Consider the following 288358-nt stretch of genomic DNA (forward strand, 5'->3'; position numbering starts at 1 on the left):
AGGGGCAAGGCCCTGGGGTGTTTCTGGGGCAGACCCAGTCCTTGCACTGAGTCAGGGTTGGGTGCAGCCTCACCGCTGAGTCCGTGTCCTGGGTGGGAGGGAAGCTGCACAGTGATCTCCCAGCTCTGTGCAGCCGGTGGCCTGTGCTCCCCAATGCTGTGCTGGAGCCTCCACCTTTATTTGACAAATAAAATTTGCAAAGTTTTGCAGAATTTTAAAATATTGTGCATAGAATTTAAATATTTTTGGTGCAGAAATCTTAATTTTTTGGTGCAGAATGCCCTCTGGAGTAAATATCTTGTGACTCAGCAGGGCTAGAAAGGAAAGCTTTTGATCATTGGGTAGGGGAGGAGGTTTCATGTTAGCTAACAGCACTTACCACAGAAAGTCCTTGGGTATTGTGCCATAAAAATCTGTGCACTGGGCGCTTGGCTTTGAAGGTGCCACACTCCAATTGTAGCATGGGAAATGTGGGTCATAGATTCAAATACAGTGGAGAGAGGTAAGGCAGAAAATGATCAGGATCTCATTATTGTTAGTATCAGAATAAGGGACTTTTAATTTGAAAGCCCATAAAAAGTATATCTTAATGTAGAGAGTTCCAATACTAAAAATGGATGACCTAATCACCCCCTTATGAACAAGGAGACAGCCATTAAAAACCCTTGATTTGAGATCTAAGCATTTCTAATCCTTATCTAGGCAGAATTCCTCACCCGGGGCCACATTTCTGCCCTGAAATAAACTTCAGAGCTTACCTGGGCCCTTAACTGGAGTAAGTTCCATGTGTTGGAGACTAGCTTTGTCATTCCTGAGTTCCGCTCTCTATTGGTTCTAGCCAGCCAGCCCCCTCCAGACCTTTCCTTGCAGTCCCCCACTTTTTCTAATACATATATATTTTTCCTACCTCATTAAATCACTCTCCCATCTTACTCCTTCTAGCCAGGAAGAAGCCATCACCAACAAAACACCCCAAACAAACCAACCCAAATAATATTTGGCAGTTTGCCACTCTTGAGTGGGACACTGTAGTGCTACCTTCCTAGCAATACTGCATTCCTAACAGCAGATGGCACCACCTAAAATTATAAATAGTGGCTCTTACAAGCCCCCTTCACTTGACCCAAAATGGAGTCCAGCACTTAGCTTCAAACACTATGGAAGCCACTCTGGGCCACTGTGGCTCCAGAGAAAGACATAGTAAATGTTGCCTGCAGGTAAGACTCTCCAAATGTGTACTTTCCAAAATAAGAGGAGTTGGAAGATAGAGTTTCCTTTTGTATCTCACCCTTAGAATGTTATTAGGAACTCAGTAAAGGGGCTTAATGCATGTTACATACATTGTTACAACAACCCTTTGCACTAGTTGTCCCCTTGGGTTTACACATGCTCTGTGGTGACCTGCTTGGTCACAGAGGGTTTAAAAAAAAAACTCAAGTAAAATTTCTCTAGAAACTTTTTAGAATCATTTTTCTGTAAAGGAGGTAGCATATGGTAAATGCCTGGCTGTGCTGTAAGTTGGCACTCATGTGATAGTCTGTGCAACTCACGTAGCATGGCTTTGCCTCTTTCAGTGCCCAGTAATGTATAGAGGTTTTGAGTCTTCTGCTGTCCTTTAGCTCAAGTGGTAGAGACCGTGCTTTTAGATAAAGAGGTCCCAGTTGGTTCAGTCCCCACTGATGACCTATCTAGGAGTGTTACTGCATCTGCATAATTTACTTATAGCTCTTAAATAATGCAGCCACCCCAAATTCATTCCGAGATAACTTTGTCATCACAGCTCGTTGTCACACATTCTCTATCTCTTTCTGCTGCCATTATTTGTTGTGCTGGTTCTAACTTTCATTGGATGCCTTCATCCTGATCATTTTAGTTCAAGTTTGTATTTTCAGAATGTTTATGAGAATTAGTCACAAAGCAGTTTCATTTCAGTAGCTACTTTTCAAAGTTTAATATCCTGCATATTTATTCTACCCCCTCAAAACTGGATGCGCAATCTGTCTGACTCTTGCCTATTTTGATTTTAACCTGCTTTTTTAAACAGAGCACGGTTTTAGAAATAACTCGCTGTATGTAATAGAAAAAACAGTGCCAGCTCCAGGCAGCAACACTGAGAACATCAGGGTATGGTTTAATTGTTCACTGTGAATTTTCCTACACTGGGAGGGCATGTTTACACACTTCACTAATACATATATGTTACTGTGAGGTTTTCTAGACTGTGGTGCAGGACATCCCCCAAAAGGTATTAGGGGTTAATGCAAGAAATTCATGTTTTTCCTTTAAGGCTAACTCCTCTGAATAATGAACAATGACCAGTTCTGAATACATTTTTGTAAAATGAATAATAAGGGTCTGACCCCAAAAGGGCTAGACGGCCCTTGTGCAGCAGCTTGCAGGACTGGACCATGATAAGGTGACAGTTCACTACGTTTCAGCCAGATCCGTGTGAAATCCAGCATCAGTTTGTGTTCTTGGTTTCATCATCATGTGAGGTTGATGTAATGTGTGTCTTTGCAACTTGCCAGTACCTGTTGTTAACCATGCATTGTGATGACCGATTGGATATGTACATGTGCAAAATTCCACCCAAAAGTAGAGGCAGAAGAAGCATTCTGCTTTCATAGATTATAAAGCTGGAAGGGATCAGTGTGATCATCAAGTATGACCTTCTGTATAACACAGGTCAGAGGACTTCCCTGAATGAATTCCTGTTGGAACTTGAGAGTAATCTTTTCGAAAAAAAATCCATTTTTAAAATGTCCAGTTATGGAAAATCTACCACAACCCTTGGTAAAGTTGTTCCAGTGGTTAATTACCCTCACTGTGGTTTTTTTTTAAGTCTTGTTTCTAGTCTGAATTTGGCCAGCTTTAACTTCCAGCCACTGGATCTTCTTATACCTTTTATCTGCTAGCTTGAAGAGCCCTCTATTAAATTTCTGTTTCCCACATGTAGGTACTTATAAACTGTGATCAAATCATCCCTTAAACGTCTTGTTGTTAAGATGAACAGATTGAGTCTTTCACTATAAGGCTTGTTTTCCAGTCTTTTAATCGTCCTTGTGGCTATTCTCTGAATCCTCTGATTTATCAACTTGCTTCTTGAATTGTGGACACCAGAACTGAACACACTATTCCAGTAGTAGTTGCACCAGTGTCAAATACATAGGTAATATCACCTCCCTACTCATGCTTAAGATTCCCCTGTTTATCTATTCAAGGATTGCATTAGCCCTTTTAAAGCAGCCCTCCAAGGTTTGAATGGCATAATATTTAGAGGGAAATGTAATGTGATTTGTTTAAACCTGTCAGGTGTTTTTCCCCCTTAAACATATTTTCTATTGAATTAGGGTAGAGCCTTAGATTCCCCAAGGAGTTTTCATTTTCTTTTTTTTTCTTTTCTTTTCTTTTTATGGTCCCTTCACCTTGTTTATGATATGATTTCCAAGTTCTACAAACTGTCTGAATGCGATAACTCAGAGCCAAAATGTCTTTGGCATTAAACATTTGTATTTTTCACATTGAGCATTTCATAGACAATCAAGGTTGGAAGGGACCTCAGGAAGTCATCTAGTCCAACCCCCTGCTCAAAGCAGGACCAATCCCCAACTAAAGCATCCCAGCCAGGGCTTTGTCAAGCCTGACCTTAAAAACCTCTAAGGAAGGAGATTCCACCACCTCCCTAGGTAACCTATTCCAGTGCCTCACCACCCTCCTAGTGAAAAAGTTTTTCCTAATATCCAACCTAAACCTCCCCCACTTCAACTTGAGACCTTTACTCCTTGTTCTGTCAAGGACAACTATGGTCTGTGGTACCTGGCTTTTGATATTCAACTATTTATTTTCAAGTAAACATATTGAACAGCAATAAAGATCTGCTTATTATTAACCTTGCTCAGAGTGCAGTCTGCTCTTCCTTTTCTCTTCTTGCTCTCTCTTTCTCTTTTTATTTTAAAAAGGCTAAATAAATGAATTTGACATTTTAGAACTGCAAGATCTTGATTTAACTGCAAGGTAGGACTTTGGATACAGAGGGACATCTTTTCACATTTAATTAATTCTTTTCCCTGACATTTCTCCCATCATGAGGCAAATTTGTTTGTGGTGCTTAACCTTTAAGTACTATATCAGTTTTCTGAGGAGTCATGCAGTGGTCAGAAGCATCTGGATAAAACAACATGTAAACTTTATCATAACTTGGTAATCAAAATAGGAAATATTTTTCTCTCTCTTCTGTATTACTATTGCCCAGGCAAGGAGAAACTAACATGAGCATGTATAGCAGAGGACAGAATTCTGGGGCTCAGAATGTGTATCCCAGTCTGCATTCTCTCTTTCTGTTTCTAGTCCTAAAGGGGGAAGAGGGGAAAAAAGCCTTAGTTACAGTTGTATAGTTTTCCATAATCGTTATATTTCTGCCATCTGCTCCTATCATAGAAAGAAATTTTCCCACCCCAAAATATGATTGTGTCTGGCTCCATGGAGGAAATGTGCTGAACTACCAGGGGGTGGAAAGGGGTGGTGGTGGTGGTAGTTTGCAGGGCCAGCCTTAGGGGTGGGCGACCTGGGTGACTGCCCAGGGGCGCCAGTGGTCAAGGGGGCGCAGAAGTGCGCGCTGCAGATGTAGTGTCAGAAACGGCTCCCAGCTGGCAGGGGAGTGTTGCATGGGGGAGGGGGGGCTCCCAGATTTCTCCCTGCTTCCTCCTGGCAGAGGAACTAGAGGGGAGAAAGAGTGGAGTGGTGACACACAGATACTGCTCACCCCCTCAACGTTCCTTCGTGCCCCCCTGGGGGTTGGGGGCGGGGAGAGTGAGGAGCCACTCCCACAGGGCAAAGGGCACCAAAATACAAGTTCACCCAGGGTGCCATTTTCCCTACAGCTGGCCCTGGTAGTTTGGATAATAACTGATCAGCTATTGATGCCACTTCACAGCGCATGTGGTTTGGTATTCATTCTGTCTGTGTGCGCGCGCTTACGGGGTAGATGGCAATAGGGAGGGAACAGGATTTTTTGCTTTGTTATCAAATGGGGTGTAACACTATTGACCACTGAAGCAATAGTATCAAGGCAAGGAGTGGCAAATTCTCATTTATATTGCAGTGGTGTCTGGAGGGCCCAACCAAGCTCAGGCTCCCATTTTACTTATACGCTGTAAGAGAGAGTTCTCACCCTAATGAGGTTACACTCTAAAGAAGCAAGACAAAGAGTTGGAGAGATGAAGTATTATTCCCATTATACAGAGAGGTTATCTAAGGCACAGAGAGACTTCTTTTGCCCAACACATACTCAGTCAGAGGTGGAAATTGAATTCAGATCTCCTCAGTCCCAGTCTAATGCCTTAACCAAAAGACCAGTGTCCCTCAATATTATCTTTTTAGACCAGTGTGTTCCGACAATCTGCAAGGCCTTCTCCCTGCAAAGATTTATGCATGTGAATAACTTTACTCCTGGGAATAGTTTTACTCAGTCTCATTGGGACTATTGCATGTATTAAGATTTTTGCAGGATTCAACCCAAAGCTTCACTGGGAAAATGTTACTTCAATGGCAAGAGTACTCAAGGCAGCTGTTTAATGCTCTTCACTTTCTTTGTGAGTTATTTGTATACTTGCACTTTGTGGCAAAGGGATTTCACCAATTCTGATTTATTTCAAATTTGAAAATTGTACTTGATGCTTTTCTTCTCCAGAGTGCTTTGCAAGCATTATGAAAACCTGGGGTTAATACTTGTTGTATCTACACACCTTAATGTATCCTCAAACAGTTGAGAGAGAGAATTTGGTATACTTGAAGTTTCTAAGAAAATGGGGTATTCCAGAAAATTTGTCTGGTAACTTACTGGAACTATGCATTGTCCTGAAATATATATTCATAGAAACAAATCCAGTAAGAACCACTATGGTCATCTCATCCACATAACAGAGGTGTCACAATTCAGGGTAACTGCACCTGTATTCCCCTCTCTTGGTCAACTCCAGGAGTTCTCAGTTAGGTTGCAAGTCTCCAGCCATCACCATGTTCCTTGTCCCATTCCTATCTGACTGGGTTTTTTTCAGTGATTTCCCTACACCCCTCCCTAAGGAGGGTGTACACCCCCACCCTGAATTTCCCCAACAACCCCCCCCCCAGTTTTGTGAACTAGTTACATGCCAAACCTGGTGGTTGAACTTTGCAACTTTGTCCTCACCCACAACTATTTCATATTTAGGGACAATATATACCTTCAAGTCAGCAGCACGATATTTTCTGTCTTATTATCTATCCCTTTCTTAATGATTCCCAACATTCCGGTTGCTTTTTTGGCTGCCGCTGCACATTGAGTGGATCTTTTCAGAGAACTATCCACAATGACTCCAAGATCTCTTTCTTGAGTGGTAACAGCTAATTCAGACTCCTTCATTTTGTATGTATAGTTGAGATTGTTTTCCAATGTGCATTACTTTGCATTTATCAACATTGAATTTCATCTGCCATTTTGTTGCCCAGTCACCCAGTTTTGTGAGATCCCTTTGTAACTCTTCGCAGTCTGCCTGGGACTTAACTATCTTGAATAGTTTTGTATCATCTGAAAATGTTGTCACCTCACTGTTTACCCATTTTTCCATATCATTTATGAGTATGCTGAACAGTAATGGTCCCAGTACCGACCCCTCAGGGATACCACTATTTATCCCTCTCCATTCTGAAAACTGATAATTTATTCCTACCCTATTTTAACCAGTTACTAATCCATGAGAGGACTTCCCTTTTAGCCCATGATGGCTTACGTTTCAAAAGTCAATTTAAATTAAATACATTTAAAAAATATATATATATTTTTTAGAAATCTAGACCTGTTATATGTAACTTGCATTATTCTTATGTTAAATTTGCATTATCCTAACAAAACATTTACTTTATTCATATCTTTTTTATATATCTCATTGGCCCTGACACCCCCCCTGTAAATTCAACCCCCCCCCCCATTTCAATTCCTGGGGAAATACTCACCAGCAACCGCTCACCATACAACATAAACACTAACCCAGGAATCTATCCTTGCAACAAAGCCCGATGCCAACTCTGTCCACATATCTATTCAAGTGACACCATAATAGGACCTAATCACATCAGCCACTACATCAGGGGCTCGTTCACCTGCACATCTACCAATGTGATATATGCCATCATGTGCCAGCAATGCCCCTCTGCCATGTCTATCCCCACCAAACCAGTGTGCCTAAAGGTCAGTGTCTGTGCTTTGCTTTCTGAAGGCTACGAACAGTGTATTGCCAGCGGTTACAAGTTACCACATAGCTCTTTTGAAGCAAGCATTGTTAAGGTAAAAGCAAAACACAGGAAACATAATGAAAACAGATTTAAATGAACACTAAACATAACAGAAGTCATCCATCATTTTTATGGGACCCTAGTAGGCCAAAGTCTTTCCAATCCTTCTGCAAGGGTTGGGGTCCCCCTAGGACACAAGGTTCCATCTGTTTGTTGTATCAGAAAGAAGACCCCAAGTCAGTTTAAACCATCCTTTTTATGCCAAAAGCCCTTTCTTTGTTCATTTTGTCTCTGTAAAACCCAGTTTGAACCAGTATATGCAAGCCTCTCCATGGGGTGGTACCTCTCTGGAGGTGTTTTCAACATAACTGTTTCACCTTAATCACCCCTGCCCCTCCCCCTGGTTTGAGTTCCTAGAGGAATTGTGGTAACCCTTCCCTCTGGAGTTGTGTACAATCCCTGGCCCACAATGATCCATAGACTTAACACAATACGGTCCCCAAAAGATACTGCATGGGATTGTAATATTCGTCACATCAGGCCCTAGAATTTCACTCCCTAATCTGGCTCCAGGGTTTGTGCCACCCCAAGCAGCAAAAAAAAAAAGCAAAAAAAAAAAAGCCGCTATCAGCTCTACCGCCGCCATTTCAGTCTTCGGCGGCTGGTCCTTTGCTCTGAGAGGGAGTGAGGGACCCGCCGCCAAAGACCCGGACGTGCTGCCCCTCACCGTTGGCCGCCCCAAGCAGCTGCTTGCTGGGCTGGTGCCTGGAGCTGGCCCGGCATGGACGGAATTACTCTTTCCTACTATGAAAGTACATTTTAAAATTTAGATACTAGAGAATTTACGGAGGTACCAGCTATTTGGCCTGAAATATACATACTGTGGGGCTGAATTGATCACTGGTATAAATTGGTGTCCACTCCATTGACTTCACTGCACCTGATTTATACTAATGGGAAATGTGTCTGCAAATTGGGTACGGTTGGAGAGGATGCAAATTGGATTTGATCCTGCAGGCTTTCGGACACTTCTTGAGAGGCAACAAGCATGCTCAGCTCACATGAACCAATGGGAGGTGAGGGCACTCAGCTTCTCTCAGGAGGCACCCTTGTCCCTGGAGGATCAGGCCCATAGAAAAGTTACAGTGAAAGAGACATTACTATTCGGTAACCGTTGGGGAAATTGTTCACTGTGATGGTTATTGTGGAGGGTGCCCCTTCTACACTGTGGAAAAGGCACTTATTTATTGTTTATATAGAACTGTAGTTGTCCCTAGCATATTACAAAGCAAGTGAAAAGACAGGCCTCTACTCTGAAGAGTTTACAATCTAACTCAGATATCACAGCAATAATTCAAAATTGGGGTGTGTTCGGGGGTGAGAGGTAGGTAGGTTTGTAGTTAGGCCGTGGGTGTTAGGTGTGGGACTCAGATGACTTAGACCTTCCTAGGAAAGGGATTTACAAGCAGATTACAAATATTAACATTGCTTTTTCTTTTGTGAAACTACTGAGGTATTTTGCCTGGCTTAAAGGGACATCATCAACTTGAAGTCTACTCAACAAAAACTACACCTACCACTGACTCCGACAGTTGTAGGTCTTCAATTTCATTTTTTTCTACATGTTAAAATGATCTACTCTCCTCTGTTGTTGCATGGAAGACCCACACAAACAAGGGGGCACTGACTTACCAGACACAGGGGAAACAATGAAACTAACTACACACACGCAGTGCTGTCAATTGCACAACATATACTAGAGAGAAATATTTTTTCTCTGACCTCTTTCAATCATATTATTCTTAGGTATTACTTCTGATGTTAGAGAGCAAAAAAAAAATCAGATTTTTTTTAAAGTTAATTGTGTCCTTTTAATATTCAGTAACAATAATAGTATTGAAAATTCTGTCATAAAATCAAGTCCTTCTGATTATAGTCTTGCTTTGACCTCCAGTTAAATTCTGGCATGACTATTAGCAACCAAGATTCTCATGAATTACTAGAGTGAGAGTTGCAGACAAAAGGCATCACACGGTTTTGGATGGTGGACAGCACTTGTTTTAGCTCCAAAGAGTCTTGTGACAATGAGCCCAGTAAAATTGGGTTAAATTGAAGAGGGAAAAGGCAGGATGGTAATCAGAATGATGAAAATTTAATGTCCAATATCTTTCTCACCAAGCCTTAAAGAAAGTGCTTATAAATCTTTGGATAGCTGGGGCTCCCATCTTTCTCGTGATACATAGCATTAGTTGGAATTGCCAGTAATTCATGTAAAATGATTCTTTAAATTGGTCACTAATCCCACACATCAGGCTAAAAAAATAATAGGTCATTTATCAGACATGTTAGGATGCTTTCAGCATCCTGAATAATCTGACCCTGGTGGTAGGATTGTAATCCACTGGTGAGTGTGTGTTCCAGGGCCCCCTCTGCACCTGACCACAGAGCAGTGAGTCTCAAACTTTTTTTTACTGGTGACCCCTTTAAAACAGCAAGCCTCTGAGTGTGACCCCCATAATAAATTAAAAACACTTTTTACTATATTTAACACCATTATAAATGCTGGAGGGAAGCAGGGTTTGGGATGGAGGTTGACAGCTCGTGACCCCCCCATGTAATGACCTCATGACCCCCTGAGGGGTCCCGACCCCCAGTTTGAGAACCCCTGCCATAGAGAATATGAGTCTGTTACAGCCACCACCTACACAACGTTGGCTTTTTAGTGAAGGATATGGCCCCAGTTCAATCCCAGGTGTATCAGTCAAGATGGTGGCTCCCACAGAAGGGGGAAAGAGCCAAGGCTGTTTAGTTAGGGTTGTAATAAACTCATGTCCTCTGTGTCCCGACCTGTAACACTGATCATTGGATTACACCACATCAGTGGCAAACAGCCAAGGTAAAAGGATGCCAGCTCTGTCAGAATGTTTTTGGTTTTGTTTTTTTTAAAGTGGATTTTTAGGTCTAACTCTAATTAACAAAAATTGAGTTTGAGGAATCGAAATAAATGTTTGGGGGGATTAATGCTAAAAACAAAGTATCTGAGTATATTTTCTCTTGTGCTGTGTAAAGGGTCTACTGACTTAGACACCATTGCAACTACAGTGTATGAACACAGAGGCACAATAATTTATACACTGATGAGCCCTAACTGCACACAGGGGCCCTAATCCTGCATGTGACTCCATGTGGACAGACCTCTGTGTCTAGATGGAGTCCTTAGTTTCCAGAAAGGGTGAACATAGTCCTATAGGAATCTGGTCTGTCCAGCAGTAGTTGTAATGTAAGCATTTCCCATTTATATTCTAACTGGAGAGAAATTAGGAGACTGAGCAGCAGGAAAAAAATTAAACCGGGGAGGGGAAATATGTGAGGGTAGGAATGAAAAGTGGTTATGAGACAATTGCTGTTGTGATATTATCCTTGAAGAATTACTCCTAATTTATCATTTTATAGAGATCTTGCAGACCAGTAATTACTGAGGGTTCTTATTTAATAAAGGTGAGAGCACATAGGAGAATTCCTACTACCCTGTTCCCATTGCCTCCTAGTGGAAATATATGGCTATGAATTCAAATATTAATCTAGGAGAGCTAGGTAAAAAGAACAGTTGAAAACAGATGGCAACAGTTATTACTGGCATATTCCCAGTTGGGGGCTCTACCATTTAGAAACAAGCATCTGTTCTTCTTCCCCATTGCAAAGTGGTTCTAACTCAGAGGTGTTAAAAATATGTAAGTTGCTGTTTTATTCATTTTTTGGTGTTTACTGACTTTAATGACTTATATCCAATGAAAAGTACAATGTTTACCCAAGTGGCAAGGGACTCAAAACACAGAAATACGGGTCTCTCTGATGCAGAACCTTGGATTGTAGAACACAGTAGGTATAGCTTTAAAAAAACCCTCTTAAACTGGAAAAAGGGGGATAAAAGGCTGAAGCTGTAGCAATTTGAGAGTCCTGCCTCGCTAACACTTGTACTTTCTTTAAGCATCCTTCTCTTTCCTGTAGCTATCACTAGATTTTTGAGTCTGAAGAGAGCCTGCATTTAACTGTTTCAGTGCTTGCCTAACCTAACTTGTACTGTATGTGGATTCAAACAAGTGATGGGTGCATCTCAAAAGGCCTGGGGCTAAATTTTGGTTTTAAGCCACAGCCCCAATTAGACAATGCTACTGAGATCATTTCCCCACTCCACCGCCCAGCAGACGCTCCCAGAGACACTGTGCTTACGTAGGTTGACCAGATGTCCCGATTTTATAGGGACAGTCATGATATTTGGGGTATAGGGACAGTCATGATATTTGGGGCTTTTTCTTATATAGGCTTCTATTACCTTTCCCCTCCCATCCCGATTTTTCACACTTCCTGTCTGGTCACCCTATGCTTATAGGAGGCATGTCAGCAATCTGGGAGGAAAGCAGCTGCCACTAAGCCCATTTCAGAGGATGCAGCATCCACTCTTATGAGCACAGAGCACAAGGGCATATCAGCCGGTGTGGAGGGGAGATGGAGCCACTCTCCAGTCCTCCTTGCCCCCTTAGATGTTTCTGGTACCACCAGTGATTAAGGGAAACCCCTCAAGTCTTCTCATCTGGGGAGGCTCAATGTGAGTCTGAAGTTGATTCTCGTTTTATCCAAGATGGACTTTAAAATAAGCTTGAGCTTATTGAAGTGGTGGCTGGGGGAACCTACTTGTAGCAGAATATATCCTGACTATCTATGTGTTTAGCTTCATCGAAGATCTACTGCGAACACTATTCAAAACCCAGATGTCTAAGAGAATTCCTATGAATATATCTGTCCTCTTTGAGCTTCAACAGCTTACAACAGGCAATAAGCCACGTAACCTTAGTTTGTTGTGCTTGTAGGCCTGGGCTCCAGGCCAGCACCTAGATCTGTGTGGGTGCAGGGGGACCTTGGTGGATTTGGTTGCAGTAATACCTGCATGACCAGAATTCTTTTCACCTAATGCTTTGATACTAATACTTTGTGGGCACCCAAGTTTGGGAATGTTTGTGCCCATGACATGGAGAATGCAATAGATTTGTTGACTAAATGGTATTGTTAATGTAAGGGGACTGTTGCCCCCTTACTAACATTCAGTGGGGGTGTTTTGGCTGCTAGCTCCCAGCACTAAAAGGGGAGGATTGAGAATCAGGACCAGGACCCTGACTGTCCCCAGTCAGGATGAACAAGCAATGGAGGCTCCAGGTCAGCCTGAGGGAGAGAGCAGGGGGGCAGGTCAGGAGATCAGGAGACAGTGGGTCCTCCCCCTCCGTGTCCTCCGTGTGTGAGTGTGAGTGTGCAGAGTGGGGCGGAGCTAGACAGGGAGGGAAGAAGCAGGGAGCTGGGCTGAGCTGCAGAGCAGAGCAGAGAGAGAGAGAGAGAGCAGCAGCCAGAGGAGGCCAGAGAGAGAGAGCCAGAGGCTGAGAGCAGAGAGGCTGGCAGGAGCCAGCCAGAGAGCCAGAGCCAGAGAGAGAGCAGAGAGAGAGCAGCCTGGCCAGAGGCAGCAGAGCAGAGAGGCAGAGCCCAGAGCAGAGAGAGAGCAGAGAGCAGCAGAGAGCAGAGAGAGCCAGAGGCACAGCCCAGAGGAGCAGGAGAGGAGCAGGAGGCAGAGATCCTGAGCTGCTGGCAGGCAGCAGCCCAGAGGGCCAGGGGTGGTGGCCCTGGGGCCAGCCAAGGGGGGGGGCCACCTGAAAGCAGGCAGCAGCAAGACAGGAGGCAGCCGGTCCAGGCATGGGGGCAGGGGGGGGAGGGCACTGGGGGCCCCTGGTGTGCACCACCAACCACCACACACCACCCACACCCCCACCCCCCACCACAGCACCACTGCAGCACCCCCACCCACAGCATCCCTGCAGCACAGCAGCTGCCTGGAAGGAGGGGGTGGGGAGAAGGAGGAAGAGACTGCAGTGCTTGTGTGTGCAGAGACATTGTGTTTTGTGTTCCTTGTATTCCCCAGGGGTGGAGTTCTTGTAATTTTATTCTTTTATTTAAACATTCTTTCTTTTAAATTGATTGTTAAAATAAATTGTTAATTGCTTAGTGCATAGGTGGGATGTGCCCAGTGTCAGGGGGTGGCCAGTGCAGAGAGGGCCCCCCCTGGAGGGGAGTGGCCCTGAGCCCCAGGGTATCCTAGCAGGGTTCCAGGGTGGGGGTCCAGCCCCCAGTAATCAGGGGCCCAGTCTTGTTGGCCTCCTCAGAGAAGGCAAACAGGAGGAGAGTAAGGGGGCAGGAGCGAGGAGAAGTGAGAAAGGAGCAAGCCCTTCAGATCTTTTCGGACTCCCCCCCACCGGCACATCCATTCCAGCACGAAAGGACACAAACACAGGACCATTCCCCGCCGCTATACACAGGCTACCGAACAGGATCCTTCCCAGGAGGTTGGACACCCTAGGCCTGGTTGAGCACTTCTTCATAGTAGCATGAGCAATGAGCACTGACCCAGTTTACCATCCAAAGAACTACTTATCAAACTAGAAGCTGTTGCGAAGCTTTTGCGCAAACTGGGCATTACAGCAAGCCTTAAAAGGCAAGAAGGAAGAACAGCTAGAACTGAGACCAGAAGAGGCAGAAGCAGCAACAGGCAGCAGAAGCCAGACAACGGAGCGGAAGCTGGATTGTTGTCCCCAGGGTCCACAAGTCACAGAGACAGGAGCAGAGAAGAGTGGGCCTAAGAGACCAGGGGTAGATCTGGGAGAGCCTAAAGTCTGTGAGGGAGAAGAGTACCTAGAGAGAGGCAGTGAGACTTCATAAGGGCATGGCTAGGGCACAGCCAGAGCCAGGCAGAGAAAGATGTGGAAAGCCTATTGGAAGTGAGAGACAAGGTGATAAAGAAGTGAGTATTGAGGAACCTGAAGAAAGTGTGCATAGAGAGGAAACTGCCTAGGAGGCGGGAGAGAGAGCGGGGAGAAGAGAGAAAGCAGAAGGCGAGACCTCCCCGAGAGACCCAGAGGAGCGTCCAGGAGAGAATGAGCAGTGGGGTGTTGAGATACAGTTGTTCCAGAGAGAGAGAAAGTTGAACTGAAAGAGCAGCTGGTGCTGGGGCTTGAAGAATGAAGGCGAAGAATAGAAAGAGGCAAAGTGAAGTAAGAAGTTAAAGTTGTATGAAGAAGATGAAGAAGTGAAGAGCAAGTGGAAGAAGAGAGAGGAAGAGCTATAGCCTGCCCCAAAGCCAGCAGCTGCTGGGGTGAATGCAAGTGCTGGGGGAAAAGCCCTGCTGAAAAGCAGCCCCCCAATGTCAGAGCTAACATTGGCTGTGAAAAATGAGAAAGTCCAACAGGGAGATGCCAGAAAGGAGAAACCAAGAAATGAAGAAAGAAGAGCCCAACTGGAAACATGCCCAAGAAGAGAAGGCCCCAGCCCTCTGAAGGGAGAGCCAGAAGAGCCTTGGAGAGATACATTTGTTACAGAGGGAGGCACTGTGACAGGCCAGAGAGAACAGTGAGGAGAAGGAGAGGGAGAGGTCCAGGAGGAGTCCCAGGAGCACAAGTGCCAGGGGCACAGGGAGCAGTGTGGTCCAAGGCATGTAGAGAAGAACAGGCAGTGAAGCATTCTAGGCCTGTCCTTGGTGGGAAATTGGTATGCAGCAGGTGAGAATAACACGTGGCTGAAGTGCATTGGAGATTTGGTCTGTAAGCTTGAGCATTTGAGACTGTCTAAACCAAAGTGGAAGGGTCCATAGGTAAAGTGATTACAGACCACCATTTCTATCTGCCACCACGCACACCACAAGCACAGTTAATTTAAAAAAAAGGACCAGGGATTAGGAGCTGAACATGCACTGTTGGCCACAATATGGGTGGCTGACAGCAGCTGCGGGACTGGGACATGCGGGGTATGCATCAAAATCAGACAGAGAGAAATGGGAGAAGCAGGGAAAATGCAAATCATCAATTTCAGAGAAGAAGGAAAAGGGGAGCCATGGGAGAAGAGAAGAAAGAAGGAGGAGGATAGGAGAGTGAACAGAGGAGGAAGAGGAACCAACCTACCAGGAGAAGGAAACAGGAGAACTGGGTGAGAGAGTATTACGAAGAGCGGAAGATTAGCAGAGTAGGAGGAGAGACAGAAAGAGAGGGAGGCATATTGTGGGGGCCCAAGGAGGCAGAAATTAAAGTTAAAGTGGGCAGAAAACAGAAGACCATTATTTGATGAACAAAGGAAGATGAGAGATGATGAAGGAGGGATGATGACCAGAAAATGAGCTGCAGATGATGAGGGAAGAGGGATGGTTTCCCAGAAATCCTTGGGCTGATTCGGAGACCATGTGTGCTGATTGACAGGCATACCCAGAGGGCGATTCCTGCACATTTCTAAGGAATAGGTGACCAATTAGGATGACCAAGAAGAAATCACTGAGTCCAGTGAGGTATTAGCCTGTGAAGTTGCTGACAGTTAAAAGGACACCCAGTACAAGGTAAAGAGAAAAACAAAAGTGTCAGTGGCACTCTCATCAGGCAAAGTAGGGCTCTCATCAGGCGCCCTTGGTCCAGTGGGGGAGGTAACCATAGAGTGGAGTTGTGATAAAAAAAAGGACACTTTGAGTCAACCCCCACATTGTAGCCAGAGGAGGTCGTATCCGAGCTAGCGTAGTACACCTGAGAGCCTGAAGCTCAGGTTCCAGTGAGGCCATTAAGGAGGGGACCAGGGAGGTCACACAGAGGGAGTCAGGACCAGTTGAAGGAGCGCGTAGTTAGTCCAGACAGGGACCATAGGAGGGTAGTAAACCAGGGGGGAAAGAAACCAGAGATCCAAAAATGGGAGTCAGAGGGGCAAAACCAAAGGGGGGGGGGAAAAGACAGAGAAGAACGAAACCCCAAGGGTACTGATCCCAGAGGGACTGAAAATTGTGTTAATAAGGATTACTTTTTAAGGAGGTTATTATTAACTAAGTGGGGTAAGGTAATAATTATTTAGAGGTACTATATTGTTATGTGGGTGTATACTATGTGTTAATGTTGTTATTGATAGTTGTGGTGTTTTATGTGGTATTGTTATGTATAAAGGTAATGTGTGTTTTTAATATAATGTTGTGTTAAACTAATAGGATTGTGGGGTTTGTTAATAATATGAATGGATGATAATGTAATGGGTTATGGGGCCTGATTGCCCCCTGAGGCAGGGGTGGCAGCATTTTAGCAGGGATTGGGAATGTATAACACTGCTGCTGACTGCCAGCTCAGGTGGGGGCAGTGGGGACAGAAGGCTCCGCAATAGCAGGAGGGAGGGAGTGATCAGAGAAGAGGAAGGGAGAGAGGCCAGGGAAGCAGGGGAGGCCAAGAGGGCAGGTCCCCAGGCTGGCCAGCAGGAGGCGCCAGCGGCCCAGAGAGAGGGGGCCAGAGCTGTGTGAGAGTCCAGCCCAGGTCCGGCGCCAGAGGCAGAGGGGGGGGAAGGGCAGGGAGCAGGCAGAGAGCCAGAGCAGAGGGCAGGCAGAGAGCTGGAGCCAGGAGCCCAGGCCAGAGGCCAGAGGGAGCAGCAGAGCCAGAGAGAGGAGAGCAGATCAGGTGCTGAGAGCCAGCCATCCCAGGAGGAGCAGAGAGCAAGAGCAGATCCTGTGCTGGGAGAGAGCAGCCAGAGAGCCAGAGAGAGAGAGCCAGAGAGAGGCAGCCAGAGGCAGAGAGCAGGAGCAGCAGAGAGCACCCAGAGGACAGAGCAGAGAGCAGAGAAGAGCAGATCCTGCTGCAGCCAGAGGAGAGAGAAAGGAGAGCAGAGAAGGGCCAGGGGGGAGCCAGCCAGGGTGGGGGGGAGCATGGGGGAGCAGCCAAGCAAGGCAGCAGGGTGGGCAGGGGCCAAAGGGCCTGGGGGGGGCAGCTCACTGGGGGGGTCCAGGCTGGAAACCGGAGGAGTGTGGCACCCACCCACCAGGGCTGGGGCGGAGCATCTCAAGTGTGCCACCCACACAACCAGCACAGCACCCCCAGGCCAAGTGGAAGCAGAGAGCAGGCCCCACAGGTTGTACAGAGCTCCCTGCTGTAGCCTGGGGTTCCTTTTGAATTGTTTGTAAGTTATAGCAGTGTTTTGGTTTATTAATTGTGTAACCGAAATTTTTATTTTTTGATTGTAAAGTTGTATTTGTTTTAAATTGTATGGAATACACCTTGGGTTTGTCCTGGGAAGGGCCAAGAGGTGGGGAGGGAGGTGGTGCAGGAGGTATGGGGTAAGTTGGAGTGGGGGGCTGTTAGGGTCTCAGAGGGGTTGGGGGGTGTCCCCAGAATCCCAGGGGAGAGGGGTTGGGAGCAGAGGAGGGACTCTGGTAGGGGTCTGGGCAGGGGAGTCCTCTGAGGCAGGAGGAAGCCCAAAATAGGGACAAGTCAGCAACATTAATATGCTTGCAGATTCTGATAGGGGTAGTTGGATTTGTGTTTGCATGACTACCTTTTTCTTTATGAAAGGTGGAAAGGTAGCAATGGATGACTTTCATGTAAGGTCTGACAGGGCTCTGTTATCTAACCCCTTCTGTTCACGGTCTGTACGAAATGTTGAGGGAGCTTTTGAGATGGTTTGCATTGCAGGGCTATCAGTTTCAAGATGATACTCTGTTGTTGGATGTTGGCCTGTGGTTGCTTGGCTTTCCCAGTGCCTGGCTGAGTATGGCTTAGCTAGCTTGTTAAAGCTGCATCCTGGTAAGGCAGAAGTCATGCTGGCTGGCTGAGGGGAACCAGACAATATGATGGAGGTCATAGGTACTACTTCAGTTCAGTAGTTTGTCTACCCATTGTTAACCCAGTTCAAGACCTAAGGATCCTGTTGAATGTTTAGCTGTTTATGGAACAGCAGTGGCCAATCTGTCTTGCACTCGTTAAGGAGTTTGGTATCCTTTATTTCAGATGCCAGCCTCAAAAGAGTGATCCTTATCTTTGACACCTGGAGACTGGATTACTGGTATGTGCTGTTCCTCAGGCAACTCTGAGATTTCTCAAACTACAGCTTTACCCAGGTTTTATTTGGGGAGGTTATTGGAGAGATGGAATGGGGTTTGAAAGAAGAGTTATTTTGCTTACTCTAACATAGTTTTGGTTGATATTTAATGGTGTTTTTGATTGTCAGTGCGCCTACAGGCTGGCTGATAGGCACATTCTATATATGGAAGTCTGATTAAATAAAAATGAACACTTAATTGTTTTCCATTTGAAATACTTTGTATCCATGACATGTACTATCTGTTTAGCCCTGCTTTTGGAATCCCCCAGAGGTAGCAGCATCTTGAGGGTAATGCCAGACACGATCTGCTCCATAAGGTAGGTTTGTTTGCTTCTTGAATTAACTGGCCCTTCAAAGTACACAGAAGCAATGGTCTCCTAGAGACCCATTAGCATCCTTTTATTTTGGGAAGGATCACTTTACATTTAGAACAGCGCTATTTTGGGGTATGTGCTATGACTGCTTGCTGCCTTCTTTCCTGCTATGTAAAGAAACTGTTTTCTCATGGAAACTAATTGGTATCCAAGTATTAGGTGAAAAGAATTCTGGTCATGCAGGTATTACTGCAACAAGTTAAATTTGTGGCATGATTGTGGGTCAGTAGCATTCACACCCATAATGACCAGTGACAAAAGCCACCTATTGTGACATAAAACTTCAATTTTACAGCAGCACCAATCACTATAGTTCCCTCAATGTTAATACAACAGTCATATATGGAGTGCTTGTGGTACTGTTCTTCTGAAAAGGACCTGTATACAATTATGACTAATTTGCTCACACAGTTACTGCCACTTGTGAATGCCCTCATAGAAACTCTATATGAAAATGGCCAATTGCACATGGTTATTTTCATGTGCAATTGCCACGACTGTGTTCACACCGATGGCAAATACATGATTAAATTAGCCATGAAAATGCATGTGCATATTTGCATACACACATTATATATGCATGAAAATTATATATAAAACCGTGTCCATGGTATGCAAAATGGCTCAGCTTTTAAATCCAAAAGTTGCCTTATTCTGCAGTGTATTTAGTGGACTGTACGTACAATCATGGTGGAGGTGGACATGGTCTGTGGTACTTTGTTTGCAAGAATGTCTTTCTGGTAATTGATGTCCTACACCCCAATGAAGTCTGTTTTCAATTTTCTGTTTGGCAACGCTGTGCACTCTGGGTTTCAATCTATATTCTTCTTTGTCAAACAGTTGAGTTGGTTCAGAAAAGTCTGAGCTGCCTCTCCTGTCTGCATTACTGCAGCTGCATTGTTTTTATTTTTTAAATGGATTTGTATTAGTTCTAACGAGATGTAGGTGCTTCAGTAATGTGTTACAGTAATTGTCTTTGGGCTGTGTACATGCAATGTTGCATCAATTGAACCAAAGCTGTAATTTTAAAATTGATTTAGTTAAACCAGTTCAAAAACTTGTGTGCACACTCTTATTTCAACCAAAGGGAGGCTTCTTTTCTTTTAGTTAAAGTTGATTAGTAATAGGCTTAAGCTAAACTGAAATAAGCCACTTTTAAATTGAAATCAAAGTGTCTACAAAGGTGTTTATACCTGTTTATCTAATTTGGTTTCAAAACTAATTTAAGTTAAACCAGTGCAACTTCTGTATGTTAGATTAAAGATGCATTGTTGGTCTGATGTGTATAACTATCTCATGTAGATGACAGTACTCTTATAGTTTGTCCAGTGTGTACCAGCAGCATTAAGAATATTAGAGTTACAAAACCTAGCTGGCTTAGTTGAATTTGTTTTTTCATTTGCCTGCTTCATATGAGTAGTTTTGCAGCTAATTCCAGAAGGGTTGTGTCCAAACTCTGATCTCCATACGGTGAGTAAAGAATGCTCAAGGGTATGCTGTGTATGTAACGGCATTCACCACAGATTGTCAGCAGATTTTGAGACTGGGACTTTCAGCACTGGAATCTGGACTTCCACTTGAGCTACTGAAATGACTCCATTAGCAGATGGCAGTAGTAGGTTGTTATCTGCAGTGTATGTTAGCCAAAAGAGTGGACCAAAACACACTTCACAAATGTATCATACGTGCATAGATGTGGAACTTACACAAAACCTAAGACATAAGTCTTGACTCAAGTGCACAGCTCAAACTTTCTCTATAATGGGCAGAATCAAATGTTGGGATTTAAATCTGGATTTTGCACCATCTAGTTTGGGAGTGTTCAGATTCAAGGTTTTGTTTGTCCATTTTAGAAACATGAAGTTTGCTATCAGGTGTTTGGTGCAGGTTCATCTCTGCTGTTATAGCGTATGCAGTGCTATGATGACCCTATTATTTGACAATTTGTAATGCTCTGCTAGAGACTGAAGAATAAGCAAGACATAAAACCAAACTATAAAAATCACCAAGGGCCGATGATCATTAGTGCCTATAAATGATAATGAGGACATTTTAAAGGCAGGAATATATATTTGAATGGCTGTTCAAAATAGTAAGATCTACCTGCATGCAAATGCATGGGCAGAGCCAAGTGAATAACTTATAATAAATAATGTAGAGTTGTGTGTCTCTTTTTTTATTCATGTGTATGAACAGATTGCCACTCTCTTCAATGTATTTGTTTGAAATTAGTAGTCAAATTTCTTCCTATGCATTCCTAACTCTGACTTGCACTTTGAATTTTCAGCAGCTACTTATGGTAGATCAGCTGAACCCCTGATATTGTTTCTGTCCTGGGTTAGATGGGCAAAACTCTCTTAAAATCAGGTTTCTGGTGTGAATGCTTGTGGAAGGTGCATTTACTTTCATGAACATTAAAACAAATGAGCCTAATATATTTCACTAGTACAAATGCTCAGTGTGCAAACAATTGTTAGAATCTTCACGGAAAGAGTACATAAGAAGGCTCTGAATATGGCTAGTGTGAATTCAGTCTAAAATTCAAATGAATGCCACTAGGATTTTTTCCCTCCACTCATCTTCTAGCTCTCTGTGTTTGATCACTCCCAGCTCTCTCTGCTTTATCTCTGGAATTCAGTGCACTAAGAATAGGGCTTAGCAATGTGTAGAAGAAGCAACAGCTTTCCATTCACTACAGTTTGCAAATAAAAAAATAGTGCAAGAGCTTGATTCACAGCCACACGTGCAAATGGCGCTGACGCTCCTGTCAATCACCAATAGAAGGGATAGGTGGCAGATGTTCTGCCTCATGCCCTGGGCTACTCTAGCAGAATCCAGCGTGACTCATGGTTGAATCTACACCTAAATGTTAAGTAGGAGGCTATTCTTTAAAAAGCTCTGAAGACCTAGCTGCAGGGTTCCTTACCCCTCCTGTAAGCTAACCATTTTGTCAGTGGTATTGGAGATGAGCTTCAGAATTAATCTTGGCACATACCCTTGGCACTTTCTTGATGCCCACAATGTGTCAAATTCATTGGTTCTTAATCAAGTAAAAGTCCTATTAAAGTCACTGCTGCAGCAGCCCTTGCTCCATTTTGGCATTGTGCCTTCGCTTCCCAAATTCAGGTTTGGTTATCCTGAGCCAGTGGCACTGGCATTATGCCTAATTGTGTGTCTGTCAGAGCTGGGGCTGAACAGACAAGCAGACTGATGCAATTCCAGAGTAAGCAGAAGCTACTTATGAACTGACCTCACCAAGTGACTCATGTGGTTCTTGGAATGTTTTGTGACGTCTGTATTGTGAGTACTGTACTGATCTTTCTATTTCCCATTGTTCTTCAAGGCATTGCTGTGATTAACCCTGGAGAGAACCCCAAAAGATCTCCAGTTCGGTTATAATGGGAAATTGTTTGAGATCAGCTTTGATTATCAGTTTAAATTGGCAAGTTGTGTTATACTAACGGGGTTTTGGCATAGTGTTTGTTGTTTGTTTGTTTGTTTGTTTTTAAGAAATCGTAGTTTTTAGCACATTGTATTTATTTTTATTTCTAGGCTTTTCTCTGGCACTCATCACAGTTGAACCTTAGGGCTTTGTCTACTCACGGAAATTCACCAATGTTGTTATACTGGTGGAATGCTACTGGTATTACACCCCATGTGGACATTCTTACTCCAGAGTGTTCATACAAGGAGTTATACCGGTATAACTACATTGGTATAGTTATGCTGTTAAATTTCTACATGCAGAGAGTCCCTTAGTAGCTCATAGCCATTGTGATATTTGTTGTTTCTCTTAAGAACCACTGTTCACTTGCTTATCATAAAGTGATAAGAACATAAGAATGGCTCTACTGGTGCATCTAGTTCAGTATCCTGTCTTCTGAGGGAATGAACAGAACAGGTAATCATCAAGTGATCCATCCCCTGTCGCTCATTCCCAGCTTCTGGCAAACAGAAGCTAGGGACACCATTCCTGCCCATCCTGGCTAATAGCCATTGATGGACCTATCCTCCATGAATTTATCTAGTTCTTTTTTGAACCCTTGGCCTTCACAACATCCTCTGGCAAGGAGTTCCACAGATTGACTGTGTGTTGTGTGAAGAAATACTTCCTTTTATTTGTTTTAAACCTGCTGCCTATTAATTTCATTTGATGACCCCTAGTTCTTGTGTTATGAAAAGTAGTAAACAACACTTCCTTATCTACTTTCTTTACATCAGTCATGATTTTATAGACCTCAATCATATCTCCCTTTAGCCATCTCTTTTCCAAACTGAAAAGTCCCAGTCTTATTAATCTCTCCTCATATGGAAGCAGTTCCATACCCCTAATCATTTTTGTTGCCCTTTTCTGAATCTTTTCCAATATATCTTTTTTGAGATGGAGCGACCAGATCTGTACACAGTATTCAAGATGTGGGCGCACCATGGATTTATATAGAGGCAACATGATATTTTCTGTCCTATTATCTATCCCTTTCTTAATTTATTCCCAGCATTCTGTTCGCTTTTTTGACTGCTGCTGCACATTGAGTGGCTGTTTTCAGAGAACTATTCACAATGACTCCAAGATCTTTCTTGAATGGTAACAGCTAATTTAGATCCCATCATTTTATATGTATAGTTGGGATTATGCTTTCCAAGGTACATTACTTTGCATTTATCAACATTAAATTTCATCTGTCATTTTGTTGCCCAGTCACCCAGTTTTGAGAGGTCCTTTTGTAGCTCTTTGCAGTCTGCCTGGGTCTTAATTATCTTTAGTAATTTTGTATCTTCTGCAAATTTTCCCACCTCACTGTTTACCCCTTTTTCCAGATCATTTATGAATATGTTGAATAGGACTGGTCACAGAACAGACCCCTGAGGGACACCACTATTTATCTCTCTCCATTCTGAAAACTGACCATTTATACCTACCCTTTGTTTCCTATCTTTTAAGCAGTTACCAATCCATGAGAGGACCTTCCCTCTTATCCCATGGCAGCTTACTTTGTGTAAGAGCCTTTGGTGAAGGACCTTGTCAAAGGCTTTTTGAAAATCTAAATACACTATATCCATTGGATTCCCTTGGTCCACATGCTTGTTGACCCCCTCAAAGAATTCTAGTAGATGGGTGAGGCATGATTTCCCTTTACTAAAGCCATGTTCACTCTTCCTCAACAAAGTATGTTCATCTATATGTCTGACAATATTGGTTTTTATTATAGCTTCAACCAGTTTTCCCGGTACTGAAGTCAGGCTTACAGGCCTGTAATTGCTGGAATCACCTCTGGAGCCCTTTTTAAAAATTGGCATCACATTAGCTATCCTCCAGTCGTCTGGTACAGAAGCTGATTTAAATGATAGGTTACAGACTACAGTTAGTAGTTCTGTAATTTCACATTTGAGTTCCTTCAGAACTCTTGGGTGAATACCATCTGGTCCTGGTGACTTATTGCTGTTTAATTTATCAATTTGTTGCAAAACCACCTCTAATGATACCTCAGTTTGGGACAATTCCTCAGATCTGTCATCTAAAAAGAATGGCTCAGGTTTGGGAATCTCCATCACATCCTCAGCCATGAAGACTGATGCAAAGAATTCATTTAGTTTCTCTGCAATGGCCTTATTGTCCTTGAGTGCTCCTTTAGCACCTCAGTCCAGTGGTTGTTTAGCAGGCGTCCTGCTTCTGATGTATGTAAAAAAAAATTGCTATTACTTTTTGAGTCTTTTCTAACTGTTCCTCAAATTCTCTTTTGGCCTTCCTAATTGTATTTTTACACTTCATTTGCCAGAGTTTATGCTCCTTTCTATTTTCCTCACTAGGATTTAACTTCCACTTTTCAAGGATGCCTTTTTTGCCTTTCTCTGCTTGTTTAGCCATGGTGGCTCTTTTTTGTTTTTTTGGATGACTAATTTCCCTCTCAAGCCCCAAAATGAACAATTGTAGGTGTTCTCTACTGACTATAAAACTATATTACCCAGCAGGTGCAAAATGGAGTTATGGGGAGGCAAATTGTCTGAGATCTGGGTCTTAAGGCAGGAGAGATGGAATATGTTGTTCCCCTCCAGTGAAAACAAGATTCAGGCTAATGAAGATGAAACATCTAGTGCTAGGGCTTGTTTGTAGTTTTTATTAGGTTGGTTTGTTTCCAAGGAAAGCTTGATAGAATCTCAAGCTGGAACTTTTTCTTATTTGTAGTCTGGATTCATTACAAACTGTTTTATAGAACTACCGTATTAAATATAGATGAAAGGAACTTCACACGGTAAGGTTCCTTCCCATGAAGGAGAGTTTGAATCCTTTGACAACTGCAAAGGGCGGTAAATGAATATGATAGTGTTAGCTTGTGAATTAGATGCATTGTGGTCAGCTTTAGATCTCATCCAAAAATTGGCCAGGGTAATTTTAGGCAAATGATTTTGCTCCATAGAGGCCCCTCTAAAAGCCCTTCTTCTTTGCTTAATACACTGTGCAAAGGGCAATGTGCATAGCTGCACTTCTTCCGGAAGAGTCCTTTGTTGTTCCCAGACTCAGAGGGAAGTAATTTGTACCTTCCATTTATTGGGAGCACGTTATTTCCCCTTGTGTGCTTTGGATAGCAGTGCCTTCGGTAGGGAAGTCCTTGCCCTCCTGCCTGGGTAGGGAAGTCCCAATCTTGCTCTCTCCTACCCTGAGCCGAAGCCAAGATGCAGGGATGTAGTGCAGGGAGATAGGTAAGCATTCTTATCCCTATTTTACACAGGGAGAATGTGAAACAGGGAGGTTAATCCAAGGTCATACAGCAAATCTCTGCCAGAGCTAGGACTACAATCCAGGTCTCCTGTCCCTGTACCCATCCTTTAACCACTGTATCATGCTGGCTCTCACAATCCAGAGCAATCCTTCCTTCTCACCTCAACCGTTGCCATCAAATCGTATCATGGTCACAGCAGACACTTCTCGTTTCAGGAAGACTTGTTTCTCTAAAACAAGCTGTGTCGATTTCCTTAGAAAAACCCAGAGAAATACATGGCACTATCTTCACTGCAGGGCCGCCCTCTTAACGGAGAATCAAGGTTTGTGTTTTTAAAGGAAAGAGCTGTAAAAGGAGGTGATAGGTTAAGGTGCTACTGAGAAACGTTTGCATAAAATCTGTTATCGATTCCAGACAGACATGACAAAACAAAAATGGGAAGGGGGCAGAGGGGGAGGGTGTCCTCCTCCAAGAGTCTTTATTTTTTCTGTTGGAATAGCCTCACATTGTGTTAAACCTTTCCTTTGCTTTTTCCCTTCCTGTAAGTCTCATCAGACTATTTTATGTCCTTAAATGCCTAAATTTGAGTTTTTGCTGTAAACAAATGATGACCTGACAGCTGGAACCCTGATATCCTCTTATTCCACCCTGCCTATCTGTAATCATAGTGATTCAATGCCTCTAGGCGATCACCAGTCTTTTTGTATAATGTATCAATTAGAGCCCATAAGGAACAGGGTTTTTCGCTTTGTCTCTTGTAACATATTGTTTAGAAATGTGTCCAGAAAGGGCTTAGGAAGCAACAATAGGGACTGAAAGCCCAGCATTGTACATTCTACAGTTCTGCTTGTCTGTTTGGTTTCCTTTTTGTATTTTGTTTTCAGCCATCTGACTAACCTCGCCGTATTGTGTGCAGCAGCTGAACAAAATGCACAGGGCGATAGTCAGAAGTGCCCACTCGTTCTTCGCTGCTTTTATGACAAAGCTGTCCCTCCACATGTCTGTCTTGGCCTCTGACCCTACACGTTTACTTCAAGTAAACATGCCAGATGGCAGAGAAAAGTGGTAGGTCAAAGAACAACCCTCGGGGGGTCAGGAGTCATGAAATCCTGCTTCACAAAGCAAACTTAAAAGCAACAATTTCAACAAATGCCTTGGAGCAAGTTCACAGTTGGAACCAAAGGAAGGGGGAGGGGGAAAAAAAGCCCAACCCAACTCTCAATTACATATTTTGCTTTCAGGGTCTAATGGGTATTTCATTGGCTGTGTTAGCACTAAAAAAATTATAAGTGACAATGGGGAAAGATGGACAGATGGACTGGATGTTTGCATTGAGAGGTGGAGGCTGGTCTGTAGCTGGAGATGAGCATTCAGAGCTGGACCCCGAATATTATAACATCTTTCCTCTCTCCCCCATCCCTCCTCCACATGGGCATTGTTAGAGAACGAGGGATGAAGTGACTGCCATTGTTAAGTGTGTTGCTCTTCCTTGCACAATAGAAAGAATCTGAGTAAGAGGACCGCCCTAACCATCAAAAGTCACCTGCCCCCATCATAGTGAACATATTACAGTGATTGGCATGGTAGAAATGACTAAGAGAGAGAGTGAAATCTAAATCCAATTTATTCCCTGTTTCCACAGTTAGGCCCCTGGGTACTGGTTACCCAGCAGTTCCTGGATACACCGTTCCCTAAAGCCAGCCCTTGCCCACGTCTTCAGCCTGAATCCTGTGATTAATGCTGCTTAACATACCTTCAGCCCAATTTTCAAATGTGCAAACTTCAGCGAGCTACTGAAATTCCCTAGCTCAGCAAATATCCATTTGAGCTCTAGGTGCTGATTTGATTATCTACAGGTGGAATTGGATGCCCCTAAATTTGAAAACAGCATTTTTTTTCAGATGCTAAAAATAATTTGACCCAAATGGAGAATTAAATATTCTATTATGTGAAAATAAGTGTTGTAAATAACACATACATCGCATTTTTCCTTCTTAGACCTCAAAGCACTTTAACAGAGGTGGGTAAACATTGGGTAAACATCTTTTATGAATGGAGAAATTGAGGCAGAGAGAGATTAAGTGACTTCCCCAAGGCCACACAGTAAGCCAGGAATAGAGCCTAGGATTTCATACACTATGCTTGGTGCCCTGACTACCGCACCATGCAATTCATAGATAAAGTTGTAATAATTTTTGTAAAGATAATGTACTAACTAGTTAAGAAGAAACAAGAAGAGAATAGTGCAATCTAAAGAACTGTATTAATTAGACCTAAGCCTGTAGTAAAATACAGTGAGGTTAGGCAGAATTCCAGCCAGAGCTCTGATATTCAGCTCAGGGCAAATAATTTTTCAAAGTCCTATCTGAAGCCAGATTGCTGTGAGGGAGCCTCTGCTGGCTCTTTGGATATCATGCCCATGGCACGGCCGCCTCAGCTGATCGTCTTCCAAATGGCCAGTTCTCATTGTGTCTCAATATGAGTTGTGGTCATGAGGAGGACCTGGTCCCTCCTTATGTAACTGACCACCAAATGTATGGGTCCCTCCAATGTATGGATGTCAAGTATCAGAGGGGTAGCCGTGTTAGTCTGGTTCTGTAGAAGCAGCAAAGAATCTGTGGCACCTTATAGACTAACAGATGTTTTTGCAGCATGAGTTTATGGGTGATTCGGATGCAAGCAGATAAGCAGTGCTTGCAGAAGAAGGACCCACCCAACGAAATGCAATGCTAAAAACATTCTTATATCTATAAGGGTAGAACAGATAATGTATGGATGGTTAATGTTAGACCTTTATACTGTTGGTCCCCTCCTTGGTGACCGACATTATCTCACTGTTGTTTCTCCCCCTCCACTACTGGTATCAGACAGCTCCTTACTCCCATTGAACAATTAATTTAGGACCCTTGGATATCTGTAGATTTTGTGTTCCTCAGGGATTCCTCACTCTTGCAATCTGTATTTTAAAACCGTCTTTACACCTCTGCTAGCAAACTTTCCTTAAAAAAGAGACAGCTAGGAATATAATAAAGTCATGGGACCAAAATCACAGCTGCTGTAAATCAACCTACTTCCATTGACTTCACTGGATCCAAGCCACTTTACATCAGCTGAGGATCTGATCCATGTGGATTTATGTCCTTATCTTAACACTCCTACGTCAACAGTATAAGGAAAAGAGTGTTTTTAGCAAGGTTTTTAACCTTGCCAGACTGTATTAGTCCACTTCACACTTTAGAGGCAAAACAATTAATCATTTTTATAAAAGCAAAAGCAGTTTTTCTCAGAATAGATTTAATTGCTAAAATGTCTTGAAAATTGGAATAACAAGCTTCTAATTATGATTAGGGGCTCAGTATTGAAATACTGACACACTTGTTTAATCAAAAATAAATGTTGTTTTTTTCTTATAATGTGCTGTGATGAAAATAGCTTAGTTATTAACAAAATATAATGGAATAAGTAATGGTTAACCAATATGTTTTGCTTTGCAAAGTTATGATATTGCCTAACTATTGGTGTTGGTTATTTCATTATTTTGCAATTATATCTTTTACATTTTCTTCCTAAATAAAGATAACACATGAAGCAAGACACGTTTTGCAGATATATATGTGTTAGAACATCCACTAATGTAAAATACCCCACAAAGGCAGCTTCAAAGTGTCAGAGCATAGTCGTATATGGTCTGGGGGAGTGAGCAGGTGACATATGGAGTCATATTGCTTAATGCGCTACTGGAAGATGCTTGGATACTGCAGTGATGAGCAGGTATTAAAAACAATATAGAATAGAGCAAATGCCTAGAGAACTCAAAGGCATCCTATTGCCTTCTAATATCCTCTAGAGCTGTTTCTGCCTTGATGTCTATAAGAAACCAGCAAGATAATGGAAAATTTAGGGACAAACCTTGGCCCTTACCTTATTTATAATTATATTTATATTTTGCATCTCTCTCCTTGTATAGCATCTATCATCTTAAGCCCAGAGTTCAAAAATTGAGTCAAGCCCCAAAATACTGAGATTGGCCTAAAAATCATGAGATTGTTTTCAAATGGTTCTTTTTCTAATGGATTCTGAGCCTTTAAAGTGAACTTGAGTCATATTTCAAAGCTTTTCTCACTACCATGAGACCTGGAAATTTACATTTTAAAATAATAGTGCTGAGAGTCTCATGTAATCACATGGCTACCTGAGCTGGGGCTTTAAGAAAGACATCAGCTATCATGAGACTTACAACACAATTGTGAGAGCTGGCAACATTCTAGGCCCCACGCCTGCAACCCAGACCTGCTAGCATGGAGCCCCATTCACTTCAGTGGAGTTCTGCATGTGGGCAAGGGTCCACATTAGTGGCTCTAATTGCAGGATCAGGATCTTATATTGTAAGCTCTTCAGGGTAGAACTCTGTCACTGTTTGTATCTGTTCAGTGCTCAGTGCAATGGGTCCCTGCTCTTGTCTGGGGATATGGGAGCTACTATAATATACATATTAAAAAACAATAGCCACCAGTGTGGTAGCTGACTTGAGTGAATATAAAGAGGATGTGGGGAAAGGTCTGTTTTATAAGAATATAGGATTAAGTTACTATGCCATGTGAGAATGAGAATCCATGGGCTGGTGTATATTTTCCAGTTTTTTCTCCCAGATAGTGTTAATACTGGTTTTATTAGCAACCAATGATCAGATTTGCTTATGATTGTATCACTTCTGGTTCTATCAGCTATCTAGCTTTTCATTCATCTTTGGATCAAATGCTATAATTAGATACTTAGTTCTTCCCCTAGTTAGAACAGGAATAAGTATTGTACAAAACGCTCAAATGTTGCATTATCTTTTAGATGTTAACCCTTTTTCTCCTGACTTTTCTTTTAAATTCAGGATTTAGTGTGGGGGAGAACTTGGAAGTCTTTCTCCAGGGGCAATGGGGTGGACAGGAGGCTGCTGTGGAGGGAAGCTGAAGTAGTGTAGGCTAAACTTGGAGGTGAATGGGACAAGGAGACTCATCCAGGTGGACAAGGGAGGGGAGCTCAGTAGGCAGCGGGTCATGAGGAGCAGATGGCTGGTTGGTATTGCAGTAAGCAGCTGCAGGTCTGCTTGTCAGTCTTGAGTGGAGCATTAGCTTCAGGCAGCGGCAGCCCATACACAGTGGAAAGGCAGTGTGTTGTCTTGGTTGGTGAGGAAAGAGGAGACGTACTTGGTTTGGAGGGCTAGTGGCTAGAGAAGCTCCAGAGCCATTGGCTGAGTGAAAGGAAAAGTTACAGCATATGGGGAGCTCTGGGCATGTGCATCATAGTGAGAAGTGTTTTTATTCAGGTTGAGGCAAAAAACATCTTATAAAGGTGAAGAATGTGTGGGTGAGGGTGGGGAGCTTTTTATTCTCCAATACGGCAGCTCAGTGGTTTGAGCATTGGCTTGCTAAACCCAGGGATGTGAGTTCAATCCTTGAGGGGGCCATTTAAGGAACTGGGGTAAAAAAAAAACTGTCTGGGGATTTGTCCTGCTTTGAGCAGCGGTTTGGACTAGATGATCTCCTGAGGTCCCTTCCAACTCTGTGATTCTATGAAGTCTGAAAACAGCTAAAGGGATTTGCCTCAAACGACACACAAAAAATAACATTGTCAACTCTGGACTGGAACTGGCTTGGAAAATTTTATCCTCCTAGAAAAGCTTTCCCAGAAAGATAGGAGCATGTGAAAATGGGGTGTGTGTGGCAGGTGTTTATCAGGACAGCCCTGAACTACTGCAAAAGTTATGATGTTGCTGAGAGTGCTAGTCAAGCCCAAAATAAGATGTTTAATAAATTTACTACTACCTACGAGTGCCAGAACTGCTCAGCTTTGTAGCCTATAGGACTAGCCTGCTTGCTTGCATATATATATCTTTTCTTATAGTTTAAGTATTTGGTTTATTGTAATAGGTTTATAAATTTATATAAAAGTAAGTTTGGCTGTAATGCAAGAGACCTAGAGGCCATATCCTGTATGTTAAGCTAAGGCAAAGTTAGCATATCTATATTAAGACCTCTTACTCAGAAAGCAAAGTTGACCTATATCTTGTTACCTAAATAGATGAGTACCCATGCCTATATGTCCATGACCTTTTATTTAGACCAATAGACAATGGAGAATGGCACAGGGGTTTTTTCAATGTTGTACCCACAGACTTAACAAGTACACCACAAGAGACTGATGTGCATACATACCTGTCATCAATATGCACATACATACTAGCCATTTCTGTGGGTGAGGAATGAAATCTGGGCATAAGAGGAAGGATTTCTGGCATTTGCCCTATAAAAGAGGTAACCCACCTCAATAGAGTACTCAATTTCTCACTTTACTCCATCTCCATTCTCGCTTACTTACTTCCTCCACTCTATCTATTCTATCTATGTATGATGACTGCTACTATTAGTGGGCTATACTTGTTCTTCTTAAACTTTAACTTTCAAAGGAACTAGGCTAAGCTTGGTTTCCCTAAGTTTTATTCTTAGTTTGTTTATTAGGTTTTGGTTTAAGTTTAAGTTAGTCAAGTAAACCCTAGTCAGCTTTGATACTCTTAGCATTTTCTAAGCACTGCATCCCTCACTCAAGAATTGAGAAACCTGAACCGCAAGGCTGTTCCTGTGTCTCTTACCACCAGGTTATCAAGGAAGGGTGTGAGTATATTAACCAAAGCTTTGTTGCATATAATACTATATTATCATATCTATCTTTTGAATAGCAGTAATGCAATTGTAACTTTGTAACTCTGGTTATTTTACCATTTACTTACTATTATTGACTTTAATAAAAAGTCTTTATGACTATATCTGTCTCAGTGTGAGTTTCCTGTTATACCACCAAGGGTCCTTTATAAATTCTGTGGAGCCTGATTCAGGACAAGAACTTGCATCTCCTCATAAAAAAGATTGGTGAGCCTAAACCCCATACTAATTAATATTGATGATAATTATTAATATTATTATTAAAATCAAATAAAATTAAATGAATGTATTAAATTCCCATATTATCCAAATTAATATTATCAGTACACCCTAAATCAGGCTACAGCTTTCTGGTTCTAATGCATAAAATTACTTATGAAAACACTTGTATTCTAATTCATAATTTATATACTGTAATAGTTTTGTATGATAGGAAATCTGACTAGGATTGACGTAAGTGGCTACGATTAGAGAATGCTTGTTGCTGCTAGCACCCAACAGTGGTTGGTTAAATAGAAACATCTCCTTTGGGTGTCTCCACACTTCTAGGCATCCAAATATCACCAATAAACAGTGGCCTACTGCATGCTGAGTTATGTTTGGAGCAGGTCTAGGCACTGAAATTGTAGCTTCAGCTGATTTTACCTTTTATGAAAATGAATAGGAGTTTTTTTTCTCTCTCAATAGATACTGTAATGGAGAAAATGAGATAGAGCTGGTCAAATGATATTCTGCAAATATTTTCCCCTCCCTTCAGGCATTGAATAAACTCTTGCTCTTAAAATGTACAAAGCACCTACACCAAGACTTTCACAACAGTACTTGCAGCTCACTGAATAGTCCAGCTGCCTCACTAGAGGACTTTCGGGACTAAGGGGCCCTTTCAGAAGTGCTCTTAATTGTCAATGGGAATTGCAGTTGGTATTCAATTACTCACAGGATCAAAGTCTTCAGGATCTGAACCAAAGCCGATGGAGGTCAATGGCCAGATTCCCATTGACCACGATGGGTCTGCATCAGTCTCTTGATGAGTATTTGTTCAGCTGTCTCATTTAATATCTTGACCAAAATGCTGGTGTGCATTTTGAAATAAACGTTTTTAACTTGTGCTTTATATATCACTGGATCGTAGCCAGCCCCTGCCCAGCAATGGGTGAGGGCGCGGATAAGGAGGCTTCTAACTCATCTTGCAAGGCACAGCCACAGGTGCACCCTTTGCGCTTCCTCATGGGTGGTAGCCTCTCTGAAATATATGGGGACGAGGTGGGGTCATAAGCTTCTAAAATTTTGGCCAGTGGAGCAGTATGGCTGCAGAAGGGACCTCTGGCGTTTCCTCTGAGCAATCTGAAGCACAGTACTTCCAGGAGTGTGTTCTTGGAGGTGTAGCTCCACACCACCCATTACTTGGGGAGTATGCCTTAATGGCCCACTTGAGGCCATGCTTAGTGTGTGAGGAAAAATTAGCTACATTGCTGGCTGAATGTTTTGTTCTGGCTGCTGTCCCTGACCCTGAAAATGTCATCCATCTTAACAAATGTCGTAAATTATGGAGAGGAGGTTGGGGAAAGAACACAATCTGTGGGTTTTATCCCCACGTCTCCCTTGGCTTCCTGGTCCAACTTGTACAAATCTCCTAAGGCCTTAGTTTCCCTATCTCCAGTATCACCAAGCTCTAAAAAAAACATGGGATTTTTTTTGTTAAATGTTGGGTTCTTTAATTTGCCTTCCGGTTTCTGAGCATTTAGGATGCACTCACTTCATGTTCTTCTCAAACATGAGGGCCAGAAACGTTTTCAGTGAAAACTGACCTTCTCACCTAATAATATGATTGAAGAAGCTGAGGATTTGAGAAAAAAACGTAAATATCATGAGACTCGCAATGAAAATACTGTATCTCTAAAATGAGTGATTTTTACCCACCTGTTCTACAGCAGCATTTTTACGCTTAATTAATAAATATTTGTAAAGTGCTTTGAGATCTTTGGATAGAAGAAGTTAAAGTGAAGAGCATGATGTGGCAGGGACTGTCTTTGTTTTTATGTTTGTACAATTCCTAGCACGATATGGTCCTAGTCCATGATTAAGGCTCCTACCACAATACACATTGTTATTACTAATAATTGCTTATGAGCCATTGAGGGATCTGGGGCAAAAATCTGTCAGGGATGGTACTTGGTCCTGCTGCAAAGGCAGGGGAATTTTTCAATCCTTGAGGGGGCCATTTAAATAACTGGAGTAACAAAAAAAAAAAACACGTCTGGGGATTTGTCCTGCTTTGAGCAGGGGGTTGGACTAGATGACCTCCTGAGGTCCCTTCCAACCCTGATAGTCTATGATTCTAATAATAATTACAATGAATGATTAATAGCATGGCTACTACTAATATTTGCAGGTTGTTATCATGACCTAGTTACGGGGCCTAGCACATTTCCCTGAAGCTGGACACCCCCCGTATCCCAAGTCTCTTAAATTGTTTAGGGGCCTTTTTTTCCTTTGTGTTTGCATCAACAGCAGCCATGGTCTCACAGACCCACAAATGGACAAGATGGAGTCCTGCAGAAGTTGCCGCCTTGCATATCTTGGAAAGACAAGAATGAAGCTGCTGAAAGGCAGCCCTGTTAACCCCTGCTAGGGTTTCCATGCAAGTCAAGGACATCGGCATTTAAGGTAGTTGACATATCAAACAATATCAGTTTGGACACTATTGTCCTCCATTACCAGGAGGCGATCATCTACCAGTGCAGTCTCTGTGCTCTCCTCAGAACTTTGAGACTAACAAGGGTTAAGGAGATAGCTAGATATTCCTGAGAATTGTCTTGTCAGAATCCTCTCAATAATCTTAACCAGGAGTGGAAAATTAACTGTCATTTCAGGTGATGAGTTGAGCAGTGGTCCTATAACAGTTTCCTTAATAGAAGCTGGCAAATTGTCCTTAACGTAGATCTCCACAAACAATGGATCCAGTTGTTCCCCTCTGCCCTTCTCCAGTTGTGGGTCCAAAGCACATATTGTACAAAGTATTCCCATCACCTCTATGAGTAATAGAAAGCCTAAACTCAGTCAGAGAAGATGTAGCACTTGTCCCATCAGAATTTACCTTTGTTCCCAGATGGTTCTGCCCAAATCCACTCTATTTTATCTGCAGAATATCAATAAAGTTCCTCACAATAGGCAAGACTCGTTGGGGGGCATCTCTACATGGTGTGTCAGCAGGCAGCAAGCCAGGGTGTGAATCTACAGCTCAGCAGCTTGCCATGTGCTACCTCGCCATGTGATCACTGCTGCAGCGCAGTAAAAAGTCTGGGATTGCAGCTTACCGTATTACTGCTTTGCATTTTGCTACTTCACCTACTGTACTCATAAGAGTAACTACATGGGGCTGAAGTGGAAATGTCACTCTTCTCTTTGTTCCCCTCGGTACAGAACTGATACATTTTCCCTCTGGGTCTCCCACGCTAACTTTTCTTACTATTGTCTATAGTTTCATGTTATTTAAGAAATAAATATCTGCTTTTGTTCATAGGATTTAAGAAAAATATTCTGGGCCCAATTTTCGACCTCTAAAATGGCCTGGTTTTCAGACGTGTTGTGCACCTTCATGTCTTCTTGAAATCAGTGGGAGCTACGAGTGCACAAACCTTTTGTAAACCTGCACTTTGATTTAGATGCTGAGCTTTAGCTACGTAAGTTAGAAATTTTTGGTCATGGAATTTATATGGAAATTATAGAATTTAATAGAATACCAGCGCATTCCTACTCTCGGATGAAACAGGAAATAATTTTGCAGTGGGAATGGAGGGCAGGGAGTAAAGAAGTAGGGGGAGTGTATTTTTCAGAATTTGTGAATTTATCTCCATGTCAGGATTCCTATTTATTGGTTATTTTATTTATTTTTGGGGGTCTAAAGCAAAACTCAGCTTGGCAGAGAGTAATTTAAAGCTGGAATGATCTCTCTGAAGAGTGTATTGAATGTTACAACGTGCATGCAAAAACCACAGCATTTCTTTTAATAGAATTTGGAAAGTCTACATTTTCCCCTCAGTTTTGATTGCCTGTCCCCTTTAATTTATTCACTTTGGGAACCAGAGCAGAATCCATGAATGGTAAAGACATACAGTATTTTCAATTCAATCTTCCTCAGAGCACACCCAAGACAATGCTCTCCATGGCATGCCTGGGAGTAATTATGCTTGGTTATCCAGAACTGCTTCTCCCCCACCCCCCTTTAAGGATTTTCCCTTTCTCTCTGGTGAACAATTTTTTCAATGTTGTTTTATATTGCTCCAGACTTTCTCTTCTCAAGCTGAAAATAAAATAATATAATTTCTGGTTGCAAGGAGGGACCCCTGTGCGTAGGAGTAAGTGCTAAACTGCACGTCACGTGATTAAGGTTGTGTAAATGGGTCTTATTTTTCCAAGACAATAATTTAGGATAATAAACCATTTCTGTGGGAGACTGTAAACCTTCACACGCTTTCCCTCTGGATTGTCATTTCCCGGCTTCTGTTGCCCAGTTTATTCCCTGCAGAGCAGCTGTGTTTGTGTCACTCACCCTAAGAGGGCAGACAACTGGCTGTCATCAAAGCCACTCTATGGACTGGCCGGTGGGGAGCTGTGAGGAGCCATCTGCTCTTTTCTATTGCAGAGACTGAGAGTGTCACCTCTGCAATATTCTTGGTTCATAGGCGGATAACAGGGTAGTTGTTAATTTAGCTGAAAAAAGATTCACCAGTTCTCAGCAAGCAAAATAACAAAGATCCAACCAGTGCTAGTCGTCAGGTATAAATTAATGGCAGGCAAGTAGTTTGATTGTCCAAGTGTGAAGGGTAACAAATAATAGCAGCTATCTGCTTACCTCTCATGCAGCATTAAAAAGAAATCCTCTGTTCCCATATTGTGTGGTCCGGTTTAAATCTGTTAGGAAACAGGTTTGCCCTCAATGTATGAAATGAGAGGAAACCAGGCTTTAGTGCTAAACAGGGCCTGCCTTGTGGCTGGGGGAGACAGTGCTCACTAGAAACCAAGTGTTCAACTAGTGTGAAGTGCTGTAGCTCCCCTGGCTTTAATGGAGTGATATGATTTATACCACCCCCAGTACCTGGCCCACCCTATAATTTGGCCAAATAAAAACTTATCTTCAGCTGATCACTTAAAAGCATTTATCGTCAGTGAAAGGCTCAGATATTAAGGCGATGTGGTTCTCTAGAGATTTAGAGCTTTCTCCATTAAACTTCTATTTTATCCGTTTCTAAGCTAGATTGTTTTTGAAATACAATGTCAGTGAGATTAAAAAAATAATTGCTGTTTGTGTGGCAGTAGCACCTAGAAGATTCATTCTCACGGTGGTAGGTGCTGTGCAAGCATGTAGTAAACAGCAGTCTTGCCCCCAAGAGGTAACAGTCTAGGGTAAAGGTTCTTAACCTGGGGTGCACACACCCCCTGGGGGTGCGAGATGCCCTCTCTGGGGGTGCAAGACATGCCAGATTTTTTTTAGAAGGTAAATCATTGAAAACGCAAATTAAACACAGGCACGTAAGTACAACTACTTTGTTTCATCAAACCTATGTATTTATTAACGTTATACATTTTTAATGATTACTGTAATATACAAACAAAAATTTGTTTTTAAGTTAATTGGAGGGGTGCGAGAACATATTTTGAGAATCAAAGGGGTGCAGTAAAGGTTAAGAACCACTTTAGATTCTAAAGTATGATGTAACAAGTGTGTGAACAAATGAGAGGCTGGATGCAGAAGGAGGGTGCCTGGGGGAACAATAATAATAATAATCATAAATAAGGGTTGCTAATTCTCATGATTTTATCATAAGTCTCAGGATAGTTGATGGTTTTTGTTAAGACCCCAGCTCCTGGAGACAAGGGCATGTGAGAATCTCAGCTTTCATTACCAAAAAAAAAAAAAAAAAAAAATTAGCCTTCATGGTTGTGGATAAAAGCTTGAATATGCAACACAAGTATACCCAGATGACTGAAAAAAAATGAGAAGGTAAATAACTAGGACTGTCAAGTGATTAAAAAAATTAATCACGCTGTTAAACAATAATAGAATACCATTTATTTAAATCTTTTTGGATGTTTTCCACATTTTCAAATATATTGATTTCAATTATAATACAGAATATGCTCACTTTATATTTATTTTGATTACAAATATTTGCACTGTAAAGAAAAGTATTTTTCAATTTACCTACTATGAGTACTATAGTGCAATCTCTTTTTAATGACAGTTGAACTTACAAATGTAGAATTATGTACAGAAAAAACCTGCATTGAAAAATTAAACAATATAAAACTTTAGAGCCTACAAGTCCAATTAGTCCTATTTCTTGTTCAGCCAATTGCTCAGGCAAACAAATTTGTTTGCAGAAGACAATGCTGCCTGCTTCTTGTTTACGTGCCAGATGCGCTAAAGATTCGTATGTCCCTTGCTGCTTCAGTCGGCATTCCAGAAGACATGCATCCATGCTGATGACAGATTCTGCTCCATAACGATCCAAAACTGACACATGTTCATTTTCATCATCTGTCAGATGCCACCAGCAGAAGGTTGATTTTCTTTTTTGGTGGTTTGGGTTCTATAGTTTCCACGTCTGAGTGTTCTTTTAAGACGTCTGAAAGCATGATCCACACCTCATCCTTCTCAGATTTTGGAAGGCACTTCAGATTCTTAAATCTTGGGTCAAGTGCTTGTAGCTATCTTTAGAAATTTCACATTGGTATCTTCTTTTCATTTTGTCAAATTTGTAGTGAAAGTGTTCTTAAAATGAACCATATGTGCAGGGTCATCATCCGAGACAGCGATAACATAAAATACATGGCAGAATGTGGGTAAAACAGCAGGAGGCATACAATTCTCCCCCAAGGAGTTTAGTCACAAATTTAATTAACACATTATTTTTTAAACAAGCATCATCAGCATGGAAGCGTGTCCTCTGGAACGATGGCTAAAGCATGAAGAGACATATGAATCTTTAGTGTGTCTGGCACATAAATATCTTGAGACACCAGCTACATCAGTGCCATGCGAACGCCTGTTCTCACTTTCAGGTAACATTGTAATTAAGAAGTAGACAGCATTATCTCCCGTAATGTAAACAAACTTGTTTGTCTTAGCGACTGGCTGAACAAAAAGTAGGACTGAGTGGACTTGTAGGCTCTAAAGTTTTAATTTTTTTTGTTTTTGAGTGCAGTTATGTAACAAAAACCCTACATTTGTAATTTGCACTTTCATGATAAAGAGATTGCACTACAGTACGATTAAACACAATTAATTTTTTGAGTTAACGTGCGTTAACTGCGATTAATCGACAGCACTAAAAATAACCCCAAACTTGTTTAAAACAAAACTTCATGATTTTTAAGACAATCTCATAATTTTGGGAGGACATGACTCATGAGTTTTTGAATGTGTGGCATTGGCAATACTGGGATGGTTTGATGACGATAAATATGTCGTTCACTTTCCTAATTCTCAAAAACAATGGAACCAATTGGGTTTAAATTTTTAAAAAAAAGTCTCCCTTAGGCAGACAGCAGGCCTTTGAAGTGTCAGCCCAAAGGGAGAGTGTTTCAGCAAGTTTTGAGCAAAATGTAAAAACGATGGCAAAATTGACAATGGCATTTTCTGGTATTTCAGATGGAATTCAAAATCCTGAACATTAGTATAATCTGTGTATTGTTGCTTTGCAAGGAGCATCTTTTCACCTTTTCTGTACAGGAAAGAAATTGCCATTTGGGTTGTAGCTGTAGGGAGAGTGTTTCAGCAAGTTTTGAGCAAAATGTAAAAACGATGGCAAAATTGACAATGGCATTTTCTGGTATTTCAGATGGAATTCAAAATCCTGAACATTAGTATAATCTGTGTATTGTTGCTTTGCAAGGAGCATCTTTTCACCTTTTCTGTACAGGAAAGAAATTGCCATTTGGGTTGTAGCTGTAGTCTCTCCTTAAAAACAAACAGAAAAAGAAACATTAAAATAAAATCTATGGGATCATTAAGGATCATCTGGGTCCTGCTCCCATAGACCACAACAGGTCTAGCTCTCTGCTGTTCATGACACCAAATATCTACAGGCTCAAAACACAAAAGTCATGTTACTTTACTGAGATGCTGTGAGATCTCAATCATCACATGATCATCAGATTCCTCTTATTAGTGGACAGTGTGGCCTAGTGGATAGCACACAGGGTGGGGCTTCAGGACCCCTGGGTTTTATTACTGGCTCAGCCACTGGCCTGCTGGGGGACCTTGGGCAAATCACTCCATCGCTCTATGCCTCAGTTTTCCCATCTGTAAAATGGGGATAATGAGACTGACTGCCTTTGTATTGCCCTTTGAGATCTACTGATGAAAATTGCTATATGATGAACAAGGTATTATCTTACAGTGATTTTTCACAATGGTCTTGTAATCCTGATATATTGTTCTTATGTAAATTACTGTTACTTTTTCTTGAGGGGAAAGATCCAGTGTCCACTGATGACAGTGGGAGTTTTTCCAGTAATGTAAGTGGACATTGGATCAGACTCTAGATGAGTAAATATTTTTCAACTAATTTTATATAGGAAACCAATATGGCAAGTGGCACAATTTGGTTGATCACTAGCTGCACAACCTGTTTGCTTTTATGCTGTTCCTTCTTTTTCTGTTTTGCGTTGCTTGATGTGCAGTTACTGAGTCTCTTGAAATGCTGCATGGCATTTTATGATCCCTGTATACTAACTGCATAGCAAATCCACTATAAAATGGCAACTGCATAATAGCTTATATTTAAGCAGCATACATTATTTACTGTCTCACCATAAGATCTTCCTGTGGGTCAGAGTAGTACAAGTTGATTAACTTTATTGAAAAGAATGATCTGCAGACTTGTTGGCTCATAACATGGCATGCCTCACATTATAATCTCTTGATAATACAGTTTCAGTAATGTATATCACCCCTGTAATGACACAAAGTGAGTTTCCCTATCACATATATGGCACCAGCATGTGCAAAGTGCTTTTATTACATTAAAGGACTGCAGAGGGGCCTGGATGTCTTAAGGAACAGGTAATAGGATACACAGAGCTTTTTACTTCTGCTTTATATGACTGGATCACATCCATCTCTGGTCAGTAATGATTATAATCCTTTATCCTCTCAGGGCTGGTTAGTGACATATATGATGTAAGTTGGATGCCTTATTGGCGTTTCTAATGGATAGGTGCCCCGTCACAAAAATCACCACCACTTTCCACACTGAATTGGACCCTTTGTTAACAACCCTAGCAGAGATGCTGAGGAGTGAGAGGCCATACTGAAATATCCTTGCACTCCTAGAAGTGATCCTCTTAGATCAAGATTCATACACATTGGTAGAGGTGAGGAGTTCCTGTGAAATACCTATTCTAAGAATAGAAGATTTCATTTCCAGGAATGTCAAATTAGCACTAAAATAATGTCAAGGAAAAGAAAAAAAAGAAAAACCTACCCCAGACAGTACTGATGCTGGGTTAGAGTCTGTTCTCAATTATGCCAGCGTAAATCCAGAGTTACTCCATACAATTCAGTGGAATCATGTTAGATGTACTCTAGCATAAATGTGAGCAGAATCAGGCACATCTTCAAAATGTTGGCTAATGCTTTTCATTTTATACAATGAGATTATTTTAGGCCATTTCTTTTTGCAAATCAATTAAAATTTTGCTTTTATGTGAACATGTGAAGAGAGCTGCTAAATATTAGACTCTATAGACATGTGGTACTTCTATTGACACTTGATTTAGAAAAACTTTTGTAGGTTGGAACAGATGCTTGAAATGGAAACCAGAGGAGTGGCTTCAACAAATACCTTTTTGTGGATGATTGCTAAATGCAAGCAGTAAAAGCAAGATTATAAACTGTTGTTAATTTTAAATAGAAAAAAATATAGGCATATAAAATATTGAACATGTTATAGTCTTTCAGTTACTGGTGTGCAAGTTACCTTAAATGGTCATCCCCTACAGACTGCAGCTCTTACCAAAGCAAAGGCAAGATGAGGCAAAAGAGAAGTGGCAGCACTCCCACCGGGGTCTTATGCAATGACATTTTGCATTGCTGTGAAATAAGGCAGTGTCCTCTTTGATAGTGGTGCAGGATAAGAAGCATAAAAATACCTCTGCTTTCTCACTGGAATTCAGACTTCATGTGGCAAGCATCAAAGCTTCCACATTTGGAATTTGAAGTTGATTATGTATATCAGACATTTTAGTATGGTATGTATGTGTGAATATGTATTTTTTGGGACAGATTATTTCATATCTGCCTACTGCAGGGTTCTGATGCCTTCCTCTGAAGTCAAGCACTACTGGCTGCTGTCAGAGATAGGACACTGGACTGGATGGACCTTGGGTCTGATCCCATATGAGAATTCTCCCTCTCTCTCACACACACACACGTACGTAAGATACCTCGCAGTTTAGTAGAAAGGATGATTTTCTGAGGCTGCCACAAGTATTATTTTAAATCTTTCCTCACAGCATACCAAGAGAACCCTTCTTTAATAGAGTGTATCTATGCTTCTCCCCTGCCCACCCTCTTACCCCACCTCCCATCAGGCTTTCAGTGATAACAGTAAGAAATACACACACAGACACACACAATTTCTCTCTTTCTTTCCCACCAAAGGTGAGCAATGATCTCGCTCTCCCACTTGTCATTGTGGCAAGTTCTGGTTCTTCATTTGTCTAATGATGTTGGAGTCATACCAACCTATGTAGTGTCGAGCTACAGGATAATGCCCCATAGAAAAATCCTACCCGAAAATAAAAGCGGGATGTCATTTTTTAAATAAACAAATCTATTTACAAAATAGATGCTCTTTTGCAAAGCTTTCAGAAATATGCTTTATTGAAGATGAGCTGGCAGTGGAGTTTTTGCTTCCTGCTGATAGCTGTGAAATATCTGCCTTTCATGGATAATTACCTACTTCTACCTTCTTTCCACTCACACATGTTCTCATGCACTGTGTGTGTGTGTGTGTGTGTGTGTGTGTGTATAATGCCCTGATTTTTCAGAAGTGACACGTGATTTCTGTGTGCCTTAGTTTTGGGCTACACAGCTCGATATACCTTGAAACAGCCTGATTTTTCAGAGGGTGGGTGCTCAGCAGTTTCTGAAATTCTGACCTCCATAAGTGTCTCAAGTTGGGCATCCAGAAATTGAGACACCAAACCCCTATATCCTTTTTGAAAACATAGGCTCCATAGATATAAACTCATTCATCTATAGAGTTAGTCCCTGTAACGGGATTCATTCACCACTGTGGCACCTCCTGCTGGCTGTTTTGGGAATTAGCTCTGCATGTTAGTGCACCCTCTTCGGGTAGTATCTCGCCACCGTTACTGCTGCAGTAGGAACAACGTCCCTCTGAGGACCATGGTGTTCTCTTCAGTGACACAGCCCTCCAGCTATCACACACTGTGCTCCTTACCTCCAGGGGACCTGCAGTCTGCTGTTCAGCCACTTCCCTTAGTGGCTACTGCAGTGAATTCTCTGGCCACTTCCTCATGGCCCCGGCATCCTCTTTGCCCTGGCCTCAGCCTGCAAACCCCAGCAGCCAGCCAGGAGCTGTCTCTCGCTCCCTTGGTCCCTGCTTGCAGCACTGCTCTGGCCAGGGTGCTGGCAGTTCTCTCAGCCCTCCGAGGCACTGTCATTCCTCCCTGGGCTCCCAGCAGAGAACTGCCTTCCTGTGCCCTGCAGCTCCCTTTTTATATGGGCCTGCTTGGCCCTGATTGGGTGCTCCCTTTAGCCCTTCTCTGATTTGCTGCCTTCTGCACAGCCTCCCTAGGACTCCATTAACCCCCTTAGAGCTCAGCATGGGGCAGGCTCCCCATCACACACCTTCCCCTTCAAGCCTACAATCCTCAGGGGTAGGGAAGTCTCACACTCGGTGCTACTCTGGGATGTCCCTTTAGGTTATCCCACTGTTTTTTGATTTCTCTCAAATGGAAACACACATCTTCCTTCTCTTTTTTAGAATCCCTAAACTGTTCCCTCAGGTGTTCCAGTTCTCCCTCCGCTCTTAAGCGGGCCTGCTCTGCCACTGCTAACTGGGCTTGTAGTTCAGACTCCCCCAATCCCTTTTCTGTCAGGGTCTGGGTCCCCACAGTAGCCTGTTTCACCAGTGTTTGTTCTCTTGTCCCAGTCATTTTGTCTGCAACCTCCTTACCACTTCCTACTGGGTGTGGGAGATGACTATCTGGCACATCTACAGCCATCACCGCTGCATCCATCTTGACAGTCTCTGACCCATGTACCCCTTTCCTATCCCACCTTCTCCTAAGGGGGCAGTGCCTTTTTATGTGGCTGACTTCATGGCACCAAAAGCAAGCTCGTTGCCTCTTCTTGGCCATGGGCCTCTCATAGTCCTTCCCTTGTTCAGCTCTTCCCCTGGGCTAGCCTTGACCCTGCAATTGATGTAAGGGCACTCCCTCTGTAGGTGCCCCTAATGCCCGTCCTCTCCTTGTTCTCCTCACAGTGGGGACTCTCTAGGGCTCTCGCTCCTTCCCACTCTCTGGTTGAGGCTTGAGTCCTCCTTCCCAGTAGGGACAATCTCTTTTCCCACATCCTTGCCGCCTGCAGGCATAACAATCAGTCAACCCAGCCACCAGCCTCCTGGACCTGGCGCCTGGATTCTCTCACGCTTTCTGTGGCTTCTATTCTGTGGCTTTACCAGGGCTTGCTGTTCCTTAACCGGATGCCCCAAATAAGTCTAGAGGTACCACTGTGCCTCCTATTGTTTCTTCAGGATTTCCTGAAGCAGGGTCTTGAGCCTTCCCTGCTATCTGTCAGTCCCTTTCTACCAGGGTACTGACCCCACAGTCCTGCCTGGAATGGCACAAGAATCCTCCACAAAGAAGACCTTTGCATACTCTCGATCCATCGTCCCCACCTTCAATATCTCTCCTTTAGTTTCTCAAACTCCATTGTACCTGGGCAATTGTCCCAACAGTCCTCTCTCCTCCCCTTATCTCAGTGATGACCATGTGCCCACATTCTCCACCACATGTAACGAGGTGCACTCACCACTGTGGCATCTCCTGCTGGCTGTCTTGGGAATTAGCTCTGTGTATTTGTATGCCCTCTTCAGGTGGTGCCTCACCACTGTCACGCCTGCTCTAGGACCCACGTCTCTCCAAGGCGTGTGGTGTCCTCTTCAGCAACACAGCCCTCTGGCCATGCCACACACTGTGCTCCCCCCTTCTGGAGGACCTGCAGTCTGCTGTTCAGCCACTTTCCTTGTGGCTACTGCAGTTAATTGTCTGGCCACTTCCACATGGCTCCAACATCCTTTTTCCCTTACCTCAGGGCCTCAGCCTGCAAACCCCAGCAGCCAGCCAGGAGCTTGCTCCCCCAGACCCTGCTAGCAGCACTGCTCTCTGTCCAGGGTGCTGACAGTTCTTTTAGTCCTCCAGAGAGACAGTCCAGAGAACTGCCATCCCTTTTTATATGGGCCTGCTTGGGCCTGATTGGCTGTTCACTTCAACCCTGCTCTGATTGGCTGCCTCCTGTGCAGCCGTCCTAGGGCTCTATTAACCCTTTCGAGCCCAGTGTGGGGCAGGCGCTCCATCACAGTCCCCTATTTTATCCCTGTATACATTCACAGAAACCACACTGATTTTGAAATGAAGTGCTTGTATTTTGTGTTTCATTGGGTTGCCTCATCTAAGGCAATGTAACTGGAGGGCTCATAGTTCAACTCAATCTTTGTGTTGCATCAGAAACTCAAACACAGCTTTTAAAAAGTGGTTACCTAATGCCACTTCTGAGTAAAGAAAATGCCAACATGGAACATAAAGCACTCTCTGAAGCTATGCAGAACTGAGCAGCAGAATGGATCCAGTTTTGCTAAACCCTCATAGAATAGAAATACACTCCTTATTGTAAACCCAGGTATAGTACATAAACCTTCTATTGTACTGTTTCAGGGTTACCTACATTCAAGCTGCACTAATTCCCATTATAAATCCCTCCTGCTCTTATAATGAGCCATGTGATCCATAGAAAAGCTATAAGTCAAGTGTGTGTGGAGGGGAGGCAGAGAGGCGCGAGTGTCCATTTAACTCTCCAACACGCAGCTTTTCTGTTAAAACATTAAGCACAGTCAAATACTCAGAATAGTTCTTATTTTTCCCTACAGTCAAAACATGGTGTCAATACCGAGGTGAGGTAACATCAAAAATATATGTGAAAGCCTAGAGAACACCAATCTTTCCAGGCAGGGGGTCTCTTTAAAAAGCAGCCTCTGTCAAAGATTCAATTTGAACTCTTCTTTTGAATTATACACAAGACTTTTTTGAAGAATCTGACCTGCTTTACATCATTCAAACACATCATCCCAGAGAAGATTTTCCTTTTCATCTGACCCTAAGGGAGATGTTGTACGCCCCAAGTGCATGTGCCCTGGCACCGATACACCAGATGGGACACAAAGGGAGTGACAATGATTAAATACTTCCTGGGGGATTCACAAAATAGTTCTGGCAGAAATTGAAAATGAAAACTAGGTGATAATTGGAGTTTTGATCATTCTTTTGATTGTTTTTCTGAATATGTTTTTAATGTATCTTCAGTGTGTAGGATAGAGCTCTGCCTCATTTACATAATTGATTTATACTTGAAGAAACTGAACCATTCAGTTGATTATAAGACTATAACTAATACTTTGATGTTCCCACAGAGCCTTTCATCCAAAGGTACTTTACAGGACTGCTTGCTTTATAAACGTTAATTCTAACCACACCTCTGGAAAGTATTATGATGCTCATTTTCCAGATGGGTAAACTGGGGCAAAGGGGAAAGTTAAGTGACTTGTTCAAGACCACCCAGAAAGTCAATGGCAATGTTTGGAGCAGAACTTGGGAGTTCTGATATCTTGTCACTTCCTCTAACCATTGGACTATGCTGTCCCCTATGTTATATGGAGAACAAAAGGTTTATCCCATTCATGACCTATATATAGTATTGTTTGATGGGGCTCCGTGAGAGTGTGGTGTGACTTCAAATGAACCCAACAGGCATGCACTCTTGAAAAACATCTTGAGTGTGGTAGATAATACTTCAGTGTTTTGATGTTAACATAAAATCTGATGTTAATGTTTGGGGTTTAGTATGCAGATTGATGTGCACAGTAAATGACTAAGAGATGCTGGGTTGTTTTATGATTAATTAAGGTATTTGTGTGTTTTAAAGTTGTTTACTTGAGGTGTGATGGACACTTTACTTGAATATGTGAGAAAAGTTAATCCCTCTGCCCCTGACCTTTGGCATACAGACATTGTGCTTCCAGGAGAAAGTGCAGTAAATGCCAAGTCCTTTGGGTAGTGGATGTTCGCATTAATATTTTCTGTGCTGGATCCAAAGTCATAGATTTTCTGTCAGCAATTCTTTGCACTTCTGATATGTAATAGGTTGAGCTGTAAGTAGAATACAGTGCCTGATGCTGTCTGCCTTGACACATTGAATATTTTAGACCACACATACATGCAAAAATACACTTTTTTCCTCCAGCTGCACAATATTGAGGGTTGGGGGTGATTGCTCAGTTTAATGTGATATTAAAGGGATTAGTCATTATTATATCAAGAGTAAAGTGAATATTTATTGTTATGGATGCAGGGGACCAAGGAGGAAAGGGAAGGGGGAAAAATCTGAAAGGAATATACCCATTTAGCATGAAGAATTATGAAAATACCTGAATGCTGAGAGCATAGTTTTTGCTTGCTTAAATCTGGTCTGCTTTTGGGGGAGGAAGAAAGTTTGTGGAATACTCTTTGTGTTCCTGTGAAAATGAGGACTGACGCTTAGCAATACAGTGATTATTTTCATAAGCACAGTCCTCTCTCCCACAGCTACTCTGCTGGAATTCTTCAGCTCTGAGTGTAATGGTAGCCAAGCCCCCCTTGACAGCTGGAGGACTCCCTTCCTGTTCATTTGGTTAGAAGCACTGAGCTGGGTAATAACATGAAATGATTCCATGTTTCTAAAACTATCTGTCTCTTTATCAAGGGAATTATTTGCAGAGGTTTTTCAACTGTAGTTAGCATTCCAACCATGAGTACACAGACCAACTTTGTGGTGCCGCCTTTAAACACTTTCCACCTGCAACCTGTGTTCCTCCCTCCAAGTTCCATGCAGGTTGCTACAGACTCAAAGCTGGATCACTGTGTCCCATATACAGCAGGTAATCCAAATGAAAACATTCCTTAGGTGAAGTCAGAACTCTGCTGAGCTTGTCTGGGTTGTAAATTGATCTATACAAATCTTAAGAGGAGGCAACAGATAAAGTTGTTTCAGGAACAATATAATAGAGCAGTTTTCTATAAAGTGTACAGTCATATAAAATACACTTGAAAGGGTTATTTTCTCTCACCTCAATTATAAGAAAAACAGTATAGACATACAGCTGTATAGCATCTCTTGGTAGAGATGAAACTGAAAAAGTCCCTAATTTTTGCCCCTCATAATCACCGCCCTGCACTTTAAGCAGGGGCGCGGGGGTGTTTGGCTGGCTGGCCGGCCAGGAGAAGAGGGCAATGCTTTCTGGCTTGGGGGAGGAGGGGAGACGTAAAACTGCTGGAAAAGCAGTCACAATGGTGGATGACTCACCACCAAGGAATGAGGAGTTTAAAAAGGTCAGCCTGGGCTGGGACCCTCCCCTCATCACTCGACACAGACTAGGCCGCACTCCCTCCTTATTTAGGTCAGAAGAATGCCGGGTGTTTAGCTATATCTGCTGTGGGCATTATGCTCCCTTGCCTCTCCCTTAGCCTGCTCCTTTTTCAAATATACTTTCAATTTCCCTTTAGGGTCAGTGATACCGCGCAGCTCTAAACTGGCATTTCCAGGCAGGTATTATTTCTGCAAATGCTGATGATACATGGAATTGGACAAACATTGCCCAAGAAAATGGAGGGGCAAAGTTCTTTAAAATGTGAGCTTATTGTGTCATATAAAGTAGGATGATTTACAAGCTCATTCAGTCTCTGCAAAACCAAGGTAGTTGACGAAACCTTTTCCAGTCCATCCCTTATGTCTTGCAGCTTATGCCGTGCACTTCCTTTCTACTTGATGTCCAGGCTACTCTGCAAATAATGGCAAAGGCAGAACGCCATGAGTATTATTGTCATATCAGTGAGAACCCTCGGGAGACATTTAATTTTCATAACACTAAATTGGGTTTTAGCCACTGTTGGGAAGCAGACTATATTAGAAGATGGATCATGGTTATGATCCAGTATAACAATTCCTATGTGTTGCATATAAAGGGTATGTTTAAAAGTTGTATGTTACAGTGCCCCTAGAGTGAGAGTGGTGGAAAACACACACAACTGAATGAAGACTATTTTAAAAAATGGCAATGTGTGATAAATAGGATGGTGCTACGACACTTACTCATTTAGTGCAATTTTCCCACTTAGAGACAATTTAGCTGTGCCAAAAAGTTGGTTTTGTTTATCTGTCTTTCGTTAGTTTAAACTCAACATAAATTGTCTTTAAACAGAGCCATTTAAAAACATAAACATGGACTTGCTCCTTATTTTGTGTAAATGCAAATTAAATGTAAATGAACCAGAATCAAGTCAGACCGACCCATTTTTTTTTAAAGTAAGAAGTGTATAATATAGTCTTTTGGCTAGCAAATGAGCTCATTTTTCCAATCAACTATGCATTTAAAAATGTTGTCAGTATATTCATATAAATGATGCATGTTTTTACAAACGTAAAGAAATTAATTGAAAATCCCTCACAGACAAGGCATTTCAAAATATGGGACATGAAATTTATGTAACGGGACTTCCTAATTGTTTTCAAGCTTGTCCAGTAAAAAGCGGCTTCTGTAGTGGGCCACTAAAGATAAACGCATTTAAAAACAGAATTGTTGTAGGTTTATGCAATCTTGTGTGGATGCAACCAAAGTGTGAGGCAAGGTACATACAGGTTGCAAATATGATCATGAGAAATTCTCTCTCACTAAATAGAGAAGGCACTAAATAGATAAGAATAAGTGACTACATATTGGCCCGTGGAGTACACTTTAAAGGGTCAATCTGCTCCCATTGCAGTCAGTGGGAAGCATCCTTCAAGTCCCTCCTCAAAACTTCCTTCTTCTAACATATCTGTAAAATTTACTTTTTCACACAATGCACAATTAGCATGTGGAACTCATTGCCACAAGATATCAGAGACCAGGAACTTAGCAGTATTCAAACAAGGAGTGAGCATTTATGTGGATAACAATATCAGAACCAGAATGATGATGATATGATGATGAAAAGGAGTTTAAAAATGTGTTTTGGAAGCTTGCCTCATGCTTCAGGGTATAAACCAACCTCTAACTAATATTTGTTAGGAACATGTTTTCCCTTTGGACAGTTTATTCCATAATTGCCTACTGCAAGGCTCTTGCCTTCTAGTCTGAATCAGCAAGCACTGGCAGGATATCAGTCTATGGATTACTGGACTCATCCAGTATGGCTATTCCTAAATTCTTCATCCTTTCTGCAGAGAAGATGTGGTAACAAAATAGCCAATAGCAGGTCAAAAAGAAAACAAGAAGAAACCCAACTGATCTGTGTTCCTCCCCATCTCAAAAGCTGAGGAGAACCAACCAAGAGCGGTGCTGAACTTCAGCATTCTAACCTTTATTTTGTTAAATCCCTTTCCTCCATCTCTTACCTGATGGGTACATAGATTTTAAGTTCTTTGGGGGCAGAGAGGTTTTCTTCATATTGATCTGTAAAGCACCTAGCATACTGAAATCAATGGAGTTCCATGCTGCAGAATCAGGCCAGAACCCTATATGTGAAAATGTACTTGGATTCCTTGTTCCTATTATGGTTTCAAGAGTGTATTTCCTTTTAAGGGCTTTGGACAAAAACGAACATCAAAATGTTAGTGACGTGGCATTTACAGTATTGCTCACAGAGTTATGACCATCTATATTAAATATTTTCACACTCATCTGAAGAAGTAGGATAGTCTTATGGTTAAAGAACAGGATTAGGCATCAGGAGATCTGATGCCTCAGACTTCCTGTGAGATCTTGAGCACATCAGTAACCACTCTGAGCCTCAGTTTCCTCACCTCTAAAACAGAGGTCATAGCATTTACCTACCTTACAGGGTTAAATCACGAGTGGTCTGTGTATAGTGCTTTGAAATCCGCAGATAAGTGCTACAACCAGCTCCACTTGTACTCCCCTAAACCAGTGGATATTATATGAGACTTTCAAAAGTCTCTGATGTAAAGAGTTAAATGAATGAGTTTCTGGTTAATTGAATGCAGTTTTCAGTGACCTATGTCTTTTCAAATGTCAAGCTGTGTGTGTCAAAGAGAAGATGTTTCATGCCCAGTTACCTATGTGTCTGACTGGTATGTTACAAGTATCAGCATAACCAGCAGTGTCATGTCATCAGTAGTCCTCTATCAAACCCAGGATATTTAATAGAAAGGTAACTCGTGAAATGTGTTCCATTACCTGCCATCATGGGGCCAGATCCTCAGCTGATATAATCAGTATAACTGCAGCATTACCAACCATGCTCATTCAAATATCTTGAGTCAGGACCCCCCAACAGTATTAGATTGGCTTAAAAACCATGGCCCTTTTTAAAATTTGACTTCATGGTTTCTGAGCCCTTGGGTTACACTCAAGTCACATGTCAGGCTTATTCCCACAGCCCTTAGGGCTAGAAGCTTCCTTTGTGTTGAAAGAAAGAAAGAAAGACTGAGATTCTCAGATCCTGGAGGTGGAGCTTTAAGAGAAACAATAAATATTGTGAGACTCTGCTTGTGATAAAATCGTGAGAGGTGGAAACACAGCGTCTGCCTCTCATGCTGTGACTCTTTTGTGGCTACGTAGAGGACATTTGGCTTCTATTGAAACCAGTCACCTATCATCAACTGCAGAATAATATTCTTTGGGGTAAAATTTACTCTTTTACTAGCAAAATAGATTTGTATGTGCATGTGGGGAGAAGGGAGAACTGTAAGGCAACGAGTCACTTCTGTGCTAGGCTCCAGCAAATCCACAAGCCAGGAACTGGGCTGGTGACTCTCATGGCAGGTAGATAAGTCCCACAGGAAGAACAGCAGCCGAGTCAATGTTGCTCCAGGGCTTGGAACTTTCTCCTACCTGACAGTGGCAACAGACTCCCCAGCCTTAGCCCGCTCCCGCTGTTGTTCCAGTCCTGTTTCTAGTCTTGCTCCAGCCTTGCTTTGACTCCCATCTTGCTCCTCAGAATGTGCAGCTTCCCTCAACAGCGCGGGCTGGTCATTTGCAAAACTGGATGGCCCATCATCAGGCAGTTCCTTACCACCTACAATCTGTGTAGGGTGTGACCTTACTCACTCCAAAAAGGAGTTTCATTATCTCCGAGTTCACCATAAGCAGATTCCACTTGGTGTTTGTACCATGTGTGCATATGCATGCGCATGTGTGTATATCACTCTTGGGATGACCTGTGTAGTTTTCTTATAGGTTTGTCCATCATAGTATTAGGAGTATTTAGAACATAAGAGCAGCTATACTGGGTCAGACCAAAGGTTCATCTCGCCCAGTATCCTGTCTTCCAACAGTGGCCAATGCCAGGTGCCCCAGAGGGAATGAACAGAACAGGTAGTCATCAAGTGACTAGGGACACCAACACTGCACATCCTGGCTAATAGCCATTGATGGACCTATCCTCAATGAACTTATCTAGTTCTTTTTTTGAATCCTGTTATCGTCTTGGCCTTTACAACATCCTCTGGCAAACAGTTCCACAGACTGACTGCGTTGTATGAAAAAAATACTTCCTTTGGTAATTGAATAGGACCTTTTTTCATTTGACTCTTTCTCATCAGATCCCACCTGTATTTTATCATCTTAAATCCTCTCCTCCTTACCAGGACATAGAGAATCTCCATTAATACATACTTTCCTAAGGGATGTCTCTGTCCGAATCACATGCTCCTCTGCACCTGTCTGCTTTCCCGCAGCCCTTAGTTTAAAAACTGCTCTACAACCTTTTTAATTTTAAGTGTGAGCAATCTGGTTCCATTTCGGTTTAGGTGGAGCCCATTCTTCCTATATAGGTTCCCCCTTTCCCAAAAGTTTCCCCAGTTCCTAATAAATCTAAACCTCTCCTCCCTACCATCATCTCATCCACACATTGAGACCTGCAGTTCTGCCTATCTAACTGGCCCTGTGCACGGAACTGGAAGCATTTAGGAGAATGCTACCATGGAGGTCCTGGACTTCAATCTCTTACCTAGCAGCCTGAATTTGGCCTCCAGGAACTCTCTCTTATCCTTCCCAATGTCCATGGTACCTACATGTACTACAGCCATCAGCTCCTCCCCAGCACTACACATTAGTCTATCTAGATGTCTTGAGAGATCCGCAACCTTTGCACCAGGCAGGAGTTCCCTCCCCTCGAGGGGTATCCTCAGTGCAAGAGGATACCACAATGTCATCTGGAAAGAGGGTTCCAACTATGGGATCGTTTCCTTCTGCTCCATTTGGATGTTTTCCTTCCCTGAGACATTCATCTTCCTTAACAGGGGGTGTGGGTGGGACCATACTACTGTGTCCCGGAAAGTCTCATCTATATACCTCTCTGTCTCCCTCAGCTCCTCCAGTTCAGCCACTCTGGTTTCCAAAGCTTGTACACGGTCTCTGAGGGCCAGGAGCTCCTTGTACCAAGTGCACACATACGCCACCTGCCCATAGGGCAGGTAATCATACATGCTGCATTGGTTGCAATAAACTGGATAGCCCCCACTCTGTTGCTGGACTTCTGCCTGCATTCTCTTTTTACTCCTAAAGCTCATTCCTTTGTTGTTGTTTTGTTTTTATTGGGGGGTGTTTTGGGCTTTAAGTTTACAGAATGGTAAATGTATCTAGCCCCCCCTCACACTCCACCTCTTAAACTCCCTCACAAAACTCCCCTGTTAGCTGCTCCTGTTTGCTAGCTCAATTATTATTAAAAATAGTAGTAGGAGCCCTACTCATGGACCAGGACCCCATTGTGCTAGGTGCTGTACAAACAGCAATAAAACCTTTATATTACACATACACCATTGTGCATTCTGTGTATGTCATGTAGGTTACAAAATGGCCCTTTTTGGAATGCTTTAGTGAATCTTTAAAATTGAATTTTCTATCCCTCCACCCGTAGAAGCAGATGTCTTAGTTACCACTAGACCTACTCTTCAGGGTGCAGAGAGAACCCCTAAATGTGACCTAAAATAGCTTTTCTGCGTATAAAAAAATGATGTTTGCAGTCAGTTACCTCAGGATGTTGCAGTGTTAGAAGCGAGTGCTGTGGTTGCCATTGGGAAGTGGAGAATGTCCTCTTTCCAGTGGAAGATAACTCCTGTTTCTCTCCCTGCAGGGTATGATATCTGACTGTGAAATGGGGACTCTTTTATGTCTAGAAAACTTGTCACTGATTCCCACCCCCTCGAATCTTGGTTGATTTTCGTTAAAGGAGGAGCAAATGTTTTCCTGGCTGGTTGATTTAAAACTAAGAAGGGAGCTATTTGAAGTTGGTCTGAGGGTTTAAAGTGTTACAAAAAGTCCCAGGAGATAGATGAGTGGGTATAGGTGAGGCAGTCAAAGATGCATGACAAATTCATTTATCAGATGGCTCTGCAATTATCAGCTGGTTGTGCAATGTATCACATGGATATCATCCATAAGTGTTTGTGTATTAAACATTGGAAATGCTCTAGCTGTTTAGGGGAAATATGTAATTTACTAAAAGACTGTTCAAGTTTCTTTCTGTTTCTAGAAGTTTTAAACTAAGTTAGTATTGAACCAGCAGATGGAGAAACCTTTGTCCTTGAACAATGGAACAACTTGATTTTGGGTGGGGGGGCAATCTGGTATTATTTGAAAAATTAACTATTCAAGGCATAGTCATTTGCCATCTCCAATAGTATCAGGCTCTTTCTTTTAAGATCTCTGCTTTATCTTTTCAAAGATGAAGCCATAAAATACAAATGGAGACATGAAACCAAAACTGACAGCTACACAAATGCTGCAAGAAAAGCCTGAACCATAAGGCTTGCACAGAGAAGTAACTTTGCTTACATAACCCAATCCTGTCAATAATGTAAAGGTTAATCTAAAGTGTGAAATGGGAGGTTTGGTCGTGATTGTTTCCTTTTAAGCAAAATTTACATTGTTCTAATTCAAGAGTAGAAAACTGTCTTTGTGCATAAAAATCAGTTGCTGTCTGAGAATGAGTCTATAGGTGATATTTTATGTGCCTCACCAGCTAATTATCTGTAATCAAATAGGATTGGACATGGCAAAGGACACCTAAGGAAGAAACCTGGGGCAGCCTTCCAAAGATGCTTTAAATTAATTATGAATGACTGGTAATTAAGAAATTAGTGTAGTACAATTATAGGGACTGAACAGGGTTCATAAGGTCACAATTCCATCCAGATGAGATTACATAGGGACATAGGAATTTCCATCTTAAGATAGAGCAATGGTCCATCTAGTGTGGCATCCTGCCTCTGACAGCTATGTCTCTGAGATGCTTCAAAGAATGGAAAAAGTCCCCGTAATGCTCCTGTGCAGTTATGCAAAAGAGATATTGTTGATTCCAAGTTGTGATCATTGTAAACCCTGGAATGTATGGATTTGATTGCCTTAATTTTTTTTATATTTGCTAGTGTAACTGTCAGTACTGCACTTATTCATAGAAGTGTCTAATCCCTTTTTTAAAAAAAATTGACTAAACTCTTGACCTCAATAATATCTTGCAGCAGCAAATTGCATAGGTAAATTTTTAGTATGTTCTATATGTTAACTCCTCTAAAAGTACTCCCCAGATCAACTAGAAGGAATCTGTGTTTCACCTTTTTTTTTTTTAATTTCTCCTTGATAATCCAGTGCCTAAAGTCAATTAGGGAATATCCATCAAATATTTAATATCTATTTTGGTAGGAGTGCCAGTTGCAAGGAAAGTCCTTAAGTGGCCAAAAGAGGAATTCTGAAGTGCAAGATCACTATATAATGTCGGGGGGAGGTGTGTGTGTGTGTGTGTGTGTAGGAGGGAGTGGGGGGAGATGGTCTCAAAAGTCAGTACTTTAAATTAAATGTGCAGTTATTAGCTAGAAAGACCTCTCTAACATATGCATTGGGGCCCAAGTTGTAAAAGAATGGGGGGAGGGATAGCTCAGTGGTTTGAGCATTGGCCTGCTAAATCCAGGGTTGTAAATTCAATCCTTGAGGGGGCCATTTAGGGAACTGGGGCAAACATCTGTCTGGGGATTGGTCCTGCTTTGAGCAGGGGGTTGGACTAGATGACCTTCTGAGGTCCCTTCCAACTCTATGAATATATTCTGAATCCATACTAAAGTGCAGTTGTCTATGGGGGGGAAAAATGATTAGGGCAATAGAAGTGACTCATGTGACTGGAAATAGGGAATTTACTCAGTTGCTGGTGTAATTGAAAATGCAATTGTGCAATCGGTCTCTAAAACTAGAAAAATTGCCTCTGCAGAGTATCCTCAGAGACCTGCCCGGGAATGTACGCAATATTTATTTAAGTATGCAATAGTTTCTTTACCTTTAAGTGTCACTATTGGAAGTGTTAAAGTGTGTGCAAGTGTAGCTGCAAACCTGACTAGATATGTAGTTGCCTTCACTTCTTCTTAGTGTAAGTGCAACATGCCTCAAGTAGCACGTGACCCGGATTCATCACTGAATTTGGTCTGCTGGTTGGATCATTGGTTTTCTTGGCTATGGCCAGGTACTGATGGGGAGTGCGACATGAACAGTGATCCATACCCCCTGTTGCCTTCACTAGAGGTATAGTACAGGAGTCAATGTTCAGTTTGGAAAATCTAGCCCTGGATATCACATAACAATATAGCAGTGTCCAGAAAGTAGATTTACTGTCCCTTGTAAATATTTGATGGCTAGACATGATCAAAAATATAATGTACCTAGCATAAAGTCAAATCTGAAAATTCACTGTTAAAAATGATTACATGCTGTCTGACCTGAGTGGAATAAATTAATTGTATCATGTTGTATTTTATTTAATGTGATGGGATGAATAGCAAATTAGTGCAAGGTCCATTGAAGTGGCCTTAGTAAATATATTCGTATAGGTCAGAAATAGGCTTAGATACATGAAATCAGGATGCAGAAGCTTTTTACTGGACACAGCAAGAACTCAGATCCTTGATGGAAGGAGTTAGTGGATGAATTTGAGATGATTTTTTAGAAAAATAAAACAGTCATTTGAGTCCATATAATTTTAAGAGATACTGTTCCCTTTAAACTTGAACATTTCCTTTCCATGTTACACATTTTTCAGAAATAATGTAGCTAGTTCTGTAACCTTTGTTTCCTTGTTCCCACAGTCTTAGCTGAATCCTTTCCCTATACTTTCTAGCCCAGCTCAGCTTTTAGTCCCTGAATTTAATCAAAAATAGCATCTCTCCCTATTGAGAGACACCCAATAAAGAAGGACCAAGGTCCCTGCAAACTTAGATCAGCCCTTGACAGGTATTGTTAGAACATGAGCTCCACAAATGACCCCTGAATGTGGAAGTTCAGCTCTTAAGGCCCAGGGAGTGCGGTGGCACTTCAGCCACTGCAGGCTGCTTTTGTTTTGTGAAGGCTGAAATAGAAAAGATAGTGGCCGACAAAAAAATGCTATGCTATCCCAAGACATTACAGTAGGGCTACAGGGCATTCTCCACACCTATTCAGCCTTAGTTTTAGTTTTAAAACAAAGGCCATATTACTTCATAAAGCGAAAGGACAAATGTGGGGAATGCCACAGTCCTCAGGTTCAGAATTATGTAAATTTTTGCTTGGATAATTAAAGGACTAGTTACTAATTCCCCTCCCCTTTAAAAACCATTTAAGCAGTGCATATACCATGCTGATGTTTCTTTGTTAACTCTGGCAAAGTGAAACATCTAACTTTATATCTATCAAAGTTGAATAATACCAGTAATAATTGTGTATGTAATGTATGATTGATAATTACTATAGACACAAAGGTTTTTCTGCTAAGTCCATGAGATGGAGCATATATAAATTTTTTTAGCTTTACTAGTTGACTTTCAATGTTGCAAGTTTATGTGAAGGCGATTCTTCCTCTTGAAAATGCTGATTGTGTTTCAGCTCATTAACAAGAATACCTTTGTTAATGGAAGTTTCTCTAAAGTTTAACTGAAGCTCTCAGTGACCTACTTCTAATGCTTGTAGAGTGCTAAGATTTTTCACTCTTATTTAAGTGTCTACCTTGCATTTGATTGGCAACAGTGTAAAATAGGCTCGCAGTCTAATTTTAGATGGGAAGATATGGGTTTCCTTCGCTGAGAAACAAATTCAGAGATAACTTCTTAGATCACAAGATGCTGACAAGTTATGGAAACGATTCACGTTCTCATTCTAGTTATTAAGAAAGGAGAGGTGGCAGTCACAGGAATTGTGAGCATTTATGGCTCTATTCTGACTCTTTGTATTTATATGAATATATATATTTTCCTCATCTTTGATCCAGGAGGAGTCCCTTCAGCAATTGCCTTGTACTGCAAAGGCTCTTTATTTGTATTGCTCTCATTGACAAAAGCAGCATTCCCTTATAGAGACGTTCTGTAGAACTGAATAGGGTTTAAATGGGTTTTACAGACATTTAAGAGGTTTGTAGAATAATTTCTACAGAATCCTAGAGAATGAGACCTCTTTTATGGGATTTCTTTCTCCTATCTTATAGAATTGTATTAACAGGATTTCATTCTCTATTAAAACCTACAGAGCAGTTGCAAAAATCCATAGACTAGTTAACAATATCTGTTCAATTATATAGGGCTTTTCCATAAGGGAGAAAAGCAGATTTTTAGATTAAAGGGGATTTGTTTATTTATATGAGGATTACTGGAGTACTGTTAAGGGACTGCCAAGGTTGTGCATCACCACTGGGCTTTGGACTTTTTGGGTTTTCTAGGTACACATTAACTTTGTTGTCATGACTGGATATGGCACGTCTTTAGTGACTGGCAAATGGTCTTGATAGGAGCTACTAGGTGATGTTCCCATGAAGTAAGAGTCCAATCTAAAAATGTTTGTGCACCAGGGAGGCTGAAAGATGGGCTCTAACTAACAAAGCAGTTATATGGCTTGTCACACTGTCTGGAGGGGCTCAGGACCATGAATTACAACCTCAGGGCAGAATGTCCAGGAACAGGGCATGAACCCCAAACTGCTTGTGTGTTTTATACTTAGATTTCACCAGTCAAGTAACAAGTGTGAACTCCTGAGGCACTATAATACCCTTAATAGGGAGCCACAGACAGTCCTCTTGGGTATTCCAGTCTATCTTGCCACCCAGGCAAGCCTGCCTCTGGGATAGATGGTTAAGGCTGCGAGTCTGTCACGGATTCCTTTCTGTGACTTCGGCAGCGGCCAGCACGGCTGGCCCGGGGCTGCCTGAGCCGCTTAAGCAGCCCCTGGGCCAACTACACCGGCTGCTGCTGTGGCAGTCTCGGGCCACCACATTCCCCCCACCCCCAGCAGCAGCAGCAGGAGTTTGGGCGTGGGAGGGGGCTGGGGGTTGGAGTGCAGGAGGGGGTGTGGGCTCCAGGCAGCACTTACTTTGGTGCGGCTCCCTGGAAGCAGCAACACAGCCCTTGGCTCCTAGATGTACGCGTGGCCAGGCACCTCTGCACGCTGCCTCTGCTCCGGGCCCGCCCCTCTCGCACGAGCACCCAAGATTTAGTCAGGGATATATAGTACAAGTCATGGACAGGTCATGGGCTGTGAAGTTTTATGACTTTTCCATGACTTTTGCTAAAAATACCCGTGACTAAAACGTAGCCTTATAGATGGTCCCAATATTCAGGTTACTCCCAGTCCCAAGGGACCAATCACTTAACCCAGGTCAATTGTACACAGTGTGTCAAACCACAGACAATGCTAATAGCTAATCCTGTAACAAACTCACTAAAAGTTTATCAACTAGGAAAATTACATAAGAATGTTATTTACAAGGTTAAAACAGGTAAAAATACACAGACAAATGATGTACATTTTTAAGCTCAAAAGGTAGTAGACGCTTCTATAATAAACATGCTTTCATGACCTTTTGGACTAACATAAGACAAGCAATGCGGGCATCTCTTGCTTATGTTTAGGAATATTTGCAAATAAATCATTGTCTCCTTAACAGGCATTTCTATTCCTTTCCCCGAGCATTCAAGCTGTGGTGGGATGAGGGTTTGTGCATGTACCCTCTTAGCGGAGTGGGGGAAGCAATCAACCAAGTCTTTTGTCCAAAATGGCTTGTCTGGTGTCTGTAGGCCTTTCCTACCTATGCAACTTGGACTTACACAAATTGAGACTAGCCCTAATGCAGGTTTTCAGGACAGTAAGACCCCAGCTGTACCCCATGTGATTGCACTACATGGATCTTGGTTTTGGACCCTAGGGGCGGAGCTTCAGGTGTGTGTTCCAGAGATTCCCACCAGGGAATATGCAGATGGAGAGGGTCAAGACATGGGTGACGCCTTTGCTCCAACCCCAAAGTACCAGCCAGCAGAACTAAAGGGGCCTTACAATTACTGCTTTTCCTTCCCACCTCTCACTCACAATGCCTCCCAGAACTGATCATGGGGTGGCATAGTGGCACGCTACCCCTTACGCGGGGCTAAGTGCAGAAAGTGCAATCTAGTCCTTAGTTAGAAAGTGGGGCTAATGATAGCATTCACTTTCCCACTTCAAACTGGAAGACACTCCAATACTATTATGATGAGGGTGGGATAGGACCCTGTATTGAATAGGATGAGTGCTCTGAGAATTAATCAGTTACTTGTTTATAAAACATTTGAAGAAGTAAAGGATAATAGAAATAAGTATTATTAATGGTGGAGTATTAGTAACTTGTATGTTAAAGGTACAAGTTGTGAATCCCTCAGAATCTAACTGTTTTGTAGGATTATGTTACCTGGAGACTGGCTTGTTTCCAAGGTTTATTTCGACCACAGTGATGGGGCAGGTGGGAGATTCTGGCCACTTTATGATCTTCACATGCCTTAAATGCTAAACATTTGTTTATTATTTTACAATTGACTTCAATGGAAGTTTTGCCATAGTAAGGACTGAAGGAACAGACTTGCAGTACATACGAGTCCCGGGCTAATGCAATTACTCCCTTCTGTCTTGCAAATAAACCATTTATAATTTTCTTAAGCACTTATTGCAAATCCAGGACAGATATCTATAAGTCTTCTTTAAAGGCCTCCATTCAGCTAGGTGCTTGGCATGTGCCTAAATCTAAGCATGTGACAGACCCATTGAATCCAGTGAGACAGTTATGTGCTTAAAGATTGACATCCTTTAGTAACTCGCTAAAACAGCGCCTAAGCTATCAAATGGTTCAGTTAACTTATATACACTCTTGACCAGTTAGGAGATCCAGAGAACAGGCTTTATGCTGCAATAGAGGCTTACCTAGGGTTGCATGAATGTTAAGAAATAAAATGCAACCTTTTTAGAGTATGACTGTAAAAGAGTCCTGTTTAGTAAACAGAGAAAGTCTCTGTGCATAGCTTTGATAGCAGCTGATTATGTAGTGTTCCCATAGAAGAATAGCCCAGCCTAAAAAACGTTTGTAGTTGTAGTTTGGCTTCCTCCCGTCCCATTTTCTTCTGTGGGTTGGGTTTCCCGGCTGGACTATACGTTCCGTGATGCACCCTAATCAGGGACTCCCATGATGCCACTGCTTTCTCTACCCAGAAGGGAAAACCTCTGAGAGATGTAATCCAAGAACCAGGGAGCCCAGCCTAATGAGGACAATAGGGAAATGAGACACTTGAATTACAACTCCCATAAGGCACTATGGCAGCATTTCCAAATCAAAATAGTTTGGTTTTTGAATTTTGGCTGAAAAGTCAAATTTTCTGTGGACATTTTTGGCAAACGTGTTTTTTTTCCTTTTTTTTAAATTTTCAGCAAAAGTTTCATGGAAAATATGTCCCAATTTAGTTTTTAATACCTTTGCTAGCATTGCAGAACCAGTAGAAGTAAAGGAAGGAGAACAGGTTTCAAATCTGATTAATGAATCAATGTTGATTATGGTCTCCATTGTACAGTAATATCCGTGCGCTTAGACCTCTGTGGAGCCTCGTTGAAGTCATTAGGGCTTTGCGTAGCCACATGGGGTAACCTGCATGGGCTGATTATAGGTACAGCGGTTGAATTGTGGGGGCAGGTAAAGGTGATGGTATGCTTCTAAGCTCCACCCACAAAATAAGCTCCACCCATATGAGTTGCCAAAATGAGATGTCCCCGCAGTAAATTATGTGCATCTGTGATTCCCTTCTCTCCTTTCTTACAGGAGGAATGAAATAGTTAATAATGTTGACATTTAAACTAGTAGAGGGTCACACACATAGTTGCTCAGGTAGGAAGAGCTGTATGTGTCATCCAACTTCTTAAGCGCAAATAGGATTTCAGGTTTGAGGACCATCTAAGAAGGTATCTGTGGGGCCAGGATTTCGTTTGGTTGTCCTCAGAAACTGAGAACATAGCTGTGGAATCTGAGGCTGGAAGGATTATGACGGTATGAATTCCCCATAGGAACAGAATGGATGAAGTATGTCCCAGCTAAGAGATTGCACAGAAACAATAGACACTCAGCAGCAACTCCCTGAAATTAGTCCCTCCCTGGTTGGCTGAAAAGAAATCGGGCAGGGAGAAGAAAGCTCCAAGGAAATGTGGAAGGGGTTAAAATTTGCTCTGAGAGAAACACTCAGATGCCTTATAGCTTCTTTTAGGCCAAGTTCACTGCACATACTGGGGCTCCTTGCTTTCCTGTTTCCCCCCTGTTCACACACAGCCACATGCCAAAGGCTCTGAGTGTCCTTTTTCCACCATCTCTCTCCCCCCACCCTTCCCCATCTCAGGCTAAAAGCTCTGTGTGCTGCCCCATTCCTCTCCTCCCATACCAGGGCCCTCAATTCTTCCCCCAATACCTTGGGCTCTGTGTGCCTTCCCCTACACCATTATTATTTCCTTCCTTTTTGTCTGGAATTTAAGTCAGGGTGTCAACAGTTTTAAATTGAGATGGGGGTACTGTTAGGCTAGAAGGTGTTAATGGCTGCCATTAACCAGTTCTTTGATTTATACACAATTACAGAGGCAGTTGGAGCTGATGAGTGCTAACTGTGTGCTAGGGGTCCCATGTCTCCCCCATTTCCTCCTTCCAGTTTCCAATTTGCACCAAAATCAATAGGGTTTTTCCCATTGATGCCTAGAACATTCTCTGAAATTTTGGAATTGATCAGATATGGCGTTCAAAAGTTATCACATCATATCCAAACAGAGAAATGTCATGGAGTTGAATGCAGGCTTTGCTGGGCCACAATTATCAGAGCTAGCATCACACTGAGAGGAATGGGGCAGTTCACACTTCTCAAAGCTATTGTTCCAGCTTTCCTGAAGACATCTGCATCAGTTACCTTGCTTCACATTTCTGAGATTTTCTTTGCAGCCATAGTAGCGAGAAACTTGTTTTTCAAATGAAAACTGAGATTCTGGAGAATAAGATAGAAGAAGTACAAGTACAGCTTAACACTACATACAGGCCCAGTCTGAGCCTAGGACAGGCCATATTCTGCCCTTTGTTCTACCTGTAAAACTTTCTTGAGGGCAGAATTTGGCTCATATTGAAACCCCATGGAAGATAATGATGGGGTTGCACAGGCGTAAATAAGAATGGAATTTAGCCAACAGAGTCTTTATTCTGACTGAAGCAGAAAAGATCACAGCTTGACTTTCAGATTCCAGGTTGAGTTTCCAGGGCTTGTAGCTAGATGGGGATGATGATGATGATAATAAAAAAGTATTTTAAATTGCAAACTGAGCAAGTTTGAATGTGGAAATCAATACACAGAGAACTGTGATGCTATTTTTTGCATGCACTTTGTAGAGCAAAAACACATTTTAAGGTAACAGCCATTACCATTTATGTTTAATTACTCTTTTGATAATGGGTCTCTTCCTGGTGCATTAAGTGACTATATTATACAACACACAAACATTATTCACCTAACTTTGTTGGTACTAAAAAGAGAGTGTCGACATTTTAGTCTTCACTTCCCTCCGTGTTATTTAAAAACATGTTGACAGCTAAGTCCTCTGAAAAGGGCTTGCAAACGTCCTTTTTTTAAGGCTGCACTTTGGCTAACATTGCTTTTGGGTAACTATGTTGTGTTTTGTGCAAATGAAGCTTTTATCCTGACATAGAACTTTCAGCTTTATGTGTGGTCAAGAGCCGTATGGCCTAAATGATCTAACAGCCGGTCAACATTAAAAAAAAATAATAATAATAATAATAATGATAATAAAAATTGGTATAACGATGTAGGTTAGGAGTGTGATTTAAAAAAAAATAGTATAGTGAGATTGAGGTAAATCCTAGTGTGGGCACAGTTATACTGTTATAATTGTGCCTTATACATTATAGTGTATGCCAGTTCCCAATATGGCACAAGCTAAATCAATATAAGCACTTTTATACCTATATAACTTTTTACTGGTATAACTTTTACCACTTTAATTATATTGGTATTGTTAAAGGAGCAACATTTTTAAAGCCTTACGATTCTTGTTTTAAAAATATTTTACTAAATGGAGTAGCCCCCATCCATATTTGCCTTATTTCTAGAGTTATTTTGAACACTAGTTTCTTATAGGAAAGTGGAGCTAATTAAAGACACCCTTATTATAGCGTCACTATAGTGACTTCATAGTTTTCATGTTGAAAGTCTGCTTAGTATCTCCCTTAGTCCTCGATTTTGTCTGTCCAGACATAGGCAGAGAGAATTACAGCTCCAAATTTAATTTCTGAAATGAAGATTAATGACCAGGAAGATAAGATTTCCTCATACGCCGATGACCTAATGTTATTTGTAGCTAGCTCTGAGGCCGGCCTGCTCCTCCTTCTCTTGCCCTGCTCCACGGGCCCTTTCTTATTAACGAACATGAGTCAATGTTTCATATGAAGAGAGGAGGTAAGATTAATTATTTCAAGGCAGATATCTTCCCTGTATGTTTAGGCATATAACGGTGAAAGGGGGAGTCTGAGAACTTTAACTGCTTTTTAAAAATTGCATAATCATTATCTGGAAAACTTTGTAACTGGTCCAGCTTGCTTGCCTGCTCTACACTCTGTCCTGCTCCCTTTGTATTAATTAGCAACATAAAGGGAGTGGAGTAGCTTCTCTGCTCAGATTGCCCTAGGCATAGTGGCTTATCATGGGGTGGGGTGAAATGGCCAAAACACAGTGCGCTCCAGTTTACCCCTAGCGTGCAGAGAATCAGTTATGCACCAGTGGCAGCTGGTGCCAGCTAGAGAAGACCGAGGTCACCTTAACTTGCGACTGGTGTCAGTTTGAAAAGTATGGTGTTGTAACTGACTGCGTCCCCATTAGGAACCATTGCCATGTTGCAAGTTAATGGTGGCCTGGTTACTCTAATTTGTATCTGAGGCCCAGACACGGCAGAGAATTTGCCCCAATATCTTATCTGATTACCCCTGTTCAGATGTACAGGTATTTAGGTGGATCAGAGGACTTAGCAAGTTGACATGATGAGATAGTGCTAAAAACCTTCTCTTGATAATATGAAGGGTTTAAAAATCGTGGAAGCCTGGGCTTTCTTAACTTTAGAAAAATATATATGAAAGGGCTTCAGAAGCTACAATGCCATTTTATAATGATTAAATGAGATTCGCCATTCTGAATGGATCAAATTCAGTGCTCAAATCCTTTTGTATCCAACAACTTTATCTCAATGTATCTCTTAGGCCTGGTCTACACTAGGGTGGGGGGTCGACTAAGGTTACGCGACTTCAGCTACGCGAATAGCATAGCTGAAGTCGAACTACCTTAGTTTGAATTACTTACCCATCCAGACGCCGCGGGATCGAAGTCCGCGGCTCCCCCGTCGACTCCGCCACCGCCGTTCGCGGTGGTGGAGTTCCGGAGTCGATGGGAGCGCGTTTGGAGTTCGAACTATCGCGTCTAGATTAGACGCGATAGTTCGAACTCCGAGAAGTCGAACGCTATGCGTCGACCCGGCAGGTAAGTATAGACCTACCCTTATTCTGGAAAGTTGCCAAGAGAAACCTATAATGATTCTAGGAGTCTTTAAGGATTTCTGTAGCACTCAAGTGTGTGTACAGAGAGTGGTATTTACATGTGGGAAATACATTTACTGATGCACAAAATGAACTTGGATTGAGTTTTAAATTTATAAGACGACCCCAAACCAGGCAAGTTCAGCATGGTTTCAGAAATTTCTCATAGCTTTTTTCTTGCTATGGCTAAAGCAATTTTAAAACACTGAACTGTTTTTTGTTTTTGATTTTTTTGCTGGGAGGGAACTTCCAAGCTTTTGACATCTGTATCAGAATTTCCAATGGGAAGACAATAATCTCCCTCTGCTTTTAGGTAATGTATTTGTATTTCAAATTACTTACTGATGTAGTACACATGATCCTATTATTCTATTATGGATTGTTGCTAAGATGTTTTCAGCATGCCTGATTCCTATTCCAAATGTCTAATTGACTGTTTCATATTTTGGTCTTGTTGACCAATAATACATCCATAGATCTCTCTAAGCACTTAACAGATGAGGAGGTTCATTGCCTCTGTTGTACACATGAGAAAATCAAGGCATAGAGTGATATAACTGTCTCACCCAAAGTCACAGAGAGTATTTCTACACTGGAATAAAAAACCCACAGCTGGTCTGGGTCAGCTGCCTCAGGCTCATGAGGCTTCTTCAGGGCTAAAAATTGCTGTCTACATAAGAACATAAGAGCGACCATACTGGGTCAGACCTAAGGGCCATCTAGCCCAGTATCCTGTCTTCCGACAGTGGCCAATGCTAGGTGCCCGATAGGGAATGAACAGAACATGTAATCATCAAGTGATCCTTCTTCCGTCGCCCATTCCCAGCTTCTGGCAGATTCTAGACATTTGGGCTTGTGCTGGAGCCCAGGATCTGAGACGCTCTCCCCTCGTCGCGTCCCAGAAACCGTGCTCCATCCCAAGGGTCTACACCACCATTAAACAGGCCCACAGCCTGAGGCAGCTGACCCAGGTCAGCCGTGGGTGTCTGAGTGTAGACCTATCCATAGTGAATCATTGGCAGAAGCAGGAATGGAGCCCCACGTCTTTTGAGTCCCAGTCCCATGTGCAAGTCACTGAACCCTGGTGCCTACCAGCAAAAATAAAGTTAGCGTGGGAGACATTCCCTTGCATTTGGATCATGTTTTATTTTGAATAGCATCTTTCCTACAATTTGTATCCCAAAGTTCTATCCAGCATTCAATAATACAATTAGAGTTAAATAATAAATAATTCCTCTTTTCCTCTGTTATTCAGTGGCATAGGTAAAGAGTTTGGGGGCCCGAGGTGAAAGTTTCCTGGTAACATTTGTAATGAGATGGAGGGTTGATGAATTAGAGAGTTATATTAAGCTCATGCAAAGGGGAAGACTCTCTCTCCAACCATGGCCAGGCTCTGGGAAGAGACAGGGAGATAACTGGAAGGAACCGGAATAGGAACAGAGAGTTGCAGAGTAGACAAGTGCTCTGAGGAGGTCTGGAGCAAGCTCACAGAGGGTTTTAAAAACGTGCAGTTTTGAACTGGATCCTAACGTGAATCTGAAGCCAGTGGAATTCTCAGAGGATGATGGTTATGATGTGCTTGTGCTTTCTTGAAGGCAGTATTTCTAAAGAACCACTGGTGGTGTGCCTCTTGGAGGCTTGGATAGGTTATCAGATGGATATCTACTATGTATATATATATTATTCATAGCCGGGAAATGGATCTTACAGTCAATATTTGGTTCTATGTCAACTACACAGCATAAGTGGGTGGAATTAGTCATCGTATTTCCATAATGGAAGAGACAACATACTGCCTCTCTCAGGGCCAAGCTTAAAACTTTTAGCAGAACAATGGGTTAAAGGGTGTCATGTTTGCAGGACAGGAATAGCAACTGGATAGACACGGGGAGAAATTGATGTGTGCGTGGGCAGGCTGGTTGGGGGAAAGAGTCAACTAAATTTTTGAACGAAACATAATTTTTTAAAGGTTGGATATGGTATAATAGATCTTTATAGACTCAGTATATTTTACACAGGGTTCTTTTCATTTGTGACTGAAATGCAGCCATCTTTAGCCTGGCATGTGGCAGTTAGTTAAGACTGAAGAGCATCATTAAACAATAGTTTAGGGCAAGAAAGGAAGGATGAACTAATTAACTGAAACAGTACTGGAAAAGTAAGTAGACTGATTAGCACCCTCTTCTGCTCCCTGGCCCCCTAGAGGACTCTTACCTTTGCTGACTATATATTCCAAGAATATATGTTCTAGTTATTGCCAAGAGTCACAAACGCAAGTGCATTCCTGTGATTTAAAAGTGGCCTGCAAAGGACTTTAAAACAATCTGACTTTTTGCCCTCTTTTTTTACTTCTGTGTTGTATGGAGTGCCTGAAAAGTGTTTATTTTTAAGTGTTTTTATTTTTAACTTAGAAAAAAATTAAGAATGTCAAGTCGTGGCGGTCTTTGGCTTTTCTGGAGGTTCATTTGGAGTTCTCCAGGATGTTTGTGAGCTCTGACATTAATGGGTGTGGGTGTTGAATCATTAACTGATTGCCCTTGTTCAGCATTTTATTGAAGTTAATAGGTATTAACAAACAAACACAAAATTAAATCTCTCCCCTCTCAATTACTTAATTTTCACAGTCTCAGTGAATGTGGTGAAACCACTGCACTATTTCTTCAGTCATCATCATCTTCCAGCCTAGAAGCAATCTAACGGGGAGATTATGAAAGGTACAGAAGGGAGTTAGGGACCCAACTCCTATTGACTTTCAGGGCGCATCTTCGGTAGGAAAAAAGGATATGTTCTTATTTCATGTTAGTTAATACAGAGTAACTAAAGAGTTAATCCTGTGAAGACAGGCAGTTTGTAGTTTTCATATGTGTTGGAAGTTCTAGGTAAAGAATATCAGGGAGCTTAGGGTTCACCTCAGCCTGCTAAAATGTGTAGACAAGATAATTGTGGTATTAACACTAGGATTTTACCTCATTTTAGCTACCATATGTTAGCTAATGCAAAGTATTACACCTTTTTTTTTCTAGTGAAGGCTAGGCATCAATGGGTAAGTCCACACTGCTATTAGACACCCGTGGCTGGCCTGCACCAGCTGGCTTGAACTAAGGGGCAGTTAAACTGCGGTATAGACATTCAGGCTTGTTCTGGCTTTAGGATCCTGTGAGGTGGGAGGGTCCCAGAGCTTGGGCTGCAGCCCAGGCCTGAACGTCTACACCACAATTAAACAGTCCCTTAGCCCAAGCCCAAGCCAGCTGGCACAAGCAGCTAATTGCAGTGTAGACACACCCAAAGCGAGTTGAACACCCACTTGCCCTTTGTAATTTTGAAGATCTCCCCATAATTTCTAACGTTAAATCAGAATTTTTTTTCCCCCTGATGGACCACTTTTTTATATGTCATGGAGATGCCTAATATCTGTTTAAAAATATTTTACATTTTATATATAGTAAACGGGGAAAATATTCATGTATCTTACAGAATGGAGAATGGCTCGGATAAATATCTGAAAATCTGTGATTAACTGACCAGGGTAGGTCTATAGAGTAAATAATAGTCAGGACAGTGGCTTGTGTTGAAAAGGAATGATATGATTTGAGAAGCATAAGGCACCTATTTTCTGCACAGTGCATAGGAATTTATGTACAGAACTCCCATCATAACTAATAATAGGACTTGTCCATCTAAAACCCTGTATATGCTTCTAAAAAAATTATCGTGTAGTGTCAGTAAAAGGCTTGGTGACATTTGAAAGGAGACTACAATTCAGTGTATTTCTGGGTTGTGGCTGGCTGAATTTTCTCCCTTGTCATACAGTAGGAGTTATTTGCAATAAATAAAATGCATACTTTGCCATTTGTATCTTTTTGCAAATTACACACAAACTTTTGATTTTTTGCAGACTTGTTTGTTAGAAACTATTTGATGAATACTCTGTACAAATGTATTTCAGTCTCTGGGTTGTTTGGACATTATTGCATTTAACTATGTCTAAGGCCATGTCTACACTAGCACTTATGTCGGCAAAACTTATTTCACTAAGGGGTGTGAAATCCCGCCCCCCCCCCCGAGGTGACATAAGTTTTGCTGGCATAAGCGGCTAGTGTGCACAGCACTATGTTGGTGGGAGAGCTTCTTCCGCCAGCATAGCTACCACCGCATGGGGATTGTTTATATCAATTGGAGAGCTCTCTCCTGTTGGCATAGAGCAGCTACATGGGAGATCTTACAGCGGCGCAGCTGCATTGGTACAGCTGTGCCACTGCAAGGTCTTTAGGGTAGACACAGACTTAGATATCTCAGCTGACCCACAGGCGGTTTGCCAGGGAATGTCACTGTGCTGCAAACCACTGGTTGGTGGAAGAGAGGGAAATGAAAAGTCCAGCAGGCACTAGGTCTCAGCGGGGACTGTGAAGGGAGGAATAGTTTCCTGTGTTCCTGCTACTGCCTCTGCTCCCTTCCCACTCTTCACCAATGTCAGTGCGGTGCTTCCCCCTTCCAGGGCCACCCGGGGCGGGGGGGCAAGTGGGGCAATTTGCCCTGGGCCCCACAGGGGCCCCCGCAAGAGTTTTTTGGGGCCCCTGGAGTGGGGTCCTTCACTTGCTCTGGGGGCCCCGGAAAACTCTCGTGGGGCCCGGGCCCCCAGAGCTTCTTCCGCTCCGGGTCTTCAGTGGCGGGGGGTCCTTTCGCCCCGGGGAGGAAGGACCCCCCGCCGCCGAAAACCCCAGGCCCCCTGAATCCTCTGGGCGGCCCTGCCCCCTTCCTGACGCCCCTCCAGTGGTTTGAGCATTGGCCTGCTAAACCCAGGGTTGTGAGTTCAATCCTTGCGGGGGCCATTTAGGGAGCTGGGGTAAAAATCTGTCTGGGTAGTGGTCCTGCTTTGAGAAGGGGGGTTGGACTAGATGACCTCCTGAGGTCCCTTCCAACCCTGATATTCTATGATGATAAAGAGCTCATCTCTGGGAGCGTAGAAGCAGCACCTCCAGAAGCTGTGTGTCCAGCTCCATCCACAAACTCTCCATCTGGCACCAGCTTCTACACCAGTACCCCCCTGCCCCAGTCAGCACCTCTTCCCCGTATCCCAGAGGTGGGCAAACTATGGCCCGAGGGACCACCCTGCCCAGCCCTTGAGCTCCTGGTCAGGGAGGCTAGTTCCCAGCCCCTCCCCCCGCAGCCTCAGCTCGCTGTGCTACCAGCGCTCTGGGCAGTGGGGCTGCGAGCTCCTGCGGGGCAGTGCAGCTGCGAGAGCCACCAGGTGTAGTGTATTAAACTGTTCCCCGTAGGAATGTGCTACTTACATAGCACCAGACTGGCATCTGTAATTAGTACACTGTAAGTAGCACATTCCTACAGGGAGCAATTTAATACACTACACCCAGATGGGGAGGGCTGTGCCTCCCCAAACAGCCAGGACCCCAGCCCCTATCCAACCCCCCTGCTCCCTTTCCCCTGACTGCCCTGCCCCTATCCACACCCCCGCCCCCTGACAGGCCCCCCGGGACTTACATGCCTATCCAACCCCCACACCATGTCCCCTTACCGCCCCTTGGGTCCCCCTGCCCCTTATCCAACCTCTGTGCTCCCCGCCCCCTTACCATGGCACTCAGAGCACCAGGTCTGTCAGCCATAAGTATACTTACACCATAAGTAGCACATTCATACGGGGAGCAATTTAATACACTGCCCCTCCATACAGTTTCAGAACCCCGATGTGGCCCTCAGGCCAAAAAGTTTGCCCAGCCCTGCTCTAGCCCCTGTAGCTAGCTTTGTCTCCTTCCGTCCCCACCAGCCTCAGACCCAGAACCCCAACTCAGCACCACTAGCTGACACCGTCTCAGCAACCCTTCCTGGCACGCCCTCCAGCAACAGCCCCACTGGCTCCCACAAGCCCCAGCAGCTATGACAAGCATATAAAGTGCCACAACTGAATCTTGTTTCTTGCTCAGCTCCTCGTTAACCCTTATAGTTCTGTTTACATGGCATTAAACAAAGCTCTGTTTTAAGGCAGAAGGGAGAAGACTATTAACTACTGTTGTCAAGCCATTTCCAAACGGTCAGGAGTAAATGGGACTCCAGAGAATTCTTTGAAACTGGAAATATTTGAAGAGAGAACCTTCTCACTTACAGCTGTTTGCAGAGATGCAATTTCTGAAATTCCACACCTAAGAGCTCTCTAATTTCTCCTTATCCATGTTTAAAACTAACATCTAATAGTCCTCCTACTGAAGGCCATTTGACAATGAAGAAAGAGAAGCAGCATTTGCAATAGCTGTTGAGATTCGCCTTTGGTTACATTTTATGAGTTGTAATCTATGTCGAGATTCAGAATGAATAAGTGAATCCTGTTAGAATCTGCAGTGTGAACAAGACCCAGTATCATCCCCATGATTAGGGATGGGGTGGAGTTGGGGTGGGGCCAGGGGCAGGTTGGCATGGGCACCCACCAGCGCCAGAGAAAATTGGTGCCTATGCTTGGACCCATTCTGGGAGCTACATGATTGATGGGAGAGACACGCTTTCAAGCTTACACCGAGCTCTTCTTCAGCTTCTCACACCAACACAGGTTGGTACACTAAAAGATATTGCCTCATCCACCTTGTCTCTCTAATATCCTGAGATCAACATGGTTACAACACTGCATACAACTATGGAAGATTATCTCCTTGTAAGTCATGCCTTGCTTTGCATACAAAGTTGGGAACATGATTTGAGCCTGATCTAGATCCCCTTTGAGTCCATGGCAGTCTTTCATTTACTTCAGTGGGAAACCAGGTCAGGTTCTTCTGGTATCTGAACAAATGTCAGTGCTATTGTGATTGATGATTAGATGTAAATTGACATTAAATTGTGAGAGATCATTATAAGCTCTTTGGGACTGCGACTTTCAATGTTTGGTAAAAGTGCTATATATGTACCTGGTCCTAAACAAACTCTTAATGGCCCATGTTCTGAGGTCCTTACTTGGGTCCTCAGTCACTGAATTTAGTGGAATTTGGACTGAGTGAAAACTCAGCAAGGACTTCAGGATTTAGTCCAACAGTCAGGGCCAGCTCCAGGCACCAGCTAAAGAAGCAGGTGCTTGTACCAAGGGGCGGCACTCCAGCCGCTATTGGGGCGGCTGTCTTTGGCAGCAATTCAGTGGCAGGTCTCTCAGACCCTCTCGGAACAAAGGACTTGCCGCCAAAAAGTGGAGCGGTGCAATCGCGTTGCCACATCTTTTTTTTTTTTTTTTTGCTGCTTAGGGTGGCAGAAAACCTGGAGCCGGCCCTGCCACAGTAATTATAACAGTGGTGCTGGCATTCACTCATAGCAGCCTTTTATAACAAAGTACATGTTGGCTGCTATTCCAGATGGCAGGACCCTCATATGATACTCAGACCTGTATTAGCTAGATTGTATAGAGGGACCTGTAGGAAGCCATAGCTGAGTAAGAAAGAGAATACAGGCAAAGCCCATAAACTGGGCTGTTTTAGCGCTGGGGGAGGGGGACATTAGAACAAACAAGGAGAGTAATCATGAACCGAATCCTTGAAGGGAATGAGGAACTCCATGTGAGGACTGGGGCAAAGGGGTTGTGCTGCTTTTGTGCGTGTGTGAAGGTGTTTTGTACCTGAAGGCATTCTACTGGGAGAAAGGGATCTTAGTAGCCCAAATCTCAGGAGATGAAGGGAAGGATGAGGATTTTAGAAAAGAATGAGTCCAGGTCGTGGTTTGTCATGCATGGGCAATGTTGCTATAGCACATGCAGTAGAAGTTCATGCTTCCCCACGTTGCCACACCGTTTTTCTAGAGGCTTGAGTGAAAAGGTAACGCTGTCTGTCAGTTCAATTCTTTCCGACACCTCTGGCAATGGGGGTGATTGTGATATAAACGCCACCGGACAGTAATCTTTATTGGACACTATTAACTTGGAGCGGGTTCCACCTGATTACCTGCAGGGGAAAAGGTCCATTACCATTCTCCTGAGGCATTTAGTCACTAAAATTGGCACCTATACATAACTTCATTTTATTCAGTTAATAATAGGTTAATACTCAACAGTTGACTCAAAGGAAAGAAACATTTTAATGGGTTATTTGCACATAAACAGCAGTACTGAAACAGTGATGAAGGTTTTGTATTCCATTGAGAGGCTTAGATCAATCAAATGCAAGTGAATGGAACTACCTGGTAGTTTGCACTCATTTGAATGTCTCAGAAATCAGAATGATGAAAAAGAAAAGAGAGGACACAGATATGTGAGACTTCTACACCGATCACGTTTTTATCCAACAAGTGATGAGGAAAATTATGTTAGTCCATGCGTTCACCCCGTGTAGATTAGATTACATCAGCCTCACTCTGCATTGGGCTGACAACTTCCCGCACCGACTACAACTCGCTCAAAATTCTGCCTCGGGGGCATAAACACACATGCAAAATTGACTCCGCTCATTTCTCCCCTGCTGAGATCTCTATACCGGTTTCTGTTAAACTACTGAACACATTCTAATGTTCTCTTCCTTACGTGCCACATTGGTACTAGCGTGGCACCTGTGCAGCATTGTGAGCTTTTCACTCATCACATTCACAATCCTACTCCATAGCTAGCCATAGAGGAGCTTTGGGTCACTTCCAAACTCAGCTAATCTTCATTATAGACTTAGAACCTTCTCTTTTTATGCTCTTATTCTTTGAATTCCCCTGATTGTGAAGTTTGGCACATAGGGATTACTATACTGGACAGGACAGAGGTCCTTTTAATCCAGTAGCCAGTGCCAAATGTTTCAGGGGAAGGTGCAAGACATTTCATAATGGACAATTATGAAATAACATGCTCATGGGGAAAGCTTTTTTCTTACTCCTGATAATTTAGTGATTGTCTTATATGTAGCAGATTAAATGCATATATCCTTACATTGAATAGGATATTTAAAGAAACTTGGAGTAAAGAAATATTTACTTCTTCCCACAAAGAATGGCCATCTGCATAGTGGATACCCAGATGTAAAAGCCATCTACAAACGGATACCCAATTGTAAACAACATAATGGACTTGTGCCAGCATGGGCGTAGGTCTGATGTAACAATGGTGTTGAGAACATGACCTTTTAACTAGCAGTCTTAATGGAGGAGTGATCAGTTTGGGTGAGTTGTATTCCACGGGCTTTGCCCTTTCATAAATTCCTCCCCCATCTGCTTGTTTTTGCACTAATAAAATTTTTGTGGCACCAGTGTGTTGTGTGTATGTGGGGGGGGGGGAGAGTGAGCTTTTGGGGGGCTGAGAGCATATCAGCATGCTGTCTTGTAAGTTCAGACAGCAGCATACCCCCCCTCCCCCCGCCTCTCTCTCTCTCACTCACAGCATTCCACAGTAATGGTTGCTTTGTCTCGGGGCAGATAAGCAGCCGGATGTCAGAAATGGAGCTTTGTAAAGGGCATATCTGCGTTCCTGCTGCAATTCAAAACAATGACAAGAGTGGCCACTTGATTTAAGGGGATTGTGGGACATTTCCGGAGGCTGATCAGAACACAGTAATGCAACACCTCATTCACACTGGTGCCATGGCACTCCAGCAGGGGCGCAGCAAATGTTATTCCACTCGCCGAGGTGGAGTACCAGCAGCGCTGTAGCCGTGGAGTCGGAGCGCTCTACGTGCCTTGCCAGTGTGGACGGGAAGTGCGCCCAGGGCTCCTTTTATTGCGCTGTAACTCGCAAGTGTAGCCAAACCCTGAGACTGAGACATGGACCAGAGCAAAGTGACTAAAGTGCCATCCAGACAAGACTGTGGTGATGACACTGGACTGGGAGAAGTAACTGAAGGACATGACTGTTATAATATTGACCTGTGTAATTCAGGGTGGTTGCCAGTGTGGAGTTTGGAACATAGGAGTGGTTTTAGATCCCCATTCACTTTCAGATGATCATATTACATCAGTGGCTAGGGTCAGCTGTTTACCATCTGCGCCTGGCTAGGAGGTTGTGACCTTTTCTTCTTCAAGATTAGATTACTATAATGTGCTGTATTGGGGAGGCAGGGGAGCGGTGTCTTAAGTTCATTCAGAAACAGAAGCTTGTTCAAAATGCAGCAGCTCACTTAGTAAATGATGTGTCTTGTCAGGGCTGCATAATGCTAGTGTTCCATTATCTCAACTGTCTCCTGCTTTCTGGGTGGAGTCATTTTGAGTTATAAAGCTTTAAATAGCCTGGAATCTGAAAGACGGTCCTTCTATCACTCCAAGCCACACTGCCATAGCTCTGATTTCCTTTAATAATAAAAAGAGAGAGCTGCTAGCAGGGTGTTCTCCCTTTGTTCTGAAACTTGTTCAAACCGTTGGTCCCTAATAGCCCAAATTTGTTGATCTTTAAGGCATGCTGAACAGACCATCTGGTTACGAAGGTTTTTGGGTAGGGCTGAGAGTAAGGGTGATGTGTATATTTTGTAGTTTTGCATCACTGGCTGTTTAAAAATAATCAGATATTGTTGTGTATCAGTGTTGGTGCATTTCTGGATGGACTGTTGTTCTAAACAATTGTCAGGGTGCCTTAAACTGTGGATAGTTGTCTGGTATTGTGTAGATTGAAATAAATAAAAGATAACTTGTGTTAATTATGGTGGTATTTCTTTTGAGATTGGATACTGTCTACTAGGAATTCGACTCAATACTCTGTTGCTGTAACTGATATTCAAACAATTATTTTGGTAGGAAAGAGATCTAAATTCTATAACTTCATATTTATGCCACATTTGATCTTTTACATGCTATCAAAATAAACGAATGTATTGAGGTATGATTTATGAATGAAATGATTTACCATGCAGTAAATACCATAAAGTTTGTTTGTAAAATTATTTTGTTACTGTAAGTATCCAAATCAGTTTTATATGTATCTTTTCATATGTTCATTTTGGCACAGGTATATTGAATATACATTGGTTGCAGTTTGATCATATTGGGCCACACTCATCCCTAAGACAGTATAATGCCCCTGAAGTCAATGGAGTTACAATAGGAATGGATTTGGCTCCTGATAAGTATAATACAGCATTCTTGAAAGTATTATATTTTGTATATGCATCAGATTTTTACAAAGTAGCAATACTTAAGAACACTAAAATTGTCAGATTAGTATATTCAACAGGTTACGCTGAATATCTAAGTATAGTTATAAGTATATAACTTTTTATTACAAAAAGTGACTTGATAATATAATTTAACCAATAAAAATACTATAGGACTGATTATCAGAGGTGCAGACTACTCTTACAGCTCCTATTGACCTGAACTGGAGCTGTGCACACACAGCTCCTGTGAAGAATCAGGCCCATTGTCCTTGCATGCATTTACCCATGCTTCTAAGCATGGGCTGTAGTACTTGTTCTAGAAAAGCACACAGAGTTCATTGATCAAGTACATAGTTTTGTAGATGGGACCGAAACAAGAGCCTGGCTTTCATTCCCTAGTACTCATAGAAGAGTTGAGATATGAATGTGAACTTTATGGCTGACTCTTGTCTCTCTAATGAAGCAAACCAAACTCCCAGATGTGAACATCCCCAGACTTTGGCAAAGTCTCTCTTGGCAGTCCTGGCCCATTTCTACAATTTTTCTGAAAGGAAAACAAAGCTAATACTAGCCTTTTTGTTTATTTAATGGGGAAACAGAGGGAAACAATTTCTGCATCCTTATGGCCAGCTAATCTCCTCATCCCGTACTCTAGAGCAGCACAAGTATGTACTTTAGTTCATTGACGAAGTACAGCTTATAGAAGGCTTTTTATTCTTCATAACTTTTGACTTGCCAAAAATGTCCTCATTGAACTGCCAAGACAATCTGCATTATATTTCTTGGATGACTTTTCTCTTAGGTTTCTTACTGAAATGTTGTTAGTGTTCCTTCCCCACTCTGAGCTCTAGGGTACAGATGTGGGGACCCGCATGAAAGCCCCTTAAGCTTATTTCTACCAGCTTAGGTTAAATCTGGTATGCTGCCACGACCAAGTGATTTAACAAGAAACAGAGAAAGAACCACTTGGAGTTCCTCTTCCCCTGAAAATATCCCCCCAAGCTCTTACACCCCCTTTCCTGGGGAGGCTTGGGAATAATATCCTAACCAATTGGTTACAAAGTGATCAAAGACCCAAACCCCTGGGTCTTTGGACAATGGAAAAATCAGTCAGGTTCTTAAAAGAAGGATTTTATTAAAAAGAAAATGTAAAAATCATCTCTGTAAAATCAGGATGGAAAATAACTTTACAGGGTAATCAGATTCAAAGAGCCCAGAGGAACCCCCTCTAGCCTTAGTTTCAAAGTTGCAACAAAACAGGGATAAACCTCCCTCTAACAAAGGTAAAATTCACAAGTGGAAAAAACAAAGATAAAACTAACACACTTTGCCTGGCTGTTACTTGAAAGTTTGAAATATGAGAGACTTGTTCAGAAAGATTTGGAGAACATGGATTGATGTCCGGTCCCTCTTAGTCCTAAGAGTGAACACCACCAAAACAAAGAGCACAAACAAATGTCCCCCCCACACCCACCCAAGATTTGAAAGTATCTTGTCCCATTATTGGTCCTTTGGGTCAGGTGTCAGCCAGGTTACCTGAGCTTCCTAACCCTTTACAGGTAAAAGGATTTTGGTGCCTCTGGCCAGGAGGGATTTTATAGTATTGTATACAGGAGGGTTGTTACCCTTCCCTTTATAGTTATGACAAATGTGCTTTTTCTTTTTGAACTCATTGTGCCGCTTATGTTCGAACATCACATTTCTAAAGCTTATTTGGTTAGTGCTAATACAGCAGAAAACTCCTACATCTCTGTAACCTCATTGAAAAAAAAAACAAAACCGTAATAAAAGTAACTAAACTGCCCATAAAGAGAAGCCAGACCTTCATGTCCATTTATTAATCTGCATTAGAGATGGCTCAGAAAGTTTAAATGGGGTAGGGGTTGCTGAGGGGGGGAGGGTAAGATCAATGCTGTCCATGCATGAAATTGGGTTTGGTAATTGGCTTTGGCGGTAGTAAGGTACTAAACCACTGTAGCTTTGCTAAATGTGAGGCTCTGAAGAGCAGGATGCTCAGTAATTAGCCAGTCACTTTGACTTCTCCAGCATGGCTTAGCATTTATTACTGTTTCGCTTACTATACTGACTTAATTCTATGACCTCTAAACTGGAATATATCTTGTATTGCCAAAAACAATCTGAAAGCATGGCACATAGGTACCTATCTATGGATGAGATACTATTTTTAACCTCACTGGAACACTGCAGAACAGTGTAATGGGGTCTACAAACCCCATACTGATCACAGATGGAGCAGGGAGGAGAGTCTCCTCTGTTTACAAGCATGCAACTAGATCACACCCCCACGCAGTTGCCAGAGCTGCCAATCATAGAGGCAGGCTCCCACAGCTGAAGCCAATAGAGGAAACAAGGGCTGCTGTAAAGGGGAGAGCACAGAGAAAAAGGGCGAGACAGAAAGGTCTGGGACAGCCAAGAGGCAATACCCCTACACCCAGCTGCCGTCATGAACACAGCCAAGAGACTGAAGCAGAGTGACGCTAGACTTAATTAGAGGTGGGGGGTCCATGAACTGCCCTGACTGAGAGCAAACTAAGGAGGGCCAGTTTGGAGAAGCAGAGACCCCATAAAAGACCACACCAGGAGACAGTGACAAGTAGTTAGTTATAGGGCCAAATTCATCTGTGGATTTGAAGTGTGAGACCAGCAATGAATTCATCCCATTATGACAATGTACACTACAGTCAGTCAAAAGTAGATGATACATAATAGAACCCCCACCTCACCAGTGTGTAGTCAGGGTAGATACATTAAAGATTTTGAGATACTCAGATACTATGGAAGTAGAGGCCATATAAGTACCTAAGATAGGTGGATGGGGGAAACGATCATGACATTTTTTCTATGCCAATGAGCAGGCACGTGCTTTCAGTCTGAATGACTTTTGTTTTAGATCAAGAAAAACAGGATTCTGACAATGGGTGCACTCAGGAGGAGTTCTTAGGCTATCTCTAAGAGCTAGGGGTATTGATTCCCAGCTTGAGTACATATACTCATGCTAGCTCAATGAGAGAGAGCGCTGAGTATATGTATGCAAGCTGAGAATCACACCTCTAGCTTGTAGTCTAGATGTAGGCTTAGAATTGTGAAGATGCAGTGCACAGTGAGCAAATGTTCCAGTTTCAGAATTACTTCCACCACAAATTCCCTTCTCAGACTCATCTCTTTCCATTAGCCTTTTACTGGATAGCATTAATTACCCTCCCTCTCTTTGCTCTCTTTGCAAATTCAGAACCCTCAGCAATGCACCTTTTCATTGATTTTGTTCCATCTGCTCCTCCTCACTTTTGTACATTGCAAGCTCCCTGGGGCAGGGACCTTGTCTTTTTCTTATTTCTTTTCTATTCTTGTCTAGTGTGGTCTTTTCTTTTTTCTGCCCTTAAAGCTATTGAAAAAGTAATAACAAAGCCTGTGAAGAAGATGGGATACACAGCATCATCTTTTTTTAGATTTTCTTTTTTGCTTAAAGAAAAAAAAAACACAGTGCAATTCATAACCTTGACCACTACCCTCCTTTTTTCGTTTACAAACAACCACCTTCCAAATTTCTACCTTGATGTAGACCTTTGAATGTGAAAAACCAATTGGTATCCATGGAGGATTACACACATGTTTTGCACTAATGGTGAACACATATATGTGCTTTTCTGTATCTGTTATTGATTTGTAAGGTTATTATAGCTGTTAAAATCTCCAAAGGATTCTCCTGAAATACTCCATTTTTCCTAAGGGAAAAAAAGATGTACAAGGATTATTCAATGCAAAAATCTTTTTTCATTAATGTAAATATTTGCATAGATTTTTCTTGGGTTTTTTTTTTCCGTTTGTTTTTTAAATAGAGAAATTTCTTTTTAGAGGGAGGAAGAACCAAAAAAAGTAAAAGTGGGGAAAAAAGTAGATGGGCGAATATAATATTACGTATAAAAACTACTTTAAAAGGACATTAAATTTGCAAAGCCAAGTGCTCAAATGGTAAGAAATACCAAAATTAACATTGCCAGTGCATGTGCATCATCAGTCTTTAATTACATAGTCACATGAGTGTATTTATTATGATATGGTTTTTAATTGTGATCACATGTGCATATGCATTATGATACAGTCTTACATTATATGATCACATGCTATTTTTTGCACATGACCTCCCAACTCCTCTTCTGAAAGGAGAGGTTTGAAATGGACACACCAGCTCAGTCTTAAGCATAGTAGCTCTGGTGGGTACTCAGCTACTTCCTGTGCTAAGGAAACATAAATTTCAGTTCTTGTAATGTGAAGTCCTTTAAATCTTGAACCATTTTAGGTAAAAAATTAAGTTGAAAAAAAAAATGAACAGACTGTGTGACGCAAAGAAGTCTAATTTTAATATAATCATAGATTCACCTGATAAAGAATGGATTTGTTTTAAGAGCACTGAATAGAAATACTTTATACCGTGTAATCTCCTGAAAAGAGTCCATCCTGTTGGAATAGGTTTCCTCTGCATCTAGCTCATTCATTACACTGAGAAGGTTTTTTTCATAGTACCAGTACTTATCTGAGTCAGTCCCTTTAGGAGTCCATCATTTTAAAACAATGTGTCGTGCTAGCAGTACAAAAGCTTTGTCTACCCCCTACCATCTCTGAACTTACTGAATAACACATATACCTTTACAACTAAGTAATTGCTGAAATGCTGTGCAATCAAAGTGTAGCTTGTAAGAGATCACATTCACTCATGGAAGGAAGATAATTGTTAAGCTTCTCTCTGATGGAAGAGATACATTGCTTTTTATTGTCAGGATAAACGGGATATGCAGAGGTTATTTAATTTTTTTTTTTTACCTTCTAAAAATATATATCTAAAACACTAGACATAAAAACCATTTACAACCTATGTTCAAGTCCATTGGAACTAATGTCCATATTAGACCTTCCTGAGATACCAAAAATAATATTTTTCCTCCCTCTCTGCTTTCTTCTCTTCAGCCCACACCTCAGGGAAAGCCTGGAAGAATAGATAAGCCACAAAGCATGCCTTGAAGAGCGAAGCAAAGGGGCATTCACCAAAAACTCCCTGATATTAGCCACCTTGCTGTTAAATGAGGGAAGAGGCTGTTAGCTTGAGCACCTCAGCAGTTCTCCTGTGGTATCCCACAAGGAGATAGGGAAGTCTGTAATGTAGCTACGCTCCACATTTAGAATTGTGTAAGTGAAAGTCAACACCCTGGAAAGTCAACCTGCTCCTAGAAACTAATTAGAAGCCAGAGCAGACTCTGGAGCATACATATAATATGCACAGTTAGGCATTTGTAACCCCTCCAGATTGAAATACGTGAATGGGTTCTATGTCAGACAATACCTGAAGGCAACTCAGCCTTCAGCTGGTGCAGACTTCTGCAGCCCATGTGCCCAGGGTGACATGAGAGACTTGGTCTGTACTGCATCACCCTGTTTCTTGGTGACATGAGAGACTCGGCCTGTACTGCATCACCCTCTCCCTAGTGGTTTTCTATGTACAGGAGGAGTGACAGAATAGACATGCATGGTATTCTACCTGAGTACTACTCACTGGATCCTCTCAGAAAATAAGAGCCACTCAGGAGGAACCCCGTTTATTCCTGCCAGGGTTGCAGATGTTTCCACAGTTCCTCATGTTCAATGATAATGAAGGTAGCTCTAAAGGAATTAAGCATAGGTACCTGATCTTCATCTATCACATATCGGCCAGTACAGATCTAAAAGCAGACTGATGAGATGGAAGAAATGCGAGGCCTCATGCTGTCACCAAATTTCTTTAAGGTTCTCAACAATTTTATTAAAGAATGGGAGTCCAGTGACACTGTGATAATTGGTGAAATTCTCAGTGCCAAGAGAGGGTTTAAGGTGGCATGTGAGATGTTTTCTTGAGTAAGCCTTTACCAGTCACTTTAAAGAGAATCTGGCAACAGTTGGGGACACAGTGCTTTCCTGCTGGACTTTACCTCAAAAAACAAACATGGATCCAACCTTTAGGTGATACCACAAAGCTTCCTGGTATTTCAAAGACCTCAGTGAATGACAATAGCATAAACTCAAGCAAAGCGAAGAGACATCCCTCTGCCCTACTGTAATAATTGCAGCCTAAATGACATCCCAGATTAGGGAAGTGAGCCAAGGTTCAGAGCAATCTGGCAGACCTTCGAGTCCCAAGCATCTGTCTGAAACTGACTAGCCACATTCTGTCCTCGGAAGATCAACAAAAGTCATATTTTCTCCACATTTACTATCCTACCTCTTTTTCAAAGCAGGGGAAAGGGACTATCATTCACAATTCAGAATTCAATAAGAATTCAATACTTTCTTTCTGACCACAAAGGTCTGCTTGACAAAATAAGAGACTAATGATACCTTTGGTCTGAAAAAGGGACTTTGATAAATTTTGATTGTTTGCTTTGCATACCAACTCAATTGCAAAATGCTTTGGTTTATTTTGATTCTTTTTCTTTTATGTATACTAATTAGTAAATGAATTTTCTTGTGTGTTTGTCCTGGGACTATGCAGGCCAAGGCCTCTGTTCTGAAAACACCAAACCATCTTTGACTGTTTAGTGTTGCACAGTGATAGGGTCATGTTAACATGTTTGACACTCTGGGCCCATTTATTCCATTAAAATGAACACAATAGCCTCCACCAAATTGTCTTTGGTCCCAGGGAGGCTGATAATCCAGTCTGAATCTGAGCAGTTTTATCTGTAAATTAGACTGTAGCTTCCTCACCATGTGGAATATCTGATTCTGCAACTGACCTGTGAGGATGAAGTAGGAGAAAAAAGACGTTAGGAACCAGTGTAGTTCAAAAAAAAATAATCTGCCTTTGAATATCAGAAGTATTGTCCTAGTAAAATGCCTGTACATTAAGGATGCATGAGTGTGCAGGTATGTGAGATAATGCTTTTAATATACCGCTCCCAGTGTTTTACAGAAGGGTCTTAGCAGAAGAAGCTCTCAGTGCCTGATGGTATGTGACTAATGATCAAGTTAGGTCATTTGGGTAGAGTAGTTGATTGTTGGCCCATCTTTTGTATCAAAACACAAAACAGCCTTTCAAAGTGTACTAAGACAAAATAGTTCTCTCTCTGATGGCAAGACAACACCAGCTGGACTGCCATTAAGATGGGTGGCAAACCATTTTGCTCCATGCTCAGGTGGCTGAGGTGGGGACCAGTTTTTGTACCGTTACAGAATAGGAGGCAGTCCCAAGCTGCACTGCCCCAAAGGAGGATGTGGGTGACACCGTAGGGTGTAGCCGTGTCACTGCCTTTTCCCCACCCCTTTGGGAGATTCTAGTGCCCCTTGGGGCACCAGCCCTAAGCAGCCCTTGCACATGGGGGAAGCACAAGAGTTGTGACTGAAGCCATCTCCTGTCCGGGGGACACAGGAAGGAAGACTTCTTGGTGCCCTTTTTCCCACTGACCCCGTTGTTCACCTGACACAGGAGAGAGTGGCAGTCTAGTCTAGTCCCGAATGACAGCCCAAATAAACAAGGGCTTTGTAACGTGGGTGTGTCTAGGAAACTGACAGAGGGTAGCTGCTGGGTAAAGGCACTGAAGTGCCACTGTTTTATCTGGAATTCTGAAAGGAGAACTGGCTCCTGAATCTTTGCTGCTGCTTTTATTATTATTGTTGGAGCAAAGTGGAGAACATTATTATCCTCCTCTGGGAGCTGAGGATAATAATTACAGTGACAGAAATGAGACTAGGGCCAAAGTTCCTGATACTTACCCCAGGGATAAATCAGTTTAGCTTCATTGAAGGCAGTGGAACTACTCCAATTTAAACCAACTGAAGATCTGCTACATAGCACATCTTTAATTTATCCTGGGTCCTTTGGATAAATCCTTTCTCTTCATCAATACTGACTGGCTCTCCTGATTCTTGTCATGTGCAAATTTCAACATCCCATTGCATGTCCCTCTCTGGGTCACTACAGATTGAATAATTCCAGCCTTGGAGGAAACTGCTCTTCCCTGCTATGTAAGTGAACACTATCAAGTTCAGTAATTTGCTTCTTTTGTGTGATCTGCTTTCTCTTTCACAGATCTGGGGTACTAAATATCAACTCCTAAGCAGCATACACTTCCAGTTACTCCAGATGCTTTTTATTCCCCCCCACACTCTTTTTCTTGTGCAATCCTGAATTTTAGTTTGTTTTCATTTCACTCTCACGAGAACATCTCTCTCACTCTGGTATTAGTTTCCCAGCAATATCCACATTTTCTGTTGCTTTTCCTCTCACCTTCCCTCAAGGAATCAGCAGCCTCACTCGCCAACCTCTTGCTCTTTATCTGTTTGTAAAATCATTTATTATTTATCATCACACTTTGTGCTTTATTTTTCATTCATTTTTAGCCCTGGCTTTCTTGATCCTTCTCTCTTGTTCTTTTACTTTACCTTTTTAGGCTTGTTTCTGAAGCACTGATCCTTGTTGTTGTTGCTGCTCTTCTCTTTCATTTAATTCACCCTCTGTTTACCTGACCATTCACGGTGGTCATTCATTTTCCACAGCTTGTAGATTCATTTCTCAATTGTATGCATTAGGGTGTGTAAAACATGGCTTGCTCGTGGAAAGTTCATGTGCATTTTTAATTTAAACTTAATTTGCAATTATTATTTCTTGCACACAGCATCCCACTTAACGACATGTAACAAAACAATCCCTGGTAAATCATGCCTTTACCACACAGCCATGTGTAGGGATGGTGAAGACTACAACCTTTCCATGAACTCACCTAATGCAAATGAGGGCACGTGGACGGACTGCATGAGTTGCACCATCTTTTAAGATAATGTGGCTTGTTTCTCCCACCATTTATCCGGCCCACTATTCAGGCCAATGAGAGTGTCTGGACTCATCCCCTTATGGGCTGTGTGAGCACCCAAGGATGCATGGAGGGAATAGTTCTTGTACTTCTGCAAGCACATGGCCTGCAATTGTCAGGCGTTTAAAAGGATCATGCAGTGTTGGAGGTTTCTTGTATCCTCTCTTCCCATGCATCTTCTCTCAAGAACCTGTCACAGCCTAGTCCAGGGATCGGCAACCTTTGGCACGTGGCCCGCCAGGGTATGCTCCCTGGCAGGCCGGGCCAGTTTGTTTACCTGCTGCGTCCTCAGATTTAGCCGATCGTGGCTCCCAATGGCCGCGGTTCACCGCTCCAGGCCAATGGGGGCTGTGAGAAGCCATGGTCAGCACATCCCTTGGCCTGCGCCACTTCCCACAGCCCCCATTGGCCTGGGACAGTGAACCGCAGCCAGTGGGAGCCGCGATCGGCCAAACCTGCGGACACGGCAGGTAAACAAACCAGCCCGGCCCACCAGGGGGGCTTACCCTGGCGGGCCGCGGGCCAAAGGTTGCCAATCCCTAGCCTAGTCCTTCTGTAATGTAAATTAAATTCTATTTACATTTTAAATGACTGACAGTAGTGAAATTTGACAGTATTTACCTCAAATTTTTGGTATTTATCAAGTCTTTGGAATTACTTTTGGAGGTGTCTCTTGCTCTTCTTGTATTCTTCCCAGGCCTTTGATTTCAGTCAGCTTTGGGTAAAGCTTTAAGGACAATCACCTTATATGAATTGACTTGGGGAGGAGAGGGGAGCAGAGTGAATCTATTCTAAGCCTCTGTTCTTTGACCAAATAGAACATTCCTTAAGTTTTGGATAAATACTTCCATTCCCTTAAGACTCTGCCATTCCCATACAAGCAAAGATGCATACAAAACAACAAGAATGGTTCACTGGAAACAGGAAGTGGTCCTGCAAAGAGACATATGTGACATAAGAGAATAATCTGCAATGTATGTACAGTATTACTTGCAGAAAGTGAATATAAAGACAAATCTGTACTTTCCACTACTTGCTGTTCTATGGATGAAGGAAAAAAGAACCATTCCAATGACAATGTTGACTTGGCTACGTTGCGTACATGTTATCTTTTACAAGAAAAAAGAGCACTAGGAAATACCTAGTATAGAATCATAGGACTGGAAAGGACCCTGAGAGATCATCTAGTCCAGTCCCCCGCACTCATGGCAGGACTAAGTATTATCTGGACCATTTCTGACAGGTGTTTTCTAACCCGCTCTTAAAAATCTCCTCTGACGGAAATTCCACAACCTCCCTAGGCAATTTATTCCAGTGTTCAGCCATCCTGACAGTTAGGAAGTTTTCCCTAATGTCCAACCTAAACCTCCCTTGCTGAAATTTAAGCCCATTGCTTCTTGTCCTACCCTCAGAGGTAAAGAAAAACAATTTTCTCCCTCCTCCATGTAACAACCTTTTATGTATTTGAAAACTGTTATCATGTCTTCTCTTTTCCAAACTAAACAAACCCAATTTTTTCAATCTTCCCTCATAGGTCATGTTTTCTAGACCTTTAATCATATTTGTTGCTCTTCTCTGGACTGTCTCCAATTTGTCCACATCCTTCCTGAAATGTGGTGCCCAGAACTAGACACAATACTCCAGTTGAGGCCTAATCAGCGCAGAGTAGAGTGGAAGAATTACTTCTCGTGTCTTACAACACTCCTACTAATACATCCCAGAATGATGTTTGCTTTTTTTGCAACAGTGTTACACTGTTGACTCATATTTAGCTTGTGATCCACTATGACCCCCAGATCCCTTTCTGCAGTACTCCTTCCTAGGCAGTCATTTCCCATTTTGTATGTGTGCAACTGATTGTTCCTTCCTAAATGGAGTACTTCACATTTGTCCTTATTGAATTTCATCCTATTTACTTTACACCATTTCTCCAGTTTGTCCAGATCATTTTGAATTTTAATCCTATCCTCCAAAGCACTTGCAACCCCTCCCAGCTTGGTATCATCCGCAAACTTTATAAGAGTACTCTCTATGCCATTCTCTAAATCATTAATGAAGATATTGGACAGAACTGGACCCAGAATTGATCCCTGCAGGCCCCCATTTGTTATGTGCATCCAGCATGACCGTAAACCACTGATAACTACTCTCTGATAACTACCCACCTTATAGTAGCTCCATAGAGGTTGCATTTCTCTAGTTTGTTTATGAGAAGGTCATGTGAGACAGTATCAAAAGCTTTACTACAGTCAAGATATACCATATCTATCGCTGCCCCCCTCGCCCCTATCCACAAGGCTTGTTACCCTGTCAAAGAGAGCTATTAGGTTGGTTTCACATGATACGTTCTTGACAAATCCATGCTGACTGTTACTTATCTCCTTATCATCTTCTAGATGTTTGCAAATTGATGGCTTAATTATTTGCTCCATTATCTTTCTGGGTATAGAAGTTAAGCTGAGTGGTCTGTAATTCCCTGGGTTGTCCTTATTTCACTTTTCATAGATGGGCACTATATTTGCCCTTTTCCTGTTTTCTGGGACCTTTCCCATCTTCCATGACTTTTCAAAGATAATCGCTAATGGCTCAGATATCTCCCCAGTCAGCTCCTTGAGTATTCTAGGATGCATTTCATCAGGCCCTGGTGACTTGAAGGCATCTAATTTGTCTTAGTAATTTTTAACTTGTTCTTTCCCTATTTTAGCCTCTTTTGATCCTACCTCATTTTCACTGGTATTCACTGTGTTAGAGGTCCAGTCACCAGCAACCTTCTTGGTGAAAACCAAAACAAAGAAATCATTAATTACCTCTGCCATTTCCAGTTTTTTGTTGTTGTTTTTCCCCCTTCATTGAGTAATGGTCCTGCCCTGTCCTTGGTCTTCCTCTTGCTTCTAATGTATTTGTAGAATATTTTCTTGTGACCCTTTACTTCTCTAGCTAGTTTGATCTCGTTTTGTGCCTTGGCCTTTCTAATTTTGTCCCTACATACTTGTGTTGTTGGTTTATATTCATCCTCTGTAATTTGACCTAGTTTCCACTTTTTGTAGGACTCTTTTGATTTTTAGTTCATTGAAGATCTCCTTGTTAAGCCAGGGTGGTCTCTTGCCATACTTCCTATTTTTCCTACACAGTGGGATAGTTTTGCTCTTGTGCCCTTAATAATGTCTCTTTGAAAAACTGCCAATTATTTTCAATTGTTTTTCCCCTTAGACTTGCATTCCATGGATCTTACCTACCAACTCCCTGAGTTTGCTAAAATCTGGCTTCTGAAATCCATTGTCTTTGTTGTGCTGATCTCCCTCCTACCATTGCTTAGTACAGGGATCGGCAACCTTTGGCACGTGGCCCGCCAGGGTAAGCACCCTGGTGGGCCGGACTGGTTTGTTTACCTGCCAAATCCACAGGTTCGGCCGATTGCAGCTCCCACTGGCACGGTTCACCACTCCAGGCCAATGGAGGCTGCGGGAAGCGGTGTGGGCCGAGGGATGTGCTGGCTGCCGCTTCCCACCATCCCCATTGGCCTGGAATGGTGAACTGTGGCTAGTGGGAGCCGCGATGGTCCAAATCTGCGGACGCGTCAGGTAAACAAACTGGCCTGGCCCGCCAGGGTGCTTACCTTGATGAGCCGCGTGCCAAAGGTTGCTGATCCCTGGCTTAGAATCATGAACTGTATAATTTCATGATCACTTTCACCCAAGCTGCCTTCCCCCTTTCAAATTCTCAACCAGTTCTTCCCTGTTTGTCAAATCAAATCTAGAACAGCCTCTCTCCTAGTAGCTTTCTCCACCTTCTGAAATAAAAAATATTGTCTCCAGTACTTTCCAAGAACTTCTTGTACAATCTGTGCCCTGCTGTGTTGTTTTCCCAACAGATGTCTGAGTAGTTGAAAGTCCCCCATCACTACCAAGTCCTGTGCTTTGGATGATTTTGTTTGTTGTTTAAAAAAAGCCTTATCCACCTCTTCTTCCTGGTTAGGTGGTCTGTATTAGACCCCTACCATGACATCACCCTTGGTTTTTACCCCTTATATCCTTATCCACAGATTTTCAACAAGTCTGTCTCCTATTTCCATCTCAACCTCAGTCCAAGTATATACATTTTTAATATATAAGGCAACACCTCCTCCCATTTTTCCCCTACCTGTCCTTCCTGAGCAAGCTTTACCCTTCTATATCAATATTCCAGTCACGTGGATTATCCCACCAAGTCTGTGATGCCAAGTATGTCATAGTTGTGTTTATTTACTAGCATTTCTAGTTCTTCCTGCTTATTCCCCATACTTCTCATATTAGTATACAGACATCGAAGATACTGATTTGATTCCGTCCCCACAGTTCTGTCTGTCTTCCGAATCTTCTCCCAGGTCTCCATGTTCTTGACTTACCTGTGGGCTTTGGTCACCTGCCCCCTTCTAGTTTAAAGCCCTCCTCACTAGGTTAGCCAGTCTGTATCCAAATGTGCTCTTCCCCTTCCTTGATGGGTGGACCCCATCTCAGCAACAATGTTTGATAGGGACCTTAATCTCTGCAGTTCCTGACTTAGTTTATTTTTACTCTGCAACATAACATTGCATTAACAATTTCTCCCCATATAATTACTATGTAAGTTTCAATTATGCAGTACTCTGGCAAGAGTTGCTCTATTAGCAGAGATTAGGAAACCAAAATTTCATAAAAGCTGTTGGCTATAGGCCAAATGTTTGCTATTGAATGTGAATAAAAAGTTTCCTCCACATTTTATACTAAAGATTAGTAGTCTTTCTTCCATTTGTCCAAAGAAAACAACTCTAATATTTTTAATTTGTCGTGTGTGTGTGTGTGTGTGTGTGTGTGTGTAAAATCACACAATTATTCTGCTCCCATATATGATATAAATATAATCTGTGGTCAAAATGATTGCATACTTTAAAAAATATGAAATAAGTTAATATTGGAGGGTATACTGTAACGAATGTGTTTGTGTTTCTATTGGTTAGAAAGTCAGATCTGCTCAAGGGTATGTAGTTGTTGTCCTGTAGTGGCTAATTGACAACTAACACAGTTTCTCAAGTGCACCACAGATGATAGGAGCCTATGATGTTTTTCTGGAGTGTAAGGGCTTGAGTTCTGTTCCTACAACAGTGAAGTCCGGTGAGGCCACAGCCTATGTGACAGATTTTACAGTTATCAACTATCTGCCCACAGATTCAATATAAGAGGATACCAGTAGCCTTCACATATAAGTGTTTATATGACGGTATTTTGCTATTCTTAACAAAGTGCAGATCTGCATGTCTTCCATTCTTAAAGAAACCTCGTCCACAGCCAGATCTTTAGAAGCTGCTACAGGCTGAGCGGGATCTAATTTAAATCTGAGAATGGAGCATGATTTGAATTATGTTGACTTCATAGGGTCCAATCCAGTACAGTACTCCTCACCCAGGCTACTTCTTATTTTCTCTTTTTCTTCAATAGGGTGGAACCAGGTCTTTAAAATATAGGAAAAGTTGCCAAAACATTGAAGCGCTTGTCAAAATTGGTGATTTATTGAAAATGAAAATACCAAATGCAATAGTAATTAATACTCAGATTTACTGTATAAAACTTGCCAATTGAACAATGTGGAATTGAATTATTCGAATACCAACTGTAATAATGAAAATGTATTTGGCATAAGAATACAAAATTCCGCTGAAATTGAGAAGTCTCTGTGTATGCGTGCGGGTTCCTGTTTTAATCTATCCTGGCCTCCACTCTTCAGCTGCCCCTAAAATGTTTGTAATGTCTGTGTACCTAAAAGAATCAGCATGATACAGCATGTGTCGGTCTCAGCAATGGCGCTGGTTGAGAATTTTTCTAAAAATGTTTATTAGAAAATGCCAGTTTGTTAAAATGGAAACTTTTTGAAGAAATATGTTGGGTTTGACAAAACTTTGACATATTCATTGGGTCAGAGAGAGAATCAGGTAGAGCAGGGACTTGAAACTGGGTTTCCTACATTCCAGCTAAGGATCCTAACCTTTGGACTATAGAGTCAATTTCTGTCAACTGCTCCTGTTGGAGCTGCTGCACTTTGTATAAATAATGAACTATTCATTGCGCAAGAGCAAGACAGAGACTGACTCTATGATCTGGTGGTTAGGGCACCCACCTGGGAAGTAGGAAACCCAGGTTTAAGTCCTTGCTGTGCCTGATTCAGATCAACCACATTCCTAGGGAGTGCCCTAACCCCATTGGGCGTTTGGCTTTTTTGGGGTATCTCTGTCCCACACACTTGGGTAGTTCTGTTTTTTTCTTGCACCATAAAATTTGAAAGGTCTCAAATTTGTTCTGATACAGAATGAAAACAAATGCAAAAACCTCAGCATTTTGGGCAATCTGGAATACTTGTTTTCTAGCTAGCTCTTCTTAGTAAGTTGCGTTTTAAATAGACTACACCTCTACCCCAGTATAACACAACCCGATATAACACGGGTGTCAAGACGGGTTTGCATACAACGCGGTAAAGCAGTGCTCCGGTGGATCAGCGCGTCAGCTCCCAGCCATGGTGCTGCCGCCAGTGAGTGTGGGGAGGTTGGGGAAAGGATGCCCCCCGTACTCACCTGCGGCGGGAAGTGGAGCGGTGCGGCTGGGAGCTGGCGGAGTGGAGCAGGCTGGGGCCGGGCTGCTCTGCTTCTGCCAGTGAGTGTGAGACCTTTCCCCACCCCCAGCGACATGGCTGGGGCTGGGGCAAAGAAAGTGGAGCGGGCTGGGGCCACGTCGCTCCGCTTCCCGCCGCAGGTGAGTACGGGGGGCGTCCTTTTTCCAACCTCCCCACACTCACCGGGGGTGGGAAGTGGAGCGCCGTGGCTGGGAGCTGGAGTGGAGTGGAGTGGGCTGGGGCCGGGGTGCTTCACTTCCTGCCACTGCTGGTGAGTGCCTGGCAGGGGGCAGGGGTCAGGGCAGTCAGGGGGCAGGGGGCAGGAGGGTTGTGTAGGGGGTAGGGTCCTGGGGGTGATTAGGGATGGGGGGTCTCTGGAAGGGGCAGTCAGGGGACAAGGAGCAGGGAGTCCAAAGCAAGTTCGATATAACACGGTCTCACCTATAGCACTATAAGATTTTTTGGCTCCAGAGGACAACGTTATATCGGGATAGAGGTGTATTTAAAATCAGTTTCCTCTTTACTTTCCTGCCAGGACCCAAGTTCAGGGTTTTGTGATTCCCTCACAGTAGCTGACACGCAAAGCAGAATATATTTTTTCCCATTTCTAGCTTCACTTAAGCGCCTTAGATGCTATTATCAGCTGTTGCAATGGAAACCTAAATTCAGGAATCTAGGTTAAGTAATGCTGGAAGAGTGTGTTAAGATCTACACAGTGCTTGAGAGGGAGATGGACCATCAGGAAAGCAGCTGCAGTTCACTAATTCTCCAGCCCTGCTCTCATTGTAAGTTAGAGCAGTCTAGGGACTGTTGTAATGTGCATCTACTGACAACAATTTGAAGGGACCATTTGCCAGTTTAGAATTGGTGGAGAACAGTGGGTTTCAGCAGCACCCCTCCTGCCCGTGGCATACCCACTCATGCTCCTCAGGCCTGTCCTCCTGCCCGTGGCATACCCCTCCTGCCCGTGGCATACCCACTCATGCTCCTCAGGCCTGTCCTCTTACCCTGGAGCTGGGGGGAGGCTGGCACATGCGCTTGGACATGAGTGTTGTGGGCATCCCTAAAGCAGCCCTGCCAATTCAAAGAGTACCACTAACTAATGTTTTTTTTAACAAGGATCCTTCATTAAGTTGAAGAGGCCTTGTGAGCTGACAGAGCTTCAGCTCTTGCTCACTAGCACACCACGAGACAGCTTTAACAAACTACCCTGCTCACCAACAGCGTTTGATGACTTTGTCCCATCTTTGGTCAGAGGTTTTTTCCAAAGTAAGAGCCCAACTTCTAAAGTGCAATATGACTCCACTTATGTTTAAGTGCTTTGGTTCCCATTTCTGCAGATTACAGGCAGAGGTGTGTAATTAGGGGCTCCATGGAGCCTTTGGAGGGATGAAATGCATTTCTGCTGAACCCTCCTCACTTTGTTCTGTTGACCAAATACGTTTCATTACATTTTTGTCGACAGTATGTCGTTCGACTCAGATCATACTGTCAACAAAAATGCAACTGCATAAAATCTTTTTGTCCGCAAAAAATAAATGGCAGACTAAATTTATTTGTGTGTGTGTGTGTGTGTGTGTGTATGAAAGAAAGTGAGTGTGCTTACAAGCTGGAAATATGACCTTCTCTCTCCCTCCTTCCGTCCTGCTGAGAAAGCATGATGAAATGGCCAGAATAATTCATACAATAAAATCCTGCTGGAACATTCCTGGATTATGATAATTGTTTAATATTTATTTGTATTATCATAGCACCTAGGAGCCACATTTGTGGGCCAGGATCCCCTTGTGCTAGGTGCTGTACAAACACAGAACAGAATGACAGTCCCTGTCCCAGAGCGCTTACAATCCAAGCCCAAGACAAGACACAACAGATGGATACATCACTGATAGGGTTAGCTAATCGTAGCTGCCTACCCTCTGGCTTTTTGTCAGAGATGCAGGAATTTGGAGGGATTTCTCCAGGACTGCAAGTTTGCCTCCAGAGTCTCAATGGGTACTGTGGGTGCTACCACCACAGATACTACAGTTGTGAAAGGGATGTTGAATAGATTACAGAAGGAACAGAGAATGAAATTTATTGTACAGGTAACATTTTTTTCCCTCTGTGACAGGATAAACTTGGGGCAAGGTTGGGGACAAGTAAAAATGTTTTCACTGTCCTGTTGTAGGTAGGTACAGAATGAAGAATTTCCCATCATGACTGTTGTCATTTGTATTGTTTTGCTACCTTATAGTGTCCTTGTCTGTACTGTCACATGTTGATATAACACTGCTGTTTTCATCTCCCTTTATTGCTCTGTGACTTCAGTGTTGCACATCAGGTGGCTTGTGCGTGATGCCACATTCAGCATGAGCAAACTGGTGGGGAGTCGATACTAGCAAGATTTGTGTCAGCATGTAATATCACTGTGTGAGGGAGATGGGTGATGTAATAGGTATTTTGCATATCTGGATAACGCGACTGATTCAGCATGAAAGCAAAACAGTTTCCTGGCTTTTCTTTCAGATTTGGTCTTAACCTGGGGAGGCAGAGTGGTGTAGTGAATGGAGTCCTGACTAGGACTCAGGTGACCTGAATTCTATTCCTGGCTCTGTCATGGGCCTGCTTGGTGACTATGGGCAACTCACGCGCCTCTCCGTGCCTCAGTTTCCCCTCTATAAAATGGGAGTAATAATACTTCTGTTCTCTGTAAAGAGCAGTGAGGTGTACTGATGACAATTGCTATTTATTATCAACACTTGGATATAACATCACTTTTAATACAAACCTGCAAAGTGAGATTGTAACAAGGTTTTGATGAATTGCTAACGGCACTCTAGAGACTTCAGCAAAGGTGAAATGAATGACTAAAGGTGGCAGAGTTCATGCAAGATACTGGTGAGGTGAAGTTTTAAGCAATAACAAGAGAACCTAGTCTTTCTCTATTTAAATAAATTTGCAGGTTTGCCTTTCTCCACATGCCATTTGTTTATGTCAACGGGAATAGCTTCATATGTAGCATAGCCTCTAAGCCAAACTGGTGGTGATGAATATAGTTCATGCAGAGCTGGAAAACAGTGTAGGTTGTAAAATATGTGTTTTGTCAGCTTAGATGTAACAGTAGCCATCAAATGTTTGAAGCTTCTGCCGTTGACAAACAAGGAGAACAAGTACCATAAGACATCATTTTACTGAATGCATTGACAGTTTGCTGCGAAATTGCATGTGTGCTGTGGTGTTTTGCTCAGCTGTGGAGTTTGCTGCACTGGTAACCACTTGCTTAATTAGGCTAGTGTCAAACCAATAAAATGGAAGAAGAGTCACCAAAATAAGTGATTTGGTTAAATTCGTGACTGATTTCCTCTTGTCCTCATGTCAAGCACTTTGCATAATGAAACTGCCTTTTGTAGGTGGTTCTGCAATTAAAACATATCTTGATTTTTTCCCCTGTTCCACATTAAGCTCCATCCTATATTTTTGATATATGGGTATTTCTATCCATAGAGCAAGGAACAAGAGCACTACTTGGTACCCAGTGAAAAAGAGGTTAATTTAAGTACAGTTTACTCTTCCCTTTCACAGGTGCTCTGGGAAAGGGATATATGGTTGCATATACATTAGAAAAATTTAATCCTTATAGCATCTGCCCTGACATTGCAACAGCATTGGAGTGAGAATGGTGCAAACCCTTAAGTAATCCAGGGATTTATACTCCCATGCCACGAATACTTGCCCAAACATCTGGCTTCCTTTATATGGTGGTAAAAACAACTGAACCCTGTTTATATTAGCAGCCTACTGCTAAGGCAGCTGGGCAATTTCTGGTTGTTGTTAGAATAACGTGTTAACTCTTCTAAATGCACTGGAGCAGTTGTCTGGGGGCTGACAGAATACTTTTGGGAATGTGGGATTGTGACAGATTTCTGTTACCAATCTGAGGTGTCAGGTGATCAGGCTGAGGCTACAGGATTGTTGGGGAGGAGATGACGAAACACACCAAGTGTCTAAGTTTTAAAGCTTTATTAATAAAATAATAAAATAACAGCGGTGAGGGTTGGGACTGCTCCCACGTCACTCAAAGGAAGCAAGAAAGCGTTAGTACCCCAGCCCTAACCCACTTTCACACTCACACATGCTCTAACCGAGGCTGGCCAAGCCTGGGTGTAATGTAAGAAGAAGAGGGGGAAGGGTGGACTGGAGTTTTGTCCTGGGCCCAGGTCGTCTGAGGTCCGCTGTTGATCTCCGAATTGCTCCAGGCCTCAGGAGGGTTTTTAGGTCCAGGGTTACTTTGGGGGTGTTTTGCCCCATGACTTGTTCCTGGTGTTCTTTGTACCAGACCAAACCGGCTTTCTGTGGTCGTCTCAACTTTCCCAAAACACACCAGCTTCAGGGGCGTGCAGCTCTGCTCCCCCCCCTCCTCGCCATCTCGCCTGTGTTTTCCATCCCTGGTTTAGTGTACAACTGGCTGGCTGTGGCTGAGTGAGAGATAAACACAGTTGCAGATTTCTCATCTGGCGCCATGACCTTGGACTGGCACCAGCGTAGCATCTTATTATCGGACTGAGCTAGCTAGCTACAGTGTTGAGTTAACCCGATCTCTGCTCTTTTCCTTCTTCCCCCTCTGGCCTTTCACGACCTGCAAAGGAATTTTCTATGCCACGCTCACTCACACCTTTGACCCTTCCCAAAATGCCCTGTGATGCTTGCAACAGTGTTAGCAATATAAATGCTGATCTGCCTCCCCCCGGGGACCCCTTGAAGGAGGGGGCCATTGGGGTGTGACAGGATTCCACCTTCATGTATCATAGGAATGGGTTGGACTTCAATCTGAAGGATTTTCTTCTGTTTAACTTTCTAATTGTTGATTTATTACACCTCTTATGAACACTGAACCTGGCAGAAAAGGCCTTGCTTACTGTGACTCTTCTTGTTCTCCCGCAGAGCCATTCCGCCTTCTTAATATGCACAACTCCCTGAATGCGAAGAGGAGGCCCCCTGGGTTTGAGTCCAGGCTCCCGCCCAAACCCGGAGGTCTACACTGCAATTTTTAGACCTGCAGCCCAAGCCCCGAGAGCCAAAGTTATCTGACCCACGTCAGATCTTTTATTGCAGTGTAGAGGTATCCCAAGTGTCCAATAGATAGATTACCAGATGTTTCATCCTATAGGAATATTTAATTGAACATCCTGACCTGGTCATATTTTACTAAATGCTAACTTACTTAGCACTACAATCACATATTTATGCAATTCCTGGGGAGTAAGTAAAAATGTTTGAAGTAGGCCAAACATGGAATTACTGCATAATCCATCTAGCTGTGTCAATTAATAGCATTAGTTTACTATGTACTCTCTGTCTGTCTGCCTGTCTGTCTCTCCCAGTTATAGTAACACTGCCAGGACTCTCCTCTATATGCTTTTTCCCTTTTGTCTCCTCTGCAATGAGCTCCAGGATCCTGACCTCCCCCACAATGATAGCTCAAGTGTGCTTTGATTTCACAACGCCACTGCTCTCACTTCACAATGTGAAAACTCTTACTGCCACCTGGCAGCCATATTCTTTCCTACTGCCACTGCTCAGGTGTCTCTCCTTTCTCTTTCCCACTCCAACCTGCCTTGCTCTTCTTTCCCTTGTTCATGTGTTGTATATACATACACACACATTCTTACAGTAGATGCATGTGTTTATTCATGAATGTTTGTATTACGTGTAATTTGATAGAAGGTAGTGACACCATAGTGAAGGTTGCAGCAGAAATTTCATTTCAGCAGGTGTATATACATACTTGCAGTTGATGTATGTACACTTTTATGCACGCACGTGTGTGTGTGTGTACGCATGCGTACACCCCTCCCCCATTGAAAGTGTCCATACCCACTGAAATTAATCTCTGGTGCAACCTTAACTATGGTGTCACTTCCCTGCCACCCTACCATAATATGAATATGTCAAAGTAGATAATGATACCATTTAGGTTGATTATGACAGTTGTTACACCAATATTTCCTTCAGCATTTGTGTACACTGCTTTATTCATTTGACCCTGTCCTGATTGAGTCTGATGCACTTCTCCTGAAATGGAGACGTGCATTTGGCATTGTACCAGGATTTCTTTTTTCTCCCGCTGTTCTCTTGCGACTTTGTTGAAATAGTCTCTCATTTACATATATAATTTAGCATTGTCTTTCAGCTCAGTGTGATAGCATCTGTATTTCTGACAGATTTGTCACAGTATTTGTCTTATTTCTATCAACTGCCTGATTCTCTGTCGTTGTCTTGTTCACTATATTTCATTTGTCTCACTACCTGCCACTGTCACTATATTTGTCTTCGTCTAAGTCATTATGCTCCTTCAATCTTTGTCTCATTCACTGATATTGGTTTTTCTCTCAGTATTTTTGTCAATCACAGTATTTTTTGTAAGTTATAGATGCAGTTGTCAGAATATTCGTCTTAGTCTCATTATATTTACTACTAGTTTAGTCGTTTGTTTACTACTAGTTGTTTGTTGCGCTTGGTGTTATAAAAAACATTCACCTACTCCAAGGTATTTATTGTATAATCTACTGTAAATAGACCAACAATGCAGTCCAGACACATGAAGCATGAGGTGACCAGAAAAGATATTTATCACATAGCAATGCTGTTTTTTAAAAATTTCCTTCTCTTTTTTAATAAATAACATTTCTGGTTTGTTTCAGTGTTTGCCTTCTATCCTATTTTTGTCATTCTCAGGACAGGTTTTAGTCCAATATATTTGATTTTTATCTCTCTTCGATCTTTTCTTCTCCCAGTGACCCGTAAGCATAATTCATTTTTCTTCACTGACTCTGAAAATGGCTGAATTGCATGTGCATCTCTGAGGAAAGGATGCTGCGGGAGGTCAGAGCAATGGTGTCATGCAAGTGAATGCAAATATGTGAGTTCTTGCTCTGAACTTTTGTAAGTTCAATCAGGGAGCTCTGGAACAATGTGAATTTTTGCTTGTGGGAGGCCAGAGTGGTTATTCATCAGGGCTTCATCAGCTTCTCTTCTTAGTTTTAATACTGCATTAACCAGCTAGGCACCTGCTGCAATACGTTAAAAATCTCTTTAATATTTTTAAAGGACATTTATTAAATAAATGGCTTGAAAATAATTTTGCAGGGGGAAAAATGCCTTTTTCCAGCTCCCCATAAAGGAATTTTATTGGCAACAGATCTGAAGAAATTGCCAGTGAATGTAAAAAAAAAAGTATTTATGGCGCTCAGCAGAAAAAGGCAAGATGAGAACGAGAAACAATATATACAAAATCAAAACAGGCTTTTAGTTTAATGGTTTTTCAGCCAGCATGCGATATATAGTGAATAAAGGTGTAACAACAAAACAAGTGCACAGGAATGGTATGTCTGTGTTCCATGTACAAGCAGAAGCAATGCAAAGAGGCTGTATTTACAGATGTTATGTACACAGCATACAAACAGAGATAGAAAGAAAACATAAATACTCTTCTTGAAAGGGTGCAGTATAACTATTTTTTTTTTAGAATCCAGAAATCTAATAGACAACAACCAAATATATATATATATATATAGAGAGAGAGAGAGAGAGAAGGCTGCTACCTAAGGCAGAGGAGCACAACTAAACCAACCCGCCTTGCTTGAAAGTTGCTCTTTTGCAGTCTGACTGCTAAGAAGCCAGGTTGTACACTTCCCTGAGCACCTTCTAGCCTGCAAGCAGGACCAGGAAGCCACTTAGGATTTAAAGTGATAGCTTGTAGTTTTAGACACAGTTTTCAGTATAACCATTTCCATATCTCCCAGGCGTTATAAAATACAAGACTCATAAGGAATGAAGAAGCAGCCCAGAAGAATGATGTTGGGGAGAAGTACAATGGCAGTGATCACAGGAGGAAAAGACCCAAGAAGTTAATGTGAATGGAGACAGCAAAAATTTGGTGTGAGAAAACAGAGTGAGACTATAGGAGTGGTTTGGAGACTAGGGATGCTGGAGCATTGAGCTTCTTTAGTTGAAGGACAGAGATATGTCTATCACTTTCTCATTGATTTAAATGTGAAATTTTATTAAGCGTACCAGCCTGCTGAGTGTACTGTTAGGGGTTATCATGGTGTATTATTTGTGAGCGGAAACTCTCAGGCACAATACACAGAAAGAAAGAAGTCAGGACTCAATAAAAGCAATGTTCCTGATCCTTGGCTGGTGTAAATGGACGTTACTGGAGCTCTACTAATTTACACCAGATTAGGCCCTGTATCTGTCTATTGGAGATACAACGTTATGCAAAATCAGTGGAACAAGAAACACTGTTTCTTTCTCAAGAGTGAAACTTCTGTAACCAGCTGAAGGATATTTACTGGCCCTAGAAAAAATAGGGATGACAGGAACCACTCTGATCATAGTTCCTGTAGCAACACACACAGAACCCTGTGCAAACCACATATAGCCAGAGGGGGGCAGGCAGGTGTAAGGAAGAGGGGGGGGGGACGGATACTAGATCTACAGGTCATGCTGGTAGTACTGTGTCCCTACCGAGTTGGGTGAAAGAGAGAGGAGAGGCAACAAAAAAAAATTGTTTGTTTTGTTCAAAAAGCTTAGGTAATAAAATGGAAAATGGAGGAACTGAGCTCTTGGTCCGAGAATTGAAGCCGAATATATCGAAAACATGAAACACATGGGGCCATGACTGAGCATGGGGTAGGAAGGGTATGAAGGGTATGCTGTGTTGGAAAAACAAGATGCAAGGTAAAGGGGGATATATATCAATAATCATATGATGAATGAAAATAATGAAATAATACAAATGGATAATATGATGGATAATGTCTGTTGGGGCAATGGTCACACTAGGGCCTCACCTAGGCTAGCCTCACCCGGGTGGGGGATGGGGTGTGCTATGATGATCTACGATACTAGAGAGAGAGATTTCTTTAATTTTTTTTTTTAATTTAAAAAGGGAAGACCTGCTTGATCATCATGGGGGATTTAACTTCCGGATAAAAATTTGGGAAAACAATGGGTATAAACAATAGCTTTCTTAGAGCTTTTTGAGAGATAGAATTCATCAAGTGATTGCTGAACCGACGAGGCTGAACATTTTGATGGGATTTTTTTTTTGGAATGAGGACCTTGTTGAGAGGACCTTGTTGAGGAAAGGAAAGTAGGGGACCCCTTGAGGCTCATCTGAATCAAATGAATGATAATAAATAAATGATGATAAGATAAGGCATAGGGTGAGAGGAGGAGGGGGGATTTCAAAGGCTAACTTTACTAAAACTAAAAGTAGACTAAGTAGAGGCCTAGATATTAACAGGGCTAAGGATCTAGGGGCATACTTCAGGTTGAGTTTGGTTGAGATGAGAGGGAGATGCAGGAGGCATGTGAGAGAAGAAAGGAAAGGGAAAGTAGGTAGCAGTTTTGGAGGGCTGGAGATGAGCAAAGATAGCAGTCCAGAGAAAAAAAAAAAAAAAAAAAAAAAAAGGAAAGGAAGAAAAGGGAGAAAGGAAAATCAGCAACCTGAGGTCAGAGGTCAGGGGAGGTGGGAAGAAAAAGAAAGAAAAAGCGAAGATGGACTTGGAGAAGGAGGGATTAAAAACCAATAAAAAATTTTTTTTTAGCATATAAATATAAAAAAAAGAAAAAGAAAAGAAGAGAAAGAAAGATTGGAAACTTGAGTGGAGGGAGAGGATTGAGATATGGATAATCTGCTGGGAATCTATTTGAACCTTCATAATGATGAGGCCTCATAAGGAATGATGGCATATGAAGGGAATGAGAATATGGATATAGGATATGAGGGGAGGGGGGATATGAAAGCCAAACGGAGGTGAAGCCAAATGAAAGCCAGGGCGGGAATAATCCCGGGGGCAGAATATTGAGGAATAGAAGAATAGAAAGGAATCCGCGGAGATTGATTAATAATAATCTTTTAAATTAAAATATTATGCTAATAATTGATTGTACGTTGGACTATATAATTTCTGATGAAAATAAAAAATAGTGAGAAAAGAAAAAAAGAAGGAAGTTAAAAAACATCTGTAGTATGCAAAGTTATTTTAAAAAAAAAAAAAAAAAAAAAAGAGAAAAAAAGAGAGTGGAGAGTGGATGGGGATAGAGGAATGGCTATGGGATTTACATGGATTTATACGAACCAAGATCTTTGAGAAAGAAACCTTTTCTCCAGATTTGAAAAAGGCAGAACAGATAAGAGATTTTTTAGAAAGAGGCAGTATTTCATTATTATATAATGAGAAGGTATGGTTAAATGCATGGGATGGGGATGGAAGGAAAATGAAAATTGGATGGGGATTGGGGGAAGGGTGGAGGGGGAGGTGGAGGGAGAGAGGGAAGGGAGGGGTTGGAGGGGGGGTAAGGAGGGGGAGGGAGGGGGTTTTTTAGGGGTTTCCTCAAGGTTCTGTTTAGGTCTGATTTTATTCAAAATATTTATTAGGTGGGATGGGTTGTGGGTGTAAGTTTGGCTGAGGGAGTTTTTGCCAAAAGGGAGGAGGATTGGGATAGGGAGGATGGATGATGGGGATCAGGGGATGATGGAGATTAGATGGAGAGTATGAGATGAGTGTGAGAAGTGTAAGGTGATGAAGTGTATGGTGCATTTAGTGTAGTTATAACAGGATTTAGTTTAGGGATGAAGGCACAAGTATTTGGGAGTTGAGAGGAGGGAGATAGAGTTGGAGTTGGGAGGGAGGGTTGGACCTAGTTGAATGTGAGATGTGTGGATGACCATGAAGAGGCAATGTGAATGGTTAGGATGATTTGCAAGAGGTATATTGGATAGGGATAGGGAAGTGCTGTATAGCGTTTATAAGAGTGAGTTTTGGTTCATTGTGTGTAGTTTGTGCAGTTTGGTTTTAAGAAATGATAAGGAGAGGGAATTCAGAAAGGAACAGGTAAGGAATGGGCCAGAAGAAAGGGTCCGAGAAGAAGGGAAGGCAAAGGAAAGAAGAGGACTTGAGGAAAGCTGAAGGGAGAAGAAGGAAAGAAGAAGGATAAGATAAGATTAGGATAATAGGTTTAGAGGAGAGGAAAAAATATAGGGAGGGGAGGGATAAGGATACCAGGAGAAATAAAAGGATAAGTGGCAGTATGGACAAGAGGATCAAAATAGGCGAATAATTGATAGAAGAGGGGAAGTAGAAAAACTATTTCTAACTCTCAGGTGCAATACTGGAACAGCCTATGAAGGGAATGAACAGGAAATACTACTAGGAGACTGACTTTGGAAGGATGCTAGATAAGTGGATGGATGATGAGATGAATAGTGATAATAATAGGGCTGGAGTAGTAAATAAGTAGTGCAATGATATTAGATATTAATTGTACAATGGATTGTTTCTCCTTCTTTTTCGAGGGTCTGGCTGGAGAGTTTTTGGACATGGCCGCAGCCTGGTAGGATCAGGAAGTCCATTTTTGCTCAGGTCTAGGTTCTGGAGGCTGTGGCCCTTTTGGCTTTCTTCCCTCCTCTCGGGGCAGGGATGGCTGCTAGAGGGGGGGGGAGATCGCTAATGTGTGCCTGGCATCTGCAGCAGAGAGATGATATCTGATCTATGATCTTCTGATCTATGATTCTATGATTCTATGAACTCCTGAATTTTGGGATTTACCTGAGCAGCTGAACTTCTGCCAGACCCAGACACACACATTTTCCTATGTGATCCCTAAAACTTAGATCCAATAATGTGTAACTAGCCTGCTAGATTACTGTACAAATACAATTCTTTATTGCATCTAACACTGCTAATGCTTGCTTCAGATAATTACTTTGTGTCAGTATGTGCTACTGCTACTCATTCACACTCTTCACATCAGGCTCTGTTCAGACTACTAAAAAAGTGCTTTTTAAAAGATAGCTGGTAGGGAAGGTGTGTAGAGTAATATCTTTTATTGGATCAGTTTCTGTTGGTGAGAGGGACAAATGTTGGAGCTTACACAGAGCTCTTCTTCAGGTCATGTAAGTCCGGTGTAAGCTCAAAGGCTTCTCTCTCTCCCACCTACGTAAGTTGGTCCGATGAAAGATATTGCCTCACTCACCTGTTGTCTCTAATATCTTGGGACCAGCACAGCCACGACTACACTTTAACACCCATTGACAGATTAACACCTTTGCAATCATGTTAACTGCTTGGGTTGAAGCCTAAATTTATAAAAAATACCAAGCTAAGTGATGATCTTGAATTCAGAGATTCCAAGGCCAGAAGGGACCATTGTGTTCCTCGAGTCTGACCTTTTGTATACCACTGACCATAGAACTTCCCCCAAACAACTCCTAGAGCAGATCTTTCAGAAAGAAAATCTAGCCTTGATTTAAAAATGGTCAGTGATGGAGACTCGAGCACGACCCTTGGTAAATTGTTCGGATGGTTATAATTTCTCTGTTAAAAATGTCTGTTTAAAAATGTATGCTTTATTTCCAGGCTGAAGTTGTCTAGCTTCAACTTCCAGCCATTGGATTGTGTTAGACCTTGCTCCGCTAGGTTGAAGAGCTCGTTATTAAACATTTATTCCCCATATAGGTACTTAGACTATAATCAAATCACCCCTGAACCGTCTCGTTGAGCTCCTTGAGTCTATCACTGTAAGGCAGGTTTTGTAATTTTTTAAATCATTCTTGTGACTCTTCTCTGTACTCTCTCCATTTTATCAACATCCTCCTTGAATTGGACTCCAGAACTAGACATAGTATTCCAGAAGTGATCACACTAGAGACAAATTTGGAGGTAAAATATCTCTCTTCTCCTTCTCAAGATTCCCCTGTTTATGCATCTAAAGCAGTGGTGAGCAACCTGCGGGCACATGGCCAGTCAGGGTAATCTGCTGGCGGGCCACGAGACAGTTTGCTGACGTTGACTGTCTGCAGGCTCGGCCGCCCACAGCTCCCAGTGACCATGGTTCCATTCCTAACTTATGATTTATATCCATTCATGTCAACTTCCTCTTTCTTTCACTTGTTTTATATTGTTTTTTTTTATATATATATCTGTCTTCATTTCCCTTCCAAATCTGTTCGGTTATCTAACCAATTCCGCTTTCTTCCTCGATTTGTAGCTTTTGGGGCATCTAGTTTTCTTAAACAATTCCCAATTATCATTCACATTTGTCTGATTAAATTCTTTCTCCCAGCTTATTTGGCTCAAAATTGTTTTCAGCTTTGTGAAAATGGCCCTTCTAAAGTACTCTGTGTGTGTGTGTGTGTGTGTGTGTGTGTGTGTGTGTGTCTATCTAATCTTATCTATCTAATCTATCTATATTACTGGTTTGGACTTTATTCTGTTTGAACATTATAAATTTGATCAAGTCATAATCACTTGTACCTAAACTACCATGAATTTTTAGTTGTGTGGTCAGTTCCTCTTTATCTGTCAAGACTAGGTCTAATATAAAATCTGTCTCTTGAGTATCAGTATCATCAACCCCAAACATTCAAAAATCATGTCAGGCCTCAAAAATCACAAGACTTGAAAAATAATACTATTAGACTTCTGTGTGTCTTTTGACTTTGAATCTTTAGAGTTCACATTTTCAGGCTTATCTCTGTAACCATGAAGGCTAGAAATTTAATATTGAAAAAGAAAGAAAGCTGAGATTTGAATGTGTTCACATGACTGCAGGCTATAGGCCCAAAAGAAAACACCAAACATCAAGACATTTGTGATAACATTGCGAGAGTTGACAACACTGAGTAAGTGTTAGGGGATGTTTTGAGTCATGTTTGCTAACTTAATTTATAAAATCACTTCCCCCCTAGTTTGGACAGACCCTGACAGAGGTGTGAAATAGACAAACTCTTGACCTTCACTCAGTGTAATTTCCCAGGTCAGGCATTCTTTCCAGGCAGAGAGGGACTTTGTTCATAGATCATACGTAGTTTGATGCAAGTGTTCAGTATTAAAACTGTGAGCAGTTGGTCTGTTTTAATCAGGCACGCAGTTTGCATGACATGTTTCTCTTCTGTGACTGGATGAGCATAATTCTTAAAACAGGTTTCTGGAATGTTTACAAGTTTCAAATTTGTTTCCCTCAAATATTGTCTAATTCACTTAAATTCACTATTCTAGCAGGTAAATTCAGCCACTAGAATATTCAAAGAAAGAAAATAAAAGGAGCCTGAAGACAGCCACACCTATTTTAGTTTTTATTTGAATAGGTGAATATTCATGGAAGATATTTTGAGGTATTCATTCAGCTGTGATTAAGATTGATACATGGCTGATTAATTAAAAGATAATATTTTCAAAGAACATATTAAATCACAGTACTGGAAAACATGGCCATTGTATCTCATCAGCTGTGTTTATCATCTGAATATATATTACATTTGAATATATATTAAAACAATACACAAGGAACTGGTACATGAATTTAAAATATAACCCTTTTGCTTGACCTACATAAAATATATTGGAAATTTTATAAAAATGTACTTTAATAAAGGTGAAATAAAGCCCAGAACTAGTATGGAAAATGATGTTAATCATTATAAGTACCTTTTCAGTAGTCGTTGTCAAAATGGTATGCTCTATGATGGACCAGTTTTTTCTGTTGGCCACAGTGTGGTTCTTCCGGTGGTAAAATTGATGGATGTGGTCATTTGACAGGTCTCCTGTGGATAACCATTTTCTTCCTGTCATTAACAAAGGTGAAGATTAGAAACAATGTAACAAAATACCAACAGTATACCTCTGATTTTTTTACCCATGTGTTGCCTAAAGATTTCCTGATGGTTGCTCATGTATGTGAACAGCTGGCTTCTGAGCATAATCTGTCACTTGCAGCATTTTTCGGGCTGCCCATCTAAAACCAACCTCACTTGGGACCTGATAGCTAGTGAAGGGGACAGAAGAACCTGTGAGCTGGCTCAATGCCAACAGAAGACATGGGCAGGAGTGTAGGCTGCCAACAGGCCATTACATAGTCAATGAGCGTCAAGTATTATTGGTACTATGCAAACTACTGTCCGCTGGGACTATGCAAACTACTGTCCACTCTCAGGTTATGACCCTATCGCAGTGGTTTCCAATTTTTCTTCTAGAGTGGGCTACATTTCAATAGAGAGGGAATCCTGTGTATCAACTCTCTCTCATTTGCAATCCAATAGCCTCACTGTGCTATTTGCTTACAGGGGAAAGTAATATTAAGAACATATGTTGTTTTATGCTTTGTTTCTGTTACAGTAATTTGGCAGCTGGAAATTGACCATGTGACCAGCTAGCTCTCCACTGATATTTTCTCTGTGTAACCAGACCTGTGGACCACAGCTTGGGATTTAATAGTTTAGTGGACCATCAGTAATATACTGTATATATCAATTATAGAGTAAATTGAGAAAAATACCCCATCATCCCCTCAGCTCAACAAAAACAGTGCTTCGTTTCTGTAAAAAAAAAAAAGTATGTCCCAGATATCCTTGTTCTTTTATTTTACTGTCGGATATTTATCAATTTTTCAAGGGATTAATAAATACCAAGGGGAGTGGTTGCTTCATTCTTTTCTTATGACCCCAGAATTAATCCTCTTTAAATCCATCAATCAGTGATTGGAGTTCCAGGCTGGCTAGTAGTGGAAAGACTCATTTAAGTTGATTGATAAACTGAGTAACTTTGATGAAATATGGTCTGCTTTTATTCATCTTTTTGCTTAATAATGAGCTGTCTGGTTGCCCTCCTTCCTTTGATACTTGCTGTATTATAATGTATAAGCATTAGCATTTTCTATATTCTGTGGCCTTATTTCTTTCAGGACTTTTCTGCTGTACTTGAATGTTTCTTCCTTTGTATTTTATGTGCTGTTATGTACATATGTATTTATATATAAGCCATTTTTTGGCTTACATATAAAAGCTTAAGAGCAGGTCTTTTATGGAGCACAGGAATTACCATGTGGGATCAAACTGATATTTCACCTAGTCTGGTACCATCTTTATAGCGGTGGCCAGTGCTAGATGTATTAGAGGAACAGTTGTACACAGCTGTGGAATCTCCCATAGTGGAAGTTTCTTCCCATATCCTTGAAGCATGAGGATTTGTATTCTTGTTGTAAAGAAAATATTGTTTTAATCATATCTAATATAACTGCGGATGATCTCATCATTGATATATATTGTGTAGGTTAATTATGCTTTGTGTTTTAAAAAACAAAAACTTAGGGCCCTACTTAATTTGCAATATTGCAGAAACTGTGGATCCTGCAATATTAGGCTCCCACCTCAATTTTGTCAGCTGCCCAGGGCTGGCAGCAGAAGCCTTGACTGCCAACTGCCTGGGGCTGACAGTGGGAGCTCTGGCTGGTGTGGCCGAGGTTCCCGCTGTCAGCCCCCGACTGTAATATGGTTGCAGCAAAATATCTGGTTATCAAAAAAATTAGCAGGCCTAACATAATACTTGGGTGTTTATATTGTTCCAGCAAATTTTTCTTAAACAAATAGCTCTGCTCTGGCTTTTCCAGATTAGCGCAGTTAATAAATGTCCATTACTACTTTTCTGCAATTTTCCATGTCTTGTCCGCACCGCAGCCGCAATTATTTGACAATCGTCCTGTGATTCAAGTAGGGCCTTAACAAAAACGTTATTTCCTTTTATCCCTTTTACGTTTGCTTGCCATTCAATTTCATTGAATTTCTCCTTGTTTCTTGCTTTATGACAGGGCCAATAGGAATACATGATTATCTTCACTGTATCATTTATAATTGTGTTATTTTATGATGCACTCTCTTATTTGTCTCCTCTCTAACAAGTCCTGCTGTTTTCAGTCTTTCCTTATATGGAAACCTTTCTGCGCCCTACTCTGAATCCTACACATTTCTGCGCTGTCTCTACTTGAGACAGAATGACTGGAACTGAACACAGTGGGCCAAATTTTCTGCCAGTGTACTTCCACTGACTGCGGTGAAGTTACATGAGCAGAGAATTTGATCTAGCGTTCTAGCTGGGGGTGTATCATTGATTTATATAGAGGCATTATTATAATTTCAGTATGTTCTATTGCATTTCTTATATGTTAGTACACTTTGTCTGCTTTTTTGAACAGATGTTTTCACTGAGCTGACCACAGTGACAACTCAGGGCTTTCCCCAGAGTGGTTACAATTAGTTTAGAATCCAGCATGGTGTATGAGGCCAAATTACCCTTTCCAAGGTGCATTGCTTTACATTTGTCATAATTTCATCTGCCATCATGCTGCCCATTCACCTACCTTTGTTATGTTCATACATAGCTCTTCACAGTCTTCTGTGGTCTTAAAGACCCTAAGACATGTTCCTTTATCTTTTAGGTTTTCTCTCGTGTAGTTACTCTGTTTTCACTATTTTTAGTGAGGCGTTCGTATTATTGTCCTGACCGTGTAATTATTTTCTGCATGTATATTGTTGCATAGTGATATATTTATATGTTAAATTCCTGTCTCTATTTCTGCATGTATGCTTCTGTAATACACAATTGTTAATTTAAAAAAAAATCCATGCTTTTCATTTATTTTTGTGAGAGTTGGGACTGCGAGCCCCAGTGTCCTTTCCAAATTCTGTTCCGAGTAATTGTATACTACACATCTAAATTCCTCACACACTTTATATTGAATAAAGTTTTCTTCTGCATTTACTGTTCTTGACTGTTGGTCAGTGTTCTGCATGCTCTTACAACAGCAATCGTGTTCTGTTCTAGAGGTGACTACATTTCTGTGGGTAAATTAATTCCCACATTTTACGTATAGCTGGTGATCTTGCAGTCAGGTCTGCATAGGGGAACACTTGCTCAAGCCCAGAAACTCACTGGAGTCAGAGGCCTATAAGGAAATAAACAAACAATTCTACCAGGCATAGTTTTGATCAATCTGTCTTACACTGCATTTTCTCTTTCTGGTGGAAATCTGTGAGCTCCATTTTGCAAACATTAATGGACCTGAGAAGCTTTATTCACATGAAAATCCCCATTAGAGTCAAGGGGATAGATCTACAAAAGTATTTAGGTGCCTAAAGATGTAAATAGTTGCCTAGTGGGATTTACTAGTGACTAAGTGAGTTAGGCACCTAAGGCCCATAGATTTTTCAATAGGAGTTTGACACCTAAGCTACATAGGCAATTTTGTAATTACCATTAGGTAGCTAGCTGCATTTCAGGCACCTAAACACCTTTGTAAGTCTGTCCCCTACTCATGTGAGTAAAGCTACACTCATGCATAGAAATTTGCAGGATTGGTCCTTCCTCCCGTCCCCCAAAATATAATGTTTGTGAGCAAGTCTCAGAGCAGTAAACCTATTACAACCTTTTATCCTAAGGAAATAGAACATTTCAGCTGCTGTTTTCATCATATTAATTTCCAAATTAAGCTAATACTTTATTGATTTCAACATGTCAGACCTTTTCCGATAAAATAATTTTTTTTTAACAAATGACCGAACAATTTGAGCTTTCAAGTGCCAAGCCCTACGATCGTGAAATGAAATCAGATAGTTTGCTGTTATAAAAAGGTCAAGTGACAGTTGCTGATAATCAACAAACAAGTAAATTTATACATTTTCTGCCCTCAGACATTTGATTTTTCTTGTTGATGATATTGCTCTCTGAGACTAATCTCAAATGTCAAATTAATCTCATTCCTTACATTTTACCCGTGGCATATTCCATTTCTGCCATTAGCATTCTTATTTCACAAAAAAGTTGTGTAAATAGAGTAGGTTTATTCTCCTGGATATAGATACTATTTTACAATCTCTTATATTTATTACATATTTTAATATCTTTGTTGTATATTTTGCTACTTATTCAACACTCCCATAGCATATATTTGAAACGAGTAAGTGGAGGAGGAAATAAAGGGGAGGAAATAAAGGGTAAGCTAGAATAATTGTAACAGATTCATGAAAGGTAATATTCAAAATGGATGACATCAAGGCAGATTTTTACTTCAGGGTTTCAGTGCCTTTTCATGGTCTTTTCCAGCACCAAGTTGAGTACATCAACTTTGAGCCTTAGAGACGATTTACAAACCTGTCAATATAATTTGATGGCACTTCACCTTGGTTTCCTCACTTTGAAACAGACCTTGAAGATCCTTGGTGAAATCCTGACGTCAGTGGAGCTAGGGTTTCACCCTCTGTTCCGAAGCTGGAATGTCTTGCTAAGTGTGAACAAAACTATATATCAAAAAGTGTGGTGGCTTTCCCGCCCACAGTTCAGGAGGAAGTTTTCTATTCATTTGAATTGGGTGCTACTGGGTGCGTGCTACCCCATTTTTCATACACCACTGTTAGAAAACAGACCCACATGAAACAAACGGGACTAGATTCAGCTTGGGCATATGCTGGTGGCAGGATCCTAGATGATGGAAAGACTTTCAGGGGGATTCTGCATTGGTGGAAAGCTGCTGCAACCACCCCTTTCCCTGGGTGCCCTCAAAAATCCTGTGGAACCCCAAATGGGAGGAATTGTTGGGAGGAAGAATGACTAAGGAGGCAGGTAGTTGTGCTGAATCAGCTTTTTCCCCACGAAAGCCTTCACTGGTGGTGCTTTAATGGATCTCCTGACAGAAGTTAACTTATCTAATATTACCTTATCTAATATTACCTTGAGGTAGAAGAACAGTAGAAACACTTCCCTCTGGGTGAATTCTCCATCAAAAAATAGTGGGCTTTGTTGGTACATAAGTACAGTCAATGCCATTTGCACCAGCCAAATTGTGATGGCAAATGGAGTCCCTGAGTCTAAGCCTCAATTGGTGTAAATCAGTGTAGTTCCATTGAAGCCAATTTATCTAACTTTCTGTAAATACGTGACCAATCTGCCCCTTCTTATATTTTAAGACACTATGTGAAAAGGTAATTTCTAGTATTTGGCCATAATGTTTTCTTTTTTAAAAAACAAAAACATATGTATTTTAAGGGTACAATTTTTTAAAACTTTAAAAATGTAGTGGGAAAATATCTTATCTCAACTCAGCTTTTCTTACAAAGGAGTGATTTCCTTCAACAAATGGGTAAAGACAAAAATTTGCTACTGCACTAAAGGGTTGTAATCTAGTTTAAGAAAAGTATATGGCTTCATCTTTTGATTTAAGATGGTCTGTTTCCCTATGTTTATAATCAATGACTTTTGGTCAAAATTCATGTCCCGGACCAACCCTCATTCTTCAGGACATAAACTGACTTTCCTTCTTAGGTATTGTTGCAAAATTGTCCAATATGGTGTCTGGTTGTGTTCACCGTCCTGTGAAGCATTTAGTACCGGCCACCGCTGAAGACAAGAAAACAGACAGGAAGAACAACTGGTGTGATCTGAAATGGAAATTCCTCACTCTGGTATAATCATGAAATAGAGTCACTACAGAGAATTCCATTGCATCCGGCTTTTCAATAAAAAGGGTTTCCATGACAACAGACCATTGCTTCGCAAGTTGTAAAATTCCAATATTTTTTAGGGACCTTCTGCTTCAGAACTGTGTGTGAGATATCTTGACAGAAGTCAGTCTTGAAATTCAGTTAGTCTTTCCAAGGGACAGCCCTTTCCTGGAACTAAAATATTTGAAAAATTAACATTAACAGGAGTTGTATGGTTAATATCTTTTTGCACTATGCTGAAATGGACTCTTCAATTCCTCATGTTTTCTGCTAAAAATGTGGTCATTGATGGCACTGGATTGTGACAGTTTTAAGTTACAATTCCCTTGCTTCTGTGGCTTTGTTTCTAAATCCAGCTCACTGCCCTTTTGGCCTGCTGTTCCATGGTAGCAAAAGAAAGTATAATGCAATCTCTGAATGTGGTTGTAGGACTCAGGATGACAAGTAAGTGTAAAAGAATAGGGTGTGGGGGAAATCACGTTGTTGAGCTTAGGGGAAATCCGAACTGCCTTTAGTCCTGCCGCAGAGAGAGCTGAAAAAAGACGAAGTTACATGCAGACCTAGAGTTGGTGAAAATGAGATTGAGAGAGGAAAGCTTGACTAGTAACCATGTAAGAAAGGTTAAGAGAAGACTGCAAGGAGGGCTGTATCACTATCAAACATGTTTAGATCAGCCATAGTCAATTTTTGATAAGTTAAAAATCTTCAAAAGGAAAACACCAGGCATTTGATGATGATATGAAATCATTTGGCTGCATTTACAAATGCATTAGACATATTTATCTGTTTTGAATATCTATTTCAAGGAATCAAGGGTTAGAGAGGGGCACGCTTGCCATAAAGTGTGAGGTCCATTGCTTAGTTGTCTCTGCCTGCTGACTGGCTTGCACTTCTGTCTGAGTCCAGGACATCATCCCTGGTGATAATCCCAATAAGGAAGTCATATGCATGTATGAGGAGTCTCCTCTTTCAGTGGGGTGCAGGAGCCACTGAAGGTTAGCTTCTGCCCTCAAATGCATGGGTGTTTCTCAGTATATTCAGTTCATGATGCTTTAGGATCTGATTTTTGAAAAGCCATGCTCGTGTTTTCTGCCAAGAAATTGCAGGCATGAGTCATTTCAGGCACAGTTTTGCACCTGAAGCTATTTGCAGGTGCAATAACATCACTTGGATGTTTTACATACCTGATACACAGGTGTACTCAGGTATGATATTTATTATACATGGAAAGTACTGCAGGTGCAGGAAGTAGGGAAACCAGTCTCAGAATCAGACTCTTAATATTTATTATTGTATTCAAAACATCAATATGTCATTGGCATAGATAATTAAATAATTGTACTGGTTATCAGTGAAAGGAATGCCAGGTTGGATGAAGTTCTTAGTCAGTTTTCGTCTTTTGCTTTCTCATCACATAGGTTAAAGAAGACACAACTCTGCATAAAACAAAAATTTCTCCTCTGTCAGCATATAACTGCCCCATAATCTTGAAGAAACAAAGTACTTTAGAGAGATGATTATAAATTTACTGTCCCCACCTGCCAGAGGGGACACCCTCCTTACATCTAACTGTTCTGTGCTCAATTTTTCCTGCACTGCTGTCTACCTGCCACCCTGCCCCACTTCTTTCCTTCTCTCTCTGCTCCCTGTAGGGTGACCAGATGTCCTGATTTTATAGGGACAGTTCCGGTATTTGAGGCTTTTTCTTATATAGAAGCCTATTACCCTCCACTCCTGTCCCAATTTTTCACACTTGCTGTCTGGTCACCCTAGCTCCCCGTGTGCACTGCGATAGAAGGAAATCCTCTTTTTATTTATTTATTTTAATCAGCCTGTATCAAATGAGTAGTACCTGAGTAGTTTAGTATTTTTTAATACAAGTGTTGCCTTCCCTCTGTGTGTGTGTACATATCTCATCCTCTGCCTCCAGTGAGGAGTATTTGATTTGAAGTAAATGTCATGCACCCTATTGAAGTGAGTTCATAATGCTAATGCTTATTCAGGAGATTACTTCTGTTTAAGGGTTTTCATCAGTGGCAGACAACCAAGGATATTGTCCTGGATCTAGTTCCAGCGGGACCAGGGAAAGAACAGCAAGGCTTGATTTTTCTCCCATTCCTTTTCTGGATATTCCAGTCTCCTGGTCTGAGCATCAGGAGCAGTTTTTTCATCTACTCCTCCCACTTCCCACCTCATCATCTGATCAGCAGGGAGTGAAAGTGGCACCTGCTCCTGCTGAACAGCTAACAGGCAGGAAGCTGGGGTCGGGGGGAGTCAATGTGTGGATCAGTGCATTCTGGCAGCTTTCCTCTCTCCAGTGCAGCTGCAGGGAAGCTGTCAGGTTGGGTCCTCTGATATTTTAATAGAGGAGGAGAAGGAAGATAAACTGCAATTTCTGCCAGATCATAGGAGAAGGTAGTGACTGAGCAACTTTCTCAAATGCAGTTCTTCTCTCTTGCAGGGACCCCCTTACAGCTCTGCCACTGTAGTACTTTGATGAAGAAGCTCTAAGCAGACAGGAGAGAGCTCTCCCGTTGGCTTAGTTACTCCATTTCCACAAGAGAAGCTCTCTCGTCGACATAGCGCCGTCTACATAGGGTGTTTAAAGCGGGTGTAACTCCACCACTCAGGGGTGTGGATTTTTCACACCCCTGAGTGACATAGTTATATTGAGGTAAGTGTATCGTGTAAACCTGGTTTTAGACTTAGAATCTCCTGTGCCTAGTAGCAATTGAGGCAACTCATTTTTTCCCCCCACTGCAGTCTGTCCAGGTCAAAGGGAAAGGGAATGACTCCTAGGCCTCCATCAACTGTTCAGAAGTGACTTGATGGGCATGGGGAGAAAAGAGAACGGAGAACATATATGTGTCGCAGGCAGGAGAAGAGGAAAGAAGAGAGTGTGTACGTGTTGGTGTGAAGCAATATGATGGGAGTAACTGAAAAGATGCAGAATGGGAAAAGAAACAAGATGAGGGATGGGGGCAAAAAGAGTGAGACGGGAATGAAATGGAGTTGGGATATTTAAGTGGAAGAAAGGAGAGAAGAAAAATTAGCTGGTGGGAAATCAGGTGCTGGAAAAGAGATGTAAGTGTTTTCTGCCATTACGTTATAAAATGTATACATTACTTATGATGCATGACATACAGAATATGTACATAACACCCATGTACTTTATTATCTTTTAAGGTAATGTCATGGGTCAGGTTTATCTGGTACGTGGTGTGTGATGTCCCCAAGTAAAAAGCTGCCTTTGTTTGATGTGGATGGAATGGATGATTCTTTCCTACACATGCAAATGCAAGACTGCAGAACTTCTGTTCGGTTTTATGCAAGTTAATATAGAAAATATAAAGGACTTTGTTCAATGTCTTACAGAGTCCATATGAATCCTGTGGCACCATATGGAGGCTCTTTGACTGACTCACTGAGATTCTTCTGTGGCCAGCACAGGGTGAAGTAGGAGCTGCAACACCATTTGCCTCTGCACTGCTCTTCTGCCTGGTGAGAAAGGAGCCAGGTCCACAAGACTCTTAGGGTACGTCTACACTGCAGTCAGACACCTACGGCTGGCCCATGTCAGCTGACTCAGGTTTGCTGGGCTCAGGCGGAAGGGTTATAAAATTGCAGTGTAGATGTTTGGGCCCGGGCTGGAGCCAGAGCTCTGGGGCCCCATGAAGGGTCTAGTGTCGTTAGGGCTAGATAATCCCAGCCCTTGTGTGCTAGGAGCACAGCACTGAACCTGTGGCTGACTCTTAATGCAAGTATGCAAGGCAGGGAGGGGTCTTTGCCTGTATTTGTCCATTCAGGGATTACTACCATCTCATCCAAATCATTAGATTGTCTTTTTTTCTTTACTGTTTACTTTCATCAACAATAAGAGAAGCTGTTCAGAGGAATTATGCCTTGCCTGTCCTGTTAAGCCTTGAGCTTGCCTTTGCATGTCAGTTTTACCTACCCACATTCAGATAACAACCTCTGCAGACTCTCAGAGCCTTACTCAAGCCTCTAGGGAACTTGCTTTCTATAGTTGATCGTTTAAGTCCTTGCTGTGGTTTTGTTCCGTAGAATTTCACAAACCCTCGTTAATTCTACTCTTGTTTGTCTACAGGAATCATAGACTCACCTGACCATGCCCTGGCTATACCAAATTTCCTTTTTGGCCTTCCATGGAAAAAGCTAAGGCAAAAAAAAAATGAGGGTGCACAGAGTCCATATACATACCTGTGTGGACAGATTTTCAAAACACAAGCATTCTCTGCCTAAACTAGTTGGTTAGCACATGGATATCTGCATGTAGTTTTGGTTAGGACAGTCAGACTTCTTGTTACATGCCAATCTGTTCTGAAAATCCAGTCACACTAGTTACACACATGTACACTGAGGGTATTGTGTGTCCATAAACTCAGTGGAGAAGGGACCAGTGCTTGTATGCCTAAATGTGAGCAAAAGTGTTTATGAAAGTAGTTTGTGCCTGATTAGTTGACACTGGAGGAGTCTGGTGACACTCAGTTCTTTTTGTGTGCATTTTATAGTCACATTTCCTGCTTCTCTGATGGACACTGTAGAATTAAAACTCTTATTGAACTGTTGCAGAAAAGAACCAAGATCTCTGCTCAGGAATGAAGCCCTGTTGCACAATAGCAAGAACTCAAGTTATTTATATTCAAGCTCTTTGCTGAAGGAATGTAGAAGTCAGAGTGAGTTGGGCAATAGGGAAGATAAATGGAAGCTAGAGGCCCATACATGATGAAAGCAAAAATAGGCAGATTTATTCTTGATGAATAAGAGGGTAGATGATTAAACAAGGTAGTCATGATTATACATTACTTGTATAGCACTGCGGGTGTGGCAAGCATGGTTCTTTACAGATGGCTATAAAGACAGTCGCAGACAGGAAGAGATGAGAACACAGGGAATGATTGGGGAGTGTGAAGACAATACCATTGTGCAGTCACTTTGGAGATTACTGCATACATTTTGAGGATTTGATAGTTTGTTTTTAAGTAGCTTTTGTTTATCTGAATATGGGAAGTATCCTTGAAGAAGTGGGCTTTGAGAAGGGGCTTGATGGACAAAGTATGGTGGTGTAGTGGACAGAATTAGGAAGGAAGTTTCTAGAGGCAGCATGAAAGCGTCATCAGGTGAAGCATCATGTGCTGAGTGAAGAAGGGATAAAAAGAACTGACTAGAGACTCATAAAGAGTGGGTAAGTTGTGGTGAGCCTGGAAGACAGGATCAATTATCTTAAATTTGATTTGGAAAATGATCAAGAAACAATTGAGGGATTTTTGGAGAGGGTGAATTTGTCTATAGAATTGGACAAGGAACATGATTTTTGAGGAAGCATTTTGGATCAACTGAAGATGGCGGAGGTGAGTGTGAGGGAGGCCATGCTGTAGGCAAAGCAACAAAGCAGCACACAGTAAAGAAGGCTGGTAGGCTGTTGCCTCATGTCAAGAGGATAACAGTTATATAAATGTGAGGAGATTGTGCCTCACTTCATAAAAGGTTGGTTAGAGTCCCAATTCCCATGAATAGTGTTCAGTTTTGGTAATCTTGTTTGTAGGAAGTACTAGGTAAATTGGAGAAAGTTCAATATAGGCCTTCAAAGTTAATGAAAGTGAATGGTAAAGCTAGGATTGGTGCGTCTTGAAAGTAGAGGAGATCACATGGTGGAAGTATTTAAACTCCTTTGGCTAATGAAGGGCAAGATACTGATACATATCCTACTCACCTTGAGTAGTAACTTTCCTCTAGAATAGTCCCCCTGAAATCAGTAGAATTCTACTCATTTTGAATAATAATCTACTTCGCAAAAAGGTGGCAGATTCTACCCCTAAAGTAGATATGATCAAATTAATTGTGATGTGGTTATTGGACAGATGAACTAGGGAGCATATATTTAAATTAAGAGTGAATAGATGGAAGAAGGATTTGAAAAATGAGTATAAAGCAAGACTTGAAAATAGGAAGATTGACCTTACAGCTGAGGTAATAATATTAATACCTAGCTCTCGTATAACACAAAGATGAGTGGCAAAGATATATTTAAGAATTAAAAGAATGATTATATTGAATGTAACAAACTCAAGGGTAATTAGTTTTGTCTTTGGGAATAGCTAACCACACATTCTAGCTGGAAATGTTTCATGAAATTGGCTGTTTGTTTTGTTCTTTGGATGAGAGTGGAGTTTTTGCAGCTTTTAACAGAGGAAGAGGGTTTTTTTCCCCTTTGAGAAAAAGTTTACATTAAGTTTAACACTTGAAAAATGTTTTAAACTGCACAGGCTAGAGTCAAATAGTTCCAGAGAAGAGAGCAGTGCAGTGCACGTTCGTGGCTCTAAGCAACTGATAAATGGCACACCCGGTTCATATAACTGGCATGCCTGATCTACATAAGTGTCAGGGCTGGTATGGTCTACCAGTCCATTTAGCATAGTTAGCATGTGTGAAGTGATATTTGCTGTTGGCATTAAGCACGCTTTTACTGGAGAGGTCCTTTGTTTGTCTCAGGCTTCTTCTCTGTTCCATTACAGTAGCTAAGCCAGTTATTCTTACTTTCATATAATATTTTAAAATGTTTTATTGCTTTGTACAATGGTTATTTTAAAGCAATTCATGAAATAAAAGTGAACATCTTCTGGAACAATGTACTCCTGAGAGTCTGTGATAATTGGGGATCATTGCTTAATTGGCAGGTTGCTCTTTCCACTGGGCTGTGTGCCAATCAAGTGGAGTCTACTGTATTTTAATTAAATATTTTTAGTACGTCCAATATGAGACTCTTAGCTTTTGCCTTGTTTTATTCCATTTTCACTGGTAATGTAATAATTCAGGCATTTATATGTACAGTAGTAATAATTATATTCTAATAAATAGAATCCTTGATGTTCCGGAAGTCTGGCTTCAGCAGTCTGAATACACGAAGACTAGGATTCATTTCAGTATTGGTTTTCCTTAACCCTTTATTAGCTTTAAAAGATAATTTCCCGTAGAGGTTTTCAGGAGGGCCCAAGTTTCAGCAGTGGCATGGATCGCTTGGAAATGCCTAAAGTAAAACTGAAAATGTGTTCAGCAGCAGTTTTTGAGATCCAAGTGTTTGGCAAAGGAGGAGGGATAATAAACAAAGTAGCTATGGAAAAGCCCAGCCTGGAATTTTCAGAGAATTGTAGGGCCAAATCATCCACTTTTACCTTCATGGAAGTGCCTCCAAATTACCTCTTTGAGGTAGCTTGAGTCAACCGCCTACCATGTGTAAGGGGGAAACTGACAGTTTGATATCCTAAACTCATGGCTGTGCAGATACTTAGAAAGAATTTTGCATATCACAGAGAATCCATACAACTCACCAACCTGTGTTCCCCCATGGCAACATGGCTCGCTCAGGAGCTGTTCTCCCATTACGTCTCAGTTACAGTCCTCTCTCAGGACTCATTGTTTGAAGGGATTCCCACATAAAATAGTCTTGGTGGGATTGACATTATCTCATGTGGGCCATTTCTCTGGCCCCACTTCCCTCTAACCCAACTGAGGCTAAACTCCACGAGATCAAGGGGGAACGTGCTAAATGACTGTTGCTCTTCCACTTTTAACTCACTGTTTCACCCGAATGGCTTCTTCTGTGTATGTAGGCTTAATTATAGGCAGGAATGGGAGCTATCCACCCCAGTTTTTATCCTTGGAGGGGAGTAACATGGCTTTCTCACTCTGTATTTTTGGCATGCTGAGGAGGAAGGCAGCACAAGTATGGGGAGAAGAGTTTCTGAGATGGCTTTGAGCAGCTGTGTCCAAAACCCACCTTGAAAAAATGTGATTATTTTCCCGAGAACATTTGTCAGTGATCAAAACACCCTCAAAACTTCACAGATCCTTCACAGTGTATTGCCCATTTTTGAAAATAACCTACTATTTCAGTTCCTTAGAGGACTGGATGGTCTGTCAAAGACAAAGCCTTTCCTTTGCCACTTTCTTTGCCTTCATGAGATTTCACCTGCAGGAAATTAAGCTTTGTTTGTATTGTTGGCACTGCATTTGGAGTCTGCAAGCTGGGTTCTCCCAGCTTTTAAAGGAACATCCATGCAAGCCCGCAAAGAAAAGCTCTCACCATTATTTATCTCCAGAGCCATAAAATGCTGATAGCATGTAGGTGATTTCAGGATTCTGTTAATTAAAACTGAAATGTGAAAGTTCATAAATCTGGAGGAACTAGATGATAATGTGCATATATTTAACAGAAATTTCTAGAAGTGATAATTGAAATTTGTGGTTTTATTTTTTTCCTTCAGTGTCTATTTCAATAAATCTGTTCAAATGATGATGACGGAGATTTGACACTTAGGGAGCCTTGGCAGGGAGAGAGAGCAGGGCCACAGGCATGGAGAAAGTCCAGCGCTACACAAAAATATTTACTGACAGCTTGCAAATAAAGCAGAAAGCCAGTATTTTTTTCCTCCTGTCCTGGATATATGCCTCCCTATTAATCTTTTAGAGCACACTCTGCCTTGCTGAATCCCTTATTAAATAATGAACAGACATGTAAGCATTGTTTGCTCTTGTTTCGAGTCAACTGTGAACAAAGGTTTTAGATGTAGTTAGCAGAAGTTATGTGAAGCCACAAATAAATCACACCTTTAGCGAGCAGATCATCCCCTTGTGCAGAGGGCATGAAAACCTAGTGTATTTGGGTTGATGTCTATGATAGTAGAGAAATCCCTCCTCCATACTGTTGTCCTCTTCACTTCCCGATGCCTCTCAGCAGCCTCTATGCTGTAGCTGCAGTGTGGTTTAGGATTGGGTCTGGGAGTAACAGGGAGTCAGGTACTCTTCACGGCATTGTCCTCTGCTTAGCCTCTACATTTCCAAACAGAATAGAAACTGGGAGTCAAAGCTGCTTGAAAAAACATAAATTCCATCTAGTTCCCCTTCTGGAGAAATTAGTTGCAGATGTAATCTGTCAGGAGGAGAGTGCCTCTGGTCAAACTCCAAGCAGTCTCTACTGAGCGTGTGCAAACTGAGATTTTTCAAAGGTTTGTAACTTGGCCAAATTGACGGGAACTCCCCCTGCCAAATTTCCACTCCCGCTTTGGGGCAGGGTTGTGCTAGAGCATCTCAATGAAATGACTGTCAGAATTTTTTTAATGTGGGCAAAAGAATGTATTTTTTCCTAACCTTGTCCTAAGAAACAGATCTATTTTTGATTGATATATATGTATATATCAACTATATAATATTGGAGGACATCAAGAGTGATGGCAGTTTCAGCCTGCAAAACCTGAAATATACTTTGGCACAGCTGAATGTTGTAGATGATTTTTTTTTTTTAAAGAAATTCAGCCTGTGGCAGACACCTAACATCGACGTTTTCAGCTTCAGCTATTTAAGTCTAGGAAAGATATATACAACTGAAAACAGGGTTTTATAATGGAAAGTATTGGGCAACCTTGACTATAGAGAGTTACCTATAATAAAACCACAATTTATTATTAAATGTATCATGTAGAATGCACTGTAGAACAAAATTATCAGAATTGATTGTAACCCTTCTACCAGGTGGAGTTGGCAGGGACAAGGGCCTTGTTCGTTATCTCATGGTTCCTTTTTAACAATACAACACAGAACTGGTTCAAGCTTCTACCCAGTAACCTGGGAAAATTACACACCACACCTAGCCGCCTCTAAGAGGCAATACTTCCCCTCTTGCAAGCGCTGAGTCTGTGTGTAGAAAAGAAACTTTTAATAAAAAGGGGAAAGTAACCCAGCATTAATTTGGGAAAATGCCACAAGCATGATTAAGAAGCATATGACCATGAGCAGAACAACCATAACAGAGTATGTTGTGTCATGCCTTTTGCCTCAGTTTCTCACCTTGTGGTGAGAAAGTTCAACAAACAAAAATTCCTTCAATGTGCCACTCCCTTCTCCTTTCACTGCAGTCCATTCACCGTTGTTGTCCTTGGTTAGTGAAGACCCAGAGTTCAGAGGTGTATTCACATGGGTTCACCTCCCACCTGGTGGGGGAGGTGGAGTGGGGAAAGGCACCCAGCAATGCCTCAGATGCCTCTTGACTGTCCTATCTCTCATCTGTTGCCCGGCCGCTCTCCCTTGATGTCAGGGGAGAGCTCATTCACATCCTGCTAAGATTATTATTAGAGCTGTCAAGCGATTTAAAAAAAAATGATTTCAATTAATAAAATTGCAATTAATTACTTTTTAAATAATAATAGAATACCATTTATTTAAATATTTTTGGATGTTTTCTACATTTTCAAATATATTGATTTCAATTATAATACAAATACAAAGTGTACAGTGCTCACTTTATATTTATTTCTGACTACAAATGTTTGCACTGTAAAAAACAAAAGAAACAGTATTTTTCAGTTCACCTAGCACAAGTACTGTAGTGCAATCTCTTTATCATGAAAGTTTAACTTACAATTTTTGAATTATGTACAAAAAATAATTCATTCAAAAATAAAACAACATAAAACTTTAGAGCCTACAAGTCCATTCAGTCCTATTTCTCGTTCAGCCAATTGCTCAGACAAACAAGTTTGTTTACATTTGCAGGAGATAATGCTGCCCACTTCTTGTTCACAATGTCACCTGAAAGTGAGAACAGGTGTTCGCCTGGCACTGTTGTAGCTGGCGTTGCAAGATATTTACATGCCAGATGTGCTAAAGATTCATGGACATAAAGATTCATGCTTCAACCACCATTCCGGAGGACATGTGTCCATGCTGATGATGGGTTCTGCTCAATAATAATAAATGGAGATATACCTATGTCATAGAACTGAAATGACCTGAAAGGTCATTGAGTCCAGCCCCCTGCCTTCACTTGCAGGACCAAGTACTGATTTTGCCCCAGATCCCTAAGTGGCCCCCTCAAGGATTGAGCTCATAACCCTGGGTTTAGCAGGCCAATGCTGAAACCACTGAGCTATCCCTCCTCCCTCAATAACACTCCAAAGCAGTGTGGACCGATGCATGTTCATTTTCATCATCTGAGTCAAATGCCACCAGCAGAAGGTTGATTTTCTTTTTCAGTACTTCGGGTTCTGTAGTTTCTGCATTGGAGTGCTGCTCTTTTAAGACTTTTGAAAGCATGCGCCACACCTCATTCCTCTCAGATTTTGGGAAGCACTTCAGATTCTTAAACCTTGCGTTGAGTGCTGTAGCTATCTTTAGAAATCTCACATTGGTACCTTCCTTGTGTTTTGTCAAATCTTCAGTGAAAGTGTTCTTAAAATGAACAACATGCTGAGTCCTTATCCAAGATTACTATAACATGAAGTATATGGCAGAATGCGGGTAAAACTGAGCCGGAGACATACAATTCTCCCACAAGAAGTTCAGTCACAAATGTAATTAACACATTATTTTTTTAATCAGCGTCATCAGCATGGAGGCGTGTCCTCTGGAATGGTGAAGCATGAAGGGGCATACAAATGTTTAGCATACCTGGCATAGAAATACCTTGCAATGCCAGTTACAACAGTGCCATGCAAATGCCTGTTAGCACTTTCTGGTGACATTGTAAATAAGAAGTGGGCAGCATTATCTCCTGTAAATATAAACAAACTTGTTTGTCTTAGCGATTGGCTGAATGAGAAGTAGGACTGATTGGACTTGTAGGCTCTAAAGTTTTGCATTGTTTTGTTTTTGAGTGCAGTTATGTAACAAAAAAAATCTACATTTGTAAATTGCATTTTCAGGATAAAGAGATTGCACTATAGTACTTGTATGAGGTGAATTGAAAAATATTGTTTCTTTTGTTTATCATTTTTACAGTGCAAATATTTGTAATACAAAATAATAATATAAAGTGAGCCGCATACACTTTGTATTCTGTGTTGTAACTGAAATCAATATATTTGAAAATGTAGGAAAACATCCAAAATATTTAATAATTTTCAATTGGTATTCTATTATTTAACAGTGTGATTAAAACTCTAATTTCTATTAATTTTTTGAGTTAATCTTGTGAGTTAACTGCAATTAATCAACAGCTCTAATTATTATATGCAAAAGAATTACATTAATGCAACTGCATTAATGAAGCTGCGAAGTGAAACATGCAGAAGTCAAGAAATGGGAAAATTAGTATTGCAGGTTCAAAGGTAATCCCCATCTGTTGTGCACTATGATATGGTCTTTAATAACATGCTCATGTTCCATTTTTCAATTAATACAATGTTATGTTAATTACTTAAATACCTTAAATGGGAGTTTTTCCTGAGTGAGGACTGTAGGATGGGTAGCTATTCCATAATTAATTTTGCCTTGAGTTTTATCATCAGGGTTAATATCTTATATGAGAATATAGTAAATTATATAATACAATTTTAAATTATTAGATTAGTTATGTGGTCAGATTTTTAAAAAGACTAAGGACTGCATGTGCATTTATGTTCACTAGGGTGCAAATGATTAATGCTATCATCATGTATCATATTTCCAGCAAAAGTTGGAATGAGAGAAATATACTCCCACATGGTATAGAATTACAAACTGGCTTGGTACATTATAGATCAGGATGCAGAAGCTAGTGTCAAAAACAGAATATCTGGTTAAATGAAACATTGATCTGATCTGGTATGGCACTTCATATGTCCCAAGTTGTCCGGTACAGGCTTGCATTCTATTAATTAAAACTGCTGTCAAGACAAAAGTACGGTCACTGGGAGTAGTGAGGGATACAGGATCAGAGCCATGTTGTATGGGGGAAAAAAAGACTAATACATGGTAGGGATGGGCTTCTGACCAGTATTCTTGGTAGGATGTACAGTGGCGCAGAGACCAATGAAACTCTCATCTTAAAAAGGCTTCATTCTGCTTTCAGTCACTGTTCCCTTCATACATGCTAAATAGTCTTTTGACCTTTTCCCCATAGCTACATTATTCATTGCAGCCATTAGTTACGATCATTAGAGGTCAGATTTTTATGTCTGCTGTTAATAGTTACCAGCGCTATTCAGCTTGAACATCAGATAACTCATTTATTTCCCCTTCAACACTGCCATTCTGAGAGCTGTAGCTGATCTCATAGGCCTGAAACAGCCATGGGCATCAAGAGTAGCCAGAATTACAGAGAAGAATGCACTTGAGACTCAAGTAGCCATTGCTAAATCATAACCATGTTTATGTAACTAGTAGTTGTTGATCAACAGAGGGGCCTATCTAGAAGTATGTAAGACAAGGGAATGGGGAGGCAATTAATTATACTGTGTGATTCTTGCATGAAGCTTGGCAAGAAAATAGAAACACAACATTGAGTCACTGAATCTGCTAAAACCTAAACTAGTCACCCAAAATAAGTGATGTTCATGCCTTCACCCAATCAGCTATTATGCAGCAGGCACTCAAGGAGATTCAGTGGCCTCAGAAGGACTCATGCTGCCATCAACAATAGACTTGGAGAAAACATAATATTTGTACAGTGCTTTGAAGATGCATTAAGTGCTGTGCATTATTTTATTTAAAAACTAATAAACTAAATGGATAATTGGAGTAATAGGAATATAGAAATTGCCATATTGGATCAGAGGAGGGTTTTTTTCTAATTCTGTTGGTGAGAGGAAGGGGGCACGAAACTGCAAAAAAGCATTTACAGGATAACTTGCCCACAAGGAAAGTTTCTATCTAATCACCGTAGTTAGAGGTTAGTTTATGCCTTGAAGCATGAAGCTTTCGATTCCTTTCAAAATTCCTATTTTTTAATATTTAATTTAGCTCTGGATATTCTTTTTATCCATATACATATCCAATCCTTTTAGGGTCCAGCTGAGTTTATGGCCTCAGTGATACCTTGTAGAAGTGAATTTCACAGGCTAATAGCTTGTTTTGTGAAATATGGAGTCAGACTAAGTAAGAGGAATCAAGTGGAGAAACAGGTGACTGAGAAGAACATGAAAGAAAAGAACAAACACAAAGGACAATAGCTACCTGACCATTTACAATGGAGAAAACCCACCAACTCATTTGTGAGTTTGGAGGAGGAAGGAAAATCAGTTTTCTATTGTATGCAAGATCACCAAAATGTGTCCGAAGACTTGAATGTCATATATGTCGTCATATATTATCTGTCCCACCACAGAACCTGATACCCTTCTAATATCTGGAAAACAAGAAGAATTCTTCTTCCAACTCCACTTAAAAGAATTCTTTCAGAACAATGATGACACCACTCACAATTACCATGTCATCACTGAGAATCATAAACGAAAATATTAATTCATCTGGATGCCAGAGAGCAGACAAAAACACACCCTTGACCATTACATTGGTTGCTTCAAAAAAAAATTGATGGTGAAATCCTTAACAAGCATCACATCCACCACAATCTCTCCACTTCCGAGAGGACAGTTCTACAGTCCATGAAATCTAACCACCAGATAATGATCAACCCAGCAGACAAAGGGGGCACCATCGTAGTCCTCATTTGTGATGACTACATTAACATGGCCAACTGACAACTTTCCAACATCACCTACTAGAAAGAACTGAAATAAGACCCCACTCCCCAATTTACCCATGAATTTAAGGATATCATCAAATCCTTCCCCAAACAACTCCAATAGAAACTCTATAAACTCATCCCCCAAGAACCCATTCCATCGACCTTCTACATGCTTCCCAAGATACATAAAAAAAGGGAATCCAGACAGACCCATCATATCAGGTCATGGCATTCTTACTGAAGGAATATCGGGACTCTCATAAACCATCCTCAAAACAATCACCATGCAAAGGGCCAGCTTCCTCTAGGACACAACTGACTTCCTTCACAAACTCCACAACATTAACAACCTCCCTTAGAACTTCATCCTTTCCACCATAGATGTCACTTCCCTATACACCAACATCTCTCATGATGGTATAGCTGCCTGTCTCAAATATTTACAAGACAATGGACAACCCTCAGATATCCACTCCAAACACATTGCCAAACTCATCCATTTTATCCTCACCCATAACAATTTTACATTCAACAACATTTGTCCAAACCATGGGAACAGCCATGGGTTCTAGGATGGCTCCCCAATATGCCAAGCTCGTCATTGGCCACCTTGAAGATGAATTTCTGGACAAATGCACCACTAAACTAATGATATTCAAGATATAGATTGATGATATTTTCATCCTCTGGGCTGATGATTTAAACTCGTCCTAGATTTCCATCACAACGTCAACAACCACCACCTATCCATTAAACTCTCTCTGGAACATGCCCCGACATCAACTTCCTCGACACCATCATCAGCTTTTACAATGGAACCCTACAGACAACTATATACAAGAAAACCACAAATCACCACACCTACCTTTATTCATCTATAACCAACTCAGACACATCAAGAAATCTGTTATCTACAGCCAGGTACTCAGCACAAAATATGCTCCAAGGAGAAAGTCCAGATATACACATTAACACACTTAAAACCACCTTCACCAAACAAGGACACTCCACAGGAGAAGTATATGGCATCACGTAACGGGCCACTCACACACCCTAAGAGAGCCTGCTTCAATACAGAAATAAAACCTCCTCTGACTGCACACCCCTAGTTGTCACCTACCACCCCAGATTGCAATCTGTAGAGGGTATCATCAAATAACTTCACCCCATACTTGATGGGGACTCCATCCTGAAAGAAGTTTTCCTGAACCCCCACTTCTGGCCTTCAAATGACCACCCAACCTCTCCACGCTCATCATCAGAAGCAAGCACCCCACAGACCAGGACACAGCAACTCAAAGCAGCCCCAGATCCAGCCAGAACAACAGATACAAAACCTGCAGACATATCTCCACTGCTACAATGATCAACACTCCCCACAACACACCTTTCAAAATCCCTAGGTCTGACACACGCCTGTCACAACATGTGGTATACCTGATCCAGTGCATTAAATGCTAAATAACTATGTGGGTGAAACCAGACAATCACTACACTCTTGAATGAACTCACACAGGAAAATGATAAAAGACAAAAACACCATATCACCTGTGAGTGAACACTTTTCACAAAGCGTTCACTCTATATCTGACTATCTATCCTTATTTTCAAAGGAAACCATTCCAACACTTTCAAAGGACAATCCTAGGAGCTTCAATTCATAACTTTTCTAGTCCTTAAAAATCATGGACTGAATAGACACATTGGATTTATGGCTTATTACAACAATCTATAATCCACTATCAACGCACCCCCAGCTGCCTTCCCCTCTCTCTTCCTTTCTCCTCTACGAGTGGAGGGGGTTTTAATGGGCCACCTCACCTTGAATGATTCCTTGAAATATGTGTTAACTACTTATGCTAAACAATCTTTTCTACTAGCTGTGACACAGAGTACATTTCCCAGACCTGAAGAAGAGCTCTGTAAATTTGAAAGCTTGTCTCTCTCACCGTTAGAAATTGGTCCAATTAAAGATATTACCTCACTCACCTTATCTCTCATCATATATTTTGCTGAGAAAAAGGAAACAATATAACAAACACAATTCCCTCTGCAAAACCAACACCGCAACAGAAAGACACATAATAATAATATACCTAACTCTAACATAATGATTTTTTCATCAGTAGATCTTAAAGCACTTTACAAACAACATGGATCCAAGAGGTAGAGGTGACTATGACAAGGATAGGGGCATTATAGTCTGTAACCACTACTGTAGATTCCCCTCAGAATCTTGGGAAGAATCTGGAATTCCTGAGTCTCATCAGTATTCTGCTGTTAACATAGAGCTGGGGGAGAGGGATAGCTCAGTGGTTTGAGCATTGGTTTGCTAAACCCAGGGTTGTGAGTTCAATCCTCAAGGGGAGGCATGTGGGGATTTAGTTGGGGATTGGTCCTGCTTTGAGCAGGGGGTTGGACTAGATGACCTCCTGAGGTCCCTTTCAATCCTGCTATTCTATGAAAGCTACTGGCGATTGGCACACATAGAAGATGACCTACTGCTATCAATTATTACATTAGCTGAAGTGGCAGATGTCTGTGCTGTGAATTTAAAGGTTCTAACCCTGCAGATGAACCTGCATAATGAACTTTAATTCTGATACTTCCTAACTTTGAAATCCTTGATGTTGCAAACTTAACATTTTTTGAATGTAGTTTTTTTCCTATTTAATAGAACAATACATTGTGACAATTGTTTGATGAAAGATGTGAATCGGAAGATGCTCCATAAACTGTGAAATAAGCAAACTTCATGTACAAATCTTCTTTAAAGAGACAAATTAATCTCTGTATTTTAAATAGTACCTTCTATCCAAGGATCTCAAAGAGTTTTACAAACATTAATGAACTGAGCCACAGAACTCCCATTTATAGTAGGTATTATTATTACTATTGTACAGGTGAGATAAGAGACTCCCAGATTCAGGGGAAAACAAAAATCATTGATAGGTGAGGGAATAGAACTCATATCTCCCAACTTCTAGGACTGTGCTTTAACCACCATTTTTCCTATCTACTTATCTAGATGTGAAATCTTCATCTCTCATTATGAAGGCCAGCTTAAGTCCTGGTTTAAAATCTCAAATCACACTGAGTGGCCATGGAAAAAAGTCAAGTCTCCATATATTACATTCATGTTTCAGTATCATTAAAATGCAAAATATATAAATGTCATTTCAACACAGAAAGTACGGTACATAAAAATAAATATCATGAAATCAGCATATGACATTCAAAAATGTTCAAATGAGACTTTCAGAGCTTTAAAAATGCCATTCTCACTACTCCAGGGGCGGCTCTAGACATTTTGCTGCCCCAAGCAGGACAGCATGCCGCGGGAGGCGCTCTGCCGGTCGCCGGTCCCGCGGCTCCGGTGGACCTCCCGCAGGCGTGCCTGTGGAGGGTCCGCTGGTCCCGTGGCTCCACCGAAGCCGCGACCCTCCGCAGGCATGCCTGTGGGAGGTCCACCAGAGCCGCAGGACCAGCGGACCCTCCGCAGGCATGCCGCCGAAGACAACCTGCCTGCCGCCCTCCCGGTGACCGACAGAGCGCCCCCTCGCGGCATGCCGCCCCAAGCACACGCTTAGCGTGCTGGGCCCTGCTCTCCTCTACAGTGTGTAATACAACTTGATTACAGAAGTGCACTGTTTGCTTTGTATGAACAGAATTAGGAGGAACGGCTAGTTATTGATGAGCCAGGACATTTCTTTCCAAGTGTAACTCTGCAAATGTCTATAAAAAAAGCTTCCCAATATGTATGTACAGGAGTCCTTTCCAATATAATTTCTCATGATCTTCATCAGATTCAAAAAGTACTATTTTGGTCTTTGAACTCCGAAACACACCACAGCAGCACAGTGTTTTTTTGGTATTAAATAACATGGACCTCTTTGATTCTTTGTCAGAAGTAGGTCTCTACCTTGGATAGGGGTTTAAGCTGCATTTGAAGTTTGATCCTCTGTATTTGTTTGTCATTACGATCCATTCCTGGTAGTTCGATGCCATCTCTGCTTTCTACATTCATCCATAGTTGCTACCCAGCAGTATTTGAGAGACCATAGTTATGTTTAGCATAGGAAATAACTGCAATCTCTCAGATACCTTGGAGGCTAAACGTTGACTTTTTAAATAATGAACACTGGTGCCTGTGCATACCTGCATTCTCTCAAATTGTTATACTTATTAATCCAGATGTGCCTGTTTCGAATAGGTGATGGCAGTCCCATTTTTTATGTTAGCACAGGCTGAGTGCATGCATGCTGCTAACAATCCTGTTCAAATAGTCCATATTTATGCCTATTGTTATATTTTGAAGGCTTACAAAAATCACAGAAGACATGCATATTAATGGAGCTCAGGACTTCTGTGATCTTATCCGTTAGTGATTTCTTGCATAATCCAGGCCCTCCAATCTTTGCATTGTATGTACTGCATAGGTTTGTTTTGGTAGATTTGGAGCACTATCCAACAGGGCATTGAACCCCAACTACAAGGTGCTGAGCACCCTTCAACTCCCACTGAGCACTTCGGAAGAAGCACTTAGCTCTGCACTTTGCAGGTGAAAGCCCTTGTTTTGGCTCCAGTTCAGCAAAGTACTTAAAACATATGCGTCAAGTCCCAGTGGGGCTACGCACGTGCTTAAATTTAAGCCTGTGCTGAAGTGTGTTGCTGAACTGGGGCTTAGTGATTACCCTACGCTATGTTGTAAAGAGGTTTGGATTTAGAAAGGTCAAGGCATGAGGTGTGAAGATGAATATTTTTAAGGCCTCTAGATTTAAATTTTAAGGTGCCGGAAACCACTAGTATTAAATAAAAATTAATAAACTCTGCATTCTTTCATATTCTGTGTGCAAGAGGCCAGCTGTTGCACTATACGGTGCCATTGTACTGCTCTTTCATCAGTTTGGAGCTTCTTATTTTCCTTCAGATGTAATTAATTTTCTTAGCGTTGATCAACCGCAGTGAAAATGGAATCTTTAGATTTTTCCCTTTGCGTTATGCTGAAGATGAATGGTAAACAATAATCACATTCATATATTATTTTTATTTTTAAAACACATATGGTATTTGGCATTACATATTAAAATCCCAAATATTAATAAAAAAGATGAACCCTGTAAAGGAAATGAAAATGAAATTTTTATAGAGTCTGAGGCAGAGCAAATGCTCACCACAACCTCTTCTGACAAATCTCTTTCAAGGATCCCCAGACTGAAGATTCACTCTTTGCTGCAATTTACATTCTTAGGCCTATAAATGTTTTATGACCTCCCTCTATGAGCACTCACAGACAGAAGGAGGTAATGCAAAATTGATCTGTGTATTAAAACTGCTGAGCCAAGCAGGCCTCCTCTTGGAATTACAGTGATTGCTTAGTGGTGATTCAACAGGCCTTCATAGAAATATTTGCGAAAATGTCAATCAATTAAATTTGAACTTCCTTCCCACCTACCTATCTTCTCATATCTCCCTCGTGCTTACAGGTGAGTTGTCAAGGTCAGGATTTTCTGGGGATTCTTTGGCTTGATACATGCCCTTTTCATAGCACTATCATACTGTAATTAGGCTCATAACAGTATCATTACTAAGCAGTGATGAGATGTATCCTTTGTGAGATATATTTTTTTAACAGAAGTATGCAAATCCTACCACTACCAAAAATGCTATTAGCAGCCCTGAAATGCAATATAGTAGTTGGAAATTACTACAGTGGAGTTGTCTGTTTATATCAGGTCTGAATTTGGCACGACAGCTATACAAAGGAAAAGATAATTGATTGCAAAATCAACCAAACAACCTATTTTAATATCAGTTCTCCTCTTATTCATTATAGAGCAGGAAAAATCACAATTCTCAATCCAGATTGCCAACTTTCAGTGTTTTTCAAAGAAACTGTTCTGTGTAACCCAATATTTATTACAGTAAAATTTTGGTAAAACCACCATATAAATCCGACAATATGTCTGGCCTAAGATTTGAAAAAAAATAAATAGAAGTTTAAGTATGGCTACTAAATCCATATGTATGCACCTTGCCTGGTTTTCACACAAGGTCTGAGAACTCAACAGCTCCAATTGGAAAAGCTGGACTAAGAACTGATTTTGTTCTGTAGCAGGATTTTCTGTACAACTTTGAGTCAACGATACTTGGCAACACCGACCAGCTAATTTCATAACCACTCATAAAAAAAATAGTTTCTTAGAGCAAATTTAGTTGCAAAGAGATTCATAATGCCACATTCTAGTTTGTTGCACCCATGCAAATACCGTTGTTCAATGGGATCTGCTTAATGAGACTTTTGAAAATCAGGCAGGTGCCATAACTATAAACTTAAGATCTGAATTTAAGGCTCAGTTTAAAAAAAAAAATCTTGGCTCTACATTATGCTTAAGTACAATAAATTTTTCAAAAGGGGCTTTCAATCACACAAGTATATATATTAATAAAGGGACCAATACCAATTTATACAAATACAACATACACGTGAAGACAAAACACAAATAAAGGCTTGCGTGAAAAGCTGAAAATAATGGGATTGCAAAAGCAACAAGGAACAATTTAAGGATACTAAAGTAGTGGAATTGCTGGATTTTTCAAGGTAAGTAAATCCCCAACACTAGGAAAGATACATTCCTACAGTCAAATCCTGCCCCCTTGAAATCAGTGGGAGTGTTGCCATTAACTTCAAGGAGGCAATATGTAAAGGGCAACAGAATAAATTGTTAATGATATCCTGACATAATCCCATATTTTTCATCTCCATAGATGATGTCTTAATAATGGGCAGCCTTTTTAAATTATTTGGTTTGTTCAGTGTTATGTAAATCATTGAAATTTGGCCATTTCTAAAAGGGTATTTCTAATGTCCTATGGATCAGGTTGTTGCATTTTCCAAACTGAAGGCTTTGGGTCAAATTCTACACTTAGTTACACTGATCCCAGGAGTGCAACAGACTACTATATGAATCTCAAATGAACATGGCAAAATGAATTGCATTTCTTTCCCCCTTTTTAAAAAAACACACCTACAATCATATTTTCCCATCGTTATTTTTAAATTGCCACTTCTGTTGCTTTTGTCTTGTTTATTGTTTTTTTTTAATTTACTTGCATTGTTTTCAATTTTGTATGAGGTTGGGATGTTCCTTCTAATGAATGGATGAGAAATTGTTTTTAGATTCTTCAGCACCCCAGGTGCTTTGATGGGGGGTTGCTTTATATCTAAAACGATTATTACTAATTCAAATGAATATTCTGATACTTCCCAATTGGCACTGTTGATACTTTTGTGAAAAGGCAAAATGGTAAGGTTCTTTGTGTATGATGGTGACTCCAGAACTATCTGTAGGTTGGATAGACAGGGATACAGAGATGAGCAGTGTATTGATTGATAGATATTGGGCAGGCCTTCAGTAAAAGAAATGACAAAACAGAATTGTGAGTTACTTTCCTGAACCTTGGATATCTGACATGCTTAAGCTTTTAAAACATCAGACAAATTCTGCCATTTTTCTTGTAGGATCACCAAAAGACAGATTATTGACTGAAAAAATTCCTGGAGGTTGTTAGTGGTGTCCTTTCTGTTGTTCCTCTTCATTCCTAGATGCAAGATTTCAGTATACTGTTGCTCATTTCTTTGGTGGATTTGATGTCAGAAATGGAATGAAACAAGGACTTGAGGAGGATGAGAATTCTATTGAATTTATTTGTAATACTAGTCTGTGTTTGGTAGTTTTGGCCCATTTCCTCACAAATGGATGAAATTTCCCCCCTTGTGAGTTGTTTGGATGAGGGAACTGACAGTAAACCATACATAAATGTTCTGTTCACACTTTTAATGCCTAATCCACATGTAGAATCAGTTTCCAGGGAAACGGAATGGATCCACAATGTAAAGTGAATATTACCACAAAAAAAAATTTTTTTTTCCAGAGTTCAAATTGGGGGTGGAAAAGTGCTAGTACTCTACTCAAGCTTTGACCACTGTTCTAAAGTTCACTCAGAATCCCAGGGTAGGCCTATGAACGTGCAAATTTTGGGAAAGTTCAGATTCAGAAGAATATTTCAATCCTATAAGAACATGCATGTTTTTCCTTGCATCTATTATACAGCCTGATTCTTTCCCTGTGAGATACAAATAATTCTTTCAATTATATCTTGCGCTGGAAAAATCATATCCCCTGCACTTTGAATTTAGGTTTTGCGTTCATTCATCTTTTAATTCTTAGTTTTGTGTTTTGTTTTCTTTTTTATTTGTATTTTTTCCATGGAGGAAGACAGCTCTTTTCCCTTATTGCCATCCCTTTTGTGGATGTGACTGTATCCCTACTAGAACCTCTTATGTGAGCGTTTGAGAAAGAAGCTGGTTCATACTATATTTGTTGTGAAAAATCAAGGTTGTTGAATACCAATTTCACACACATTTTTACATACTGATGTAGGACAGCATGGAACAGGTCAATGAATCATGTATTGGTGGAAATATGTAGGACTGCATGAGGCTGAAGGGAGAAAACATCAACCCACCTACGCGCAATTTCCAGAAATAGTTTGGGAAATCCTGTTTTCTCTTTTTGGCTATGAGATTAAGATACATTTCTTAAGTGTGTTTTTTGCTCTATGGCAGTTAGGTTTCCTCACTCAGGTAAAACTTTTTAATCTGCAACAAACTTTTACAGTTGTACTTTTTTCTAAATGCAACATTATCAACACTACCACCTATGATGGATTCAAAGTGTAATCAATGATACGCCAAGCATCTTGGGTTAATTGGCAAATTCGTTCCAAGCCCTTTCTGCCTCCCATTGTTCTATTTACAAAGCATTAAGTGGAAATTTCAGGACTGTTTTTTTTTGTTTGGTTGGGGTTTTTTTTGCATTTGTATATAGGAAAACAAATATTTCAGAATGCAAGATATTTTCCATATAAACGGTGTTTCACCCAGTAAGCCTGGAACAGAAATTGCAGGTTCTATGGAGATTGCATGTATCTTGGTGGTTGTTTCTTATTTTTTAAATTTATTTAGAATATATATTATTTGTAGAAAGTTTATAAATCTTGCCCAAAGCAGTCTCAGCCTGGGTGATAACTATGGGCCCAGGCCTGAAAACACTTGCCCCCATTGGAGTTGTCCAATTGATGTCACTGGACTATGCATGTTACATGCATAAGTGTTTGCAGGATCAAGCCCTGCACTGCAAAAATGTTGCCCATTGTGGATCAACAGACCTGGCAGGGTATTTTATAAACATATATTTCTTGTTTTGTTTATAAATCATGTATGTTGGGTGGAAAATGAATGATTTATCACACAATCCTAAGAAGCTGTAGTTGCTGTTCCCTTCTCCTAAACAGCACCGAACAGAGAATTTGCTTGGGGATTTGTCATCCTGGTTATTGATCATAATGGGGAAGGTGTCTCTACCAGTCAACTGTGGCTGTAGAGAAGACATAACCCTTATAGAATTCTCTACCCTTCTGTAAAGTTTATCATCATCTAGCTTGCAGCACAGCAACCCTTAGCGTTTGCCTAAAGAAGATAAGAATTACTTCGGGGGTGGGGGAAGCTGATGTTACACTCATCCTTTCTTATCAGTTTCAGTGAGGGAAAGAAACATTTTTTTTAGAAAATTCCTTAAGAAAATATGGCAGTAGACTTATACATGGTGTTTTCTCCGAAGGAGAAATAACTATATAAACTTGATGGAAGATGTCAGAAATGTTTCAAGAGGCTGCTCAGAACTGGGAGAGGTTTGACATACAGCAAGCACAGTCGTGGTGCTAAGTTTGTTTTGATTTGATTCACCTAGTATGCCCTTAAATATATTTTGTCAGAAAAGTCACTTGCTTTGAAGGGTTATTTTTAGTTTTTAGTTTGTGTGCACAAGTGTTCCCCCCTCCCGCTCCACAAGTCTGTAAATAAAGAAAAATAAATATTTTTGTACTCCTGGAAAGAACTTGATATTGAAATCTTCTGGGACTCAGGAACTCATGCCTTACGCATAAACTCAGCTGGCTTGCAGAGGAAGTGAATTAAATATAGATTGGACCTAATCCTGCCACCCTTATCAGTATTCACACGTGTGGTCCCATTGAAGTAAATACAACTACTTGGGTGAGTAAGGGGTGCTGATCAGGCTTTTGAAAGTGTGTTTGCACTTTCTAGCATAATTCTGAACTAAACTCAGATGGTCCTATGAAAACCATGTGTTGGCAGTGTATCATTCTCCCCCTACCAACAAATATTCAATAATACATTTTATAAAATACAAAATGAACAGGTATCTGCTTACCAAGAATTGGCTCTCAATACTGAACTCACATTTCACTGTGTTATATATTGTCATATTGTCAGCCATTTCTCTATATGAAATGGAGTACAGAATGGGTGAATGGTGCCAGATTGACAGGCAGAGAGACCTAAGTGTTCTGTTTACCCCCAGAAATGTCTTAGAGGAGGAAGCAGAAGTGGACAGTCCTCTACACCATCCCACCCAGGGGCGGCTCCAGGCCCCAGCACGCCAAGCGTGTGCTTGGGGTGGCATGCCGCGGGGGGCACTCTGCTGGTCGCCGGTAGGGTGGCAGGCGGCTCCGGTGGACGTCCCGGCGACCGGCAGACCACCCCCCGCGGCATACCGCCCTGTTTGGGGCAGCAAAATGTCTAGAGCCACCCCTGATCCCACCCATGGGTATGATCATTGATGAAGAGAGGGTGCCCCTAGAATTGTGGGGTCATTCAGTCTCCATACTCATTCATTCTTTGGCCTGTTGGCAGAGGCTTCAGAAGAAGCCTGCCAGTTGGGAAGTTATATGATTTCCTCTCTCATCATGAAATCTTGCCCACTAGGAACTGGTATGAGAAACAAACTCATTCCACACTGACCACTGAAGAGCTGGCACACAATCATGACTTTTGGTGTCTTCTAAATTTGAACCCTTGTCCTGGAAGTTAAAGGCTTTGAATCTCCAGATTCCTCCAGCTCCCTCCCAACAAGGTCATTGTTTATTTTAAATAGTTTCCCTTCTGAATGCAAAAATCTATGTGCTCATTTTTTTGAACATTCACAGTCAGTATTTTGTAACTAGCTAGAGGTATAGTTCTGAGCAAATTGGTAGGAAGTAGTGACTATCCAGCCTGCATGTTTCCCACTTCTGGACATGGCATTTTCAGGCATGGATATATGAAACCATATTTTCAAAGTTAGTCATTGAGTATTTTCTAATGGTACATGAAAATGTATCTATGTGTATGTGCAGAGCAGGTATTTGTGATTGCATGTGGCCAGCACCTAACTTTGAGAGTAAGGTGCAAATGCCTAACTCATAATGATGCTTTTATTTTGCTACTTTTAACAGATGACTGTTAATTTTGCTAATTTTATGTTCATGGCGTGTTCCATTTTGTAAGGGGTGCAGTTCTACCTTGAACATTACCTGGGCTGTGCAAAACAGTTGGGAAGGCTCTTATGCCCTCCTGTCACTATGCACCCACCTAGAGTTTGGGCCCAATGAGCACCCAAAGGGAACTGTAAAGGATCCTTAGGACTGGTCAACACACACACTTATGCCGAAACAATAAAAGGCCTGAATTAAAACCACTTTAGTTCTTTGGATGTGAGTCTGTGCGTGGATGCCTTGGAATGAAAGGGGCTAGAGTCAATTTAGCATAAGGTCACTTTGTTACTGATTAGCGCTAAATTATCTTTAGCCACTTTTATTCCATAATAAGTATCCACATGCAGACTTGCAGCAAAATGGTGAAATGAGTTTTAGGAAACCAGGATGAAAGTTTGTGTGTAAACCTAGCCCTTAATGTAGATGAGAATGAGGTTCTTTGGTCTTTAACTCTTTCATTACAAATATTCCCCCCTCTCTCGTGCAAATTAAAGTGTGCATGATCATTTTAAGGAATTCTTTTCCTCCCAAGAGGTGCAGGATTCTATACTTAAAGTCTTCTCAGGAACTGCCAGGAGAATTCAGCTTCCCTCAAGACTCTTTCAATCAGTGCCTTTAGCTTCAAAGTTATCCAGGTACTTCCTATTTGCAAAAGGGTTGGGTCCCTAGGTAGGATAAAAAACCAGACTGTCAATTTAAACATCTCTTTCTTTCTCTAGAAGGGGATGATATTTGACAAATTTGGCACGAGTGCCACAAGTCACATAATAATTCAATGCAATGTGGACTTTGGGCAGGATTGGTCTCAGGAGGACAGGCAGACCATCTGCACACAGACAATGAAAGGAATGAGTTATTCATCTTCAACTGAACCTCTAGGCATCAGTGACTGTAGTGATTTGGAGATAGAGGTCCTTTCCCCTCCACGTTGGTGGGAGGCCACCCAGCCTCACTACGTCTGTGTGTTGCCCACCATTAGGGAATTAGCGGGGTAACGATAGTCTATAGCTCAGGCCTGTATTAGGGTCGAGTGGCAAACACAGTTAGGGAGCCCAGGCGCTTAGTCAGGGCGGCGCAGCAAGAGTTTATGGCTTGGGCCTGTGTTCAGGGCTGAGCACTGAGGGGGTCAGGCATCCTGGCTCCTGCAGACAGCCGACAAACTCAGGCTTCTTGGTCTAGGGAGGGGGAAACTGCCAGCCCAGGGTGAGGGTGGCGGGGGGATGCAGGCCCACTCACTCCACTGCGTCCAAGCCCAGCGCCCTGACAGTGGCAGAGTGATCTGCCACTGGGTCAGCGGGGAATCCAGCAATAACGCACCCAGACAAGGGTTGGCTGGCCCTGGGCCACTTCCTAACTCCTCCTCGGGGCGTAACTGGATCCATAGGGGGTCCTCTGGGTTGCCAGTGTAGAAGGTCTGTGGCAGTCCTGACAACTCCTCCGTGGCTTGGTGAGCCGGTGACTATCGCAGCTCCGGCTAGTCCTCAGCTCCACAGGGGCCTGCAGCAGTCTCCCAGCTCAGGCGAGCTCTGCCCACCAGGGCTCGGTGGGTGGTCTCTCCCCCTCCATGTCAGTGAGAGGCCATCCCACCGTACTACACACACACGCCCCTCAAGTCCAGCTCCCGGTCTTCGGGGCTGGCTTCTTGGCTCCCCCTAGACGAGAGAAAAAGTCAGCTCTGGCATTTTCCTTACCTGTCCGGTGTCTGGCTGAAAAGGCATATTGCTGGAGGGTAAGATACCAGCGCGTTACCCTGGCATTGGATTTCTTCATTGTGTAAACCACTTAAGGGGTGCATGGTCATGATCAGTACAAAGGGGACACCAAGAAGATAACATCTGAGCGTGTCGATGGCCCGCTTGATGGCAAGGGCCTCCTTTTCATTGACTGAGTACTTGCATTCTTGGGAGAAGAGCTTTCGACTGAGATAGAGGATAGGGTGTTCTTCTCGGTTCACCTCCTGGGAGAGGACTGCCCCAAGCGCACACCTCCTTTCTATGCCTTGGGGTGTAACTGGATCCGTAGGGGGTCCTCTGGGTCATCATAATAGAAGGCCTGTGGCAGTCTTGGCAACTCCTCCGTGGCTTGGTGAGCTGGTGCCTCCGGAAGCTCTGGCCAGTCCTCAGCTCCACAGGGGCCCGCAGCAGTCTCCCAGCTCAGGAGCAGACAGGAGGCATCTGGCTCCTTTGGCGGCTGCGGCCCAGCTGAGCTCCAAGACCCGCCTTTTCTACATCCTGTCCCGCCCACTGACTTCCAGTAGGAGGCGTGAGCACATCCGGGCTCCACCCACCAGGGCTCAGTGTGTAGTCCCTCCCCTTCTGCGTCGGTGGGAGGCCACCCCGCCTCACTACAGTGACATTATACTGTAAATTGGATTCTTCATGCTGTTGATTTTCATGTGTATGGAGGAAGCACTTGTATGATCATTTGGAAGGAGGTACAACCGGACATCTAGAGCACAGATACAACTGGACTCCGTTATCTCCCGGCCAAGTCTCTGGACTGTTCCAGCGCTAATGCACAACTTGTTCATTCATTTAATACTCCCATCTAAAAGTACAGCACTAGGCCTTTTGAAGATTTCACTTTTGAAGGATTACCAGTATCAATAGATTGATGACACCTCTCATCTCCTTCATGCCCTATAGCACACCTTTGGAACAGTTTTAGGCTATGAACTTAGCATGTCTGGAGGGAATGCATCAAACTCACTGAGGCTGGATGGATTCTGACAGTACTGACTTACTTTTTCCCTTAGCATTGGAAGAATTTTAACTTTCTAGTCAGTTTGTATGCTTATTAATGTGAAAATCATTATAAATCAGTTTAAAGATGACCTACAAAGGGAGGAAAAATGGTCTGTCCCCGTTTTTTCTCCAGCAGGTATTTATTCTCAAGTCTATTTTTCCTTCCTGCATGTGTTTTATGTTAGATATTCAGATCTTGTTTAACCTGTTTTTACTAGAAGAACTATTGATGTCTGGAAAGGTTTCTGGGATGGTGGCATCACAAATGATAAGAGGTTGAAATTGAGCAATTGAGAGAGAAAGGGATTTGCATGGCTGCTGCTTGCAACTCTCTTTATTCTTGTTTAACCCAATACCTGAGAAACAGTTGGGAGAAAAAGGTTTTGTGAAAGATTCAAATTCCTTGCTCTTTAGCTGTTTGCAAGAGCGCCTGCTCCATGGTTCTCTGAGTCCACCAGCAAGAACAGGGAAGACAAAACTTAAAATTCCTAATAGTTCTAAGGTACGAACCAAGCAGGCCTTTTTAAAATACTTTACAAAGAAGCAATAGGAAACCAACCCAGATTTGTGCAGCTCACTTGTCATCCTCACACAATTAGACACATACTAAGCTTCACCCTTTTAAACTAAACTTTGCCCAGTTTCTTATTTTTTCCCCTGCTGTCTACATAACCATCCCTTTTCCTTCCTGATTACCCTGTTGTGCCAATGAGCAATGCTGATCAAAACCATCAAACCTTGGCACAGCAAGGTGGATTGTTACTCTGACATTATCTCCACTATGCTTCATTATTTCACGTTCTGGTGAATGTGACAGGTCCCAGAGGCCCTGTTAGTCTTCCAGGAAGCAGAGAAGTTCAATCCTTGCTTAGATCTCACACAGGATGAAGTAACCAGGAAGAGTTGGGAACTAAAAGTGCAATCAGACAATGAGAGGTGGATAGAAAACTCTTAAAACGGCCCCTTAAATCCTCCATTCTTGAAGGCTTTTTCAACACTGTTGTTACCAGGTCAGCTTGTAACACAGATTGTCCTTTTTTTTTCCTGTTTGTTTTCCATATCAAACCATATTGTTTCTTCGGTTGTAACCAATGAATTCTAAAACATCAGAAACTCTTGAGGAGCATTCTATTGCTGAACCAGCTGATCTGCACCATAAGCAATTAGGATTGCTAACTTTCTAACTGCACAAAATCGAACACCCTTGTCCTACCCCCTGTTCTGCCCCTTCCCTGAGGCCCCACCCCTGCCGTCCCCTCTCTAAGGCCCCACCCCTATTCACTCCAGCTCCCTTTCCTCCATCCACTCACTCTCCCCCACCCTCACTCACTTTCACTGGGCTGGGGCAGGAGCTTTGGGTATGGGAGGGGTAAGGGCTCTGTCTGGGGTTGCAGGCTCAGGGGTAGGGCCAGGGATGAGTGGTTTGGGGTGCAGTAGGGGGATCCGGGCTGGGGCCAAGGGGTGTGGAGTGTGGGAGGGGGTTGGGGTGCGGGAGAGGGTTTGGAGTGCAGGGTCCAGGAGGGAGTTTGGGTGTACAAGAGGGCTCAGGTTGGGTGCCCAGCTAGCAAGTGTGAAAAATTGGGACCGGGGATGGGGGTAATAGGCACCTACATAAGAAAAAGCCCCAAATAATCAGGACTGTCCCTATAAAATCAGGACATCTGGTCACCCTAGGCTCAGTGCTGGAGCAGGGGGTTGGGGTGTGGGCTCTGGGAGGAAGTTAGGGTGCGGGAGGGGGTTCCAACCTGGAGCAGCAGGTTTGGGGTGTGGGCTCCATCTGGGCGGCCCTTACCTCAGGTGACTCCCGGTTGGTGGCGCAGCGGGGCTAAGGCAGGCTCCCAACCTGCTCTGGCTCCACGCTGCTCCTGGAAGCAGCTGGCATGTCCAGCTCATACACGGAGGTGCAGTCAGGCAGCTCTGCACGGTGCACGCTGCCTGCACCCACAGGTGCCACACCCACAGCTCCTATTGGCTGTGGAGGTACACTGTGGGCGGGGGCAGCACATGGAGCTTCCCTGGCCACCCCTCTGCCTAGGAGTCGCAGGGACATGCCAGCAGCTTCCGGAAGCTGCACAGAGCCAGGGCAGAAAGGGAGCCTACCTTAGCCCTGCTGCGCCGATGACTGGACTTTTAACGGCCCAGTCAGCGGTGCTGCCAGAAACCCTTTTCGACCGGGCGTTCTGGTAGAAAACTGGATGCCTGGCAACCCTATAAGCAATCACAGTCACAGAAGGGTTGATCTTGCATTCCTTGTGCATCCCAAACTCCCACTGACTCTACTGGGAGCATTGTGGTACCCACGGAATCATAGAGTCAAAGAATTTAAGACCAGAAGGGATCACTAGCTCATATAGTCTTACCTCCTGTATAGCACAGGCCACCAGCAACACTCAGCACCCGCACGCTAATCCAACAACCAAAATGAGATCCAAGTATTGCAATCCACAGGAGACTAGACTATTATGTGTCACAGGCAGCAAATAGGAAGGACTGAGGAGCATGAGTACCTGAGGCCTCTGCAATGGCAGGGAAATGATTAACTGAGATATACCCAGATAATCCTGGCACCCACATGCTGCAAAGGAAGAGGAAAAACCTCAATAGTCACTGCCAATCTGACCCAGGGGAAAATTCTTTCGTGACCCAACATCAGTTAGTCCCTGAGCATGCAAGCAAGAATCAACCCCCACAAGCACTGGAGAGACAGGATGCTCGATGCCATCTCAGAGCCCTGCCCACCCTGCCAGTGTTCCGTCTCCAGCCATGACCATCCCTGATGCTTCAGAGGAAGGAGATTTAAAAAAAAACAAACTTTTCAGAATACATGTTGGGAGAGGGGATGGGAATCCCTTCCTGACTCCTGTTGGTAGCTATCTGAAACCCGGAAGTATGAGCTTTAGGAACATAGGACATAAACCCCTACCATCACAAGAAATTCCATCCTACAACTGCACTCCTAAATTTGTCCATCTCTCTCTTAAATCTAATCAAGTTGTTTGCCCCCTACAACTGCTACTGGGAGGCTGATCCATACCTTGGTCTTACCAGTGCCTTGTACAATGGCATTAATGTTTCTCTATCTCTGCCAGAAATGTCTTGCCCAATATATCCTAGGATGTCATTTGCCTTTTTCACAGCAGCAATCACAATGGGGTCTCCCACTCATCCTGTGATCAACACACACACACCCAGGTCTCTCTCCTCCTCTATCACTTCCAACTGATGAGCCCCCAGCTTGTAGCAGAAATGTATTATTAGACCCTAAGTGCCTGACCTTGAATTTCACCCCACTTCTGTTATTCCAGTCTTCAAGATCATCCAGATCTTCCTGTATAATAATCCAATTCTCCTCTGTGTTGACAATGCCTCCCCACGTAGTATCTTCAGCAAATTTTATTAGTGCACACTTCCTTTTTATGCCTAGGTTATTAATAAATCTGTTGAATAAGGCTGGTCCCAAGACTCATCCTTGAGGAACTCCACTAGTAATCTCCTTCCAGTCCAATAACTCGTATTGCAGCACAACCCATTGCCTTCTCCCCTTTAGCAATTCCTTATCCACCTTACAATTCTTGTACTGATCCCCATCTTCTCTAACTTAACTAATAATTTCCCACGTGGCACAGTGTCAAATGCTATACTGGAGTCTAAGTACAGTAGATCTACTGCATTTCCCTTATCTAAAAAAAAATCATGTATTTTCCAAATAAGGAACTCAAGTTAGCCTGTCATGATCAAATGATCTACCTTTGGTAAACTGATATTGTATTGCATCCCCGTTACCATTTACCTCTATGAATTTAATGATTCTTTCTTTCACAATTTGTTTGGAAACATCGCATACTGCAGAAGTCAGACTAACAGGTCTGCAATCACGTGATCACTTTTTTTCCACTTTCTTAAATATAGGTATGATGTTAGCTATTCTCGAGTCATATGGCGCTACCCGCAAATAGATAGATGTACTAAAAATCCGTGCTACTGGACTAGCAATCTCATGTGCCAGTTCTTTCAATATTCTGGGTTTATCCACTCCTCCTAGTGTGAGCGCATTAAGCTCTTTAATGTTTCTTTCACCTCAGATGTACTAATTTCCATTTCTAGTCACTCATTCCCATCAGCAGTACTGCTTTATGCTCAGGTTCTATATTATTATCATAAATGAAAATCAAGGCAAAGTATTCGGTTAGTTTTTGGGCTGTATCTAGTTTGTTTTTAATCTCTTTGCCATCCACGCTGCATAGCAGGCCAACTTCATCATTCCTTGTTCTCTTTTTATTTATGTAACTAAAACATCTCTTCTTATTTATTTTAATTTCCATGCCAAGAACTAATTCAGCTTGACTTTTAGCAATTCTCACTTTGTTCCTCCATTTTCTAACATCCACAGTGCATCTTTATTTGATGATCAACCCCTTTTTTCATTCCTGATAGATTCTCTGCTTACTCCTAATAACCTTTCTGAGGTGGTTAATCATCCAGCTAGGTCTGGAGCATTTCCCTACAAGTTTCTTCCTCTTACTTGGAATATAAATTTCAGATAGTTTTTGAGCAGCTGACTTGAAGAAATTCCAAACTGCCTCTGCATTTTAACCCTTAAACTCTTAAGTCCAGCTGACTTTTTAAACTCTAATTCCCCAAAGTCTGTACTTCTGAAATAAAAAAAATCAGTTGATGATCTGGTTTTGATTATCCTTCCATTTAATTTAAACTGAATCCGTTCATGATCATTCAGTCCAAAGTTATTTCCTTCTATGATGTCCTCACTACTTACTGAAACCAAGTATAAAATTGCTTCACCTCTCATTGGTTCATTCACGATTTGATGGAGAAAACTGTCATCTGTCACATCTGGGTATAACTGAGCCTCACCCAGTATTAGTAGCATTTATTCTCCAATCTATATCCAGGACGTTGAAGTCTGCCATTATGACATAATTCCCAGAAGTATTTCTCTCTCTAATAATATTCAGCAGATTACTGTCCATTACTGACTCTGACCCTGACAGTCTATAGCAGATCCCTAAAACCATCCCAATGGAACCTCCTTTACAATCCCTCCCCAAAGACATTGGCTCTTCAGCCTCATATCCACATCTCGTATCCTTGCTGCTGGCAGAGAGCAACCTCTTTGTTTTCTGGATCAAGCCCATCAGTTCTTTTGAGTGGGGAGTGCTCACATAGACCCGTCTCTTCCTGGTTTTGGTGTAATCTGCCTTATGTTTTCTCTTGCAGTCCCCTGTACAGCATCTCTATTTTTCCTTAGGTTTCTGTCCTTGGCTACCTCCATTATCTCTTCCTGTCTTCTGCAAGGACTGGCTTCCCTTCTTTTCTTGCTTACCACCCCATCTTCGACTTGTTTCTCCTTCTCATTCCCCATTGCAGCAAACCAGGCCCCAGACTGGCAAAGGAACTTCAAGCAGAGTAATTTGTTTTTGATGGCTGGTTCATAAAACCCAGTGACAGACAAACGTCTCCAACTTTTTCTATGGCACTCTAGGAGTAAGAGGATATTTCCATTTGTTAAGTTATTTACTTTATCTATATTATTATTAGTAGCAGTAATAGTAGTATTGATTAATTATTTATTTGTATTGCAATAACTACAAGAAGCTCAGTCATAGACCAGGACCATATTGTACCAGGTGTTGTACAAACACAGAACCAAAGGAAGGTCCCAGCCCCAAGGGGCTTATAGTCAAATTATAAGACCAGAGACAATAGATGGATAAAACAGATGGAGGAATACGAGTAAAAAATGAGACAATATTGGTTAGCATGGCAGGCAATGGTCAAATTCTCTGTTTCATTGGTGTCAATTTGGAGTAACGTCACTAAATCCAATTTACGCGAATGTAACTTAGAACAAAACTTGGCCCATGATGTAGTACTAGGGCACATTAAAACAGAATGCTCAGGGTCTGGCTATATTGCAGACAATACGGGTGTCTTTTTTATGCCCTATATGTTATAAGCCTATCTGGCGGGGGTGTCTCTTGTTCATGTTTGTACAGTGCCTAGCGTATTGGAGGGGAGGCCTCTAGGTACTACAATAAGACAAATAATACAAGAAAGAAAAAGTTGAATGTCAGCACTTCTTCTTCATACGTACCCGCAGAGAGAGAATTTTGTGCTCTCAAGCAGCCACAAGAGGTGGTTTGTTTGACAAACTTTTTGTCAATTTGTAAAGGATGCCTCCGTACATGTTAGTACCTTTCCAGGCCTAAATGATCAATCCCGGTGTTAATGAATGGGTAGCATCTCTTTGAAGGAACTCTTTACACGCATACAGCTCTCCTGAAAGTGGTGAACACCTTTAAGAAAGATCAGTGAATAACTGAGAATATATTTACAGAATGTTTTACAGAGATAGCATAGGGCTTCTCCCCTCCTGTGATACAACAGCATCTGAAAGCAGCTAAGGCATTTGAACTACCAAGATAGGACTTTGGTGGTGCCAAGTGGCCTGGTTCTCCTCATCCACCAGCAAACACCAGGCATAACACCACTTTTCAGAGAGTCAAGCAGAGGGTGTTTTAACTGGAATTTGGCTTGACAGTGCCTGTATTTGTTAACTTCCTGGCTTAGCCAGGATGGGCAGGGATGGTGTCCCTAGCTTCTGTTTGCCAGAAGCTGGGAATGGATCATTGGTGATTACCTGTTCTGTTTATTCCCTCTGGAGCACCTGGCATTGCCCACTGTTGGAAGACAGAATACTGGGCTAAATGGACCTTTGGTCTGACACAGAATGGCCATTCTTATGCTTGTTACAAAGCCCACTTATTTAAGATATCTCTCTGTGAAATTGTAGTGGAGGCAAAACTCTTTAGTTTTTACTGGAATGTAGGTAGGTGAAGGTCTAGTGCTGACCTCACCTAATTCCTGAACCTTGTTTCCCATAAGATTTTACAGAAATGTGGGTTTGTTACCTTGCTGTAAAAAAATATTAAAAAATCCCTAATTTTTCGGTTGTGAAAACATAGTCTAATTTGCTTGATCAAACTTTTTTTTTTTTAGTTTTTATGAACTATTCCACTTAGCATCCCTGCCATCAGACCTCCAGCTTCTTAGATGCCTAGGAAACATAACATGGTACTGAAGTGATAACTGTAGTTGAGCTGACTATTAAGTTTGTTCTGACAGCTAGTAAGTTTTTAGACCATGTTGGTGTGGTCCTTAACTATTTAGAGGTGTCACTAAGTTTGATTTCCTCTTAAAGGGCCAGATTCTGCCGTCCTTGCTCATATTTAGTGAAACAGTACTACAAGAGAAGTTGAAATCAATGTGATTATGTGCGGAGATTATGTATGCAAAGGCACTACTCAGCATGAAGAAGAGGTTAGAAAATTAGAAAACGGCAGAGCAAAATATTCTGTCTCTGTAGTCCCCCACTCCTTTTGGTACTTGGCATATGAGAGGCAATTGGACCTGCATGGAATGCAGACTTTTACTATGCCACCTAGCATGGAGATGTCCCCATGAAAATAAAATTGAAAGATGATATAGAAAAAAATTCAAAATAATATAAAATATATATTTCAAGTATCCAAAACCAGCTCAAGTGTGTATATACCTTACACACATATATAGTAACTGTAAATTAACTGATTTTTTAGCTGTAACCAACATAATAATAACTGTTATTGTTTTGTAATATCTACCTACATATATTGAAAGAGTAGATAGCAAGTATTCTGTTATCCAAACATTACCTACTCAACATTGAGTGATTTAGATTTTAACCAGGAGCAGAAGTCAGACTCTTGTGTAATAATGGCTATTTGATCAATGATCTTGACATTTTTACATTTTCTGCATTGTAGAGAAGAAGAAAAAAACCAGTTTTAAGATTTGCCCTTTAAGAAATTAGAGAATTAAAAATTAATCTGACTGAGAATCACACAAGTGCAATGAGGAATTTTCAGATGTCATTTCACCTAGTAAAAGGCTGTAGTTCGTCCAGCCCTGCTCCCTATCAAGAATGTGACTCTGAGACCCCAGATTTAATATTTTGATAATGCCTTGAGATGAAAAGGTAAATCTTGCCGAAGATGCCCAAGCACAGCTGTTTTGCTTAATGGGCTCAAAAGCCAGATAACCTTTGAAGAATGGGCATTAATATTTTCACATGTAACAAAAATGGTCTTCACCCTCTATGAAGCCTCTTACTCCGGGTCTCCCCTCCCAGGGGAGCCCCCTTCCCTTATGCCCACCTTGCCTCAGTGGCTACTGCCAGTCGTCATCTAGCCCTCTCTCACTGGGGCAAACTGCAATCTGTAAGGACCATTCATCATTAGCCTGGGGATAGGACCAGTTGCCTATACCCGGGCTACACCTCTGCAGCCCTCGTACCTCTCTTAGGCCTTCAACAAGGCCTGCAGCCTGGGGAGTTGCCAGGCTGGAGCTCCCAGCTCCTCTTGCTTTTCCCCAGCCCTGCTCTGCTTCAGGTACCCTTTTCTCCCAGGCAGCTAGGTCCTTCTCCCTCCAAGGCTGGAGAGAGACTGACTCAGCTCCTGGCTCACAGCCCTTTTATAGGGGCCGCTGTGGCCTGATTGGGCGTGGCCCTGGCTGTGTCTGCTTCCCCAGTCAGCCCAGCCTTTTTCTACGGGAACGGGGTAACTGTCCAGATACAGGGGGTTAAGTTCACCCCTTTTCATGGAGCAGCTTTCTCCCTCTTGTTTGCCTTGCAGGTTAGCGTGGCTGGTAAGGCAGCTCTCAACTTGCTCTCAGCAGGGAATATTGACCAAAAAGCACCTACTTTCCCTGTCAAGCCTGGAGTTGCAGTCTGAATGCAGGACCAAGAAGGGAAATAAGGAGGGGCTAAGTAAGGGCTTTGACAATTTACCTATGGTGAATGGGAAGGATGTTCCACTATCATCATGACAATGAGCTCTGTTATAGAAACCTAGCTACAGATAGGTGTGCTATACCACAAAGCTGGAAATATAAGATGTCCCAGTGACCTATCAATATTGCAGAAGCTAATCCATGCTCTAGAAAGATATGTTTTTGAAAACTTACCAGGCTGTGAAGTTCTGAAGAGTATGCTTAAATATTCCTCCCACAGTGCATATATTTTGGTAAATATTGTTCTCGAGGAGTAAGTCTTCCACTTTTCACTTTAGCACTAAATATTTTGACGATGTTTATGTGGAAAGACGTATTTAAAAGCTTCGCACTTTACGAAGGACTGAAAACTACAGCTGATTGAGTAATTCAGCAATGTAATATTTTCCTGAATATGAGGGAAAAAACCCTTGAATTTTGTTCAGTTGTCCTGCCTGTGTTAGTTTTCCATTAATACTCTAGCAAACAAGTTTCCTTGCATGATTATTTATGCAAAGAACAAATTTTAAGTGAATATTAGAGACTATTGGCAGAAGGGGCCTAACTCACAGGCCATTGAGGTCAATGGAAAGGTTCCCATTAACTTCAATGAGCTTTGGATTTTGAATGCATCAATGCATTATTTGTTGACATAACTGCATTGTTGGCTGGATTAGCTTTTTTGTTGTTCTGCTGCAGAAAAGTTTGTTGCTTTTGGACTAGTAAAACACTTCATTGAATAAAATAGACTAACATGCGTAAATCACAAAAAGTGAAAAGAAACACCAACACTCTAGTTTTTTTTCCCCTCCAGTTTTAATTCTGTGCCTAAGAGAAAACAAACTTGTATTTGATTTTCCCTTGAGCCTTACCAACTGGGAATACTTCCACAAATTTTCTTTCATAGGGTGTTATACAATGAGAAGGTCTGGTAGTTCTCTTTCTTTGGAATGACATCTGTAGCATGCCCATGGTCAGACAGTACCAATATCTAAGGCAATACATATTTTAACTTAATTAGTCCATTGTTTCCTATAAAAATTCTTTGAACTTAGTGCGTTCAGCCAGAATCTCAAACTCCTTTACAAATGTTACTTAAGACAGAGATAAGTGCTGTGATAATTCAGCTGTCTTAGAAAGGGGTAAACTGAGGCACAAGACGATTCAAGTGATTGGTTCAAGATCACTCAAAGCCAGATTGTGCCTGGTCCCTTGGTGAGTGCAAGGATGAAGGAGGACTTTCTCACCTCTTCTTGCATTGCAGTCTTGTGCCTAGAAAAGTGTACAGAGTGCTCCCCTTCCAGTCGCCTTGGCCATGTGTACCACTATTCCCAAAGAGGCTGGGGAGAAGAGAGGAGTCAGGGCTATTGCTCAGCGCCCACTCCACATTGGCTGCAGAACAGGATCAGTGATTGGGGGAATCATAGAGAAGTATATTAGCAGGCATGTTCCATGTGCTTGCCAGGGAGGAAATCTGCCTTCCTGAGGCCTCCAAGTGTTCCTCCTGAGTGGTACGAATTGGCACTTTACTTTTCTCTGGGCTGTGCCTAACGTACATGATCTAGCCTTGAGTGAGTCAATGACAGAGCTGGTAATAGAGACTGTGCCAGGAATCCTGAGTCCTGGCACCCTGGTTTAATTACTAGGCACTGGTGCCTCCCTTTTTACTTTGATGTGTAGGCACAATACAATAATTGTAAATGTCTCACTGAAAGCAGCCCTCTTCCTGGTGCACTTCCGCTAAAAGTGTGTCCATTTGTGAGTACTTTACAAAAAAAAGCAGGATTGGGGAGGAGTGCGAGAAAATTTTACAATAATAGTCTATCATTTATTTGCCATTTGTCTTTGAGACAGCGTCTATTAAACTTGATTTCACCATTGCTTAACTAGTTTACGCTGGTACAAATTCAAGAGGACAGTCCTGTTTCTGCTGCAGACACGCTGCTCTGTATGTGCAGTGCACCACAGATAGTTATATTCACAGCCATCCAATTTCTGCTCAACCACTGGCACAGGTCTAGTAAATATTTTGGAAAGGTGAAAGGGGCTGCTGGCTCTGGGGGAAAAGGTAACATTATGCCAAGAGAGAGACGTTAGGTTCTTTCTGAATAGTTCTTCATTAGAGCTAGTGCCAAGCAGTAAGTCAACCTACCCAGGAAAAAAGACAGCATTTTTTTGGGTCAAAAAATTAAATGAGGAACCCAATAAAGAATTGAAAATGGAGAAGAAAAGAAAATCTGGAAATGGAAAATCTGTATTTGTATTTCAGAGTTTGATCACCTTGCCATCGTCTATCATAATCCTTTTAAGCAATGGTAGAAGGATGTCCTAGAGCAGGGGTCGGCAACCTTTCAGAAGTGGTTTGTTGAGTCTTCATTTATTTACTCAAATTTAAGGTTTCTGGTGCCAGTAATACATTTTGACATTTTTAGAAGGTCTCTTTCTATAAGTCTATAATATACAACTGAAGTATTGTTCTCTGCAAAGTGAATAAGGGTTTTAAAATGTTTAAGAAGCTTCACTTAAAATTAAATTAACATGCAGAGCTCCCTGGACCGGTGCCCAGGACCCGGGCAGTGTGAGTGCCACTGAAAATCAACTCGCGTGCTGCCTTTGGCACACGTGCCATAGGTTGCCTACCCCTGTCCTAGTGTAATGCCCTTAAGTTATCCTTCATTATTAGTATTTGTATTGCTTAGAAGCTTGTTACAGTAACAGATAGTGCCCTTGGGAAAATCACTTAACTTCTCTGTGCTTCATTTTCCTCATCTGTAAAATGGGAACAATAATACATCTCCAGACAGGAGCAGACTGGGGGAAGAGCAGATGCTCCTTCAGGGAGGCAGAATAGCTTTCAGGACAAAACTGTTTCCTCTGTTTCAGTGACTTTCAACCCTTTTCCACACCAGGCCCTCCATGCAATTTAGCAAAGTGGAGGTAAGGTGGTTGTAACCCCTTGATACCTGTTAAGAACCCCCTGCTTGAGAACACGTGCCTTATTCTAATAAAGCTCCTTGTTCATTGCTAGAAGAAAGTGATGTTTTCTGTGATTCTTTACATTTGTCACACAACCCTCTTAGACAGGCTATACTTTTTTTTTTCCTGTTTGCTCACAAGCTGCTGAATGCTTTAGAAATGGATTAGAAAAGTTTTCCACCACACCACTGCCATGTAATATCTCCTGCTGATCCTATCTGATCAGAGCCATCTGAGCAAGCTCTGCACTGAGCTGGGTACTCAGGTAAGCCATAAGGTGGGCTGAACAAGTCTGCTGCCTTTGAGAAAAGAGAGGGAGAGCTAAAGGCTATGAAGACCATTCCTTTTCACTTCAGAGACTGAGGAATCCCAGCAGGTTGGGGTGTGTGTGTGTGTGTGTGTGTGTTTAAAAAAAAGTACAATATTTTGTTCATCTCCCTTACCGCCATGTACTCTCATTTTCAGACCTGTCCTCTTTTAGGTTTGATTGACAGGGAGGTTTTGGAAGGGATTGAAATCTTATTTTGGAAAGGATTGAAATCTTATCTGGACTAGTTCCTCAATCCCTATTTAGAGTCCAAAGGCTCTGAGCCAACCGCTACTAGATACCTGTGCTGTGGCTAGTGCCACTGTGATGGATTTACATCTCTGGTTTATTATAGGTTCTTGAGTTCAGGGGGATAGAAAGGGAGGTCACAAGGAGGATATTGAATGATATAATTTGAACAATACAGGTATTGGTATGATGTAAAATAAGAACAACCTCCAAAACCTGTCTCGGTTAATATAGAGATTGAGTGATATAGATGAAGACTTAAATTGATGAGGCACATGTGTAAATTGATAAAGGAGCTTGATGCACCATAACATTGAAATTTATCTAAATTCAATATTGTTAAACATTCTTAAAGATCAGATGAATTATACATGAAGTATATGGATTATTTGTCGCAGGCAAACAATGGTGACATTTCTGTCTGTCACTTAGTATGACAAGGTTAGCATGTTTTATTCAAAACTTTTAAACAGTAAAATGATTTGTATGCATTACTCTTTCTTTGGACTGTCAGAGAAAGCAGAAAGCAACACAGTTATTCTATGACACAAAGTCATCTTTCGTGTTAAAAAAAAAAAAAGACAGAACAGGATTGTTTCCGACATCCATAAAACTCACACTTTAGTTTTCTGCTCATCTGGGGGGGGTGTGGAAAAAAAAATGTAATAAACTGAATCCTAAGTACGAAGGAAAAGAGAAAAATAAAGCCAGGTAGTAGAAAGTAGTTTAACAATAAACTAAGAATGGAATTTGTTGACTATTAAAAATGGTTTGTGAATATTTTTGCAAAATAAATATACCAAGTTCAGTTTGCTGTGATTCATGGGGTCTTATTCATTATTCACCAGTATTTGGAGAAATGCTGGGTATTTGTGTATAAGTTTGTGAATTTTAGTACAAACCATTATTAATTCAAAAACTCATATAGGAAGTTCATTATTCACTCTTTGTTGGTTGTTCTCATGTTTATAATGTTTGTCATTAAGTCACAGAGAACAATAGTGTACGACGTAAGTAATTAACTATACCACACAAATACCAGATGGTTATAGGAACATAGAAATTTCTGGTTCAGACCATTCGTCCATATAGTCCAGTAGCCTTTCTCTGACAGAGGCCAGCACGAGTGGCTTCAGAGAAAAGTGAAAGAAACCTCATAATATACAGATGTGGGATAAACTGCCCCCATGATGGTTTTATCCCTTAATAGTTAGAAATGGGCTTTAAATCCTGAAGCATAGATTTTTTTTATACCGTCCAAAAAATTTTTTTGGCATTAACTATTATAGCTCTGGATATTCTTGTTATTCACATATGTTCAGTCCTGTATTGGATCTTGGTACATTCTTGGCCTTGATGACATCATGTGGCAATACATTCCACAGTCTAATTATGTGTGGTGGAATAAAAACAAATGTCCTTTATCAGTTTTGAATTTGCTGCTTTTCAATATTTTGAATTATTGAAACAAACTGTTCACAAATGACCCATGCTCTGAAATTATTCATTAATACTATTCAACAGATGTTTTTCAAAAGTATGTTTGAAAAAATGAGTGTCAACCTGTGAATGATTTGCTGACAAGAAAGGAGCTAAAATCTTAATAAATATTATTGAAAGTTTGACCAGCTGCACACTCTGGTAATCTAGCTGCTTTCTTTGAACTAATAATAGTCTTTAGTGCTTGTAAAAGAGGCCAATTCAACAATCTTGGAGACTGCATTGCTCTGTTCACAGAACAGATACAGCATGGGCAGTGGCAGCTAAATTTTCTCCAATATCACTGTGCCGATGTGCATCAATCCTTAATTGGAGGGACTCCATTTAGGAATGAGATCAATCTACTTTTTCATTCACTTTTTGCCTTCTTCACTCAAGGGTGTGAATCATGGAAGGATTTTCTGCAACATGGGTACCTGGACTGAGATGCTCTTGGACAGCTTTCTTTCAATAACTAACAACCTGGGTTGGAGTCAACCTAGTGACCTAAAAATTATACCCTTTGGACTTCTTTCCTATTGCTATTTCCATTAGTCGTCCAGTCCTTAAGAAGCTGTTGCTTTAATCTTTATGGCTTAGTGTGACAGGGTGTTAAGCAGAAAACTGCTTAGCCAACCCTCTGTCGCTCCAGCGCCAATTAAGGGAGGTGAATTGGAGTTGGGTAGATCACCTGGCCCTGACTGGGGAAGCTAGAACAGCTGCTGCCTCATTGGGCTGGAGCTGGATAAGACCTCCAGAGGAAGGAAGTCAGGGGAGGACCTGGGAAGAGGGGGAAGCTGCACTAAGAGAAAGCAGGGAGGCGTAGCCTGTCCCCTCTCTCCTGCTGGTAGACAAGCAGAAAGGGATTGTGTGTATTGTGATGGAAAGGTGGTGGGAACACTACTTGTAAAATAAAGCACCAGGTGAGCACTGCAAACAAGGACTCTGAGTGACTTTCTCAGCCCAGCGGGGACCCCACTACACTTAGACTAAGCCTGTATCAGGAATTGAGCAGCATCTGGGCAATGAGACACCATATTCATGGTGCCATTGCTAATGGCATATCATCAACCAACCAACCAAGCAAATTATTTCTCTGTATTTTCTAACTTCAGTAACAAATGTGTGAAGCCGAGAATTCTGTATGAAAATGGTCTGTGGATCAATGCAGAGCTCCTGGAAACAGAACCAGCCATAGTGCAGCTGGCTACTGTGTCAGCTTTTGTGCCCAACTGTCTTGAAATTACTCCCACTCAGCTTCAAAGCCCAATAACCACAACTGCGCTCCAAGAAAGAAAACGGCTCCTGTAAAATCTGGTGCCTCGGGGTGTTTTTTTATTTTTAACTTTGCTTTTGTTTTAAAAGCAAGAGCTAACGGGCAAAGTATTCTTGTTGATTCGCTGTTGTTTTCAGGCCTTACATCTGACTTTCATTCTCCCAGAACTGAATGCAGATACCATTACTGTCCACAGTTGTAGATGCATGAAACATTTTGTGGTTTTAGATTTCCAAAATTACAATTGGTCCATTTCTCAGATATTAAATAAAATTTCATAAAGAATATTTATCTCCTCATTTGCACCTATAGTTTTATTTGTCTTCCTCTGTCTCACATATGTAGTCTTAGATATTAAAAAGAGATCAGTGATTTTGAATAACTCCTTTTTTGGGTGCCACCTTGAGACACCATAAAGGGGCCGGATTTTCAGAAAGTGCTGAGGACCTGCTGGCTGCATACCCAAAACCTGATGCTCGCCAAATCACTAGTCACATCTCACAATCTGTTCATCTGTCTCTTCCTTCCCCTCAGAATGCTCATATATTTAGGTGCTTTCAAGCCTTTGCTATCATCCTGACACCCTGCATTCTTAGAAAATGGTAAGGATGTATCGCATACAGTCCAAATCCTGTTTCTCTTAATCTTGCATATAGTCCTATTGAAGTCTTTGTGTTTCTTTCTAGGCCATAACAATACAATTTACTCTCCTACAGTATCATCTGTTTCTCTCAAGTATATACATTGTTTGCACATTTAAAAAAAAACTTCTATGTTTGTCTCAGATGCAGACAATAGTGACTCACCTTACTATTTAGTGAATGCATTAGGCTCCTCATTATATTATACATACACAGCTAATGGCTGTAATTGATTAGAATCTCATCCAGATTCAGAAGATTAAGTCACACAAATTATTTTTGTAATTGTTTAATAGAGCCCTCTTAAGGAGACAGTCCAGAGATTTCACTGCTAACTCCCTGTTCAGAGCTATACAGAAGCAGCTACTATTGGCTGAAAGCTGGTTCTGTTGCTCCTATTATCTCTTAGGTTCATGGAAAATAATTGACATCTGTACTTGTAAATATAAAATTTTTTTAAGGTCAGATCAGCTCTTTCTCACCCCTTTTATCTCTGCTTCTGTTTTCTCCTAGTATTTTTTGCATTGTTCATGGAGACTAGAGACAGACAGAGTGGTACAGTGCTCTCAGAAGGGAATTTCCAGCAGATAAAAGACTTTAGAGAGGGCCTGAAAATGAATTAGAATACTTGCTGTGCCCACCAGAATGTGCAGCTACCTAAATAGATAAAACAACCAGACACATAACTTCATGTATGCCAAACAGCGGTCAGCACAATGTCATTCTGAGAGGTGCCTCCTCTCTGAAGGCTAGAAATAATGTCAAAGCCCTGGTCTTTCAATACTGCTGACATCACATCCATCAGAGAGAGTACTTCTGGGAATGGCAGTCATGCTGTTTGGAAGCAGAGATGGAAAGCCAAATACCTATCCTTTCTGAGGGATAGATTCTTCTCTCTATACTGTCCTCCACCTGACTCACATACCAATTCTCCACTTCAGAGGTCAGCAAGTTACTTAAGCCCATTCCTAACTTTAAACATGGAAGTAGCCCTACTGACATTTACATTTGTAGTTCACAAATGGGAGTACACTCGTACTTAAAACTTCGGCACATGCTTAAGTACCTTGCTCCATCAGGGTCTCAATGAGTGACTGAGAAAGTGTTTGGCCCACCTTTTTTATGTATCATGAAAAATCTTTAAGTATTTGGAGCCATATCGAAATCCCAGTGAAGTCAGTGGAAAAACTCCCATTACACAAGTAATTGGGCTCAGTATAGGGGTTACCAGGTGAAATTCTACAGCCTCAGATTAAATTATTTTAATGGTTCCTGCTAGCCTTAAAATATACAAATGCTACAAAATTGCAGACTTTTTCTAGGTCCAATATTTAAAAAAAAAATCACTAAGAAAAAAGCCTTTCCTTCCTGGACAAACTTTTTGCCTTTTTTTCTGAATGGTAGAAGTGTTTGATTAGAAAATATCATGGTATAAATACCATTACAATTATGAAGTGGGATCTTTTATCCTCTCAGATAATGAAATTGATTATGGAAAGGTTCTGTATCAGATAGAGAGATGATACTAGTTGCCTTTGAAATACGCATCCTGCTGAGATGAACTTTGCTTTTCTCTTTTTGTTGTGAAATTGATTCAAGAATTCATTTGAGAGCCGCAAGCATGGTGTTGATTTATTTTACACTTGAGGAAGATTTAAACATATTTTTGTTTGCATTAATTATAGAAAGAAGACATTTTGGGGGATTGATATTTGGATTCATTTTTCATTTTTTCTTTCTTTTGTGGCTGAGGGGCAGGTGGTTTTGTTTTTGATTAACGCTGCTTGGTAGCTCAGAAAAGAAATGGAGATGGAGTCACTCAGGTTTAAGAGCATCAATTTAATAGACCTCTTGATTAATTTACTAAACACATAAGTAGTCATTTTGTGTCCTGTGTGTGTTCCAAAGTCTGTGCATTGTGGATTTGTGCATTATTGTGTTCTTGATGTGCTTTTAATTACAATGGACCAAATATTCATCCCTGGTGTAAACCAATTAAAATAATCTGGGCCCAGGTTCATCTCTAGTGTATATTTCTAGGTTCCCCTCCTGTCATCACTTTAGACAGGATGAGGGATGTCCAAATTAAAGGGCGCTACCTTGATTCCTTATCACTCAAAAATTCAATTATAGTCCACCACTCATCAAGTTATTATGAGTGAAGGATTCTGCTCAAAGTCAGCCAGGAGCTTTGTTCAGGGGAGAAACAAACTGTTTGATTCAGTTTTTAAAAATACACAGAGAAAATCCTAGCACTCGGCTTTATATATTGTAGCTTTTTGTTCTTCTCAATCTTTTAAAAATGTAACTGCTGCTAAGATCCTGTCTACTTGCCTCTAGAGCATTACGCAATATTACACGTAGGGCCAGATTCCGTTCTTAATTACAAAGCAAGCAGCTATACTGAATTCACTGGGGTTGCACTGAGTATAAATCATGACACAATCTGGCACTTAATTTCAGCAGGAAAGTGACTATGTTTAACAAATGATTTTTTTCCTCTTAACAATAAAAGATAAATTATGCCTTTAATGAAAAATACATCTACTACCTAAGAGTCAGGATCAATACAAATATTTCTGGTTTCTGATATATATCCAGATGAAAAAGACACAAATTATTCTGAAAGTGAAGGAATGAGCAGGGTACCTTTCTGATTCTTTTCTTCTCCGATTAATTGTTTGTGAAACAGGAAGCAACAGACTACTGTGTTTTGGGGAGGGTTGTCGAGATTGTCTTAAATCTGCATAGTCTTGTATCTTCTCACTGGCTGCTTTCTCGAATACGCCTCCCTGCTGGTGAAAGACCACAGGCATTATGCCTTTCAGAGTAACATTCAGTGAGCCAGCAAAGAACCTGCCAGGTCAGAGACTTCACAAATCTACATGCCAATCCCGCAATACACCTGGTCATAGACTCTAGTTTAATCAGGTGAGTAACCCCTTGAAGTCAATAGGATTACTCACATGCTCAGAGTTAAACACGAAGAAGTGCTTTGCTGGAGTAGGGCCTCCATTACCAACAGCCTAAATCCCATATATGAGGAAGGCAGGATAGAGTCAGGGCCCAATTCAGATGTGGTGTAAATTCCCTTGACTTTTCCCTGCCTTCACCACATATAAAACAGGGCCTTGGTAAATAAGTGACTGGAATAACTAGCCATTAGGTTCTTCCTTGGCTCACTGAACGTTCAATGGCGGGGGGGGGGGATTAGTCCCCTACCTGTGTTCGTCCTTATGACACAAATGAATGCTAATTCTTTGTGTCCCCCATTCATGTGGTACCCGAGCCTCTTTTTAAAACCATCTTCATATATGTGTAGAGTAGAGGAAAAGCTTTATTCAGGCCTGTGCTCTCTGGGAAACTCAATACACGCTACACCAGTAGTTCCCAAACTTATTGGTTACCGCCTTCCTTCTTGTGTTTGTTGTAGTTTACACACACACGCGCTCTGGCCACACAAGTATATAAACCAATTTGAGTTTGGGCTTCTTTGTTTTTCACTTGAGTTGTTTTTTTCCCTTCGCATGAATGAGCCAATAATCCATTGTAATAAGAGGAAAAGCAAAACTGCAATTGTGGTACTTGCTTACAATTAAATGTGCACACCACGTCATAGCAAGCGGATTCATGTACAGATGGCAACAACTTTGTATAATGCTGTGCAAGCGTAACAGAAATTCATCAAAATGCACAGTGCCATCTGAGGACCTGATATAACTGGAGGAATCGGCTTTGCTAGTTATTCATTGGTGTGGGTAAAATGTGCGCAGTACGATTTTTTCCCCTAAAGCTTCTCATGCTGCCCTAGAATACATTCTGGGCTCTCCTAGAGGCTGCACTCCCTAGTTTGAGAACCTCTGCACTATACTAATTGTGAAGTATTGTTCTTCTCAACCAGTTGACTACCAGCATCATGGCACCACCCAGCAGTGCCTGTGCCCTTGTGCTGCTGTTCTTTAAATCAAGGTTGGCTGTCTTTCTGAAAGATATGCTCTAATTCAACCAAATTGTATGGCTTGCTTTGGGAATCGGTGAAATTCTATGGCCTGTGTTATGTAGGAAGTCCGACTAGATGATGACAATGGTCCCTTCTGGCCTTAAACTCTGTGCATATATAAAATATGGTGTTGGGGAGGTATTCACTGTTTGAGCATCAAATGGTGTCATCCTTATCTGTGTCAATGGGAGCTTTGCCATTGATTTAACTTGGTGCTGGATCAGACGCCACATTAGGGTGCACTCTTTCAGGGTTCTCTGTATCAAGTGACAAAAATGCTGTAAGAAGATGCTTTCATCTATTTCCTAAGAAACACTGAAATCCAGAGGGGATATGCTTGGAAGGAATGGCTTTGGACAGGTTGGAGAAGCATGTTTTATGTAGAGATAAATTAATAAGGCTGTTAAGATCTTGGATAAAAAATGGAACTTGAAGTTGAAAGTAATAAATGCATGATGCCTTTGTGGTGGATTTCTCCTTGGCTATATTCAAGAATAAAAAATACTCTGAGAGAAAACTACTCATTAGTTGTCAATTCAAAATAAGTTTAGAAACTAGAAATCTGTCTCTTGGCTGCCAATGATATCTGTGTGAAAACCTCCTAATCCCTCAAGTTGTTGATAAAAAGTATCATTAAGTCAGCCTGTTATCACTCCTGGATCTGGCAGAATTATCACTACCTGGAACAATAAAAGAAATCATGCTTTTTAAGCATCTCTGCAGCATGACTTGTGATTCTCCACAGAATCTCATTTGCAGATTTACTGTACCAGTACTGACTCATAATTCTAACAAAGAACAAGGGAAATAGTAAAGTATACAGTGACTTGCTAAACTGGTACCTATTTTTATAAACTGTAAGTTTGCTTTTGTTTAGTACCAAGTTGGAGTGGGGAGAAAGAGAGGGAAAAAAAGCTTTTCAGAAGATCTAGATGGGAACCTCAGGACTTTGTTTCAAAGGGGTTGGAGTGGGGATGGGGGCAGGGCAGAAGTATAGGTATGAACAACTGTATTCAGATCTGAGGTTCTATATGAGACACTTGTATGTATGCCATCAACAAGACAATAAGAACTTTTAAGTTCATTATTAATAATAAATAGGGTATTTGTATTACATTAGTATTGAACGGCCCCAGTCAGAATCAGGTTCCTCTTGCTCTGGGCACTATACAGACATAAAGTGGAAGGAACGCCCTGCCCTGAACAGCACACAAATTATGTAGGGAGAAATGGATGTTGAACTCAGTGGGGATTGGAAGGGGAAATGCGACCGTGATAGGAGCACACGGCTGCATATTTTAGTTGAGTGTAGTCTTTAGAGTTGCTTGTTGTTGTTTTAAATGAGAGGATTGAATAAGATATGTTGCCTAGCCACTGACATAAGGCAAATGGGAACCATGAGAGGAAGAGGGTATAGGTGGAAGCAGCTACCAAAGAAGATTGCGCACAAGTAGAACCTCCAGTGGGGAGGGGGGAAAAAGGTGAAAATGGCAGCAGCTGCTAGAGAAAGGAGAAACACGGGTAGCAACAGCTTGGGAAGGGGGTTTGGGAAAACAGCAACCACTAAGGCAGAGAGGGAGGGAATAGAGGGGACAAGTGTGGTATGAAAGGAGAGCCATTGCTTCCCTCCGCCTCCTGCCCCCCTCCCCCCCCCCGGGATTTAAATCCAGGAAGTTTATCATCTTGATACTATGACTGAGAGAATCAGTTCAGATAAAATGAGCACTGAGTCGAACAGGAAGGTTCAGTCATCCTGAAAATAAATCTCTTTGTGTGATTCCAAAGGCTTTTCCTCCATTTTTGTACATGGCTGCCCTTTCAGGTTCTTACTGAAAAGGAGAGGGGAGTGCCAAAATACCACAAGGGAGACTGGTCTTAATTGTATTTCCAGCTCGGTTTTGCAAACATAAGAAACACTGAAGCCTGGAAAAGGTCTGGAGAAGTAGTCAAACTCTGGGTACTTCTACTCATCGGAATCTATTGAGGGTCACAAGACACTGCCCACCATTCATCCCGCCTTTGAGTTTATAACTGAACAATTTTAAGCCTGTGATCTGAGGGGCAGCAGATTAACCTCTTCTCTTGTTGTAACTTGGCCATTTATTTCTGTTTGGGACTTTCCTTTGCAGCCTATTCTTATCAAGTCCCTTTAATAAATAATAATAAATACACATTTATATATGGTATTTCAGCCCAAAGACTCAGAGCACTTTACAGCAAGGAGTCGTTTCACATACCACTTAAGCATAGTCACCCTCCTGAGAGAGGGACTTTATGACATCGCCTTTTAAAAATCTAAATAAATTATATTCTCTCGTTCTCCTTTAGTCACTATTACTTGAAATGGAAGAAAGAGTATTATCAGGAAATGCACTCATTCGATTCATTTTCCTGCTTGCATATTAGCAAGCCTCTGCTTAAATCTGTGATCGAAATTGGCAAATTTTGCATGCTTCACCTTTGACATAGTCTAATTTCCTTGTAGCCCAGTAGCTATGGGATCTCAGTGCTGTAATAGTGCAGAGGATAAACCAGGATGCAGCCCTGGCATTGCACACCCAGGAAGTGGTTCATTTTATAAATCCATAGCGCCCTCCTCCCCCCACGCTCTACTAATTCCTCTTTATTGCCAGTTCCACTCCCTTGCTCACCCTTACACGTTGAGAGCTGCGCATCTCACAGATGCATATGAGTGTGGCGAGGTGACCACTTTTATGCTCAGAGGAAAACGGGGATTGATGAATGTCAATGTAGTGTAATTTATGATTTATGATATAATTTAAGAGGAAATAGTGCAGAAAACTGTACTTGCACTTTTGCTGCGTAAATCATGCATGAGCCTCACAGAAATGGGACAAACATTTTTCTCATGAGTTAGGCCCTTTGTCACAAGGATGACAGCCAAGTCCTAAAGGCCATTTCTGATCACTGAACATGTTACGTTCAGTGACCGGCGAGTGGGGCTCACTCTGCCAGGTGCTGAGTGCCCACAGTTCCTTCCAAGATTGGTCCCTTAAGTCTGGGACTTAGTGAACATGTTAATTTTTTGTCCTTTATATTGGAGTCAGGCTTCTTACGTGTATTATATTATGACTGACTGACTAATCCTTCCCCCTCTCTCTGTATTATTTTGCTGCAGTGACTGAAATAGGGTGGGACCACATTAGAGAAAACTAAATGACTCCTCAGGGCATTCCATGCCAAAAAATTAAGAATTCTGCACCAAAAAATTAAAATTCTGTGCACAATCTTTTTAAAATTCTGCAGAATTCTGCGAATTTTATTTGTCAAATAAATGTGGGAGGCTCCAGCATGGCATTGGGGAGCTCAGGCCACTGACTACACAGAGGTGGGAGATCACTGTGCAACTCCCCACCCCAGGATACCCCAAACTCAATCGTGAGGCTGCACCCAACCCTGACATAGTGCAAGGACTGGGCCTGCCCCAGAGACACCCCAGGGCCCTGCCCCTCTGTGCCAGGTGCACCAAGTGTGGGCAGGCAGGCTCAGCAAGGCAGGATCCAAGTGAGGAGGGGCTTAGTGTGTGGGGGATCCAGGTGTGAGTTGAGAGGGCTCTGTGTGGGGCAATCTGGGTGCGGGTGGTTCAGTGGGGGATCTGGGTGCAGGGAGGATCTGGATGTACAGAGGCTTGTTGAGGAGGTTGGGGTGCAAGGGTAAGGGGATTCTGCAGGGGGTCCAGGTGAAAGTGGTTGGAGCTCAGCGGGGAAGGGAACAGAGCTCAGTGGGGGAATATGGGTGTGGAGGGCTCAGTGGCGGGGGTACAGATGCAGCTGGTTGGGGCTCGATGGGATGGGGATCTAGGTGCAGGTGACTCTTTGGGGTGGTCCAGGTGCGGAGGGAGGGGGCTTATCAGGGGGGTTTCTGAGTGCAGGGGGGGGTGAGGCTTGGTGGGAGGGTCTGGGTATGAGGGGGTCTGGATGCATGGGGGCTGGGCAGATGGGGGAGCAGCTCCCTGTACAGGGATCCCTCCCCCTGCAGCTGAGGCGTGATGGGAGCAGGAAGCAGAGGAGGGGGGAGTTTGCAGAGCTTTCTGCAGCCAGGGGAGAAATCTGGGGGTGGGTCTGACCTGGCCCCAGATGCCGTGCAGGGAAAGAGGAAGTCCCGTCCTCCCCAGCCCAGCCTGGACTAGCAGCTAAGCCCAGTGCAGGGTAGGAGCCACCAACCAGGTCTTCCCAGTCCTGCTTCCTGCCCACAGTTATTTACCTCTCTGTCAGCTGCCCTGGGCACCCGAAACATACAGCTCGGGAGGGTCACATGACCACTCTTGTGGCTTCTCTGTCAGAAAGTCATTTTTCTGTGAGGAAACAAAGAAATGTGCAGGGGACATAAATTCTGTGCATGCGCAGTGGCACAGAATTTCCCCAGGAGTATTAAATGTACACTGTCCATAACCAAAATATTCAGCTATTAAAAAAAACGTGGTAATGGAAACAATGTCAAAAAAGACAACTACTTTTGGAAAAAAGTGAATATCCACTTATTTTAAGTTGAAATTTTCATAACTGACTCATAACACTGAAAATAATAAAGATTGAGGAAGAAGGGTCAGGCTCTGCTTTGAATTTTCTGGCTTTATTTCTTTGTGTCACAACCTTTTTTCTCCCTTCTTCTATTTATTTTTCACATTAAATGCTCAAACAACCTGCTTTCATGGTGTGCAGATAGAGTGTACATGCAGAAGGAAAGATGGTGTGCCCAGGAGAAAGAATACACGGTGGCGACTGAAGAATGAAATTATATAGTGTTTTCATTAGTCTCGGTTAAATCATCTGTCGGCTTAGAGCATCTTCACTAAGAGTGCTACAGCTACATCGGTGCAAGTTTCCAGTGTAGACAAGCTCTTAGAGGTGTTAAGTTGCAAGTTTCCTGCTAATGCTACAGTTATTAGTTCTAGCCCATCTAACAGAGTGTATCTAAAGTTGTATCAATCTCTATTAAAGCTTTTGTTTATTTCCCAAGGAATTTAATTACAAGCCAGTTAATTCCATCTAACTGTGCTTTGATAGCAATTTAGTTATAATGGAAACATGTTATAATATAATGTCTTTGGACTATAAATTTCAGTGATAGAAATTTGTACCTTAATGGCTTCTAACTGAAGCCCCACACTATGTTTTGAATATGGATGGGCAAAACCAGTCTGGTTTATTGTGTGTAGCACTTTTCCTGGCGGTTAAAGTACTTACAGCTCTTACTGTATTAGCCATGGGAGGAGGGGAAGCAGGGAGAGGGGGAGCTTTTAGCAGAATACACCGCCCTCTCTTAGGGCTTGCCTACACTGTGGAAAAGCCCAGAGTACCTAGTGCACAGTAGCTACTCAACACTATCCCCCCATATTGACACTCTTACGCCATGTGATGGGGTGCCCACCCCATACAAAGCCTGGAGAGGTTAAAGTGGCTAGGCAGGCCAACTCACTGCCCAGGCGACACATGAAGGAGACAGAGAGCAGGCCACGAACTGAAAATGGGCTCAGCTGGGCAGGAGCAGGTGGGACCTGTGTAAAGCCCAGGAGCTGTGGCAGCAAGACACTGTTAGGAAGTAGTCTACAGTCACTCCCTAGGAGGAGGGAGCTTTGGCTGGCAAACCCAGGAAGAGAGGGAAGCCAGATAGGTAGGAAGAAGCCCAGGGAAACAGCAGCACAGGGTAGGATTGTACAGACCGTGGCTGCTTGTCCTAGAGTCCCTGGGCTGGAGCCCAGTGCAGAGGGTGGGCCTGTGTTCCCCTACCAGCTACTAGGAGGTGGTGCAGGGCGTGGAGATGCCAGCCGCCGGACAGCTTGTCTAGAAGGACTTTGAATTCCCTGGAAAGGGAGGACTTCAGGAACCTGTCCAGAGTGCCAAGACATGAACAGAAAGCTCTGGGAGTGAGAAGGGCCAAGAGTGAGAGAGACGATGGGTAGAGAAACTGCCAGAGGAGGGCAGCACCTGGCAAGAACTAATCCCCAGAGCCGCCAGGAGCAGGCACCCCATGCAGTAAGTGGACCCTGTGAACGTTGCTTAAAAAGTGTCTTTGTGCGTTTTAGCTTAATACCTTTTGGAAGTGTATCAAACTAAAGCTCACAAAGGCACTGATAGGTGCGTCCACATGAGGAGTTAGTATGGAGTAGTTAGTGTGCTTTAAATTCATACCCTGGCTTACTCTGCACTAACTTTCTTGTGTAGACAAGGCTTTATTTTAACTCCTGCTAATACTGCTCTTCCTGAGGGTAGGTGATGATTTTACTACAGCTGTTTTTGGATTAATTTGTTTGGATGAGGAGACTAGATTGGCCCTGTGAAGATCATATTCAGTTTTCCCCTGGTTGCACCTCAGTGTCCTTCTTCCCTGCACCAGAAAAGTAAGACTTAAAACGAATAATGCCAGCTTCAGCTGGAAAACCCTTCCATTTTGTGAACCCTTTTGAGGTTTCAAAAGTTGTTTTCATTTGTATGCAGAATGAAAATGAGACCTGAATTTTTTGGCAATTCCTCCAGCATGCGCACACACTCCAGAATATCCCAGTTGTTAAGGCACTTGCCTGTGATGTGGAAGACCCATGTTCAAGTACCAACTCTGAGTCAGGCAGACCAGGGACTTGAACCTTCATCTCCACTGAGTGCACAAACCACTGGGCTATTGGCCGTTCAGGCTTTATGTATGTGTGTGATTTTTTTTCCCCCCCTGTGAAACCTTTGGCCAAAACAATTTGTTGAAACTGATACATTTCCACAAAACATTTTGGGTCAAATGAAAAGGCATTTTTGATAGACAAAAGTTTTTTGACCAGCTCTAAAAATGAACATAGATTTCTTGCAAAAGTCTTCTTTTGTAAAAAGCTTCTAAAATCCAGCTCTCTCTTGGCAGAACACCAGTCTCATAGAGGGGAAAAAAAAAAGAAAAGAAAGAAACTGTGCTCATTTTTAGCTGTCACTGTGCTGTGCTTGATTTCTCGGACATCTTGGCAGCCATTTCAGAATGTCTGACTTTGTAGAGACAGGCAACATTGTGCTCGTGACATTGGGTGGGAAAAAACCCACCCCTCCTGCTACAACGCATACATTTCAGAAACCAAGGGAGCAGCAAGGTGGGCAGCACACCAACTGGAAAACACTAAAAATTTTACGCGCTTAGTTCTGTTCTGTAAGGAGGATGGCATCCTTCTCAATCAGTGGACTTTCCTGGCTTTGAGATGAAGGCTTTGTACGTGCGTCTCTCAGCACAGCAGTCACTATACAGCCCAGTTTATATTATCTGTGAGCAGATAATGAATTTCCCCAACATACGTCATTTACAACTTGCTAAAGTAATTCTACAAAGCATTGAGCAGTAACCCAAAGAGGGGGAAAACATATTTTGGTTTTCTTTAATTTTAAAATACGACACCACCATAAGTAAGACATTCCATGCAACTGCAATATTACAATCAGATGTGGTGCAAATCCATCAGACTACTGAATAGAAAGGGTAAAATTCACCAGTGTAAGCATCACTTAAGCACCCCACAATAGGGTACAAGTGCAAGTAAAATGGTGCATTAACATTGTTCTCAGTACAAGGTGGATTTCACCTAAAGAGAACAGGTGAAAAGAAATACAAGGTTAAGTACAGAACCCAGCATGATGAGGCCCTGATGTTAGTTAAGGTCTCTAGGCTCTATGCTAATATTATTTATTACTACTCTTGGGTGTGTGAGATGGTTTATCAGGCCAGGTGCTTAGTGTCCTTTAAACAACTGTTTAAAAAAAAGTTTGTTGTTGCAAGTTTCATGTCAGGATAGCAGTTGAGTCAGGTGTGTACCCCTACATACCACAAGAATTGTTACTTATGTACCCATATAAAAGTCACTGTTAACTACCACCTGCTTCTCTGCACATAAGAGTGGAGATATGATTATTATTTGTTGTACAGATGTACATTTTTAAACAGTTGCAAAGCAAAGTAAAAAGTTTTCAAAAGGAAAAGTATAGAGAAGGAAAAGGAGGAGAATGAGTAGCAGGACATGCATGTTTCAGTAAAATATAACATGCAGCTAGTTACTTTTCAGTATAGTTCATGAAAAATTTGTCATGTGTTACATATGTGATGGAGAGCAGTTTGATTCAGCGCGGGTTCCAAAGAGTTATATCACTTGCCCTCCCCAAAATCCCAAGTTAAAGTCCTGCTGGTCTTTGTGTGTAGTAAACGGAAGAAGAAATAACTCCTTGCGATGTATGTCTAGTTACATGGAGCCAGATAGAGAACCTCTTACTCCAACTGGTGAGCAGTTGCACATGTGAGTATCCCAGTAAGAGTAAGGTGTTCACAATGTGGTCTATACTTCAGACTAAGTTCTGTTCTTGCATTCTTGGAATGGTGTATCTGGGAGCAAAATGAAGCCTGCACAGTGTCTTCCAGAGTTAATTTGTTTACAGGATGTGCCACATACCATTGTTGTTTTTTTACACTGAGAGTGGATAGGATGGAAGGAAGCATTCACAAGAGACTTGAGCCCTGATTCAGAGCCCTTGGAGATCAGTGAAAAGACTTCTCTACTCCCTGCTGATTTCACTAGGCTTTGGATCAGGGTTGATTACAAAGTGCTGAGCACCATCAGCTCCCAGCACCTAGCAGGATCAGGACCCTAGAAATAGAGTGTTGCTGCCAAAGTAGGAAACATTTTATGGCGGCGTTAACTGATACAACTCCAGTTAAAATTGGCAGACATGTCAGTAGCTATACCATGCTGTATGCTCTGCTCAGATATTCCTGCAGATATATTTGTACGATCAACTCGAAATGCTGTAAAGGTTAGTGAAAGCGCCATCCCAGCTGATGGGGATATACCATGCTTCGCTGGAAAGACTGTCTCAGAAACAAAGAGCCACAGGCCATATCTTCAGTGTTACCCTCCTCCTTTCCCCTTCCCATTTCAATTAAGAAACACATCTTATCACTTCTCTTCATGCCTTCTCCTGTATTGGGCTTTTTTTCTGTTCTGTCCTATGGCAGCAGTACTGAATGCTGATGAGACAATACTGTCTTCTATACTAACCAATAATTTCACTGGTACTTCTAACTGAGGTACTGAATGTAACACATACTTTTCAGCATACTAGGTGGATCAGAAGTTTTATTAAGCATTATATGCTTATTGCAAATCTGGTAGCCAACCTCTAATGTTCAAGATGTTTCTTCCCTGCAAAGGTAATTTCACAGTGATTTCTGAAGCTGTATTACATGAGTTATGCATGAAAAGAAGACGAGGACATAAAGTTCACATAATCATAACTGATTTGTAGAGGAGGGATCAAGCAGTGGATTCCATATTAAGTAAGCATAATAAGGATGGTTTTAAGACAGACCCTTCATCCACTAAACTGAAAATACACATTGTCACAAAATGGATTAACTTCTGTATTAAAGGCTTTGAAGTGGCTCACAGTGCATTATGCACAGTCTATGTCACAAGTCAGCAAGGCTGTTTGCTGTATGGGGAGCAGCTTCATAGAGTTGAAAGCCAGAAGGGACCATTAGATCATCTAGGCTGACCTCATGTATAGCTTAGGCCATTGCATTTCACCCATTTATCCCTGTACTGAGCCTGATACCTTGTGTTTGACTAAAGCACCTCTTCCAGAAAGGCATCCGGTCTTGATTTGAAGACGTCAAGAGATGGGGAATCTACCACTTCCCTTGATAGTTTCCCAGCCATTGCTTCTTGCTATGCTTTTCTCCACTAGATTAAAGAGCACTTTAGTACCCGGTAGCAGAAGGTGGTTCACCTTATCTTCTCTGTTAGTCCACTTTTCCACAGGGAATCCACTTCCCACCATGGAAAGGAAGCCAGAGAAGAGCTGTTCTCTACAGTTTTGTACCCTGCACCTAGTGGGAATTCACTGTACATTTAATATTTTATTAACTTTGGAGTGAAGTCACTCAACTTGCCAATGAAGAAAGGAAGGATGGTCTTGTGGTTGAAGTCCTGGATTGGCTCTTTGGAGCTCGGGATTCAGTTTCTGCTCTGCCACAGAATTTCTGTGACACCTTTGGTGAGTCATGTAAGCCCTGATTCAATAAGCTGCTTAAGCACATGCCTAACCTTAAGCAGTCCTAATAGGACTACTGACATGTTTAAAATTAGACATACATTCAAGTATGTTGCTGAATTGGGATCTCAAATCTCTGTGCCTCAGTTTCCCATTTGTGAAGTGGGTATAATTGTCTTACACCCTTTGTTTGTCTTGTCTATTTAGAATGTGATTCTTTAGGGTGGGACAGTCTCTTACTACATGTTTGTTCAATAACTCCAGATTCTACTGTGATACAAATAAATAATCAGGTCAGGAGGTTTGATAGAAATTATATTTTATACTATGTTTCAGAAACAATAGACAGATTAAATATGTAAAACAAAGTGAAGGAAGCTGACGCAAATACACATTGACCAGGAGACTCACTGGTTTCTGACTGATGATTCTCTTACCCTTTATCAGCCTTTTTGAGATCAGGAAAGTCAGTGGCAGTGGCACACTTTAAGTCAGGCCCTGTCAGATGAAAGCCTCCTAGACTGATTTAATTTGAGTGACAAACACGGAAGCTGAATCCTTTCTGTGAAAACACTGTCAAAACTGCAATGCTACCTTTGCAGATTATGAAGTAGTCTGAGTAACTACTGCTAGCCACCACTTGAATAACTGCCAAGCTATCTCACGTATCATTGCCGAATTAAGGAAGGAAGCCCAGATTTTGGGCCTGACTAGCAAAATTAATAGCTTCCAAGAGATCAATTAGATTATATTTATGGGTGAAGAGGAGGCATCTGTCAGTTAGCAGACCTTACTTACTTTACCTCCTTATTACTGTTTATTTTTATTATTACATTATTATTCATTTACCGTTGTTATGTTTCTGTACATTAGAATGCTCTGAATTATTCATATCTGAAGGACACAGTATGTGGGTGTTAGCAGAAGTGTTCTGATTAAGCAATTAGTCCAGTAACTAGCTGCCTATAAAAACATATTCTGCTGGTACAGTGTTTATAGTTGCCTTTTGGTAGATGGCCTGTTTTGAAAACATGTGAGATACTTTGGGGAGGCGGTTTTCTCAGCCAGTGCTGTGGTACTGCAGGTGACTGGACACCAGAAGGCTTGGATCAGAACTGAGTGTGAATCATAATTTCTATCCCATGGGAGATTTACTGTTGAACTGACTTGAAACTAAGCATTTCAGGTCAGTTCAACCAACTCAGAATGAAATATTTCCTTTTCATTTACCCAATAGAAAATCAAATCAAAACATTTTGATTTTGCAGTAACGGCATTTTCCATCAGGAAATCATTTTGAAGAAAAATTCCTGACCAGCTCTACCATAGTCTGGATGCTGCAGATTCAAATCCCAATGAGGGTGAATTTGTATTCTGTTTATTATTATTTTATTGATTCATAAGTGATTTTCTCTGCACCGGCCACAGGAAAGTGGTGGTAGGTAAGGCTATTAAGGCTGGGCTCGACCCCAAACAGGATCCATTTACACTGGAAAAACTTCCAGTGGCACAGTAATCTGGCCTTAGGGAAGCTTTGCACTGGCAGCGCAGGTCTTCCCAAATGCAGCCTAGGATATGACCCACTGTATAGGTGACCATATTACTCTTGTTCTAAGATATTAACTATTTTGGATAAGACAATGTCTATAATGCACACAACAGTGGCACCTGATAAAAAGGTGTGATCTATTTATTACACTACATCTTGCAAAAGGTTTCGCATTGTGATGAACTCCGAATTGCTGTGCATCCTTGTCCGGCAGCTCATGACATAGAGCAGTTATTTCAGGAGGCACAAGGGCTGCAGTAAGGATAAAATATAGAGGAGAACCACCAACAGCACCTTGTTATCATCCAGTCATTTGAAGTGCATGTCATTTGTTGTTTATTATTAGTTAGTTGAAACTAGTTTTGTGAGAAACTTTGAAACTTTGCCATTCAAAGCTTTGAAAACAGATCAATTTTTCAGTTTATGAAAAAAAGTGTTTTTATTTTTCCTGATATTTTTATTGAAAACAGTATTGAAAGGGGTATCAAAACTTTTCATTTACCAAAAACCCAGTTTGTGACAAATGAAAAATTCTGATACCTATTTTCTGCAATAATTTTTGACCAAAGGCCATTTTATTATTTATTACAAATAACTCAAAAATCTTTAAATTTTAAACACTACAAGTTGGAACCCTAGAATTCCATTTGTAGTGCTGCAATAGTGAAGAGGAATTTTGTGCTAATCAGTGGAGATCACCCCTCAGCATAGGCACGGCAGATGGAATTTTGAAAGATCTGAGATTATAAAATTAAAACACTTTCTACCCACTGGACAATCTCTATTGTGAGTATTTGCTGAAGCCGAAGGGACCTATAAAATGAATAAAGAAAAAATTCAATTCCCTAAGAAGGCTCATCAAGAGTCAGCTGAAATGCTTAAACCTGTTAAATCAGCCACGATTAAATATGATGGACTGCGACTGAAAGATACAAGATACCTGTTGTGCATCAACATCAAGTATTTTTCATTTTGACATCAACACAATGCTTCGTACTAACATGTTTGCTTTGCTGTTGTCTGGATTCTTTAATATATCCCCGAAAGCAAAGTGAAGCCATTTCCTTGTTGTTATTTGGAAGGGTGCTGCTGTGTGAATACTTACCACTGACAAATCAGCAGTCTCTCACTTAATAGAAATGAAAGCAGTGGCACTGCCGTCCTCTTCCCTTCAAACAAGAGATGTGCAGGGATTGAAATATTCACTTTCTTGCTTTCTAGTCATGAGCATTAACAACCCACCCGCTAGTTACCTAAACAAATTCAGATTGGGTTCTTTGTATTAGGCGTGGATTGCCTAGCCAAAGAAACAGAAACAAAAAAAACAAAACAACCCCACACAACCAGAACCACCATAGTTTGCAGTCTGAAGCCACATTGTGGCATGTGACTGGGAGAACAGTTAGAAATAACTTGTGCAGCTAGATATCTATCAGTCTGTTCAGCTGCAGGCACTTACTATATGCCCCAATGTCTCTGCTGTATTGTGTGCCACAGGCATTTGCTGACCTGTCACGGTGTATGCTGGGGACCTGCCAACATGCCATACTACATACTGCTGGGACACCTTAGCAGATGCTGAAGAATGCCTTCACGGTGACAAGAGGTGCCCCCTCTGAAATCCACCAATCTGCCTTCTAACCCAATGGTTCTATGATTCTGTGCTGTTATAGAATTACCTTTCCAAAAGACAGTGGGCTGGATCTTCTGCTGTGCTCAGCATGTGACCATGGCATGGTAGGGTGGGAGAAGGTGTATAGGTAAAGTTAGCTTTAAGCCACCTTACTGTTTCCCCCTTCAATCTTGGGGGTCTGACAGGTCTGGTCCCAGCATTTTTACTAATAGTGTTACAGAAGCATCTGTAGCAACACAGGGCTTCTCAGATTTAGCCACAGCTCAAGTAATTAATAGAAGTACTTGCTCTTAGAAGGGGTACATTTTGGAATTGATGCAAGGCAGTAGGGCAGCTTGCATGTACAGTCCCATGAAGTTATAGTCACTTTGACAGGGTGAAGAGTGCCTCCATTTTCAATCTTCTGCTTGTACTTTGTATCTTTTTTTCCCTTCTGTCTGTCTTGTCTATTTAGGCTGTAAGCCCTTCAGAGCAGGGACTGTTATTATTTATATTACAGTAGCACTTACAGGCTACTTATGGTAGCAGAATCCAAGATCAGACCTCCATTGTGCTAGGTGCTGTACAAAGTGAGAGACTTTGCACCAAAGGGCTTACAATCTATATAGATAAGACAGACAAAGGGTGGAAGGAGAATTGCCAAAGGTCACACAGCAGGTCAGTGGCAGAGTCAGAATAGAAGCCATGTCTCCTGACTCTCAGCTTAGTACCCTATGAACTAAATCATACTAGCTCTTGTCTTGCTCAGTATGTGTATATCCAATGCCTAGCACAACGAGGCCCCAGGATTGGCTGAGGCCTTTAGGTGTTACTCTAAATCAAATCATAAAGAAAGAACAAGAAAGTCAACGCAGTGGTTGGAAATGGCCCATCTGAGGAGCTAAGAAGCAAAGAATAGATAGAGGTAGTAGCTGGACAGAGAGAGAGAGATGGTAAAGGGAAGATGTAGTTTTTCAGCTGATGGGTTTTAGGCTGGCAAAATGTGCAGTTCCATATTCGGACAGGAACTCCCGAACAGCACCTGAATCCTGGCTTCTTATCAGAGTCCTCTTGCCTTGCTGTGAATGAAGAGATTAACTAAATGTTAACAAGGGTTACTAATGAGTGAAACATCCAATTCTAAAACATAGGTTCTTTGCATATTTGACCAGCTAGTATTCTTACTCTATTTCTTCTTTGTATTTCTGTACCTAAGACAATAGTTCCTGGTGTTCAGAAAGTAACTAGAAAAGCTGAATCATAATAGATTTAGAGGTTATATCTCAGAGTCTTTCCGTGCATCTTGCATTCCATTATAGTTCTTTGATTCTCTGCACTACAATTTACAGTGCCAAGCCTCTGGAAATGTCTGCAATAGCCCTGCTGCGGGGCAGGAGCTACCTGCCATGTCCTCATTTAGTTAAATGGCAGAATCTCAGGGAACTTGCCGCAGGTGCCACAACACTGAAGACAGACTCAGCATCTGCCACTGGATAGTCTATTTATTTCATATTTAGAAATGTTAAAAAAGAGTGTATGGGAGAGAGAGAAATAACAAAAATGAATTATCTCGCTAAAGTATTCTCCAAGGCCGATTTCATTCAGCATTTATATGCAGGAATTGTTTATAGTGTATCAAGCTGCATAAACTTGTATACTAATTCTTAATTGTGGTATGCAGTCTGTGACAACCATCTGCTTAGAATGCCACATTTTTCTCCCATTCAGTCTCAGTGAAATTAAAATATTGACAGGAACAATTTCTACAGGGTGAACAAGTTAATAGAGGAGCTGAAGTTATGTATGCTTTTTGAATTCAAGTTACAACTTTATATACACACAAAGAGAACTCTAAAATAAACACATTTTAAAAATACATATGAAATAATATGATGAGGAAAATGTGATTATTTTAGTTTATCTCCTGTATTTTTAGATACCCAGAGACAAAAGCTATTTGTCATGTTCATTGATTCATCAGTGTAATATAAAATTTACTATGAAAATAGGATATAACTATTGATTCTTCTGACTTCATTAGAGCTGTGGAAACTTTTTGCACTCAGGCACTATTTGTTGTATTTTCTTCGTAGGAAGATTTGGATGCTCTTGTATTTTGCATTTGAATAACTTTATTTGAGGACTCAGGGGATTCAGAATGGCCCCAGTTCCTTCCCCCTGCTCTTAGGGAATTGGTAATGGGATCCAAAGCCTTTCATTTGTAGATTGCTGGTTTCAAACCAGAATGGGAGGTTGCTGACTGAAAGTTATTACCATTTAATGGTGGATGTGAAAAATCAGTTCCTAATAGACAGGTGTCCGTAACATAAGACAATCATAAGTAGTGTCCATTTTGACAGTGGGAGCAGAGAAGTAGCACACTGAATGGACACGAAGAATGAATTGCTCTGTCAGCTCAAGTAGTGAACCCTACAGATCAGCAGAGGCACATTGCCATCCCCTGTGGGGAAACTTTCACTCCCTGTAGGTACGTCTACACTACGGGACTATTCCGAATTTGCATAAACCGGTTTTGTAAAACAGATTTTATAAAATCGAGTGCGCGCGGCCACACTAAACACATTAAATCGGTAGTGTGCGTCCATGGTCCGAGGCTAGCGTCGATTTCTGGAGCGTTGCACTGTGGGTAGCTATCCCGTAGCTATCCCATAGTTCCCGCAGCCTCCCCCGCCCCTTGGCATTTCCGGGTTGAGATCCCAGTGCCTGATGGGGCAAAAATCATTGTCGCGTGTGGTTCTGGGTACAGCCTCACCCCTCCCTCCCTGAGCAGCAGACAACCGTTTCGCGCCTTTTTTTGCTTGGTAAACTGTGCAGACGCCATAGCACAGCAAGCACAGCAAGCATGGACCCTGCTCAGCTCCATACCGCAACCGTGAATGTTTTAAACACCTCGCGCACTCTCGTGCAGTCTATGGTGAACCAGGACCTTCAATCCGAGGCGAGGAGGAGGCGGATACGGCAGCGCGTGATGACAGTGATGAGGGAGATCCTGATGGTAATGGGGCAGATTCTATCCATTGAACGCCGATTTTGGGCCCGGAAACAAGCACTGACTGGTGGGACCGCATTGTGTTGCAGGTGTGGGACGATTCCCAGTGGCTGCGGGCACTTTCATGGAACTTTGTGACTTGCTTGCCCCTGCCCTGAAACGCCATAATACCAAGATGAGAGCAGCCCTCACAGTAGAGAAGCGAGTGGCGATAGCCCTGGCAACGCCAGACAGCTACTGGTCAGTCGGGAATCAATTTGGAGTTGGAAAATCTACTGTGGGGGCTGCTGTGATGCAAGTAGCCAAAGCAATCACTAAGCTGCTGCTACGAAAGGTTGTGACTCTGGGAAACGTGCAGGCCATAGTGGATGGCTTTGCTGCACTGGGATTCCCTAACTGTGGGGGGCGATAGATGGAACCCATATCCCTATCTTGGCAGTACTTTTCAATGGTGCTGCAAGCACTGGTAGATCTTCACAAACATCCACGTGGGATGGCCAGGGAGGATTCATCACGCTCGCGTCTTCAGAAGCACTACTCTGTTTAAACGGCTGCAGCAAGGGAATTACTTGCCAGACCAGAAAATAACAGTTGGGGATGTTGAAATGCCTGTCGTTATCCTGGGGGACCCAGCCTACCCCTTGATGCCATGGCTCATGAAGCCATACACAGGCAGCCTGGACAGTGGTCAGGATCTGTTCAATTACAGGCTGAGCAAGTGCAGAATGGTGGTGGAATGTGCATTTGGCCGTTTAAAGGCGCTGGCGGACATTACTGACTCGCTCAGACCTCAGCCAAACCAATGTCCCCTATGTTATTACTGCTTGCTGTATTCTCCACAATCTCTGTGAGAGTAAGGGGGAGACCTTTATGGCGGGGTGGGAGGCTGAGGCAAATCACCTGGCCGCTGATTACGTGCAGCCAGACACCAGGGAGATTAGAAGAGCACACCAGGAAGCGGTGCGCATCAGAGAAGCTTTGAAAATGAGCTTCATCAATGGCCAGGGTACAGTGTGACTGCTGTGTTTGTTGATGAACACCCAACCCCCTTGATTGACTCAGTCCCTGTAAGCAACTCCCCACCTTCGAGTACAGCTTACTTATGCAAATAAAGTCACTCTCATTTAAAAGCATGAATTCTTTATTGATTCATTATAAAAAGAGGAGAGAAGTAAGGGTGTGGTTTGGGAGGAGGATAGGAGGGATGGAGAAGGCCATTAAAAAAATTCACAGTAACGACATCCTTCTGGTTAGGCTGTCCACGGGGTGGAGTGGGCGGGTGACGTCTGGGTGAGGAGGATGTGGAACATGGTGAGGGTTGAGGGTGGTTATACAGGGGCTGCAGCGGCACTCTGTGATCCTGCTGCCGTTCCTGAAGCTCCACAAGACGCCGGAGCATGTCAGTTTGATCACGCAGCAGCCCCAGAGTTGCATCCCGCCACCGCTGATCTTCCTGCCGCCACCGCTGATTTTCCTGCCGGTCTTCCTGCCGCCACCTCTCATCTCGGTTGTCCCTCCTGTCCTCACGTTCATCCCTCCTGTCCTCACGTTCACTGGCCTCTTTCCTGTAATTTGAAACCACGTCCTTCCACTCATTCAGATGAGCTCTTTCATTGCGTGTAACTTCCATAACATCCGAGAACATCTCATCTCGCGTCTTCTTTTTCCTCCGCCTTATCTGTGCTAGCCTTTGGGATGGAGGAGGGATGGTTGAAAAATTTGCAGCTGCATGAGGGAGATAAATATTTAGAAAGATACATTTTACAGAACAATGGTTATACTCTTTCACAGTGAAAAGCAGTATTCACCTAGCACATGTGATTTCCCTACAAGGTCGCATTTTTCATCTTAATAGTGAGTGCCTGCAGCTCTGGAGTTACAGATCTCACAGACCCAGGTCTAGGCATCCGAATTCAGCTGGCATGCGCCCATGGTAAGCCCCTGTCATTCCGCGTCTGTAGTGATTTACCCCTCCCCCCCAACGCATGGCTAATACCACGCTAGCTCCCGGCTAATCACCAACCTTCCCCACTGCGTGTCTGGTACCTTGGGAAGATGTGACCAAACACAGAAAAGATCATCGGCATTTCACTCCTCCTCCCCCAGGAAAGTTTTTTTTAAGCTGATGCAGTCCACGAACCCAGTAGAAAAATGGCCACCCCCCTTACTTAAATTCCTGATTTTTAACCAGGTTATCCTGAACGATATCACTTTGCTGAGGATAACAGAACAAGATAAAGAACGGATGCTTCTTGAATGCCAGCAGTCACCGGGACCATACGCTGCTATGCTTTGCCACGCAATGATACCTGATTACTTGCTACATGCATGGCGTGGTAAAGTGTCCTACCACGGTGGGCGGAACAAGGCTGCCTTGCCCAGAAACCTTCTGCAAAGGCTTCTGGAGTACCTACAGGAGCGCTTCATCGAGATGTCCCTGGAGGATTTCCTCTCAATCCCCGGACATGTTAACAAACTTTTCTAAGTAACTATACTGTCTGCATCCCAAGTCCTCAGGGCAAATCAATCATTAAAAAAGGCTTGCTTAAAAAACAATGTTTGCTATTTGCAAAGGTACACTCACCAGAGCTCCCTTCCATGGCATCATTGTCTGGGATAGTGGCTTGTGAGGGCTGGGAGGTGATAAAAGTTCCTGGCTGCTGGGGCTCACGGAGTGCTGTGTGCTCTCTGCTAGGTCTTCCTCCTCTTCTTCATCTTCATCTTCTCCGTCTGCATAATCCTCAGCCATGGCAGAGATTACAACCCCCACCTCGGAATCCACGATCAGGGGTGGGGTACCAGCCCCTAAAATTGCATGCAGCTCAGCATAGAAGCGGCATGTTTTTCGACCTGCCCCGAACCTTCCGTTTGCTTCTTTGGTTTTCTGGTAGCCTTGTCTGAGCTCCTTAACTTTCACTCTGCACTGCACTGAGTCCCGGCTGTGGCCTTTATCCGTCATAGCCTTAGAAATTCTTTCAAATACTTTTTCATTTCGTCTTTTGGAACGCAGTTCTGTTAGCACTGAATCCTCTCCCCAGATAGCGATCAGATCCAGTACCTCCCGTGCAGTCCATGCTGGGGCTCTTTTACGATTATCAGGAGACTGCATTGTTAACTGTGCTGATGAGCTGTGCGTGGTCACCTGTGCTGATGAGATGAGATCTCCACTCTGGGGAAGCAGGAAATGAATTTCAAAAGTTCGCGGGGCTTTTCCTGTCTACCTGGCCAGTGCATCCGAGTTGAGAATGCTGTCCAGAGCGGTCAGTGGTGCACTGTGGGATAGCTCCTGGAGGCCAATACCGTCGATCAGCGTCCACACTAACCCTATTCCGATATGTTAATCCTGATATTAGCGCTACTCCTCTCGTCGGGGAGGAATACAGAAACCGATTTAAAGAGCCATTAAAATCGATATAAGGTGCCTCCTAGTGTCTAAAACCGATTTAAACGCCTAGTGTAGACCAGGCCTGAGTTTGTATTTGTTTTGTAGATAAGTAGAGGACTTTAGGCTCCTGGGCTGCCATTCCTACTCCTTTCACAAGCATTACATTCACTTTTAAAAATTGGAAGATCAGCGCCTCAGCTGTCGTAAACTGATGTAGCTCCATTTAAGTCAATGGATGCCAATTTGTAGGAGCTGAGGATCTGGCTGAAAGCAGAAGAGCTGGTAAAGCTTTAGCCATGGTGAATTCTCATCAAGCCTTGCAAGGATTATATATGCAGTTTGGACTGGTTCATATGTTCTTTAGTTTCTATATGTTCCCTCTTGGTGACAACTGTGAGCTACAAATTGCCATGCCGATGATACCTAGTGGTACTGTATGTCATTCTCATGACAATTTGAAAGGGATAAGCAGTGTGTTATGACTTGACTATCAGAAATCCATATTAACATGACTCAGAACTGGCTGAGATTGAACCCAGGGAAGCCCAAATTATGCTGAAATCGGAGGAGAGCAGCATTTTCCTAGAAATTTTCAGAGCCATCTCAGAGGGCTAGTACAGTTTGGACTCTAGGCGTATCTCTAATAAAAACTGACATCTGTAACATATGCCTCTTTGACATTGGGGTTGGATTACTACCGTCCTCTCTGTTGTGGGCTACCTGGGAGACTGATCCATTGCTTGCAGCTAGCGCAGAATTCAGCAGCTTGATTGTTGGCGTGGCCAGAGGGGATTGTGCCTGCCTGCTGCTCAGATGACTTTACTGGCTGCCTGCACAGACACTGACTGAGTTTACGATTTTATTCTTGCAATATGATGCACTTAACAGAGTGGGTCCCAGATACCTTGCTAAAGCTGCTGCCCCATGTATCCCTTATGAAAACAAAAGCAGTAGCAGCAACAACTACTAAACCCCTACAGTATTCTCCAGTAAAGACACATAGCCCTTTAACAGTACCATTGGAAGCTATCATGTTTGGGACAATTATTGTACAATACAGTCCTGTTTTTATTTTTATAGCGTGTGGGATGTATGCTCTCTCCCTCTAAAAATTGAGAGTAAGAGTATGTCTACACACGGCTAAAGGCCCTGCGACTGGCCTGATCAGTTGACTGGGGCTGACTGGGCTTGGGCTCCTAGGCCTGAAAAGCTGCTTTGTAGATATTCGGGTTTGACCTGGAGCCCGAGCTCTGAGATCCTGTAAGAGTGGAGGATCAGATTTATAAAGCTTTTAATAGCACAAGGCTTTCATCACAGGACATTGAGTAGATTTTGTGTGATATACTTTGAGATTAAAAACATAATTAAAAATTATCTTATAATTTAGTTTCTAATTTTTGTCAATGTATTTCTGTTTTTGTGATGCTGATAGAGTACCACAAACCATTAAGGTGGGGTGATACACTGAATATAAAATGTATTAGTTTGGTTGGCTAGTATTTTGCTAGGAATAACTATCTCTGTTCATATATTAGAAGGTAAATCTGATATGCTGAAGGTAGTTTCTGGGTGACAAGGAATAAATTAGTCTCAGTGCTTCAAAACACAAAATTGAGATAGTGGAAATAACGGGGTTCAAGAAGGCCACAAATATATGAAAGTGATAGTGTGAAAAAGATAAACAAACAATATAGACAATGCAGCATAAACACACTGATTTTTTTTAATGAATTGGATTCATCGGCATAATAGGATAAGTATATGGAATTTACATTTCACACTAAAAATAAAAATTGATTCCACTAACCAACAGTTTAGTAGGACCACAGCAGGGATTGAAGCAGGGTGTACTGTCCAGCAGTCACCAGCATTGGAAAAGATCCTAGAGGTCCGGGGCAAGGACCTAAATTTCTGAAATAGGATTGGGATTAGTTTAGTGTAAACACCTCTTCTAGTCACCCCAGGCTTGTTTACAGCACTGCAAAATGATCATAGATGTCAGTACCCAAAACCATTGGCCTGTTCACATTTACCACACCCTATCTGAATCCTATGCCATCCCCTCTACACCTTTCATGGCTAGAGATATTTAAAACACGCATGTACAGTGCCAGTAAATTGCAACAGTGTGCAAATTATACTCGCTAGGTACTTGCATCTTTCAAGTGCCAAACTTATGCTGAAGCAATCATTTACTGTGGATGCCCTGAAATAGTTTCACCAGTTTTAAAGATTTTGCCAGTTTTAATGGAAAGCCCCATTTGAAACTGGGAGAACTTTTTACATACAACCACTTCACTCCACTGATTAATTTTATTTGTTCAGTTTTAGAATTCCCTATTACCTTGATAAGGTACAACAACAAATTCTGTCACAGTTGTGATAGTCCACGCATATGGGGATAAACACACTGCATTAACTACTATGTGAAATAGGGATGGTCTTGTGATTCAGGTGTACTAGGACCCAGCGTACTAGAACTGGGTTCAATTCCCAGCTCTGCTAGGCTCTCTCTGCAATCTTGGGCAATTCACGGAGTCTCTCTGTACATCTTAGTTCAGATCTTTGGTTAGTACCGTAACACAATTGATAAATCCCTGTGTTTGCTTGGACTATAGCCTAGATCCACAAAGGTACTTAGGCTCCTAACTTCCATTGAAATCACATTGTACACGGAGCACATAATAATGGGGCCAAAAATATTGCCACGGCAAAATGTCATCAAGTCACGATACAGTTGAAAAACTCTGAGACAATGGTGCCAGGATGACTGGTTCACAATGACAAATGACATGAACCCCATTGGCAGTATACGTTTGAGTATGCCACATGCCAGTTCTTTATACAGAGTGTTAATTATCCTAATGCTAGAGGAAAAAAATCCTCTTTGTTTGACAGGCCAGTTTCCAGGCAGACTAAAAGAAGACCTCTTTGCCTGTCTATGTTCAAACAATCGCAGCGCAATTTCAGTCTGGTGAACCCCTTCCCGTTTCAACAGACTGGAGGCTGTCATCGTTAATCAAATTTACTCTAATATTAAAATATTCAGAAAGATGGGAAAAGATGTCACCAAATGATTGACTTTTTTATTTTTTATTTTTATGTCTGCTATGCTGCCACTGGATGCTGTTGTTTGGCTGTTCATCACACTCATCTCAGCAAGCAGAGGCAGAGCAGATCTGCATGGTTTCAGAAAACCACCTACTCAGAGACTTTAAGGCCAGAAGGGACCATCATGATCGTCAACTGTTGTGCCAGGCAACAGGCATCCCTTTGATATGTAAGAAAAGTTTCAGGCCTGCGGGTATATTCATACTATTTAGTTATTTTAATTGGTTATCTTCATTATTAATCAAGTAACTGGGAGAACTTGCATCTCCAGATGCAGATTGACAGGTCAATATAAATAGTCCCACTGCACTAGTCTCTTATTAATTCCCCCCAGTCTTACAGCAGCTAGAGAAATGCTCTCTTGAAACCATAAAATCATGACTCTCTGGGTCATCTAAGAGTGGTTACAGATGTGGTCAGCTAGAATTTTCAGTGGTTTATTTGTCTGTTCTAGAGCCGCAAATGCAAGTTAATAAAAAACATAAGCAACAGAAAGTGTTTAGCGATAAGAGCCCGCCACACAAAAAACTGATTATTATAAAACTAGCACTCCAAGGAGTTCCGTAAGCTAATCTTCAGATCCTTCTCCAATACCAAAGAAAAACAAATCTCTCTCTTAAAAGAGCAACTCCAGTTAGAGACTGTAAGCAATGGACCGTCACTATAGATGGGAGAACTATATACTGTAAACTTGGGCAGGTACCTGTAGACAATGTTCCCCTGCAGATTTGAGCAATATCTCTGCCTGGATCCTAGCAAGAATCTCTGCCTTTTTAGTCAGACTTAGAGTATCTCACTTTGATTCACAACGGATCACTCAAAAATAAGAGATCACTCACTTATCAGTGTGGCAAAGAAGACAATTCCCAGTGCGATAACATTTTCTGCATGATGCCCAGAAAGTACAAAAGAAAACGAACAACAAAATTTCCTCAAACAAAACCAGCGCTGTCCCAGGAAAGACTAATGTAACTCATTTTGATAAGACTGTGCTGTAGGTATCCATAATTCGCCTGGATGTGACATACATCATGCCCATTTCACAAGCATATTTATAAACAAAAACATCTCATGAATCTGGAATCCTAAAACCAAGCAAATAAAGTTGTGCCTCCAATTTAGCATACAGTGTAGTAAGCACCCCTCTGACATTCTGTGCCAGAATAAATTGTAATACCTGTTCAGAAGGAGAAAATCTACAGCATGTGATGCTTAAACATTCCTGAATTCTGAATGTTAAAGATGTTGACAAAATCTTATCACAAAACCATAAGGTGTTTGCGGCCATTGACTGCTTCAGAAGAAGATGGGGTCCTGCGGGAGAGGCCATCAGTTTCCAGGCTGATGAAGAAATTCAGCAATTAGCATTCAAGGCCACATTTTGAGCTCTGAGTTGAAATGCTGCCACTAGAAATGAAAGCGAGTCATTCACCTTCCCAGAAATATGCCTACCATGAAACTGGATATTACCTAACAGACAATACAACCGAAAGAGCCTCAGCAGACACATTAATGAACTGGAGCATGCTGACTGTTTATGAGCAATTGCCACTACAGCCAGATTGTCGGAGTTGAACAAAACTCTGTTGTTTGCCAACTGCTGACCCCAAATGGTTATTACTATCAGCAGAGGGAAAAATTCCAAATACGTGATGTCTCTTCCTACCCTTGCCAAGAGCCATTTCAGTGACCACTGAGCTTCACACCAAGACCCCTTAAAATGCAAACGCTTTACTGAATGTCAAATCAGAATAAAGCTGTAGATCAAATGTAAAGGACGCATTGACCAGCAACAACCCCCTTTATAGTGCTTGAAAAGTATCTTCTATATTTTCAGATCTGTATTAAACTATCCAAACTGACGTGGGTTTTTCTTCTCCTCTGCTCCCACTGTGGCCTGAGCTAATCTCTTATGTAGTGTGCCCTGCCTAGAAATTTAACCTTTCTCATAGTCAAAATTCAAATAACCATCAACTTTGTAGCTGTTAACTTTCAGCCCTGACTTTGGTTGCCAGGCATCAGTTTTAGAGCGGAATGCCCAATCGAAAAGGGACCCTGGTGGCTCAGTGCTGACTGGGCTGTTAAAAGTCTGGTTGGTGGTGCAGTGTGTCTAAGGCAGGATCCCTGCCTACCCTGGCTCCTCATGGCTCCTGGAAGCGTATATGTCTGCACCTCCAGCGCCGGCTCCACAGCTCCCATTGGCTGGGATTTGTGGCCAATGGGAGCTGCAGGCTGGTGCCTGTGGGCACAGGCAGTGTGCACCGCACAGAGCTGCTTGACCATGGTTCCTGGCTAATGGGAGCTGTGGAACCGTCTGCTTCCAGGAGCAGTGCAGAGCCAGGTCAGGGAGGGAGCCTGCTGTGCCACTGCCGGGAGCACCTAAGGTAAGCGCCGCCCAACTGGCGCCCGAACCCACACCCCAACCCCGTGCCCCATGTCAGAACCTCCTCCCGCACCCTAACTCCCTCCCAGAGCCTGCACCCCGACCCACTGCCCCAGCCCTGAGCCCGCTCCCGCTCTCCAAACCCTGTGGTCCCAGACAAGAGCCCACTCCTGTACCCCGGAGCCCAGTGAAAGTGAGTGAGGGTGGGAGAGAGTGAGCAATGGAGGTAGGCAGGATGGAGTGGGTCAGAGGTGGGGCCTTAGAGAAGGGGCGGGCTAGGGTTGGGCCCTCAGGAAGGGGCAGGGCAGGAGGTGGGACAAGGGTGTTTGGTTTTGTGCAATTAGAAAGTTGGCAACGCTAGCCCTGACCAGCCTCTGCAACAGAACATTTCGAGCTTAGCAAAAGGTAAACTAGGTTCCAACTCCTCAAAATCCAAATATATCAGCTTAATTTTGATGGCCTTTTTATGTTGTCAAATGGAAATACCAACTCTGTCTTGTTTGCCATTAACTGTGTCAGGGGGAGGGGGGAGTATGGAGCAGCATTCATGTTGCGTTCCCTGCCGGTACCTGGCCCAGGCCGGGGAAGCAAATGATCCAACCAGTGGACCAAAATTGGTGATGAATCCTGGTCACGTGCCACCTGAGGCATGTTCCGCATACGCTAAGAAGAAGAAGATTAATTTTGTCAGCCACTAATGAGCAAACATTTTCAGCTTGTGACGCTTTCCTGGTTCAGGATTAGGGCTGGATGAACAGTTCAGGAAAGAATGTGATTGCACCTAAATGGACATCTTATAGTAGGCAGTTGCACTCTTTTGTGAGTTCAGTTTTGGTTAATATAGCTATGTGATATCATGGCATTTGCAATAGGACACAATTGTCATCTTATCAAACCACCAGTTCAGATATTTTCTGTACCTTGCTACCCTATAACCAGGGCCGAGATTGTTATTTGGGTGAAAGTTTGCCAGATACTGTGGTTCATTTAGAATTATGCAAAACATTTATGGGAGTTTTGTCCTAACCTTGGAGCTGATCTTGAGAGGTATTGAACATTTGTGACTTCCGCTTTTACTTAGACTGGAGTTTTGGTGCTCAGCACCATTGAGGATTAGGCCCGTTTCTTTGTTTCAGGCTATGTGATTTTGCACACCCTGAGTTATGCAAAGTTACCACTGAATCTCTCATGTGTTCATATTATTTGTTGTTTTTATTGCAGTAGCACATAAAGAGCTAAACAGAGATTAGAGCCCTGTTATTCTAGGCAAATAACACAGACCATCCTCACTCCAGAAAGCTCACAATCTAGAGTTTAAACAATATGCAACTGGTGAATAAGACAAATGGTGAGTGAGCTAAGAGGACAAAGTAACAGTAGAGACAAATGCATTTGCAAGTTAGTAATTGCAGATGATTACCAGCATGCATAACCAATACTAGAAGGTGATGATTTGTAGGCACCATGGCAAAGGTAAGTTAATGCTTTGCATCTGAAACCATTAACCAGCTCTGGTTTGTTCAAAACTGAGTCTTGTTTTTAAAGGAACCTGGACAAAATATTGGGGTTTGTAACAGAACAGGGAGCCATTTTTGCTGGGTTTCCATTTTCGTGTTGCATATCTATAGGTAAAAGCCAAACCTATACATGACGGAGGTTGCTCATATTTCAGTTCCATACATACAAATGAATTTACCCTTTTCTTACTGTTACCACTTTAACTTACTCAGGAGAACACCTTGACAGATATTAGTAGGGTGGCTATCACCGTGGATGTGGGCTATGCAGAGGAACAATCTGTCTTTGTGTCTTTGCAAAACAGAATGGTCTGATTCCAGCAACCATTGATAGAAGCCAGAAAACAGCTGGCCCGTACCGTTCTTTGGCATTGAGTGACAGTCTTACCAGAAACACAATCTTGGCTGCACTCTGTATCTTAGCAGAAGAAACTAAGGTCTATTAAAAAAAAAAAAAGAAGTCCCTAGTGTAAATATGCTCACTCTATAATATGCTAACACCCTGTTAACTAGAGAGATCTGATGATTATATTACTGAATAATGTTTCTCTCAAACAAAGCTCACTGTTGTAATGATTATTGTTTTGTCTCTGATATTTACATGGCAAAGATTTGTAAATCTGTTAAAACTTCCAGAATAAATAAATAGATTAGTCCCTTTCTGGTTACTGGTAAATGGTAGATTATTCAATGTGATGATTATCCAATGCATATTTTAGGGATAAAGTCCAAAATGTAAACTGGTGAGAATAAGAGTTCACTTCTTTGTCCAGAAAAATCTATTCTTTGATATTCTGGCTAATTATACTATGAAAGAAGGTTTACAAACAACAGATTTTGTTTGTATTATATGACATTCTAGACCCATTTCAAGCAGAGGAAGCCAGAAACCAGAACAATTCAAAAATTGAGCCTTGTATCTTTAAAACAATGGTATATTCCAAATGTATAAATAAAAAAAAAAATCTGTTCACAACAGGCCTACAATATATTTTTAACTCTTTATAGTGTTTGGATTTAGGGCTATACTCAATATTTGCTGTAGGTGGGAACTTCCATCACATAGGTAGTGTTGTTTGGATGAGATATTCATCAAGATTCTTTTTCTCCAATCTGTGATATATACACGGAAGCTAAAGATCTGAAGACACGCTCTGGAAAGCATAGGGTTAGCTGTAGTATTCCCTATTTCATTCAAGCAAGTTCTAATGCCCATAGCTACTGGTGGGTTTATAATAGCTACCCTTCCTAAAAATACACTACATCTCTAGCATCTAACTCAAAATGTTGTAATGATATCTTTGGCTAAAACCAGATTCTGTTCTATTCTCTTGCTTACCTGGATTGTTGTCCTGTGTCCTGTCTAATTTGGGGCCAGGTTTTCAGAAATGCTCAGCGCCCAGCATTTTGAAAATCTGGCCTTTCAATTATGCTTTCTCTTCAAGGAGGGAACCATTTCTTAATCTATCTTTGTACGGTGCTGTGTACATTTATGGATAGATATTTTGTTCATTATTAATATTCTACATAAACGTCCTTGGTGTGCTTTTTTAAAATTGATTGGCTGATTATTTTTTATTTTGTTTTTAAAAAGTATGCCTTGGTCAGCACTAAAAACAAGATTATTATTTGCTGAGTTAAAAGTAGATATGAAAGCATTCAGATTCTTGTTCTGCTCAGGCTTTTTGCACTTTCCCTGTTCAGCTGAGAAACACCAAACACAGACATCTTGGAATGACTGTACCTGACCAGTTATCAGATGACATGTCCCTCCTCCTTGAAACTTTGGTAGCCGGATCAAACACTAAAGGCATAAAACCTAGCAACTCTAGGAGGAAATGTCACATTTTTTTATCAGAGCTAGACAAGACCATTTTTGGCTCGTAGTATTAGTAGAGAAAGTGCAGGAAGAGAGACTCTAGAAGTGGATGTGAACATGTCTTCCTTATTGAGCATCAATGATTGATAGAGCAACAGAAGAAAACATACCAGGAGTCTGATTCACCTTTGCTGATGCAGAGAAATGTACACTGCCTTATATCAGCCAGGCTTTCTGGCCCATATGGGATTCGTTGCCATCAGCGAGGGAAGGCACAATTCCTTCCGCTGCTCTCCATCAGGGTTACTGCCAGGGAAGCAACTTTAAATTCCGCTGGCAGCGCTTTAGTGTCCTTTCAGGTGCAGGCTGCTGTGGAAATGTGCTGAATCAGCACAGCACTGCACACCCACTCTGAGCCTAACACCTATTTTCTAGACAACGGCCCTGTCTTTTAGGTCTGGTCAGCCTGCGGACCCCTGATGGGATAGAGGCTACAGCTGCTTTCTGCAGACAGAACCTCCACCACTAGTAGACTTTCTATTGGTGGAGGTTTCTGTCTCGGTCTATAGAGAGAGAGAGAAAGGAACTCTTTGTTGGAGCTGCTAAAAAAAATTCAGGCAAAATATTTTTTCATCGGAATTTGCTGATTCATTGAAATCAAAATGTTTCATGGAGATGGTTCGATTTCAATTACGTTCCAACAGAATATGGGCAGAGGGGAGACAGGACTCCAACTGCCAGGTTCTGTCAGAAACCTGCCTGGTTTAACGGCTAGCTTGCCCACCCAGCTCCTTGGTGGTCCACCTGCCAGAAAGCATTGGGGTCAGATACCTCAGGGCTTCCACGGTTCCTGGCTCTTGGGCAGCCCATCAGACAGACTGCCCTGGAGCTGGGGCTACATTCCTTTTTGCAGAGAATTTCAAAATGTTTGGTTTTAGCTTCCATTTGGAATGATACCAAATTTAGAAATGTCAAAATTCTCCACTAAATGGAAATCCCTTTCTCCCCACTGCTGTAGTAGCTGTCTTGAATCTGTTGTTTGAATACAGACGGGTGGGAATAGTGCTCTCTAACATGTTTTCCATCACATGTTTGTGATGATTTTTAATAATAAAATAGAACCGTCCATCTGAGGTTCTAATAGCAAATATAGAACACAGATCTCCTGACTGCCTATCCTGGGATATCTCATATACTTATCACAGAGACTCAGTCTGCTGAGACAGCTTCCCTTTTGTCATCCTTTCCTGCAGTCCCATTTAAATCTTCCTGAACTCCTAGACTGACACACCTGAATGTTTCAGTTCGTGAAAGAGAATGAACCAGAATGTGGGCTGATGAAACTCTGCAGTGATGGATTGCACGCACTCTATCCTCCACTCTAAGATGCTCAGTTATTAATGTGTGAGCATGCACAGCGGTGGATTTTTCATGGGGCTGTTTTTCTGTTTACTAATTGTCACTAATTGATTTTACATGTGTATTCATTGGGTCAGATTCTCAGCTAGTATAAATCGGCACAGCTCTATCAGTGATGCTGATTACACCAACTATGAATCTGTCCCATTTGGCCTGATCCAAAGCCGATGGAAATCAAAGGAATCTTTCCTTTGATTTTAACAGGCTTTGGTGCATGAATTCTTAACAAAATTGTCATGCCTGCCTCTTTCAGCCTATGGGCTATTCATGAATTATTTGCTTTGGCTATTTGTTGTTCTTGGTGTTTCTTCACACAATGACTAGAAGTTTATCCAGTAGAAAAATGTTGTTAAGAGAACATTAAAGATGCACAGTTAGGTTGTGTCTACATTATCCTTTTTTCCATACAAGATTCCTGCTGTTAACTCCACTTCAGCCCTTCAGCGATGGCTTTAATACAGACAAGGACCTGGCATCTACCATTGTTTTTACCGTCATATTGTCTAACTCCTGCTCAGAGCAAGTCTAGATGACAAAATGCTAAAAATACTTAGGGCTAGCAATTCTACTGTTGCTATCAGCAGTGGAACTGCACTGTGGGTAGTAATGATGGAATATTCTAAGGGGAAAAAAGGCTAGTGTAGACAAAGCCTTAGTATGCAGACATCAGGAAGTGCCAAAGGAGGGGTTTTTTGATGTAGGCACTGTAATGGGATTCAGGAAATATCACTTCAATTCCTAGCTGTTCCCCAGATTTCCTGTGTGACTTTGGACAAGTCACGTCGTCTCTCTGTCTCAGCTCTCCAGGTGTAAATCCAGCATGATAATAGTTCTCCACTCCACAGAGATGTCCAGATGATACATTCATTAATGTTTGTGAGGTGTTCAGATGCTGCAGTGAGAGGGATTTGCAAAAGTGCCTACGTGACTTAAAGAGCACCAATCTCATCTTCATCACTTAGGTGCTTTTGAAAATCCCACCCAGTGAAAGTTTCTGCAAACGGGCTTAGGATGAAAACTAATATGCATCCTTAACTATCACACTTCTGCTATAAAACAGTAACTAGATACAAGTATTACATAAAAAAACACAATATTCCCTAAACGCTTGTGTAAACAAAATTACACCCATACAAATGATCATATGAATGCAAACAAAAAAGCACAGAAACATGGCTAGATCCATCCACTAAATGTTCATCAACACTGTTGTGCATTATTCACTCAAGTCTAATTGTTGTTTTGATAGTGTCCTTTTAAAGTAGATTTTAAATAAAAAGGAACTTTGTTTTTTTAATTTTTACATTTGATAAATTGGCACAAAACTATGGATGTCAGCAGCAACTTGCTTTACCTTTACTTGTTTTCCAGTTGGTTTTTGCTGACATCAGTACATTTAAAATCATTACACATCACTTGTCTCAGAATAGGTTTAGTCCTGTAATTTTATGAACCTCACCCCTCTGCTATCAAGAAATTATTACACTAATGTTCTAAGGACTGATACACATAATATGTGAAATATGAATATAAGCAACCTGTGGTATCAAAATAAACATCAAACAGCTTCACAGTTTCAAAGAGCTAAGCACTGGTTTACAGGTATTTAGACGTGAGCAAGACTATGTTTCTCAACATGTGAATTCCTTATTCAGTAGTAACTGTGGTATTACACTGTAAAATAGCACAGGGAGTCTCAGCCGCAGTATAATAAAGACCCCTACTGGCAATGGATAGTGAACAGTCCAGGCCAGGCTCTGTGCTGTGCCTTCGGCAGCCCTAACCACTCCCCGAGCATGCCCCTAAAACAGGGGCTGCGTAGAGGGGGTGCTGTAGTGCTAGCCATGCTGGCTTCACGCTGCCCCTGCTTTAGGAGTATTCCCCCAGGGGCAGTTAATCTATTTGTGTGGCCCCTTTAGGGTGGCCGATTTGCAGAGTCTGCAATTGGGCCTTTCACTGAACGGAATGCAAAAAAGTTATTGCCTCAGATCATCACAAAGGATCAAAGACTTTTCATCAAAAAGCTATGAGGGAAAAAAAAAACCAAAATAACCTATATGTAACCCTCAGAGAAAGGACAGAGACAGCAAAGACAGCATCCCGCCATGTAACAACCTGTCACCAGATCAGGAATGGACACTAGTGACAAGTGGACACGGGGGATAAAACCCAAAACACAGTGTGATGCCCCATCCTGGGCAGATCACACCTACTTCTGACAGATACTTGAGGGGTCTGTTTCTTTTACACTTTGACATCATTGCCTAGCTCATTATGTCAATAAAATATCATTGAGCTGAACTGCGTCCTGCAGAACAAAACATGCCGTGTGGTTGAATCCATCACTCCACCTTACAAATGCTGCTACTATATTTCAGGAACATCACAATCCACAAAAAAATAACCCATTTCTTCTTCAGGGGAAATAAGGTTGTTTTGACAAAACAAAACTTTTTGCATGCACATTAAGTATAGCTTTTCCCTAGGAATCACTTTGTTTACAATTTTTTTGTCATTCTGTTAAAATGGAAACTATGAATGCATGAGTGCCTAAGAAACTGAGGAAACTTGCTTTTGGAAATGTATATTTTAATGTCTTTTTATCATGTTGTTTTTCCTCCCTATTTTCACTGTCCATTGTGGATGAATTGCAGTGCAATGCATCATTTCTTTAAGAGTTTACTCATAAAAAGGAGGAGGAGGGTGGAAGCAAATGGTATATACTAAAAGAAAAATAGCTTTCCTAAAACCTTAATAGCTACCGCTTGTGTGCAGCCCTCAGTTTGCTCCGCTCCGCAGATTAACTTTAACCTTCAGTAGAGCATCCCCAAAGACCAGAACGTATTTTTGGTTGTTAAACAAATAAAGGATTTGACACGTTTCCACCATTGTTTCTGAACACAAAATGAAATGGTTTCAAAATGAAAGCCACACATCCTTTCACTTGTCTAAAATGCTAGGGACAGTTGTTGTAACTCAGAAGCTAACTGTGTGCTGATTTGTCACTCCCTTGACTTTCCTGCTTGTTTTACTTTCCCCATTTTAACATTTTACTTACTTTTCCTGTTATTCTTTGCATTCTTTTTTCTCTAGTGTCTCTCTGTGCTCATGAAGATTAAGTGACTTGCAGCAGTGGACATGTGTCTTTTGGGAGGTTTTCTCTGTGTGCGTTCACAGGCCAGATGCATTCAGACAACTGCAACAAAAGCTCTCCTGTGCCAAAGACATTGCTGCTGCGACCTGGAGGAAGAACCATCTGTAGGGGTGACAATTCAATTCCTGAACCTGCTCAGCTCTGACCTTGTGTAAGTGCAGCTCCTCAAACATGTCACATTATGGTGTGGGTTGTTTTGTGTTATGGGTATTTCATGCTCTGAAAATAATTTTAGGTGGACTCTCCCAGGATTCAAACAAGAAGTGAAATGTGAGGGCTCTGAGATAAGCGAAGAGTGACTGAGATGCAGTGGCTTAACAAAGCTGCTATTGGCTCAGACAGAGGGTGAATTCCTCCTGCTCACCTGGAAGCATTTGCCATAAGGATCACTGTCTGGGTTTCAGCTGAAGTCAGGGCCAGTGCAAATACGCAGTAAATATACTCCTAAATATATACATGGGTCCTCACCAGTGGTTAACAATTAAATCTAATTATGACAGCTTAAATGTTGGCCTCATTTACTAATTCACTACTCATCAAAGCTCACAAGGAAGGAGAAGGATGACTCTGTGTTAAGATTTGCACAACACACTGTGCGTGGCATCTCATTTTGGCATTACTAATGGTTGGAACTTGGATTGTGGGCAGAGGTTGGTAGAGAACTATCATTTATTTCCCGTCTGAACTCTGGTCCTTTCAGGGATTTAGATTTGGTTTTAAGGTTTGGATTCTAAGTAAATGACAAAACCCACTTGTTTTTGTCTCTGGATTTTTTCTAATAATTTCTTCTTTTCTTATTGGCCAGATCCACAGCAATCTGGGTATTTTACTTTTGGATGGACAGTGATATCTGTTTATTTGTATGGACACCTACCTAATTTGCTCGGACAATCATAATTGCATCCACAATTGCACGCACACATTTTTTTCAAATTAGGCCATGAATGAAATGTGGGTTCCAAAAGAATGTTCCAAATAACATGATATTCATGTCATTTTATTTTCATTATTCAGAATCATGCCTTTCTCTACCTGTAGAGCTAGTTGAACTATTCATTACAAATAAATGATCTGACAAATTTAGCTTTTTTCAGTTTACAACTTGTTTCCAAACTGATTCTGATTTCTATTAATGTATTTGTTATTTGCAAGTGTCCATCAATTTGCTGGAACAATTTTCAACCTCTGGTTTGTTTGCACACTATTTGCTTTGACTATTCATGGTCACCTAAGTCACATAGCATTATTTTCCTTTTCTAACTGGTGACAGACATTTTAAACAGGAAAATGGTGAATGATGAAAAACACATTTTTGAATATTGAATAGTGTTGTTCATGCACAGATATATACTTCCCACTCAAATACAGGTATTCATACGAATTCCTCAAACACTGTAAAATAGTCCATTGGCACAAGTATTTGTGACTAGCAAATGAAAAAGTGCTAGAACATGGTTGTCAAGGTTTCCTCCCCCACTCTGCACTTTAGGGTACAGATGTGGGGACCTGCATGGACCCTTCTAAGCTTAATTTACTAGCTTAGACCTGGTAACACTGCCACCAGCCAGAAGTCAGTGTCTGGCACACTCCCTGTCCCCCCAAAACCTTCCCTGGGGAACACAGATCCAAACCCCTTAGATCTTAACACAAGGAGAAATTAACCATTCCCCCCTCCTTTTCCCCCAGACTTTCCCCTCCCTGGGTTGCCTTGAGAGGCTTCACACAGATCCAAACTCCTTGGATCTTAAAACAAAGAGGAATTAACCATCCCCCCTCCTTTTTCCCCCCACCAACTCCTGGTGAGTCCAGACCCAATTCCCTGGATTTTAAAACAAAGAAAAATCAATCAGGTTCTGAAAAAGAAAGCTTTTAATTAAAGAAAAAGAAAAGGTAAAAATTATCTCTGTAAAATCAGGATGGAAAATGCTTTACAGGGTACTTAAATTTATATAGCCAGAGAAACCCCCTCTAGCCTCAGGTTCAAAGTTACAGCAAACAGAGGTAAAAATCCTTCCAGCAAAAGAAACATTTACAGGTTGAGAAAACAAACATAAGACTAACACGCCTTCCTGGCTAGGTACTTACAAATTTGAAACATGAGACTGATTCAGAAAGATTTGGAGAGCCTGGATTGACGTCTGGTCCCTCTCAGTCCGAGAACGAACAACCCCCAAACAAAGAACTCAAAACAAAGACTTCCCCCCACCAAGATTTGAAAGTATCTTGTCCCCTTATTGGTCCTCTGGTCAGGTGTCAGCCAGGTTTACTGAGCTACTTAACCCTTTACAGGTAAAAGAGACATTAACCCTTAACTATCTGTTTATGACAATGGTATAATGAAATATGGTCATAATTCAACTGTTTTACATAGTTACTTTTTATTATTCTGCCAGCTTTTCGTTCCACTCAATGAATGGGTTAGTTGGGCAAGACTACTCTAGTGTCTAACCAGGATCTGGCAGACATAATTTGCCATGATGTAGGATTTCCGCTTCCATGCAGCTCCTGGAAGGGGGAGCCACTATAAGGCAGGCAAAGAATGACTTACAGCTCAGACAAGCTGAGTACAGCGTCTCTTGGCTCAGTTGAACTTTGACCCTTGATCACACCATTGTGGGTTGAGTCTCTGCAATGATAATGAGTAGAACATGGAGACAGTATAATGGGGTGGGAAGAATCCAATAACAAGTTATGGCCACATTAGTTGTTACCCAGCAGCTTGCAGACATAAGAAGAGATGTATCCACTAAGCCACTCAGACTCTTCCCTTTTGATATTTTTTAGCTATATTCCTGCAACTACACTTACACGTCTGGACACCATGAAAAGGCAAGCGTAAAATTACTCCTACATTTAAGAAATTATTTTTGTAACAGGTCTGATCTTTGTTACCTTTAAACTAATTAGAGCTCCAAGGAAATTTGAAGAGTAATAAAAATAGATGGAGCTCTGCATGCTGACAGAAGACTACTTTTACAACAGAAAAAATATGACAAGGACAGCAGACAGATGCGGAGGGGGAAAACAGCTATTATTTATACTTGAATGCTCAGCAAAATCACGAGAAAATGAGTGTTTTAGACTTCTCCTCTACAGTATTTGCAGTATAATCATTAAAACAACCACGCTGCAAAAGAAAATATTAATGAGCTTCATGGATGATGATATTTATATAGATGCATTATATAGATGCTAAGCTCAAGCTTGCAAACTCTGGCATGTGCACAGGGCTCCATGGATAGGCCTGGGAAATAGGGGATCTGTTCTTGGCTTCTGCAGCTTACTGCGTGCTGGAGCAAGGTCAGACAGTCTGACACAGCCCTGACTGGTTAGATAGGCGCAACCTGCATTTGCTGGACAGCAAAGCTCATCTTTCCTCTCAGGCAGGTGTATGCCAGGGGATTTGAGATGGCAAGTTGTGGGAGATTATTATTTATGGTGGGTTGTTAACTGCTAAATGGGCCATTTGGGATACTAAATGGGCTCTATTGTCAGGCATCTTTGGGTGGTACAGCCTTTTGATTTGTATGTTTAATATTTATACACGTGCCTGGAACTTGGTTAGGCGCTTTTAATAAATCTAAGTAAATATAAATAAATAGCGATGACATTCTTATTATTATTTAAGCTTCATCCCATCACTTTAAATGATTGCTTCTTCTCCAGCTCGCTTCCATAAAAAGGAAAGCTCAATGCGCCAGAGGGCTGTGCTTGTCTAAAGACCTGTATCTTTCTCGGGCTCTCCCCTCTTCATTGTTTATCTCACTAGGCAGTCTGAGCCCAGCCTGGTTTGGAGACAGCTGTTGATGACAGCAAAAGAGGGTGTTATACTGTTATACTGGCTCCCCCTTCCGTCCTCTGAATGCTAACAAGCTGCTTGCTACAGCTCTTCCTGTGTTAACATCCAACTAACTTGCCTTCATCAGGAAATGATCTTTTACCACGTGTGTACCACATCCCACTGCACACTCCACTGTAAAGTGGGAATAGGCTTGCAGAACCGCAGAAATGTTTTCTTGATCCCTGTCTCCTAGAGGTCATTTTTTTCCCCATGAAGCATTTCAATGAAGATATTTTCATTTGCATCAAACTCTCTGTTTTGACTTTTCACCAAAAATTGAACCCCTCTCCCTCCCCCCAACTTTGGGATTCAGTTGTTCAGCAAATACCTGCAACTAGATGAAAATGGACATTTTTTCCAGGCATTTTTTTTAATTTAGTGGAAAAGCCATTTTCTGTCTCCCACCCCTCCCGCCCGCAAAAGAAAAGTTTTGATGGGAAATTTTCAATCATCTCTATTGTCTAAAATGGCCTTGCATCCATGTTAAAGCTTTGAAAACAATATTTAAATAGGGGTTAAACAAGGCATTTACTAACCAGACAAGGTTAGTGCAATTTTTAAAGCCCTGATGCAAGTAGTCCCATGGATCACTTAAGTGCCTGTTCCTCCTCTCATTGAAATCCATGACAAACCTTCCATTGACTTCCATGGGGTAGAATCATGCCTCAAATCTGGAGCACAGCAGCCATAACAGATGCAAACTCTCATTCACCTCTCCCCGCATAAACAGCCCTGCTTTCTAGCCCCCCTACTAGTAAACCATGTGGCATTTCTTTGAGAGTGGTGCTCCACACGACAGAGTTTTTATTTTGATATAAATCTAACATCACGCTTATCCAAACAGACGTAAGTCTCATGAACCACAGATGATGGATTGTCACGTAGTGTAGTCTGAGCTGTAGATTATGAATAAGAATTCCCAGTTATTACTTTAAGGGTAGAAAGGTTCTTGTCCCAAGATCAGGCCCCACGGATGCAACACTCACACCATAGGAACTCTTTTATATTTACACATAAGTAATGTATTGATACATTTAGCAAAGTCACGCACACCCTAACTCAGTAAGGTAGATAGAGATGATACAGAGAGTACCTCTGAACATCCATACTCACACCAGCCCTGGCAGAACAACCTGAAATGTTAGCCATTATCTTCCTCATCACTGTCACCTTCCTCATTACTTCATGATTCTGTGGTTGACTGATGTCATTATGGACACAATTCCCCCCTACACTCTACCTCCAGTTCCCCAAAATGTATGGGTTACCTAAGTTTATCTAGTTTGTAGGCCTCAAGCCTCATGCTATCTGTTGAAGCCAGTGTCTTGCAGGATACAAGCTTGTATGTTCCATTCATTACTGCTGAATATAATAAAGCAGAATATAATGCAATATATAGTGCATTATAGTGGTAATGTGGTAAGCCCACGGGGCTACAGTATGCTATACAGCAGTTGGAAGGAATCATAAAGGCTTCTTCTAGAATTGTGGATGATACCTTTCTACAGCAGCTAGCTAGACAGGGATAAGCATGTTCATCTCTGTATACATGCAAGGAAGAGAGCAAGAATGATTATTCTTTGAAGGCCATTCCTTTCCCCTTCTATGAAAGCCTTCCCTCCCCACGCACAACCCTGGTATGTTTCAGAACAGCAGTTTCTTTTATTCCAGTTGATTATCTCCTGGCTGAATCTCAGAAGAACCCTAGCAAACCACAGGCTTCACAGAGGATGCGAATTGCAATGGAATCTACAACAGCAGCAACAACAACAACAAAGTTCAACCAAACCTTTTAATGTGAGAGCTGTTTACATGTAAATATTTGTTAGGAAAGAGCCCCTGTAGCCCTCTGCTGATGTGCCTGAATTCAACCCTTCCTCTGGGTTTACTTTTTAATTCTGCAGCCAGAGTATTAGCAATATTAAACTGAAAATGTCACAGAATGTCAAGTCTGAAAATGTCACAGAGAAAAGGAAGGGGGAAAAAAAGAAAAGATGGTGACCCTGTACTATCAGCAGATGAAATAAATATGCCTCACTGGTACAGTACAGTGGTTTCTTGGTGGGTATAATTTTATACATTTTGCATCCTATTAATTTTCATGGCATCGATGGAGAAATATTAGAACAGCGAGAGTGCTGAAGACAAATTAACTCATCAATTACATGTATGGGACAGTTGAGACTGAGTTTATTTCACCATTTCCAATTGCAATAAAACTGTAATTACTTACTCGTGGAATCTTCATGGAAATCTGCATTCATTACCACTTAATTTGAAGTCAGTGACTGTTGTATACTTAACTTTTCTAATATTTGATGCTTAGAACTAGGAGCTGCTTAGAATAAAGCAGCTGTCCCTGCCAGGCCCCACAACAACATTTTTTCTTTGCTTCTCGAAACCAATTTTTGCCCAGGACACCATCCAGATTGGTTTGGATTTAAACAGCACAAAAAAGAAAGAAAAAGGAATAATTTGTTCAAGGTCATTAATATCCTTCTCTCTGTGTGTCTGTGAGCGTGTGTCTGTCTTTCCCTCTCTCAGTCATAAACTCATGCCAAGGCTGCCATCCCTACACCGAATAATACCTTACGCTGAGAGTACTCTTATTGAGTGGGCTGGCGGGCTCTCAAAGGAAGGTACTATTCAATGTGACTTTAGGGTGGCAAAATCTAGTCCGAAGTGCTCACTATATCACTCTGCTTCTAACAAGCCTTTTTCATTAAAATGAAATACAAAATCTTTTAAACAAATTAAGTTAACACAGTTCTCCTGTGCCAAGTATTCTTATTTTTCAGACTGATTTCCAACGGAAGGTATTTGGTTTGGTTTTTTGGTAGGGGGATGCGGAGGGAGGAACCTATTTGTCTTCATTGCACAAGAGCTCCTGAGTGGATTGGTCAGTCATAAGGGGCATCTTGGAAAGTGTAGATCATAATGGGCAACAAAATCCCACACCAGCCAGTATTTTATTTTTGGATCTAGAGCATGTATTTGTAAAAAGTCTCCCTTTCTGCCATCTCATAGGGCGGAGATGTAAGTGCATGGTGGAGGGGAGGAGAAAGGAAATAAGAGGTCAGAATATTATTAACATCCATGTAGGTTCTAATCCTGCAATTGAGAGCAAGCGACCAGACCATTGTGTCCTTACAGAGCCTCATGGAAATTAATGAAACTCTGTGGAGAGGCAGCAGTCTGCCAAGCACTATAAGTAGTAGGATCAAGCCCTAGATTGTTAGCTCTTTGGGGGAGAGAATGTTCCTGATCTGTTTTGTGGTACAGGCCTCTGTGCGTTTTACATCACTTTTGTAAATTACATTGTTGACAGAGGTGGTTGAAGTTTTTCAAATGAAAAGGTTTTTGCTGAAAAATGTCTTTTTTTTCAAAACCAGAATGATTTATTTTAAAATATTCACTGACATGTTTACTTTTTTGCAAAGTGTGCCCTTTTGATTTAAAAAAAAAAATCACCAGAAACATTAAAAATATTATCAGAAGGAGAATTAGGAGATGACATGATTATAGTCTATGAGTATCTGCATTGGAAAAAAATATTTAATAATGGCCTCTTCAGACTAGCAGAGAAAGGTATAACATGATCCAATGGCTGGAAGTTGAATCTAGACAAATTCAGACTGAAAATAAGGCATATTTAACAGTGAAAGTAATTAATCATTGGAACAATTTACTGAGGGTCACGGTGGATTCTCCATCACTGACAATTTTTAAATCAAGACTGGATGTTTTTCTAAGAGATGTGCTCTACGAATTATTTTTGAGAAGTTCTATGGCCTGGGTTACACAGGAAGCCAGATTAGATTATCACATTGATCCCTTCTGGCCTGGGAATCTATGAAAAATACTTATAACAAGGTTACATTTAAAAATGGATTTTCAATAAAGAAAAATGTTTAGTAAAATTTTATATTTTGGGGGTGAAAAAATAATCCAAAAATAAATTACAAAATTATTCAGAAAAATGTTGGAAAGGAAAACAACTTCAAAAATGTTTATTATTCAGCCAGCCCTAGTTCTTAACAATAGTAAACAGGAAAGCAAAGTACGTAACCAAAAACTTAGCTGAGGATAAAAAGACAAACAGGAAAGAGGGTGGTTGGTTGGTTGATAACTGTAGATCTATCACTAATAATGTGAGACACACAGAGAATTGTTCCTTTTAAGCTCTATGTTTTAAGCCTATGACTGGTTAAAGGCTATTAGTTCTTGGCTCTTGACCACACGAACCCCCTGGTATAAATTTGGTTATATTCTTAAACACTATGTTTTAGACGTGTTTGGTGATTTCTGAAGCCTATCTCACTTCATAGTCGTCTTAGACATGAGCCAAACCGCTTCTCTGGATTCCTGGCAGTACCCATCCTGTCCGCCCATAAATAAGCAGCCAAGTTAAGCTTCACATTACCAATCAGACCATTGGTTAGGTTTCTTAATATCACTCTCATTTTAAAAAATGACTGCCTAGTGCTGTATGAAATGTGGTCTTGTGGTGGGAAAACACCTGTGCATGACTAGAGAAGGAAGTAATAAAGCTAGGATTGCCATTGTGGCGTTTCAGCCTTCCCCTTTAAACTTGTGGACTAGAAAGCTATCTGTGCAGGATGGATCAGGAAAGTTGTGGAGCAGCTACAGGGCTTAACAGGGAAAACCTTGGCTCCTCAGCTACCTGACCATGTGAAGCAGAGAGTCAGGGGAAATTAAACTATGCCTGAAGCAACCCTAGGGAAGGAACTGCCTTTGATTAGTCTAACAGCAACTCTAATTATGTAGTCCTTGATTTTGCTGTAAATTGATGTGGGTGGGTGGGCACTTATAACATTCGTTGTCATTTCTGATAACTTACAAGAGATCTTCATCTTTTAATAGTCTATCCAGTAGAGGAGAGAGGGACTGTGACCTTCATTTTCAGAGCTGACTTTTGCTTTTGAGTATGTCTGGTTTTGGGTGTCAAGTCTGAGGCACCAAAAGGGAGCCTAATTTTCAGAGGGTGGTTGCCCAACACTTGCTGAAAATTAGGCCCCACTCATGAGTTTCAAGTTAGGCATCCAAAACCTGAGACCCTCCCACACCCATCCAAGATTTAAGTTTGTTAGTTCTCAGTGCTGTGCAGTGATACTATCTTCTCTGGTTGGTATTTTGCAGAAATGCCTTATAGATCTCTAGGAGCCACCAGCATCAAAGGAAGTAATATAAAAACAAATTTATTCCTGTCTAAAAGTACTTTGGTTGACGATATAATTAACTTCTTTTCTGTTGATTACCCCTTCTTTTGGTTGAAGCTGGAACCTCAGCTGGACAATGTCCTAAAGAAGTAGGCAGTGAGTGTAGGCTGGGAAGAGGAGATTTCACTAAGTTATAAAGTATAGAAAAAATACTGCATTGATAAGTTTAGGTTGGTAGCTTTTGATGAAGTTAAGTAATCCACTGTCAGACTTCAGACAATAATTTGCTCTTGTTAAGCACTGATGAGAGAAACACAGAGAGAGAGAAAAATAGGGGTGGGAATAGAGAGAGAAATGAAAAAACTAGAGCTGAAATTTTACAATTGTATTTTAAAACTTGGAACATCAGGTCGAATTCCTTTTAAGGGCCTGACTTTCAGCCTGGCCTTCGTGGGAGTAATTTAGGTGTCTGCTCCAGTTCTAGGTGAAGTCAATGGAAGGACTCCCATTGGCCACTGCGGGAGCTGGAGAGGCCCATAGGCCATTAAGAGGTCCAAGTCGCTAACTCGTGAGTAAAGCATGTACATAAGTATAATGAGATGCACTGTGACCCCAGTGGTGTCCAAAAGCAGAACTACTCAAAAGCAGAAGCCAGAATTTAAAAATGTGGGTTTTTTTTAAAATTTGAGGCATATTTAATCAACACCAAAGCTGTTCCCCCCCCCCCCCCCGGGAACACCCCTCCCTCAAGATTATAAAATTGACTGAAAAAGCTGGTGGTGTTGCAATCTTACATTTTTTTGGAAAAAAAATAGATATTATTTACAAATAGTTTTATTCCGTTAGAGGTGATTCACTTTCAGTCTTAACGACCAGGAAAGGTGAAAGGTTCCTACCATTAAATCTATATGCTGCCATTGGTATTTCTGAAGCCAGTGATGATACATGAGGCACTATTGAGCTATTATGATGTCAAATGCTGTGATGCTAGCAAAAGAACAAAGTCTTTACAAGAAGGTGGATTAGTTTAAAATCAATCATGGGTACAATCCAAAAGCTTCATTAAAGACATAGAGTTTCTTCTTTTGGCAGAATAATTTGTTCCTGTCTGGAGTGAAACAATGGAAATGCAATACAATATAAAGAAACAAAATGGAACAGACCAATTAAATACTTAAAGCTAGACTTCCACATTAAGCTAAAAAGTACATGGCCAAGTGGGGGTGAGAGAAAAGTTTGCTACAGCAACAGATAACCCATTTAACATCAAAAGAACAGAGTTCTCCAAATGTGGAGGCATTTCCAAAGTTTATATCCAAGCATGCCCAAGGGATATCTTGGATCTGGAAATCACACTGGAGAACATGTGAAATAACCCATGTGTTCTGATTTCATAGGGGACAGACCTACTGCCATAAAAAAACTTTATTGTAGAATTTTGGCACTTGCAGTTGTGGTCAAAGCAAAGACAATTAGAAGGAGGAGGAGGGTATAAGTCAAAGCTGAATTGATTTTATTAAACCTGAGAGATGGTTTCGCCTGAGTTTGGGTGCAGGTTTTTGGTATTTCATTTTTTTTTAATGCTTTGACTGAATATGGTGCTCGTGAATGGTGTCAGACTGACAGTCTGGAGGCAGAAGGCAGTCTTCATGTTCTGCATGACACAAGCAGCACAAGTTTACCCACACTGTCATGCCAGCCTGTCTCCAGCATGATCTGGAGGGATCACATGTTGGAGTCGTATAATTCAATCTCTGTCTATGCAACTGTTGTCTTTTCTTCTGAGGCTACTGAAAAACAAGGGAGCCAGTTATGGTGACATTTTTATTCTTCTGTGAGATAGTTACATACCCACCACCACAATTCACATAGGTTACCACACTGCGGTCAGATGGTGACAGCTTTTTATCACTATCTACCAGAACTGATTGGAACAGGTGCCCTTGAGGTGAAAAGCTCTGCCAACCTCCTGAGTTGTTCAGACAAGGCTTCTAAAGCATTTTGTTGCATGGATCTTGGGCCCCAAAATTGTTCATGGATGCACCAGGGAAGCACCTCCAAAGCAGACATGTGTTAGTGCCCCTCATTGTCAAAGTGGTTCCTCAAAGCTGCTCTGACATCTGGCTGTTCAAACTGTGCAGCCAAGTGCTCTGCCTCAGTGCTCCACACCTGAGCAAACATTTCATCCTTAGATTCAGACAGATTTTGCAAAGTGCAGCACGCGGCTTTGACCACGGCAATATTATCCTCAGTAAGGTCTAGCCTGCTGCTGAGGCACCTCCAGCGAGCTTTCAAATGGCCAAAGGCACATTTGACTACCATGCAGCACCTGCTCAGCCTGTTATTAAAATGCTCCTTGCTGCTGTCCAGGTGTCCTGTGTAAGGTTTCATGAGCCAGGGCTGTAAGGGGTAAGCTGGGTCTCCCAAGAGTACTATGGGCATTTCCACATCCCCCACCATGATTTTGTGGTCTGGAAAGTCCCCGCCTGCAGCTTTCTGCACAGGCCACTGTTGCTGAAGATGCATGTGTCATGCACCTTTCCAGACCAGCCTGTATTGATGTCTGTGAAACGCCCCTGGTGATTTACAAGTGCCTGCAACACCATGGAGAAGTATCCCTCCCTATTGATGTATTCAGAGGCAAGGTGGTCTGGCGCTAAAATTGGAATGTGTGCGCCATCAATTGCTCCGCCACAGTTAGGGAAACCCATCTCTGCAAAGCCATCCACTATTTCATGCACATTTCTCAGAGTCACGGTCCTCTGCAGCAGGATGCGATTTATTGCCCTGCACACTTGGAGTAATATAGCCCCAACAGTGGACTTTCCCATTCCAAATTGATTTGCAGCTGACCGGTATCAGTCTGGATTCACCAGCTTCCACACAGCGATTGCAACACACTTCTTTACCGAAAGGGCAGCTCTCATTCTGGTGTCCTTGCGCTGCAGGTCAGGGACCAGCTCAGCACCTAGCTCCAGGAAGGTTACTTTACGCATCCTAAAGTTCTGTACCCACTGGTCTTCATCCCACCCCTGCATGACAATGCAATCCCACCAATCAGTGCTTGTTTCCCTAGCCGAAAAGCGACGGTCTACCGCATGCAGCTGCTCTGTGAATGCCAAAAGTACTGATAAGTTGCTGCTTTCCATATCACACTTGCGATTCATCCTCTGTCAGTAACTTTGTGAGTAACTGTGCTGCCATGCACGATGTCCTCACCACAGTTAACAGCGCATAGGAGAGAAGTGAGGGATCCATCCTCTCTCACTGCAGATGCTGGCGCGCACTACAAAGACTGACCGTTGGAAAAACGGTACGAAAGGAAAGCCAGAACGGCGTAAGAGGAAGCCAGAAACCATTGGAGGGCTGGGACCCAAAGTGGTGAATGATGGGACATTTTGCATGTCCCAGGATGTGACATGCTCTGTTTCCGCCTTCCCACATCACCTAGTGACAGATGGTCTCACCAGGCACTGTGGGATACATACCCTACAGTGCATTGCTCACGCTGTCGACTGTGGTGCCCCAAATGTGGACAGAGGGAGCAAATGTAGACTTGCTTTGGCAACTCTGTTTTTGTCGATTTCATTGACAAAACTTGCCAGACTCATAAGGGCTACTGCACAGTATGGACCTTGGCATGACAGATGAAAAGAAGACATTGCATTGTAGCTGATTTCTAGAGGTGGTCTGATTTTTTTTATTTTAAATATTTTTGTTTATTTTTTGTTGAAAATTTGAATTATGACAGCTCCCCTTCCCCTCCCACAACCCCCAAATGAGCCCAAAATCATTTTTGGAGGGTTTTCAAACAGCGGTAAAAATTTTTGAAAACACTTTGTTACATTTTACCTTGTTTTTCAACTAGCTCTACCAACGTTCAGTAGGATGAAATCCTGCTCACCTCTTCACGTGAGCACCTCCACTGACTTCAGCGGAACTTCTCATGCGAGTATGGAGTGACTCTGGTACAGTGCTGAGTTGTAACCCCCATTGATTTCCATTGAGGGCACTCAACATCCTACAGGAGGCACTCAGCACTTTGCAGGATTGGAGACTTATCTACGATGAGATAGTTGCACTGGTGTAGCTACACTCATGTAACTGCTCCGGTGCAACCCCCCCAGGATAGAGGTACTCTGTGCCAATGTAAACTGTGACTTGCACTGGTTTGGAATACGACAGTAACTTCAAGTGGCATAGTCAATGGCTACTAATCATGGCAAAGGGTTGAATAAGGCAGAAATCTGCTACTGAATGGGTCTGATAGCCTTGAAGTCCGTTTACTGTGAATATAACATAATGTTAGGGAATGCTGTTTTTATATGAGGGTAAGAAATGTTTTCCTTTTTGTTTCACTTTGGTCTTATGCTTTTGAAGATGTGTACTCCTGCCTCATCACACGTTCCATTGATGTCACCCTGGGGGCGTGGCATAGGTGAAACATTGTTCAAAGGATGGTTCAGAAACAGAATATTTTTTTTCTAAGAGTCCTCTGTGAAAAGCAGTGAATTGACTGGATATTTAACAGCAACAAAGATTCCAGTGTCATTTGTGAGTGCTTAATATTTCATTCTTCATAGGTGTGAGATGCTGAAAAAGCTCCCCTTGTTTTATTATGCCATGTAACTTACAGTGATATTTAATTAATATGCATCACAGGGTATTTAGCAGATAATTATAGAATAATATTGTGGTTATTTGTGCTTTGTATACCACAATGATATCCATTCTCTTATTTTTTGTTAGGCTGGAACAGCCATTTGCAGCTGTGCAATTGCATTTTACTGGATGCCTAAAAACATACTGCAAGTATATCCATGAGAAGTGGAACACCCCCAAATGGGGATGTCTGCAAAATCAACCCCTTGCTAATTACCCCATAGGAGAACCAGGTTTCCAAACTGACAAATTAATTTACATTTCTCTAGCTTCACCCCTTTTTTAAAGGCAAACTCTCAATTCAGATTTTAGGGCATGAGCTAAAGAAAGCCCATTAGAGTCAATGGGAGTTTTTCACTGTCTTCAGTGGGTTTTGGATGATGCCCTTAGTGAGTAATTAACGGATTTGGTTACTTGATGAGTACTTTAGTTTATACATAGTTTGTACTGAATAAAGCACTCAAGGTAAAGGACCTTACCTGACTGCACCTAATAACTGGGTTGGGTTATCCTTTCTGATTACACTTTAATTATGGCCTATTCGCTGAGCATTCTTTTAATTTCTGTAGCATTACAGGGTAAAGATCCCACTGTATCTTGCCTCTGAACTCCTCCCTGCTCCTGCCACTAATTTAATAGCGTTTGTATGATTCACATGGCCTTTCCAAACTTTGATATCAAGATTTAGTGGCGCTAGTTGAACACTTCTGTATTTTTTAATCCTGCATTTATTTAGTACAAACATCTGTATACTTAGCATTCAGAATACAGGGGCCCAAATCTAAGAACGCCCCTTCAGTGCTACTTAGGATAGTGTAAGTCTGAAGCCAACAACTCCAATAGATATTCAAAAAACACATAATTATGGGATTGATTGCAAAAGTGTTCCCTCCAGTTAGTAATTTAACCCAGTGTATGTACAGGGTGATTTGGTAACGTTTATGGGTTGTAGCTAGTGTTTATGATACAGTATTTCACAACTGGCCTGTCTTTAGACAAACAGATAACTCTTTTTACCGCACACAAGACTGGTAGAGTATATCCTACTCTTCATTAAGGCATTTCACATTTTCCTTTGATTTAAGGTTTTGTTGCAAACCTGAGATCTAGATTGGATTTACTGAAACGTTTGTTCTTTATGAGCCTTATGTAGAACCTAAGTCAAGTTTGAACCAAACCTGAGCCAAATGAAAGTATCAATAGAAATCATATGATTTCAAGCAAACCTCAGCAGGAGTTTCATGGTGTTGGGGTTTGTCTGAACTAAAAATTAAAGCAAAACGCAGGGTATGACTGCAGCACAAATGAAAGTATGACTGCGGTGTGGGTAGCTTTAATCTAGCTAACACAGGGAATATGAGCAGTGACGAGATGGGGGCCCAGACCCTACCATGGGCCAGCAACCTGAATATGTACCCAGAGTCCCTGATGGGCTTGTACTGAGGTGGCTAGCCCGTCCTGAAGTCTCACCTCCATATCCTCACTGTCACTGTTACCCATGCTAGCTAGAGTCAAGTTTGTGTACGTATCACACCTTGGTTTGTAGTGTAACTGTACTCCTAAGTGATGCAAACACCAGGCAAAGAGACACAGCTGAGTTTTGCACCCTTCTGATTTCTGTATATCTTAAAAGAAAATAGCGCCAGTGCTGCTCCGTTTGTCTACTGTAGTATAAAACATGCAATGTGTTCTCAGAGGCTGTTATTTCAATTGAATAGCCTGCAGTGCGTGTCTGTTCCCACTTGCAAAAGATTGACTGCCTCCCTAGTCTTGGAAGTAGGGGTTATGTTAGTAGTTCGGTCATGCACTCAACATGATTCTTTGGCATATTTAGTTAATTTAGTAATCTACAACCAAAAAACATTAAACAGGTCAGGTCATTCATGTCTGACATGTATTTTCTTTACAAGATCAGAACAAAGCAGTTTCCGTTGTTTGGTCAAAGTTTTGCATTGTCAGGCTCTGTTCTTGAGGATGAGCGAATTAAAATTAAAACCTACACAAGTCCCTTAAAAGCTGTCCACAGCTCTCTTTTTAAAACAAAACACTTAAATAATTTCTCCTGTGTGTAAACCGAGTATTATAGAAAAACTTGTTTCTATAAAAGGACTGTATAGGTTCAGAAAGGATCATGTACCAACATATAGGAAAATCTGGAAATATTTTGGAAGCCTAAATCTACCATCGAAGACCCTGATCTTGTAAAGACTCACACATATGCTTAATTTATGTACTGTGAGTAGTAACTTGGGTTTACTCATAGTGAATAAAGGTAAGCATGTTTTAAATCTGTCCAGAATTGGGACCCAAATGAATAGTGTTGACAGAGAGAAACTGTGACTTGCTTCTGTTTAGGATGACCAGATAGCAAGTATAAAATCGGGACAGGGGTGCAGGGTAATAGGAGCCTATATAAGAAAAAGTCCTCAAAATCAAGACTGTCCCTATAAAAGGGAGTGGGGGGAGGGATAACTGGCCAATGGTTTGAGCATTGGCCTGCTAAATCCACGGTTGTGAGTTCAATCCTTCAGGGGGCCACTTAGGGATCTGGGACAAAAATCTATCTGGGGATTGGTCCTGCTTTGAGCAGGGGGTTGGACTAGATGATCTCCTGAGATCCCTTCCAATCTTGATATTCTATGGAAATAGGGACATCTGGTCACCCTACTTCTGTTTAAGAAGGCAGCAATACATATTCCACAGTGCTCCCACTGGGGGGTGGGCATTCTTTGCTACTTATGTCCACTTCCTAACTTTCCCTCTTTTTACAGTCTTCTTAAAGATTCTAGGGGATGCCACTGCTCATGCAATAATCTGTAGCAGTTCAAGTGGCCATTTGGTGTTCACATTCAGTAAATGTCTGTGCAAATGAGGCCTCATCCAAACACTAAATATAAAGGAACAGGAGACTTTTCCCATTGACTTCAATGGGCTGTGGATCAGACTCATGGGTAGTTAAATGCAGTGTGACCTGACATGAAGACCTGTGCACTGATGATGCATGTACAGTTTTGCAAGTGTGCTGATGTATGAAAAGTTGTCTCAGGATTACTGTAGAAGGCCTGTAAGTGGATCCGGAGCCTTGCTGAAGGTTGGCAATAATCTCTTCCTATTCATCCATTTGTCTGAGGATTTTTCAAAACAAACATATGAGGTGACAGTGCCACGCAAATCATATCAGCCAGAAATATTTTGCAAGAACATATAGGAGACTATACATGTTAAATACTGGAATCAAGGTTCATTTCTGTGTTTCTTTTATGTAGTATTTGTCCATTCCATTCATCTCTCTATCCATCCACCCACCCACCCAGACAAAAAAAGGAGATAAGATTGAGTGCACACGTCAGTAATATTAGGGTTAAAAACATGACAGCCATGTTGTTTCAACATGAGCCTCAAAACAGGTATTACAGATACAGGAAATGTAGATTTAATGTTAACCTTTAAAGAAAGTCAAATATGTTAACATACAGAAATGTACTGATAAGGCACCCAAACAACCTGTAACTCTGCTCTGTAGTAATGCCATGAAATAACTGTACAATGATGATTAACCTACCACAAAAAACACTAATCTGCATTAAATTGATTTTTCAGGCCACATATGTTTTCTTTATATTTTTCCCCCATGGTGTCATTTAAAAAACAATCAAAAATTTAAAATAGAATATATACATTTTATATATATATATATATATATATATATATATATATATATATATATATATATATATATATATACATTTTTATATATGATATATAATATATAAAATGCATAATCAAATTTATTCATAAACTCTCATAGTATTAAACAGTGGGATTTCACTGTATTTAGCTGACAAGAAATAAATTTGGGTTGGGTTATTCTGTGAGAGCCTACAGCTGAATGGGCAGCAGCATGGCAATGGGTGAGGGAGACAGGGCTGGGTGAAGATTATGGAGTGGGGGCTGTGAGAGGGGATGAGAGGGGAGAAGAAAAGAGGGTCATGGTGGTTGGGGGGTGTTAATGTAGGTGGGGTGGGGTGGGGGCATTCATTAGTAATTTCAAGGAAGTTGTTGGGGGGGGGGGGCAGTTGAGACTTAATCTGCTTCCTGATCCCAACTTTCTTATAGCATTGGTCTCCTTAACACAGTCCCCAACCCCCATGCCCTTCTGCTCACTTCATATCTCCACAGACTGACTCCTCATTGTTCTTTTCACCTGCCTTGTATAACTTGTATAATATGGATATTTTAGGTGTTAAGTAATGTTATAGTGGAAACAGAGTGTGCCACCTTAGAAAGCAGCACAATGGGAGCTGCAGGAGATAACACCACCTGAGGAGCTGAAGGACTGCCTCAAATAGCAGGAGCAAACTGTTGTTATCTGTGGGCCAGCCATACATGACAAACTGAAACAATAGCCCTGTTTTACAGCCTGCATAGTCAACGTAAAGATCTGGTAGATTTTCTGTGACAGATAGTGAGCCTAAGTGGCTAGAATCTGCATGGTTCAATGACTAAGTATTTTATACAAAGTGGAACCGCTTCAACAGACATGCTTCAGCATAGCCCAGTGGATAGGTTATGAACCTAGGAGTGGGGAGACCGGAGTTCAGCTCTCTGCTGCACATCAGGCAGAGTTGGGATTTGAATGGGAGTTTCCAGTATTTTAGGTGACACCTCTGACCACTGCACCCAAGGTTACAAAAGGGCTGCGACTACTATTATTTTTTGTAATGAAGAGTTTAGTCCCCTCACTCTGTGAGAGTGTTCATAGCTGAGAATTGTGAGCAGAAGGAGGCGCCTCCCTCTGGCCTGGACTTAGGCATCTAAATGGCCTTCCTTGGTATTTCCTATTGGCATTTCCATATTCCTGTTTCCTAGGTGGATCCCATTCTTAGGCATCTGACTCTCTCCAGTCATTGTATAGAGTGCCTAGGCTATGGACTCCATCAAGTGCAGGGCACCTAAAAAGTTAGGCATTGCAATGATGAGTCTGTCGCTTTTGTGAGTTGCTCCAAGGTCCCCCAGGAAGTCTGCCGCTTTTATTTTGTCGTGATTTATTTATTTAGTGCCCAAAGCCTGTTTGGATGCAAATGGAAAAATAAATAACTAAAATGTCAGCTCTATTGCAAACACATAGGTGGAAACAAGTAAATGTTTGCGAAAGGGCTAAGGAACAAAATAGGTAGGAGATAACTTTAATTGTCAAACTTCCTTACAAGGTATTATGGACAAGTAGCAATTAGAAACTGTTAGAAAAACTAATTTGTTGGAGGTATTCCTTTAAAAATACTATAGTAAAATGCCATTTAAAATATTTTAAAGATACGTTCTGAAGCTTTGTTTTTGGGGTGCACAGGTGATAAGGGAAGGGGAGGAGATATTTTGGATGTAAATCATATTTTCTACTCCCAAAGACTCAAGCTCGTTGATGGGAAAGAAAATAAGCAAATATTGTTTGGGGGGTTCAGGTCAGTGTCTCTCTGAAGGATGTTTGTGTGGGGGGAGGAGGGAGTAAGTGTACTTTGCAGCTATTCTCAGAGGGGAAACAACATGAAATATAGATATATTTTGACAAGTCTTCAGATGGTGTTAACCAGCATAGGACCACTGAAGTAATTGGAGCTGTGCTAATTTGCACCAGCTGAGAATCTGGCTCTGCATCCAGAGTATTACTGATGTCTCGTGGTTTTCTATAGGCTATGCAGGTGACTATCCTGATGCTCCTCTGTGTCCGTGAGCAAAACATTTCAGAGTTACTCCCCACTGCTTTCAGATTACTGAACCAATTTAGCTCTAGTTAATAACTCTATTAACTGGGAAACGGTTACTGTCCTTTTATCAGCTCAGCAACACTACAAACCCATTATGAACAGCCCATCAACAAAATAAATCTCTTCATATAGTAATACACAAAATGCTTTGTCTCTTAAAAGCAGTGTCATAGAAACAACACCTCAGTCTTACATTTTTCATTGAGGAAGGCTGGCTCTGGCCCCTGCGGTGCTTCAACTGGGCTACACCTAAATCTCAGCTCGGGAGTTGATCAGTTGGCAGCTTTCAGACTGGAAGCTCAGTTAAACGCACTATTTCAGACGATAAAAAAAAAACAAAATCAGATGTGACTGAGAAGTTGGCTGCTCTATAGGATTCAAACTAGTGGGGGCCTGTAGGAGCACAGCATGTGTGCAAAGATCTAAGCCCCTAAATGCACTGTATATATACAGCGCCACAGTCTGTCTTGTTGAGTTACAAAGGAGGGTAGTTTTTCATGTGTAAATGAGCAGGCCGTTCATTTTTCAAGTTTGTGTATAAGATCCCCTTCTGCTGAAAGGCAACACAAGAAATCAGCCAACACTGAGTTAATTACAGAGGAGCTGCATCTCCTATTTTATGGATACAGGCTCTAGTACTGCTTCAATGAATTTCTCCACCTGCACTTTGGTGCCACAAGTTCAAGTCCCAGCTGGGGATTCAGTCTCTTGGTGAGATTGTTTTCTGGAACTCAGTATTCTTGGTCCTGGGAGCTATTATTACTAAAGGGGAAATACAACCAGGAAGGAAAATATCTAAGGCCAAGCACCGTGTGGTACTTGCTCACTGATTCATCACTAAGGATAGGAATTAAAAGGTAGGTTGTTTTAGACTCTGCCTTTCCCAGCAGCTTGCCTCTCAGACAGCTGTTGTGGGGTTTTGTGGGATGAATTGAAGGGGGAGGAAATGTGACAATGTGACAACAAAATATGCTATGGTTGATTTGTCCTTTAAATGAATGTGAGTTAATTCTTCCAGGCTGCAGAGGTTTCTTGTTTATGTTAGAAGTAGCTGAGCCCTTGTACATGTTTAAAATTTAAATTCAGCCTTTAAAGATTAATCTGAGACGGACAAGGTCAAGCTATTTTTCCAGATTTCTTAATTTAAAACAAGCCCTCCTTCCTATTTCAGTGGAAGCTATGGCCCTGAGCTTGCAGCCACATAGGGATGTGCTTAACTTTCTGCATGAGTATGAAGGCCAACCCCATGAGTGTCAAAAAGCAGGGCTGAACCCCCAAACTGGTTGTATGTGCTATAGTGAGATTTCACCAAGGAAGTAAGAAGTGTGAATTCCTCAAGCATTACCAGCCTTAACATGGAGTCGCAGACGGACTGGAATGCCCAAGGAGACTGCCTTGTCAACCAGCCAAGACGGTCTTTGTGACAGATGGTTCCTTATACCAAAAATCACAACAACATTCAGGTTACTCTCAATTCCAAAAGACCAGTCACTTACCTCAGGTCAATTGTACCTTAGATCTCTCACCAAAGACAACTCTCGTAGTCAACCGTGTAATAATCTAATTTAGGCTATGTCTACACTAATGTCTACACTAGAGACCTTACAGTGGCACATCTGGACTGCAGCATCTGCACCACTGTAAGGTCTCTTGTCTAGCCTCTCTATGCTGACAGGAGAGAGCTCTCCCGATGGCATAATTAAACTACCCCCCAATGAGCTGCGGTAGCTATGTCGGTGGGAGAACGTCTCCATGTCGACATAGTGCTGTCTTCACCAGCGCTTCTGTCGGTGAAACTTATGTCGGTCAGGGGTGTGTTTTACCAACAAAAGTGCTAGTGTAGATATAGCTTAAAGGTTTATTAACTAAGAAAAGGAATAAGAAAGTTATGTACAAGGTTAAACAGGTAAACATACACACATGAGCTGCAGCCTTACGTTTCTAAAGGTAATAGATGCTGCTGTAATATGCAAGCACTATAGGTTCTTTAGGGCTAACCCGAGCTAAGCAGCTTGGGGATCTTTTGTTTATGCTTAGAAATATTGCCCTCTCCAAATTCCAAGCAACACAGTGATAATTTTTCTTGACAGGAATTTTTATCTCCTTCCCCCAGAGCTCAAGCCCAAGGGTTTGTGCACATCTCCACGTCATGGGTGTGTGTGTGGGGGAAGTAATCAACAAAGTCTTTTGTCCACTGTTGTCCCACAATGGTTTGTCTGGTGTCTATAGGTTTTTTTTTATTGGGGAGGAGATGACACCTCTTGTGGTAAACTAGTATTTCACACTTAGTAATGCTACTCTCCTTATAGTCTTAGCAAACATTTTCACAGTTACAAAGCAAACACTTAAATATTACCTTATGGGATACAGATATTATAAGTAAGATTTATACTTGTGACATCCTTACAAGCATTAGATAAAGTCTAAACACATTCTTATAAATTCTAATATGCATTTAACAATACTAACACACAAATGAGCCAGTCTGGTTTCCAGCTATGCATTTTTCAGAGTTCAGTGAGGCCTACAAGCCTTGGCATGTGCTTTCACCTGGTCTGTCAGAGTCTCACCCTCCTTCCTATTTCTTATAATCCAATGGAAGCTAAGGCCCCGATCTTGCAGACACTGAGGCATTTGTTTAACTTTCTGCATGTAATAATTTTATTCATTCATTACTTACATGCAGAACATTAAGCACATGCCTAAGTATCTGTAGGATTGAGGCCAAAAATATTTTCCCATTGTACACTGTGGCTTGTTACTGTAGTGTTGCTTTTGAGTGGCATATTTATTTTAATTTAGTATTTATGTTGCTTTTGTTTGGTGTTTGTACAGCACATAGTACAAGGGTGTTGTGATTGAGGTGCTATATATAACAACATAAAGGCAATTGGTTATGAAAAACATAACACTTGTTCAGAACGCTGCAAGCTTTACAATCAGATTTTAAACCAAACCAAATCAAACCTGTAGTTCAAATTTGGGGTCTACCATGTCTCCTTGCAAAAAACAGCACCAGCTAACTAGATCACATACAGACAAGATGCATAATGTTTGCTAAAGGAATAAACTCTGTTTCCCCAATCTGTCCTGAGAATCATTAGAAAACACAGTATAGAAAGCTGTCAACGAGCCATAGATCTGGCTATTCTGTGTCTGTCACAAGTCAATGTTCTGTTCTCATTCTAATTGATTAGCCCAGACTGAAAAAACAACCAGGACAAAAAGAAAGAGTATCACTCATGCTGAGTGGGAACAATTCAGGCACAATCCCCTCATCTGTTCGACACGCCGCCGACACTATAGGGTCATTTCTCTCATGGGTACACAGGGGATTTACACAGGCAGCCACTGTTAATGCTAATACGAGTTACGCAGGCTAATCCCTGATGACCTGAGAGAAGAACAGACAACAGATTCCAGGCTACAATTTTAAGCGATGAGGAAATCAAGACTGTTTAATGAGTTTAGAAAATTAATCAAAAGAACAACTGTTCAAAAGGGAAACATGTATTTAGCAAAGCCGGGGATAAAATTCATCTGACATTGGGCTCCTGTTGAAGCTGTTCCACTGTGGATAAATAACAGAAGGATCATTGGGCCAGGGGAAGAGAGGCAGGCAGGCAGGCAGCGAATAATTCTGTAGCGTGCCGGTTAGAACACTCATGTAGGAGACCCAGCGTTTAGTCCCACTGCTCCAATGGCTTCTTTTATTTGTTAGCCACAGCGTCAACTGAGGGATCCTCCACGTCAGCATAACCCAGTGGTCAGAGCACCCATCTGTGTGGTGACAGATTCTAGTTCAAATACCTTCTCCTCCTCAGCCGCAGAGGAACTTGAACCAGGCTCTCTGACATCCCAGGTGAGTACCCTAACCACTGAGCTAGAAGTTACAAGGGACAGAGGTTCTCCTCTTACATGTCCCCCAGGCTATTTGTGGGGTGATACGCTCACCCCTAGGGGCCTTATCTGGTAGGCAAGGTCTGAGCACGCTTACTGGATCAGGACCTGTGGGTGACATAGGCAGAACAATGTCTCCTGGTTTGTCTATCGCTCTGGGGCTTAGATATCCAGATGCCTGGCAGGGGGCTGCAGTGCACATGCATATAGGCACCAAGGAAACCGATACTGCAAAAATTTAGGCACCAAGTGAGTTGGGCACCTACAAGATTCAAGGGCAGCTGAACAGGGGCTTTTGTGAATCCTAGTGGGTCTGATTCTGGGATTTAGGCACCTAAGTGCTTTTTGTGAATCTAGCCCAGGCTAGCTAGTATGCTAAAAAGAGAGTTTTGCCACAATGGTGTGAGAGGCAGGAGGGCTAGTGCTCCTGAGCACATGCCTAGTGTCTTGAACAGGTACATACTGAGGGCATCTAGCCTCTCCCATCACTTGCACTGCCATGGCAACCGGGGTGAGGGAATGAGTGGAGTCTCCCCGTGAATGTGGGATGGAAGGAGAGGATAGGACTTAGGGGAGGTACTGAGATTTGGCCGGGAGGGATGGGGGCAGCCTACTCTAGCCGAGGAAGGAGGCTATTCCCAGGCCCATTTCAGCCCTGCTGCATCCTGGTCCCTACTACCAGGCCCTATCCCAGGTGCTGCAGAGGCCACTCCAGCCCCTCCAGTTCCTGCTCCCTGGCCTGATCCCAGGCCCCACAGCAGCTGCTCCAGCCCTTCTGGGTCCTGCTCTCGCCTCCATTCCCTTGGGTGCATGTGAGTTCTCTGCCTCTGCAATACTTCATTGCATGGGCACTAGCCCCCTCTGTGCCCCTCCACCAGTCCTGCCACCCCTGGTGATTACACTCTATTTGTCTCACACTAGCTCAATCAAAGCTCACACGGCTATGGAATTCACACCTCCAGATCGTAGTGTAGACATACCTACAGTCTTTACAGCACCGAGTGCTTTGTAAAACCAGTGGGCAGTTTCATCAACCAAGAAAGGGAAATTAAAAAAAAAAAAGGCAAGGCAGAAACCCCAAACTGGCTGTAAACTCTATAGTTAGATTTCACCAACCGAGTAACAAGTGTGAGCTCCTACGGCCCTAGAAGAGTTTCACCCTGGAGTCACAGACTGTCCTCATGTGCATTCCAGTCTATCTTGCCACCCAGGCAAGCCGGACTATGTGATAGATTAGACGTCACACCAAAAATCACAATATTCAGGTTACTCCCAGTCCCAAGGGACCCATTGCTTACCCCAGGTCAATTGTACTCAGATCTCAAACCAAAGACAATGCCTGTAGCCAATCCTGTAATTAACTAAAGAGTTATTAACAGTACACCGGTATGGTAGGGTACACCGTACCAGCAAGATATTTATAGCTGGGTCAGCGTACCAGAAAGACACAGGAGGAGCTGGCGGCCCCATGCCTCCTCTGGCACAGCTGTACTGCCACCAGCTCTTCCACAGAGCTGCCTCTCCTCCGGCTCCGTCTGTACAGCAGCAGCCCCGCCAGAGGACAGGGCTGAGGGGACGGGGCTGGAGGTGGTACAGCTGCCGGAGGAGCTGCCGGCGTTCTGCTCCACGGGGAAAGGAGCAGACCCCCCCAGCCCTGTCCTCCGGCGGGGCTGCTGCTGTGGTACACAGACGGAGGACAGAGATGCAGCTGTGTGGAAGGGCAGGGGGTGGGGCTGGGTGCGGTAGAGCCACGCCAGAGGAGTTGCAGGTGTGGCGCTGCCCAGTGGGCCCAAAATCTGCTTCTTTCCCCGCTGCAGTTCTGAAGTCTCTGACGTGGCAGGAGGAGGACAGAGCCCCACCCCCCTCAGGTAACGTGGGATGGATCATGGGGAGGGGACGGGGAGAGCGTTGGGGCCCCGGGCTGGGGGCAGGGTGCAGTCACACGGAGGGTCACATGCCTCCCACCATTAGCTGGTGCCCTTCCTCCTCCTCCCCTCCCCCGTACCAGTAAGAAATGGATTTTACTTGCACCACTGGTTATTAACTAATAAAAGAAATGAGAGTTATTTACAAGGTTAACACAGGAAACACACAAATGAGTTACAGTTTTAGACTTTAAAAGGTAATAGAAGCTTCTATAATAAGCACCCCTAGATGTCCTTTCGGGCTGACCCAGGCCAAGCAGTGTGGGATTTCTCGCTTATGTTTAGGAATCTTTGCCCCTCAGAGTCCAGACAGCACAAAGATTCCAGTTTCTCCTTGTCAGGGATTTTTTTATCCCCTTCACCCCAGAATCCAAATTGATGGGATGAGATCATGCATAGGCTTCCCCTACCTGGAGGGAGTGAGGAATGCAGTCAACAAGGGCTCTGTCCTTTGATGCTACATAATACCTCATTTGCCTTCACTGGGCCCTCTTGTGTGCAGGATGAACACTTTACCTCTTAATTAATGCTGCTTTTCCTGTTTGGTAAATTACACAATTACAGAGGTTTACAACGCAAACACTCAATATAGCTTTATACCATGGGATACAGATATTATAAGTAGGATTAATACATGCAGCATGCTACAAGCATTCCATAAAGCCTAAACACATTCCTATAACACTAACATCTATTTTAACCATACTAACCCACAGGTGAGCCAAACAGGTTTCCAGGTATGCATTTGTCATTATTCAGTGAGGCCCCGGGCCTTGGCATGAGCTGGCACTTGGTCTGCCAGTGTCACAGTGTTATTCAGGCTTTGTTTTGTTTTCCACAAAACAAAAGCAGATTGGAAGAAAAACAGAGGGCAATAACTACATAGGCTTTCTCTGCTTTAGCCAGCCAGCAACGGAGAGAACATATATTTTCAATACTCCTTTGACTTTGCTTCCCACATAGACACTACCCACAAAAGTCAAATCACCCCACAGGACCTGATGAGGCTTTACGAGCTGCAGCACCTTTACCTTGTCACAAGGCTAAAACAGTATCTCGCTATTGAAAAACACAATGAAGAAAGCTGAAACACAAAAGAGGCATGGTCTAAACCTGTCTGCCTAAATTTCTGCAGCAGTTCAGTGTTTCACAGTGGGGTTGTTGGGCTAATTGGATGATGATGTAAGGCACTTTGATGAAGACAAAACCTATAGACAGTAGAAGACAAAAAAAAGTCAACAAATGCCAACAGCTACCGCACATATAGGTAAGTAGAATACAAAGAAAAACAGTGTGGTAAACTATTAAATATGACTTTTTAGGAAGAATAGTTCAGACAGAAAGGGAAAAGTGTGTGTAGTTTTTCAAATACATTCGTGAATAAAACACCGGAATGGGACTCCAAGAGACCTATCTTTTATTCCTGGCTCTGCCACTGGTCAGTTGGGTGACCTTTGGCAAGTTACAGCACCACTCTGTCTCCGTTTCCCCATCGGTAAAGTGGGGATAATTATACTGACCTGCTTTGTAAAGTGCTTTGAGATCTACTGACGACACGTATAAGAGCAAGGAATTATTATTGATTACTAGCGTTGGCATGTACTTTGTTCTGAGGATAGTTTTTTTTTTTTTAAGGTTTTGTTTTCTAAAAATAAATAAATACATTCAGTAGTTTGGAGTGTAAAAGCCTCCTATCCTAGGCAAAGAGAGAAGCAACTGATTTTGAATTCCTCCTTGTACAAAAAACCAAACAAACCCTAAAAATGTTGCATGCAGATTAAAAGTGGGGAGGTCCTTTAAAAAAAAATAAAACTGACCTCAATACTAGTCTCATTGGCTCAGGGCCGCCCAGAGGATTCAGGGGGCCTGGGGTCTTTGGTGGTGGGGGCCCCCCGCTTCGGCGGTAATTCAGCGGCGGGGGGGGTCCTTCTGCTCTGGGACCCGCCGCAGAAGTGCCCCGAAGACCCGCGGCGGGGGCCCTCCACCGCCAAATTACTGCCGAAGACCCGGCACTTCGGCAGCGGGTCCCGCTTTGGCAGTAATTTGGCAGCGGGGGGTCCTTCCGCCCCGGGGAGGAAGGACCCCCCGCCACCAAAGACCCGGAGCGGAAGAAGCTCCGGGGGCCCGGGCCCCATGAGAGTTTTCCGGAGCCCCCAGAGCGAGTGAAGGACCTCCCCCCACCCCAGGCGGCCCTGGATTGGCTTTTGTGTAACAAGGATAGCGGGCACAAATTCTCATATGAAGAAGTGGGCTGTAGCCCAGGAAAGCTCATGCTGAAATTAATTTGTTAGTCTCTAAGGTGCCACAAGTACTGCTGTTCTTTTTGCGGATAGAGACTAACACGGCTGCTACTCTGAAACCTGTCATATAAATAGGTTCTTTTAGTCGACAGCTGCTGCTGTCACCTGAGGATACTTTCACACTGAAGAGTTTTATGTTTGTTTTTGAACAAGGGAGCCTATTTTATTAGCCCACTTGACACCCTGACTGGAAATGCTGCTTGAGGGTTTGAGACCATCTTTAGAGATGGAGCCCATTAACGTCTAATTGCCGATAGAATCAGCCATTGTTTTGAAATGACATCAATGGTATTTCTGCTGGCTGGTCCAAGTGGGCCTCCGAAGGGAACAAATCACCTGTCTGTAGCCACAACAAACTGCAGTTCATTGATGGTAAGACCCTTGTATAATAGAATAGGTGTAGAACACACACACAAATTCCCCTTTTGTTCCCCTGTGCTGATGATTAATGTATAGACTCAGTTAGCTCACTGTGATAGTATTTCAGTATAACTGTTTGAACTAACAAAAGCACTGAGGAAACAAATCCTGTGAGGAGGAGGAAAAAAGCATAGTAGCAGCTTTATAAAATCCTGCCTGCTATAAATGCTTGAATATCATTGGGTTAGTCAAGTTATAGGCCGGGCGGCTTTTATGCTTTAAAGTATATGGAGCATTGATTTACATTGTACAGGGTGAATACTAAACAGTGCTACATATTCAGCCATTCCCATTCAGCTGGAATTCAGATTTGCGGGATAGAAGGTCTCAAAATTGAATCTGTTTGCTGGCCTTTCGAAATCTATGGAATGTGCCAAAAGGATAGGAGACCAGAAGCCTCATCAGCAGACTGCCTGCCTGCTGCTGGCTTCAGCCCTTTGTGTTTGTTCTGCCTTTCTGCTATACAATTCAAGAATTAGTTCATCAAAGTGGAATATAATTTCTGTTAGTACAAGCAGTGTAATATTTCCACACTTGGGAAATTATTAGCAGCTTGCAATCAAAACCCATTTAAAGTGCTGCCAGCATATCTGCCCTCTCACCCTGCACCGATCACCTGGCTCACCTTAAAGCTTACTCTGCCTTCCTAAGGGAAAGTCCTCTCTTTTCCCATTAGCATTCTATCGATTTTTCCTTATTATATAGCAATATCTCTGTATGCGCATTTTTTTAAAAATGGTATTTTCTGTGGACTTTTCTGTACTTTTCCTGAATGTCAGATGTGTGGGGCAGACAGAATTAACCTCAAGTTCAAGTTCGGAATGCAAAATAAACATGTCTGTCCTGTTTGCTTCTCTAAAAAACATCTTGAGGGGAAAGGAAAATATGAAGAGACTAGCCTAGCTGCAGAGTTCATATCTGGATCTGAACTTTCTCAAAGTTTTGAGTCATTGATTCTAGGGTTCTCTTTTGAATGAAAAGTGAAAACAGCTATTGGAAAGGAAGTGGGGGTTGCACATTCAGTACAGTGCTGAGAAGAAGGATGGAGACCATTTGAGTTACTCTTTTATATAAACAGTAGTGAGCCACTTGAACCTCTGTATACCACCCTGGTAGTGTAAAGGGGCCTTAAAGAGACAGAGTGATGGAAAAGCTCCTGATGCAATCAATTTGCAAACATCTAGAAGATAATAAGGTGATAAGTAACAGTCAGCATGGATTTGTCAAACAACAAATCGCGTCAAACCAACCTGATAGCTCTCTTTGACAGGCTAACAAGGGGGGAAGTGGTAGATGTGGTTTATCTTGACTTTAGTAAAGCTTTTGATACTGTCTCACATGACCTTCTAATAAACAAACTAGGGAAATGCAAGCTAGATGGAACTACTATAAGGTGAGTGCAAAACTGGTTGGAAAACTGTTCCCAGAGTGTAGTTATCAGTGGTTCACAGTCATTCTGGAAGGACATAACCAGTGGCGTCTCAAAGGGATCAATTCTGGGTCCGGTTCTGTTCAATATCTTCGTCAATGATTTAGATAATGGCATAGAGAGTACACTTATAAAGTTTGTGGATGATACCAAGCTAGAAGGGGTTGCAAGTGCTTTGGAGGATAGGATTAAAATTCAAAATGATCTGGACAAACTGGAGAAATGGTCTGAAGTAAATAGGATGAAATTCAATAAGGACAAATGCAAAGTACTCCATTTAGGAAGGAACAAACAGTTGCACACATACAAAATGGGAAATGACTGCCTAGGAAGGAGTACTGCGGAAAGGGATCTAGGGGTCATAGTAGTCCACAAGATAAATATGAGTCAACAGTATAACGCTGTTGCAAAAAAAGTGAACGTCATTCTGGGATGTATTAGCAGGAGTGCTGTAAGCAAGACACGAGAAGTAATACTTCCACTCTACTATGTGCTGATTAGGCCTCAACTGGAGTACTTTAGTTCTGGGCACCACATTTCAGGACGGATGTGGACAAATTGGAGAAAGTCCAGAGAAGAGCCACAAAAATGATTGAAGGTCTAGAAAACATGACCTATGAGGGAAGAATGAAAAAAAAGGGTTTGTTTAGTCTGGAAAAGAGAAGACTGAGAGGGGACATAACAGTTTTCAAGTATGTAAAAGGTTGTTATAAAGAGGAGGGAGAAAAATTGTTTTTCTTAACCTCTGAGGATAGGACAAGAAGCAATGGGCTTAAATTGCAGCAAGGGAGGTTTATGTTGGACATTAGGAAAAACTTCCTAACTGTCAGGTTGGTTAAGCGCTGGAATAAATTGCATAGGGAGGTTGTGGAATCTCCATCATTGGAGATTTCTAAGAGCAGGTTAGACAAACACCTGTCAGGAATGGTCTACTCTAGATAATACTTAGTCCTGCCATGAGGCGGGGACTGGACTAGATAACCTCTCAAGTTCCCTTCCAGTCCTATGATTCTATGATGTGTAAATGACCAAACATTTCACTGGTAAAAGTTACTTGAAAAATGGATTGGAATCCCATATCTGAATTCAGGTAATTACCACACTTTACCAAGTTTCTGCTTAAGCACTCCAGTTCTTACAGCACTCAATCCTCAATCTGAGGTCAATGGGACTATATTCACTTGAGTAAAGTTAAGCAGAATCACAGCCTTTGACCTGAACTACTTTGCCTAGGCTCTGGAAGCCAGTTTTATGAGATTCAGGATGCACCTACTTTAGATCTTTCCCCTCCACCTTCCCATGTTTCCTCCCACATGTTATATATTTTTGAGAGAGTTTTTTAACCCTTAAAACAATCTTTCCCATTTGCCTCCTAGCAGAAAGCAACACCATCCACTCAGGAGGAGACAGAAGCAGGAGAATAGTAAAATGAAGAACCACAACAGTTGTGTTTCCAGCTCCCATTCCTTACAATGGGAGTCTGCAATACTGGCTTCTGCCACTGTGTGGTGCTGTACAAGGCTATGAGAAAGCTGCTCTGCAGGTGCAGATCATTTCAAATTGGTGTTTCTAGGGTATCTGGCTTCCCTTGAGTCCTAGCAGGCCCAGAACAAGGGAAGCATTTCTCCGAGGTAAGAATGTTTCTCCAGTATACTTGGAAGGGGTGTTGAGGCTAGTAGAGACCCTCTCTTCAGTGTTCACTTCTGCATCTGGTTCCTGCTCCATTAGTCTGATTCTGCACTGCCGAGCACCTTGGGTGAAAAGGGAGTGGTAAGTGTGTGAAGAATACTACCCGCTCAGCTGAGTAGGGTTTTACACCCACTTTTTGCAGGCGTGATTGGCTACATAAGGTAGCAGCAGGCACTAGCAAATCAGATCCTAAATCTCCACTGGCTCTCCATATTTGGCTTCAGGGAAGTGATTGATGTAATCGCATCAACCTTTTTAGTTAAACCCTCAGCGGGTGACTCTCTCTTTGGCTTGTTCTTCAATTGAGGGGTCTTGTTCCACCACAGAGATATTCCATCCACCCAAAAGAGCAAACGAGCAAAACATTAAGGAGGTTATTAGTCCGTAAAGTGGCAACACATTTCAGTATTCTGAAGGTGGGAGGGTGGAATTCAAACGTCAGTTGTTTCTTTTCTTAAAATGGTTCTTGTGTGGTCATCTTCCCCCACAAAACACATCATAGGGGCTGTAGCTCTTGGACTTACTTATTGTGTGTGTTTTTTTAAACATATGATATCGTGCCACTCTGTGATGTTACCAGTGGGATACAGCTGACATTGCTAGTTCAGGCTTAAATTGGATTCCAAAGTTGTCATTTTGAAGAGGAAAAATTCACTCTCTCCTAGCTGATTCAGAACATGTGAAGCAAACTTAAACTCCATCCCAGGATTTCTATTGCAGTGCAACAGAAATTTAAAAATCTCTCTCCCCCTCCCCCATTTTGTACAAAGTAACAAACAGCAACATCATGGCTTTCCGGTGACTCAAAACAAAGGAAATATGAGTTCAAGTTTCAATGTGTGTAAAGTTGAGGTAGCTGTAGTTGCCAAGAAGCAAATGCAGAATTAAGGATTTCCATGGTCTCTGGGAAATGAACCCTGGACCATTGAAAATGCCATGGTTCTAGTCTAGTCCAGATCAGCACAAGCACCTTTGGATACAGCTCACTGGGGATGTGGATGTGAAAAATGGGAGCACTGTACTAAGATGTAAGTTAGTCACAGCACAACAATCTCCATCTAGATTGGAGCTTTAGTTACATCATACAGCTAGCAAAGCCTTAAAGAAAGAGGAGTTAAAAAGAGACCCAGAGATTATACTTTTAAATAACAATAAGTATGTTCAGATTGGAAGTACCCTAAAATATTCTGCTTCTTACAGAAAATTTTGATTCTAGGCTCCCTCCCCAGGCCCCAGCTATGCTCTGCTTGTTCATTTCCCCAGCCTCTTTCCTCCTGAAAATGGTTAATCCATATAAGGAAAGCTGTTACACTGGACCATGTATATGTTTCTTGTTTACTCCTAGAGTGATATTTACAAGATGTTTTCCAGCAAAACATATTGCGATGTTGCAAATGGAGTTGTCTTACCTCTTCATTTGAATGACAGTGAAAATGAAATAGATTATAAGGGAGAGGAAGATTTTCTGATGTGTTCAATAATATATTCTCAATCATTAATCATTCAGAAGAAATGTTTGTGCAGGTCTTTTTTTTTTTTCCTAAGTATGAGTCATACTGCAGGGACATATAAAACAATAGCTGATGGAAGTCTGTTAGTGAAATTCAGCACATGGCATGGAGAACCCCTGTATTTTCTTCATATAAGAATTGCTGAGAATTCTTAAAGTGTGTGTGTTTTGATGATGCACTGACCATCCAATAAAATTAAAGTGGCAATTAGTGAACAGCTTTGATTCCTGCCATCAATAGACCAGATCTGACAGCCTTACTCACATTGAGTGGAACCTGATTCCATGAAATGTTTCATTGAATTGAGCGGGACTATTCCGAGTAAGTTGCTGTTCAGCCTGAGCATATAGGTGTGAGAATCTGGTGCGGTATTATTATTTGTTATTTATGTATTAGCATCAGATGGGCATAGTGATTAGCAATACAAATGAAGAACTTATATTTCTGAACTCCCAATACTGCAGACATTTACTAGTGAGCCTACAGCCTGATTTTAAGTGTGCTAAGCATCCATAGTTGAAGTCTATGGGGCAAGTGGGTGATGATTACTTGTGAAAGGGCTAGAAGTCAATGATGAAGCTCCCATTGACGTAAAGGTGCAGGATAAGGGCCAAAATCAGGACCATAAAATGTAGGGTGGGATTTACAAAGGTATTTATGGGCCTAACTCCATCACCCTTATTGCTTTAGTTCATCACATTGACATCAGTTGAACTTCCCAAGACTCTCTGAAGAAGTTCTCTTGAGAGAAAAGATGGCCCAGTGGTTAGAGTGCTGACCCGGGAGATTGGAGCTCAATTCCCTGCTTTACCACAGCCTTCCTTTGTGTCCAAATTTCTCCACAGAGAGGCGCATTTGCAGAAGGTTCTTTTAAAGGAGCTCCTGTAATAACTCTCCACTTCATTTTTCATTGTCTTCTGTGTGATCGGAGTTCTGTTATTTTTGAGCAAAGTTAATCCTCCTGTGTCTTCCATCTGTTCTGTTCCTCTCTCTCCCCCAGCTCCCCTGTACCTGCTTCCTTGCCTTCTGGTTCCCCTTCTCCTCTCACATTTCCTTCTTCCCTTGACCTTCCTCTTCCACTGGCAGCCTCAGTCATACTGGTAGTTCCTGGCTGCTTTGGTTGCTGGGTCACAGCTCCAATCTCTGAGGGCAGCATTAATTTCCTCTTCCTTTCTTTTATAACTGTAGCCCCTAGTGGAGGCAACTAGGGTTGCTGCTGCTCCTTGTTTCCAAGTACTTTTGTATCTGCCCAGGCTCTTTGCAGTGAAGATCCTGGCTGCCTGGGGAGGCAGCTGAAAGAAAGGAAGAGTAGAGCAAACCTGCACACCATGGTTTGAAAATGGCTGCTTTGCATTGATTTTTGTCTGTCTTGAAAGATTTGCATTGAGTTTAGCAGTTTTTGAAGATATCGCCTCCTGTTCCCAGATGTGATCTCCCTCAGCATGACCTAAGGGTACTGCAGAGATTGCTTGCTTTGCAGCTGTCTCTCTGGCCGATTTAAAAATGAATGGTCTTTCAAGGGAGTCCTATCCAGTCCTTGGTGAGCCTTCCTGCTGAGAGTATGTGAGCAAACTAGAGGAGAAAATAGGGGAGTATCCTTTAGGCCACAATTTTGAAATTGGGTGTCTAAAGTTGGGCACCTAAATCCGTAGTTAGGCACCTGAACAAATGAGGCAATAGAAACTGTCGGGGTTCAGCATCTCTGAAAATTAGGCTACTTATTTAGGTGCCTAAATATGGATTTAGATTCCTAACTGTACACACCTAACTTGGAAAACATAGGTCATATATGCTGAGCTGATTTCATTGCTTAGTTTTTTCCTTAGAGCTATGTTGGCTGAAGATAAACAATTGTCTATTTTAAGTGGATTATACTTCATTATAATAATACTTATTTCAGTTTGGAAGCAATAATCCTAACTGGGCCTAAAGCTAGTCAGACAAACTGAATAAATAACTCTTTTGGTTTATTTGTATTTATTTATTTATTTATTTATTGTTTGGATACCAGGCCAGTTAGTCAGTTAATCAAATTAGCTTCAGGTCATGCACACATTAATAAACAAGTTATATTAACAAAGACTTGCTCTTGAAGAAAAGAGTTACATTTTTAATACTTTATTATTTTAACTCTTACCATATTTAGTAGTTAAAGTGAATTTCTTGGGTCTCCAAAATAACCTTTCAGTGCAACACATGGAAAGAAACATTAGTAATGCACCTACCGTATAGTTTCCATTGATTAAGAGAAGAAGGCATTGAGATGACCAAGCTACTCTCTATGGCTGATCAAAGGTTTGTCATCTTGGACATGCTGTTTCCAATCCTCTGGAGAAAGTTTACATGAAATTGCTTGAGTGAGAGTGAAAAGGACTAGTGCTCTTTTATTCTTCCTCACACTCAGAAAATAAAACTTGAAATGAATGAGAATAAAAACCAGGCATTACACAAATGGTTGGTACAAATACTTTGTTTGATTTTACTGATGTATCAGATCAGTCTTACAAAGGACTTTTGACTTAGCTCTGTTCTTTTTGTTTAATTATTCAGCTGACAGCGACTGCTTTCTGCAGTAGGTTGAACAGATAAAGAAATCAGATTTCTCTTTTTTTTTTATCATGGTAAGTAAAGAGTCAAGACCAAAGCTTCAGTTTGCTACAGTATATTATTCCACTGGATGGTCTGATTCTGATAGGCAGATATGTGTCTCAGTACTAAATAGCAGGCTAGATGAACACTGAAGAAAGAGCTCTGGTGAATGTATATTTTGCCAGCTTATTGAAAGACTAAACATATTAAATATATATTGAGGCAGAGGGAAGGTCAGGAGTTGGGGCGGTGGGGAAGGACATTAGAGCAGCCCGTCAGACAAGCCCAACTTGTTCTATACTCAGTATGTAGCTGATCAGATTCCGGGAAGTATATGCTTAGACAGCAAGAAAGCTTAAAAACCCTCTAAAAACAAAAGTGTGCCTTTTTTTTTCTCTTCATACTGTATTTTGTTTTGAATAGCAGCAGCGATCCAAGCAATTTTTATCTGAAACATTAGCCTGGCCCAGTAGGTGTCAGATTAGATATACATTACTCCATTATCTCTGTATACTACTCTGCATCAAAGGGTCTGTGGAGATGGGGCTCGGGAGGGAGGGAGAATAAATAAAGGATATCTCTTTTCAGTTTGGGAGTAGCGCTTTTACCATTAAGAAAAATCAATAACTGGATTGACTGCATTCAGTAGGGAGTATTATTGTTTCCCATAATGTATCTAATGCATATCATTACCAAAGTAATCACATTATTATCTGCCTCTGCCTTCCTACTTGGTTGGCTAGATATAAACGCAGAGCTATTTGTAAAGCTGTTTTTTCCCCTCCGTCTCCAAAATTGCTGCAAATTGTATTTCTTACCAGTTTCTTTATTAGCTTCTTGAACTGCTCAGAACCTCTGAATTCAAATCAAGTGGGATATTTTCTCCTCCTTCAGCATTGCTACTTTTGTTTTACTCACATTAATCTAAACCAGAACTATCATTAACTTGAAACCAGGCTCTTGCTTTTATCGTGTTCCGTGCTGATGCCAGCTCATCCTGGCAATGCAGTCACAGGCAGTGCTGTGAAATATCTTGGAGAGAGACAGAGAGTCCTCATTCAGTCAGGCTTGGGAGAAATTAAGGATGATGGGGCTGGAGGGAGGGGGAGAGGGGCCGCAAGGAAATCCTTTGGTGTCCAAAGGGCTCAGGAGAATCAAGCAAGCTCCTAAATTGTCCAGTGATGACTGGACAAAAAGCTTAACGTTAGCGTGGTTGCATCAGTAAATTGACAACTGGGATTTTAAAAATATGAGCCCTGGAAGTACAGGAAGCAATTAGAGCTAGTCAAACACTGAGTGATGCAATCATGCCAGGATCATTTACATTAGATGGGAAATGAGGATGTGCTGCTGGCTCTAATTCATAGGCTTGGCCCAAGGGCTTCAGCCAATTTGAAGCCATTCTTGGCATCCGTTTTTTTTCCAAATCTCAGGAAATACTAAGCTTTTTTCCCCTTTTGATCCTGAACAAGTCATTAATAATAGCAAACTGAAAGCATGTAATCAGAAACATGAATCAAAGCTAATAGTTCTCCATGAACTGTAAAACAGGCCTGGGCAATTCGCTTTTTTAAGGGCTGCAGCATCATTGCTTGACAGAGATCCGAACTTTGGCAAACAAGCCCCTTTGGCTCAGTTGGAAATGCTCTTGCAATCACTATCATTCGCCCATTATGCTTGGGGAGGAGAATCAAGCATGAAAGCTGCCAATAAATTTCTATATTCGATTCAGTTGTTTTAAAGGTGAGCTGCAAAACTGAAATGAGAATTGAGTTAAGCTCAAAACTGTGTGCTGAATGCCCCCACTAGCCAGGCTGTTCAGTGCAAAGTTTTAAATGACCTTTTAAAACTTAAGTTTTTTCCTTCCGTGAAATGGCAATTATCAGCCTGGTAAAGATATCCTGTTACAGCGCAGTCCCCATTCGTTCAAGAGATTGCACGACTCTCTCGGATCTGATGCTGTAGCCCTTGGACCCAATTCTCAGATGGTGCAAACTGGAAAAAAACAATTGATTTCAGTACAGCTACACTGACTTACACCATCTGGGAATATGGCTCTCTGATGTTACATCAGTATGAACCTGGAGTAACTTCACTGAAGCCAGCGATGTAACAGAGATCAGAATCTGACGCTAAATCGCTAACAGCAGATCAATACCTACTCTAATTGGTCCGATAAATGTAATTGAAATGATCTTGCTACCAAAATTCACTGACGTATTTCCTTAAAAATGCCCCCCAAACTCTTCAAACTGTTCATGCAAACTCTAAGCATTTGTATGGGCAGGGGTGGGGGGGGGGGGAAGGAGGAAGCTTTCCTCTGCCTAGGATCAACATCCTGTGCAAATTATGCAGCCACGCATGCAGGGTTGGGGCCTGGGGCACCCAAGTTTTCAGAGAGACAGAGAAAAGCCCAGCTGCTGTTTTGCATCCCTTGGTTTAGTATAAAACAGTCCAACCAACCATTGCAGTACACGTTCCTGGAGCAGAATTTGGGAGATTGGATGCTGTGCTATCTCATGGACTGACTCCTGCACATAGAGGAGTGCATGGTTTAGGTATATGTGTAAGAGAGAGAACTCCCTTAACCGTCCATCCAAACTCCCACCCTGTAGTCACACTGAGCAGCGCCGTATTCTAGGAGTAACCCCACAGAAATTAACAGGGCTGCTTGCTAGGTAAGGGGCTTCTCAGCATGAGCATGAATAGCAGAATCTAGCCTTAAATTTAGACACTAATATATGGTGTATTTAATGAATACAGGTGGAGAGAGTTCATCAGAAATGAAGAAGCAAGCAACAGAAAATTCTATCTGAATGTACATACAGCTGCAAAGAGAGCATCCTACAGACCTGTATAAAAGTGACACTAAAAAAGCTTTCAGGCTGCAATGTACATATTAGCAATTATTTATGAGAGAGCAGTTTGCATCATTTTCATTTGTTCAGTGCAAAGACACAGTTGATTTTCAGCATCTGTGATTAAAAATATGTTGATAGGCATGTAAGGGAAGAAATCCCACAAGAAAGCTCTTAAGAAGAGCAATGCATGTAATCCTGGTATGTATTTCAGTAAACCACTATGCCAAATATTAACAACCTTCTGTAGTATGGGTTCCAACTATTTGAAGAATAAGTGAGCAAGAGATCTTGATGTAGAGAGGGCTGAAGAGCTCTGGGGTGAAATCCTGTCTCTATTGAAGTCAATGGGAGTTGTACTGTTGACTTCAGTGGGTTCAGGATTTTACCGTCGGTATGTAGTTACAGTCGAGACCAATATTCCTCATAATACCCAGATAATCATTAGGTCTGTCTGAAACTCAGCGGTTCCAGGTCACAGATTTGTGGAAACCACCTTCTCTAGTCTGGCTTTCTGTGAGTTTGCACCATCAATCTCACTTTGAGTTGTGGGCTGAAACTCAGGTAAATCGCAGCTCAAACCACCAAGTTTCACTTTGGTTTTTTGTCAGTTTTTGGATGATTTCATGAAAACACAAGTCAACTAACATTTGGTTGAGAGTGGGATGAGGTTCAATTCCTGGTTCAGTCTTAGACACTCTGTATGACCTTGGGCGCATCATGTAATCTACCAAGTGTCTCAAATACATGGTACAGTTGAAATTTTATTTAAAAAAAAAAAGCCTACATTGATTTTTGAGTTGGTAATGAAACCCCAGATCATTTAATGGTGACACGCATTGGGCCAGAGACATGTCATGTAATAGCTGTGACCTACTGTAGCTGCTTGTGAGTGTCTCAACACCATCTGGTTTGAAGACTGTGCACCTGGAATTCACTGAAGACCACTGATCTGGAGTTCACTGGAGTCAATAGTACTACTTGTGAGTGTAACTGTTTCAGCTCATCGCTACTAAAATAATCATTGAAAACAACAAAAAAAAGTAAATATGGGGAAAGCGCGCACAGTGAATACCTCTGACCATATTAGGGTTTAGGAGAAATCCAGGGCTGATTAAAATATGATATATTCCATTAATCACACAATCCATTAAATAATAAATTGTGATTGTTAACTTGATATGCACCGTTGAGCATGCAGAAAAATATTCCATAGGCAGACAAGTGCACCAGTGCATGACATTGTAGTAGCTTTTGGATATATTCTCTTTGTAAATACATCTGTAGCACGCTCAGTGTCTCACTGAACTGTGTTGTAGAAGAAAACTGTTCCTTAAATTACAGATTAATGCCAGAGATTTTTCAATGCCACAAGCCTCTCTTCCCCCCAAAAAAACAAGATGGTATAGAAATTAACATTTCTCACTTTGAAACTGTCACAGCAATATTTAATTCAATTTGCCGAGGGAGCTTGGAAGACGTTAGATAAAAAATTGTTTTTAAAAAGGACAAATCAGTACTACTTTTCACTGACAGGTAATTATGCAAAAGCTATATCATTTCAAGGACCAGGTTAAAGTGTGATCAAGGGTATTCAGCTGTCCATATGGAACTACTGGCTCTGCTCTTGTAAGTTTGCTGACAACACAAATGTAAAGATCTGAAAATATAAAATATACTGTAGGATATATAATACTTTCTTAGCAGAAGACTTGAGTGATTTGTCCCTACTATTCCTGAGCTGGTTCATCTACAGTTAGAAGTGATACAGCATTTTGCCCACAATATTATAAAGAGTATGGTAGGAGGAGAATGTGTTTTTGAATTTTTTTTCTCTTGGTAATTCCTTTAAGATGTCAAGAACTGGTCACAAGCAAACTGTGTGAGACTGAAGTTATGGTGCTCATCTGTTATGTTTCAATAACTTCTACCAAGTGAAATAGATTGGAATTTTTTTCGCTGTTCCAGTGTTTTGCAAAGCATATCCTATTTGTGTGGCATACTGTAAATTACAATGAAAGCCCCATATAAGAAGGTAAATAGTGGTTTGAGTTAAGAATACTAAAAGAATACATCTAAATGCACATGAACAGCAAAATCCATTTGCTCAGGAGCATTCTTTTTCTTAATACAAAAATTGTTTTGTCTGCATTGCACAGAAAGTTTTTTTTCAGTGAAAGAAAAGGAAAAGGGCATGAAAGGGGATAAATAGATTGCAGACATGCAAACAGAACGATGATGCTGCAAAAGGTAAAAGGCAAAACAGCAATTTTTATTATAAATCCCTTTATCTAAAGGACACAGGATGATTCCTATAATGTCAGGTCATGAACATCTGTACTAAGAACATGTAACATAGTATTTTCAGAATTAACAATGTTTAATCGATTTTTCTAGACTTCTAGAAAAAATATCCTGCCTTATTGTGATGTCTTCTTTTTTTGATAATTTGAAATATTAAGCTCAGTTGAACTGTAATTCTGAGACAACATGCTCCTGTTACACACACACACACACACACACACACACACACACACACACACACAACCTACTTATTTGTTCTCTGTTTTAAAAGGTACATCTTTGTCCTCAAGGGATTAATTAGCTTGTCACTTATATAAAGCAAAGGGGAGAAAATTAATACCTATTCCTGGGACAAACAGCTCCCTCCAGTGTGCTCAAAACCAAAATAAATATACCAGGTAGCCTCTCTTCATTTAGCACTTTAGGTTTTAACTTCTCAAGGGTTTTCAAAACACAGCCCAGAGCTGCTTGTTGAATAGACCTTATGCTGCTGGCTTTGATTGTGTGACTAAAGACTGTAAGAATAGACCCCCTGGTGTTAATCTGAAATACTTGGAGCCTGATTCTGCTACCCTCACCCATGCTGAGTAGTGTGCTGCTCAATGTAAGGGAAATAGGATTGGGACCTTAATTTGTTAAAATATCCTCTGCCTTTATGGAGGAGCTTCAGTGAAAACTGCACTGTAACTGGGGCTGAGGGTTGTGAAGAGCCACTGTATTATGTTTAACAGATGCACATAGAAAATGTCTAAGTATTAATGGGTCCAGTACCCAGTTCCTGTTTGATTTGTACATGAAGCTATTGACAGTGAAGTTACTTGGATTTAAAAAACACCAAATGAAAATAAACACTCAGAACTGGGGCTTCTGAGGCAAAGTGAGGTGTGGCGATTGAGCACCACATTAAGCCCGATAATCTGGTTGTGACATATCACACCCAGTTACCTTCAGCCTGCAATTTGCTGCTTTTAAGCCATGAGAAACTGATCAGGCTGATCTTGGCTTGAAGGTCTTGATTTTTACTCTGGGAGAGGACGAGCAAAAAAAAGTTCAGTACCGGTTTGAATGTTTTTACTCACTCTGGGATGAATACAATAAAAGCTGATTGCAACGTGTGTCAAGCTATACCTTCTGGAAGCTATTCCCCATCAGCCAAGCAGAACCGTGTAGCAACTGGGCATCCTGACGCTTGGGAGATAGTATGCAAAGGGTCAGGGAGTACTCGGTATTACAGGCTAGCTGTACAACCACAGCCAAGTGTGTCTCAGAAACCCAGAGAAGAATGTGCAGCCCAGAGGATGTCTTAGAAGGTTGATTCCCCAGAGGCAAAGTGATTTCACATTGTCTTAAATGAGCTGATGACTGGAGTTCACCTGTTCATTTCTAGTAAGCATAATTGTGGCTTTGGAAAGCTCATTAAGGACTCAATCCTGCAAAATGCTGCAAATGCAGAGGTGATATGTAAGGTAGGATAAGTTAGACTCTGTAGCTGGCTGGAAGATGGAAATTCATGCCTGTGGGGGGAGGGGAGGGGAAGCTTTTGAAATATTTTCCAGCCTAAATCAGGACAAAAAGTCATAATCACAAATGGATTTCCAGAAAAAAATTCATTTCAGGAAGTTCACAGCTCCCCAGCTGCCTGCCTGAAAGGCTTTTTGTCAATTTCAGTTGCTCCCTGCAAGAGAGGCGGGTGCAGAGCTGGGGAGCTCAGCCTCTGACTTCTCTAGGATGTCTGTCTCTGGTTCCCCATCTGCCTGCCTTGAAGGCTTTTGTCCATTTTATTATCTTCCTGCAAGCAGAAAGTGAAACTGACCAGGTAGGCAACCTGGGAGCTGTCATTTTGATTTTTTGTTTGGAAAAACAAAAATTTTCAGCAAAATTGAAATTTTCCCATGAGATTTTGTGAAAAAAAGCATTTTCCACTTGAAAATTACTTCAACAAAAAATTCCTGATTCAATTAGAATCCCTTGCATTTCAGAATCCCTTAAATCTGTTTACACTGATTTTGTGAATATAAGGAAGTCTGATCATGTAAATCTGGGAAATTTACATCAATAGGCACCCCTCATGTTAGCTCACTGCACCCACAGCAAACAGGATTTACGTGAGTGTGAGTTTTCTTAAGGCAGACAGAGCCTGAATTCAAGTAGGATGGTATCTATTTTAACCGACTCATACTTTTTCATTCACTTGCTAGTTGTTCCTCTTGTACTTCTCTCTTCTGGTCTGTTGGCGTATGCAGTGCCTTGGACTCAGATTAAGTGCGTGGAATTCAGAGGCAGTAGGAGTAGGTAATGAGTTGGGGAGGGAGTAAGATACAGTACATACTGGTAGATGGGTCTGAGTCTAGAGGGAGTTTAAGAAGCTATGGGATACACCATTGGTTCTAGAAGGTGATATAAATTATACCATACGTTTACTCTAAACTCACTCATCCCTGAATTTGGCCTCTAAGTTCTATTCCCATCTCTGTCACAAACTTTCTGTGTGACTTCCAGAAAGACACTTAAAGTTGGCCCTGAGCTTCCTCATCAGTAAAACAGGGGATAAAAATCCTTGCCTATGTCACCAGGTGGTTGTGAGGATAAATTGATTGCTGTTCATAAAGTGTGCATCTTCCTCAGAAGGAAGATGCTTTAAAAATGCAAAATTAAAAAACAAACAAACAAGACGCTAAATGTGTTGTGGAAGATATGATGAGTGATCTACCTCTGCCTGATTGGTTATTGCATTTGATGTCAGAATGTGATGCATACTCTCCAGGAAATGTGTTAATGTACCATTGGTTTGTTGTTGTTGTTGCTTAGACTGGCTTAATTAGATCATCTATGATTTCTTAAACAAAAGAAAGTGCATGACATATTAATCATTGCACTTAGATTCTAAATGGAGCACAGGCTTTAACTGTCAGAGAAGTGTGCATAGCTGCTCCCTTCTTTAAGTGTATATACTGAGTGACAGGCTGCAGAATTTTTGAAAGAGTAGGAAAGACTGAGTATCACCTTCGGTAGCCATGTGGGTAAGGGACAATTTGTGCAGGGTTCCATGTTTGGCCCTAGCCAAGCTCTCTCCAGCATGTATTTTGTTGTTGCTGTTGATTGTTTGTGTTGATGTAGTGTCCCAACCAAGATTGGGGAAACCCATCACGTAAGGCACATTGTACAAGCACACAGTAAGAAACAATCTCTGCTCCGCAAAGTTTACAGTCTAAATAAGTAAGAGAGGCAAAGGGTGGGAAGGGGAACAAAGTGACGTGTGTAAGGTCACATAACAGCTCAGTGGTAGATCTGGGGACACAACGCTGGTCTCCTGATTCCCAGGCCAGTGCTTATCCACTAGACCCCACTTCCTCTACATCCTGCCATTCCTCTGCATGTATGTGTTTTGATGATTTACCATGCATGCATCTGTTTGCAGCTTTGATTGTTTTTCTCTGATCCTTCACTCTTTTGTGTGTGTTAATCATCTTTACTGGCATTTTGTATGTTCTTCTTAGCAGAAGAATATTATATTATAAATAGTCATTTTAATTGATTATATTTCGCTATGTTTAAAGTTGAGAATGATACAGTACCTACATTTCAACCCCATTGGCTTTCTGTCCCCAGCAATGTCATCAGTAATTAGGTAAAGGCCTCTGAGTTTATGGTGTGTTGTTTATATCAAGGAGTTTGTTAAATAGGTTTTTAAATGTTTGCCTTTATATTTTATGTTGTCTCAGGTTTAATTTGGGATGATGAGCAATTAATTTTACAAATGGTTTACACTTGAAAAACATGAAATTATCACAGGATCTTGTACATCCACCTGCAGTTTAACTGGATCAAAACACAATCATCCTGGGTTTTGTCTGAAAAAAACCTTTGAAAGTTCTAGTCCAATGTACATCGCTTTGCAATATGGAGCAGGTTTTGGTAGATATAACCAGTTCTCCAGGTTGATGCAGTAAACATCTGCAATTCTATTCTCCTGAGCTTCAGGAAAGGCTCTGAAGCCACATCAAGATTCTTTAGTGTTTTCTCAGTCCCTTTCAGTCAGTGTGGGTCAGATTGTCAGCTATTGTAAATTGGTGTAGCTCCATAACACTTTTGTCTTGAATCTCCTAAATTTTGAATCCATCCAATTCTGGATCCTTCCAGTTAGAGTTCTCCAGTTCTTGAATCCTCCTCCTCTTCAATGCTGATCAGCTCCAAATCCTGAATGCTTTATGACCAACCTTTTGGAATTTGTGTACTTAAATAAGTTAGGCACCTCAATATGTAGTCTGATTTACAAAGATGCTAAACACCTGCTGCCATTGGAATTAGCCTGAACTCCCATGACCTCTGTAAGCAAGTAAAGGGTAACTGAACCCGTGATTCCAAGTATCTACTAAACAGTTATCTTTCAAGACCTCTTCTCAGTTCATGCTCTGCTTTTTACCCTCATGTTGCACAGATAATTAATTCAGTTTCTCCTAATTGTAAACATCCAGGTTAAAAACTAAACCTTTAAAGTTAACATAACATAACCACATAGAACTATTATGTCACAAATACCAAAACACACAGCCCTCCATACTACAGCTACATGTTAATCTCTTCTACTCAGGGTATTTATCTAATGTACTGTATCTGCCCACATACTAAAATCTTGCTAAATCTAAAGCACTAAAGCACATACTTAATAAACTGCACAATGTACTGTTGGTCTCTGCCCAACTCTCAACAAAGATTTAATATTAGATTCTTGGTTAAAAGCTTGTATTACTAAAATGTTATGTTTGCAAAATGTACACTATGTTATATTTAATAGTATATTCTGAAACAACTGAAACTCAAATCCAATTGACAAAATAAAGGAGAAAATTATAGTGGTTTCCCTTAAAATCTTGCCAGTTTTGCCTTGTTCATTTACTCTCAAACTCAGTAATTCACTCCTGCCGCTTTCAAAAAGTGCCAGAGGCTCCTTAGAGACTACTAGAACCTCAGGTTTTATCTCATCCAAAACACTGCATCTTTGTCAGTGCCTCTAACACCTTGCTGAGGCACTGGCTCAGTACGGACTCAAAGGGAAGAGTGCCCCCTATTGAATCATTGATGTTCAAACAGTTATTGAGTAACAGAAATCACTGAATTAAGAATTACATTCTAATGTCAGTAATGTCCTTTGTTGCAGGCATTGCAGTTGGAACAGTTTTAATGGCCTGTTGTGCGGCTCTGTTTCCCCCATTTTGGCATGCTATAAGCATAAGAACATAAGAACATAAGAACATAAGAAAGGCCGTACCGGGTCAGACCAAAGGTCCATCTAGCCCAGTATCTGTCTACCGACAGTGGCCAATGCCAGGTGCCCCTGAGGGAGTGAACCTAACAGGCAATGATCAAATGATCTCTCCATCCATCTCCATCCTCTGAACAGAGGCTAGGGACACCATTCTTACCCATCCTGGCTAATAGCCATTTATGGACTTAGCCACCATGAATTTATCCAGTCCCCTTTAAACATTGTTATAGTCAAGAACTTTTATTTGTTTTAAACCTGCTGCCTATTAATATGTGAATCCACTTTCTCAACATCACATGATTTTATATACCTCTATCATGTCCCCCTTAGTCTTCTCTTTTCCAAACTGAAGAGTCCTAGCCTCTTTAATCTTTCTAAACCCCTAATTTGCTCTTTTCTGAACCTTTTCTAGTGCTAGAATATCTTTTTTGAGGTGAGGAGACCACATCTGTACACAGTATTCGAGATGTGGGCGTACCATGGATTTATATAAGGGCAATTATCTCATTGGTATCTCAAGGGCTACATTTTGAGTTTGCTTGCCAGATGCTCAGTGGGTGGGGAGCAAAACTGTAGCAATGTGATCTGAAGTTCCCTGGCCAATCCCAGGTGCACAGGGCAGATCCGAGCAGCACGGCTTAGTACCCAGGAGAACTCTTTAGAGCTATGCAAAAGTGACTAACATGTGTTAGTCCAGTGCCAGCATCCAGATTTAGGGGCAGAGAAGAGGGGCTTGGTCACTGGAGCTAAAGCCCCCCACCAGGTTTCTTAGCACCTGTGTAGTGCTCATTGGCAAGCCAGACTGCCATTCCAACCAGCTTCAGCATAATTGCATGTTTAATACAGGTTTTGTTTTCAGAGTCTTCACAATGTACAGGGCTCTAGCCTCTACTCTTTGCCCAGATTTTGCGGTGTGTACACCTTCAGGACCATGTTCAGGTCAACAGGACTATGGGGTTAAAATAAGAGCAGAATTTGGTCTATATACATCAATACCTCAGTCAAGCAAGTAAAGACAGTGGAAGTCCCCTTTGTGCAGCCCTTTTTCAATCAGGGGCAAAACTGCCCTATAAACAAACAATAAATCAGCAAAAGTGCTAGAAGTGAGGATGCCTATATAAATATTAATTTGAGTAAACATTATCATTCAGATAAAAGAAACATTATTTTTCATCCGTAATGACTTTTATGTGTTGAGATGTTGGTATCTTATACATCACGTGGCTGACTCACGGCTCATTCTCAGGCTGGCAAATTGTCAAAGGGGATGGTTCCTTCTCTTTCATTTTTTTCATTTTCTCTCATATTCATGATTAGATTTCCTAGTTTTTGAAAATAATTTTGTTAGAGGGATATGGCCATGTTATAAATAGCAGCCACAGTAATTCTCTCTATCCAATCCCCACTTAACCAAGGTCCCTCTCATCAGAATCTCTGTTAAATTGGTTAATTTTAGTTACTATAATTAACCAAGCTAGCCAATTTAGCAGATACTAGACATATCAGTAATATGTACAGAAAATGTTAACATTTGATTAAGCTTATGTTTGCTATTTGTGTTATGATAATGCCTAAAAGTTCCAACTGTGATTGGTTTCAGAGTGGTAGCCGTGTTAGTCTGTATCAGCGAGGAGTCCTTCTGGCACCTTAGAGACTAACAAATTTATTTGGGCATAAGCTTTCGTGGGCTAGAACCTACTTCATCAGATGCATGAAGTGAAAAATACAGGAGCAAGGGGTTGCCTTATCAAGTGTGAAGTCAGTCTAATGAGATAAATCATTTAACAGCAGGATACCATGGCAGGATTACAGACAGTTGACAAGAAGGTGTGAGTAACAGTAGGGGGAAATTAGTATTGGGGAAATTAAGTTTAGGTTTTGTAATGACCCAACCAATCCCAGTCTTTATTTGGGCCTAATCTGATTATTTTGGAATTCATGTGGAAATATCAGAATTTCCAATGAGATAGATCAACTTTTGATCCAATTTTGGATCAACTCCACTGAACATTGTGTTGTGAACAGGGATCATAAGAGCATTACCTGTGTGATGTCTCAAGATGAATGCAGTCTAGCATGGCCTTCCAGAGAGCACACAGTGATTTCAGGAACAGAAATCTACTGGAAAAATAGTATCATTCATGAACACTTTTATAAGTATTGCAAGCATTAGGCAGGCATGGCCAATGTGGCCTCTAGTACTCTACATCGATGGATCGTTTGATTGATGTGGGCAGGCCAGAGGCACCCAACACTCATTTTGGAGTGGAAGTAAGGAGTGCTGCAGAACACATGGTGGCACAGCCATCCTGCCCTCCCCATATGGTTCTTTCCCAACACCACTCCCAGGTTTCCCATATCAAGGCACAAATGTGGCTCTGAGAGCCAAGGCATTGAGTGCCTGATGCATGCTGAAAGTGGCTAGAAGAGATCCTAGACAAATAGGGTCACAAGGCTGTAGATTCTGCAAGGGCTTTCAGTCTACAACCTCTTGAACAAAGGCCAGGGTGAAATAACAAAAATGAAGGTGGCAACATTTGCAAAGATGGAAATTATCCCAATATTTTTTCTCTAGAAAATATTATATCATGTTGATTTGTAGCATCAGGAGTCAATTTAACACATGCCCTTCTGTGTAACACATAAGTCTCTTTAAAAAAACTGTTTTTATAAAGACAGTGTGGTCTACCTACGTTTATGCTAAGTATAACTAGAAGGCCAAAGAGCATGCTGTATAAGTGGGATATAAAGTATCTCACTTGCAGTGTATGCAGTTCATTTATGATAGGCACCCTATAAAACAATTACAGTATCTACATTGCATAATGAATGGACACGCAAAACAGAGCAACAATATGGGGAAGTCAATAATTAAAGTCAGGTTTTGTCCCATAGTTTTACGGGGATGGGGGTAGTAGTTGTTGTTGTTGCTTTTTCGTCCAAAATTATGTGTATTTCCTTGCTGGGATTATGTAAGCATGTTCATTCATTACCATGTGCCTTTTCTTCTGCTAAGGCTTGTCTAATGCCTAATTTATGTGCAAGACTGAAAGCTGTTTAAGTGGATAATATGCCTCATTCATGAGAAATACCACCCTCTTTATGCTCCATTAAGTTCAGACGTTGACTCTTCAAGCTATGTACCAATTATTTCTTTCTTTCTAGGAACAGCAGCACACCTTTCTCCACAAAGGACAACAAATTATTGTAATATTCTATTAATCTTAACATATTCCATAAATATAGAGGCCCCCACAGAGCTGACCATTGACTTGGTATTTTAGAATTTAAAAAAATGCCCTATAGCAAGAGGAAAAATAAGACCATTACCTACTTACAATTCTATTTCCCAGATGAACATTTCCAAAGAGACGAAGGAATTATTCTTTTAGGCTTTATTCAGAAATGGAAATGACAAAAATGTAGTAGAAAATAATTCTAAAAATGATCTATGTTAATGTGATGGGAGCACTCCACCCACTACTGGATGCACTGGGTCTGATCTTGTACTCCTGACTCTGGGAAAACTCTCATTGACTTCAGTAGGAGTTTTGTTTGTGTCCGGATCGCAGGAACAATCTCGCTGTATGTGTAATTGTCACTGAAATCAGTAGGAGAATGAGGGTAGACTATTCCCATAATTAATTGGTGTCAAAATTCCCAAAAGTAATTTATAACCTAGATGCACCTAAAAGGTCATTGGTTTATCAAAAATGTAATATGTCATAATAAGGAAACATCAGTCTGATAATTTAAGAAATCATGCCTGTAAATAATAATAATACATTTTTACCACAATAATATTTTTTACATTTCAGCATAATTATTCAGTATACTTACTCCATTTTTTGCTTTACTTTAAGGTGGAACTGTAAAAATGAATATGTAGTGTGCTGCCTTTATTTCAACTAACAGATTTACAAGAAAAAATGGGTTTCAAACATTTTAATTCTACCCATTTTCCTTAAAAGAAAATGTTAACCAAGAGGATTCAATGAAAAATTATATCAATCTGCTGTGGCATTAAAGGTTAATTTCAAACTATGCTATAATATACTTTTTTCATTTTATGGCTAGAAAAGTTATCAGTAAATGTGTTTGAGTGTCTGTTAAAGAAATAGTATCTCATTGGTAACATTTAAACTTTGTACAAATGGTAAATGGAAGTCATTTAACTTCAGTGGGAGAATGGGTAACGTTGACAAAGTATGTGGTGCACCTGAGGATAATAACCCACTAGTGCTGCCACTTAATGGATTTTCTCGTTTTGCTCTAGTGGTAGAGGTCTGTGCTACAGTGCTGAAGGTTCTGGGCTCAGGCCCTGCTGACAATTCACAAATGGATGTGTTACATGGGCCTTTAGGCTCACAATGTAAGTTGGCACAATGTTTTTGGTCTTGTAATGGAGTGTTCATCCCACATGTGCTGGGAAAGGGATTAATATGGGGCTAAGAGGCTAATTAACCTGCCTGCTTGCACCAGGAAGGTGGGCCAGGCCAGGCCGGGCCGGGCCGGGCCTGGCCTGGGGGGGAGGGATAGCTCAGTGGTTTGAGCATTGGCCTGCTAAACCCAGGGTTCTGAGTTCAATCCTTGAGGGGGCCACTTAGGGATCTGGGGCAAAAATTGGTCCTGCTAGTGAAGGCAGGGGACTGGACTTGATGACCTTTCAAGGTCCCTTCCAGTTCTAGGGGATTGGTATATCTCCAATTATTACCTTTAGTTATAAATAAAGCCTACCTGGGAGAGAGCAGGGCTTATTTCTGTAAAGAGCTAGATGAGCCCAGCTGGGGCAGGGGTGGACAGGACCAGACCAGACCAGACTGGACCAAAAAGGAAAGGAAAAGAAAGTTCTCTCTTCTTGGGAAGCAGCCTGAAAGAAGGCTGAGAAGAAGAAAACAGAGAAGAGCAGGCAGGCTACTCCAGGGGTGAGCTGGAAGAGTGACTGGAGACAGGGATCTGAGGAGCTGTAGCCTGGCTCAACTCTGGAGTGAGGGGAGGAGTGTGCTAATCCCTGGGCAGCGGGGTTGTTGAAGACACAGGACCTGAGAAAGTCATATGGATGAGACATGCCTGTAAGGAAGGCTGAAGGTTTTGTTTTATTTATGTTCCTTTTGGACTGTGGTAAATGACTCTGTAAAGTAGTCTGGCTGGAGGGCCAGGACATTCTTAGAGCTGGAGAAGGTCAAGCGACTGTAGGAGGAAAATGAGGCAAAAGTTGCTGCAGCACCACCGCCAGCCAGGAAGGGGTGGGTTGGGGTGGAACACTTTCCCACAAGTAGCAAACCCTCCTGGTTTCGCTGGCAGTCTCCTGGAATCAGACCCTATCTCCTGGAGGCTACTGAAGCCAAACCGGGAGATTTTATGTACTGAAACTCTGGCGGCGCAGTGGAGCTAAGGCAGGCTTCCTGCCTGCCCTGGCCGTGTGCTGCTCCCAGAAGTGGCTGGCACATCCCTGTGGTCACTGGAGTGGGCAGGGGTCTCCACGCACTGCCCCTGCCTCCAGCACTAACTCCACAGCTCCCATTGGCCGGGGACTGCTGTGCCTCTGACTGGGGGCTGCCCGAGGTAAGTGCCTCCCAGGTCGGGCCTGCACCCCACACCCCCTCCTTCCCCCTAACCCCCTACCCCAGCCCAGAACCCCCTCCTGCACCCAAACTCCCTCCCAGATCCTGAATCCCTCACCCCCTTGTGCTCCACAACCTCCTACCCCAGGCTCAGTCCGGAGCCCTCTCCCACACTCTGAACCCCTCAGCTCCACCGCCCAGCCCACCCCCAACCCCTTACATCAGCCCGGTGAAAGTGAATGAGGGTGAGGGAGAGCAAGCGACAGAGGGACAGGGGATTGAGTGAGTGGGTTGGGGCCTCAGAGAAGGAGTGGGACAGGCAGGGCCTCTGAGAAGCGGCAGGGCAGGGGTGGGGCAAGGGTGTTTGGGTTTGTGTGATTAGACAGTTGGCAACCCTAGGCACAAGTCTCTTACTTGTTAATGATTTCTATAATCAATGGTCCCAGTTCTGTTTCCACTGAAGTCAGTAAGAATTAAAGAATAAAGAAGCAGTGAGAGATAAAGGCATCTTTTAAAAAGTGGAAGTCAAATCCTAGTGAGGTTAATAGAAAGGAGCATAAACACTGCCAAATTAAGTGTAAAAATGTAAAAGAAAAGCCAAAGAGGAGTTTGAAGAATGGCTGGCCAACAACTCCAAAGGTAATAACAAAATGTTTTTAAGTACATCAGAAGCAGGAAGCCTGCTAAACAACTAGTGGGGCCCCTGGACGATCAGGATACAAAAGGAGCATTTAAAGATGATAAAGTCATTGCAGAGAAACTAACTTAATTCTTTGCTTCAGTCTTCATGGCTGAGGATGTTAGGGAGATTCCCAAACCTGAGCTGTCCTTTGTTGGTGACAAATCTGAGGAATTGTCACAGATTGAAGTGTCATTAGAGGAGGTTTTGGAATTCATTGATAAACGTAACAGTAACAAGTCACCGGGACCAGATGGCATTCACCCAAGAGTTCTGAAAGAACTCAAATGTGAAGTTGCAGAACTAACTACTACGGATTGTAACCCATCCTTTAAATCAGCTTCTGTACCCAATGACTGGAAGATAGCTAATGTAACAGCAATATTTAAAAAGGGCTCTAGAGGTGATCCCAGCAATTACAGATCAGTAAGTCTAATGTCAGTACTGGGCAAATTAGATGAAACAATAATAAAGAATAAAATTGTCAGACACATAGAAGAACATAAATTGTTGGGCAAAAGTCAACATGGTTTCTGCAAAGGGAAATCATGTCTTACTAATCTATTAGAGTTCTTTGAAGGGGTCAACAAACGTGGACAACAGGGATCCAGTGGACAGAGTGTACTTAGATTTCTAGAAAGCCTTTTACAAGGTCCCTCACCAAAGGCTCTTAAGTAAATTAATTTGTCGTGGGATAAGAGGGAAGATCCTTTCATGGACTGAGAACTGGATACAAGACAGGGAACAAAGGGTAGGAATAAATGGTAAATTTTCAGAATGGAGAGGGGTAACTAGTGATGTTTCCCAAGGGTCAGTCCTAGGACGAATCCTATTCCATTTATTCATAAATGATCTGGAGAAAGGGGTAAACAGTGAGGTGGCAAAGTTTGCAGATGATACTAAACTGCTCAAGATAGTTAAGACCAAAGCAGACTGTGAAGAACTTTAAAAAGATCTCACAAAACTAAGTGATTGGGCAACAAAATGGCACATGAAATTTAATGTGGATAAATGTAAAGTAATGCACATTGGAAAAAATAACCCCAGCTAGATATACAATATGGTGAGGGCTAATTTAGCTACAAGTAATCAGGAAAGAGGTCTTGGAGTCATCGTGGATAGTTCTCTGAAGACATCCACGCAGTGTGCAGTGGCAGTGGCAGTCAAAAAAGCAAACAGGATGTTAGGCATCATTAAAAAAGAGATAGAGAATAAGATGGACAATATCTGTTTTCCCTTATATAAATCCATGGTACACCCACTTCTTGAATACTGCGTACAGATGTGGTCTCCTCATCTCAAAAAAGATATACTGGCATTAGAAAACGTTCAGAGAAGGGCAACTAAAATGATTAGGGGTTTGGAACGGGTCCCATATGAGGAGCGATTAAAGAGGCTAGGACTTTTCAGCTTGGAAAAGAGGAGACTAAGGGGGGATATGATAGAGGTATATAAAATCATGAGTGGTGTGGAGAAAGTGAATAAGGAAAAGTTATTTACTTGTTCCCATAATATAAGAACTGGGGCCACCAAATGAAATTAATGGGCAGCAGGTTTAAAACAAATAAAAGGAAGTTCTTCACACAGCACACAGTCAACTTGTGGAACTCCTTGCCGGAGGAGGTTGTGAAGGCTAGGACTATAACAGGGTTTAAAATAGAACTAGATAAATTCATGGAGGTTAAGTCTATTAATGGCTATTAGCCAGGATGGGTAAGGAATGATGTCCCTAGCCTCTGTTTTTCAAAGGGTGGAGAAGGATGGCAGGAGAGAGATCACTTGATCATTGCCTGTTAGATTCACTCCCTCTGGGGCACCTGGCATTGGCCACTGTTGGCAGACAGGACACTGGGCTGGATGGACCTTTGGTCTGACCCAGTATGGCCATTCTTATAGTCTTATGCCCAAGCCCCACTGAACACTCTTGATCTCCGGAGTGGTTTTGGAACCCCAAAGAGAAGTTTGCTGCTTGGGTCCATCCCCAGCGAATACATGGATCTGTCTGTTTAGAGAATTTTCCCTTCTGGAAGGCTGCCAAAAACAACTCCTGAGCAGGGCCAGATTCACTGGTATATGCAAATTGTTTTGTGCTCCACCAGCTACTTAAAGCATCTGCAAACCCAGTTTAATTGCCAGCTAAGTTAACTTTGTGGCTGCTTTGTGTTGCTGTAGTGGCACTTACCAGCCAGAAACCCCAAATAAATGTGGACCAAAGTGAGATTTATGAAAAAAAAATCTTATCTGTATCCCAACTTGTTCATGCTGTTTCCATGTACATGCAAAGTGGAAACTGGTATCTTCATACAGGTCCTGTTAAAGAGAGCTCTGTTTCTCCAATTATTTTGTCATGTGATTTGAGGTATGTTCAGCCTTGCACAATGGGCATATAAAACAAGATGCATCATTACTATCTAGAGAACACCCAATCCTACGCTATTCAGACACTGAAAAGAACAAGTTATGGGCAAATGAAACAGCACAGTTTTGCAGATATATTGATGCCAAGATTTATCAAGTAAAATGGATACAGAATACTACATTTGGGGCTGCTAGTTTCTTGTCTGGAATAAAAAATTACATATTCAATATCTAAGGAAGGCTTCTCTTTGTCGACTTATCAGTACCAGCCACACAAATAACCTTAACGATAGAACACAATGAAATTAAGGGCTAAAAGCACTGGAATGAAAAAGTGAGTGTGAAAGAAAGAGTAAGAAGTTTGATGGCCAACAATGTGAAATGAGTGGATAGCAAGCCTGGCATGGATAGAAGGATATTTTTTATAATAATTGTGGAAAAGAAAGCGATGAATGAACGAAACAATGAAAGGGTGTAGAGAAGAGGATGGTAAGGAAAATATTGAAGGGAAAAATTATCATTAGCGCCCTGCTGTCCTAATGTCAGATCCTGTCATGTGCTTCGTGGGAGTGCTCTCAATGAAGACCTTATTCAAAGGCCACTGATATCAATGGGAGTCTTTCAATTAATATCCATGAGCTTTGGCTCAAGCGCTGAATAGGGAGTATAGAATCAGATCCCACCACCCTGTCTGCATTAGGGAAATGTGCCTGGGTAGGATTACATCAATGTAACTGCACTGGCACGTGGATGTAAGGAAGGGCTTACAGCAACGCACTTTCCTTTGGTATGTCACCAGATCAAGGGTTTTGCTCCAGACACCAGTAAGAATTGCCCTATTGTAGGCTTTAGTCTGTAATCTCTTTGACCTGGACTGCACTAGATTAATTCATGTGGTTAAACCTCCTAGAATATTTGTCAAATACTTGGTATCCATGCACAAGTACTCCAGATTGTTTACTGCTGGCCTAATACCAGTGAGAATAGACTACCTTTCAGCAGGTTTAATGAACACTTAAAGCTCCATCTAAATCAGTTTAGCCTCAATGTGAATGAGAATGAGATTAAATGGTTCAACTGGTGCCCCCACTCCTCCCCCACAGTGCATGGTTGACCTTGCAAAGCTCCCAGAATGCCTTGCTTCTGGGGCTTGAGTCAGAAATTGTTAGCTAGATACCCAGAGGATAAAACAACTACAGTGATTTTAGGACAGTGCTAGTATGGACATGGGACAAAATTTAACCCAGTTTAGCATGGCTAATGTGGATGCAGTGAAGCATTAGTGTTAAACCTGTTTTTTGTAGAGAAAGTTCAATTCTGTGGTGTAGACAAGGCCTTTGAAGCAAGGATATTTGTCTCGTCACATGTTTTCTGAAATACTACGTACATTTATGCTATGTACATTTTTATACTTCTGTGTAAACTTGTTCTAGGGTTTCAAATATGTTTTGACTTTACCAACAATTGTTGTCTCCCTGTAGAAATGATTTTCAGCAAGTTATTTGCTATAATTATTCAATTTAGCTTGTTCTTCTGTTCATGAATTGTCTTTGAGTAGTTTGGTTTCCTGAATGTGATTGTCATTTGAAATCAATCACTAAATGACATCAGTGCTCTGTATTTTTTTTTTATTTTTTTTTTGGTGAACATTCAGTATTTGACATTCAAGCTGTGTTGGTTAGTTTTGATTATGTATAGGTCCCCTGGCATGTGTCTGTATCCTGATAGGATAAGTGAAACAGGTTTCAATTCCAAATACTTGCATTTATGACTTTAAAATAGCTTTCTGATAATATCCCCTAACATGCTTACATTATGGTGTGTTCAAGAAAATTCCTTCCAGAAAATTTGTTCATAGATTGTTCTTGGTGAGCAAATACCAACAAAAAACCAACCAAACAAACAAACAACCCCCCCCCAAACACAGATTATTAGAATTCAGAACTTTTACAGAAGTGAATAATCATGGAACCTTGTTTTTCAAGTATTTACACAATCCTAATTGTTGAGAAATTTAATCTGAGTTCACTCAAAATTCTTGCCTTTGGGCTCAAAGTGACAGTGTTAAGATTGGTATTCCTTGCATTTTAAGTATTGTTACATTTTTAGTAGTTATGTTAAAGGAAAATATTTATAGGGGAAAAGATACTGTTACCCTTAATACGCTATATGAAGAATTTTACCTGTGATTTTCTTGTTCAACTTTACCCTGCACAGGTTCCCATAGCATGGATATCTATCCACCTGTCTGTCCAGCACTCTTTAAGACATTAGTTACTTCCTCCTACAGAGAGATATGTGACAGAAATAAGGGACATATTCAGAATGAGTTTAGAAAGCAAAATTTCAAGAGTCTAGCAAGTGTAAGCAAAGTTTGATTAATTCATTTTAATTCTGTTGAGGTAGATCTCAATCAGCAAAGTCTCCAAAGTGCTAATTGATTGCAGCGCTTATCTGATAAAACTCACAAAGCCAAAGTATGCGTAATTATTTCAGTGCGTTAAATAAAAGGACTATCCTAACAATGCTTTATTCCTTGCTCTAAATCAGTGTATCGCATGTTGATTCCCCATATAGACTCTTACTGGGGAGTTATAATTCAACATTATACGTAGAGTATATATAAAATACTGGAAGCACAAAATGCTTTGCCATAAAACTTTTTCAAAGCACTCCTTAAAGGACAAACTAGGAGACATTCAGGTTTTTAAAAGCCTTTTTGGAAGAGTAGAGGCCCTCGCCTTCTTATTGTGACCAAATTTCAATTTGTCAAACTATTCTCCCAAATTCTCCTTTCACTTTCATTTGGATAAGTTACTTTTCCTTTTCTGTCCTAAACTATTTTGTAGATAGAGTGTGCACAGTTAAACTGCCACATTCCACGCCACGTTCCACGCAAGAGGTGCACTTTGATGGTGAGTGAAGAGAAGATTAGTGTAAATGGTCAGATCCAGCAGTGTTTCCCAAACTTGTTCTGCCGCTTCTGCAGGGAAAGCCCCTGGTGGGCCGGGGTGGTTTGTTTACCTTATGCGTCCACAGGTTCGGCCAATTGCAGCTCCCAGTGGCTCCCATTGGCCTGGAGTGGCGAATTTGGAATAGCCTTATGATGCAGTGTGCCAGGTCACAAGGCTACTCACACAAATTTGGCCTATAAGGAGAGGGGCTGGCACACTAACGTTTTGTCTGGGATGACGGATTATCTTGAGCAGCCTCTGCTGCCCTGCTGGTCCTCCTCACCCCACGGCATGGTTTCATGAAGATCCATGTAGCAGTTGGTGGAGTCATGTCCCCTGTGTCTTCAAAGGGGACCCTAAAGGAGTAAATGAAACTAGAAGTAGCATCCAGTCCCATTGTGAGTGTGGCCAGTTCCTAGCTCAACCACCTCCCAATTCATGTGGGGGGAGTTCCATGGTACTGTGAGATGAGAGACGTTGTGTAAGGCAGCACCGTCTCTCCATTCAAAGTTTCTGGGGGTGTTTCTACCCTAGGTACTGCCCCCTCCCTCACAGGTATGTGTGTGTGAGGTGGGGGAAGATCTGGGCCCAAGAGTTTTGATTATAAGAGGACTGCAGGAGCAGGCCCATGTAATTTGTAAAGTGCTTGAGGTCTTTCTGAAAGTGTTCAACTATATAAAGGGTAACATACCAGTGTTATTATTTTAATACTTTATTATCTCTGGCGGTGATCTGCTGGGAACAAAATACCTCCACTGAATAGCAGACTTTAATTTTTGCCAAGAAGTTTCATGACTGTTCTATACACAACATAAAAGTAATCATTATTTTTCCATTACACAAAGGACTTATTTTTAATTTTTTTGCTCCAAGTGGTCCACTGATGCACTTTTTTTTTTTTTTTTTTTTTTTACTCAGACAGGCATTGGCAGTGTCTTAATTCACAGCAGAACACCAGTTCAGTGAGCAATCAAATTAATCCATTTTTTAAGGGAAAAGGTTTCAGAAAGATGGATTTGGGGGAATATTAAAAGCTAGGGAATATTTCTGTGATCCAAAGCTTGGTGGTGTTGATGTGAGTCAACAGTACATTTCTACTTTCCATTTTCATTCTTTGTCATGTTCCTTCTTACAAATAGGAAAACCTGCACTTCAATCTATTGTTAACAGTCCCACTTGAGGTTTAAGGAAATGCCAAGCCATTTCACAGCAAGTTTCAACTGTTGGCATAAGGTCAAAAGTACAGCACCTGAGGCTTTATTGTAATCATAATTTCTCCAGAGTTCATTTGAAGCAGGCACGTTGGGCTGTTTGGCCCTTTCAGTGCTGCTGCTAACTCTTTTGTTCAGTGAATCATGGGATGACTGCTGTATATCCTTCTATCACATTCAACCACAGCATACTGCCTTTTTTAAACAAGATCAAAAACCCGAGCTGGTCTGGGCTAAGTGTACATTGGAAAACATTCCTAAAATGCAAAAAAATGATTTATTAGGCTTAACCCTTACAATTGGTTGACAGAGGCAAACTGAATGTTCAGTATGGCTGGTGTGCGTACGTCACATGCACTTTCTGTTTGTGCGTCTATATGGAACCAATGACAGTTACCGCTCCATGGTTAGTTTATTAGCACCCCATTCTAAACCCGTTTTTAGTGTGCACCTCTTGCCCCCTTTTCCTCCCCCTTTGTATGCCACAAACCATCTCGGGGTAGAGTTTTGCTGGGAACCATTGTAGAGTAAGGAAAATTAATGATATTTCAAAAATGTAATTCATTTTGTCAACATTTTCTTCCCTCTCTTTTTTTTTTGTTTGGCTCATCAGATTCTAAAACACCAGCTTTGTTTTGTCTTGTCGGCCTTGATACATACAGAGTAGTGGTGCCATGAGCAACAAGCGTCACAGTTATCAAGAATAAATCCTGCCAGATGAACATGATGGCTTTTTTGGATTGATTTACAAAATAAGTGGATGAAGGGAAGGCAGTAGCTACAGTATATACTTTTAGTAAATCATTTGATACTGCGACTGACAAAATATTTTTTTAAAATATTAATTAGTTTTCATATGTTATATAGAATACAATTTGATAAAAAAACCATAAAAATGTAATGATTAATAGCAAGGTACTGAACTGAGGAGTTGAAGTGTCTAGTGGGGCACTAGATAATTTTCTACCCAATGAGTAAACAATCCATCATTGGTAGAGAGGACTGGAAGACCTGAGAGATTTTTTTTCCCTGTCTCTAACTTATATGATTCTTTATTTAGCTTGATGCCATCAGACTCCACTGGTCTTAACTAAATCCATCCTTAACTAAGGCATCCTGAAATTTTCTGGACTTGTGAATTTATTACAATGTGTTCTAAAATGGACATGGACTCATATTCCAGTGTCACACGTTCATAACATTGATTATCTTCAAAATTACTTTGTTTCCTAGATACGGTTTCAGCTTACAACTGCTGAATTGATTTACTATTAAATTATTAATATTTATAGTCAGCAAATGCATCCTGAACTGGGATGATTAAAAATGGATAGACTTTCTACTGTTTATGCAGTAGAAATTGTCTACTTTAAAGACTCTTGTGCTTGATTTCCATTTACACTAACTCCCTTTTGCACAGTAGAGTCATGTAAAGAAGCCTTAGTATAAATGAAAATCAGGTGCTTGTAACTCTAAAACAACTGAACATTTTTTTTAAACCTATATTGAATTGACCTTAGATCTTAATCTGATCTACATAACAAGCCGGGTTCAAAATGTCTAGCTTCAGTTATCTCGAAAAGAATCTGAGCACAATTTTTTTCCTAAATATATCACAGACCATATATCTTAGTTTGGGGGTTTTCCCTACACACTCCAATGACTTAAAATGGCTAAACTGATTAGTTTTGAACATTAAAACTATATGTTAGTTGAGACAAAGCATGGAAAACTGCAGTCCCAAATGAAAGGCAACAAAAAAACAGTTGCCATACAGGGAGAGATTGAAAAGAGTGGGACTGTTCATCTTAGAAAAGTGACAACGTGTGGAGGGCGATAGGCTAGAGGTCTATAAAATCATGAATTATATGGAGAAAGTGAATAAGGAAGTATTATGTGAAAGGGTAAATTGTTCTAACATAAGCAAGACACAGGGTCAGAGTTAAGGTTATTTTCACTTTACATACATTGTCTTTCAAATTGTTCTTGTTTTATAACACAACATTCTAAAAATATTGTTTTAAACTGATATATATATTTACAAATTTAAGGAAGTTTGTCTGGGAGTGTTTCATTTTCTATTTATCTAGCTCCTTTTGTTCGAACTAGGGTTACCCAATGAAATTTATAGGCAGCAGGTTTAAAACAAACAAAAGGGAGTATTTCTTCACACAACTTAGTCAACTTGTGGAACTCATTGCCATTAATTGTTATGAAGGACAACAGTAAAACCAAGTTCAAAAAGGAATTAGATAAATTCACAAAGGTCCATCAATGAGTATTAGAACCCCCATTACATTAGCTATTTAAGAAGACTTCACTGTGGAACTTACAGTTTAAGGCCAAAAGAGCAAGAAGACAGCTTAGGGGAAGGGGGTCAACAAATAAGAATCATAAATGCAAGTCTATAGCTAGATTCATTTATGCAGCAGGACTACTTTTTAAGAAAATTATGAGCAACTGAACAAAAGGAACTAAATAGAAAATAAAACACTCCCAGACAAACTTTCTTAAAGTTATAAATATATATCAGTTTAAAACAATATTGTTTAGAATGCTGTATTATAAAACAAGAACAATTTGAAAGACAATGTGGGTAAAGTACAGACAACCTTAACTCTGACCCTTTGTCTTGCTTATGTTAGAACAATGCTATAAAACTGTGCTATGTATTTTCTGGGATATGTATTTTCTGCAGAGAGGGTAATTGCTTGGCACCAATCTGAAAATAAATCCTTGCTCAATATGGCCAGGGAAACCATATCAGAAACCTTCTGGCAATGACTGTGTTTAAAAAATGGTTGTATCTAGCCCTGCTTAGAAAGTGTAAACACTCTGCTGAGAGCTTCCCTTAATAATCATCTTCAGCATCACAGGCATGGCTGCACAGTATGGAAATCTCACATGATAGTGTTGCTGTTGTTTTAAAAACATAAAATAGCGTCCTACACTTGGCAGTACGGATTAATACCCTCCAGCCCTTTAGGACTACCCCCTTTATATTTACTTTCCTTTTGAATGACTGGAGGAAATGACCCAAGGGCTCTTATTTTCTTGGTAAATAAAAATATTTTTAAAACATGGTTATTAGTTACCACATTTTCTTGCTCAATCGGAGCATTATTTATGACCCAGCAATATGCTAATGTATGTAGTAATATCTTGCATTTATACAGCACCTTTTATCCCCAAACTATATAAACATTACAGACCATACATATAGGAGTCACTACCACTGAAGTGAAGCAGTGTTATAGCATCCAATCAGCTACATATACATCAGACTGCTAATCCATTCTCATAGGAACACTTCCTGCTTTAGGCTTCAAGATACAAAATAAATCTACACCAAATTGTTAGTCCCAGAGTGTGCTGAGGTTTGTGGGCTAAATAAAGGTAATAAACTACATTCTGATCTCAAATACGGCTTATCCTTTTATCATGAAACTTCTACTTGGCTTCTACTTCAGATGTTGGTAATGAACTACAGAGTTTTTCATCTCTCATCCACCTTAGTAGTGATGAAAAGTCATTACCACCAGATTGTTGTCTGATATGATGTGAGTTGATGTTCTTAGAGGGCAGATTTTTTCCACCCCATAAACTCCAGCATAACTGGCACATTTATTAGAGGTATCCCCAGAGAGGCCGTGTTTAAGGGGCATGAATACTGCAATGTCTTCCTCACCCCATGAGATGGTATCTCCAAAACCAAGCAGAGGAACATTGGCTGGACCATGTCTTCCTGCTGCTATTGGTACCTGTTGTTGGGCTAGATGAAAATTTCCATCTCTATGACTGGTACCTTTCACAAATACTAAAGTCATTTATTAAAAAAAAGAAGAGGAGGGAGCCTTATTAAAAGTTGTTTAACCACTTGTTCCTCAAGAACTGTCAGAAAGAAAAAGGAGACATCTTTAGTAACATGGTTTTCATTTGAAGGAGGAGTGAATGCTTTTTTCTCAAAAAATGGTGATGTCTGAGTAGAAAAGGGTGGAGGGAACCCATCCCCAGAATATGCTTAATACTTGTCACCTTTCTGCAGCACCCACCAACTGAAGAAAGGTATCAAGAACCTGAAGGCATGAAATTCATTTACTGAAGTACTGGTAAATGTTGTTATATATATATATATAAGCTAGATCTAGATATCTGCCCTCCTTCTCATCCTCATCCAGACAAACATGGTGAATTGGCATATTGATCAGACCAGTAGTTTATCTAGTCCAGTCTCCTGCCACTGACAGTGATCATCCATCCTCCCCTCCCACCACCTTTGTTGAAATATGGTAGAATGATGGAAGCAGCTGGAGTTGTAAAGAAAGGTAATAAAGTCAGGTGTCATTATTAGGGGTAATTGAGCTAGCCTTTTGATGAGCTCATTGTTCAGTTCATACTATTCATATTCAGCTGGGTTGGCTCCTCTCTGCCATTTCACTTTCAAACTTTAACCACTTTGTAGGACAAAATTGCTGGGACATTAAAGCCTTTTCCCCTTATTGGTACTCTTTACCTCCTCTCCTGATCCCACATTCCTGCTAGCTGTCTTTAGCATTTTCTTCTCCATCCTTAGCACTCCTAGCCTCTCCCATTCTAAAGCCTACAGAATCTTGGTCTGTGCAATGCATGTGAATGTGTCCACGTAGTTGGCTTCTGCAAAATACTGTAATAAGCAGTGGCATCTAAAATACATGGAAAAACAGATGATAATCCATTCCCCTCAATAGCCAATCAGATCCTCTCCACTCTCAGGATTTTATTTTGGCACAAATTCAGAGCCTCCTCTGTGTGTGCCTAGAAACAGACACAACAAACAGCTGGTGGTTCCAAATAACGCCAGAGAGTTTGACACGTCTGTCTTGAACTCTGGAAAGGATCATTCAGAAGCAACCGTATTTATGCAGTTTTGTATTCTTATTAGCCCAGCAAGCTCTTATTTACTAGCTGATTTTTTTCCAGGTGCCTTAGATAATTAATGCTAAATATATATAATATGAACAGGGAAAGGAGGGGGATTTGGTGGTTTTTCAATCCTTCTTGATTTCATTTGTTCAAAGGCTGGACTGTGGAGATCTCTACATTGTCAAGCAGTGCAAATCTTTACAGGTAACCTTTTTAACCCAAAGTTCGAGAGATGAGGCAGAACCATGATTTATATATGAGTTTTGTTTTTGCAACAAAAGCCATTCTCCTACTGTACTAGCAACAACTGCTGGAATGCATTAATCAGACCTTAATTAACAAGGAAGAAAGGTGATAATTTACATTTATTTCAGATTGACACATTGTACTTTATTTAGCAAATGAGAGCTGTCAAGCACTACCAATGAACCTTAGATTGAAGACTGAGTTTCGAAAATGTGTCTTCTACCTGCCTGAGCCTTTGTAGGAGGGAGCTTTCAATGTGTTTATACAGGAGTCATTAGACATACCTCATGCTAAGCTTTCATGAATCTTTGAATAAGGAACGCTCAAAGGTCATCAAGTATGGAATATTTTATAATGACACACTGTCATAATCTGTGTGAAATGGTGATTTATCCAAAAAATAACTACATTCAGGAATGCCAAATGAAAGGGAGGCAGAGAGGATCTCTACATCTGCCCAGAAGCACTTAAAAACAGTCAGTGTAAAAGAGAAAAGTAAATTATGTTCATCCGTCAACATGCAATTTGAGAATTTTTTCCCAAAGAGCTGGGTTAGTGTTTATGTTGTAACCCAGAAACCTATCATTGCAACAAAGCCCGATGCCAGCTCTGTCCACATATCCATTCAAGTGACACCATCATAGGACCTAATCACATCAGACATGCCATCAGGGGCTCGTACACCTGCACATCTACCAACGTGATATATGCCATCATGTGCCAGCAATGCCCCTCTGCCATGTACATTGGCCAAACCGGACAGTCTCTACGCAAAAGAATAAATGGACACAAATCTGACATCAGGAATCATAACATTCAAAAACCAGTGGGAGAACACTTCAACCTCTCTAACCACTCAGTGACAGACTTGAAGATGGCAATTTTGCAACAAAAAAACTTCAAAAACAGACTCCAAAGAGAAACTGCTGAACTTGAATTAATATGCAAACTAGATACTATTAACTGTGGCCTAAACAAAGACTGGGAATGGTTGGGTCATTACACCAATTGAATCTATTTCCCTATGTTAAGTTCTCTTCACACCTTCTATTGGCCATCTTAATTATCACTTCAAAAAGTTTTTTTTCCTCCTGCTCACCATAGCTCATCTCAATTGATTAGACTCTGCCTGTTGGTATGCATACTTCCACCTTTTCATGTTCTCTGTATGTATAAATATCCCCTGTCTGTGTGTTCCATTCTATGCATTGGAAGAAGTGAGCTGCAGCTCACGAAAGCTCATGCTAAATAAATTTGTTAGTCTTTAAGGTGCCACAAGTACTCCTGTTCTTCATGCTAAGTAAGTATTTATTTACCTTGCTTGAGATAACAAATACTAATAATGTATTTATGTAGAGATTTTCATCTTCAAAGCTCTGTGCTAACATTAGCTCATTCATCCCTAGGGTGAAGGGATCTTTTAGGGAACACCGGGGAACCTAATCCTGCAATAATGAATGTTGTAGTAGCAGGAGTAAGGCCAAAGAGGGAACTACATTTCTAAGTGCCCAGTTAGCATAAGGATCACGCACAAGCTTATGTCTCCTCAGAAACTTCCATTCTCCACCCGCACTCTGCCTATGTTTAACCACGTGCTCTTGAGAGTAAGGGACCAGGCGTGAAAGGGGTTTGACAATTCTGCTAAATGTGTAGAACTATGCCTAGGGCTTTGTCTTGTTTGGGCCTATCGCTTGTCTTCACTAACACTTGGGAGCTCAATAGCTTTGTGCTATCTTTCTCGTGCTATTGGATCAAGACTCCAGTGAGTACAACAAAATATTATGCTGTGGGAGAAGTTTGGCTTCATCTGACAAGGATCAGAAGCCACACTTTCATGTACTGAAGTATTCTGCCTCTCTCTAAATCCATGTTCCTGAAAATCCAAGGGCCACTCCATAGTCCAGGGGTTGGCAACCTCTGGCACACGGTTCGCCAGGGTAAGCACCCTGGGGCAGTTTGTTTACCTGCTGTATTGGCAGGTTTGGCCGATTGCGGCTCCCACTGGCTGCGGTTCGCTGTCCCAGGCCAATGGGGGTGGCGGGAAGCTGCGGCCAGCACATGCCTTGCCCGCGATGCTTCCTGCCACCCCCATTGGCCTGGGATGGCGAACTGCAGCCAGTGGGAGCCGTGGTCAGTTGAACCTGCTGGCACAGCAGGTAAACAAACTGGCCTGGCCCCCATGGGGCTTACCCTGGTGAACCATGTGCCAGAGGTTGCTGATCCCTGCCATAATCCTTCATAACTACAACCATAGGAGCCATGGCCTATGGTCCACTTATTCATTCATGTAGATGTCTGACTTGTCTGTACAGATTACTCTTAATAATAAATGGAGACATACCTCTCTCATAGAGCTGGAAGGGACCCTGAAAGGTCATTGGGTCCAGCCCCCTGCCTTCACTAGCAGGAACAAATACTGATTTTGCACTAGATCCTTAAGTGGCCACCTCAAGGACTGAGCTCACAACTATGCTCAATGCTCAAACCACTGAGCTATCCCTCCCCCCAATGGCTCTTGCTCCTGGTGGGAATATTCTGCGCAGTGGGCTTGCAGACTCCCCAAATACCCAATGCATATTAATACTCCTTTGGAGCATGTACCTGACTCAGTTTAGGTGCTATCTCCATGGTGGCCCAAATTTTGGTCCTGAGATTTAAACCTGGCTATATTCTATTTTGTCCCATTCCATAGAGATTACACTGTTCTTAGGTGCAACTCAGTATAAAACAAGGACATACTCATTTCTGACACTTTTTGCTGTGCACATTTTCACTTACTTGAACAGCATGTTGTTGATGGGTCTGTTTTCACAGTATTAACCGTATACATGAACCACTGGACTAACATAAACATACTGCAAATAGTTTTTTTTTTTTTAGAACAACATCAGAAAGCTTTCCTAATTTTTCTGTAGGTGTTGATCATCTGCCATTGCTTAGTTGAAAGCAACACAATGTTTTAATTTGCACCAGTAAATACAATTATTAAGCAATTAACCAACAGGCATTTATGGCTGGTAATTATCTTTGTTTAAACAAACACAAATTACTTTCATAACAATAGAATTTTGCTACTAGCTGCTCCAGTGATATTCATCGAAGTATTGCATTCTGGTGCTTATATTATATACAAGAATGCCGAGATGATAGGAGACTCTGAGTTATTGGACTTAATATTCCTAACCTAGAGGTAATTCAATAAAAAATTTTCCTTATTAACTTCAAAAGAAAACCTCTTCACCAAAATGACGAATATTTTCTTGACTAGAATTATTATTCTTTGTAATGAGCAGTGTTCTTAGAAAATGAGGATTTAATATGTAACCAATTAGTAAAAAAATTAAGTCAATTAGAAAACACAATTTTCTATGTTTAGATGTTAATTAAATTCAGGGGTATTTTTAATAAAATTAATATGGTGAAAACAAATTAAGAAAAAGAGTCAATTTAATCTAAGTTTAATCTATTAATCAAGAATAGTGCTTATTTCTTATAGTTATATTTATTGCAATGGTTAATTTACCATTCAGAAGTTCAATTCAAAAGCCATAGAGATTCAGCTGAGTGCATTTATAGGAGCTGAACAAAAGTAAAATATACAATTAAATGCAAAAATATATTCAAATAACTGCAGATCTTGCGGTGATCCTTAAAACCTCTGAGTTAAGGCTGAAACGGCAATGACATCTTTTCATTCTGCGTTGAGGTCTGAAGACGTCTTTGAACATGGAGTAACATACAATTTGTGGTCTGCAGCACCAGGGCTTGGACACAAAAAGGCACAAGTCAGATAATGAGGGAGTTTCAGACAACTTTACTAGGAGAATTGCTGGATCAGGCTAGAGAAGAATGATTAACAGGCTATAGTGCCATATCTGGTCTTAGGCCCATGCAAAGTTGTCTTTTTTTAGTCTGTCATTTCTATTCTAAATACACTACAGACCAGCTAATTTGTTTGCAGCCTCAAGGTGATACTTGGTGCTCTTCAGAAGAGTTATGAATAGCTTTGTGCAGGACTTTTCACCTCTAGCTTCCTGATTCAAATCTAGCCTGAAAGTTATTACTATTTGGTTAGTTGTAGGAGGTGGTCTTTCAGCTTTGTCTTCACCGACTCAAATGAGTCTTTTTATTTTGCAGTGAGATAACTATTGTGTGTTAGTTCTCATAGTGAATTCTTAAGTGCAGAGAAGGCAGCTGTAGTTCTTACCATAAAGTACCTGGGTGAGTTCAGCACCATGGTTGACCTTGCCTATCTTACCTCTTGGTAAAACTATAGTGCCTTGTGTCTGCTATGTTTTTACAGCAGGATAGCTAAAGCTAAGTTAGTTTCCCTGTTGTAAAAACACACATTTTTGTCAGTGAAGACACCGCCCCCCACCCGCAGTCCATTTCCTTTTGGAGAAGTGTCCATATCTCAATCACCACTAGCAAAACCACCCCCACCTGGCCCATTCCAAACCTAGGCTTACTACGGTGGTGAGAACCACAGGAATTGTGGAGTCCCACTGTAAGGTTCGCCGTACAGTTCAGCCATGGTGGTTCTGTCTTGTGTATGTTGAGGGCTTTTCTGTATTCTTAGAACAGGATTTCCCCCTTAGTACGTATTACGGATCTTGTCAAGATAGCCATTTATTTTAAAGGCAGAGACCACAACAGGTTCAGATGACAAAATCCCTGGGATCTAAAGGAGTTGACTGAAGAACTAGCATTCATTTTGAAAAGTAATGGAAAGCCAAGGGCATACAAGACAAATGAGGCTAAGGCAAATGCAGTACCAGTATTTGATCTTTGAAGTTTGGAACGGCTACTAATAATCAAAGCACTTTACAAAGGAGGTCAGTATCCCCATTTTAAATATGAGGGAAACTGAAGCACAGAACGGTGGCATTCCTTTCCAAAGACACCTGGCAGAGACAGGAATGGAACCCAGGTCTTCTGAAGTGCTTTCCCAGAGTACACCTTACTTTAATCTCTAGTAAAATACTAGAGACAATTGCAAGCATCTAGAGGATAATAGAAACATGAACAATAAGCATCATGGCTTTATAAAGAACAAGTGATCAGACTTGATATTTTTTAATTAAATTATACATTTAGTGGATGAATTTAATGCAGTGAATGATACAGCTGCACTCCAACGAAACAGTTGATAAGGGAATCTCATAAAATCTCACTTGAAAAATAAATCATTCACATTATCTTAAATATATGGAAGCTGAATAAAAGACCATAAATGATACACGTGCATACACACACAAAAAGTGTATTGAGCAGTGGGAGATGTTTGTTAGGGGTCTCTTGGGGATTTGTGATAGTGTCACAATAAAATGCCCCCCCATGAGGTCCCCGGTGTCAGCACCAGCTTTGTATATTGCTAACGTCTTTATATGCATTGGAAAGTATCTTGAGAAGGGTTGAAAGTGTGAGTGTGGAGTGGAAGATTCCTTTGCAGGTTACAAGAGGCCGAAGGGGGAGGAAGGGAGAAAGGAATGGGTTAACTCGATGATCCAGCTAGGCCTGAAGATAAGGAATGAAACTGCAGCCCAAGGCCAGCGCACACAAATAAGCTCTCTGCTGCCAAACAGCCAGAAGCCTGTGTCTCAACCACAGCCAGCCGTGAGACAGGAGAACAGCCAGACAGAACTGAAGGGGTGCAAAACTTGTAAGACTGCGAAGGTCAGTGAGTTGCAGAACAACAGTCTCGCGACACTGAGACTAGTGCGTTTTGGGGAAACTAAGGGAGCCACGGAAGGCCGGTTTGGACTGGTACCGAAAGCACGGGGGATGAGGGTCCCTGAATGAAAATGCTCCCGGAAAAACCTAGGGCCTAAAACCCTTCCAAGAACTGAAGCAAGTCGGAGATTTACAGTGGACCCTAGACGACCTGTGCGCAGGGCAGAACTCTCATCTACCCTTCCCTTCTTCTTCTTATGTTACACCCAGGCTTGGCCAGCCTTGTGTTGTGCGTGTGTAAGTATGAAAATGGATTAGGGCTCGGGCACTAACGCTTTCTTCTTCCCTCCGAGTGACGTGGGGCGCACCCAGCACTCACCGCTGTTATTTGGTTAATAAAGCTTTAAACTTAGTCACATGGTGTGCTCCTTCATCTCTTCCCTAAAGATCCTGCACCCTCAGCTTGATCACCTGAAACCCCAGGCGGATTGGTAACATACATTTGTCACAATAAGACACACTTGATATGACATCTTCATTAATAAACTGGAATTAGAAAAGGGCTTGTTCATTAAATTAGCAGATGATGCTAAATTGGGGAGGAGGGAGGTGATGCTGTTGGGGAGTAGTACAAACACGAACAAGGACCTAAAATTAATACAACAGGACCTAGAAACTCTAGAAGTAATGCTAACGAATAGCAACATAAGATTCAACCTGGAGAAATAATCTAAAATACTCTAAAATAATCTTATATTCCATGGGTGGGGAAATACTAAATGCCAAACAAGATCTAGACTTTACAAGGAGCAGAAACTAGATGTGAGCTTGTATTATGATATGGTAGCAAATACACCTTCTGCATTAAATGGAGTGGGGGACTAGCATTATTTTGTATACGTTTATCATGGGCTAGAGAAGGTGGACCAGAAATCTTCTGTTCACCTTTGCTTGCTTTACAGCATGGGCCCATTCAATTAAATTGAAAGGTGGTAGGTTCAAAACTGATGAACATTCAGTTCTGTTCAAAATTGTTCAGAACATTTAGGCTGTGGAATTCATTGCCAAAGGAGATCACTGAGGGCAAGAGCTTAGCTGGATTCATAAATGATTGGACATTAATATGGAGAACAACGTGACTAATTTAATCCATTTAAGAGGCTCTCAGACTCTGGCTCCATAAGGTTCACCCATTTCCAGTGCGGATATTGTTCTGAGACCTTCCAAAGTGGCTTGATCCCTAGTCATATAATTTCCTTTTACTACAAAGCATTCCATGGTTTTGGAGGAGCTGGGGAGGGCCCAGGAAGGCCAAAATAAATAGGGCCAACAGTGTAGAGGGCCACTGGGGAAACAGCAGCAGTGTGCGTCATGCTCAGGGCTCTGCTAATACTGTGGGTCAATGGAGCCAATATATCTACCCATGCTGCTCATGTTGATAGGCCCCTTGCTGTTCCCAAAGACCAGCCCATGCAGCTGACAGCCATGAATGGGATTTGTAAGTCTCTGCACCTATCTGAAGATGCCTAAATGGATGGTTTCAACCTATTTTACACTAGTGACTTGGTCAGTGTTAATGTACACAGTGTAACCGCCCCCGGGACAATAATCTGTGCACACTGGCTATTCCCCCTAGGATTGCCAGTTTTGGTTAGACGTATTTCTGGAGGTTTCATCACATGGCATAATCTTTAATTAAAGATTAGTCTTTAATTCTTGGAGACTCGAGGACAATCCTGGAGAGTTGGCAACCCTGATTCCCCCTTCTCTCAGACCATTCCCTGTGGCATTACTGTGTAAGTAGCGAAGAATGTCTGGTGGGGGTTTCCTGGTGCCATGGCATGATACCACATAGCTGCATTTCCCCTGTATATGTTCTTTCAAGGCCCTTTGAGGCATAAAGTATGCCCATTTGTGCCCATCTGTTCCCCAGAATAGAAGGGGGCAGGTGGCCTTGCTCAAGTCTATTATCTAGCTACTTTGTAGAGTCTCTAGGGCTATCAATCCATTACCACATTTTAAGACCACTTTTCCAGTCTCAGCATTATATCAATGGAGTTTTTGTAGTACATAGCCTTTCTTTTAATGCTCTTATATTAGTTTATCCCTATCAGCGGCACATGTGATGGGCACAGAGAAATGGCAGTAGTTCCCTCAGAATTCTTGCCGCAGAATGCAGTATTTCAACAAAGAGGGGGAGGGTGTATCTTTTTGCATATGTGCAAAATGTGGTTAAAGATGTGTGGGGAAATGGGGAAAAATAATAAATAAATAAATAAATAAATAATGGAAGTGCCCGATGATTGAGGGCCCTATGAAATGGTTCATAAATCTCAGGTTGTGCCCTTGGGTTTGCACACACAGGCTGTCCCCCACTCCCTGCATGGAAGTGAGATCAGTAGCTCCCCCTACAGAAGGTGCACCATGGGATCAGGGATTTCTGTGTAGGGTGGGAAACAGGCCTTGCGTTGTGCATAAGGCAGCATTAACTTCTGAGTACATCTGCCTCTTTGTGCTGTTAACCCTCGCCTGATATGGAGAACAAGAGTTCCATGGGCAGCTGTGGTTACAACAGGCAGGCAGAGTTGTAAGAAAGAGATTTTTATTAGGCACCCTAAGAAGCCTGTTATGTGCTGAAGCTCTAGAATTTATCAGCTACCAGCCCAACCCTGGTGTGCATTCCTGAGCCCCTGGTGTCACCCCAAAGTAGGTCCATCCTGAAACCTGACCTTCCTTCTCCAGTTCCACTCATCCTATTACAGCCACTGCCAAGGGAAGCCTTGGGCAGAGCTATTCTGACAAGGAGGTGGCAGAGCTGTGGGTGACTGGAGGCAAGACAAAGGCACAGGTAAACTTTCCAGAGCAGGGAACTCTCACTTTATTTTCAGTTGCACAACACCCAGAAAGATGGGGCTTTTGGATTCTATCATAATTATAATAATAGGGTCTTTGTGCACCTAGTCATGTCTGCCAACAGGTAACTTGAGGTCTAGATGGATTTTGCAGTATCTGTAGCTTTAGGGTGCCAATCTGGGGCAGCCACACAGTTTCCGTCTAATGCAAAAATCCCTCCCAAGTATTTTCTGTGGGAGTGGATGCCCTCACTCCATAAACAGGTCAATTTCATACCTGTCCAATAGACAAATAGTTCTCCAGAAAAGATCATTGGACAACCAGTAGTCTGCAGAGCCCTTCCTGGCATTCCATATGTTATGAATTCTGATAGGTATGTGTGGACTTCTCAGAAGATATTTGATTTTTATATTTAGACCAGGCATATAGGCCACCTGAAAAATCATCACATTTCATAACCTTTACACATTACTGCTTGAATTACAAACCCTTAAAAACAGGAATTCAGTTCTAACAGTAACAAACTGAACCAATTACAGCAGTACTGCTCGGTCATCTATGAGGAGCTCATTTCCTTTAACAATTTTCAATGAAGGCCAGTCCAGAGACTGAGTAGTTAAGCTCATGTTATGGAATAATGATGTAATGATACAATCTTGCAGGCTTTCACATGCCACCTTAATTTGATTAAAGATTTTAATGTAACAATTACAGAAGTGTACTACAGTGAATTTAGTAGTTGCAGGGTGCAGTACCTAAGGTTAAATACTTCTGAAATTGTATTTCTTTTTAAACATCGTATCTCAGCTGAATTATTCATAAACTGATATTTTTAAAAGGAAACCATCACATTATTTTGGGGGCTTAAAGAAAAAGACAAAATGGCTGATAGGGTGGTTTACGTAACATAATGTAGTGAGAAGAGAAGTGTGGGTTTGTGTGTGGGGGGGGGGGTTTATAATGTAAACATTTTCCTCAGTGTGGGAAACCTAGATGCTTCAGCGTTGCACAAGGAATACACGTGAGAATCAGACAGATGAGTCTCTCTGCCTGGCCTGTTACACTCCTGTCCCTACACTATGCACCTGTTCTCTATCTGCTACATGAGAGTTTTGCTTTAAGAGGGACTATAGGATCATGCCGCTTGCTTCCTGCATTTTATTATTTTGCCCCGTACATTTAAAACCACCTCCTTTTTCCTTTGCATTAAGCAACCTTGGTCTCCTCCTTCAAATCCCTCTTTAAGAGTCACAGCTTTTGACGCACTTCCCATGCAAATCTTGGTTCCAGACTTGTGTGTTTATGGCACATGGCCAAAGTAGCAAACAGAAATATACCAACCCAAACAGCTTACAAGGTGCGCTGTGCTCCCTTGCCTATGCTTGACTGTTATCACTCTTCCCTCCTTTCTCCCTTATTCATTGTGCTCTCCGTACCCTTATTTCTGTTGTGGGGGCTGACCCTGCAAGGTGCTGAGTTCCCTCAGTTTGCATTACAGTCAGTGGGATTTGAGGGGACCCAACACCTTTCAGAAGAGAATTAAGCCCTTGCAGGGTTGAACCTTAAAGTATGACCTCTTCTTACTCCTGTTGAAGTTTGGCCATAACTGGTATAATTATCCAGTTAAAACTGTTGGTTTTCAACACCAGTACTGATAATTAGTAGGTAAATTACAGATGTAAGAGTCCAGATTTTGCTTTCCAGTTAAATGCCCATGAATCTGAAATAAAAATGCAAATTGCTGCCTCAAAAAGCACTATGCAACAATGACACTTGTGGCTTTGCTACAAGCCCCTGTGATGGGGCCATGTGTAGCTGCACTTGCCCAGGAGCAAAACCATGATTGTGACTTTCTTCTTCTTGGTTTCCTGCTGCTCTAGAGAGACTGTATCTTGCACCTATACACATCACAATATACATCAGCTCAGCTGTGCTGCCTGGGGTGTTTAAGTCAGAGCCTTCCATTCCCCACCCACATGCATGATGGATGGACGTGGCCATCCCCCAAACGCTGGTCCCCTCCATGTGGTCTTGGTAGCCAGTGCAGGGGAATAAGGCAGCATCTTACTCTCCTGCATAGGCATACAGGATGGGCTACAGTGTAGCCCTAAATAATCAGTCACAGCTCCTCAAGATAAGTGACATGCAAAGAAAAAGCAGTCTGAAGGGTGATCAGTAAATGAGATATTTAGAATCTTTTCTGTGTAACCATGTAAAAGATTAATAGTGATTATACGTACAAGGATTTTTGTTTAACATAGAAGCTTAGTCCATTTTTTTTTAAACCTAGCTATTCCATGGGCATCCCTCATCATAGTATCTAGACACCAGTAACCAGAATAACAGGGATACACGGTCAATAAGACTGCACAGTTTATAGCCACCAATAGTTTTCAGAAAGTGATGCTTTTCGGTGTAAGATTTTATTTCTACTCCCTCCTTTATGCCTCCCCCGTCAAAAAAGTAGCAGTCAGTCTTTATTATCTTTGGTTCCTGATTTTATGAGCAGCATAGGGGGACATGCAAATGAAGGCTATTAAAACTTCCATATTGTCACCAAACCATGTACGCTACAGCTATATTTCCAGTGGTAGGCTTTAATTGTTTCTTTTTAATTTCTGCAACATATTTTTACAGAGCAGATATCAATGAAATTGAAAGTTAAAATTTAAAAAAAAAAATCAGTGCAACTGTCAGCTAGGCTACACCAAGGTCCTTTATTCACATGTTTTGTTTTCCTCTCAGACTTCTGATAAGCAGATCTGCAGACATGTACAATCCTTCCCCTCCACCTCAAGCTCTGCTTTAGGTATTTTTAAATTCTAGTCATCATACAGTGAGAATTTGCAGGTGCTTCTAGAGAACTTTTTCCCCTCTAGCTGGCTTTGGAAAGGACAATGCAATTAATAACAGATGGTACGGAATGACCACGTCCTTGAGAGAATGCCTTATTGGCACCTCCTGCTAATTGTATCACATATAACACAACTAAAAGCATAATAAATCTGAACTGGGGGACATTTTATGCAAGAGCTCTCCTCTTTTTCCAGACGGTAAATTGCTCAGCTCTTGAAATATCTATAACCTTGTGACACCCAACTTGCATTAGCTTAATTGCCTTTTTTTCTTTTCTCCCTCTCTCCCCCCCTCATTCACTCTGTCTCTTGGGTTTGTAACAGCAATTCTGCTTTGTTAGTCTACCTGTTTTACAGCTGGAAGTAAAGTAGCTACATTTGCTGGCTTGTATGGAATTTTGTCAGGGTCTGATTTGCAGACTTAATGATAAATTGCCCTTTTTAAAGCGCTTTCCTTAATATCAGAACAGGAGGGGAAAATGACTAACTGCTGAAGGAATTTAATAAACCTCTGGAAGAGCATTCTCATTAACTCTGAGATGGGAGTGAGTTTCAGATGGATCAACAGATACACCCTGTTCTGTTTGCAAATGCTTCTTCCAGTAGTAAAATGACAGCACATGATAAAAGGTGGGGCATTCGTCTATCTTAAAAAGAAGCAACAAAGAAGTACTATAGCAACAGTAAGAAAGGGTTGCTGAAGTCTCAATAGCCTAGTGCTTTGTCACCAGCTGGCAATCTGAAAGGGTTGCTCCTGCATCATTTTTTTCTAATGGAAATGGGGAAATGGGAGACCTGCTTATGAGGCATTGATCTAGCAGGTTTTGAGTGTGTGTATATGGGAGATATATATAGAGAGGGAGAATTTGTTTTTGTTTTGTTTTGTTTTGAAATACATGATGAATTACTTTTTATTTTTAGCCAACTGAAGAAAACTGAAGAATACTACAGTGGTTCCCAACGAGGGGTCTGAGGGCCACCGAGCAGGTTTCAGGGGGTCCGCCAAGCAGGGTCAGCATTAGACTTGTGGGGGCCCAGGGCAGAAAGCTGAAGCCCCACTGCCTGGAGCTGAAGCCAAAGCCTGAGCCACTTAGCTTCACAGGACCCCCCAATAGAGTGGGACCCCAGGGAACTTCCCTGCTTGCTATCACCTAATGCTGGTCCTGGCTTTTATATGTAGAAAAATAGTTGTTGTGGCACAGACGGGCTGTGGAAATGTTATAGCATGTTGGGGGAGGAGGGGAAGGGAAGGCGGGGCTAAGAAAGAATAAGATTGAGAACCCCTGTGATACATCAATACACACATGTGCATAGTGACTCTTAAGGCATTGTGTAAGTCACAAAATTGTAATATTATATGTTGTGAAGGACACAGAGCTGTGTGCTGTCTGTGAATTGCTGGTGATTAGGCCTCTATCCTCTTGCCAGCTCTCTAGTGGGTTTATGTGGATGTTGAACAGTGGAGAATTGGCCCTTGTGGGACTCTGCAGGTGGAGGGACTGGTGGCAGAATAACAGTTACTGACCACTACCCTTTGGGTGCATACAGACTACAGCTAGGTTTTGAGCACTGGTGGAGCCCAGGGAGACAATGGGTCATTGATGGTGCTCCCTTTGATTATATGGTATTGGCTTGAAAAGATACCACACATTACTTAAAGGCTGACAGGGGGAGGTGCCCCCCTCCCAATTAGCTCTGCCGCTTGGTGCGTGCCCCCACGAAGGAATCAAATCATTTTAGTGCATTGCCCTTGACTTCTGCCTTCTGTCTTAGGCATCTCATGATCAGCCATGTCACACACCGCAGAGAGAGCCAGAGAATGGACGTCTGTCCTCCATCCATTGAGAGCAAGAGATGATTCCTAGTCTTATTACCCCTCTGAGGGGAGGTCGTATGGTACAGTGGACACTGGCCTGGCAGTTGGGAGTCTTGGGTTCTAGTCCCATCTGTACTACTGACTGCTGTGTGACCTGGGGTAATTTACTTCACATATCTGTGACTTTGTTTCTGCTTCCATTATTTGTCTGTCTTGTCTATTGTAGATGGTAAGGTCTTGTATAGTGCCAAGCAAAATGGGCCCCCTACTTGCTAGTTGGTGTACAACCAGCATGCTTAAAGCTCGTGATTGTGCACCTAAGAATTGGATGTTCAGTATATTTTCAAATACAAAGTTTATCATGCAACTAATGGATGACTTTTGAGCTTTAGGCCAGTGCACTCTACCCTGTACTGGGCAGACGGTCAGACATACTCGAGAATGGTCTTGGGGCTAAAGCAAAGGACTGAGAGTGGGAGAACCTGGTTCTGTTCCTTGCTCTGCCAAAGAATTTCCGAGTGACAATGGGCAAATTGCTCTATATTGCTGGGTCTTCTGTAATATGAGGATTGATAATACTTAGTGTTGTGAGCTTAAGTTCCTTAATGTCCATAAAATGCTTTGCGATCCTTGGATGGAAGATACTGTTTTACACCCAAAATGTTAATGGTAATGAATATGTTTTATGAATAAAGAGTAAACTGCATATATAGTAAATAACTTTAATGAGACATAGTCAGAGCTGATAATTTTTAGGAGCTCTACAATTCAAAATTGGCTCAGGCTCAAAACTATAAACTGGTCCATAAAATAATGAGTGAATTTCAAATGGCTTGGAATTTAAGTTCATTTTAGATAAGCACCCTGAAGTTCAAGTCTATAGGTATACACAATTTATCCAAATTCTCTGAACTTATTAAATCTGCAAATTTAGCTGGATAATTTTGCTAAATTGTAGGAGCTATAGGGGCCATAATATGGACTTGAGAAACTAAGTGTAGGCCCACATGTTGTGTTAAAATCTTGACTGTGTATCTATATGTGATTTTTTTCAACTTGCATATTTATCATGTCATAGTTTTCCAAATGTATTTTACTTCAAACAGTATATGTTCTCATTGTCCTCAATCAATGGCTGACCATACCTGTGCATCTGATGCTGTAATCCTTCTGTAGGGTTCTTTGGGAGTTTGGCCTGTGTAAGGACTATGGGATTGCTCACTCTGAACAAATTGTAACCATACAGTCACTAGGAGAGGGACAGTCCACTGATGTCTCAGTAGCTAAAGGAAAGCACTCAAACATTTCAAATACCTGCGTCTGACGAAGTGGGTATTCACCCACGAAAGCTTATGCTCCAATACGTCTGTTAGTCTATAAGGTGCCACAGGACTCTTTGTTGCTTTTTACAGATCCAGACTAACACGGCTACCCCTCTGATATTTCAAATACTGGAGTTCAGTTAAATTTAGTGTTGCCGTAGATACTGCATTATCTCTAGCAACTCCTGGCCTTCCTGGCTTTTATCTGTGACTTAGTCATAGAAATAGAATTGTGACATACTTTATAAAGCAGAGTGTATTTTCCTTGTGTGTCATTGTTGGCTTTGGTAGGTGCACAATCTGGATGGATGGTTCTGACTGTGAGACAAAACAACAGTATGGTGGTTGATGATGGGCAGGGGAGGAGAGATTGTACATTATTTATTTTTTTTAAATGTGGAGAATTTTCTTAGTGACACATTGTTTCTTTTTCCCTTTCTCTCAACTCCCATGACTTAAGGATTTGTCAGAAAAGAGAAAGGATACAGGCTTACATGAGACTCAACCCAGTCATTTGTTTTTCTAAAGAGACTTGTGTTATGTCATTATTCATTACCAACATAGCACTGTTGGATGCTTTTTCTCATTTTTAGCTCTTATTTTCTGAAGCTCACGCAGACAAATGTGATAGATAAATATCCGTCCAGTCATGATATATCTCTGTAGACTATATTCATCATCTATTCTTGTTGAAATATTCTGAATTGCTTGGTAGTCTTTCATTAAATTTACTCCTCTTCTGTGATGGAATCTCATATATTCTCTGAATGAGAGCAGAAAGAAGAACATCATTTAGGCCATCTTCAGTGCCTTTCTATCACGGCACAGTATTCCATTATTCGAAACCTCCTTTTAAATACCAGCTGCCCCTTGGTGTGGGAACGTAAAATACAAAGAACCCTTTTCTGCGGTACCGTATTACCCATGTTTAATGGAAGGAGAGTGCAAGTGCTACTACTTTATATTGCGACTTCACAAACTAATGGGAGGCGTTCCGCTGTTCAGTGCTGTGATACTAGCAGAAAATATTATGGGGCCCTTAAGGGAAGAATAAGTACAGGAGAAACTGTAAAGCTGAGAGATGAGGGGTAATGCTGGGTGTGTAACAAATTGAAGGCTTAAGCCACTGTCGTCTGCCACATGTTCCTTTTCCAACTGCACTATGCTACCATGTGTGGCATAAACAGCTTTCAGACCTTGCAAGTGCACTTCTACTGCTGCTGCTGCTGAATTCTGCTCGTGTGAGCAAACATTTGTAAATATGAATTGCTGGACCAATGGAAATTTGTCCTTTTAATAAACTTGAAAGAAAACCTTATAGAATTGCAAAAGGGAAAAAGTATGGCTGCACACAACTTTAAAGTGCTTTACACCTGGGACCCTACTGGCCAGTTGGGTTCCCCGGCCTTTTCCGTCTGAGATGGTCATTTAGGAAATCGATAGCAATGATGCATCTTAGCTGTCACGTGTCTGGTAACCATACCTCTTATTAGGACAAATATGAATTCAGTTTGAAAACAGAGAAGACACTCTAACAGAAGACAGCTATTTATCTGTTTGCAGTTTACCGAGTAAGCAAGGAGAAGAGCAAGAAATGACAAGAGCCCTAATCCATAATTCAAATGCATAATTGAAACCACACTTCCATCAGGTGCAGATATTAATCACCCAAAAGTGGACCTTGTCCACAAATAATATGAAGCATGAAATCCTCTCAGCTCCTTCCCATCTCTCTCTTACTTTCTTGTGTGCAGTACTAGTTAATATAGAAAAGGATTCTGACTGAGTTACTCGTGCACGCGTGTGTGTATATAAAATATATGAAAGTACAGGGGTGTGTGTGTATGTATGTGCATACATGCTGGAAGTAGGGTGCTGCTGTACTTCCTGGCTTGAAGTGGTTTCCATTATATACAGGGTTTACAGTTCTATTCAATGGCTTTCAGCACCCCTACTATACAAATTGTTCCAGCACCCCGTGTATGTGTACATAAATCAATGGTTATATAATAGGCCTAAGGAAACGTTATTAGCAAAACTAATGGCAATGGCAGTTAAATGCTGCATTGGAAGACTCCATTTGCACAAGTAAAATACAATACATATAATTTTATGTAGTCGAGTCATCCAATCTGATCCCCTGAATTGTGCACACATTATGTTCAGTAACATGCAGGCTAGTATACATCTCCTGTAGCTAAGAGTATAAGGCAATATTAAAAAAAAAAAAAACACCCAGCATCAATATAATCAAGCCAATCAGTAAGTCTGATTAAGAAACTCTTTAATACAAAATAGGACAGGCTACATTAATGCAGTGAGAATGCTGAACAGCTGAAATCTCTGTTAAGTCAGACATAAACACAAAAACGTTCTGTCAGGAACGTTTATCTGGCCACATTGGATCTCCTATGCAATATTATTATTTCTGGTAGCAGTCACAAAATGTTACACTTTGATGGGGTGTCCACCACACACAGGACCAGAAAGGGTTAATTTGACCAGGTAGGCCTATTAACTCCACAGGCTGCACCTGGAGGAAAAGTTTGCATGCAGGGAATTGATTGCAAGCAGGTTCAGCTGTGCAGGAATAGGCAGGGACCTGGCAACAGCCAGAGGCTGCGGCTGGGAAAGGACAGTCACTCCTTCAGAAGAGGGAGGAGGGTTTGGAGCTGGTACACCCAGAGTAAGATGGGGAGCTGGGTGTGGCAGGAAGCGCAGTCCAGGGAAGGAGCAGTGATGGCTGAGAGAGTACAGTCCCGAACTGCTGGGTTGAGGGTCGCTGGATTGGAATGCGGAGTAGAACTGGTCTGGGTTTCCTTACCAGCCACTGAAAGAGTGGCACCTCAGGCAGTGAATGGGAGGACTGCCTAGGGCTGCTGAAGGGAAGACTTTGATATACCCCAGAAGTGGGGGAACACTGGGTGATCTGGCTGGAGGGCTTAGTCACGAAGAGGATGAGAGGGCTGCAGACCACAGAGAGAGAGAATGATGGCATGCAGCTATGGGAATGAAGTTTGACCTGATGAGTTAATCCCCAGAGTGGCCAGGAGGAGGCACCAGACTAGCAGTGAGTGGTGCGCCTGGTCACCTTTTCCAAACAGAGTAGGAGGCACATTACTTTCCCCAAGCACCTCAGAATCTGAAGACCAACAAATAAATGGAGGGTAGGAGATAGGGGGCAACATATGTACATTTATGTGATGTGAATGATGTATAGTTATTATTGAAATAGGACATCTCCAAATCACTCCAAGTTTAATATTGGCAGCAGTGACTTTCCCATGAGCACCATGACAGAGGTGGGTCTTTGTGAGGGACTCTAAGGCCTGGTCTACACTAGGGGCGGGGGTCGAACTAAGGTACGCAAGTTCAGCTACGCGAATAGGGTAGCTGAACTCGAACTACCTTAGTTCGAACTACTCACCCGTCCAGACACTGCGGGATCGAAGTCCACGGCTCCCCCGTCAACTCCGCCACCGCCGTTCACGGTGGTGGAGTTCCGGAGTCGACGGGAGCGCGTTCAGAGTTTGATATATCGCGTCTAGATGAGATGCGATATATCGAACTCCGAGAAGTCGAACGCTACCCGCTGACCCGGGTGGGTAGTATAGACGTAGCCTTATATAGAGGGAGAAATGGCCTTGTGGATGAGCTCAGGAAGGGCATTCCATGTGTGGAGGAAGGTATGGCCATTGTGTGGAATGGAAGGAAGAGGCTGGAATAATAGCAATGTTTGTAAATCGAGTGCTGTTCAATGCAGAACAGACTTGTGCGGGGCTTTTACAATGTATCGTATAAATAGGGGGAAAGGAACGGGTGTACCAAGTGTATATTTAACAAGAAAAACATGTTCAGGATAATTGGGCAAAATTTTCCTTTCATTGACACTGATATAAATCCTGAGTAGCTTCATGGCTACAGTGCTTTTAGTTTGGATTTATGTTGGTGTACATGAGAATAGGATTTGTCCCACTGTTCCTGTAGGAACCCTAACTTTTGCAAATCCTGACTTCTTGTTATTGTGAGTTCTTAATATTATATTAACATAAAATTTGCCCTTACTTTCTTAACCTTTTTTCTGAGAGAGAAAAACCCCTGAAAAAACCCTTTCATCTTGCACCATTCCACATTCTTTGCAATCAGTCTGTCCTGCTGTTAGATGAATAGATGTCAGTGTTTCTAGATTTGTAACAGTTTGAGAGTAACCATGCTGCTCTTTATATGTGCAATAGCAATAGTTTCTGATATACTCTCGTAAGAGTACTGAATGATGGATGAAATTTCAGCAATTATTATGGAAAGGGAGTGTTTTAGATGTGCAACTGTCTGTTTCTTTGACACCAGGAGCATCTGCTTAAATTGTCAGCTCGTCACCCGGTATGGGCCTAATCAATTGTGAGTTAATTTAGTTGAATAGATTTCAAATAAATGGGATGCTATCAGGGGTGGATCTAGGCATTTTGCCGCCTCAAGCACGGCAGGCAGGCTGCCTTCGGCGGCTTGCCTGCAGGAGGCCCGCCGAAGCCGCGGGACCAGCGGACCCTCCGCAGGCAAGCCGCTGAAGGCAGCCTGCCTGCCGCCCTCGCAGCGACCGGCAGAGCGCCCCCAGTGGCTTGCTGCCCCAAGCACGCACTTAGCGTGCTGGGGCCTGGAGCCGCCCCTGGATGCTATTACTTTCCTCTCATGATTTTTTTTTTTAAAAAGCATTTGAGGGCAAAATAAAAATGCATGTACCCTTTCCACTGAATGAAAAGATGACAATTATCTTTTTAATCTTATATCTCAAAATGATCAATTGAATTTTTCTGAAGTACTTTAGTGTATGTTGATTCATTTGGTATGCACCCATCTGATGGGTTTGATCATGCCACTCTATTGCAGTGCTGTCAAAATCAGTGGTTCCACTTTTAAGAGTGTCCTGCCACTGACACAGGAAGTCTCAATTACTCCATTTTGTTTGCAAAGCATTAGGTTGGCTCTGTTACATCAATATTATTGATGTACAGTAGGTTTCAATGCCATCTTAGTGTCAATGTATTGGTTTATAGAGCACTGGAATGGGTTCTAGGCCTAGTTCTGCCATTGGCTTTCTGAGGGACCTTGGGCAAGTCACTTTGTTGCTGTGTGCCTCAGTTTTCCCATATGTTAAATGGGGATAATGGTACTTCCTTTGTAAAGTAGTCTGAAATCTCCAAATAAAAGCACTATCTTAGAGCTTGTGTGAGTGTATCTAACTCTAACCCCTTCTCCCCCCCTGCCCCAGCCCTTGGCTTGGTGGGTTCAGATACAAGGCTTTAGAATGAAATTGTTCTGTGATTGAAAAATTATTGGATAATAGAATGCAGTAGATGTTAAGATGCTGTAACAAAGCATTTAACATAGTGCCCCTCCAATTATTATTTCTATAAAAATTAATTCAAATTGACTTGGATGTGAGCCCTGTCAGATGGCTTGAAAATTGGCTGAGAGATTATAAACACAGCATAAGGATAAAAAAAGTGTGTGTGTGTGTGTGTGTGTGTTTGTGGGGGAGAGAGGAGGAGTTGGCAAGAAGATGTCCGGTGGGGTCATGTAAACATCAGTCTTAGCCCTAGTTTTATTTTATGTCTTTATTAATGATCTAAAAAGACTGAGCAGAAAATTAATTAAATTTGCAGAATTGGAAGGTGCTGTAGACACCAGGGAGGTCAGAAAAATAATATAAAGGAACCTGTAGAGGCTAGAAGAATAGAAACAAAATAAAATGAGATTAAAGCTGGAAAAAATACAAGCTACTGTAATACATCTGGGGAGAATAATCTGAACCGTGGATATTTAATGGGATGGAAATAACAGAGTAAATTTATGTCAAAATGATACCAGGATTGATGGAGAGCAAATTACATATCAGTTCACAACACGGTATTTTTTTGTTGTTTTTGTTTTTTAAACCATTGTGATACTGGGTTGTAAATGCAGAGATATCGCCTCATGGGATCACGGAGGTAATAACTAGAGATGGGTCAATTTCAAAAGATTCAAAAGTTCTTCTTTAAATAAGCACACCAAAATCTGAATACATATGGCCTGGATCCATGAGTCTTTGCATATACTTCAATGGGCTTTGGATCAGGGCCCTTTCTGAAATTTTCTAAGACTATTCACCTCTTTTGTACCTCCAAAAGTGATCAGGAAATTCTGCAAGAACAGTTGCTTTTTTCATGAGATGAGTGCCTAGATACCTCAGTGATCGAGCATGCAAGAAATACCTAAATAGATTGATTTCTGATAGTTCCTCCTTCCACTTTGGCAATATTTACACAATTCACATCCCTTCACTGTTTTTGGGCCTGGCCAGTCTTGAGGAGTGCAGACATTTGAAAATGGAAAAATATTATCTGAACTTATTTAAATATCAAAAAGGTTTGTTTGCTGTTTAGATTAACTCTTTGTCAAGTGCAGGCTGGGGATTATTTTACCTGAGCTTTTTGGCTCTGCCTAATGGCAGATCCTCTCATTGGCACTGGTGATATTGCACCTCGATTGGATATTTAATACGAGATAATAATGGAGACAATTCAGAGAAACAATGAAAATGATAAGGGGTGGAGAGATTTCTTTATGAAGAAAAATTAGAAGCATTAAAGGTTGGGGGGAGGGATAGCTCAGTAGTTTGAGCATTGGCCTGCTAAACCTCAGATTGTGAGCTCAATACTTGAGGGGGCCAATTAGGGATATGGGGAAAAAATCTGTCTGGGGATTGGTCCTGCTTTGAGCAGGGGGTTGGACTAGATGACCTCCTGAGGTCCCTTCCAACCCTGATATTCTATGATAATTAGGCTTAACTAGGACCAAGCCTAAAATATGCTCCCTTGGAAGGAGTAGAAGGGTGTGTACACTAATAAGAAAATGAAATGATTTAGGATGCCCTAATGGGGTATGAATATGGTGGGGTAAATGACATACAACTGAGGAAAATTTAGGTTGAATGGCAAGAATTGGTTCCTAGCCATGAGTTCTGTTACACTGCAGGGGATTGCTGGAGTCTCAGCACCTGGATCATTTAAATTAGAGCACAAAGCACCCTGGTAGTCCACTTAGAAATGGAAAGAACTACTGAATGGATATGATGGGGAGATACAGCAAGTACTGAGTAAACTATTGGGGGATGCACAGCATCACCCTGCTACTACAGTTCCCTTCTGTAACGTTTATGATTCTGATTAGTTGCATCATTTCATGTCCCAGTCCAGGCCCACCCTCACCCTGTGATATAGACAGAAGTTTTAGAACAGCGTTTCAATGTTAGGTGCTTAACTGGCCCAAGAGAGGAATAGAGACATTATTTAACATGTATATTTAAATGATCCAGTTGTACCTTTATTAGTATTATAATAACATGCTGCTGTATAAAACGCTTGTATGTGGTATAGTGAAAAAGCTTTAGTCCCGATGGATGCCTTCACTGAGAGAGCGCTAAATGGGTTCCAAACCTCCTTGTGCTAGTTTCATCACAACTGTTTTCCAAACCATTTTATAAATCCCCTTAATTTATATCTTTTTTATGATTTTGTGTGGATCTGTTTCTCAGTCCACTTTTCACTATGGTGTATTGCTTCATGCTATCCACTTACCAGACTCCTCAGTTTGCATTTCTTTTCACTCTTCCAATAAATTAATCTTACCTAGAGACCTTACTAATGTTAACTCTGTCAGATTTATTCTCTCCACTTTACAGGGTTATTTTTTTTCCCCACAATGCTTATGTATTTTCAAATCAGTCAGCACTGTGGGCTATCAATATCTCTTCTCTTTCATTTAGCAGCCGCCTTAGTGAAACAACTTGCAGAGTGGAATCTTCTCTACTGCCCTTTGAATGCTTAAAAATTTCCTGTTCCTGTTCTTTGTTTGTAGAAACACTTTACGTTTTCTTTCTGCAATATTTCCACGGAGGGGTAGAATTTGGAAGGCTCTCTAAGGGGCTGGTTGTAGGCATTCATTCAGTGCTGAGTCCATTCTGGTCATGCATAGTAGAGTTCACTTTCCAGTACTGTTAGAACCACGTGTCTTTATCGGCATTTGATTCAGTCAAATCTGCAAAAATGTTGTATACAGTGATCTTATTATTTCTTCCACTGTGAGAGAGATCGTGTGTTAAAGCAATATTCCCCATTTATGTATAAGGGAAGTTCTCTTCAAGCAGTAATATCTTTCAATGATGTTTAACTGTGACCTTTGTATATACACATGCAAATTTTTGGTATGTATTTCAGCTTGTTGATTCTACATAATGCAATATGAGCCTTATGCAGTGAAGGACTCAAGCACTTGCTTAACTTTGAAATCAGTGCTTTGTTGGATGATGGCTTTATATGCAAAGTAAAAACAGCCCTTAGAATCACTTACACAGACCCTATTTAGGAAGAGCATTTAAGTGTGTGTTTAACTTCAACTCAGTGGGACTTAAAGGAGATGCTTAAAGTTAACCATATACTTACACGCTTTCTTGAATCATGGCCATAATGATATACTCCTTTGGGGACTGATCCAAAGCCCATTGAAGTAAATGGAAAAACTCCCATTTACTTTAATGGGAGCTAGATCCTACTTTAGATAAGGACCTATCTCAGCTTCCATACATTAACGCTAGCAGATCAGACAGCTCAGCTGTTGAATCAGTGATTCAGTAATACAAGTTTTATATGTTCAGCATTCCAGATGTTGGAAATATAGCCCATTAGATAAGACCAAGGTTCCTCACTAGAAGGCTGTGCCCACACTGACCAGGCCCAGATGCAGGGGATTTAGGTACAGGGTGATTCACACTACATAAATTTACATAAATTTACATAATTTTTGTAGCTCCTAACTTCTTGCATGTCAAGACCAATCACTTTGCAGATTGTGTAAGACAAGCGTATCATTTCAGGGTGTTCCTGTCTACTTTTTTTACTATAAGCATACTCACAATAGTTAGTTTAGTTGGTTTCTGCCTCCCTTATTTACTATAAACATATTCATAATAGTTAGTTGTTTCAGCAATTACTTGTCCTGGCTAGTTCAGCAGTTACTTGTTCTGACTTAAGTTGTGTCAGCTTAGTTGGCCCTACATGCCACTCCTTTTCATTTTCTCTTATGTTAGCATTTTTTTCATTTGCATCATATCTCACACTGTTACAAGGACTAAATTTGGGAATAGGGACCCTGTATAGGCAAACTAGAGATCTGACCCTTTAAGTACGCTGGAGAGAGAGAAATGTGAACTGAAAGAGGAAAAATATATATATAAGGTGCATGCTGTGCAATCTACTGAGATGTTTTTGAAACAGACAGAGTTGTGGAAAAAAAACAGGAAGGAACAGGATCAGCTTATAAATCAGGTGGCACATCTACAAGACCATCTGTGGAGATGCCATCATGATGGGAAGCAGGATTCTGGTGAATTTTCTCCAGGTTGCAGTATACTTGTGGGATGTAACTATGCACCAGGGCTTGTTCAGGTGCCTATGGCCCCTCCTGCTTATGGGAATACTAAGGGTAAGTCTATACTACCCACCAGATTGGCGGGTAATGTTCGATGTTTCGGGGATCAATTTACCGCGTCTTGTCTGGACGTGATAAATCGATCTGCTAATCGACGTCCGTACTCCACCTCGGCAGGAAGAGTAAGCGCAGTTGATGGGGGTGCTGTGAGGATGGCCAGGTAAGTCGAACTAAGATACTTCAACTTCAGCTACGTAAAAGCATAGCTGAAGTTGCGTATCGTAGGCTACGTCTTCACTACTGGCTGGATCGGCGGGTAGCAATCGATTTCTCGGGGATCAATATATCACGTCTCATCTAGGCGCGATATATCGATCCCCGAACGCGCTCCTGATGACTCCAGAACTCCACCAATGTGAACGGCGGTAGCGGAGTCGACATGGGGAGCCACGGATGTCGATCCCGCACCGTGAGGACGGTAAGTAATTCAATCTAAGGTACTTCAACTTCAGCGACGCTATTCATGTAGCTGAAGTTGCGTATCTTAGATCAATCCCCCCCACCCAGTGTAGACCAGCCCTTAGTTCGAACCCTGTCCCCCGTGTAGACCAGCCCTAAGATAAATTAGCCCTACATAGTCCCATTTGAGGTCAGTGGGATTTGAACATCAATCTTCATGTTCATCATGCAACACACCCTTTATTTTTACTGCCCCCAACAGATAGTTGTGGCTCTGCTTCAATAGAACTCAACTATCAAAGAATAATACATTGGAAATTACAGTGACCACTGTAAATGAATTGGTGATCTTAGAATTGTTCCTAGTGAACAAGAGTTCCCAGCACAACTGGAACCCTTGTCAACAGACTCGGCAGAAAGGCCAAGGACCCAGGAAGCATGGAGACCAGACTGTCTTCTAACTGATGGTCTCTCCAGGTCAGGGTTAAGGCACACTGGAAAAGTGGAATGGGGATGATTACACTGACACAGCCTACATTGTAACTGTTTTGTGGATAACAAGAGGATTTCATTCTCCAAAGCTGTCAGTTTGACAACTGTCACAAGCATCCAGCTCAGGCACAAATGAAGCTTAGGGACTGATTAAAGAGGTGCAGTCTCCAAGCATCACTTTATCTTTTTTCTTTTCCCTTATTTTTGCAAAACTCATCATTTTTCTTAAAGGTCTCCACTGTTTACCCTTTTATGTCTACGCACACAATTTTTTCTTTATTTGTTGCTCTTGTTCCAGAGAAATAACTAGCCATATTTTGACAGAAAGGCCATTCCTCCAACTTTGCAGTTTTTCATCTCAATGGCAATCTCCCACTTTAGTTCAGAAAAAGTCAACTTTAACTAACAGTCTTTTCTCCTTGAAAGCAGGCCTTATAATGCAGTACCTCATTCCAGCAATGTACTGAGCTCCCAACCTCATTTCCTCTCATTTGCTGTGGCCAGCAGCTCCCATGATGCTGTGTTACACATTCTTTCTCTTAAGTTTTAATTCTTCTGTATTATAAAAAGTACAATAAAGTGGTATTCCCTATGGACCCTTCAGGAGTTCTAATCCCTTTGCTATGATTATCTTCTCCCATCCTTAGCAAAAGAGGGCTTTAATGTCCTTTCACTTTTAGCTGCTACTTCAAGAGTATTTAACTCATGTTGTGCTTCAGTTTAGAGTGGTTTTATAATTTGTAATGGAAAATATTGGCCTCTTTAAAATCCAAACTCTTAATATAGAGAGAGGCACTAGCTGCATTTTATGCACCCCAAAATTGGGGGATTATTAATATCCAGGTTTTCATTTCAAGATCATTATGGCCCTGATCATGCACTAGCCTTTTTTTAAAACACATGTATAACTTTTAAGCAAGAGGAGTCATCCCTTGTACTTAAAGCTATGCACATGTTTAAGCGCCTTGCAGGATGGAGACTTTTGAACATAATGAACACTTTCAAAATTCAGATTGCATCCAGACTCAAATTTAAACACCACAAAAGTTTGGGGAGTTTCTGAAAGTGTCAAATTCTCTTTCAAAAAAGACACTCATTTAAAGACATCTGAGATCACCCACTATTTTGACCCATGCTTTAATACCGCCAAATATACTAGCATTATAATCCTGATTCAACAAACTACTTAAGCGTGCACCTAGCTTTAAGCATGAGTAGTCCCATGAAAGTCAAGAGGACTATTCCCATATGTAAAAGTGGGTACATGTTTAAGTACCTTGATTAATTTTGGTTCCATGTCTAGTGGACATTTTGAAAAATAGTTACTTGTGTAATATATTCTTTAAACAGTTACAAAGATTTTAAATTAATTACAGAGAAATATACGATTCCTGTTAATATGTCTTCCAATCAGGGAACAGAAAACAAGACCATGGGACTCAGGTAACCAAATATAAAGTGCTAGTACCCAGAAAGACAAGTTCATGAACTAACCATAAGCTAAAAATTTGTTTGTAGAAAGTGTTAATGAAATAATTGTAAAGAATGAACAAATTCACCAACCTGACAACCTGTTTGTGAATCATTTGTAAACAAACAAAAAATACTAATTTGTTTGGAATGACTAATTTGACCAGCTTCTGGTATTAATGGTAGCCCTCAGTGAAATCTCCCAGTGTTTAGGAAATGGAGCTTTTTTTTTTAGTATCGTTGGCAAAGCTTTGTTTCAAAATCTACTAACACAGCATGTATATACTGTTGACTTTTATTGCCCCCACCACCAAAGATGCTCAATGACTGTAGAACAATAAAATAAAACTCCCACCCAGATATTTCATTAAGAAAATTACCTTTGGGACTGTTGAAATACAGTTTCCAAATAACTATCCCTTTTCACTGGGAAAAGTAAAATGACTAGTATGATTATTAAAGTATCTCAGGCCATCCTTATCCACCTGACATTCTAGCTGTTCTTGTGACCTATTTATTCCAGCTGGAAATAGTCTTGCCTAGCAGTTGTTGATTTTTGTTTATATAGAGGGGAGTCAAATATATAGAGTCTAAAATTCTGGTCCCTCCCCTGGAAATCCTAACTCTATGGTCCTGGGCCTTGATTTTCCCTGAATACCCACTTAACTGAATTAATTGGAGTTACTCCTAGTTTACAACAATGTGAGAAGGTGAATCAGGCCCCTGTTTCTTTCACCTATTTGATATGTTCCTAGGACATGTTTCAATTTCCCTATCTGTAAAATGAGATCAATTATAGAGACATAAAAATGTAGGATTGGAAGGAACCTTGAGAGGTCATCAATCCAGCCCCCGTGCTGAGGAAGGATCAAATAAACGTAGACCAGGGATCGGCAACCTTTGGCATGCAGCCCGCCAGAGTAAGCCCCCTGGTGGACTGGGCCAGTTTACCTGCCGCATCCGCAGATTCGGCCGATCACTGCTCCCACTGGCTGCGGTTCGCCGCTCCAGGCTAATGGGAGCTGTGAGAAGCCGCAGCCAACACATCCCTCGGCCTGTGTCGCTTCCCGCAGCCCCCATTGGCCTGGAGCAGCGAACCGCGGCCAGTGGGAGCCATGATCGGCTGAACCTGTGGATGCGGCAGGTAAACAAACTGGCCGTGGGACAAAAGTTGCCAATCCATGACCTAGACCATCCCTGACAGGTGTTTGCCTAACCTGTCCTTAAAAACCTCAAATGTGGAGGATTCTACAGCCTCCCTTGGAAGCCTATTCCAGAGTTTAAGTACCCTTATAGTTAGACAGTTTTTTCCTAATATCTAACTTAAATCTCTCTTGCTGCAGATTAAACCCGTGACTATTTGTCCTGCCTTCAGTGGACATAGGGAATAATTAACCACCATCTGTATAACATCCCTTAACATATTTTAATTAAATTACCTACCTCATGTGAGTGTTATAAGGAATGAATAAATATTTGTGAAGTGCTGGAGAAGTAAACAGTATTACAAAGGGCCATCAATGACAGAAAACTTAGTTCCCAGTCTTGTGCTTAGTCCTTTATACCATATGCCCTCTGAGGAGACAACATCAAAACTTCTAGTTCCGGATGAAACATTGTAAGTGTAATTTTTAAGTTTAAGTAGCTTGTGTGTGTGTGTGTGTGTGTGTGTGTGTGTGAGAGAGAGAGAGAAATTCCCAGTGTCCCAAAGTTGGACATTTGAAGTTTTAGAAACACACAAAATGAGTTGGGGCGGGGGGAAAGAGCATTGCACGAACAAGAAAAAATATTCAGCAGTTTGTGCCCTACTTAAAAACAAAAAACAGTGACTTGAATTTAAATTCAATTTTTTACCTGAATACAAACTGCACTGAATCTTTGGCCACATTGCCATATCAATACTCTCCCTGAATAATACCATACTCTACAAGGGTTGTCATTGACCCTAAAATGAGCTAATATACAATACATACAAGTAGTGTGCATGTAATCTATAAAGTATGTATGACCAAATGTGGTGTTTTCAGTATCTAAAGAATGAAATTAAAGTATTAGAACTAGATGGAGAGATGGCTAATATATAAATAGGTAAAGTTAACTAATAAATATTCTAACTCTAGCCTTTCTGAATGACAACGCACAAGAACAAAATAGAAAGAAAAAAGTTGAAGGCAATGTCTTTGGGACTGACTGAAAAATGTAGGCCAGTTTTGGAGACTCATTTCTCTTTGTCTTTTGTCTTGTTGTCTGGACTTAATATGATTACTGCATTTTCTATCTTAAAATTACAATGTCCCAAAGGACAGTCCAAATATCTTAACCTATATCCTATTGTTATGTTATTCTGTATTTCCCCTTCCTAGAATATCCTAAATTTAATTTTTGGCAGGCAGTTATTTACTAAGTCTCTCCCTGAGACAAATATTGTCTCTGCTTTTAGGCATGGAGAAGATGAAAGTAACAACAAAAAAAATCACTAAAATGGTCCCAAATCTGTCACATACACCCTCTTCCCTGCTTCACACGCAACTACTGTTCAACCTTATGGGAAACCGGCACCACCCGTTGGGCATTTTGGATAGGGGCCAAAGTGCTTTGCACACTCTTAGCAGTGTATCTATTTTTGATGATAGTAAAATGACAGTTCTTTTCTGTGTCATCATCCCTCAAGAAAACCATGGAAAAATTTCTGCATAAATTAATGCTAATAATGTCATATCCTCTCAGGGAGTGGGCAGAGATCAGGTACAGCCAGGGAGCATGGCACCAGACATTCCCTATGGTGCTGCAATGTAAGGGGGGAAGGGATATAGATAGCTTTGGCATAGCTTGGAGTGGTTACCCTGAGATTTGCAGCATTTTCCTCACAGATTGTATAACATGCAGGAGATTTTTATTCAGATGCTCTTCTTTTTATTTAAATGTTGTGTCTTTCCACCACATTTCTGAGCACTCCTCTTCATTTAATTATGTTCCTAATAGTGTCATGAGACAAGGGAGCAGAGCCTCACCTGGTGTGAATCAGTATAGTTCTATTGATTTCAGATTTACACCAGCCTCTACACCATTCTGTGGCCTTTCTTCAAAGATTAATTTTGCAAAAGAAGTCTCATATTCTTCCCTATTTACACGTAGAGTCTTGGGAGTAAATTTTCTATCGCACATTTAGTGGGGGTGATATTGTACCAAATTATGCCTGAGTTAGTTTGCCATGACAATTATTCTTTCATGGTGTTTAACACCTATTTGTATTACTGATTTTTTTTAAGTCCTATTCCCCACCCCACAACTGGGACAGTTAGTAGATTTTGTGCCTTCTGAACACTGTTAACCCACCATATTTGAGCTTGTGAAATAAACCCAAACTTCTTAAATTGAGCTGCCACTGAACCTTCAGTGTTTGGGTCATGCTCTGGGAGCTCATCCATTGAAAGTGCCTATTGAAGGGGTCTGGCTGTGGGGATGTGATTGGGAGGAAAAGAGTCTCCAACACTTGAGCAGTGACTGTAGCAAACCCTTTCTCATCACAATTGCCAAACCTCCCTTGCCCCCATCTGTCAAAGCATCTGCTGCCACTCATCCCCCACTGTAAGGAACCATTTAACCTTTTCTTCCTGTTGGAACAGGATAAAAAGCTCAGAAAAAGGAGCTGCTTTATCTTCCTCTCCTAGCACAATACTCAGTATACTTGTTTTGTGTCCAAAATCTGTGATTCTGCCTCCGCACATCACTGCTTTTGTCAAGAGAGGAAAAAAAATGTTGTATGTTCAATGCACTTAAACAGTAAAGTGTGAGCCATAATTTTGAATTTTTGGCTTTCATCAAATTATATTTTCTGACACTCAGGCCTGATTTCCCATTTACTCCAAAACACTTTTACATGTCTTCGGTCCTTTCATTTACATTCACTTTAGAGCTACTTTACATTGCCTGAATGATGTACAGGGTCCTTGGTGTTGTTTTAATCTTTATTTTAGATATTTTATTATCGCAACAACGTGTTCAATTTGCATGTGCTTTTGCTTTTGAT

The 288358-nt window shown here is 41.6% G+C and overlaps 2 long non-coding RNA genes across 3 annotated transcripts; one reads left to right on the forward strand and one right to left on the reverse strand.

Annotated features, from left to right (window-relative positions):
* The first annotated feature begins 1112 nt into the window (after window positions 1–1112).
* Window positions 1113–200443, forward strand: LOC120407385. 2 transcript variants are annotated; one of them, XR_005599928.1, is made up of 5 exons: window positions 1113–1217; window positions 18096–18150; window positions 18437–18506; window positions 194313–194524; window positions 199886–200443. It is a non-coding gene; the product is annotated as an uncharacterized LOC120407385 (long non-coding RNA). The 2 variants fall into 2 exon arrangements; XR_005599929.1 differs by lacking the exons at window positions 194313–194524; window positions 199886–200443 and adding exons at window positions 99487–99611; window positions 100495–101115.
* A 40758-nt stretch (window positions 200444–241201) lies between these two features.
* Window positions 241202–250894, reverse strand: LOC120407387. Its single transcript, XR_005599931.1, has 3 exons — window positions 250794–250894; window positions 242053–242127; window positions 241202–241331 (listed from the first exon to the last, which is right to left on the reverse strand). It is a non-coding gene; the product is annotated as an uncharacterized LOC120407387 (long non-coding RNA).
* Between the last annotated feature and the right edge of the window lie 37464 nt (window positions 250895–288358).

Source organism: Mauremys reevesii, linkage group 6, assembly GCF_016161935.1.
Source record: "Mauremys reevesii isolate NIE-2019 linkage group 6, ASM1616193v1, whole genome shotgun sequence".
NCBI classification, from domain to species: Eukaryota; Metazoa; Chordata; order Testudines; family Geoemydidae; genus Mauremys; species Mauremys reevesii.